The sequence below is a fragment of the Cylas formicarius genome, unplaced genomic scaffold, assembly GCF_029955315.1.
Source record: "Cylas formicarius isolate icCylForm1 unplaced genomic scaffold, icCylForm1.1 PGA_scaffold_7__23_contigs__length_41026272, whole genome shotgun sequence".
Classification (NCBI taxonomy): Eukaryota; Metazoa; Arthropoda; class Insecta; order Coleoptera; family Brentidae; genus Cylas; species Cylas formicarius.
In genome coordinates this window covers 3,289,182-3,521,029 of record NW_026844352.1, presented here as the reverse complement: position 1 = coordinate 3,521,029, position 231,848 = coordinate 3,289,182, and the positions used below count along the sequence as shown (strand labels likewise).

General features: G+C 32.7%; 2 protein-coding genes across 5 annotated transcripts; one reads left to right on the top strand and one right to left on the bottom strand.

Annotated features, from left to right (window-relative positions):
* Positions 1-2,355: 2,355 nt before the first annotated feature.
* On the top strand, positions 2,356-28,579 carry LOC132704992 (tryptophan 2,3-dioxygenase). Of its 3 annotated transcripts, none has more exons than XM_060675366.1 (9): positions 2,356-2,400; positions 15,167-15,327; positions 20,463-20,593; positions 20,651-20,842; positions 21,688-21,855; positions 23,673-23,817; positions 23,882-23,986; positions 26,420-26,513; positions 28,189-28,579. In XM_060675366.1, exons 1-9 carry the CDS (start codon positions 2,381-2,383, stop codon positions 28,346-28,348), a joined length of 1,176 nt encoding a protein of 391 aa, XP_060531349.1. In that variant the 5' UTR covers positions 2,356-2,380; the 3' UTR covers positions 28,349-28,579. The 3 variants fall into 3 exon arrangements, with proteins under 3 accessions (XP_060531349.1, XP_060531348.1, XP_060531350.1); XM_060675365.1 differs by lacking the exon at positions 2,356-2,400 and adding an exon at positions 11,902-12,186; XM_060675367.1 differs by lacking the exon at positions 2,356-2,400 and adding an exon at positions 14,354-14,494.
* A 2,762-nt stretch (positions 28,580-31,341) lies between these two features.
* On the bottom strand, positions 31,342-210,032 carry LOC132704990 (cholecystokinin receptor-like). Of its 2 annotated transcripts, XM_060675363.1 has the most exons (5): positions 209,822-210,032; positions 207,717-207,882; positions 52,727-52,924; positions 45,347-45,529; positions 31,342-31,989 (listed from the first exon to the last, which is right to left on the bottom strand). In XM_060675363.1, the coding sequence occupies exons 1-5, from the start codon at positions 210,011-210,013 to the stop codon at positions 31,433-31,435; spliced, it is 1,296 nt and encodes a 431-aa protein (XP_060531346.1). In that variant the 5' UTR covers positions 210,014-210,032; the 3' UTR covers positions 31,342-31,432. The 2 variants fall into 2 exon arrangements, with proteins under 2 accessions (XP_060531346.1, XP_060531347.1); XM_060675364.1 differs by lacking the exon at positions 45,347-45,529.
* Positions 210,033-231,848: the final 21,816 nt, after the last annotated feature.

The following is a 231,848-nucleotide window of genomic DNA, read 5'->3' as shown; positions in this document are numbered from 1 at the left end:
TAATACAGACAACAAGTGGGTACTGTCAATTGTAGGCTAGGTTTTAGTTTAATGTTACAACTGTATTTTAAAAAATCAACTGACAATCGTATACTCGGTTATATAAAAATTGGTTAAATGTCTGTAATGCTGATCTTCTAGATGTAGAACTGAAATTGACTACTTTTATGAAAGAGTATATAAATTTTTTAATGAATGCTTTCCTCGTAAAATAGCTTGCATCAAGAAAAAAAGACATCTTTAATCGCCAAAACTGAATCATATTAAAGATATGTATGATGTATTGCTAATGTTATGATTCTTTTGATTCTTAAAGTAGCTTGTAGTAACAAAAAGCAAATGTACTAAACATAGATTTGGCGTATTGCTAATTATGTCAAAACCAAATAATATCTATATATCCTCTTAGAGAAACATTAAAAGATTATGGTGAACTTCGCACTGAAGAAAAAAAGCAGTTAGTTCGGATAATAAAATGAAAACCGTGTGGTCAATTTGTGTCGAAATTGCAGTTAAGAGCAATTTTCCTTAGAGCATCCCAAAAAAATTTCATATGAGTTTAACAAGTAATAGATAACTGAAATCTCAGATATTTTGAATTCGCAAGCTCAGATTCTGTCTCAAAACAATATCGAATCACTTTGTCCCTGTGACACAAAATGAGTTATTGGCAACTTCAATCCGACTTCAATCCAACTTCAGTCCAGGTACTATAGTAAAATTACCAATACGAGAAATACCACAAGTTTTGTGCTACTTAATAAATAATTCCATGAAGCAAGCGGTCTTTAAAGAGCAGCTCAATTTAGCTTTAATTAAATCCGTGCAAAAAAGAACTATCGACTAGTGTTTTTCCCAGTTTCTCTAAGCTAAGAACAATTGACAACTAGAGCCGTTATTTTTTAATTTACTAAAGTAATTTTCGAAGAATATGAGAAGAAAAACCTAACCGTAGGCTTATATTTAGATAATTTCTTGGTTAGTTTGCTTGTTGAAGACGACACAAACACCCTAGTACCTTGTGAAAACATATCAGAGGTAATAAATAAAACCGAAAATGAATTTGAAGAAATAAATAACAGAATCACTCTCTTTTATGATTATGTAGGGCTCATCGAAACTACAAATTTCAAAATCAATATTTACAATGAGAGAATAATATACAAATTGTATTCACCAAATTAAACAGCATATGGCATAATACTTTATATATAACATATATTTATATATATATATATATATATATATATATATATATATATATATATATATATATATATATATATATATATATATATATATATATATAAATATACAAAAAAATAATATACAAAATATATAATATTTGCCTTCTGGCATACAAAAAGTTTTTAGTGTACAAAAGAGGAGTATAGGAAGCTTTGAGCAATTGCAAATAATGACGGTGTGTGCTATATTTACGAATATTAATGTTATTCAGGAATAAAAATGAGTTCACTGGAAATATATTATACAATTATAACACTTGATCCCAGAATATCATGCTAACTAATCATAGACTTTGGATGTTTGAGAAAGGACCTTATGATGAGTGAATTGGAATATATAATCATCTACCCAATTCTGGGAAATTAACTCTATCAGAAACTTTAAGAATGTTGTCAAGGAAATGAGTGATATTAGAACCACATTCACTTGAAGAATATATTCGTGAATTTCATGGATTAACCGTTATTGTAACATTTGTATTTTTATTTTCGTAAGAGTGAACTAAAATAAAGAAGTTTTACTATGTAATATTACTATTTTTGCGACGTCAAACAGTAACCACCCACTGGCAGTTGTCCCCTTTAGTCTTCCATAAAACTATCATCCGCTATTACTTTGGTACTGATTGCCAAATTTAAGCAGTAAGTGACACTCAGATTGAAAACACATAAGAAGTGGTAGGTCCTTCTTCATCAGGGGATTTTGGTCAATGGTTTGCCCAGTTTCAATCTTCTTAAGTGAGGTACTCTGTAGTTTTCATCAAGTGAGTTTCAAGTTTGATAAACCGTAAGGTGTTTTCGAATATGAACTATTTCATTTCAAGCCAGCCCACTTTTTACCCTCCATTTGTTATCTGTGTTATGCCTTATTATTATATTTGGAATAGGAGTAACAAAATTTCAAGTATTTTGAAAAGGAAATGCAAGCTCAGAAATCTGTTGCTCCTGAAAGTAGATGGGGCTTCAATCCCACCCATGGCAGCGCCGCCTGGTTAAGTGAACATACGATCAATAATTATTTTGAAAAGTTTCCTACTTCAGAAACATGCTGTGGTCTTGCTACTCGTCGACAGATGTCGCAACCGCAATCTGCTAGTTACACAAGGAATAAAATTAGTTGGTGCGCCGAATTAATGAATATAATAATTGAGAAGTAAGCCGTATATATTCTAAAATAAATTTAACAACTAAACTATCTAGTGAAAAATTTTAACATCGATTTAAAAAAGTTTTCTGTGCTGATATTCTTTTTCTATTTGAGCAGGTTATAAATTTTGTGCTAAAATATTGTGTTTAAAAATTGAGAAACTAATTCGGCTGGTGTTAGGTTTGAAGAACATTTTCTTCAAATTTGTTAACATTCTTTAAATATGGTGAGTTATTGAATGTAAAAAGAAGGAGGAAATAGGGTAATTCGGAATACTATGTTATTAAAGCCATGCGTGGAGCCATCTCGTTAAATATGGTATAAACTATTAGTTTAATCTTGACTTTGTAGTTATTTTGATTGTCGGTAGGGGGCAAACACATGTAAAATGTGGCGTGACTAAAACTTTTTTAGTGCAATTAAATCGACAATAATCGCCTCGATTTTTGTTTGCATTTATGTTGCTAATTTGAAATATTCGAAATTATATTTATTTTTTGATTTTTACTTTCGTTTAAGATATGCCATCCAAAAAAAACTCCTAAAAACAGACAGAACTAAAATCCAGATGGCCACTGCTTTGCTGACAATACCGCAACAAAATTGCAAAGCATACGGATTGACTCAAATGGATATAAGGAGATTAGCTCACCAATTAGCTGTTAGTAATAACATCTAGTTCGAATGCAGCTGGCCGATATTGGCTAAAGGTGTTTCTATCGCTAAACAAAAATATTCTTGATTTCACAAAATAACATATGGAACAATTCTGCGATCTTCTACAACAAATCTATGAATTAAAGAAGTTTAAAGATGACGGCATCTTCGATGAGGACGAAACAGGTACGCCCATAGGTATGTCCATAGGCTGTTACCAGCAAAATAACCCTTCAATGAGGGGAGCACTTCTATGTTCAATATGCACATCCGTCTGGATATATTCAAACAAATTTATTTACAGAGTGGTTTAAGCATTTCATTGAATATACAAAATTATCTGCTTGCTAGTTTTTGGGGGGCAATCATGTAACCCTATTGTCGCTGCTCCCCCATTGTACCTACAAGGTTCAGCCTTTGCACCGATTATTTACCCGACTTTGTGAGTGAGTATGAGGTACGCATATGACTTCGTGAAAGCAATAAGCCTTTGATTGCATATAGCATTGTCGAGTTGATTGGAAATAGCAGTCAACGGTTTGAAAGTAGAAGGTATCCACCCTTTTGACACATATGGCTTTAGTGAGGCCGATTACCTTGCGGCGGATCAGGAAGAATAATTGCAAAAGGTTACAGTTCAACAATTAAACAAAAGTAACGTGACATCCCCTGAGAAAGGCGAATCATATCATCAAATATGGTTTGCTTATAACGCCTTCTGATATTTAACAGGTGCCATTACCAAAGAAGTGAAACTCTAATAGAGGCCGAAAAGCAACATATCAACAATTGTCTCTAGTTCTCCATACAAAAGAGAATTTGAGTAGGTTGCTTTAAATGGGACTATTACGAAAGCCGAAAATGCATAAAGAGGCCAGAAAGGAAAAAGTAAGCAAAAGTCAGAAGACCTAGAAACTGACAGCAAAAATATTTCAAAATCCTCGGAAGAACTTTCTCCGGAATTAGGCAGAGTTAGAAGATGAGGAGACTGCATGATAACTTTTCAAAGAAACTTCCACAGTCTACTGTACTACTTTTCACAAAACAAATATCATTTTACCTCTGTCGCTATTTGACATAGAAAAGAACAGAATATGACGTTACTTTCTATAAAACTTCTGGATTCCTCCTGCGTCGGTTTGACGGTATTTCAGTCAAGCTCCTGAAGGAGCCGGCAGGATGATTGGCGAAAATTTAGCGAAGATGCACGGGAAGCGCACTGTGTGAAACAAATAATCTATCCATTTTGTGTTTTAATAAATGTTTGATTACTTTATTAAGAACGTTAATTTATCTCATGGATAAAACCATTTTGCTGCCATTTTAGAATAATTGGTCGTATTCAAAATTTATGAATAACTTACTTCAACTTTTTCGTATGACATACATGTTGATTATATTTAAATTTTTTGCAATTATTTTTGAAATCACTATTCCAAAATAGCCTCATTTCCTCTACATTTCATAAAATGACTATGAGTTTGAATTATTGAAAATTTAACGTTTGCTCAAAGTAAAATCAAAGAAGCTTGGCGATGTATTTATTTAGGTATTATCTACTTGGAATTGGCGAAAAATGTGGGGTCTATTTTCACATGCCGAAATCATCCAAATATCTTTTTTACTTAAATATGCATCATATAGGGTTTATATATATATATATATATATATATATATATATATATATATATATATATATATATATATATATATATATATATATATATATATATATATATATATATATATATATATAATATTCAAGTAAAATTAAATATAATAGTTTGTTAATATAAGTTTATATTCTATTTTTTCTTATAAAGTCTTTAAGGTTATGACACATTTTCTTAATAGAGATTGTGGTATTTTATTAAACACTTGAATGGTTAATTTCCAGTCAGTTTCACATTTGTTTTATTCAGTTTGTTTTGAATTAAGTAAATTAATTTTGTTGGTTCTAGTCTCTTTAGTTCACATATTTTTAAATAAGGTAGGTTTGTGTAGATTTTACTAGACATATTAAAGTTCATTCCAAATATTACTTTGAGTGCTTTATTTTGTAGCATTTGTAATTTATTTAGCTGTGCTATGCTGGTGCTTCCCCAGCATGTTAGCAAGTATCTCAGGTCTGACTCTACGAAGCTATTATAAAGCAGTTGTCTTGTTTTTTGATTGAGTTACAATTACAGTCTCAATATGTTTATCCCAAGTTAGGTTTTCACAGATAGTTCGCCCTAGGTATTTATAGTCACACACTCTTTTGAGTGCCGCTTCATTTATTTTGATATTTAGGTTACAAGGTGCTTTTCCTGTTCGTTCAAATATCAAGTAAACTACTTTTTGGACGTTTAAGGAAAGTCTGTTATAGCACAGCCACTCAAAATACTGCTGTAAATCTTTATAACAAGTTCTTTAAGCTGTTCAAACTAATACAGAGTCATCAGCAAATTTGAAGTACCTTGCTTTTTAAGTTTGCATATTTTAGACTTTGTACATACAGCAAATACAGTAGTGGCCCTAATACCGATCCCTGGGCAGTGCCGACGTTGGAAGTCAATCGTTCGCTGCGTTCACTATTTACTGTTGTACAGTGCTCTCTGGCTGTAGAATAAGACTTAATCAAGTGGTAGCATACCCCACGAAGTCCCATTTTATCTCATTTATTCATCATTAATTCTACATTGACAGTATCGAACGCCTTTTGAAGGTCGTCATAAATTCCAGCATATCAACAACCACTTCTTGTGCTCCATATTGGTGGTTGTCAAATTTAATTTTAGCTTCGATAAATTTTATTAATCTTGGAGATTGGCCTGTAATTATTAATTTCGTCGTGCGTTCCTTTTTTCAGTTCTTCAAGGTAATTACCACTTTGCAGGACATTATTAGCATTTTTTGACCAATGATATTGATTAGTGCCTGCAGATATTTTTTTGTCAAACCATCGTTGCCTGGGGCACAAATATTTTTTAATTAGTTAATCGTTCATTTATTTCTAGGATCGTTATTGGTTGCAAAAATATGCTGGCCACAACTTTTTCTTCAAAATTGGTATTGGAATGTTCCGTTATTTTGTTGGCTACAGTTTCTCCAATTTTTGAAAAATGTATATTAAATTCTTTAGCTATTTCTTTATCGTATTTAGTCGGTTGTCCAGTTGCATTAATGATTTGATGTATTTTTAGGTTTTGTTTTCCTTGGTGTTCGTTATTTCGTTTAAAATCTTCCAGATTTTCGTAGAGTTCTCTTTTGCTTTATTAAACTTCTTTTCAGCTTTTGTTTCTGGAGCGTTGTTCCTAAGTTATTTAATTCATTTCTTGCTTTTTTATATTCGTTTTTACAGTATTCGTTGTTTATTGTTTTCCATCTATCGTATAGCTTGTCTTTTTCCTTAAGTTTGGTTAGGTATTCTTTAGTCATCCAGTAATTATTTTGTTTTATTTTTACTGTGTATATTTTTGTACAAGTTTTCTTGTTGGTCGCTATTATTTCAGCTAGTTGTTGAAACGTTTTTGCTTCATTTTGCGGCATTTTTTCTTGTACACTCTTGAGTCACTTATCTTCATTCAAGTAACTTCTTTCTAATTTTTTCTTCTTCTTTATAATTATCGCTACATATACATTCTCCATATACGATATATTCCTAAATTCCGAGGCCAAGATGTATTTGTCAGCGACCTACATTTCTTCTGTCCTTTTATTCCCCCCTCACGCCACATTTCTATGCTCCTTTACTCCCTTGACAGCAAGATCTCCGAGTTTTCAAGTTTTCGTGGCGGTTAACTTTACGATTTTTCATTATCCTTCATTATGCTTTTGTTGAAGTTTAGCGTTTGTTGGTAGTTGTGAACGTCACGAAGCTTATGACTTGTCCCCTGATTGTCACGCGATGTCAAAGTTTGCTGACTTAACACAAAAGTAAAAGTATCTAGCAAATTTAATAGCTTAATGTTATTGAACTGAGGTGGCTTTCACTTGATGAAAATCTATTTAACAAAATAAATAAGATTTTCACGAAATTATATATATTCACATAATAATTGCTTCGACAACACCGTGTCTTTATCAAATGTGATCTTTACAAACTACCTGCTACTATATATACCGAAAAATTACAATAAAACCTTAATTAATGTTGTTGTGAGAATTTAAGTAAGTAAGAGGTATTTAAATCTAATTGATCGTTAAGCAATACATTTGAATATCTCATTTTATTAATCTCCATGGCTTCCAATAAATTTAATTCTCTACTTTTTGTGTTTTTCGATGTTTAAGTGTGTAGCACAAGTAGATTCTAGACTATTGTTTTTAAACGCTCTCTTATGTTCGTTAATGCGTTTCTTGAAGGATCGACCTGTTTGTTCAATATAAATTTTGTGGCAAGATCCGCATTTCAACCTGTTGACACCTGATTTTTTGAGATTTTGGACATTTCGCTTTACTGTTTTTTTAAAATTTTCCTATTATGTTTGTAGTTCTGAAAGCTTTTTCACTGGGTTCTCCTATGTACGTAATTGTTTTAAATTGTTCGTGTTCTGTATTAGGTTTCGGCTAAATAGAGTTTATTGTTGTCTGGATTTGTTTTCTATTTATAATTTTATCGATTATGGACGGACTGTAGCCGTTGTTCAGTGCAATTTGTTTAATGATATTAAGTTCTTTGTTGTAATTTTCTGTTGAGAATGGCGTATTAAGAAGTCTGTGTATAAAAGAGTGAAATGCAGCCATTTTGTGTGTATAAGGGTGATTTGAGCTGTTATGTATGACCGTATCCGTGTGTGAAGGTTTATGGTGAATGGAAAAATCTAATTTGTTTTGCGTTTTCTAATAGTTAAGTCTAAAAAATTAATAGAGTAATCCTGTTCACTTTCGATACGATTAAAAATAGAAATAAAAATAAAAATAGCTTTCACAACTAACAACACAATAGGAAAATTTTTAAAAAACAATAAAACGAAATGTTCAAAACCTCAAAAATCAGTTGTCTGGCGATCTTCAACAGAGCGTTTAAAAACAATAGTCTAGATTCTAATTATGCTACACACTTAAACATAGAAAACCACATTTTTGACGACAATTTTATTATTTTACATGCAGCCTCAAAAAGTAGAAAGTTAAATTTATTGGAAGCCATGGAGATTAACAAAATGAGACGTTCAAATATATTGCCTAACGATCAATTAGATTTAAACACCTCTCCATTATTAAAGTTAAATACTCATGACAATATGAAATAAGGTTTTATTGTCATTTTTCGCTATTTCGCAGGTAGTTTGTAAATATTGCATTTGATAAAGACACGGTGTGAAAATCTAAACTTCTTTTGCTTATTTTGCTTAATGCTATTGTAAGTGTTGTCTCAAATTTATTGTTGTAAGTCGATTAAATGGAGACACAGTTGCTAATTTTGTTGCTTAAGTTTCAAAATCGAGAAAATTCTCAAAATCATTTGAATTTTTTCAGGGCTTAAAAAAAACTAATTCCACTTTCCTAGTGTGACTATTTCTAACCAGCAAATTGACATTATTAAGTTTTAAGGTTTACATTTCGGTTTTGTGTGCTCGTCATCAACTTAATTTTTTTTTTTAAATACGAACCTACATTTTTTATGTAATATTTTGAATGAGTTTGTGATTCCAAAACAAATGCATCACACTGAAACTCAAATGCGGTTGCATAATATACTATTGTTGTGAACTAGTTAAATATTTTTGATAATTTGAATGCGATTTAATTTAGTACAAAAAAATGAACTAATAGTTCTACATTTGATCTAGATAACTGTAAGTAATACAGCCAGGGATACGCAGTGCATCTCTGAAAGGTTTTGTCTGTTATTAGAACGAAAGTGCTCCTGAGTGTGGTAAAGCGTGGGTTCCAATTACTTCAACAAAAGCTTTCCAAAGAGTTTTTAGGGCATTTGAGGTTGTTTTCCTAGCGTCTTCCTACACAAAAATCGCATAGGAGAGTATCGAATGAACCTAAGCTTAATGTTTTTATCTAACTGTTTTGTATCATATTTAAGTTGTGGAAAAAGAAACACGAGTTTTGCTAATTCAAGTTTTCGTCAAAGCTTACTTCTAAATACTACCTGTTTTTTGCTCAATGATTTCATAGTAGCAGTAAGAAGTAATATATTTAAGTTGTAGGAGGAGTCAAGTCCCATTTCTTAAACAAAAATTTATGTATGCAACCTTTTCTGTGTTAAGAACAATTCTATTGAGGTGAAACCATTGTTTTATATAAACTAAGTCACTGTGGATACCTTTCTAATACTTTCCTACGAGTCACCCATTTATAGCAGTGCCTTGTTTCAATTTTTTGAAATCAATTTATGACCAAAGTATATTCCAAAATACTTACTATATGTTTTCTGATCTATGATTGGACAGACGCAGCACATATTTATGTTTGTGAATGTTTATAGGCTAAGTGAAGTTTCATATATTTATTTAACTAAATTCACGTATCTAGTAAAGAATCGTAAACCTAATAGGATTGCCTAATACGCCAAATCTGTCCGCAAGTGCAATGCGAAAACTCTCGCTGGCTGTGATGTAGGTGAGGTCCTATATTGGCACGTCTACTATGTAAATGCATGGAAATAATCTAAAACTGACCCGAGTTTTGATGGACTTTGAGTGTTTTGAGTAGCTAATATAGCATTTTGTTTGGATAATCACTCGTTATTTTCATCTAATGTCAACATTAAATCGTTTTAGTACTTATTTAATAATTATTGAGAAGTAGCGTAGGGTAGGGACTCAGGTAGGGTAAAAATAATACTACTGCAATCAAGTTTGGCTTATATGTATTATCTTGAAATACATATATTAATTAAATATTACATACATATATACATAAATACATAAAACTAGCGAACAAAACGATTTACTTGTAAAACTTTGTGTTTTACGGCATTCTACCATTTTAAATATACAAAAATCAACAAATACTTATAAACTAGAAATCCCTATTTTTGGATATATTAAAGAACATATTAAAAAACGAAAAATATATTAGGCATACATAACAACTATTTATGGGTGGTAGGTAAATAATAATATGTATCTATATGTACCCTCGTATGTACATAATATAAAAAATGCATATTACTTCATATACTTAAATCTTTAATTTACATTTTTACCATACTTTATAATTTTTTTTCTGCGGGTATCATCTTGCAAAGATTTTCTTTTTAGACTAACGTTATATTTTGCTTCTAGCAAAGAATATTTTTTCGTTAAATTATTAAGACTATCTAACAAATCCATATACTTAGCTTTATAATTTATTATTTGGGGTTCGGAGATGGGTTCTGGCATGGGTTCTGGAGATGGATTTTTCTCTAGAATTTCACTTGTGGCATTCAATGTTGTCGCTAAAAGCTGAGACAATACCTGCTGAGCTTCTTTTTTGGGATTTTTGGAATGAAGTCTTTTTGATCTAGATAATCCTGCATCTGTTGGTGGCTTCTGGTTAAATAATAATAGCGTGGGAACAGCAGTTTTTTTAGAATCTTCTTTAAAGGTAAACCTAAAATTTAAAATTTGTGTTTAATTTAATGTGTTACTCAAGACAAAAAAAGACCTAATAACTCATTTTGTAAGTGTCTTTCGTAATCATTTTCAGTAAAATTAACGCAGACAGCGTTTATCTGTAGTTCGGGATACTAGACCTTTCTCTTTGGGAAAGCGATGAAAACTCCATTTTCGAGAACTTGCTTTTTCATCAAAATAGTTGTTGTTGCACCCATATATGGCACATCTCGTTCCAGGCATACCTAACTATTTTTTTATGTAACTTATCCCACTGAAAAAGGTAAAAGACATGTATTTCTTACCTTTACCTATATCATTATGTGTAATATTTTGAGCTTAGCTCCTAACTAATAACACCGCTAATAAGCAGCACGAACACAAAACTTTTAAGTCTTTCTTTAAGGTTAAAAATACTGTTTTTCTCAGTCCTCGCCACTCAAGCACATGCAATCTTAAAGTATTTGTTAAAGCTTAAAAACACTGTTTTGTAAAAGTTTTTTTTTACAGAAATACAATTAACACAAACATAAGCGCACTACTCACTAGTTTAAATTATTTTAATTGTTCAAAGAACACAAAATACAATGGTTTAATACGCCTTCAAATGCATGGACAGAATATACAAAAACCGTTAGAGGACTTCGCTTACGTCACAAGCGACCACGTGCGATCGGTAATTTTAGCGAACGTATGTCTTATGGGATTTGGCAAACCTATTAGGTTTGGTATCTAGTCTTTTCTGCATTCTGTCGATGTTAAACTAGTGTTTTATGTAAATGAAGTCGCTGTTGTTACTTTCCCTAATACTTGCAAATGTAAATAATAATGCTTCTAACTATCCTCCAATAATGACCACCTGCAGATTCAATTTATTACTCAGATACGGTTGTTCCAAATCAAGTTTTGGTCAAAGTATACTCCTAAGTACGTACTTACAGCATAGTATCAAATGCTTTTCTGAAATCTATGAAAAGTGCTGTTATTTTCTTGTTATTATTTGAATGTTAAAATTTGTTAGTGTTGAAAAAGCTTTATATTGATTAACTATAAAAGTCGTTCTCCAATATTTTTTTCAATAGTTTGTTAAGTAATTGGTAATAGTGAAGCAGACAATTGTAATCTAAGCAACAAGATACGATCTCAAAAATATAATAATTATCAGTAGGAAAGTAACATTGTCGTTTTTTAAAGCAACGAATCTGCCGACGCCATTATTTGGTAATGTATTTGTTAAATTGTTATCAAAGATATTGCGAAATTATTTTGGTAATAAATAAGGCGTGACGCCGGCTTGTTATTAATGTTTAAAACTAAGATTTTGCGATATTCCTATGACGAACGGTGTCGAAGTAGGAACGACAGCGATAACTCGAAAAGTAAAAACGAATTCCGTGGCGATATTGTATCGCTTTATACAGTTATTCGATATTTTTCCTCTATAGGGACCATTTTTCATTCACATATTATATCTGGTCGAGTTAACTCGTTGAAAATTAAGTCAGTGTTCTTTCCGTATCGTATGTAAAACTTATCGACCATTCAGTTGTAACTTGCTCCGCGAAAAAATGAGTTGCCCGTTAAATAGAAATAGGTAAGTAAATTTCATGAATTGTGTGGCTATTTTAGTAAGGGATTTTTTTTTTACTTGATGTACAACTAAAATACTAATATTGCCAAAAGTTGGTGAATGTCCCATAATTATATTAGGTGCACTTAAAATATTTGCAAATAGCACACAGGGTAGGACAAAAAATACAACAAATTGCACACGGGTAAAATATATAAAATATTGTTAGAAAATAAATTCTAAGAATTAAAAGTTATGTCTTCATATCAAAATAGATAAAAGATAAAAAGTTTTTTGTTCGAAAGATTTTTTTTTAATAATTATTATTTAATAACTGCTGCCACAAATTATGAAACATCAAATCAATTTAGAAAATGTTGTAAAATTCCATGAGATTTTTAATTTTTTAGCAAAACACAAATTTTATGTTTGTTGCAACAATATTTAATAAAAATGAAAAATGTAATAAAAAATTACAGTGTGCATATTAAGAAGTCGTCATTAAAATAGTAAAATTTATATTTTAAGTAATTATTATTACAAATAATTAGTATTACTAATATAAAATTCGTACATTTGGTATAATATTTCTGCAATGAATTAAGAAAAAATCTAATGGGATATCTGGCGCACTTGGAGGACTAACAATTAGCTACAAAATGACGTAAATAACGGGATCCGAATTTTCATCTGATCACCACTTACAATTTTGAAAAAACCTTAGTTAATTTTACAAATGAGATGCAATTCGAACAAAAATTTTGCTAAATTGATTTAATTTTGAATAATTTCCAACAGTATTTACAATTATTGAATAAAAAAAAAAGGAAATTATTAATGTTTTTAAACTTTTTTATCCTACTAGACCCTGTTTTGCCATCAATGCATAACTTTAATTCCTAACAACTTTTCTTAATAACATTTTGCTCCATGATTTGAGATAAGGGTACTTTAATCTACTTTGTGCTGCCATGCTGTTTTGACTACATTCAGAATAATGATCCGGATTTCCAAATTCCCTGACGTTCAATTAAGCCAATTCAAATATTTTTCAAAAATTAAAATTTAAAAATGGGCCGTCGTTCTATTAAGTATTAAAAAAAAACAGCGATAGAACTGATAGATTTTAATGAATCTTTTTAGTAGTAGCAATTTCGTAAAAAAAGAATATGTGAAAATTGGTGTTATTATTATTGCTTCTTACGCATATATAAAACAATAAAAAGGAAAATGAAGTTTTATTTGGCAGACAACTCATAGCCATCTAGTCTAAAAGAGAAATGTGCTGATAATTCGGTTATTTTCAATTTTAGGCTAATGTTGTATATGGCCTTTTGTGTTTTGTTGGTGTTTTGTAAGCGTCACAGTAAAAATATACATAGTGTTACATTTAAAAAGTACATTTTCCTCATTTTTTCTTAGGCCCTAAATTTAGCTCTTTCTTTATTGTTACCATTGCAATCAGTAGAAGAAATACTACTTGTTTGGAGGAATCCAGAAGATCTGAAAATAGTATAACGATAGCCTGTCGAAAAAGTATGATTCGTCTCAAAACAAAACAATTTTTTTTATAATCTTTTTGTTCCTTGAAAAATTGTAGACATACTGTGCTTTTAACAAATTCCTTATAGGTTTTAACTATGCGAACAATCTGCAAATTTAGTTAATAAAATTGCATTCAAATCCTGCCAATTTGGTCAGGTTTATTACTATTTACGAGGAAATTTACCCGAGTAACATTGGGACGGACAAAATTTAAAATTAAGCATTATATCTTGAAATCTTGAAAAAATGAGTATGAAAATTAACATAAAACTTTTGCAACAATGAAATATACAAAACAAACATAATACAAAAACTATTGGCGACTTTTAAGTGTATGTACGTAGAAAAGAGAACAAAGGCCAAAATAATCGCCAAAATTAGCTCTATAATGAACGTCGTTGCTAACAGGAATTGCAGGTGATTAGAATGGTTTTCTAGGGAACTATATCAATTCCGGAAAATATATTTCTACTCAATGGTTTATCAGTACCTTCAAATGCTAATTGAAAATGTCTACTTCTATTACTTCTACTGCTGGGGATTTGTTGGGTATAATTATATAAATGGTGTAAAATTTATAACATGTACGAAGTAATAAAATGTATATAAACAAAAAATTCTTTGTTACGTGTTTAGTTTATTTGTTCGCGTTTACAAAAATTGTTGTAATTCTTTTTAATACACGAGATGTGAACAACAGCAATTAGAAATTTCAAGTATCTTGTGTGAATTGAAGAGTATCTATTTGAATTGAATTGAAGACTTCAGATAAAATGCTCGTGTTTTAGTAAGCGATTCTTATTGTTATATTAACAATATTTTTATGACCCTGCATGGAAAAGGTTTTTATTTTTGTTCACCGAATACCGTACACTGCATTAAAAAAATTAACAGGCTAAATTTCTTTAGAAACTATTGGAGATTTTAAGAATAAATTTTATTTTAAGAGAATTCAATTTCGTACCATCAATGTCTGCTAAAACAGACATAAGAAACTCCTCAGCCCCGCCACTGGGGTTTTTTAAAAAAAAGGTGGTATACTAAAGAATGCCTATCCATACATAATATATGTGTACAAAATTTCATTAAAATATCTAAAGTAATATTACAGGTATTAAAAAAATGTATCTAGACTTAAAAGGTTTACGACATATGATATGAAGTTTTGTTTTTAAAATGGATGTAGTAAAAATCGCCTTCTTAATTAGTGACATTCAATTAGAAAACGTCCTGTAAATATTAACTAGTTTCATTAAACAAACTTTTATAAGAAGCGGAATATTATATAATACAAATAACTAACTCAAGTATACTCCTTAAATGTGGTGTTGTAAGTTCAGTAAAAAATTGATTTCGATTTCTGATTTCCAAATTTGATATTGTTGCCACTGAGAGTGAAAATGAAATTGTATAAAATCCAGGAAAATCAGACAGAATGACTGAAAATTTAAATTTGCAGCGATCACGCAGTCGGGGAAGAAAACCTATGCAACCATGAGGCTGGTATGCTGTATGGCGAATACTTAATGCTGGATAAAATCTTGTCTGCCCAGAGATTGCTGAGTCAAGAAAATAGCGATCCTGTTCACGACGAGCATCTCTTTATAGTGACACATCAAGGTAAGTCAAATAATAATAAAACACACGAGGGGCTATTTTATGTAATGGAAAACCTTTAAATGTGCGAAACCATTTTTGATCATTCTACATTGTTCTCAAAAATGAGATGACAAATCAAAAAACTTAAATTTAGTAAATGAATTTACCCACATTTGTAGCAGAGAGACTACATTACACTGATATATTGTAAGTCATGCTATTTTCGAGTTCGTCTTTCAATTTTCTAAAAAAACTCATCATAAAATCATAAACCAGTGGCGCACTACATTTACAAACAATATATAATATTCAAATATTCTGTATTTCCGTCACTGGAACATTTAGATTTTAGGAAAAGGCGTGTGGAAATTAATATGTGCAAATTAAATTTTTCAATTTCAATAGAATATCGTTTTGACTATGGAATAAATTTTATGGGCCCTTTAAAGGCGATAAAACTCCCCGTGAGATTGCCGGAGGAGATACGAAGACACTTCGGGGATAGTATTTTTGAACGAAACGCATTTTATAAGGAACATTGCACTTTTTGTGGATTTTGCTTTATTGCTCACGTAGAAAATTGTTCTTTATTATGTTTTGTTGTTGTTTTAGGCATTTTTATGGGCTTTCTTATCGCAATGTTTGTGAACGTCATCGACTAAAACCTTAACTTTTTTTACTAATTGCATATATAGTTGATTCAAGCAAGGGTCGGGAAAACTTAGTTTACAAGATACAGAGTGTCCAAAAATGGTTTTGAGATAATCCTTCCGTACCTGCCCTAATGACGGCCATTTTCAATATTTTATTGGGTGTTAATGTTTTAAGTGAAGGGTAAAAAAATATTCATAAAAATAAAATTTGCCAATTTTCATGATGTTTTTTTTTCTTCAAAGCGATGCAAGATACAAAGGAAAGTTAAAAAAATCAAAAGTCAAAAAGCACTTTTTGTATTTAATGTAAATAACACAAATTGCAAAGGAATCAGTGACGTCGAGATTATTTTCTGACACATGTGTTACGCTGTATCTTAGACTTTAAGCATACACAGGCCAACGTTTTCACAACTTTTTTTCCTTTTTTTTTTAAATAACGAATTTCCAGCCAACCGTTGGTGTGTGTCGTTTCAAACACCCTGCATAACCGCAAAATCAAAATCTAACAGAACAAAAATTTGAATTTTAATATTTCTTTTAAAATATCTTTTCTTCTATTTTCTGCGTCGTTCCTTCACACAAACGCAAAACTTTACTTAAATCTCATACCCATTGGACAAATGAATGTAAGCCCGACCAAGATGACGCAAATTAGATCGCTCGTTCGTAAAATGTAATCGGACATTTGATAACCGTGCAAGAAAAAAAAGGAAACGGAAAATTGGCTTGTTGAATTAAAACCAAGGTTCTTTAAAAAACCTTGTAAATCTAAGTTTTCCGTCTGGTATGTCGTTCCTGCATTCCCTTTCTATAGTTATTCAATTATTTCTAAAAATAGGAATCAGATCAGATTTCAACGTAGTACGCTATACCCACATATTCAGCAATCAATATCCGGACAGTGACCTACGGGAACAGAATTTTATGAACATATCCGGGAGAATATGTGATATAACGGGTGATTATAAATGCTATCTGGCTCTAATATTTTTTTAATTGTTTAATATCAAAGTTGTTAGGTTTAATTTGTTGAGTTAATATTACATTATTTGGATATACAAAAAAAAATATATATATATATATATATATATATATATATATATATATATATATATATATATATATATATATATATATATATATATATATATATATATATATATATATATATATAATAACAAACAAACAAAAAAACAAAAACTCGAATTATCATTTTATATGTAAAAAAAGTCAAAAATGACAATAGGCACACCCAATATATTACATAACAATATACAAATAATATGAATATTTAAACACTAATTTATTGATTACGAGTAGTGCGTAAAATGTTGAAAATGTCCTTTTTTTTACTGCAAATTATTTCTATTATTTATTTCACTCCTAATCAGTTGTCTAATGTCAGCCGGAATGCTGTCCAAAATAATTTTTGTTTTTTAAATACTGGTTGACTAAAATATTGTGCGCAATCCCACAATTCATATTCGATATATATCATTTAAATATAATATAACATGGAAAATATGTATGTATTTGATTTGTGCGAATTCATTGACTCTCAGAGATTTTCTATATTTCGAATATCATTTTTAACTTTTATCGTTTTTTTACATGGTGTTTCAAAACAATTTTGAAAAACTTAAGTGGGCGACTCCTGCAAATATGGCAGCAAATAATATTTTTAATTTTGAATTTTTTAACTTCAATTAGAACATAGGAATAGTTCTTCTTAACTAAATTTATAGGGAAACATAGGCAATAACATGGAAAAATTTTGATGTACGTGGTTATTAGAACCTTTTTTGTCTCCTCCTATTTTTTCGCAAAACTTACAGTTGGGTTCTACAAGACCAGTTGCATTTCGTACCACTATATCTGTAATTCCCGAAGTAGTTTAATCTACCATTTTGAACTAAAACTCTTGTTATCCAACCATTAAATGATTAAAAAATATATAATTAATTAAATAAGATATTTCAGATTCAAATTTTTTTTATGCCCTCGATTAAAGAAGTTAAGAAAAATGATATTGGTGGTCTAATTTAATTAGTTTTATATATAAAATGGAACACAATATTATAAACCTCTAAGATTGGTTCATTGCAAACTGTTTAAACCTGAATATTGAAAGAACAGAAAGTCATATTTACTTTAAGATCTCATGAGTATAACAATAAAATTGTTGGCAAGATATACTCAAGTCTTTTGTACTATGTTTTAGACAGTGATTTTCTTTCTAATAGGGATTCTTTCAGCAATTTTAATGAAATTAGTAATTGATACAACTATGAACATATAAACATAAAGAACTTTTCGGAATATGAGATGGAAAGAGCTCTTAAAGCTATTAAACTTCAATTTACAATTGGTCCAGATTTTATTCCCGCTTTTGTTATACATGACTGTCGCTCTGCTTTTGTCAAACCGCTTGTAATACTTTTTGATCTAGGTCTGAGAAACCAAGTTATTCCTGGTATATGGAAAATGCCTAAATTGCAATTTCCGTAATGTATTAGAATCATTCCTTCATGACAAAATATTTCATATTGTTAAGAACCAAAAATGCCAATAGGGCCAGATGATATAGGTAAATAAACACTAATTTATTGATTAGGAATATTGCGACAAATGTTGAAAATGTACTCCATTTTCCTGAATACACGATTGATAATCTCTTTTTAACTTATCTATAGCTTTATTTATCCAGTCAGAATGCAAATCATTATTTATTATTTATTATTATTAATTTATTTTATTTCACTCCGAATTCTTATTATTTATTATTTAAAATGTTAATATTTGAAATTTTAAAATTTGAAGTCCCTTGCACTCATTTGAAGAAATACAAAAAATATGCAGAAATTTTGTTTTTATATTAGTAATAATTTATAATATTTCATCTTTTTGTCTATTCTCTTTTTAATATAAAAAATAAATGCCGCAACTGTCATAGTTAAACAAAACACTTGCTCCATGATGATATATATGGCCCGCTAAGTAACGATTTTATTTTCATTATAAAACTATCTGTAACATGCTAATTATTTTGAAATCAGCGTAGCAAAACCCTCACGTAGCTGTGATCTGTTTTTTGCTACACCCTGTAAGTAATTTAAAACAAAAAAAATGGAGGGGGAGTAATATGTATTTTATACTTTATTCGAAGTGTCATAATTCTCTTTATTGCTACAAAGTCAAAGTTTGATAAAACGGTGATTATGATGAAACAAAGCGATCAGTAATACGGGATTGCCAATACTGGGGTTATCGAAAGTTTGTTTACCGAAAATGGTTCAAATTAACGTGCAGATTAATCAAATTTCGCATTTTCTACGCCGCTAATAATGTGTTCCTTAAAATAAAACAAATGGCCCATCCTCTAAGTTATGTGGTTTCACATAATTATAAGAATTCAATGAAACTTCGAAGTAGATGAAATGAAATAATACACGGGCATCATTTATTATTTATACTTCTCAGTTTCACATGTCACTAAATTACCTTAATTATAATCTTTATGCTGAGGACACTCAACTATACACAGCTTATAAATTCTGATTTAAATAACTTCTGTAATATTGCTACGGATCATCTACTCAAAATTATTCCTATTAAATCAGCTGTTCTAATTTTTGGAGACGATGTTCAAGGTGCAAATTCAAAAAATCAGCTCTTGTTAGCAATTAATGATACTCCCCTGCAATTTTATGTAAAAGCCTGGGTTATGGTACTTTATAACTAGTTTATTCTTGTAGATACTACTTATCACAAGAGACCAACAGGCTGCTTTGCGACTCTATGGTGTTGTCTCAGCTGAACCACTGTTCTAGTGATTACAGCTCTTGCCTTGACACAGCCGATAAGACTTGATTGAGGCTGAGGTTGATTTGTGGAATTCAAAGACGCAAAAGAATTTCAAATTTTCTCCGGACTGTTGGTTGGCTCAATATGCATAATAGATTGAAATGGCTTATAAAACTTGCATGAGAAATAATTCCAGAAAGGAACAAAGGAACAATGTTGCTTCACTAGCTAAGTCTTTGGACGGTTCTGGTCTCGGTGGGGCACATCATGCATTTAGATATAAGTTTCAATTTAGTCTTCTCAAACGTCAATATTAATGTCTCGCAATTCTTTATATACTTACTATATAAGGCGTATTCTTTGTTATCTTTAAAAATGACTTTTTTTTTCAATGAGGCTATAATAGTTTTGAGTTTTGCCTGGATGGCTGCGATTCATTTCAAGCCTTTTGCTGCATGATTTCCTAATTTACTTACACTTATGTATATGTACTGTAATTTTTCATGCTGTAAGCAATAAACGTTTTTATTATTATTATTAATATGAGACCTCTAAAAGCAATATTATTGTAAGTTATTTTGTTATTTCAAAAAAAATGTTTTTATAGGTCTGACGATGCGAGACACATGTAATATCGAATCCTTATAGTAATATGTTTCCTGCTTATTTAAAATTAATTATTTAAAATTGTTGCAGCGTACGAGTTATGGTTTAAGCAAATCATATTCGAGCTGGATTCTATCCGCGCAATTTTCAGCGAAGTGCTCGAGGAGACTCAGACGCTGGAAATATTGAAAAGACTCAACCGTATCGTACTGATTCTTAAGGTACCATCCACCCAATTGATTAATACTTTCCTATTCGACCTATTTTTTGTTCTACAGGTGTTAGTAGATCAGGTGATGATTTTAGAGACTATGACGCCCCTGGACTTCATGGATTTCCGGAACTACCTTAGACCAGCGTCCGGATTTCAGAGTCTTCAGTTTAGACTGCTGGAGAACAAGCTGGGGGTTAAAGTGCAGAACAGGGTCAAATATAATACCAACTATATGAAAGTCTTTGGACATGATAAGGTTACTACACTTACTTCTGGTTAGAGATATGATTTCTGTTGTTTATTTTAATCTCGAGCAATTGCGTTGCTATTTCTGTTTGCTGAATGACGTTAGGTATGATTTTCTATTAATAAGAACATCTAACAATGTGAAATTATTATAAATTTCTAATTCAATGGTAAAATGTTAGGGTGTATTGAGTATAAATGGTTAAGAAAATCTAACCGAAACTAACCACTGAACCATATGCCATCAGCAGTAGCCGAATACAATCATAAAACCGGACAACAAATTTAAATTTAAACTTCTTGCATGTAATCAATTCTTCTACCAAAGAAAAATCAGAGAATTCAAAGAAATGAACCAAATTATCTTACCTTAGCTCAGGCCTCTATCTTTCACTAATATGGAAATGAGTCATCCTAGATATGTAGCTTCCAATCTGTTTTTGATAGACTAAAAATCACGACGATTTTTTTCCTTTCATTCACAATATCTTCTATCGTGCATATTAGCGTTTCTGTAAGAACTGTTCAATGAATCCTCTACTTTTTTAAAAGTAGAACAAATTTTTCGCTATGTGTTTTGCATTTGATGACAAGTTATTTCGACCCGACATAACAGAATAATTAGTGACATACTCGTAAGAAGGTTTTTCGAAATGCAGTGAAACTTTGACATGGGATTAGAATTATTAAAAAACTTTGTTCATCAAAATTTGTACCATTCATGTTTGTTTTTGCTCTAGTCCCCAAAACAATTATAAATGTGAATATTGTTAAGCAGTTTTATGCATTTTCAATTCAAGATTTATTGCGCATGTTTTCCGTTGTTGCTATAAGGTGTTGGTGTTTTTCCCACAGAAAGCTTTGAAGGCACTAAACATGTCGGAAACTCAACCGCCTTTGTCGGAGCTGGTTGAAAAATGGCTAGAGAGGGCACCCGGATTAGGACCAGGAGAATTTGACTTTTGGAAAAAGTTTCAGGAAGCTGTCGAGCAACTCCTAGATGAGCAACGCGAAATTGCCGAGGTTAAATTTAATTTTAATTGATTCATTTGATAATGTTTTAATTTATCATATGTTATATCATACCATATGGTACAAGAAGGTATGTATAATCTAAAGTGACAACAAATTTTGAGTGGAAACTTTTGAATTTTATAGTTCATCCCAACCTTTTTTGACTTTTATATTTGACATTGGTCACATTAACCACTGTTTACCGGGCTGACTAGTAATGAAAAAGAAAACATAAAACCATAGTCAAAACAAAGGCTTTTTAACACGGGCACGTTTTTTGAAACATCCTGAAAACACAATAAAAAATAAATAAGTGATAAAGAAATGAAAAAAAATGTGGTTAGTGCTTTGTATCATTATTGACCTATCGAGAGCACCCTTTAAAGGAATATGGATATGTGAAGAAAAAATATTTCAATTCTCTGTTTTTCTAGATAATTTAGGTAATGATAATGTTGCCATAATAAAACACTTCGAGCACTTTTTTGAGCAATTTGTCAAGAAAATATCGAAATACACGCCACATTAGCATATGTATCATCGATTTTAATTTCATATATGCATTTTAATTACAATTCCCAGTCATAAAAAAGAACTTTACGAAATATAATTTTCTTACAGAATTGCTTCACTTAATATACAGGGCATGTGTAGTCTCTCTATCTCATTTCGGAAATACCCAGTGTTGTAAAAAATGAATAAAAATTGTTGATAAACGGCACATATAACAAGGGACTTTAATACTGTGGTCACTTTAAACATTTCAATTTTCATTTTTCTGCCGGAGATCCGGGTAACGAATACCTTAATTTCGTAAGTAATTATAATAATTTTAATTAAGGTAGAGCTATAATAAAAATTATAATAATTTTGGTAAGTGAAGTAGCTCACGCCCCTTATTATGTGTACCATGTATCGCTGCAATATCTCGCCAGTGAGGTTGGGAAACACCCTGTATATAAAATAAACATGAACTAGTCAGTCCAGTCAAATATTTCAAAGTAATATAATAATAAAAGTAAGTAAAAAATAATAAAATATTTGTTTTATTTTTAAAGTCAAGTCATACATTTTAGATAATGTACAAAACACATTATTACAAACGTAAACTTTTTAGGCACACCTGCCTCCTTCAAGCAAATTCATTATACATATCATTTTTGAAGGAAATCAAATGCTACCATCTTTTTTACAAGGGCTTGCGTCACTTGGTTCTAACCCATGCTAAGTGCGGAATTTGTTGTACCTTTGGTTGCAGAAATTAAGGGGGCTGTTTAATATTTCGTCTTTAAATCAATGAATAATCTATATTACTGTATGTTTCGAGTTCAAATTTTGGAAATAAGTTACCAATAGTTATACCTAGGTTTAAACAATGTTTTAGAAAAATCTGAAAGGAAAAACGTAAAAAATTGGTTGTTTTCAATAGCTTATAAAAAAGTTTTTTAAACTTGCCTAAAACATAGCCCAAACATTTATCTTTACATTTCACTTAAGTTATTGCTAAAAAATTTAGCGACTTTTGAGTTTAATTGCGCCAAACCGAAACCTTCAACCCAACTGGTTGTCAAGTCCCCTTTAAAAAAAAGATACATGAATGATGTTAGTTTTCTTTTTTTTTTCCTTTAATTAATTAGTTAATATGATATTTTAATCCTGGTATATAAAAAATACTTTTTTGCATTTGTAAAACTGTTTATTTATTATAAAATAAGTATTATTATTATTATTATTATTATTATTATTATTATTATTATTATTATTATTATTATGATTTGGCTATTTAGATTGATTGATGTAGTACATAACTGTTGTCCTCATTTCAGAACGAAAAAAGCGAAGCCGTTAAGAAATACTTGCTTAACGATGTCAGAAAGCGCGAAGAAGTGTACGAATCGATTTTCACTAGGGAAATCCACGACGCCCTGATGATGAGAGGCGAGAGACGATTCTCCCACAAGGCTTTGCAAGGTTTGTCGTTCAGATTTTTCTCTAGAGATTTGAAACACGTTCAGTTCATATTTAATAATTCTAGGAGCTATTTTAATCACTCTATATCGAGACGAGCCCAGATTTAGTCAGCCCCATCAAATACTAAATTTGTTGATGGACATAGATTCTTTGATCACGAAATGGAGATGTAAGTAATTTATGCTATTGACGTAAAATTCCAATTGAAATAATATATACCCTATTTTGTATGCCATCTTATTCGGGATGTCCGAAAAATGTTCCCATTATTCTATAGGTCTTTGAGTTCTTGCAATATTGAATATAGCTGCATATAGTACTTAGAAGTAACCAAAAACACAGGTCAACAATTCTCGATCTGACATTTGATTCTGTATAATTTAGGACTAAATTTAAATCTGATTTAAACATTATTTTTATTAGTACAAGCACCAAAACAAAATTAAATTAAATAACAAAATCTCAGACAATAGTTAAGTGCATTTATTTTATAAGGTCTCTCCCTCTTCGCCAAAAAACTTTGTCTAATAAATTTTGTTGCATATTCCATAGCCAGTTGTCCCTTCTTAATCACCAGTTGGCATCTGCCATGATTGCAACTTTCAGTCGGCATTAATATATACCTTAGGTTTCTTTTATATCTTGGTGGAACCTCTCACGTAGTCCAAATGTGAGTGTAAAAAGTGTAGTTATTTCCTTAAATTTCTCTAACATGTTTTCTACAATTTTCATTTCGAAGTCTAGATCCTTAAGAAAACCTAAGTCTCTCACTAAGTTATTACGTTCTGATTGTGATAATAACTGTTTTCGCTGAGAAATACTCCATATATCACCAACCAAAGGAATATTAATAGCGGTCTTCATGATGATTTGTTGGCTCTCTCCATATCAACGGTATTCCAAAAGGTAGGGATCGCCTGGCTCCATTATTCCAATGTCGTAAACCTTCTTCATATAAGTTACAAACAAGGTTTGTCTTGATCATATATTTTTACTTTTAAATAACCGTATGTCATGGATGTCATTTTAAGTCTAAATTTGTTGACTCCAGAAGAACCACACATATAGTAAAGCGTATTTGGAATATTTTAACAATGTCTTGGCATTTTAGAAAGAAATTTAACTGCACTATGATCAGAAAGGTCACGGTACGACTGTCAACAACAGCATTTACACGATAAGCGGGTTTTCTTCATGACATGAACATGATACAAAAAACCATTGTTATTCAAGTAAAAAAATATGAAAAATACCAAATCAGAAAATTTGTGTTGGCCTCTGCAATTATTAATTTACACTTTCGGGACTAATACTATCAACAACTAACGCTACTGGAATATTAAGGACAGTTTTGTAGAATATTTTAGAGACTAGACGGTTTGAAAAGTAATTTATTAACCGACAGACTACTGCTCAGGTGCAAAAAAAGCAACAGTAAAATCTTTTTTAGAAGGCTTTAGATGAAGTGTTGCATATACCCGCGATAAACTACCCGTTTAACCCATATTATCCCAAGCATAAAAAAAAATAAAAAAATACTTTTTTACTCTGAAATTATTTATTTTGTTACACTTAAGAATATATTACATGTGTAAAAAAAAATAAAAACTCGAAACATACAAAAAAATACTGGTGCGTAAACGAGCCACTGGGAAAAAAACATTAAATAATGCTTTGGGCCACATAAGACGTAAGAAATAATTTATGCATAAATATACAAAAGAACGTTCAAATCCGACAGAAAACAACTAAAAGTAGATTGTTTTCCAAATAGAACCTGATTTGATACAAAAAAACACATAACCTTTTTTGGTGCGTGAGCGCACCACTGGTAACAACCGGTTTCATTTTTGGTGATATTTTACAAAGCACGAAGCATGTTACACTTATTACAAATGTAAATTGTGTGGGTGTGGCAGATTCTACATCTCCTTCGCATGATAGCTATAGTACCGGTGGCAAAATAACAAAGTTTTGTTTCGCAGATAAAACCAGTGATGTATTCACGCACCAGTAAATGGCAATCCAAATCCAAAATTTTTTTTTTACTATTTTGGATTTACTTGAAAATTTGATACAAATTTATGTACCGCTTTTGTTAACTTTTGAACTCATATATAAGATCTTTCTTTTACACATAAATTAGCGATTTATACGGATTTATGTCCGTCAGTAGTGAATAATAAAATTTTTAAATGGATGTGCAAAAATATTTCCTGGGACAAAATGGGTTAACGTACATCGATAAATATACATCGATGCGGTCACGGTCATTCTCAGTACAAAAAAAATGTAAGGATACAAAACGACCCTATTCGTATAGCAACACTTTAATTACTGCGTATGACGCATTCTTCCCCTTGACTGCACGGTCAAACCGCGCTGTTGCCAGCTTATAAAATAATCGTGACTTTGAAGAAAATATAGTGCAATGTTCACGACATAAAGTTACCAATTTTGAACCAAGTATTTAGACGTTTGATAAGTTTTCAAACTGATAGACTAAATTAAATGTCTAAACACCACTCCTTCGATTGTCGATAAATAGAAGTTGCCAGTAGCCTGCACCGCTTCTTTGAAAAATTAATGCTCAACGTTTTAGACAATCACGTCCTGATGGTTCAAAGAATGATTGGATCTTCTCAGTTCGGTACAGGTGGTTCGTCAGGGTACCACTACCTACGATCGACTCTGAGGTAAGGACATAATACCAGTGGCTTTCGAAAATCGATGAAACCGAATGTTTTGAATGTATCTGCGCTCGTATAAAAATTTTATATCTTGGTAACGGTAGGTCCTATGGGATCGCCATTGTACAGAAATGATCACCGTCGAAAAAAGATTTTTTTTGTGTTCTCCGTTCTCCGTTCTCGTATTTTGGTTTTTTCTGAATAACTTGCGAACCGTTGGATTTCGTGCTAAATGAGAAATGTGTTAAGTGTCCTAAATTTGCAGATATCAACTTCAAATTTAGCAGAGAAGTCAAAGTCCGTGTCCAGATTTAAACGGTAGATATGGGGGCAATCAAATTTTACCAAGTATTTTTTAAAAATGTTTGAATTTTTTTTGTGGAATCTTAGCTTCGTTCATCCGATTGGCGAAATTGTTTAACCGGCAGACGCAGAAGATCCAGTGCAATAACATTTATTATTGGCTTTTTTCGATTATATACAGGGATTTCAAATTATTAGTTGCAAATCAAAAATCGTAAAAAATATGGCTAATTAGTTCAAACCGTGTCATAGGCCGCATCAGGAGCTACAATTTTTGTATTTGCGGTTTTCGTCTATCACATACGCTACTCGGGATATTTGAAAAAGCCATATTGAAATTGATATTTCGGGGGCTGTCAAGACGCGATGACGTTATTGATTATTACGGCGCACTGCATGGTTTCAGAAAAAACTTATTCTCCAAAACCATTTACTATTTTCAAAAAATTCTTGAACCAGGAAACATGGAAAATCCAGGGCTATAACCTCTACTTCGAACAATGATTGTATCATATACAGGGTGTGTCGTTTATAGGCAAAAAATCTAAAATAACCTAAAAATTTCCGTTTTTGTGCGTAAATTATTGGCGATAAATGAAAAACCGTTAAAGAGGGGACAATTTTATTTGAACAGTATCGTAAACCGTGTCGTGAGAGAGTTTCAGGTTTCGTCAGTTATATTTGAAAAAATATCATTCGACCACGCTATTACTTGTGCAAAATTTAATATTTACCGATGTTTTCTTTAAAAATATATTAAATTGGTTTAAACATTGTTATAGGCCACGTCTAGGGCTACAATTTCTCCATTTACGATTTTCGTCTATCACATAAGCTGCTCGAGATATTTGAAAAAATCCGTATTAACATCTCTATTTCTCGCACTACTATTACGACGTACTGCATGCTTTCAGAAAACAAGTATTTTCTCGAAAACCAGTCACCCTACTGAAAAAATTCATATACCGGGAAAAGTGGGAGATCCAGGGCTTGAAACTCTATATCGACTATGGTCTGAATTATATACAGGGTGTGTCGATTATGGGCAGAAAATCTAAAAGTTTACTGGAATTTTCATTTCTGTGGGTAAATTATTGGCGATAAGTGAAAAACTGTTAAATATCAGATAATTCTCTTTTGAACAGTATCGTTAATTGAGAGAGTTTCAGGTTTCGCCTATTATATAGGGCACGCCAGATAATCGATAAAAATCTTTGAAGTTTCGCGAGACGTGCAAGACGCTTTGTACATCGATTACATCGATTTTGCGAAAGTTTCACAGTAGAGCAGTCGCCTCGCGCAGCGACGAGATTGCGAACGCAATCTTTTTGACTTTCCGAAATTAGTAAGCTGATTTGATGTTTGGGTATTGTTGCAGTGACCGTTACAAAGTTTTCGTCGACCTGTTTAATCTATCCACGTTTCTTATCCCGAGAGCATACATTCCTCGTCTCAGCACTTCTATCAAACGCCAGCTTTGCCTATGGCAGAACGGAGACGATTCTTCTGATGGCGAAAAGTTCGATAAAAATGTTTAATCTTATTTAGTATCCCCTCTTCCACTATTTATTTGTCTATTAAGTTTATTAGATTGCTACCAGCTTAGTAAGCGATTTTGTCAACTTCTTTACGCATGCATACATACCGTATGATTTGGTCCGCCATGGTTGCAATACCTCTACCTCTCGACTACTAAAAGTATAAATAATGGCATATGTTTGTTGCTACGCTTGTAAACTTATTAAATATTTATAACATAGAAATAAAGCTTAATAGGTAATGTGTTTCATTTTCACTTAATTCGTTACTAAAATGCAAAACTAAATGAGGCTGATCAATGCGCGAAGCAATATCATACATTCTCCAAAAACCTTTTTAATTAAAATTAATTTAACTACACAATAATAAATTTTTGTTCGTTGTTCAATTTAATTTGAAAACTAATTATGAGCTACGCTATGGGGCAAAAGTGAAGCAGTAAAGTCAAATATAGATATATTGAAAATGATTTAAAGAATCATGGTGATACGAGAAATGATATTAACAGAACTCACCAGCGGTATCTCACAGGGAAGCATACTAGAACCTTTCTTATTTATAGTATTTATTAATGATATATCTGATTCTTTCCCAGACAATTATGTTTCCTTATATGCTACTGCTGTGGCAGTGTCATCTAGGAGTGTGGAAGATCTCACGTTCTTGGCCACTAGGGTGGTAAATGGTATGACCCGATATTGTGAGCGTAACGGTATTTGTTTAAACAGGACAAAGACTGAGATGATGTTGTTTTCGTTTAGGGATTTGAACAAGATCTTATTGGTTAGAATGCAGGATAAATCGATTAATCAGACTAACGTTGTCAAGTATTCGGGTTTGTTCATGGACAGGCCAAATTGACTACGTATTAAACAGAATGGCTATGCATACTTTTGTTATTTGGCGACTGTGTTCGAGTGTGGGTCTTCAGCTTTTACTATTGTATTATTTCGAATATGTTCAATCCTGCTTATCTTACGCTATTATATGCTGGCGAAACTTTTCCAGAGCTAGTGCAGGTTTTGTCCAACAAAAAGGTATTATTCGAACAATGTTGGGAAGTCTCGTGGTCACTCTTGTAGAACCCTGTTCCCAAAATTAAATATTTTAACGTTTCCCTCTCTCTTTATATTAAATAGCCTAATTTACATAAAGTATAATCTATCTAATTAATGAATTGATGGAGATTGCAATTGCCAATTCATAAGTTAATCAAAGTAGCTAACAGCCCTATGATTTTACCAATAAAACTATATAATAAGTTGCCTGTCCATTTATTTATGCAAAAATTAAAGCTCATTTTGAACAAGAATATTTTTTATTCTATCGATGAACACTTTCATTGTAGTAATGCTGGTCTCTCAGTGTGATATATTTTGTGTGTTTGTACGTACGTTTGTCTGTTAGTGTTCTAATGTATCTTTTTTTTACTTGTCGACATTATCCGATGCTTTTGTTAAAAGTCAATGGAAATATGTTAAATATGTTGTTACATGATTATTTATTTTAACGACTCGTTTTATAAGAGCAACTTTAAATTTTAATATAAATTTAAATATAAAAGTTTGAGCGAGCATTAATCCCACAAAACAACGCAAAATATGCTCAAGTCAAAAAGAAAATAATGACGAATTTGACAACCTGCGAGACAGGGTGGCATTGTTGAAAAACTGCTGTGGAAACTCGAATGGCCGTCTTTAATTATTATGTATTATTACCCAGGAAATGGTCTAAAATGTGAGTTGCTAAAAATTGCCACAAATTAAAAAAACAAATCCACCATAAGCCACAGACGAAGTAATTGCTAAAAGTGGTCATCTTGCTTTAAGATTGCCTCCTCACCATTGCATATTGGTGTGGGTTCAGAGCAAAATATTGTTTAATAAAAATATTATAAGTGAGGTAATGATGATTAACGATGATACTACAATAGTATCTGTTTGGAAAGCAGATCTCCAGACAGTCACCAAAGAAAATTGGATCAGTTGTAACATACATACAGAAAAAACAATCAAATGATATCATTAAGGAAGACCCTGATCTATTATTACATAGAAAACACATGAATCCATCTCTGCTTGGAGCGTCCTAATTAATTTAACTAATGACAAGTACAACTACAACACAACACAAGTACAACACAACACAACACACAACACACAACACAAATATATTGTGCAACAAGTGTGATAACCGTCATTTGAGTCAGGAGTTTATTTGGCACCTTTCCCATCCGTTTCGTCCTAGGTAAAAGTTTTGAATGAACCAGCGGCATGTGTTGCTAAACAAATAATTTCTCAGGCAATGACATATGGCGGAAAATGTGAGTTTCATTTTATCATTCCAAAGTTACTCCGTGAGTAGAAGGAGAGGGAATCGTGCCTGGTGTCATGGAATGAATGTTCAAAAATAATACCCACAACTTTTGGCATGCTCGATTTTTTCTGTTATCCAATAAATCAAAATCTAAATCACTTTCTTCACTTATTTGTTCTTAATTGGATAACGTTGTCATTGATCGTTTTGAAGTAAAATTATATTAAAACTTCCTTCGCCCTCTTTTACCTCCTCGTAGGTGCTATTCTGGTGCTAACTGGAGTGATTTGTATTCATCATCTCTGAAGCAAAGAATATTTACTCTACATTAATAAGATCTTAGCACCAAGAAGATCTAATCTTTAAAGTTCTCACAAATACCTAATTAACCCCCTGTATAATAAGTTGTTCCATACCTTCCATTACGTCAGAAGCTACGTTTACAGGTCTAGCTATATCTATCGATTTCTGCAACTTGCATTACAATAGAAATTTAATCAATTGATAATTTCCTCATATTTGGCATTTGGCATTGAATGAGGTTCCCTATGTGAAGAAATGGTAGTAAAACGTGACGAAAAACATCCACTAATGTTTGACGCTTTTATACGTCAAAAACCAACGTGTGGAGGGGGATCGGTCAAAAATCGAAACAGCTTCAGCCAGTCGTTGGACATTAAAAAACATGAACTTTATTTTGAAAAACTTAATAATAACATTTAACATCGTAGTGAACACCTTAAGAACGACTTTGCAACACCGACCGATTACGACGTATGATTTTCTGAACATCGATTGGTCCATTTAACTTCCAAGTTGATGTCACTCTCGTTAGCGCGGAATCGCCTGGACTTACTTAACACTTTAAAACACTTGAATATATTGAAAAAGCTTTTTCTAAAGCTGCAGTTCATGAAACAATAGGTGATGGGATTGCAACAGCTAGAACTGTAAGCTAACAATTGGAAGAAACTTATCCCTGTGTACCCTATGCTGTTATAAATCATGTCCTGGTCGAATAAAGCTATTGTGTTAATAATATAGAGGGGAGTCCAACAGAGAAAAAACTCAAGGACGACGACGAAGAGCATCTTAATTATTCTACGTTTGTTGCATAAAATTCGTTCGATGTTGGTCCGTCTGAGTTCGGTGGTGAGTTTCTTCGAACATGTTAGTGAAGTCATACCGGATTGTTCCGGCACGTTCGAAACCGTCTTCGAATTGATCGGGTGGCGAATTGAAGTAGTCCTGTTCTTGAAGCTCCATCGATTTGAGATGTTCCGTTGGAGATGCACGTACATGTGAACCGAAGAATTGGCTGAAACTAACATAGTAGTGTCAGGCTGAATTTGAAACTTTATTCATTAAATTAAGTTAACTGAGCCAAACATGTCCGTACCCAAGCAGCAAGTTTTGATTTCTGAACTGAATTGAGCAAAATCCACTTGCATGTCGTGCGTTTAATGGTTAAAACTGCATTTTGCCCATTACCCATAACTTTTATATTTATGAAAATTTTGTAGCCATAGCCAACTATGATTGCCTTCTAAAATAAGAAGGTTGTTTGTATTTGAGAACTGTAGAAAAAATCTGAGTACATCACTGCATTTTCCTTAAAAAAATGATCTTATAATGTTTTTTATTCGAATCTAAGATATTCGTAATATAAAAAAGTCATAAAATGGAATTTCAACATGGCCGAAAATTGAAAAATATTTCGAATGGTAGTGAATAAAATGTTTCTCAAAAATCCTTGTCATGGAAGTCGATTTTGCCCTATCAAGTTCAGAAATAGTTTTTTTTGTTAAAACCCTCCACCCTGTATTAGTACCTCTAGCATCTGATACTGTTTGGGTGTAAGTAAATCAGCAAATAGAAAATACTAGAAAATATTCTGGTTTTAATGACCACCAGGGGGAGCCATGCTATGAGTTATGCGATTGCGATTGATTAACTTTCCAGGTTGGAATGTTGGATGAAATAATGGCAAAAAAAATTCTTTTACAAAGGAACAAACATAATGATATGGTTTTTTATGTCATTGGATAGTCAAACGACACAGTGAAAAGTGCACCTAAAATACCTAGAATAGGAATAATAGTATATTATACAACAAGTGCGGTAAACGGCATTTGACTCATGAATTTGACACGAGCGGAGCGAGTGTTAAATAAACGAGTGACTTATAAGGTTGCATACTATACTTTTTCTAAGATCGTTAGTTTTTGGGTACCTATTCGTAAAATAACATTAAGCGTGGGAAATATCCCCGAAAACATTAGACTGCTCCCATACCCGTGCGGTAAAATGCCGGAAATGTCCGAAGTGACTCGGATTCGTGGGAAACGAGATTGACGTAATAAAGTGACGCTTTATAAGAGTTGGGAAGAGTAGGAAAAAAAACTCTTTACAGGTTGTTGTCAATGTAAATTATACCGAATTTTCCAAACTAGAGGTTCATTTATTATTTATGACAATTATTACATTACACGCTTGCAAAGTTCACCAAATTACAGCGTCCTACTCTTTGATATTCGTACGTAACCCCATTGAAATATTTGGTATTATCACTTATTTTTTCATTAATAATTTGATTTTAACAACTAACCAGAACTAACCCCTCAGGGGCTCACAATTTTCCAAAACAGGAAGAGACAGAAAATAAGGAGGGACTCGCAAACAAAAAACTTATCGAAGATATGGATGTACAGGTTACAAAGTTGATGAGTGTCATCCAGACAAATATAAATACTAAAAAGGAGATCAAAGATTCGGTAGTAAGGTTAAGCAGCATAGCTAGCAGGTTAAAAGGCAGAGAAATACAGATGTGGCTGGGAAAAGGCGGAAGTAGTAAGAGTAGTGAAACAGAGAAGAACTCGGCAGCAACACAAACAAGCAATGAACATAATATGGCAGAGACAAAAATGCAAACTGTATACATGAAAGTATTGACAGAGGAGAAAGAAGCAGAACTCATAAGGGAGTCTCTGAGGGTAATAGAATCCTTAGATGATCTTTTGAGAGCAGTAAAGAAGACCTGGCCCGAGGCGGCATACAAAAATGTAAAAATCGAAGTGGGAAACCCCCTATCAAAAAGTTCTGGAGGTGACCTGGCGATATACTCCGAAGACCCTGAAATGACTAAAGGTATCAGTAAGATTTTTAAGGAGAGATATCCCGAACTCACGTTGTTGGGAGATCCAAAAGAGACTACTGAAGTAGCATACCTCACTACCTCAGTAAAAATTGGGAGAATGGCAACAAGCGAACGTACCGTATTCAGGCTCTGTCCACTGGGACCCGTGAGCGAAGAAAGAAAAAATGAGGAATTGTACAAGATTCTGGTAGGCCTTAGAGAGACGGCAATCAAATTGGGAACGAATAATATACGGATGCCAATACCCGACAGGTATGAAACTGAAATGGTCAGAAAGCTGCTCGAAGTGGCATTCATCGACACAAAGATAGGGATAAGCCTGCACGTGCTGAAACAAGAAATAAACAGGAACACGATTAACACTACAAAAAAAATTAACCAAGACAAAGACACAGATGTCCTAATTGTTAAGGCAGGGAATAAAACATATGCTGAGCTACTGAGGGAAATGAAGACCAAAATTAACCCTAAGGAACTAAATATAGATATAAATCAAGTAAAAGAGACTAAAAATGGTGAAGTTCTATTAATCATGAAAAGCAACAAGGCGAATACCGAGTTATTACGTACGCAAATAGAAGCTAAAATATCAAACGCCGAAGCTCGAACTGCAAGAGAACAGATACATGTGTACGGCATAGACGCCGCAACTAGTACTGAGGAACTAAAAGTGGCACTGCAGATCTACACCGACGGAGTTGAAGGGGATATAGAGGTGAAGTCTATGAGATCATATTCTAGAGGCTCTCAGGCTGCAGCAGTAGCAGTGAACCCTAAGGTTTCAGAAATCCTACGAAAAGCGGATAGGATCAAGATTGGATGGAGCTCTTGTAGTATTAAGGAGCGCATACCAGTCCTACAGTGTTACAAATGCCTTCAACATAGGCATACTATCAAAACGTGCAAAGGGCCAAATCGTGCGAAATTGTGCTACAGCTGTGGAGATGAAGGACACAAAGCCGCAGGATGCAAAAACGAGCCAACTTGCTATGACTGTGGAAGAAAGGGACACCGAACAGGGAACATAAAATGCCCTGTCTACGGCAACCTTTTGAAGCAGAAAAGACAAAACTAACAAAAATGATGCAACATCTAACACAACCAGTGAAAACAGACAGGAAGTAGGAGGGAACATTACCAGGGCCAACACGAGGACATCAAGATTATGCAAGGAAATGTTGATAGAGGCTCAAAGGCGGTGGATATGTTATATAAGATGGCCGATGAATATGGGGCGGATATTGTCCTGGTAGCAGAGCCAAACCGGAAGAAATTGAAAGGTGGGAAATGGATTCACGACCAAAATATGGACGCAGCGATTTATGTCCCAGGAGGCCAGATCAACATCCTGCAACATGGTGCAGGGGTTGGTTTCGTATGGGTGGACACACCACATGTTATAATCTATAGCTGCTACATATCACCAAACGTAGACATTGTCACGTTTGAGAACTTTCTGCATAACCTCAGGGAAGATGTGAAAAAACAAAAGAAAGAGATGATCATTGGAGGAGACTTCAACGCTAAATCCTTTCTGTGGAGCCCTAAACCAGAAGATAGGAGAGGGGAATTACTATCAGAATGGTTGGCTGAAGAGGACCTCATTGTACACAATAGAGGCAGTGTACAAACCTTTATCAGGGGAAGCAGTGAGTCATATATTGACATAACATTTAGCACCCAAAAGATAGCTAGACAAGTCATAAATTGGAAAGTCCTTGAAGAAGAAAACCTGAGTCTCCATCAGCATATCCTGTATACAATCACTGGAAGCAATTGGACCGAGCTCCAGAAACCCAATACAGCACAGCGCTGGGTAATAAATAAAGAAAGGCTTACCGATCTGTCTCTGGAAGTAGACAGACAACTCAGAAATGACCATAACAATCTGAGATCAGCAGAGCATTTTACGGACTTAGCAACAAATGCGTGCGATAAGACCTTTGTAAGGAAACGCAGCAGCGCAAGAAGACCGGTGTATTGGTGGACAGCAAAAGTGGCAGACGCGAAGAAAAAATGCATTGAAAGTAAGAGAAAGATGGTCCGAGCGAACAAACGTAGCGATGAATCAGTCAAGAGATTATGCCATGATAAATATAAAAGAGATAGAGCCCAACTCAAAAGAGCAATTTCTGAGGCAAAAAAGCTGCATAGAAGAAAGTGATCGAGGAAGTAGACAAAGACATATGGGGAAGAGGGTACAAGATTGTTACCAACAAAATAAAATATCCACCATTAAATATCTCAGACGAAAAGCAATTACAAATTGCTAAGTCACTTTTTCCGACTCGACCACTTCAAAAGTGGAACAAGGTAACAGTTCAACCTAGGGACATACCTCTGTTTACTGTCGAAGAACTAAGAACTGCAGTTGGAAAAATAAAGGATAGCAAAGCCCCTGGACCGGACAATCTCTCTCCTGAAATTATAAAGATAATTGCGAAGTATTATATTGAGGAGTGCACAGACCTCATGAACAAAATATTGCTGAAGGGAGAATTTCCTAGAATATGGAAATTGGCGCGACTTATCCTTATAGAGAAACCAGGTCAGGATAAGAAGTATAGACCCATATGCTTAATCAATGTAGCTGGTAAGCTACTGGAAAATTTGCTGGTAAAACGTCTCAAGGAAGAAATTGAAAGGACTGGCGGACTGGCAGAAGAACAGCATGGGTTTCGGGAAAAGAGATCAACTATCAGCGCTTTGAGAAGGATACGAGAAAAGGTAGACGACGTAAAACAGACACTGTGAGGAAGGAGGAAGTTATGTGCTCTTGTCACGGTGCCTTCAACACGGCATCATGTGTGTGTGGTATATTGGAAGAGCTTCGAAATCGTAACATAGCCCCTTATCTTTATAATATCATAGCAAGCTACTTCGAAGATAGGCGTTTAAGCATAGGTGAGGCAGCGCAAATGGACGTCACATGCGGGGTCCCGCAGGGATCAATAATAGGTTCAACCCTATGGAATGTGTATTACAACGGTGTATTCCGAATTCCTGTTCCAAATGGTATTACCCTTGTCGGATATGCTGACGATCTGGCTATCTTAGCAGAAGTAAAAAAAGCCGAGATGATGGAAACAGTAGCCAACCATGCCCTTTACAATGTCACGGAATGGATGAAATCTAAAAACCTGAAATTAGCACCAAAAAAACGGAGGCAGCAGTCTTACTTGTTGCTGGAAGGAAAGTTAAAAACATTTCAGTCACAGTCGGAAACACAACAGTTCAGAGTCAGGAAGTAGTCAGATATCTAGGTATAGAACTAGATAGAAACATGTCCATGGGGGCCCACATCAGAGCCGTAACAGAAAAGGCCAACAAGGCCTTGAACAACATCAGTCGCCTTCTACCAAAAGTGAATGGGCCTCGTGAAAGCACCAGGAGGATATTATGCTCAGTAGTGACTTCAATACTACTATATGGCGCCTCAATATGGGAGCAAGCAGTTGAGAAGAAAGTCTATAAATGGATTCTGAGTAGTGTTCAAAGGAGGGTAGCCATAAGAGTCTCCGAAGCATACAGAACAACTTCCAATAAGGCACTTATGGTGATAGCTAGGATCCCACCTAATAATCTCCTAGTTAAGTGCAGAGCCCGTATAGAGAAAGATGGACCAGACGCTAAAACGGAAGCACAAAACACGGTGATGGTATGCTGGCAAGAGGAATGGGACATAGATGATGGTACAGCGGAATGGAGTAAAAAGCTAATTCCAAATATAAGACCCTGGTTTGAGAGACGACACGGTGAAGCAGGTTTCTTTCTTACACAAATACTCGCCGGGCACGGGTGCTTTGAGGCCTACTTCAAACGTTTCAATCTGGCCGAAACCGAGGAGTGCGTTTATTGCATAAACGTGGATACGGTTGAACACACTCTATTTTTCTGCCCAAGATGGAACATGCAGCGGAATATAGCGGAGCAAATACTCGGTCACATAAGCCCAGACAACCTAGTAGAAAAAATGTTAGAGTCACCGACAAATTGGGACCACGTCTGCAAAATAGCAAAGCAAATACTTTCTGCCAAGAGGATAGAACGGCCAAATCTTATACAAGCTTGCTGAACCTTAGTCAATAGGAGGCCGAAGGATCATAGGGAAGATCATAGGGTGCGAGAGAACATCACGCGCGTCCGGACGACACTCCATCTGAAGTAATGCTGACGCAGTTCCAGATGGAAGGCACACTGTTTTTTTCGTCAAGAGAGGAAGTGTGAGTACGCTCACACTGGGTTTACACGGTCGGCTGTTGCCAACCCGTCGTCGCCAAGGGGACACACCATCCATCCCCAGGGTGTCTTGAGACACCCAGAACGGACTGAGGAAGATTCGCCTTATAACCTCTCATACAAAAAAAAACAGAACTAACGAATTCTTGAAAACTAACTTTTAAAATATTTAATTATTTAAGTTTTTGAAATAATCGATATTTTTCTTCGATTCTAACTCGTCGAGTGCTTCTTGTTCTTCTTCAGAAGAAATTAAAATTTGTTTTCATGTCAACCCTGATAATTAAACGTAAATTAGTTGTGTTAAAAGGGATATTTTATTCATTTGTTAAATACTTTTGCATATTTTACTACTTAAATATGTTAGTACTTGGTAAAGTTAGTTAGTCTTCAAGAATCGCTATTTTTATGTCCTTCGAAGGTATTGTAAAATTAATTAGCGTTCAATTTGGTAAAATTTGATACATTCGCGCTACTTAGACGTTAATAACATCCCCGCAAAGAGATTTTTATAATAATAATAGTAATAAATAGCCTTAATAGCCCACACTACAAAAAATGTAATTGAATATAAAGAATATGATAACTCAATATAATCCCTTGCTAATAACATAAATAGTAACACATTGTTAGGAAAACTGTATCTGTAACATATGATCTTTGTACCTTTTTTTAAATGAATATAAATTTAAGTTACCGAAGTCCTGTGACAAAGAATTAAAAACACGAATTGCGTTGAATGTGAAAGATCTACGAAACAAGGCAATGATAATGTGGCATCGTTAGTCTGTACCTGTATCTTACATTCACAGAATGGATAGTACTCCTAGTAGTAAGCCGATCTCTCAGCAAAGTAGGTTAATCGAGGTTATGGATAATTTTCATAACGAATATGTTGAAATGAAGAGCTCTTCTTTGTTCCATTTTAAACCAATTAAGTTGACGATATGCAGCAGATACAGGGTCATATTTTCGAAGAACCATAATAAAACGAACACAAGCATTATGGAACCTTGGAATACGACACTTAAACTCGTTATCAATAAAAAAAACCATATCCTACATCACAGTAGTTAAAATGTGAGAGAACAAGTGACTCACATACTTATTTCTTTAGTCTAAAATTTAAAATATGCCTGTTACTATATAAGATTGTTAGTGAGAAATTTCTCTAAAAATTCAACATTCTTTCGAGGGTTAAATTCACTAGGTTGTTGGGCCCTGATTTGACTATCTAATATCATCATATCGTTACATTTGTGTTTTTTTCAGAATATTTTGTCAGAAAAGGTACCTGGTGGTAAAGTAAGCAATCGCAATTCGCGATATTCATAACGCGATTGATAGCTCATAGCCCAAATTCAAATTTATTAAAATGCGTTTACCCTTTTTGTAGAAATGGTGATTTACACAGCGTGCTTTCCGCCCGTCCGTCTTAAAATAAAAATTTCATATGAACATGTGATAAAGTTATCAAAAATTCAATTAATTGGTATAATCTTCGTGAAAATAAATGTCGTTATTATACATGTAGTTTTGGATTGTTGCTTTTGTGTCACATGAGGAAGGGGTTTTAGTCAACTGTGTACTGTGTGCATTGTCCATTACAATTACGCTATTAGGAGGAATGTTTGGAACTAGTTTGTTTCTAAACCAACTTTCAAATAAATCAGCGGTGGTGTCTTCATGGTAATCCAGAAAAGAATCTTTAATATTTTTCGCAGACAGAGAAAGTCCATTTGGAATCCAACCATCTTTAGAGCCAGCATGCAAAACAGTTATTCTTTTACCTCTTTTTGATGGCGCGTTTGTTTTACACTTATTAGTTGAGTCAACCGAACCCTTTTCGGGAGTATCATAAGTGTCGAACCAGGTTTCATCCAAGTAAATAATTTTTTTTTCTACATTTGGGCGGGAGCATCTCCTGAGATGCACTAGACCCGCACATATTTTGCATAATTCGCACACGATTCAACACACGCTGTATTACACACGAAATAAGAATGATTACTAATAAACTTAAACTAAGTAGTATACCAAACCAAAGAATATTAAACACAGGTAGGTATAAAATTATTTTCTATTACGGACCACAATTTTACCTGAATTTAAATTCCAAAACTTTAGGTAATAACCTTGTTGCATTGTATGTTAATGACCACCCTTCGATAATCCCATTCAAAAGCAATTGATGACTTTCTTATATCTATGAACAGACCATACCTTCAATGTACATTGGAAACTGTTCCATTCATAAAATGCATATCTGCCAACTCCTCAATCGTAAATTCGACGACTTAAAAAAAAATTACAATGTTCGGATATTTTAAAAGCTAAATTAATAAAACGCGAAGAACTGAATTTAAAACCTGATGCGAAACAATTGACAAACAATCGCCTTGACAACAGAATTCTTACAGACATAGCCTACTACAATATTGAAGATTTCAAACATACGCCTCAGAGTTTACGTACTTCGTATTCGTATTTTGCTTTTTTTTACTTTACTTAAGTAAGAAATAACAATGATAATAACGATATTGTTATGACCACACAGAGAAGAGAAATCAGTGGCGTACCATTAATGTCTTCCAAAATAGACATGTGAAATTCCGTAGTGTATGGTATATTTTAAAAAAAATGTGGTATACTAAATAATGCCTGTTGATACATAGTATATGTGTGTTAAATTCCATTAAAATATCTAAAGTTAAAAATAGTATATTATGCAACAAGTGCGGCAAACGGCATATGACTCACGAGTTTACTTGACACGAGCGGAGCGCAGCGAAGCGAGTGTTTAATAAACGAGTGAGTTAAAAAGTTTACCGAACGTGTTGCATACTATACTTTTTCTACGACCGTTAGTTTTTGCGTACATTTTCGCAAAACACGAATACATTCACTGACATGACTGTCAGAATTGACAAACATCAAAATTCAAAGCGTGAGAAATATCTCCGAAAACATCCGATTGCTGTCAAACCCGTGTGGTAAAATCCCGGAAATGTCCGAAGTGGCTCGGATTCGTAGGAAACGAAACTGAAGTGGTAAAGTGACGCTTCCCGCACGCTAGATCGGGGGTTACTTAGGTATTTTACAGACGGGAGTAAAACAAATATATTTTATTTTTGAAAACTTTACCACCCTGTATCTCAAAAGGCAAACCGTTTAGGACATATCTTCATATGAAGTTTTTTTTTTAGAATGGATTCAAAAATTGCTCCCATAATTACTGACTTTCAATTCGAGAACATCCTGTATAAGAAAACCTTTGATCAACCGCCACCTTACGGAAATTTGGGCAAGTTTTTGAGAAACAAGTCAGAACTTCTGAAAAATCAGTCAGAATTTTTGAAAAAAAATTCAGCATTTCTGATAAAAGTCTCTTGTAACGGAAAGTACGGATCGAAATGTCAAATGTAGTGGTAACTCAAAATATCATCATTGATCAGAGAGTTTAATATTTAAATTTAATTCTGAATTTATTAATTAATTTAGACATTTTTATAGTACATTGTTGCTTCCAGAAGGCTTGTTTCACCATATTATGTAGATAAATAGAATCAACAGAGTTCTGGCTAAAAAATCTCTGTACATTTTTTGCTTATTTGCATTTCAAAAGTACCAGATATTGTTTCGGATTTCTAAAGGAATGCTAATTTATAATAATTATTAAAATACTAAAATAATACTACATAAATACTATACAAATACTATATAAATAAAAGATGAAAAATACGGGGAACAATAGAAACCCAAGATTTAGCAATAAAGATCCGAATAAAATGCTTTAATTTCATAATATTCTGGTGTACCTCCAGTTTAGAGGTTGCCCGTTTGAGTTACCCTGTATATCTGATAATTGGATTGGAAATGTCCCCTATTTTTGATTTAAATCAGAAATTATTGCTTGTTTATCGGAAATTCGGACCTAAGTCAGACATTGTGACTTGAGTCTCAGAAATAGTGTCCTGCTCCTTAAAAAGTTTCCTAATTAGTTAAACTAAAACCCATATTTTCGTTGTTTTAAGTACAGTTAAGTTTTGTAGAATCCGAGTTTTTTAAATTCAAGACAACAATTACGCCTTTATTATCGTACCTCGCTAGTTTCATCATATTATGTAGATAAATAGAATCATCAGAGTTCCGGCTAAAACACGATGGAAATCTCTGTATATTTTTTGCTTATTTGCATTTGAAAAGTTCCAGATATTGTTTCGGATTTCAAAAGGAATGCTAATTTATAATAAATATTAAAATACTAAAATAATACTACTATATAAATCAAAGATGAAAAATACGGGGAACAATAAAAACCCAATATTTAGCAATAAAGATCTGAATAAAATGCTTTAATTTCATAATATTCTGGTGTACCTCCAGTTTAGAGATTGCCCGTTTGAGTTATCTGATATTTGGATTGGAAATGTCCCCTATTTTTGATTTAAATCAGGAATTATTGCTTGTGTCTCATAAATAGTGACCTACTCCCTAAAAATTTTCCTAATTAGTTAAACTAAAACCCATATTTTCGTTGTTTTAAGTACTGTTAAGTTTTGTAGATTTTTTAACTTCACGACAACAATTACGCCTTTATTATCGTACCTCGTATCTTGGCAGGCAAAAGAGTCTTGTTCAAATTTAGCGGTTATACTACTCATGCACTTTGAAATGGAATCGGAGAATTCAAAACTAAGCAGGTTTCTCGGAACTTAGCGTCAAAGTCCGGCATATCGTGGGTGTGGTGACTACTTCCTAATTTATACGGTCAGACCATTCTCATACTTTGCTAGATAGTAACTTTTCAATTGGAATATTCACATTTCGTTATGCTGGCAAAATATGTAAATTAAAACTTAACAATATTTGAATTATTTCATAATAATTTTAATAATACAAAAATTAAGTTTTTTTAAAGTTTAAAACTTGCTTTTAAAATTATTTCCAAACGTTCATATCTAAGTGACGGTAAAATTTACGAAAAATTAACCGGGTATAAGCTTCGGTCTTAATGAAAAAATCTGTCATCACGGCTCACTACACGTTACAGTTCTATATTAAAAGATACGCACTCTACTCGAACTATTCTTTAGCAGGATGAGCGAGACAAAAGGAGTTTTCTTCCCGTTGACGGAGATTTGATAACAATTTTCCTTATTTTCGGAATATCTCCACAATATTTCCAAAGAATATAAGTATCCCTTTGTGGCCGCACAATATCCGTCAACATATACTCGTATCTGGTTTCTTTTATGATCAGTTTTGAGGGGCTATAGCTTTTGGTTTCACATTTGCGCACGTGGCGCTGCAAGCTGTACAGGATATCTAGCACATAAATTCAGAAACTACGACTAATAGAAAAATTGCATATTTTCATCTGGATTTTTTAATTTTTAATTATCATATATGCAGGGTGTCCAGTATAAGATTATATACAAGGTTATTCATTATATTTTAACATCCACCTACAGGGTTCATTTTGAAAGGTGGAAAAAAAAGTATAAATACAAAAGTTTGAAGATTTTTTGCTCTATTATCTTATGCAAATATCAGAAAAATAAACGACGACCGCAAGCTGTCAAAATGACAGCAACATCATTTGTTTTAAATGGAATACCCTATACATTATTACTTTAAATCGTAGATCTCTTTTTCTGATTTCAAAAATATATGTTTTATTGACATTTCATTTAGCCGTTTTTGATATATTTTAGTTTAAAAATAATTATCATTCGATTTCTGGACAATTAAAAATGGTCAAGTCTGCCTTGATAGAAACTATATTATCCATGTTTGCAATTGTTTCAACAATGTTCAACTTTTGACAACTAATCAAAACTAAAGATCTGCAGCGTGAGTTAAATAACTTAAGATTTTTTAAATGGATTATACGGAGGAAGAAAAATCCCAAATAATAAAATTATATTAGTGAGTTAAATAAGAACAAACGTTGTTCAGATTTTCACATAAATATATTTAAATGACGGCAACACCGTACCTTTATGGATAAACCATGTAGGTGAGTGTCGAAGTATAATGAATAACTAACTAGTACATGGGGATATTTTGGAAACTGTAAGAGATACAGCGTCACTTAAATGGAAGAAAAGTGACGTATTTATGTATATGCCAAAATAAAAATCTAAAGCCTGGGGGTTGGGCTGGTGCAATGGATTCAGTGTTTTCTGTCTGGTGGTACTCAGTTGGTTCGTGTTAATAATTATGTCTCAGGTAAAATTGATATTTTTTCGGGAGTCCCCCAAGGTTTATAAATGATATTGTGAGTGTAGTTTCGGAATCGCATTGTCTTTTGTGTGCGGATGATTTGAAAATATTCAGGAGGCTTGGATCGCGCAGCTTCAGTGTTTGCATGTGGTCTAAGATTAATAGCCTCGCGTTCAATGTAAAGAAATGCTGCAGTATTAGCTTTAGTAGTTCGTTGAGTATGGTTCACAACCAATATAGCATTGATGGAGTCGAGATGGAGGCCGTCACTAGAATTAAAGACTTGGGTGTTTGCTTCGATTCCAAACTAAATTTTGTGACACATTTTGTGGAAGTGGTAAACAGGTCTATGCGAGTTATTGGGTTTGTTGTACGCAATAGCGGCCAACTTACTCCTCATTGCCTTAAACTCCTTTATATTTCTTTGTTTCGGTCTAGACTGGAGTATGCATCTGTGGTATGGTCTCCATATTATGCCAGAAAGTATTTTAAGGCCTTCAGCTTCAAAGGCCTATATTATCTATAATGGGTATCAGGTCAACTACAGTATTATAGCTACGGCCTTCAATATTGATACTCTTCAAACCAGAAGATCTCAGAGTGATTTAGTTGTTCTTTTTAATATTCTGAATGGTTGGCATTATTGTCCAGCTCTTTTACATAGCATACAATTTAACGCATACTACAGAAGCTGTGATAACTCATTGTTCCGCATACCTTGTTATCGCGCAAATTATAGAGTTTATTCACCCATTACTAGAATGTTGAAAGCGTGCAACTGTTTAAAGCTTGATCTTTTTGTCAGCAGCCTCCGCTCATTTCGTTCTGATGTGTTCCATTTGAGTGCTGCCACTTAATTCTAATTATTGTTATTGTTACATTTTGTTCTGGTTTCTAGTTGTTATATTGCTTTTTCTCTCTTTGGCTTTAATAAATGTAAAAGTTTTGTAAATTGGTTAAACTGTAAATAAATAATAACGATGCTAGGTTTTATTTCAACTTTTCAAATAACACCACACAAGTATTATAAAGACATAATCAATATTCCTTTTCTTACCATAATGGGGATTTCTCTTATTGTGTTTCTCCCTTTTGATGCCTCTATACAGCGTCCTCGAAATTAGCGAATACGTAACGACCAATACCAGGAATGGCATTATCATCAGAATTACGTCAAGAAAGAGATTGTACGCTTTCTCGAATTCCACCGTAGGCCAATCCTCTCTGCATTTATGTTTTCCTGGAACCAACAAATTAAGCATCATGAAAGAAGCTCAGAAAGACTAATAAATCGAGGAATGTGGCTTTAAAACTTCCATTTGCCGCAGTCCATTTGGGGGTTTAGAGAGACAAATAAAATTTAATGTTAAATAACCGTATCTCTTACATTATGGTTATGTGACGACAATGTTCAAGTGTATGACGGTTCATACACAACACCGAGGAGCTTTATTATTAATAAGAACTTTAGGGAGACCTGTTTGGTAGTCTTGTGGTGTGATAGTTAACTATTAGTCAAAAATGGAGAATTATTAATTTCCTCAATTATTTGTTCATGACTGCACTGTAACAGATCCTGCTGAATTTCTTTGGAAGATACCCTTAAACTTCGAAGAATGTTTTAGGTGCTCACTCATAGTTTTATCCAATTCAACCGAAAAATTAATAAGTTCAACAGCAACTGAGTGTATGGGAGGCTGAATTTCATTTAGCCGCTTTACAATAGCTCCATTGTTTTGGTTCATTATTTACTCATTATTGTAATAAATAAGTGGTTAATAAACGTTTAATAGTTATTAATATCATTATTATTATTGAATATCCCGGGATTCCCGGAAGTTTCGCTGTCAGAGCCAATTCAAAAGTTCCCTTAAATTTACTACAGTTAAGAATGTTTGATAAAATATATCCATCCTTTGACACATTTCCTTTAATTTAGAAACATACAAACCCTAATATTAAAAACTGCAAGTTGTAAAATTGTATGCATTATAGTTTATGACTTATCGCGTTGATTCGTTTAAATTAAGGAGAAAAATTAAATCTTGGTGGTCGACCTAAGACCTCTTCAACGGTTTTTAGCGATGAATGATATTGGGATTTAGTATTTGTTAAAGCTGAGAAAGCAACTTGACATAAATAAATGACTTAATAATATGTGGTGTTGAACGGCAAAATAATATTTAACGCCATATAAGCGATTGTGGAAAATTCAGTTCTATTTCCGATCCAGAATTCAGGCAAGGGCTTTTTTGGAAATTGTGGTTTTAAGTTTGAGTTACTCGAAAGCTCAGCAAATCCCTCTTGAGCTCAAGCCAATCCAAAACGGCTTTTCGAAATCAATATTTAATATAAAATATCTGCGAAACTGTGTTTCTAACATATCTACAATAATTTTTGCAATAAAAGTTTTACAATGAAACTCTTTCGACCGAATTTTTTTCTACACTACTTTTCGAAATAAATGTATCCCAATTAATCCTAAATAACACAGCCCGGATAGCTATGTCATTTTGAAAAAAAAGCAGCAACTTCACACTTTCGTTCGGTAAAAAATATTTCGATTTCGTACTTTAATAGCAATAAACTTTTTACACCTTGACCTCTTGACAACTATCTTACTTCTGCATGCAATAATAACGTTGTGTATCCGTATCCTTACAGAGATTTTAAAATTAGCTGCTGTTAAGGGCTTAAGAATAATAAAATTAATAAAATTTATGATGAATAATGAATGAATGAATGAATGAATAATAAAATTAATAAAATTTATGATCTCAACAAAAAAGTTATCATAATCAGCAGCTCTTGCTCTTTCTTTAGTAGACTTTCGTAGAAAGACAAATTAACAATTCTTTCTTACGCTTTCTGACTAACAATTCAGCGAATTTAGCAATATAATAATAGTTTCGTCCAACTGAATTAAACATTTTAGACTTTCTTTAATACATTCGACAAGGCAATTTTTCGAATATCATCGCCGTATTTACTTCCATGCAGTATTTCTAGAATTTTAATAGCAGCTGGTAATGGAAGATCTTCTATAATCGTGAACGGCTTTTTGGCCATCAACTTTTCAAAGGCTTTTTTTAAAGATTTATACATACTACGGTTTATACAGTCGTCTTTGTCGTAGGCAGTCAAGTTTTAAAACCAGGAACTTTTGTCCTTAAATCAGTCGATTAATGAAAGATCAAGACTTTGTGAATACCATGCCCGAATCTGAAAAGGTTGCGTAAGTTGCAGAAAACATGTTAGAGAACTTTAAGGAAATGGGATGCAATATAAAAATACACTGTCGGCTTGTGGCGAAACGTTAAAGACGCAGGACGAATCCAAAAGAATAGTAAATTTAAAATATCAATAACAATTAATCGATCATAAAATTCAACATTAATTGTGTATTTCCTTGACCTAATTTGTAAAAAAAATTCCTGTGACTTCAGCGGAAATGTGCATTAAAACGCAAAGATTTTAGTACGTTAACTATGCTTGTTTGTCCTTGGTACGACGTGATTGCTGTAGCTTGGGACTGTGTTGCTGAGGTGATTTCAAATTAAAAATGTCAAATGAATGCTGTATACATAGTCTAGCTCTGCTTAGAATTGAAGTGGTACCTCTGCTAACATTTTCAGGATCTGCACCATTTGTTCTCTTTTCAATACTTTCTGCATAAACTAAAGTTTTCAGTGTTTCCCATAAATAGCAATGTAAGAGATTAAGGTCGGGTGATCTTGCTGGCCAAGGAACTGGTGAACTTCTTCCAAACCACCTGTTCGTATAATTTTGATTAAGAAATTCGAAAGTGAGGAGAAGAAGAACATCATCCAGTAATATTGGAAGATCATTTAACACACCGAAATAAAAACGCAAAAATTAATTTATATGACGTTTGACCTTTGACTTTTTAATAATAATATCCACAGCCCAACATAATACTGGGGCAACTAATTCAATAAAGCGGTTTCTTTTTAAAAGGATCTTTAAAATTTCAAATGCCTTGTAGCTTAGTTACAATAGCGTTCCTGGTATACCAGCTATGAGAGTCTTGTTGTGGGATACCCTGTATATTTTTCTAGAAGACGAATAATAGTATTTAGTAGTTAAAATATAGTTTTTATTTCTTTGACTGATATTGTCGCTTAGGAAAGACCCTTATTTGGCAATATTTTGTTGCAATAAAAGTTAAAGTTAAAATTAATTTTCTTTCTATTGATGACGCGTCCTTTAGCGATGATACAAGCAATCGAATTCAACTCGTTCAGGGCAGCGTTGATAGCCAAAAATGAGCGCTTCTCATATACTCCCTGCTTTCAGTCATTCTAAATGTATTGACATTTATTTCCAAAAATTTTCCAATATTCTCCCGCAGTTCACGATTTTTTGAAAACTATAAACTTCTGAGAGACTCTCAGTTCGCGTTTCGTGAAAAGAAGTCAACCATGCGCTCATAGACTTTGTGAGCAGGGTGGTCCGGGGATATGATGGCGGTGAGATTTCGAAGGCCCTGTTGTATGACCTTACAAAGGCCTTTGACTGTGTTGTCCAATCCGTACTATTGAATAAATTAGAATTCTACGGCGTTAGTACAATTAATAGAGTCATATCTAGGTTTCAGTACGCTGAGAGTGGCGGCGTGTCAAGTGATAGTGTAATCCCAGTAGTCTCCGCCATTCTTCAGGGCTCGGTACTGGGGCCGGTGCTCTTCATAAATGATCTGCAGCTTTCCATACAAAATGCACACGTGACCCTGTTTGCGGATGACACTGCCGTTTTCTCAACGGCTAGGAATCACAGAATGCTTACTGAAAACGTTTATGCGACTGTGAGGGTTCTGCAGCGGTGGTTCTCTGAAAACAACCTAGTGCATAAGTAACAAAAAAATTAAGAACTTAGGTTCTCTTGTAGCAAAGTAGATTTTCTTCATCAAGACAATATTACTCTACTGGAATTTTTTATTAATAGAACTCTGTCATGTGTCTTGTGGTGTGGGGTAAGATACTCGGTAAAAGCCTTTCCTTTGCAAAAGAAGTCCATGCGGCGACTTAGCGGCGCTGGTCCGCCTGAACACTGCAGACCCATCTTTGCATATTTGGAGATTATAACGCTGCCCGCTACCTACATCTGCAGATTTATTTTATACGTCCATGACAATGCTGATTCTTAATGCACAGTAACTAGTAGACATGAGTGTAACACCAGGCAAGCTGACTCGATCGCCCTACCGTACTCCAGACTGACGTCGCAAACTACTAAGATCAATGTTAAATTATTCAATGTTCTCCCAACCAGTCAATTTAAGCAGAAAATGAAAATTTTCTTTGTAGAGAATACCTTTTATGTCACTGATGAATGTTTTCAGCTGCTCAAGCATACGAGGATTGAGTAATTTGTGACTTTGTACTTTCCACTTTAAATATTATTTACGTCTTATCTATTATCTAGAACTATTTTGTATAATTTAGTGCAATTTGTTTGTACTTTATTAATGTATATTTTATATATTTTTTCCACTGTGATAATCATTGTAATTGCCACACTCTTGACGTACCGTTTGTTGTTTTTTTTACTTATCTGGATGCTTAATAAAGTTCTATTCTATTCTATTCTATTTTAGTCCATTCTTTCCATTAAAAATAATTGAATTTATCCCACCCATAAAAGGGTCTTCAATTGTTTATTTGTAATAGTTTATGTAACAGTTTTTTGAAATGGATAGACCAGTTTGGCCATGACTAAATAATGATTCGATCCACAATTCGCTCCCTGTTTTACTCCACAGTCTTGTGGCTTTGATTTTGTCTTTTGTTTTGTGCTTACGTAGTCTATAATTGATTTTTGTTGTAAAGTAGGTCTTTCCCATGTGTATCTGTGAATGTATTTATGTGTAAAATATGAGGTTAATATTTCTAAGCTCAACTGATTGCAAAATTAATAGTGTTTTCACCGTATTTAACTAGTACTTCATCTTGTTCCCGTGAACACATCCTAGCATTGAAATCATCTACAATTATTATGTCTTAGTGGTCCTTTATTTTATTCAGTTCCTATGGAAGGCTCCAGTAGAACTGATCTTTAGTTGAACTGAGATGGCTTTTACTTGATGAAAATCCATTTAACAAAGTAAATAAGAACTAAAAGTTCAGCAATGAGATGTACAAAACTCATTTCTCAGTATTCCACCTATGGATGTGATAGATTTAGTAGATTTCACCCTAACTCGGAAACAGGTTAACTCAAAATTTATTATATTGCTTAATAGTATCGTTGGACCAAAATTATTGACTATCGAGATTCAACAGGATAACTCTATTAATTTTTTAGACTTTTAGACTAGATTTATCCATTTATCATAAATTTTCACACACGGACACAGTCATACATAACAGCTCAAATCACCCTTATGCACACAAATTGGCTGCATTTTACTCTTTTATACACAGACTTCTTAATACGCCACTCTCGACAGAAAATTACAACAAAGAACTTAATATCATTAAACAAATTGCATTGAACAACGGCTACAATCCGTCCATTATCGATAGAATTATAAATAAAAAACAAATCCACACAAACTCTATTCATCCGAAACCTAATACAGAACACGAACAATTTAAAACAATTACATATATAGGAGAATCCAGTGAAAAAGTTTGAAAATATTTGTCAGAATGTGGTTTAAAAATAGCTTTCAGAACTAGCAACACAATAGGAAAATTAAAAAAAAACGAAATGTACAAAATCTCAAAAATCAGGTGTCTACAGATTGAAATGGCGATCTTGTCTTAAAATTTATATTGGACAAACAGGTAGATCCTTCAAGAAACGCTTTAACGAACATGAAAGAGCGTTTAAAAACAATAGTCTAGATTCTAATTATGCTACACACTTAAACACAGAAAAACACATTTTTGACGACGATTTTGATATTTTACATACAGCCACAAAAAGTAGTAAATTTAATTTATTAGAAGCCATGGAGATTAACAAAATGAGACATTCGAATGTATTGCTTAACGATTAATTAGATTTAAATACCTCTCCTTTATTGAACTTAAAAATTCAGAACAAGGATAATTAACGTTTTATTGTCATTTTTCGGTATATATATATATATATATATATATATATATATATATATATATATATATATATATATATATATATATATATATATATATATATATATATATATATATATATATATATATATATATATATATATATATATATATATATATATATATATATATATATATATATATATATATATATATATATATATATATATATATATATATATATATATATATATATATATATATATATATATATATATATATATATATATATATATATATATTAGCAGGTAATATGTAAATTTTACATTTGATAAAGACACTGTGTTGTCGAACCAATTGTCATGTAAAAATATATAATTTCGTGACAATCTGAACTTTTAGTTCTTATTTATTTGGGTCTTTAGTTTGTTGAGTTGGTTATTTAATTATAAGTAATCATAAGTAATGTTGGTGGTTGTAACAATAAAAGTATTATTATATTATTTATAATACAAAGTGCTGTGCACAAAAAGTAATTCTGAGGTGATCAGTTTCATGTACCCGACATACTAGTTTTTTTGCAACGCTAGCTTTCTAGTTTCATGGTTTCATGCCTTTGCCCAGACCATTTTTGCTAGGGACCTATTGAAACCCGGTAATTTTATTGTATTAAAAATTATTTAAAAAGATCTCGCTTAGTACGCCGACAAAAGTTATAAAATGTTTATTTGATAACGCTGTTGGCTGAAAGAATGTATATTTTATCAACCTTCTGATTTTAAGAGCGAAAAGCGCCGAATACTGCCTTGATTTTTCTACAGCGTTAAAAATTTAAACACCTTGCGGCCATTAAAAACCAGCCGCAAATTTCGAATAATTATTTATTAATGAAGATAAAGTGCGACATTTACGTGCAATTTCGCTTCTTAACTAACAGCCATTCATTTTCAAAAAACTATAATAGACTGATGAATTTAAACCTCAGTGCGGCAGTTGTATCGTTCATTCTTATTAGCTACAAACTGCTACTAAACCTTGACGGAGATAAAAAGAGCGTGTGTATAAGAAATCTACCAAAATTCCAAAATTAAGGCAACTTGGTTAGTGTTTGTGCTGCACTGTATGTATTTTTGCCTAGGTTGACCAATTCTCCATTCAATTTTGCAAAAAAAAGGTACTCTTGGTATTTTGGAAGCACTGTATCTCAAGATGTCAAGCCACGTTCATATGCACTTGTTTTCTTAAAATATAACAACATGTTCAAAGAAACATGTACTCCATACTTAAACCAAATATTAGCAAGTTCATTTATAATAACTAAAATCTCGATTAAATGGAGGAGGCACGAGCAAGAGTACAAGAGTTTCTAGAATTACCTTGTCGAGTAGGTTTTAGTTGGCTCAGTATGGCGATGGGCATCATGCAGATGAAACTACCGACCCATATTGCCAGAATTGTCTTGTACGCGTGGCTAAGAGTCTGCCACGCGAGTGATCTCAACGGATGACATATGGCGTAATAACGTTCCACGGATATGGCTACCAAAGTCCAGGCCCCGACGGAGACTGTGCACGCTGCAAGGAAATACACTGACATTAAATTTCATTTCATTAAAACAATAGTTTTCTTATAATTGTAAATTCTGTCAGACGTTTTCATAAACAAGGAATAACAAATAATAGTATTTTGCTTTTGAATGGGATTATCCAAGGGTGATCATTAACATACAATGCAACAAGATTATTACCTAGAATTTAGGAATTCAAATTCAGATAAAATTGTGGTGCGTAATAGAAAATAATTTTGTACCTACCTGTGTTTAATATTTTTTGGTTTGGTATACTACTTAGTTTAAGTTTATTAGTAATCATTCTTATTTCGTGTGTAATACAGCGTGTGTTGAATCGTGTGCGAATTATGCAAAATATATGCGGTTCTAGTGCGCATCTCAGGAGATGCTCCCGCCCAAATGTAGAAAAAAAAATTATTTACTTGGATGAAACCTGGTTCGACACTTATAATACCCCCGAAAAGGGTTCGGTTGACTCAACTGATAAGTGTAAAACAAACGCGCCATCAAAAAGAGGTAAAAGAATAACTATTTGGCATGCTGGCTCTAAAGATGGTTGGATTCCAAATGGACTTTCTCTGTCTGCGAAAAATATTAAAGATTTTTCTCTGGATTACTATGAGGGCACCACCGCTGATTTATTTGAAAGTTGGTGTAAAAATAAACTAGTTCCAAACATTCCTCCTAATAGCGTAATTGTAATGGACAATGCAAGTTATCACTGTACACAGTTGACTAAAACCCCTTCCTCATGTGACGCAAAAGCAACAATCCAAAACTACATGTATAGTGATATATTATGTGAACAATTTTAAGTAATTTAAGTAGGTAATAAAAATAATTTGTAATTTTATTTTAGATTTAAACATAAATACATACATAAATAAATAAATATGGTTTAGTACCTTGCCTAAAAACCTTACACCTTAGGGTAGATAGATTTAGGATGATATATTTAAAAACTGTGTTTGCAAGGGTCTAAGGGAAAGATCATTTCTCGAAAAGTGTTTATGGAACCGACAAAATTCTTGAACGAGAACACGTGGAAGATTCGGCTGCATAAACGTTTATTCCTTAATTCTTTAATTTTTCAAGAATGTACAGGGTGCGCCGCAAATTAAAAAAAACTGAAAAATGGGTCCACATGTTATTGAAAATTGGCGATAACTAAACCACCGTGGGTTTCAAATATCAGTTTCTTTTACATGGCAATAAAGCTCGCATATACAGCTAAAACTTTTGTATTTAAGCCTTTCACCTATTGCACAGGATGTTCGCGATATTCCGTGCAATATTAAAAAACGTAATAGGTGCCTTAAATTTGTAGCCATCGACTTCAGCTTTAGCAGAGAAGTAGGAGTTCAGAATCAAGTACCGCAAAGTATATAAAAAAAAGTTAAAATTTTTTGAGGGATATTTTGGCTTCGAGAAAAACATGTTTTTCTCCATCACCATTCACCGGCAAAATTCTTTAACTAACAGACGCAGAGAATTAAGCGCTATAATATTTATTTCAATCATTTTTTCGTTTATATAAAGGGTTTTTAAATTATAGGCAAAAATCTAAAAGACATTGAAAACTGCTCTTTTACGGAGTAAATTATTAACCGTAAATTGAAAATAGTAAAAAATGTGACTAATCGGTTCAAACAGTGTCGGAGGACGTATCAAGAGCTACGATTTTTGTATTTGCGGTTTTCGTCTATCACACACGTTGCTCCAGAAATTAAAAAAAATCAATAGGCAAATAAATGGCTTTGAATTTTTGCCTAACAATTGAAATAGACTGCTATTGTGCCATTGATTCGACCCAGTTCACCTAATTTAATAAGTGATAAAATTTTTAAAAATCTGTTTTTTTTTTAAATTATACTTCAATATCAATATCAATGTTTTAGTTGGTTTTCTTGATACAAAGATGTTATAATAACTTCTTCTCTTCATTTTGTGACCAATCCAGAAGTGTTCATTGATAATGTCCCGGATCACTGCTTAGTAAAATGTGACTTAAATTTCACGAAGCCGCCTGCCTACTTATTTCTTGTATTCTTTTTGTATTGTAGTATTGATGTTCGTTTGACGATGAGCTTATAGAATTTAATTTTTTGCACAAAAAAATTATAAATAAATTGCCCAAACTAAAACAAAATCCGGATTCTTCAAATATCTACTGGGAAAATTTACCTGTTTTGAATAATTAATGGTTCATTTTTATTTGTTTTGATTATATAATACGTCTAAAAAATGAATGTGTATGAAATAAAAAACTACTTGTGTTGTTCATATTTATAACCTTATTCAGAAGAATAATTTTTTTGTATTAATTCAAATTAACGACGTTTGAGTTGTAAACAAGGAGATATTATAATCATTTATTAATAATCATAAAACTAGAACCTACTGCTTAGTAAATTAGTCTCAAATCACCCTTACCCAAGAACACAAACTACTGGAATACTGTTTAATAATATAGGGACTCATCAATCATGTGTACTCAGCAAAAACCACTTAACCAACCAACCAACAGCAAATATATGACATAGAGACATTTTTTGTAAGGTAAAGTAGTTTTCAAGCCGGTTCCTTAAATCCAGGAAAAAATCACATTGATACCAGAAATCGAAAAGCTGACCTTTACCCTTTCGTGATTTGCATAATTATGGGGGTTTCGTTTATAGCGACAGAACTATAACCGGCACAGTCACTCACTCTCCTTGGGGAGAAGGGCCTGGTATGAGAGTGTAAAAAGAGCATTAGCAATCACCAGCTTCAAATCCACGAGGGCTGTAGAAGCTACGTGATTGGTCTCCTTGGTTATTGGGTCAGCCAACGAATTGCTGATCCAGGAAACCGTGGACAATCCTTAACCGTTTCGACGTGCGTTTTGCATATACTCCCTTTTATATTGCAGCAGAACGTCCACTAACCAAGGCAGAGTTCCCAAGAGGCGGAGAGAGAATCTATAGCTCACTGAGCTATCCTAAGCTACAGCTGAGTTGTATACCTCACCTGTTTGGCTGTGTATTTAATTGCGTGTGCCATACTTGCCTTGCTGATTTGTCATAGATAACTGAATAGTAAGCAGGATATTTTACTGTTAAAGTCTGTTCAGAGATATAAGAAAGTGACTAACTGATACGAATTAAGGAAAGACCCGGCAAGCTGTAAGAATGAAATATGCTGCTTAGAATTTAATTATTTGTGTTATATATATATATATATATATATATATATATATATATATATATATATATATATATATATATATATATATATATATATATATATATATATATATATATATATATATCGCGAAGATCCTGTACAATAGGTGAAAAGCTTAAATACAAAAGTTTTAGCTGTATATGTGAGCTTTATTGCCCTGTAAAGGAAACTAATATTTGAAACACAGTCGTTTACTTATCGCCAATTTTCAATGACATGGGGACCCATTTTTCAGTTTTTTTTAAAATTTGCGGCGCACCCTGTACATTCTTGAAAATTTCAAGAATTCAAGAATAAACGTTTATGCAGCCTAATCTTCCACGTGTTCTCGTTCAAGAATTTTTTCGGTTCCATAAACAGTTTTCGAGAAATGATCTTTTCCTTAGACCTTTGCAAAGACAGTTTTTAATTTTTTTAAAATACTTCCTTCCTTCCTTAAAATACCCCTCCAATTTAAATGGATTCTGTTAGGGGACTAAACGCTATTTGCCTGCCAAATTTGAAGTCGATAGCTTTAATTTTCGGACATTTATTATGTTTTATAGCAACGTCCAAGAAACAGTCGAAAATCGAAAAAAAAAGATGGACGCCGAAGGTTAAACGCAGCCATTTTTACATATCTTATGCACCCCGTGGACGGTTAAAAAGGAGCAAAATTAGAAGCGTGTAGTTTAAACCGTTCGGCAGTTATTGTTGAAAAACCCTGGATCAGAGAACGGAGAACTTACAAACGAAAAATAAAAACGTTTTTTTTTTCGATGATGATTCCATCTGTACCAACGGCTAAGCTGTACGATGTGCGATAGTAGTTGAGGGCGCAGCGTGTGCTTTGTGTCATTTTTAATCGCATTATAGTACTGTGGGTGGCATTACATTTTTTTATTAGCCACTCGACAGCGCACGATAAAAAATACACCCGTACATTCGATAATGCATTTACCTTAAAATTGCGCTTTGGGGTAAACGGCCATAAATTTTGGTGTCAGCTGCGATAATAGCACTAGCCGACACAGAAAGAGAAATATTACCGGGTGCAACAATCCGTAAAATCTGAAACGAGACTCCGGAATTTGAAACTTATTCTTTTGTGGCGTGGCAATTGAGATTTATGAAGTCTAACCTGCGCAATAAATGTCTCTTCGAAACTAATGGACAATTTCAATAATAAGTCGATATTATGGCTTTTCAATGTTCAACTTATATCCCTTATTTCCTGTTACATAAGTGAAAATAATAATATAGTGAACGGCTAAAATATGGAACAAATTTATTTAAAAATCAGTTACTGGGTTTCAAGAAAAATGCTCGAACACGTCCATCACATTTTTTTGCACATTTTTTCCAGTAAATTGAGAAATATAAACACATATACACACACACATCATATTTTTCAATCCGTTTTCGAATTTTGCGTCAAAATTAACACTTATTTTATATAGGTCTCATACTATTTATGCGCAAAAGATTAAAAAACAGAAATTTAAGTTTTAAATTGACAAATTTTAATATCTATTATATATGGAGACAATGTCAATGTCTTCTTGTCTAGATGAAAAAGTTACTTTAATTCGGGAGATAAAACTGCGCGAAAAGAAAAGTGATGTGGGACGTCGATACGGATTTACACCATCGACTGTATCCACGATTTAAAAGTGCAAAGAAAAAATCATTCAGGCTGAAGCGGCAGGCATTTCTAATAACAAACTAAGAAATCCAAAATTTGAAGATTTAGATCGGGCAATGTTGCAGTGGTTCCAACAGCGACGTCTTAAAAATGTACCACTCTCTGGACCTATCGTAAAACTAAAAGCAGAAAAGTTTGCTGAACAGCTTGGCATTATCGATTTCAAGGCTTCGGAAGGATGGATGGTTAAGTTCAAACAGAGACATGGTATAAATTATAGACAGATAAGTGGCGAAGCCCGTGATGTCGACAGAAACGTCACTAACGATTGGCTCGAGAAGAGGTAGCCAAAACTAGCAGAAAAGTATCCTGCTGACGACATTTTTAATGCTGACGAAACTGGTATTTTTTACAAAATGGCGCCAGATAAAACTCTTAAATTTCGAAGCGAAAAGTGTGGGGGTGGAAAACTTTCTAAAGAACGTATAAGCTGCCAATATGAGTGGGAGAGAAAAAAGAAAGCTAGTCGTGAATGGAAAATCAACTAACCCACGATGTTTTAAGAATATCAAGCATTTGTCGGTCACTTACAAGGCAAACAAGTCTGTATGGATGACATTGCAAATTTTTGAAAAGGACATTGGGAAATGGGATGCAGAATTAAAGGAGAGGAAAATATTACTTCTTTTAGATAACTGCCCTGCACCTCCCTATATTCCAAATCTACGGAATATTGAATTGGCATTTCTTCCAGCCCAAACAACAAATGTATTACAGCCGATAGACCAGAGCGTAATAAAGAGTCTTAAGAGTCGACACAGGGCAAAAATTTTAATGGAAATGATCGAGTCCGAAGACAAATTTTCCATTGATATGCTAGATGCAGTCAACTTTATTAGTAAAGCTTGGAAAGAGGTGACAACAGAAACAATTCACCACTCCTATCGTCTCGCAGGACTTATTACTGAGACAGAATGCGAACAGCACTTGGAAGATGATCAGCCACTAAGCTAGTGGATAAAGCAGTTGCAAACGACAATTACGTTTACAAGTACAGAGTTGCAAGATTTTATGGTGATTGATCGGATTTGCCTACAACAGCACACTTGACAGAGGAAGCCATATTACAACAAGCATGAAAGGCTGAGGAACAGCATCAAGAGGAAGAAGAAGATGAAGAAGTTGATCTGGGACAGCCACCAACCATTCAACAAGCCCTATATTCAGTTAAGCTGCTAGAAATTTTTTTTATGTATCATGGGGAAGATGCCCCCCCGAAGAAATAGTGAAACTACAAGCCAAAGTACGAGATGCGTATTGGCATACTAAAAAAATTCAAAATAAAATGACCGATTATGTGAAACATTAACTGTAGTCCTTAAATATTTATATAAAATGTTCTTTAATAGATATTAAAATATGTATATACAATAATTAAATATTAAAGAACACATATGCGTATTGTTATTTTTCAAGTGCCTATAACTTTTTATAACGAAAAGAAAGCAGTCCCTTCAATTTCGCTATATAGAGTTTCGACTGTAAATGTATCTCAAACGTTTACGTTGTAAAAAGAAGTAAAGTCCAAAGTCAAATGAACCAATAATCATTAATATTTGGTCAACTAACCAAAGCTAATAATTGTTAAGGACTAGCAAATTTTATTAAGCATTCAATTATTCAAGTAGTGAAATGTGAGTCCGGATTACGACGAGCTTTAACATGACATTTTAACCAAAAACTTCAAACTGCACAAACACAAACTTCAAACTTTAGATACCCTTAAATATCGAAGAATATTTTTGATTCTCACTTTGAGTTTTGATTTTTGGAAGTTTCGCTTCAATTGAACAGCTACTTCATTTTAAAAAAATGATTGAATGTGTGAGATGCAAAACCTGAAAATAACGGCCACCTTCCCATAACGAGCAGCATTGCTTTATATTTTGGTTGGTCGGTCGTTATTAACACGTTTCATTGTATTTAAAAACAGGTAAATATGTCCAAACGTAAAAATGTCAGCTAGGGGCTAATTTGCCGACCTTCGAAGGTATTCTAAAGAAATCCCAGATGAGAAGACATTAATAACAACCAATTCCGAATATTAAATGTGAAAACCCACAAGCTAGGGCCATGCTAAACAGCTGCCGAAAAAGTACTGTAATGCGGTTTCCACTGGGTTATTGCGACCTTTTGCGAACTAACCAAAACTCCGCCAATGTCAGGACCCGTCACGTGGTGGCAAAGCAAGCAGTCCCAATCTTTTCACTATTAGCACCATCGATAGCCTTTAAAAAGCCCTTTTTAACAATACCAAGTTTATTAAAACAGGTTAGGCCTCTTTTGTGAAATGGACACTTATTTGAGCTCACCACTTTCCTTGCAGACGGAATTTGCCTTGGCTTTGGAATACTGCCTCAGTGTCTTTACTGCGATACGAAGAATCTGTTCTTTTTTCGTATTTTATAGCATGTGTTTGATGTATGATGAATCCCAAAAAGTTTTCCAAAAAAAAAAGTGTTTAATTAAATGAATGAATAATTTAAAAAGGTAACATACACACAGTTAATATACGCAAATGCCTTTTGAAATGTAAAAGTCTTTCCTTAGCGAAAATTTTGGCGTATGTCCTTAAAACAACGATAATTGCTATTTATTTTTCCATTACGATGACTCTCCAGCAATTCATCAAAGCGCGACCTATCGGACTTTCCGAATACTTCCACGCGAGTCCCCCCAACCCCTCAATCAAGCTGTCGGGCATGTGAAATCACGCACAGAAATACACAGCTCTTTGTACAAAATATTTGCTTTCCTGTGTTTACAAAAACGCTGCCTGAAAAATAACTCGTATTGGACAAATAACATTCGACAGAATATTAGAAATTTAACATATTCGAAAACAGCTGCTTTTAAATATAACGAGTTTTTCGCCAAATGTTCACTTTCCGTCAGACTTCATTCAGAAAAGGGAAAGGGCCTTACGGAAAAGATAAGACATCTTGATCGAGGATTGATGCTTTTTTCGTTTATATTTTCTACTATGTTTTTCAATAATGGATTTCCGTTACGTTAAGCTCAGTTACAGAAAGAAGTAGCTATATATACAGGGCGTCCCAAGTTAGTTGTCTATACAAATGTATGTCGACAAACGCTGATATTAAATTAAATTAGCGTAATTTGTGAGGGTTACACCTAATCTAACTAAAACTTTTAAATTTTTTTCTTACAAAATTAGAAAAGTTGTGTCCTGTTACGAAATTAGCATAATGCTTATCTGCCGAAAATAACATTAACCAGCAAGCTTAACTCATAATCCAATATTTAATAGCTAACAATGAAAAATAACTTATTTACTTTAAGGTCTCAATTTTACGTGAATAGTATCCATCTTATTCGAATAGTTTCATATTAACGAGGGTTTTCGCAGCAACTGCCCCTAATTTGATTTATAGCAACAGTAATTCGCCTTAGTAATACCTTTTATTCATTCATAAATGTTATTCCAAATAAGGTACGCAAAAAGTGTGAAGAATCTGTCTCATACGAGGGCAGCGCCAAAATTTCCCGGCCTGAATATGAAAGAAACAAAGTAGAGTAACAATTTTTTATTATTTTTCAATATAATCCCCCTTCACTTCAATAAACTTATTACATGTCTTTATTAACAACTCAATCCCTTTAAAAAAATATTCTTTTGGTTTGAGTATGATCTATCTATTGGAACCCACACTCTAAAATGGCAGCTTGTGCAACACCAGCAGTATGGACAGGTGCATTATCGTGCAAAAGACGCACGCCTCTGGTCAGTTTTTCTCGACGTTTTACACGTATGCAGTCTCGTAATTTATGTAATAACGTTGCGTAATATTTACCATAGACAGTGGTATTAGTTTCTTTAAAATCTATCAAAGGAATTCTTTCACAATCCCAAAAGATCGTGGCCATCATTTTTTTTTGTTGACTGGCAAACTCTGAATTTTCGTCGTGGTGCTTCACCCTTACGACGCCACTCCATTGATTCTTTTTTCGATAGAGGATCATAATAGAGAACCATAGTTTCATCTCCCGTCACAATAGTTTCTATCACAGGCTTCGGTTCCAACCCACAGAGTTCCAAAAAAGACCGCGCACACTCGAAACGGCGTTGGTTTTGAATAGCCGAAAAGTTTTTAGGAACCCATCTTGCACTAACCTTATGCATACCCAAATGATCATGCATCATGCAAGACTTTTTATTTTTCGCAGCCTACTAAGATATATATTTAAAACAAGACAAAGTTTTATCGTGATACTGGAGCTGCATCTGTGTCAGGCCTGGAAATTTTGGCGCTAACCTCGTATATACAGTATGATTTCAAAATTGGTCTTGGAACCAGAGATGCTCTCTTTAGCATGAAAGTACTAGTTAAGCACATGTTTTATAGACAATTAGTTTGACAATATATCTAGATAGAAGATATTTACTCCTAGGCAACTCTAGGCAATTTTCTCCCGGGCTCTGTTTGCAAACAAAAAATGAATTTATGTTAATGATATGCGCTATGCGGATGATACACTATTATTGAGCAGTTCCTGTGAAGAAGGTTGCTAACAAAAATTAACTGAACTGAACTGAACTGAATAACTGAATAATTCGGATGTTACCTAAATTGTGAATGGGATATTGTACAGAAAATACGGACTGGCATTAAAAGAGCCAGAAGGGCATTTATCAAAATTAAACAGATTCTTTCATGTAAACAACTGAATCTATGTTTACGACTATGCCTGACCAAATGCTACATATTTCCCATTCTTTTCCATCTTGCTTTATAGATTAGAAGGATAGACATTGTTAGACTGGCGTAGCGAAAAAAATTAAGCCTTTATAGCTGCATACTTAAAACCTTTTCTACTGATTGAATAATCAATGCTGAGGTCATATTACTGGCGAAAATCGATGAAATCGAATTTTTCGAAAGTATCTACGGTCATATAAAAATTTTATATCTCGGTAACGGTCGGTTCTATGGGATCGCCGTTAGTATAGAAATGATTACTGTCGAAAAAAAATTTTTTTTGCCTGTCCGTTCTCCGTTCTCATCTTTTGGTTTTTCCTGAATAAATTTTGAACTATTGGAGCTACAATATTAAAATGTGCCTCCTTTTTAACCCTCCACGAAGCAGATAAGCTTATAAGAAACGGCTCTGATCCAACGAAGGTATCCATCTTTTTTTCACGATTTTCGACAGTCTTTTGGACATTGCTATGAAACACGATAAATGTCCGAAATTTGAAGCAATCGAATTCATATTTATTTACCGTTTATGAGACCAAAAAATTCTTGAACCAGAAGACACACAAAATATACGGCTTCGTAGATTTCTATTCTTGATAATTTTTCAAAAATATACGGGGTGTGCCGCAAATTCAAAAAAACTGAAAAATAGCTCCTCCTATTATTGAAAATTGGTTATAACTGAAATCAGATCTCACTTTCTTTTATATTGCGATATAGCCAGCATAGACAGAAAAAAATTTAGTATTTAAGGTTTTCACCTATTGTACAGGGTGTTCCCGATATTCTGTGCTAAATGAGAAGTGTGTTGTGTCCTAAATTTGCATATAACTACTTAAAATTTAGCAGAGAAGTAAAACTCCATGTCCACATTTAGGGTAGAAATTGGGTGCAATCAAATTTTACCAAGTACTTTTTAAAAATTGATTTTTTTTGGTAATTTTAGTTTCCTGAAAAATATGTTTTCTTCCATAATCGTTCACCCGATCGGCAAAATTCTTTAACCAGCAGACGCGGAAGATCCAGTGCAATAACATTTATTTCAGGCATTTTTTCAATTATGTACAGGGTTTTTAAATTATAGTCACAAATCTAAAAGACCTAGGAAATTGTTCTTTTACAGGGTAAATTATTAGCCGCAAATCAAAAATCGTAAAAAATATGGCTAATTGGTTCAAACAGTGTCATAGGCCGCATCAAGAGCTACAAATTTTTGTATTTGCGGTTTTCGTCACATACGCTGATCGGGATATTTGAAAAAATCCATATTGAAATCGTTATTTCGGGGGCTGTCAAGACGCGATTACATCATTGATTATTACACTGCAAGGTTTCAGAAAAAACTTATTTTCTCTAAAACCATTTACTATTTTCAAAAAATTCTTGGAACAGGAAACGTGGAAGATCCAGGGCTGTAACCTCTACTTCGAACATTGTTTGAATCATATACAGGGTGTGTCGTTTATGGGCAAAAAATCTAAAAGATCTTAAAAATTGCCGTTTTTGTGGGTAAATTATTAGCGATAATTGAAAAACCGTTGAAGATGGGATAATTTTATTTGAACAGTCATAAACTGTGTCGAGAGAGAGTTTCAGGTTTCGTCAATTATACAGGGCGCGAGATATTTGAAAAAATATCATTCGACAACGCTATTATTTGTGCAAATTTTAATATTTACCGATATTTGCTGTAACCTTGAAGTTGCTTTATACAGGGGGTATTCACAATCAAATTACATCGATTTTCCGAAAGTTCCATAGTGGTCCGCAGGAGCACGATAGAAAAACAATGCGTCCCTTTACCACACGACACCGCGAAGCTCTTTCTTTTTATAATAAAAGGCTGCTTCGTGCTAGGCGATAAAAACCTGCCCCGCCCAGTGACGGTTTTTCGAAAGCAATCTTGTTAAGTCTGGAAGAAAACAAGGGCCTTTCTAAATGTTTAAAGTGTCTCTCGTCAATTTCTATGCAGGAATTTATGCTGTCTCGCGTATACAACTGTACTAATTACAACTCTTGAAAGGGTTCGAATACGATGAACAACATTTTCAGGAATAGTAGGACGAGTTTGATATTTTTTATTTTACTCAAAGGTGAACAGTCCCTAGCGAGCACGTATGATAATATTTTCTAAAAATTCGGCTAGATTATTTGTATGGAAATCTAAGTTAGCATTAGCAATTAAACCATTTGTCAAAATAAAAAGACCAATTAGCGTATTACCCACGACACTTGCCAAACATTAATGGAAAACCTATATTGATAGTTGGTTCTTCGAACGACCCTGGGCAGACCATAAAAGTTTGTCCATAATATCTTGGTGGTTGGAGGATCCACTGACGAAACTTTTCAACGATTTGGAAAATCTTCGGGTTTTAATTTCTGTACCATTCGGTAATGGTAAGAATATAGTCCCCTGCATTTTGGTCATTCTACTAGGCTCAAAATTCATTTACCTATGTCACAGAACTGGAAAATAACAGCTCATGAGCCTTGCCGCCGAGATCTATGTAGATCTATCTCGAATGCCTGCTAATTCTCTATTCGAAAAACCCTCTGTGCTTATAAAAAAACAAATTAAAACAAAAACTTCACCTTATTTCATCAATTTTAGTTATGTTTGACGTTTCCTCGAAAACGGTCCACCCTAGCGATCAATCAAGCGAACCTTTTTCCCGTAACAAACACCGGATTTTTGATTTTGTAAGAACAATGTCTAGAAAAGGTTAATGCAGTTTTTAGTACCATTACGTCCCTGGCCAAAATTTCAAAACGTTCTCTCCACCTGTTTCGCAAATACGGTAAAAAATCATTTTAATGGGTCGTAAATATTTCATTTGTGTTTTGCACAGAGACATTCGAACAACTTCAATATTTCAGGGATTGAGTAAATGCACCGCCATATATTTTAAATAATTCATTTAACACCGAAGTATGGATTGACGAAAGCATACTTTTGGTGAATGGGGAATAAATTGCAGCAGCTATAAATCGCTGTCGTAATATTAGGACCAGTAAATTAGTAAATTGTCAGAACTCGGAGTACACAAATAATATTCAAGCCATATAATTTACTTGGACATATTAATAGGCATTATATTTTAGCCGAATAAAACATTAATTTTCAGCCAATTCTGAGTGTCCATTTTAACTGTTTATCGAGGCCTAATCAAAATTTAGGTTAGCGAAGACTTTGTTTCCCTAGACTACTAAAGTCACCCTCAGGAGATAAGGTCATAACTAAACATAAACTGTCAAAAAAGTGTGGGTCTCGCTTTACTATTTACAAATCTTCTGGATTGAGCCTAGTTGATATCTCAAACGGAATTTTGTCTTTAACGGATCGAAGATGAGAGATTTTTGAACAAGTGGTAAATCTGGTTTTGACGTTATATTTCCTTAAAACTTTTGATATGTGGTCAGTGATATTAGAACTTTTGATATGTGGTCAGTGATGCTTTGAGTATAAGGAACGACAACAGTGGCTTTCGGTTTCATTGCTATTGGAAGGTTGTTGAAATTACAACAGTGGTATGTGTGGGGTTGCTTTAGGACTCATGTTCTTTAAAAGGTTGTGGTGAGGTGCACTGTGTGACAGAATGCTTAATATCCCTAATGTGAAAATTATTAGAATCGGATTGAGATAGTTTTGGTTAGTTCACCGCTATGTAAACAAGTAGTGATAAAGCATTAACGTATTGGTCTGTGTGCATAGGTTTTCTGTAAATAGAATAACCCAATGTTCGGTCTGATTTATTATTGATAAGAATATCTAAGAATGAGTCACCTTGATGGATGCATAATATTCCGGATATTTTGAATTTATTTTGTCCACATGAGGCATGTTAACTATTGGAGTGAGGTAGGCTTGAACATCTTCTGTCGTTGTCTCCGGATGTAGTTTCGTGACATTAAAGCTAGTAGGCCTCTCGGCAGCCTGTAGTTTGCATTTGCTCGTATCATTCAGACTTCCTACCAGAGGTCTGTTTTAGACGATGTAGTTCTACTCTAGTCCGGCAACATCGGAGCACTTCGTTTTAGTGAAAGCGCTATGGACAGCTATCGCGACATCGCTTTTGGTGACAAATTCGGGACTTTTATTTTTCTGCCTTACTGACTGATTGTCGTTCGCAGGTAGGCTGTTGTTTACGCCAGCTACTTCTGCAAATGTAGGTTTAGACCGCTTGTTTTTGTCGACTGTGTGTCTATCACTTCGCTTGAGGAGAGCAATCTGATCTTGCAAAGCACTGATAGCAGTAGCCTGATATTGGATAATTAGATCTTTCTGCTTTAGCAGCTCCTTCAAGTGTGAAATCTCAAGATCCAGATCGACAGGACCAAAGTGGGCCGAGGTACTAGGGGTGCCTTTATCCTCGTTTATATTTGTACGGTTATTTTCGTTTGTTTTAATATCGGAGCAACAGTCAATTTTGTCACCACCGAGATTTCTAACATGTTTCAGTCTTTTGACGCAAGATTTGTGCGACACTGTATGAAATTTCACACAGACTAAGCCAGATCCAGTCACACTGTCGCACCTCTTGCATGGATTATTATTTCGTGCAATCTGCATTTTGATAGATGTTTCAAAAATAAACGGTAAACAGTAAACTCACTCGGCAACGCACCGTGTAGTCTGTCTGTGACCCAGCTTGGAGCAGTGCACGTGCAGAGAGCGCGACTCAAAACAGGGAAAAAGTTGATTCCTGTGACTTACAAACAAAACATTGAGTACCTTTCAACTACTGAAGACTGTTCACATAGCTTTCACCAAAATAAATAAGAACTAAAAGTTCAGATTTTCACGAAATTATATATTATGACATGACGATTGTTTCGACAACACCGTGTCTTTATCAAATGTAGCTTTCACCAATTAAAACTTCCTAAAAATTACTGAACTAACTAGAGATATGGTACGCAGTTATTAAAATAGGTTATAACCTGACGGACATAACATAACACATATTAGTTTCCAATTCAGTGGTAAAACGTATGTTAAGGTTTAAATGACTAAGAAAAACTCGGAGGAACTCTTGACCATAAGGCTAAATAAGAAAAGTATCATCGACGTAGCGTTTTCTTAATATTGGTTCTAGATTGAAGGTGTCGAGGGCTTTCTTTTAAAAGAGAGAGAACCCATAACAATTCCCGAACAAGCCAACAGCTCGATTCATCAACAGCCGTCGCAGGAAGAATCCAGAAGATTTGTAGATAGTAAAGCTCCTTTCTTGCTCAGTATAGAGCTGGAATTTCTTCGAATGCTTACTAAAGAAATCGAAAATGCGTCCTGCGAAATGTGAACCATATTAGTGTCGCGCTGTGTGCCTCAATATGTCACTGAAGCTATTAGTAAATGATAAATTAAGTTCAATGACTAGAGAAAACGAAAACAAAGTGTGAATGTGTGTATAATCTGGATTATTTTTTATTATATTACTTTTAATGCGAGTGACTACTAAATGATCATTTGCAATAACACTTAAAGCTCGATTGTTAAGTTTAGATAAATTGGAAGTTTTTGTTAGTTTCCGATAAATTCCGTATTTCCCTTTTTAAGGGTCGTTCTTAAATTAGGATCACAATCATTTTCATGCAGTAAAAACACGAGTTTAGTGGCGAAAATAGTGTGACAGCGGCGTTACTACAGGCAGTTTATGATAAGAATAATAATAATAATATTTATATATGATTATAAATTTAGACATGGCCAGATAATTGAAATATTAATTTATATAACTTATATAAATGTACAAATAATATCAATGTAGATTAATAGAAACAAATATTATTATTTAACAAATTTGGTATTTACAGCAAAGCCTTATTTTCAAATTTTAGATGAACTATAGATGAGTGTCGATCAATCATGAGTTCGATACACTTACTCCATGTTTAACAATCCACTGCCTTTATTCCCTCTTATAAGAGTCTTTTAATGTCACTCATTTTAATTTCAATATTTATTTTTTTTATTTTCTGTTTTTTCATATTATTTTATGTAAGGTATCTTTACTAAGGATGAGTTTTACGAAAGGTACAAAAAAAATTGTCAGTACCACTAGTTACATTAGACGCATCATTTTATTTATGATTTGATCTTTACTCTAAACAATAAACATATAAGTGGACAAATCACATTTTAATTTCAACATTAAAAATTGTAAAATTGGACTAACATTTGGGTCATAAAAAAAGCAGTCGGTTGGGCAGGCGCAACCAAGAGAAAAAGACTTGTATCCCTGTATCTCCACTTACTTATTGTTAATTATTGTAAATGTAAATAAGATTAGTACAAGATATGGATAAAATATTAGAGAAGCTTTATTATTACAAAAAAGTAATTTTTCCATATATTTCTATTTTGTTGAAATGAGTGAGAGGGAATTTTATCATTCTCTCCAACCAATTAAAAAAAAATTAAAAATTTAAATAGATGGCTTTTTTTCTGCAGCAACTAACAGTTTAAAAAAAAAGAAATAATTTAGTTGGTTGCTGTCACAGAGTATTTAAAACCAACATTGATCAATTATCATCTAAAATCTAAACAATTTAAAAATTATTTATTAATTAATATTTCTTAAACTAATTGATATTTTCATGCGTAAGCTATAAAATAAATACCCCTTAAAAATATTTTATTCAAGCAATGTAACCCAAAAATAAACATAATAAGACACCTTTGGCTAAACAAAAATACATTTATTTCTCATGACATTACAAGACAAAATTATACACTCTCTTAGGTCTTTGATGTCCTGTATTGGAGTAGGGTAGACGAATTCTTTTAGATATCCCGAGATGAAGAATTTTTGATAAAAAAACATCCATACACTTGACAATATTAGATAGAGCAAATTCTAATCCAGGTGTTCGAACTTCGAGGAGTTGGCCGATATCAAACTTTGATACTTCCAAACTTCCAGATGCATGTGGCCTTTGATGCAGTGCGGTAAACAGTGATGAGGAAGCCTACGATTAGGATACCCTGATGTATGAAGACGACAACTGCCATTACTCAATTAAACCACTAAATTGTTAGATCATGATTTTTTTTCCATTAGAATTTTTACATTTTATGTATTGCCTTAGATTTTTTTGGAAACAGTAAGTTTTTGCTTAGTTCACTGGTTTAAGAAAAATAAAAATATGCAGAAGGTGTGTTTTTACTTGAAAAGTTTCTGACCTAACAATGGCACAAGACATTTTTTCTCATTTTTTTTTAATTTTCCTACATAGTCTCCTTGTAACTCTATACACTTCTCCCAATTTCTGTAATGGTTTTTACTTTTTGATTCGACTCGACATCAGTCAATCTCTCTCATTTTAATTCAACGGTTGTTTAACACCATTTGGTAAACTTTAGCAATATTATCTATTAAGAGGTAGACAACTAGATATATAAATGCAAATAGAGATTGAATTTGATATGACGGCCGCTTAAAGCGAATTAGTAGATCTTATTAGATGTGTAACAATTAACGAAAGATTATATCATTCGCGACTTTTTTTCTATAAAGCCAGGGGAAGAAAAACCAATCAATTTCGCAAAGTTTCATTTCTTGGCAAGAAATATTATTGTATTTCCAGTGGAAAATAGCAATAATAGAAATTTACACTTCGCTGCCACATTCTGCGCTACTCTAAAGGTCAAACTACCATACTTGTCCTTTATTCTAAGTAAATATTACCCTCTTGTTTCATCGGGATAAGAGTAGGGCTTGATCCAGTTTGACAAATTAGTGTTGAAACGATTCGAAGCAATATTGGATACTTAGACAGAAATTTATTTAATTTCGAACACTAGAAAAAAAGTAGAAAACGAACAAGACATTAAAACAGAGTAGAGAGGTAAAAATACAATACATACACATATTTTTATTTTTCTATTAATGTTACTTTGTTTATGAGAGAAGTAAAGACGCTAGCTTTCAATTGTCACGCCTTATTGTTGAAAATTCCAGAAAAACTGTCTTACTACAGTAAATAATGATTCTGTTTATTCAGCAAGTATAATTTGTATTTGTATACCAGATATTGTTGTAAGGAATATTATAAACTGCAGGAAAATCAAGACCGCTAGTTGACTACTCTGGGAAATAGCGGGTTACAGCTGCCGGACTAACCAAAAACGAATGATTTAACTTGTTGAAATGTGCTCGCACGCCCAAGCTGTTTTTTGAACCTCAAAGTCACCGTCATTATGGGAAAAGTGTTAGTAGTAAAAATTTGAAAATTTGGATTTTAACTAATGTTCATGGGGACAATCCTTCTCAAATATTCAATATTCATAAATGTGTAACATACTATACTTACATTTCAACGTTTTACCATTTTATGTTAATGACGTTTGCAGAGCGAACGATATCCCATAAAGTTTTACTCTATTAACTTACCTTATTGAATCAATTTAGTTCCTACCTAATTTCGATTATTAATAATACAGGGTGTTGAAAGAAACAACAATTAAAATAAAATGGAAAATAAAGCTTTTGGAAACGCCTTGTTATAAATTGAGATAAAAAAGGCATGTTGTACAGGGTGAGTCAACGATAGAGTAAAGTCCATTGTCTCATTGTTTTTAAAAGTTACGAGAAAATGGTAAATACAAAAGTTGTAAAGATAAACTTTTTGCAGAATAATTTACCTGAACTCAATTCGAAAAATGTGGTTTCAGCAAGATGGAATTGTTCGATCATGTGCATGCAGGAGAATAACACCATTTATGCAAAGAAACGTCCAAAAAACTTTTGTAGTAATATGTATTTAACATTATTCACTTTTTCTGTTAATTTCAATTTCAATTTCATCAAAATTGCTAATAACTATCTGTTGCATTATACACGGCTTCAACAAAGTTCTTTCTCCTATTCATTTTTCAACCAGAGGACTGTTGGCTAATAGCTTTGTCATGGTCAAAAAATGTTATAGCAATAGAATTAGACAGAAAGAAGGGTAAATATTGAAAAAGTTAAAATAAATAGCAAAGTATTAAAAATAGTTAGATGACAATTTAAGTTGTAGGTGTTTGTGAGATCTTTCAAAAGAAATAACATATATAATATTTGAACACCCTGTAAAAATTTCTAAAATAATGTCGCTATTTTAATTATTCGGCAAGTGTGAAAATTAGTTTTCTTTTTATTCAAATATTGTAAAACTAGATACTAAATGTCATGAATGCTGTCAAAATCACTGGAATTTGAATTCGTTAACTTTGTTAAAAGTAAAATGAAAAGTTTATATTCTGTATTTAAATTGAAAATTATTATCAACAACTATCAATTTTCTGAAGTCTTCATGGATTTTGTATTATTAGTATTAAAACCATATGTTCCTGCTGCCTTTTTTGTTACTCATTTGATTGAACTATTTGCCAAGAAGGTTAGCTACTTGACAACAAGCTTGAACTTTACTACACCCAGTATAACGAACACAAGTCTTTTTTCTTCCTTAATATTCACTGTGTCATTTTTTCAATCACTGGGAAAATATTGCACTTTTGTTTAAAATATATCGCGCATTATCGTGAAAGATAAATACTCTAAAATCGTTTCTCCGCCTTAAAACATTTAAAAAGTTACATCTCGTGTTTGTCCCGTTTATTATTACAAAATGGCGGTAAAATAATTATTCATATTCCTTTTTTATCAAAGAAGCGAGTTAACGAGGATTTGGTTTAAAATTTAAATTTCCGATTATCACGTGCAGGTTTTACCGAATGATGATATATATAGCAAAAAAAAAAGTTTCTTAAGTATAACTAATTATTGAAACATGTATTAATTCAGCTAAAGATAAATATCAAGATTTGTAATCAACATAAACATTGTCTCGAAAGAAGTTGGACCAAATGAAATAATAATTGACAATAATATAAAGTAAAAATTCATCTGTGATAAGCAAACAGGGAACATTATATCATTTGCCGTGAAATGAGAATCACAAATGGAGTATTTTAATTATTATACTATTTTAAATAGATTGAATTAAGTATTTATCAGCATTTTTCAGGTTTCCATAGAACTAGACTTACTATTTGGTGCAATTTCTGCGAAGAAAATAATATTTATTTAATACAAAATAATAAATGTTTTATATAATCTTTTTTTACTGAATGATATCATTATATGGGAAAAGTTGAATTTTTCATTTTATTTCTAGGAACATATTACATACTGAAAAATTTCAAAAATTATTTTCCTTATTTATTGCAATGAAGCGAAAGACATTTTTGTTTGCCACACACACGCCATAACTATGTAAACAAGATTGCTTTCGAAAAATCGTCGCTGAGCGGGGCAAGTTTGTCGCAAATTGCGCGCATCAGCTTTTTATTTTAAAAAGAAGGCGCTTCGCGGATTCTTGTAGGGACGCAATGTTTTTTTTATCGTGCTCCTGCGGACCAATATGTATAAAGTGTCCTTCATATCTCGCCGAACTTCAAAACTTAAAACAAACTGCGGTAAAAATTAAAATTTTTACTGGAAATTGCAATTTAAAATTATATTTTTTCAAATATCTCGCGTCCCCTGTATTATAGACGAAACCTTAAACTATCGACACAGTTTACGATACCATTCATATCAAATTATCACATCTTTAAAAGTTTTTCATTTATCGCAAATAATTCACCCACAAAAGCGGCAATTTCTAGGATCTATTACAATTTTTTGCCAACAATCGACGTACCCTGTATACAATTCCAACAATGTTCGAGATAGAGGCTATAGCCCTGGATCTCCTTAGTTTCCTAGCATCCGAAATTTTCTAATGGAGTACATGGTTTTCAAAGAACTACTAGTTTTCTGAAACCATGCAGTACGTGTTAATAGTAAATAACGTTATCGCGTATAGATTGAGCGCGGAAAATGGTGATTTTCAATTGGATTTTTTCATATATCTCGAACGAAAACCGTAAATACAAAAATTGTAGCCCTTGATGCGGCCTATAACACTGTTTGAACGGATTAGCTATTTTTTGTACGAATTTACGGTTAACAATTTACTCTCTAAAAGAGCAATTTTCAGGGTCTTATAGATTTTTGTCCATGATTAAAACACCTTTTTCCGTTCGGATGAATGGTTTTGGAGGAAATTTTATTTTTCTGGATGCCAAAATAACAAAAAAATAAAATAAAAAATTAAAAAAATTACTTTTATTTTATTGCTCCCGAGTTCTACTTCTTGTACTTCTCTCCCAAGTCTGAAGTCGGTAGCTGCAAATTTGGGACACTTATTATGTTTTTTAATATTGTATTGTCATGTAAAAGAAACTGACATCTAAAACACATATTTGAAATTATTGCCAATTTTCAATAATAAGGGGACCCATTTTTCAGTTTTTTTGAATTTACGGCGCACCCTGTATATTTTTGAAAAATTGTCGAAAATCGCGAAAAAAGATGTATCTCGTGGAGGGATAGAAAAGAGGCAAATTTCAATTTTGTAGCTCCAACGGTTCGGAAGTTAATCAGTAAAAAGCCAAAAGACGAGAACGGAGAACGGAGAACAGAGAAAGGAAACTTTTTTTTTTTCGACGCGGATCATTTCTGGCGATCCCATAGGTCCTACCGTTGCCGAGATATAAAATTTTTATACGAGGGAAGAAACTTTCGAAAAATTCGATTTTTCGATAGTAACGAGCGTATCATGGAAAACAAATGTTCAGAGAACCGTTTGTTAAACATTAGCTTCGCAGCATTCCGCTCGTGGCTAAAGTATCATTTATAAAACATACACTCTAAAGTGGATTACCGCACAAGTTATTTCCGCAAATCAAATATTGTTGGATAGCTTCTTAAGCCAAGCGAAAAGCTTTTAATTTTTGGTGCTTTCTGTGGGCTAATTAATTTTCCGTTGAATATCTAAAATGTTGATGAGATCGGGTTGCTTAGGTTTGAATTTCGTGGATTCCTTTCCTCTATTGACTTAATTACAACTTTTTTTAATAAATATTTAATTTGGTTCAGCTCAAACGGAAAGAAAAAACGTTCGATCTTAAAAATTTAAATGTCAAAATTCGAAACGGAATTGAACTGACCATAAAAACTACCGACATACAAACTATAACATTTAACGCTGTTTTATTACAGTTTTCGACATTCTACAACAATTTAAATTTTTTCAAAGTTAAGACAATTCGGTATGTAATTATTCATATTCACCACCACTAGTTCAGCATACGTTATAAAAAGTACCGTTAAATTTTCTAACGCACAAGGTGTAATGCACTCAAATACTGCGTTAGAAAAATTCAGCAGGACAGAGTTAAAAGTACTCTGCAAAATATTTGAGAAATGCATATCATGCTAGGTCACTATTCTTGAATTTAAGGGGATGAAAGTGTAACAGCCAAATAACCAAAGGTTCTAAAATGTTAAATAGCAATATTCTTGAAAAATTTCTGTCAAAAGAACAATGAAATTCGCGCTAGCCGTTGGTCAGTTAAGGATAGAAATGGGGAGAAAGGCAAGATTATAACCTAGAATATTTGTTTTTTCTTAACTTTTTTGTTAATTGACGATGTTTTTACTACTAAGTAAATATATAGCCAAATATCGCAATAATATTGGGGCTGGGGCTGTTATATATGAAATCATCAGATCTTGTTCTTTGACGTTACCATTATAAGGAAATATAATAGTGGCAGTAGTTGTTGGACCATCATTCTCAGTTATAATATCATCATTGTTACCCCATGTTGCAGCAGATATTTAAAACTTTATTAAAATTTTGCAAGACTGTTAAAAACACAATTCAAATGAGGGGAAAGTTCAGCACATATTATAATATGATAGTAATATTAGTCGTGGAAGAAATAAATACCCAAAACAAAACCACTGAGTTTTAATTTAAAATCTGAAACCTGAGGTGACTATCAAATTTACAATCTATTATGGTTCGTGGTATAAAATTACATTGGTGGAAATGTTGTTGAGAAATATAGCATCATGGAATCCGTTCCTCATAATATATTTTGAGTTGATGTTTTGTTTGTTGATCATTTCCCTGTGAGGTGCCAACGAAGAGTCGAGGTTTATAAACCAAATATGTGAGAGCAAATTTGCTCAAGATCTTTTTTTAAATGACCTGTACAATAGGCCATTTGATGGCATATGTAATATTACCTACTCGATTTGGATATAAAGGTCTGTAATCTAAATTATTGTATAGTCAGTCTGTTTGATGTGCACATATCGGAAAAGAACTGCTCAGATCGCCAAAAAGAAAGCGCCAAGGCGTTGTCGTAATATATAAAAGGAAAAACTACTGCTCCTTGGAAATCAAACCGACATCTTAGAAATCTTGTTAGCAAAACTATGGAGCAGGAAAAAAAGCGTATACTAATGTGTAAAAGACAATTTAAATTTATTGGGGGAATTGAAAGGATATTGTGAGGAAAGAAGGGTATTTCAGATCAGCTGGGCACTGCAAATGAAACAAATAACTTTTTTTCAAGTACTGCACGCTTCTTCGTTCCTGAGAGGGCTACGCAAGAATTTTACAAATATTATAGGCAAGAAGGATTTCGAACTTGAACTGGCTAGTGCAGAAGAATTGACGAATATTTGTATTCCATTAAGTCTGATTCAATCTTATGGACTGACAATGTTATTAAGGTGTTATCCGCACATTATTCCAACAATTTTCCTTATTATAAAATCCTGCAGGGACTCCAGAACATTTCCAGATTGTTGGAAAACAGCTCATGTCTTCTACAAATTGTTTCTCCAACCGAACTCAAACAATTGTGAATTATTAGTATATTATCCACACTTCCCAAGGTTAAAAAAAAATCCGAACCCGCAAATAATATTCAATGTTGCGCCATCATCACAATCGACAGATGATATAATGGAGGCCACTGATTGTGATCAGCTGATTGGATTCATCCTTTTAGAAAATTCAAAGGATATATGCGCTTCCGCAATAATTCGCAAACATTCATCAAATCATACTTAATAAGTTAATCACAGATGCTAAAACTAGAAACCGAGCAATGTGGTGGATGCTGCTTAGAAAATCTCTGTGGCACATTGTCTTTCCAAATATATACCCATTAAAGTCTGAAATTTTACTATTCGTTCGTCCTTCGACTAAGTCACAATATATGATAATTTTCAGCGCGTTTGTGCTACTTGGGGGTGCTTTTTGTTCAGTAGAATATGTGTGTGGTAATTTTTACTTCGCTATTAGTAGTAGTCTTTTTTTGCTATATTCTTGAATATTGGTCGATGGCACTGTTTTTTGCGGTTAAGATACTTCCCCAGCTGTCAATTGCCAATATTAATAACACATACATAGTCATTCAATCAAAGATATATTGCCTTAAATTTAATTTTACAATTATTGTATTTGCAGTAATTGGGACTTTGTCATAGTGAAAACTGCCTATGGCGAAGCTCTGTATAACGTAAAACTCTGTATTACGAACAAAATTTGTTGTACTCTTAGGTCTCCATACACTCTCTATACCGAAAGAAAAAAGGGCACATCAGGTAACGAAATAAGGAATGTAGGCCGACTTGTAATTAATAGAGTCTCTTACCTTTTCAGAATCCCTTACCCTAATTATCTAATTAACGAGAACCTGGTCGTCCTAAGTGGGCTCGTAATAAGCCATTATGTTAATGCCTTTATTGGTATGTATAAAACCACACCATTGTATAACAGTGTTAGTGGGAGAGAGTATGAGTGGGAGAGAAAAAACAACGCTAGTCGTGATTGGAAAATCAACTAACCCATGATGTTTTAAGAACACCAAGCATTTACCGGTCACTTACAAGGCAAACAAGTCTGCAGGGATTACATCGCAAATGTTTGAAGAAAAGATACCGAAATGGGATGCAGAATAAAAGGGGAGGAAAATAATCTCTTAGATAACTGGCATGAATTGGCATTTCTTCCAGTCAAAACAACAAATGTATTACAGCCGATAGACCAGAGATTATTAAAAAGTCTTAAGAGTGGATACAGCAAAAACATTTTAATGGAAATCATCTAGTCCGAAGACAAATTTTCCATTAACATGCTAGATGCAGTCAACTTTATTAGTAAAGCTTGGAAAGAGGTGACAGCAGAAACAATTCGACACTCCTATCGTCATGCACTTACTTATTACCGAGACAGAATACTTTTAAAAGTGAGGAGTTGCAATATTTTATGGTGATAGATCAGATACAACAGCAGACTTGGCAAAGGAAGTCATATTACAACAAGCAAGAAAGGGTGAGGAAGAGCACCAAGAGGAAGAAAAATATGAAGAAGTTGATCTGGGACCATCACCAACCATTCAACAAGCCTTATATTCAGTTAACCTGCTAGAGAAATTTTTTATGTATCATGAGGAAGATGCCCCTCTCGAAGAAATGGTGAAAATACAAGCCAAAGTACGAGAGTACAAAGGAAAATGACCTATTATTTAAAACATTAAATGTAGTTCTTAAATATTTATATAAAGTGTTCCTAAGTAGATGTTAAATTATGTATATAAAATAATGAAATATTACAGAACACATATGGGTATTGTTATTTTGCGAGTGCCTATAACTTTTTATAACGAAAAGAAAGCAGTCCCTTCAATTTCCCTATATAGAGTTTCAACTGTAATTAAACCAAGTTAATCTAGTTCTATGATTCTAATCAATAAAAACGTGTGAAAACAGTGCCGCTATAGATCGAGCCTCTGTGTTAGTACGTATTTATTATTTATTTCGAAATTCTTAGTAAATAAGGCCATTCGAGGAAGAAAAAAATTATAATCACACCGCCGTGAAACTATATGCGTTACAATTACTAAGCATACATCGAATTTAGTCGGTAAACAATAGTAAATTCCCGATTTTACGCCCGGTAATGCGCAAAGTTGTCTATTAATCTTGAGATAAGGCCTAATGTAATTGCTCCGTTCCAAATATAGGTGAACTTAATTAGGACGGTTTGTAAATAAAATACAACCAGGCTACGAATCGCTTCCTTGAATCCGCAGAATAACAATTTAAGTTGTCTACTGACTCACCCGCGCAAAAGATAGATGGGGTGCCTTAAAGAAAAAGCAACTCCTAGTGCACTGGCGGTTCAACCTTTTTGTGTCCCAGCAAACTTCGATTAAATGCAAATGTACACCGAGCCGATCATACAAATGAACGGGGTTTTTCAAATGCGAAGAGATTGCAAAAATAAGGAAGCGAGAAATATTGATTTGCACTCCTGCGGTTGTGATTTGTTAGCGTTTTATTGCAGTAATTAGCTGGCGGTTATAATTAGCGACAACAGTTATTTTTAAAATTTTATATTGTTTCTCTTTTTTCTTCTTTCTTTTAAGATTAATAGCTTCTATGATATACATGGTGATCATGATTTTGCAATCTTATATGAAATTAGAGAAAAATAATTTTCATAATTTCAGAGTCTTGTCTTGTTTACATTTTACATTAAAGGAATATTTTCTGATCTGCCGAGGAACGATAATGTCACACTGACACTTGGAAAGTTGGAAAGAAGCCTTGGCAAAAGCTGACGAATCACTAAGTCTGGGGAAAAAATGGCTGTGATTTAATTCATTCATAACTAAGTGACTAAAGCTGGTGCTCCAGACTTGCAAAGATAAAAAAAATCATAATTTTAATTGCTCTATCTGTAACACGAATGATAAGCCAGTTCTTCACATAAATTCTACCAAAAAGACGAGAACATTAAATGCACACCAAAAGACACCAATGCGCCTAAAATTCTCCTATAATGCCTCTTAGTCCCTATAATTCCCTCCATGAGCCCCACACTATATTCTATATTTCTCATACAGTACATACATATAGTTTATAATTTAATTTCTTTTTTTAGTTCAAATACCAATCACTTCTTTTAAACCGTATTAAGTAAGTTAAGTAAATATTTATTTACATACAACCACAAAAAGTAGAAAATTCAATTTATTGGAAGTCAGGTGTCTGCAGGTTGAAATGGAGATCTTGTCTTCAAATTTATATTGGACAAACAGGTAGACTTTTCAAGAAACGCATTAATAAAAATAAAAGAGCGTTTAAAAACAATAGTCTAGATTCTAATTATGCAACACACTTAAACACAGAAAAACATATAAAGTAGTTAATTAAATTTATTGGAAGCCATTGAGATTAACAAAATGAGACATTCAAATGTATTGCTTTACGATCAATTAAATTTAAATACCTCTCCATTATTAAACTTAAATTTTGTTAAAGACACGGTGTTGTCGAAACAATTGTCATGTGAATATATATAATTTCGTGAAAATCTGAAATTTAATTCTTATTTATTTTGTATGGAAAAAACATAAATTTTTATATATTTTATATTTGAAAACACTTGCTTGCTATGATAGAAAAATATACTAAATAATAAATACTATCTTTTACACAAACATAGTTCAGTTCAAATATAAAAAAACAACACATTCCAAAGTTTATATTTTCTATAAATCAGAAGGTAACTAAATAATTTATTTAAGATAACCTGTCATGATGCGGTAACTTAAACTAGTAAATCACTGTTTTCCGTTCTGTTAAGTTATATAAAAAAATAACTTTGAAGTTTTAGAAGACGTTTTAAAGTCTTATAAAAAAGAAGATACGTAAATGAGATACTCAACGCCTTTACTTAACTTTTTTCCACTAAACTTTTCCATTTACATCTAAAAAAGTAGAAACTTTTCATTATAATAAGATAACATATATAACTTAATGATTATATTCAGTATATTAACAGTCGAGGTATTTGGTTAATTTTTCTTGAAACATTTAAAGATTTAGAATTTATTAATTCATAATTCATTAATTGGAGATTAATTGGACCACAAAAAGTGTATCTCTTCTGAACATTAGAAATATCAAACTTAGTTTCACTTGCTTTGTTTACAGTTATCTATCATAAGTTACGCTATAAAATTTAGTTAGTTCAATATCTTCGTCGATATCTTTATTTCCATTTTCTAATTGTAGTTCATTTACAGAAGAAAATAATTCAAGACCCGTTGAATCTTTAAATATGATATTTTCATCAATTTCTTCTTCTTCATTTTTATTTGAATAGCCTTTAAGTCACTCTCATTACTAATAAGTGTTGGAAGCATTTCTATTTTATGGTCTGCCATCTCAAAGGTTTGTCTTTAAGGTTTATGTCCATTAGGTTTACCTTTACACTCTGTATATCAGTAGGTGAAACATTATAATTTACTTGTCCATACCTTATAGTAATCTTTTAAGTCCTGTTTTAAATTAGTAACATACTGAAGCCTCGAAAGATTATTCATGAACTGTTTTAGAGTTAAATTAATAACAGTTGATTCTGTGGATGTCATTGATCTTCTATGTCTGACTATTCAACCGATGGCAATTAGCGAGAAAGGTTTTTAAGAAGAATGTTAGTTAAAAATAGACGATATCCTTCTAAAGAATTGTTTACTGAAGCGAAAGTACTAAGCATTAGCAAAATCTACATCAAAACAGGCATCAGACGATTAAATCTTAACAAAATTCGTTAAAAAACAATCAACCATTCAGTAAAACCCAGTGCAGGAGCGCCTTAGAATGCGCTCTTTCATTAAATCTGCAAAATAGGCAATACACATAAATTAAGAGGCTCGTTGACTCCTGATTGTTTAGTGTAGACTATATTATTCTGGAAGTGACATTGACAATGGTTTAATATTTAATTAATGAAATTAATTAATTTAATTTAATTATAATTAATTAATACTTAGTTAATTAAATCACCTTACATCTGTTCTTCTCTCTAATAATTTCCACATTAGAGATATTCAGCTTTCCATCACAAAATACACTTCACCACAACCTTTCAATGAGTCTAATAGCAACCCCACACCACTGTTGTCCTTCCTTACATTCAAAACATCATCTCACCACATACCAAAAGTTCTTGGCAAACGTCAAACGTCAAAACCAGATTTATAAAGGCAAAATTCATATATAATTACACACCAAAGAATATGTTATATTAACTAGGCTAGAAAACATGAAAGATCCTTAAGACTATGACAATTAAATTCATCAGCATGTGATCAATATTTCTACCAACGAAAAATCCGAGAATCTGCAGAAATCTATAAGCAACCAAACAATCTTAACCGCGACTCAGGTTCAACAGTTTCAGTTTAGCGATGAAGAATCCAACAGGATGATTGGCGAAATTGAGGTATTAGTATTAGTATTAGAGTAGCCTGCTGGAGTGTCCTGGAAAAATCATTATTGAATCATACAAATGAATTTTAGCTTCAGATAAATCCGGTTTTTCTGCTGCTCTTCAAAAATCCATAAACAAATTTTGCTCTAACTAATGCCAAAACAGGTTCTTCTATATTGACTGGTTCCAATTATCACCACCTTGTATATCAAAAAATCCCAACCAAATTAAATTGTGACTGCAATTTTCCTGGAGGATCGATATGTTTTTCTTAGCATCGACAGATGGTGCACACTTGTTAGATGGACGCAAATAGACGTAACATGCCAGTTCTACGACAATATCTCTTTTGATCAGCACGCGTTACTGCACAAGGAAAGGAAGATACACACGTTCATTATTTTCGCAGTCTTTTACATTTCCGCTGTCTTTGTTCTAAATTTACGGCCCGGCAATTTATCAAACAAAAAGTTTGCGACGTGTCGCGAGCAAACCCCACAAAGTGATATTTTGCTTTTTCTAGATTTCCCTCACGAGAATGAAATCAGTCACATAATATCGGCCAAGCGTGCGTCGAAACGAATGTCGATTTCTGTCGTTAGTCCGCCAGATGTGACGTTTCTGGGACCAACGCAGACGAATTTTGAATTACGTACAAAAGGTCACTTGTCCCCATTTTTGCCTGTTTTGGACACGATGGTATTTTTATCATTGTTGTAGCGGAGGAACGAAGGGTTTTTTTATTAATAGCTTAAAACACCAGCGTGCAAAAAGCTAAGTCAGAAATCGGATTTCAGGTTCATTAGTTCAACATTCTTATTAGTATGGAACGTTTGATTAATGATAATAGTAATTAAATTAATTAAATTAATAGACAGACAACGCTTGGAGTGAAAGTATTATGGAATTTAGGACAAGGAAGTATCTAATAAAAGATTGAATTAAGCAGAAAGGAAAATGAAGTCTCCCTAGTACGAATTTTGCTTACTCAAATGCAATTTTTAAACTTATTTTTCACTGCTAAGAGAAAAATCCATTAAGGATACATATTGATAAATCATATTTACAATTTGGTATGAGAGTGGTGGTACAAATAGAGGGGTGTCGCACATTTAATGATTTCCATAATAATAGTCAAGCAGCCTGATTTCACATGATATGGTGCAATATGAGCTCTACGTCTAACTCTATATATCAGCCTACAGGAGTTTTGAACTTTTTGAATACGATACGTCTCTGTATCATCTAGACAAAAACCTTTCGGTATCCTGTCATAGACAGTGACGGGTTCCATAAATTAATTTTAGATTACTTTAAGCAATCTTAACTTGCTTGTAACGTTTTCTCTAAACTTTGAGTACGGTCTAAACTTTTGCAACTACTGCAAAAAGGAAGGACAGTAAATTTAACGTTGCTTTTAATCTTATGAATTTAATTTTTGGTACTCTTTAACTGTCAATGGCCTAGAGGTTGATTCGTTAAGTCAATTTAAATATAAAGTTATTAGACTCAATGGAGTTTATAAAACATGGATAGCATCTGGATTACTGAGGCAATAAGTGAGATTTGTTTGTTGGCTTTTTATAATATTGTTTTTTTAGTTCTTGTCGCATCTCCTTACAATTTAAATTTCAAAATTTTGATTGCAAATATTATTTTTTTAAGTAGTTTCTCATAAGGTTATAAATACAGTTTACTCTTTAATAGGAACAAGAAATCATGCAAAATAATAATTTGTTGTTACTATTTAATATTTTATCTTGAATAGCATTTTTAATTTGTTTTGTTTGTTGAAAAATATTGGACAATTTTAATGTTGTGATGAGTACTAATATGTAAAGAAATCGTTTTAAATGTAATGAATAACATGTTTCTTAATAGAATGGCAATTTACTACTGAACACAAACATTTTTGCACCACTATTAATTTAAAGCAGTATTTTCTGAAATTTATGTTGTTTCATTATTTTTGTATATTTCTATTGTTTGACAGTGTAACAAAATTATTTTTTAAAAGCAAATACTAAAAGAACTGCAGCATACAAAAAAAAAACATATTTAGCAAGCAATCAAATTCCATTAAATAAAGAAACAATATCATGGACCTTAAATATCCGTATCATATTTAAACATTGGAATTTGTGAAATAAAAATTTTGTGATGAGAGTTCTTTTGTTTCCTGGTTAGTGTATAATCGGAATTGTCATGTTGCTTCTTCCCCTGTTGACTGGAATATTTTTCTCAGTACCTTTTTTTCGAATATCTTTAGTTGTTCTTCATCTGCAACGATCAGTGCCCAGGTTTCACAACAATATATTACTAAAGTGTGCAATCCGTTGCAATATAAGCATTTTATGTAATGATAAACATACCTTTGACCTAGTAGTAGAAGTAGGTTGATTTACTCTTTTGAGAAGTGTCATCTGCTAGATTTAATTTTGCAAAAAATACCTTCGTTCTTCGTGTGATTATTTAATTTCAAGTGGTACAGCAGCATTAAATCACATGATATTTAACTGGAGCAGGAAAGTGTTAAGAAAGAAGCCAAAAAAAGAAGAAGAGTTGTACCGCCGTACTTAAAAAATGTTAATCCGTAAAACATTTTAATTCATCGATCATAAAAATAAATATTTAGAAAAAAATTTTTTTGAAAAACTTCATTGATAATTTTTATTATTCCAATGATGAATTCTGATGTGTGTAGAATGTGAAATATTTAAGTTGGTCAATTAAATTGTTTCTTTGTTTTATGTTTCATGAATATGATTGTTTGTCGAAAATGTCAATTGTTCTTTTTAAGGTGGCAGAATGTTTGGCATAAAATTTCATTTTAAAAAATTATTTTTTTCCAAAGATTATATTTCAATCTGTTCATTTTAAACAGTGAAATTATACACAATAATTAAACATACATTGAAATTAACTTTAAAGTTGTGCTTTAATAATAAGTAGTAAAGTAAGAACACATATATTAGCGTTCTAATTCTAAATCCAAATTTTTATTCAGAAGATGATGATGAAAAAGCCAAAGATAAAACAAAAATTGTCAGTACTGCTTTTTGCAAACTGTGTCTATTACATTCAAAATAAAAGCATAATATCCCATTAATGATAATCCAGCTCTACAGGCAGCACACGCAAAGCGCCTGTTAACTAACTAACGAGTTGCTAATGCGCACTTTCATACCTTGTTTACGTTGCATTACAGAATAAAGCATCAAAAAATCCCTCTCTGCTGAAACAACAACAAACAAACGAACTTTGCTCGGTAAAAAAGTGCCAATCATTAGTGAATAGACTATAAGGCACTCAGTTGGAGCTTTAGGTTTTTTCAGATATGCAGCGAGTGAGTGGCTTCAGCAGTGGCTGATTAGCATTGTACTGGATAAATCCAATGAACAATCAATTCATGATGCTTCTCCAACTAACATTTTCTTTTGTAATTTATTATTATTTATTTATATAAACTTTTTACTTTCCAGTTCTTTATAAATAATATTTTAACCGTTAACTTAATAAGTCATAAAGAGGTGGTAAGGGAAACATAATTTTCAAACAGTTTCTATTAAAACCACATAAAAGACGCCCTCTTTTCTGTTCACCATTTTCTTTTGTAATTTGTTTATTTTTTACTTTATTTTTACTTTCATTATTTTAAAAGTGTCTTACTAAATATAACAAAAACTCAAAAACCCTGAAAATTTCATAGGACTGAATTTTTTTTATTGTACATTTCCTAAAATTAAGTAAAAGTAATTTGTAAAATGAACCTAAAAGTGAAAATTTTGTGTCCTGAAATTTGAATTTAAATTAATATATCGAATATTTTTTAATCGTATTTTCTTGAGGTTTCATGAAAATTTTTTCATTTTTATGAAAGTGTTTATGTTAAATTGTAAAAACATAACAATGACCTCCATATGAAAGGACTCATTTATTAGGTTCGCTTCTTAAAAATTTATGGTTTTTATAAAATTTATCTGTGATTCTTTTATCACGATTTCCCTTGCAATAAAACTTAGAATTCTTACTGTTTTATAAGTTACCAAAAAGATATTTATGTTATTATTATATTATATATTACAGAAAAATTATTATCCACAAAGATGACAGCAACTGGAAAATCAAATGAAAATGTTTGATCTGGTTTTTTATGTTCTTGAAGGAAACGTGCTTAGTTTCTTGTTAAACTAAATGTTTGAATCAAACAAAACATATATTTCATAATTGTGAAATCTAACTAAAACCTGTTACAAAAGCTAAAACTCTTATAAATATCCCGTAGCTTATAAGAGACTGCTACAAAATTTAATGAAGGAATCCTAAAAGTCACTTTTTTTTACAAAAAAGTTCCCAATACATTCTATACATAGTAAAGTTTCCTGAAACAAATGAAAAAAACAACCCTGAAAAGCGATTTTTTGTTTGCAATCAATTGCAAATACAAAAAATTTATTTATATTATGTATAGATTTATGAAAATGGGTGGTTTTCCTGGTATAATAGGTTGATTGCACTCATATAGCCATCATTGCTCCAAAAACTGAAAAGTCTGAAATGCGTGTGTCAATCTTTTATTGCAGGAAACAATGATCCACTTAAAATGTTCATATAGCGAGTAATCATGTAACTATAAAGGGTGACTTTTTTTTTTACTTGCACGTTTGTAATGCAAAATTAAATATCTTAAACAGTAATGCCAGGTTTCTGCAATATGGCAAACTTTAAAAGTAAGAATTCATCTGGAAAATATTTTAATGAAAATAGAAATCAGATGACATACATATTAGGTAAGCTTAATTTTTCATTTTAGAATCACTAATAGGTAATTATCCACTATTGGAGCCATGGTTATCTACAGGAAAGACAAACGAGGTGCATAAACAACGCTTTAGATGTCTAAAACGTAGGACTGTAGGTTAATCCACATTATGAACAGCAAATGGTATTTTAATTTTTTTTTACATTTTTAGAAGATGATGATGCCCTTACTGCTACCACCACAACTCCAGCGAATCAGATAAATATGATTACGTGCAATCGGAACTGAATGATAAATATATTTAATTTTATACACCTACCGTTATAATCTTTGTTTCTTCTTCTTCTTTTTATTTTAATTTTTATTATTTTGGTATTTTACGTTAACTCCATTTTTTTATTTCAATAATCTTAAGTCAAGGCTTATTCCGGCATACCAATTTTATTCAATATTAAAATGATTTTTATAGAGTGCAGGAGAAAAAAGATGAGGGTCCAAAAAACTTAATTCTAAGTAACTGTGATTTTTATTTAGGAAGACTTCTCTAGAACATGGTAAACAGAAATGGGATTTTGGAATATAATTATTGCTAACTTGAAAAGAACTTTGATTCCAATACAAAAAAAACTTGGCAATAAAGATGAAGGTCCATAACCTATTATTGTAATCTTATCAGTCTGATATTGCTGTAAAAAAATCCTGCGCTTTTTGAGAACAGAATCTTTTTAAATGTTGTAGATATTAAAATTTAGCTTTAGATCCAGGTATTGGCTAAAGCTATATATATATATATATATATATATATATATATATATATATATATATATATATATATATATATATATATATAAGCTAAAGTTGGAAGCAAAAGCCTTTTTCTTTTTTGTTTTATGACAACATTGTCAAGTTCTCGACCATCATATCATAAGAGGGTGATTTTCAGTTATAGTTATCCCTTGACCGGTTTTGAAGGAAAAGGACACTTGGTCATATAGATATCCGCTAGAAATTTGGTCCAAATACACTGATCTTCACAAGAAATAACTTTAATAGGGCTTGGTTATGTTCGGGAATCCCTGAAAACTGCATTCCATTCTTGAGGCAGTTCACTAAACCCATATTTCTATCGCATTCTAGATAAGAATATCCTCGAACAGGAAAACCCATTTTTATTGTGTTGTATTTTAACAAAATGAACAATATAATGAAACATTCTAAACACCATGAAATTTTTATTTTGTCCACAGCATGAATCACAAAATATTGTAAGCTTCTTGACATCAAAATCCAGATGGTTCAAAATGTAATTCCATAGCAGTGTAGAAATATCATCAGAAACCTTTTTTCCTGAAACTTCAGTATAAGTATAGAAAAGAGCTTCAGAGGTCGAAAGGAGATGTATGTTGAACATGTACGTGTCACTAGTTGTAATATTCGGCAGATGAAGATTTTTTTGAAAATCCATTACAATAGTTTCCCTGGTTTTGTCTTTTTTAGCCTCAAGCATAGCAGCTTTTATACGTTTATAAAAATAGTCTGCTCTTTTTAAATGTACTTCTTTTTCAACTTGCAAACTTTGCAGATCTGTGTGTAACTGCAGTGCATTGTGATCATCAGCACTTTGATTTTTTTTTCAATGTCGTCGTTCGTTGCTCAGCCATTATTCAACAACAAGAAATACACCACAAAACTTCAAAAGAGAATAATCAATAATTACGCCAATAAACTTCAACGTCAATAAAAACAAATCGCGACTAGGGACTGAACTGTTATACCTGTTAGTGTTATTTGATCATCTTTTTTCTCATGTGCGCTTCATTTATTAGTTTCAACATTGACATTGAAGTCAACGTACAGACGGCATTACTGCTTAACTGTATATACCTAAGGCAGTTAATATGTTAAGGTGGCTTTGCAGTCATTGATTGCAGCTAGCTATAGTGGGGTGGAGTAGACTGTAGAAAGAAAGATTAAAGGTGTCCTAGTTGTTATAATGACACATCAGAGGCTCTTCGAGAAATGGCGATTTTGACGTCCTTCAATAAGCACAAACAAAATTGGGACATAAAGCCTGGATTTTCGAAGACAAATTTCATTTCTTACTCTTAAAAAACTAAACGAGTTATGAACGAGAACAAAGAAAACATTCAAATAGTGAATCCTTTGAAAGCGTTTAGATATAATTAAAAAATGCGATTTAACTTCATCAGATTTCTAAAGACGTCGCTGAAGCCACTATTAAATTCAAATTTCCCACCTGCCCCGATAGTAAATTCGTCCTAGTTAGAGTTGGCTTAACGTATTCCAGATTGTGCGAAGTCATGCTCTGCATATAATTCCCGGAGTGATTTCCTTTTGCGGATTGTTTGGCAAATTTACCGAGTAGCCTTGATCGAAATGTAGGCCGTGGTTGATACTGTTTTATATACGAAAGAAATTAACATGTTTCTGTTTAAACTTGTCAGCTCCTATAACTGCAGTGGATGATGTGAGGGTGAGTCCACAGAATTTCAATTATATGCTGCGGGGTGTTCAAATTAAACGAAAATTAAGATTTTCCTAAATGGCACACAGTATTTTTTTTGCGTATTTCATAATTATTTTTAATGCTTTCCAATATTTGTTCTTCTTTTTGTCTATACCTATTGCTATAATTAAATTTTAATTAAAAAAATGAACAGAAAAAGGCACTTTGTTGGAGCCCTAGACAAAATATTAGACAATTATCAGCAAGTTTGGAGAAAACACAGGTGAAATTTTAAATTCACAGAAAAAGTAAATAATATAAAATATTTATTACTACAAATTAGATTATCTTTATTTTTAGTTATTATTATGGCGCAATACATTTTCAAATACATGCCATGCCGTTCTTCTGGGATACACATGTTTGGTCTTTTTCGCATATTTTCTTCGACGTTACAGTCTCTAATATATTGCCACAAAAAGAAATCTAGTGCTCTTAAGTCAGATAGATGTGCAAATGCAATTAATTCACCTCTACCGATCCACTTCTGTGAGGTAATGATTATTTAAAAATCCTCGAACTTCTTGATGTTAATGAGGAGCAGCTCCATCTCAATGTTATTAACTTCTTGAAGAAGTTGGGGTAAATCAATCTGCAAGTTTAAATATCTAGGCCCATTAAGTAGTTCAAGAAAAAAATATGGTCCAATAACTCCAAAGTGTTTTACATTAAGTGACCAATGGTTTTGATTTTCCACTTCCCGGGCCCAGAATGCATTTACTGTTGAATAGTGACGCACGATTAACTGCACACTTACTGCGAAAAGTAACTTCTTCGGAAAAGGGTGTAGTTCCATATGCATATTTGTGTTTTCTGGTGTTATAATTAACGGTAGATTGGGATGTATCATATAAGCTAGCTACTGACCTTGGGATTATATTCACGTAAAATTTCGAATTCTTCCTCCTCATTGCATTTTGGTTTTCCACTTTCCGTTTTTCATATTCAACATTACCACTACCATAAAACCGTTCTATTAAACACTGAAGAGATTTCATAGCTGATATACGTCAACAAACTATTCAAGTACTAATTCAGCTTTATTGAAATGCATCTATTTTTTTTTAATTTGTGATGCCATAATAAATTCTGTAAATTAGTTTTCTCAGTTGCCAGGTAAAAATTTGACAATATATTATTGTTATGTTATTGTTTATATCAATTACGTCATCTTCGAATAATGCTAATATCAAATATGAATCATCTACCTTAAGTGTGGAAACTAATGTTTATTTAGAAAAATTAAAATATTGAAAAAAATATTTGGTATAGGCATGAATTATCAAAATGTATGTAAAAAAAATGTATTAAAATGTATTTATCAAAAAATGATAAAGCACCATACAACATACTATCAAGAACCTTCCACCTCATAAATGATCAAAAAATAAAAATAATAACAATATTTTTGAATAATATATTCGACACTGGAAACATCCCCACAGACTGGTTTCGTTCCACATTTATAACCATACCAAAATCAAATAGCGCACAGATGTGTAAAAACTATCGGCTCATTAGCCTTAATGAGTCATTGCTAACAACTACTTCTTCGAATCATGCACAAAAAGTGCGATTCAGTCAGTTTGGCTTTAATAGAGAATTTGGAACCAGAAAGGCCATCTTCAGCCTGGAGACATTGGTGCAAAATTGCGTTCACCAAAGAAAGAACGCCTTCATATGCTTCATTGACTACGAAAAGCTTTTGATAATGTAAGAGATGCACTCCTGGTAAAGATGCAAGACTGATTGCTAATATGGGCACCAGGCGGCCGAAATACGTCTTCAAAAATGGAACGCTTTCGCAAAATGAATGTTATTTTTTTATGCGCATAATCTGTATGAAGTGCAGCCGAAATTCAAAATCATGGTAAACTTTGGTAATAGCGATTTATTGAACTGAGGTGGCGTTTACTTGATGAAAATTTATTTAACAAAATAAATAAGAACTAAAAGTTGAGATTTTCACGAAATTATATATTTTCACATGACAATTGTTTCGACAATACCGTGTCTTTCTCAAATGTAATATTTGCAAACTACCTGCTACTATATATCCCGAAAAATGACATTAAAACTTTAATTAATGTTATTGTGATAATTAACTTAAATTAAGGAGAGGTATTTAAATATAATTTATCGTTAGGCAATACATTTGAATGAATCATTTTGTTAATATCCATGGCTTCCAATAAATTTAATTTTGCAGTTTTTGTGGTTGCATGTAAAATATCAAAATTGTCTTAAAAAATGTAATTTTCTGTATTTAAGTGTGTAGCATAATTATAATCTAGACTACTGTTTTTAAACGCTCTTTTATGGTCTTTAATGCGTTTCTTGAAGGATCTAGCTGTTTGTCCAATAAAAATTTTAGGACAAGATCCGCATTTCATTTTGGACATTTAATTTTATAATTTTTTACAAATTTTCCTATTTTGACAAATGTTTTGAAACTTTTGCACTGGGTTCTCCAATAATGTATGTAATTGTTTTAAATTGTTCGTGTTCTGTATTAGGTTTTGTATAAATAGAGTTTAGTGTTGTCTGGATTTGTTTTTTATTGATAATTTTATCTATAATGGACGGATTGTAGCAGTTGTTCAGTGCAATTTATTTAATATCATTATATTAAGTTCTTTGTTGTAATTTTCTGTTGAGAGGGGCGTATTAAGAAGTATGTGTATAAGAGAGTTAAATGCAGCCATTTTGTGTGTATAAGGATGATTTGAGCTGTTATGCATGACTGTGTCCGTGTGTGAAGGTTTATGATAAATGGAAAAATCTCTTTTTTTTACGTCTTTGTAATAGTTAAGTCTAAAAAATTATTATATTCGCTAATACATGTTTGCTTAAATTAGAATCGTTAATTGCTAATTCACAATCGACCCCTAAAGGGTCATTTTTAGAAAATGTGTTTGTTAAGTTTATGAACCTGTTGTAAAATTGGTGGTCGGTATACTTTGTAATAACTGGCTTGCAGTTAGATATTTTTGTATTACAAATTAATTTGTTTACCTTTAGTTTTTGAATAAGAAACTTTTTATGAATGATATCTGAAATGTCTCTTCGAACTCTATAATCAAATGATATAGTAACAGATAGTTTGTAAAGATTACATTTGATAAAGACACGGTGTTAATTTCGTGAAAATATGAACTTTCAGTTAGTATTTATAGCTATTTATAATTATTGAAATATCTCACGCACCCTGTAAGAACTGTAAGTAATAGAATTGTAGCCCTCGACGCAGTTTACGATACTGCTTAAACCAAATTACCTTCTCTTTTTACATTTTTTATTTACAGCCATTAATTCACCAACAAAAATAGAAATTTTCTGTTTTTTTTTTTAGATTTTTGCACAAAAACAACACACCCTGAAATATAAAATGAAAAATATTCGAAGTAGAGGTTATATTCCTGAATCTGCCACGTTTCCTGGTCAGTAATTTTTTTCAATAGAGCAAATGGTTTTCGTGAAAATAATTCTTTTCTGGAACTATGCAGTACTCCGTGATAGTGAATGACGTCATCGGGTCTAGATTGAGTATGAGAAATAGCTATATGGATTTCTTCAAATATCTCGAGCAGCGTATGTGATAGAGGAAAACCGTAAATGCGAAATTTGTAGCTCTTCATGTGGCCTATCACACTCTTTAAACCAATTGTCCATATTTGTCCTTATAATTGAAAAACCCTGTATATAATCGAAAAAATGCTTAAAATTTAAGCTATAGCATGGGATCTCCTGCGCCTTTTGGTTCAAGAATTTTGCCGTTCGGGTTAATAGTTTTCAGGAAAAATTTGTTTGTGGGAGACAAAATAGCCCAAAAAAAATTCAAAAATTTATAAAAAATTCTTCGCGATATTCGATCGCCGCCCAGTTTCAACAGTTTAAATGCAAGTACCTCTCTACTAAATTTGAAGTCGATAGCTTTAAATTTAAGACACTGGCTACATTTCTTACTATAGCACGAAATAAATTGAACACCCTGTACAATAGCTGAAAACCTTAAATACAAAAATACTAGCTATCCATACGGGCTATACAACCGTGTAAAAGGAACTGACAACTGAAGCAGCGCGTTCTGGTTATCGTCAATTATCATTTGAAGGGGGGGCCCAATTTTCAGTTTTTTGAGAATACCGGTCACACGCAGTACATTTTTAAAAATTATGAAGAATAAGGATATATAGCACCCGATCTTATGTATCTACTGGTTCAAGAAAGTTTTCGATTGTATAATCCACATAAAACAACACACGCACAACACAAAAGCACCTTTTTTAATAATAAAAAAAATCCTCACCAATCGGAATTTAAATTTCAAACTCAGGTTCAGAACGGTGTCGCGTCTGGTCGGGTCTCCTGTACGGCGGGGAAGCATGGACACTTAAAGCTGGATGGCTGGATTGGAAGACCGAGAACTCTTTCAACATATTAAAACAAGAGAAATCTCTTACCTGGGGCACAATATATGGGGAGAGCGATATTACTTTCAAAGCGTAATACTACAGGGAAAGATTGAAGACCTGGCATCGGAAGGAAAACGAAGTTTTGTAAACTTTGGAAACTACGTAATTGGTCGGTAACTTTTAGACATCGTGTAAGAGATAAATCAATTGTCAATATAAATTTCAACCCAGGCGATTATCACTAGTCAAAAGTGGTGAAAAAGAGCATTTGTTCAAAATAATGTTACGTTTTTCAACATTTTTAAATTAATTAAACAAAAACCAAAAAGAGCCAATCGCGAGTCTCAGAAATCCGAAAATGAAATAATGTGCTGGGAAACAACACTTTATGCTTGAAGAAAAAAGGTTCTATTTCGTTACATACTATTATGTTCACTCAGGTCGCAAATACATCTTTTCTTTTGACTCCCCACCCAACTTTTCAAACTTTTAATGAACCTAATTAATCATTTTCCGCCATTATATGAAACTGCATCGAATCAATCAGGGAGAAATTGAACGGGAAGAGAGGTTATAAAGTTATTTAGGCCATCCGGCGCCTTATTCGTATTTGCACTAACGGAGGCAAACTTCAATTAACTGCGATTTGACAATGAATTAATCAATTACTAATGGCACCTATCGTTTTATTACAACAAGCTGTAACGACCCCAATTATAATTTGTAACTCAAAATTATTAGAGGTAACAAACGCTTCGTACAGCACTGAGAACTTCAGTAGTATGTTTATATGAGGCCATCAGTTCTTACTTTAAAGAATTTAGGACAATTTTTAAATGCAATAATGGTTTATGTGCTGGCTTTTAGTAAATATATAGGAAAGGTAGTAGCACATTCTTACTTTTCACTTTACTATGTGTTACGGCTATTAAGACTATTAGCGCAAAATAGAAAAGTTTGTAGCTTGATCCGTTATTGCACTGAGCGCCTCATATAATCTTTGGACAATTAAAAGGTCATTTTGTGGTGATCGAATATTAGACGGAGATATTATAGAGACCGATTCCTTGTTAAAAAATACGAAAAAAAGTTTTAATTTTTATAAGCATTTTCTTATGAATATCTAAGCAAATATTCATTCTAATTAGTGTTCACGATAAAAAAAAAAAACAAAAAGCGGATACTGGTGTCCTGGAACTAAATCAACTGAATTACGGGGTTATCATTGTAACAGGACCAATTTTTTCAAAGACACTTACACAAGCTACTCTACTACTATTTAAAAATCTTCTGGATTCCTCCTGCGTGAGTTGTCGATAAATGGAACTGAATGAACTCAGGTTTCGCTTACATAATCATGTCATGAAAGAGATAAAAATGAAAACAATTTTGATATTAAATCATTTGGTTCTGAAAGATGTTCTACAGTATCCAACCAATATTATTGCATACATTGATGTAGTTCCCAGTAAAAATGATGAGTTTCTAGGTAGCATATCAGTTTGCAGAAGCAAATACTGTCAACAGTCAAATTGATTATGATCAATTGACTGAACTCGAGTGCCTGGAGTGTTTATTTTGAATACCTTATTCCACCAATATTTTAATGCAGCAACTTCTTGTCTTTTGCAAGACTTAACTGAAAGTGATTCGCACCGTATTATGTAACTGCTTATGTACAGAAGAATATTTTCTCAGATGAGGGATTCCCGTATTGGTGTAAGGACGAGGCCTGAGTCGTGGTTAAGATTGTTTGGTTGCTTATAGATTTTTCTTTGCTAGAAGAATTAATTACAGGAAATAATTTTTGTTTTATCGACTACGATTCAATGTCAATGTCATATGCATCGAATTCTGTAAAGCCTTGGTAGCTCAAACGGAATTTTGTCTTTGACGGATCGAAATAAAGACAGGTGCGACAGGTTCTCTTCAAGCAATTTTGCACAACTATCCTTTGCAAAGTGTGCAAATAGTACTACTAAGAGATGTTCTACCCTGTTTATAGTTGTGCCAATGGTATAACATTCATGCATGGAGTGACGAAAATCCTTATGTTTACGTAGAATTTCTTCAACAAGAATTATGGCAAGAAGAAGTTCCTCTCAGGCTTTACAAAGTTTGGTGTTGTGATATGGTTCATCATTCTCTCTATGGCTCTCCAATTTGTAACTCATAGTATTCTTAGATCTTCTTCCACCTGATCTCTCGCCCTTGTACCACCTTATGTTTGTTAAGAAACATGTGGGTCCTCTAAATATCTTTCTAAAATTTGAGTCCACCTATTAGAACTCATTTTGATGAAAATTGGCTTGGAAGACACTCCTTTGAATTAAATGCAATAGATTTTTTATGTATTTATCTATTGCTACCATACATAGCTTTACCACCCCCATAGCACCAGATTTTATTTCGGATACGGTTTCAGTAATATGAGAAATTTCAATCAATTTAAAAGTAAAATTAGAAGCATCACTGATTTTGTTAGTATTATAAAAAATGTTGGTCCAAAGATACTACTAAATAATCTTGCTTCACCAATAGGTTAATATGTTTCCGAGTTAGGGTGAAATCTACTAATCTATCACATCCATAGGTGGATAGAAGGGATTTTGATATCTTCAATTTTATTGATTAATTCAAAAGAATTTTTTATTGCAATTTTCTGTTGAGAGTGGCGTATTAAGAAGTCTGTGTATAAAAGAGTGAAATGCAGCCATTTTGTATGCATAAGGGTGATTTGAGCTGTTATGTATGACTGTGTGCGTGTGTGAAGGTTTATGATAAATGGAAAAATCTAATTTGTTTTGCGTTTTCGTAATAGTTAAGTATAAAAAATTAATAGAGTTATCCTGGTCAATCTCGATAGTGAATTTTATACGATTATATATATTTTCCGGTATATATAGTAGCAGGTAGTTTGTAAATATTACATTTGATAAAGACACGGTGTTGTCGAAAATATATAATTTCGTGAAAATCTGAACTTTTAGTTCTTATTTATTTTGATAAATGGATTTTCATCAAGCAAAAGCCGCCTCAGTTGCAATCATAATATTATTATTATTATAAACAATTCTTCAAGGACCCAAATTTCTTAAAAATTGAAGAAAGTATTTTTTATTCCGGTAACAGCAAAACATAGGAATAAGGAGACTTTATTTCTCGAGTAGAATCCAAAAATTAAATAATATAAAGGTGCAAATTAAGCAAGGTGTTGCCACATTTATACCGGGTGACTCTATAAATTTTAAACGGCTTGAGATAGCGATTTGAAATTTGGAAGGGGTTGAATGTCCAATTTTTTGACAATATGTGGTCCGGGTTGAGCGAAAACGACAGTATTTCCCATTTTTTGTGTTTTCATTTAATCTTTGAAAATTGTATCTAGGAGGATGTGACCATCCTAAATAGCATTTATCGGGTCACCTGATCATAGGAAAAATTGTAAATGAAACTTTTCTTGACTTGTTTAATGGCGAATAGCATTTATTGCAACGAACTATTATTTTTTTAGGATAACCTAGTTTTTTCAAATAACACGCTAGTGGGAACAAAAACTTTTTAAAACCGGTACTGTTTTTGCAACATTTTTACACCAAAATATTTTAAATCTGTTAAACATTAAGCTCACAGGAAGGAAAACATCAGATAAGCAAATACATTTTTATAAAAACAAAATATTACTTAGGTGGTTTTGCTTCTATTCATCATCAAGTAGGCATGATTGAAAATTCTGACAATTTGTACATTTTTATCTGATTTTTGATTTTGTCGTGTTATAGATTTGGATTATCATGGGAAAACAATAATCAATTTACAAATGGAGAAAAATTTGATATGTGACTGATACACGGGCATGCAGAAAAAACTCTCGACAGTCCCGTGCATTGTATAGAGCCCGCTACCTCGCACATTCTTTCTTTCGAAAGCTGGAATTGAAAATGAGAAATCCACAAAATATTTCACATGATAAGAGAAGCGGCATTCGAATTAGAGGATCTGCGAAGAGAATTTTAAAAAAACACGGTTATCGTTCTATTATGTATGAATTTTATGAATTTTATGAAGCTGACTGAAGAAGATTTCGATATTGTAATTCGCTGTTAGATAATTATAATAAGAATAATGGTTTCGTCAAGTTGTTTGTTTTTAGGGATAGAATCTCAACACACGGTCCAGTGAATTGGCACCTATTGTCACCGGATTTGACACGATTAGATTTTTTTTTTTTTTTTGGGTAAGTGAAAGACCGTGTTTATGTAACTTCAGTATTCGATCTACAAGAATGACAGCGGAGAATATCGGCTGCATTTGATAGTAAAACTCCAGAAATGTAGGTAGTACAGCGAATGTAATTTCTTGAGCCAGGAAGTGTGAAATATTGTATGAAAGTCTCATCTTAAAATAAATTGGTCATTAAGTAAATGTCTGTCGCACCTATTTTATTCAAATAAATACAAAACTCCAGTTCCAAAATAAATGAATGAGATGTTATGTGTCAATGTAAAACTTGTCTTACAGTAACACACGTTGATATACCACTTTCAAATCGATTCTACCGACATTGTTGAGGGCTTATTTTCTAACAGATTTTCAAAATATTGTGTTGAATTATTCCAAACAGTAACAAATTTGAAAAGAAAAGAAAATTCTATTTTCTTGTGCTTCTGAGATTCCGGTAAAGAGTGCTTGTAGTTTATGACGTACGTATACATGCAATACTTGCATTATTTTTTGACTGTATCCCCATATTCCAAAAGCATATAAACTCTTTAGCATATTAAAACACTTTCAACAAACAATTCTAATTTTTGAATCTTAGAAGAAACTCTCCCTTGAGTTTTTTCTAAAATACTAATTTGTTTTCTCTTTGCACTGCTTGAGCTTGTCGAGAGTTTCTTTTGCATTTTTAATCTTACCGACTTGACAATTAATAATGAATAGAAGCAAAGCCGCCCAAGTAATATTTTGTTTTTCTAAAAATATATTTACTTAACTGGTTTTTTCCTTCCTGTGGGCTTATTTTTTAATGTTGCAAAAAAAGTATATGTTTTAAAAAGTTTTCGCTCTCACTAGGGTGCTATTTGAAAACACTAGGTTATCCAAAAAAAATTATAGTTCATTACATTAAATCCTATTTGCCATTAGACAAGTAAATAAACGTTTCATTTACAAGTTTTCTCATGTTCAGGTGACCCGGTAAATAGTATTTATGATATTACATCGTCCTTTTGATGCAAATCGGCTGATCCGTTCGAAAGATACTTCAAACAGGCCAACGACTGTGCGCCACCGTGTAGAGTTCTCAGAGATTTAAGTCTAAATTCTATTTATAACGTAAAACTCTGTATCACGCACAAAATTTGTTGTACTATTAGGTCTCCATACAAAACTACTGATTAATCCACTCTGTATAACGATTTTCTCACTGTCTATACCGAAAGAAAAAAGAGCACATCAGATATGGTCAGGTATTAATGGGAAGTGACCAATTGCTTTCGAATGGGATTATCCAAGGGGGGTCATTAACATACAATGCAACCTATTACCTGTATTACCTAAAGTTTCGTAATTTAAATTCAGATAAAATTGTGGTCCGCAATAGAAAACAATTTTATATCTACCTGTGTTTAATATTCTTTGGTTTGGTATACTACTTAGTTTAAGTTTATTAGTAATCATTCTTATTCTTAAATATGTGCGAGTCTAGTGTATCTCAGGAGATGCTCCCGCCCAAATGTAGAAAACACTATTCTATTGAGACTAAGGAATGTTTATTTGACTCTCATTGGACGTGGTGCCCGCAACAATCCCATTTTAGCGAGAAAAAAAGAAGCGATGCTAAGATTTTTTCGAGTGTAGACGAAAGTGATCAAGATATAATATGGCGTAAAATTTACTAGTTATACGAGGAACAAAGCTTGCCTACATAGATATCTTAATTAGGAGGCTTGAAAAAGATGAAACCGGTGTTAAATGTGTCCTGAACTACCTTATGGAAGTGTATTCAACACATGGGTTTTAGATTTAAGAAAATTGACAAAAGGCAAGTTTTAATTGAATCTTTTAGAATTCGGAAATGGCGACTGGAATATCTAGAAACAATAAGATTTACAGAGAACAACAAAGGTCAATTATTTGCATGGACACTTATGATGCCCCGGAAAAGGGTTGGGTTGACTCAACTGATAAGTGTAAAACAAACGCGCCATCAAAACGAGGTAAAAGAATAACTATTTTGCATGCTGGCTTTAAAGATGGTTGGATTCCAAATAGACTTTCTCTTTCTGCGAAAAATATTAAAGATTCTTCTCTGGATTACCATGAAGACACCACCGTTGATTTATTAGAAAGGTGGTTTAAAAACAAACTAGTTCCAAACATTCCTCCTAATAGGGTTATTGTAATGGATAATGCAACTTATCACAGTAGACAATTGGCTAATACCCCTTCCTCATGTGACACGAAAGCAACAGTCCAAAACTACCTGTATAATAACGCCATTTAATTTTCACGAAGATTATACCAAAAAGCAATTAATTCAGGTTCTACATAGCTTGAACCTACAAAATGAATACGTCTGTGATAATTATACAAATAATCTAGGGCATAGAGTTTTAAGGCTTCCACCTTACCACTGTATGTTTAATTCCATTGAACATGTTTGGCACCAACCGAAATCTGCCATTCGTCGCAACAATGTTTTTCCCCGTGTTAACTCCAATGTCCTCAAACTTATAGAAACCGAAATTTTCAACATCCCTCCACAAAGTTGGGCGAATTCTGTTAAAAAAAAAACAGAATAATCAGAACAAATAATAATTAGAACAGGAGATGATAGCGATAGTGATACTGATATATTTTGTGAATAATTTTAAGTAATTTAAGTAGGTAGTAAAAATAATTTGAAATTTAATTTTAGATTTAAACATAAATACAAACATAAATAGAAAGAAAGGGTGAGGACGAGCACCAAGAGAAAGAAGAAGATGAAGAAGTTGATCTAGACCACCACCAACCATTCAACAAGCCCTATATTTAGTGTTAGAGAAATTTTTTATTTATAACGAAAAAAAATCAGTCCCTTCAATTTTGCTATATAGAGTTTCGACTGTATATTGTAAATAATCACGCACAATATGCTAATCGCGAACAACCACTCATTTAAAATTCAGGTGTCATTTATTAGATCTCTCGAACAATTTCCATAAAAGTGTCTGTGAGTTCATTTACTTTAGTCGCATGTTAGGGGCTGCGTCTGCGGTTCCATGTAAATACCGCCAAACAGGGATAATTTAATTCTGCCGGCCTCTATAGCCCCGTAAGTGTCTAAAAAATTCCATTAAAATAAAGTTTGAAATCGGGCTTGGGTACGAGCATCAGTAATTCTCTAAACCCACCCAGACCAATTTAAATGCAAACGGAAAGTGAAGGGCTTTTGAACTTGGTGGCGTAGTTCTCATATTTCACTCAAAGGGCGGAACGATGATATACTTTCAACGTTTTTCAAGTACCTGCCCGTGCAACCGATTCAGGTAAAACAGAAAGCAATCAATAAAATAAAAATTTCTGGTTAGACGTATGAGAAATATATATGACATTCATGGTAGCTAGAATGAATATGCATGGTAGCTTTTTTGTGCAAAATGCTAGCGAAATGGGTACTTATGGAAGCGGTACATTAATTATATACTGATGAATAGATTGCGGAAATGGTCACGTCTTCTGTGCCACTCACTACATCTGTCATGAGCCTACAAATGAAAACGAGACTCATTTTGTTAGTTGGTTTACGGCCGTTGGTTAAGGAGAGATGAAAACTGCACAGGGTTATTCATTATATTTTGACACCCACCTAAGGGGTTATTGTTTATTGACATTTCATTTAAGATATTTCAGTTTAAAAATAATTATCATTTGATTTCTGACAATAGCGATACTGTTCAAAAATGGTCAAGTCTGACTTGATAGTAACCATATTACCTATGTTTGCAATTGATTTACCAATGTTCAACTTTTGACAACTAATCAAAACTAAAGATCTGCAGCGTAAGTTAAATAATTTAAGATATTTCAAATGGGTTATACCGAAGAAGAAAAACGCCAAATAATTAAATTATATTATTCAAACATATAACCTCCATTATTTTCTATGCATCGGCCAAGATTTCCTTTCAATTTCATATTAATACACGAGGTGATTAAATCGGGGTTTTCTCAGTTGTAAAACGATATTAAGTCTTTCTCTTATCACTTGTAAACTTTCAGGCCTATTATAATAAAATGCCATAAAGATTTAGGTCGGGGCTGTTGGCAGACCATTTGATAGTTCCTTGCCTACCTATCCTAAGTCTATATTTTTTATTCAGATAATCGATAAACGGTTGGACATTATGTGGAGGTGCGCCATCTTGATGCCGAATTAAATTTAAATAATTGCTAACTGGTACATTTTCTAACAACTGTTCTATTTCTGTTGCAAGGACATTGGACGTTGGACATTCCTTTGTATATAATTGATCCGACCGCCATATTGTTCAACATACCACACCAGACATTAACTGACGTCCGTCCTTGGATTTTCACTGCCTGCATTTTGTGTGGATTATTGGTGGACCAAAAATGTTTGTCAATGAAGCCTTATCCGTAAATATTATTTTGTTTAGAAAATTTCCATCTTCTTCAGATCTTCTATACATTTCAGTGAAACTTATGATATTTTAGCGTTCGTTGAATTTTACTATAGGACTTTCAGGATAATTTTTTAACGTCAGGTATAGAGTATTTAGGATTTTCTAAAAAATATGAAATATAAAAATTAAGGAAGTAGAACTCAATGTTATGATGTCAAGTGTCGTAATTGTGTAATAATTTACCTCGAAAGTAAAATAATATATGAGGTCTTCATCAAAAATTCTTGCTATTGTCTTGGTCTTCCGTGTGACACTATTTCCGTCCTCAAATTGTTTAATTACATTTTTAATTGTATTTATTGAAGGAACTCTTCGACTAGGATATATTTCGCGATATTATGCAAAATTATGCAAAACATGTGCGAATATAGTGTATCTCTGGAGATGCTCCCGCCCAAATGTAGAAAACACTATTCCACTGCGACTAAGGAAGTTATAAACAATGTTTATTTGACTCCCATTGAACGTGGTGCCAGCAAGCAAACATCTTTAGAAGAAACGGTCACATTGACGAAAATTAAAACATCAACAAAGCGTGCCTACAATACATATCTTAATTAGGAGGCCTGAAAAAGATGAAATCTTTGAGAATTCGAAAATGGCTACTGGAATATCTAGAAAAAACTAGGATTTACAGAGAACAACACAGGCCAATTATTTACTTGGATGAAACCTGGTTCAACACTTACGATACCCCGGAAAAGGGTTGGGTTGACTCAACTGATAAGTGTAAAACAAACGCGCCATCAAAAAGAGGTAAAAGAGTTGGATTCCAAATGGACTTTCTCTGTCTGCGAAAAATATTAAAGATTCTTCTCTGGATTACCATGAAGACACCACCGCTGATTTATTTGAAAGTTGGCTTAAAAACAAACTAATTCCAAACATTCCTCCTAATAGCGTGACCCCTTCCTCATGCGACATAAAAGCAACAATCCAAAACAATATGTACAATAACGACATTTATTTTTACGAAGATTATACCAAAAAGCAATTAATTGAGGTTCTACAAAGCTTGAAACTACAAAAGGAATACGTCTGTGATAATTATGCAAAAAATCTTGGGCATACAGTTTTAAGGTTTCCACCTTACCACTGTATATTTAATCCTATTGAACATGTTTGGCACCAACTGAAATCTGCCATTCGTCGTAATAATGTTTTTCCGCGTGCTCACTCCAATGTCCTCAAACTTTTAGAAACCGAAGTTTTTAACATCCCTCCACACAGTTGGGCAAATTCTGTTAAACATATAAAAAAAAGCAGAACAATCATATATCCATACTGCAAATAATATAGAACAAATAATAATTAGAACAGGCGATGATAGCTATAGTGGTACTGATATATTATGTGAATAATTTTAAGTAATTTAAGTAGGTAATAAAAATAATTGGGATAAATGCGATTCTTTTTCTTAAAATAACTAATATGTATTTCTCAATATAATTTAATGCGACGATATCACTTTATTGTAGGAAAAACAAAAAAAGAAATTCGGTATATATCAATTTAATTAATAATAATTAATGTGCGTTAATGCCTACTTTGATTTTTTGTTCAAGGTGGTGTCAAAGTAACATTCTTTGGATGTGATGTCAGAGCGACAGTTCTATATCTAAGATTTCGTTACTATAGTGAAAAATAAAATATAAATAAGTATTTACGACCAATCTCTACAGTCCAGCCACTCCTCAACATACATAAAGATGAAGATAGCATCAACTAAGCTAAAAATTGCATAGAATGTTCGACTAAACTGTGACAAAAACGTCAACAGCGGCAGCAGCTGGAGAAAACATCTTACCAGGATTAATAGGATGTCTTAAGTTATGCATAAATGTTGCATATTCTCAGACGGAATATTTTCTCTAAAGGTGGGCGACAACTCGCAAGTTATTAACGGTAGTCATTCGCCGTTCTCAGAATATATTGATCCGGAATGTTGTTGAACTCTGATGCAAATGAATTCAAACATATGGAAATTATGTTTCGCACGTTCCCAATACGCACATTGAGACTACTCTAATGACGGAACAAAACTTTTTACTTTATAGTAAATTAAACCTGAGACCGAAGAAGAGATTTAATTAAATACATAGTATAAACAAGATATAACCAAACCGAATGGGGCTTTTGATCGGCAAGTAGCCAGCATTTTATCACCGAATGAGGACTGCGTTGCAACTCGAATTGAAGGCAATTCAATCTCGCTCCATGTAGCGCATACTATTTCAGTTGAATAGATGCAAAGCTTGTATAAAACACGAGCTTGACATTTAATTATCGTTCCAATGTGTAATTGAACTACAATGCCTCGAATAAATAGATTGATGTTAGGAAACCATGATTAATATAATGCATAGATAGAGTGGTTATAAAAGTTGATGCCACCATAATCTTATAAAAAACCCTTAAGAGCAACCTTTCCTGGGACACCAATTGGGTTTTGACACTTTGTATTAAGATCGTCGAATTAAATTTTCCAGAAAATATCACGATTTCCATAAAAATCGGTTGTCAAACAATGTAGGTTTCTAATTACTGATACTAATATTATCCCAATTTAGTTTTTGATTAAATTTTGATCCTAGGCTACATAGATATGCAGTATATGTATAATCGTTGCTTTCGAAAAATCGATGAAATCGAATTTTTCGAAAGCAACGAAACTCATGGGACCCCGATTGGTACAGAAATAATCAGCGTCGAAAAAAAAAATTTTTTTGTCTGTTTCTCCGTTCTCCGTTTTCTATCGACGCTCTTTAAAAATGCGAATGACTTCCAAACGCTTTTCGAACTTCGCTATGAAACACGATAGGTGTGCGAAATTTGTAGCTACTGAGTTCAAACTTGGCACAAATATAGAGTTTAGTATTTTTAAAAATTTAAAAACTGCATTAGCAGGGTTTCGAGAAAAAAATCATTTCTCAAAAACGGTATACACCATCGCAAAAATTCTTGAACCAAAAGACTCGCGACATCCAGGCCAAAAATCTCTATTCCTGATAATTTTTAAAAAATGTATAAGGTGCGTCGGTAGTTTGCAAAACACTTAAAATTGGGTTCCCCTTATATAGTTGACCATAACTAGAAGTCAAATATTCTAAAATGTTGTGGGTGTCTCCAATTTGCACCTATCGACTTCAAATTTCGCAGAGCAGTAAAAGTGTATACCCATATCTATACCGTAGAAACTGGGATCAATCCACTTTCCGCAACTATTTAAAAAATATATTCTTTTTTGGGTTATTTGGGCGACTAGAAAAAAACTATTTCCTCGAAAACTATCAACCCGATTGGCAAAATTATTGAACCACGAGATGCAGAATATCAGGTTCTATAACTTTTATGTCAAGCATTTCTCAGATTATATACAGGGTTTTTCAATTATGAACAAAAATCTAAAATATCCTCAAAATCATTTTTTTTATTGCGGAGTAAATTATTAGTCTTAAATCAGAATTCGTAAAAAATATGGCTAATTGGTTTAAACAGTATTATTGACCACATCGAGGGCTACAATTTTTGTGTTTCCAGTTTCCGTGTATCACATACAATGCTCGAGATATTTGAAAAAATCCATATAAAAATCGCTATTTCTCGCCCTCAATCCAGACGCGATGACGTCATTTGCTATTTGGGCGGACTGTAGTTTCAGAAAAGAATTATTTTCTGGAAAACTGATTAGAAAAGTTCATGGACCAAGAAACGTAGGAGATTCACTGCTATAACCTCCACTTCGAACATTTCTTAAACTATATTGTGGGTGCGTTGTTTTGGGGCAAATATTCTACAAGATCCTGAAAACCTTCTTTTTTTTTTCTGGTGGTGGTTTTGTGGACTGCGTAGCGCGTAGCGCGGAGCAGTCGCCACGCACAACTGCGAGATTGCGAAAGCAGCAATTTTGTTGGGGCTCTTACTTTCAACTCTATATCCTTAAATATCACAACTGCGTCAGCTGCTCAGCAGTGGTGTCAAGTTTCTGACCGTGCATAAAAATAAATAAGGTTTCTTTCGAAAAATCGTCGGTGGGCGGGGCACGTAGCATGTAGCGCGGACAAGATTTTTATTTCAAAAAGAAGCCAATTCGGTTTTTTTCCTTTAGGGATGCACTGTTTTTCTGTCGTACTCCTACAGACCACTATGGAACTTTCGAAAAATCGATGTAATTAAATTATGCACGCATTCTGTGTGAAGCGTTTTTTTTACATCTCGTCGAACTTCAAACTTACGGCAAACTTTGGTAAATATTAAAATTTGTACTGGTAATTGCGATTTAAAACAATATTTTTCCAACCATTCCGCCCACCCTGTATTATAGACGAAACTGAAACTCTCTCTCGATACAGTTTATGAAACTCTTCAAATCAAATTATCCCATCTCCAACAGTATTATTATTTATCGGTAATAATTTAGCCAAAAAACGGAAATTTTTAGGATCTTTGAGATTTGTTACCCATAAACAACACACCCTGTATACAATTCAAACAATGTTCGAAATGGGGGTTATAGCCCTGGATATCCCACGTTTAATGGTATATGAATTTTTAAAATAGAGTAAATGATTATCGAGAAAATACATGTTTTCTGAAACAATGCAGAACGTCGTAATAGTAAATGACGTCATCGTGTCTATATTGAGGGCGAAAAGTGGGGATTTTCATTTGGATCGTTTGAAATATCTCGCATAGCGTACGTGAATGAGAAAAACAGTAAATCCAAAAATTGTCTATAACACAATTTAAACCAATTACACATATTTTTTACGAATGATGATTTGCGGTTAACAATTTATTCCCGAAAAGTGCAATTTTTACGGTCTTTTAGATTGTTGTCCATAATTGAAAAATTTTGAAATGAAAGTTATAGCAACGGATATCTGTCGTTTCCCGGTTTTAAAATTTTGCCGATCGGTTAAATCGTTTTTGAGACAATCATGTCTTTTTGGAATATACAATAATAAAAGAAAAATTGTCAAGAATTTCCAAAAAATATTTGGCGATACTTGATTACTGTCAAATTCTGCTGTTTAGATGTGGGTACGGATTTTTTCTTCCTAGCCATATTTGAGTCACTTATCACGTTTTTGAATATAGCACGGAATATCCGGAACACCCTGTACAACATGTGAAAACTTTAAATACAAAAGTTTTGGCTGTCCATACGGGCTATATAGTCATGTAAAAAAAACTGACAACAGAATCACCGCCTTCTAGTTATGGTCAATTATCCTTACAAAGTTTTTTGCTGTACATTTTTAAAAAATCATGAAGAGTAAAGATTTTCTGCGCCGATCTTGTGCGTCGTTTGGTTCAAGAATTTTTTGACAATAAATACCGTTTTTGAGAAATGATTTTTTTTTCGAGACCGCAAATGCGGTTTTTAATTTTTTAAAAATACTTGCCGAGCCCTTGCCCCCCCAATTTCAATAGGTCCCATTAGGTAACTAAACTCTATATTTGAGCTAATTTTGAAATCGATAGTTACAAATTTCGGATACTTATCGTGTTTCATAACGATATACGAAAATCAGAGGAAAATCGCCAAAAATAGGCCATTTCCTATAGGCTGATGTAACTCATGGGCAGATTAAAAGGAGAAAAATCTCAGCCCGATGGCTTAAGTAGTTCGGAAGTTATTCGCGTTTTTATGAAGCGTCGGCGGAGAATGGAGAACGGAGAACGGACAGACAAAAAAAAACATTTCGAAGCTGATCATTTGTGTACCAATTTGGGTCCCCTAGGAAGTCCCGTTGCGAGATATAAGTTTCGTAGCCAAGCGTGTAGACTTTCGAAAAATCGATGAAATCGAATTTCTCAAGGCTTATACATATTTAACTGCCCGAGCGATGAAAATGCATTTTCTAGCATTACGCGTTGCCGCCTTTCCGGAATTTATTTAATCGTTGTGGAGTGAAGATGTCGCACTATTTCAGCCATTCGGACTTATTCATTGTCTACGTGATATTACAATATTACGTCACGTGAAAAATATATGGATGCCGTGGGAAGGATGTGGCCACTATGCGGCAGAGTGCAGTCGCCTATTTTCCATAACGTACGATCTCGTTTCATGAGATAAAAATGTCGCACCATCCCGCTTGATTTGTTTTACGATGTTTGCTACTTTTTTCGGCTTGAAAATCACAATGCGGATCGAAAACCATGCAACCTTTCCAGGAAGCAACAAACCTCGACAACACCTGGATAGTTTTGCTTAGTGTATAAACCACATCAGCTTTAGGAAAATCGTTAGTTCAGTTATTCGGTTGTCAGGTAAAAATTTGCTAATGTCCTTTTATTATGGCCAACTAATGTTATAGCAATAGTCTAAGACAGAAAGAAGGGTAAATATTGGATTTTTTTTTGAAAAAATCGGAAAGTAGTAAAAATATACTACAGACCTAACAAACGTTGGTTTTTTGTAAGATGAAAAATGTAGTTGGTGGGACGAGTGGAACCTCGACTGGGGTACTCAGAGATGTCTTCAGTGTAATAGGCAACCGTCTTTTAGACATTATAAACGCTTCACTTTCTCATGGAATATTTCCGCACGAGTGGAAGACATCAACTGCGATTGCAGTTCCAAAGGTTCAAGGCACAAATCAGCATGGAGAATTTAGACCGATAAATACTGTTCCGGTTTATGAAAAAATATTGGAAATGGTAGTCAAAGAGAAACTGCTTGCGATAACAATGACATTTTAATATCTAATCAGTCTGGTTTCCGTCATCAATATTCGTATCAGTCTGTGATAGTTAATATATGTGACAATTTCCTTAAAGCATATTATGGCTGTGTTCTTAGATTTTAGGAGAGCTTTCGAAACTATTGATAAGTTTAAGTTTAAGTTTAAGATAAAGTTCATCTTGGTGGTAACCACCAAGATGAACGCGTTGTCTTTGTCTAATGGCCTCTCTGTGCTACCGTCCGAATTGACGTCATAACCAGTCAAGGTCAGCGACAGCGTGTTTCAACGAGGATTTAAATATTAGAATTTTTAATTGCCATCAAATATAATTAACCGACCTTCAAAAATAATGGTGCTATCCTATTTTTTTTTGCAAGTGTGAAATTTTAGGTATGTTTTATTATTAATAAAAAAGTTGAAGAATATTAAAATAGAAACCATGGGAAAATAAAAGGGAAAGAGGAAAATGGGTAGATGACATTAAAAAAATTGCGATTCCGAGATGGATAGACATAGGAATAGCAATAAGGATAGTATAATAATAATATCATTAATAATAAGATAGAAATGGTAACTTCGAAAAAAATTCAGCCAAACAAAAATAAGATTCAACTGTATATAGTAAAAGATCACAACTACGTCAGCTGCTCAGCAGTGATGTCAAGTTTCTGACCGTGCAGAAAAATAAATAAGATTTTTTTCGAAAAATCGTCACTGGGTGAAGCAAGTTCATTGCGAGTAGCGCGAAGTAGCTTTTTATTTCCATAAGAAGCCGCTTCGCAGTTTCTTGTCTTAGAGGAACGCATTGTTTTTCTATTGTGCTCCTGTGGACCACTACGGAACTTTCGCTAAATCAATGTAATTTTATTGTGCATGCACCCTGCATAAAGTGTCTTTCACATCCCAGCGAACTTCAAAGTAACGGCAAACTTTGGTAATTTCAAAAATTTTCACAAATAATAGCGATTCATATCCATATTTTATATTTTTTCACTTACGGCTAATAATTTACCCACGAAAACGGCAATTTTCAGGATCTCTTTGTTTTCTTTACAAATAATCAACACACCCTGTACATAATCCAAAAAATTCCGCAATTGAAAGTTATAGCGCTAGATCTCTCACGTTTCCCGGTATATGAATTTTTTCAATAGGATAAATAGTTTTCGAGAAAATACCTCTTTTCTGAAACCATGCAGTACACCGTAATAGTAAATGATGTCATCGCATCTAAATTGAGTGGGAGATGGATGGATTTTTCAAATATCTCCACCAGCGTACGTGAAAGACAAAAATCGCAAATACAAAAACTGTCGTCCTTGATATGGCCCATAACAATGATAACAATGTTTGAACGGATTAGCTATTTTTTGAACGAATTTTGATTTACGGTTAATAATTTACTCCCTAAAAGAACAATTTTCAGGGTCTTTTAGATGTTTGTCCATAACTAAAACACCTTGTATATGATCGTATTACGGTTGTAAGCTTTTTCCAATCGGATGAATGGTTTTGGAAGTCAAAATAACAAAAAAAAAATCAAATATAAAAAAAAATACTTCGCATTATTCTATTGCCCAAAGTCTGAAGTCGGTAGCTGCAAATTTGGGGCACTTATTACGTTTTTTAATATTGCACGGAATATCGCAAACACCCTGTGCAATACTTAAAAACCGTAAATACAAAAGTTTAAGCTGTATATACGGGCTATATCGTCATGTAAATGAAACTGACATCTAAAACACACAATAATAGGGGGACCCATTTTTCTGTTTTTTTTTTAATTTACGGCGCAGCCTGTATAATTTTGAAAAATTGCCAAGAATAAAAGTTTCTGCAGCCGTATCCTCTGCGTCTTCTGGTTAAAGAAATTTTTCGGTCTTGTAAAGGGTTTTTAAAAAAGGGCCTTTTTTGTAGACCCTTGCACACAAGATTTTTATTTTTTTTTAAATACTTCCCGATCCCTTAGTCTCACCATTTTTAAAAGGTTCTGTCACGCGGAAAGGCTACATACATGTGCCAAATATGAAGTCGATTGCTTCAAATTTCGGACACTTATCGTATTTCATAGCGATGTTAAAAAAAGAGTCGAAAATCGCGATAAAAAGATGGACGCCGGCGTCGGATCGAGGCCACACAAGCTTATGTATCTCGCGGAGGGTTAAAAAAAAGCAAATTTCAATTTTGTTGCTCCAATGGTTCGAAAGATATTCAGGAAAAACCAAAACACGAGACAGACACAAAAAAAATTTTTTTTTGAAGCTGATCATTTCTGTACCAATGGCGTTCCCATAGGACTTACCGTTACCGAGATATAAAAATTTTTATACGATACTTTCGAAAAATTCGATTTTTCGAGAGTAATAATTTAAAGACAATGTCTGAAAAGTCGATTCAGACTTAATTTTTATTTTTCCTACAATTTTAATACTTAACATGTTTTAATGTGAACCTCCCTCCCCTTGGGTCTCCGCTAAATTAAAATTTTTCCTCTAAATTACAGTAAGGATATGCTATGTATAACTCGAGTGCTGATTACCAAGAGAGTAGGATTCAAGGATGTTTGAGTAATTTAGGGTCCCAATATAGTGCATGTTTAGTAAATATTCAGTGGAACCGGGCAGGCGTCTTTAATTTGCATATGCTATCAGTTAAAAACTTTAGCGGCAATGGCTTTGCATAAACTGCCGCAGATGAAAAGTTGGGTTAGTAAATTTCACCAACGTCATTTGGCAATGAAAGTCGGAAGCACGGTTTTGTCGCATAAAATATTATTTACGTCCTCTTTACGGCTTTATCCGGAATTTGCCTGCGGGATTTATTTCGCGAACCTTTAAGGATTTGGCCTGCCCAGCATTCTAGGCGACGAAACACCCAACACTCCAGCCCGCTTTAAGGAGCAGAAGACTATAGATAAACTGATTTCATAGTTGTGTTTGTGCGATTTTACCCGTGCTCAAAAACCTCAAGATTTACATTCTAAACGCCCATGGCTCGTTTCAAATAGTTTAAAAGATACTACAAGTTAAGAAAGGTCAGGAACTAAGTATAAAATTTTACTCAGATTTTTTTTAAGCGAATAGTTATTCACACCAGTTTGTGTATATTTGACACCAATCATCCTTGTAATTTTACCTCATAAACATTTTTTTCCTTAACTAACCTTAACTAACCATAATTTGCCTTATTTTTTTTTAGCCTGAGATAAGGTATTAAGTAAGTGAATTAAAACGTTTTTTATTAAACATTTTTAAATGGTGACTTATAAAGAAGGGCAATATGTCAATTGCAAAAACCAAACTTTTACCGAAATTGTTATTGTTAAATAATATATTTTTATTATTACCCATAATTTTTCATATTTATAATAATGTTGATACCTTGAATTTTTTAAATGCAAATAAGTCAAAAGCCTACAGAGTTTGACCGTCTTTCGAATTTGTTTTCCTGAAATTTGCTTAAATAAACTGAAATCCATATCTTATTTTGGCTGGCTTTCGTATATTGCTAACAGTCTCCTAAACATTTTTTTGCTTAACCTAACCACAATTTCCTTTTTTTTTTTAACCTGAGATAATTTATTAAGCAAGTGAATACAATAGTATATATAATAATAATATCTAAATTGGAAGTACTAAACTATTACCAACATTGTTATTGTTAAATAATGTTTTTTTATTATTTCCCATACTTATTCATATTTATAAAAGTATTTATAAAAAAAAATCAGAATAATTACCTTCATCTTTTTAAATGCAAATAAGTGAAAAACCTACAAAGTTTGACCGTCTTTGTAATTTGTTTTTCTGAAATGCGCCTAAATAAACTAAAATCCGTATCTTATTTTGGCTGACTATTAGGTGCTTTCGTATAATGCTAACAGTCTCCTAAACATTTTTTTGCTTAACTTAACCAGAATTTGAATTATTTCTTTTTAAAACCTGAGATAATTTATTAAGTGAATGAAAACGTTTTTTCTTAAACATTTTTAAATGGTGATTCATAGGGAAGGAGAATATCAAAATTGGAAGTACTAAACTATTACCAAAATTGTTATTGTTAAACAATGTTTATTAATTATTAATTATTACCCATACTTTTCGATATTTATAAAAAAAATCAGAATTAGTAGCTTGAACTTTTGAAATGCAAATAAGTCAAAAAAGGGTTGACCGCCTTTGTAATTTGTTTTTCTGAAAATTTCCTAAATGAACTAAAATCCATATCTTGTTTTGGCTGGCTTTCCAGTGTTTTCGTATTTTGCTAACAGTCTCCTAAACATTTTTTTGCTTAACCTAACCATAATTTGCCTCATTTTTTTTAAAACCTGAGATAATTTATTAATTAAGTGAACGAAAATGTCATAATATAATATTATATATAATACTAATATCTAAATTGGAAGTGCTAAACTATTACCAAAATTGTTATTGTTAAATAATGTTTTTTTATTATTTCGCATACTTATTCATATTTATAAAAGTATTTATAAAAAAAAATCAGAATAATTACCTTCAATTTTGTAAATGCAAATAAGTGAAAATCCTACATAGTTTGACCGTCTTTCTAATTTGTTTTTCTGAAATGCGCCTAAATAAACTAAAACCCGTATCTTATTTTGGCTGGCTATTAGGTGCTTTCGTATAATGCTAACAGTCTCCTAAACATTTTTTTGCTTAACTTAACCATAATTTGAATTATTTCTTTTTAAAACCTGAGATAATTTATTAAGTGAATGAAAACGTTTTTTCTTAAACATTTTTAAATGGTGATTCATAGGGAAGGTGAATATCAAAATTGGAAGTACTACACTATTACCAAAATTATTATTGTTAAATATTGATTATTAATTATTAACGATTACCCATACTTTTCGACATTTATAAAAATATTTATAAAAAAAAATCAGAATTAATACCTTGAACTTTTTAAATGCAAATAAGTCAAAAAACGTTTGACCGTCTTTGTAATTTGTTTTTCTGAAATTTGCATAAATAAACTAAAACCCGTATCTTATTTTGGCTGACTATTAGGTGCTTTCGTATAAAGCTAACAGTCTCCTAAACATTTTTTTGCTTAACTTAACCATAATTTGAATTATTTCTTTTTAAAACCTGAGATAATTTATTAAGTGAATGAAAACGTTTTTTCATAAACATTTTTAAATGGTGATTCATAGGGAAGGTGGATATCAAAATTGGAAGTACTACACTATTACCAAAATTATTATTGTTAAATATTGATTATTAATTATTAATGATTACCCATACTTTTCGATATTTATAAAAATATTTATAAAAAAAAATCAAAATTAATACCTTGAACTTTTTAAATGCAAATAAGTCAAAAAACGTTTGACCGTCTTTGTAATTTGTTTTTCTGAAATTTGCATAAATAAACTAAAACCCGTATCTTATTTTGGCTGGCTATTAGGTGCTTTCGTATATTGCTAACAATCTCCTAAACATTTTTTTTCTTAACTTAACCATAATTTGAATTATTTTTTTTTAAACCTGAGATAATTTATTAAGTAAGTAAATGAAAACGTTTCATCTTAAACGTTTTTAAATGGTGATTCATAAGGAAGCTGAATATCTAAATTGGAAGTACTAAACTATTACCAAAATTGTTGTTGTTAAATAATATTTATTAATTATAATTATTGTCCATACTTTTCGATATTTATAAAAATATTTATCAAAAAATCAGTCTTTGTAATTTGTTTTTCTGAAATTTGCCTAGATGAACTAAAATCCATATCTCATTTTGGCTGGCTTTTCAGTGTTTTCCTATATTGCTAACAGTCTCCTAAACATTTTTTTCCATATTTTTTTTTAATCTGAGATAATGTATTAAGTAAGTGAATTTAAACTTTTTTTCTTAAACATTTTTACACTTTACACTTACATTTTTTTACTTTTACTGAAAACAAAGCAGGTGTATTGTACATACTCATACAATTAGAATCTAAATTTAATACATATAGAAGTAAGGCAAACATTGTCAAAAAATTTACAACAGGGACCTTAGCGCCTTACCATAAGCTTGGTCAAGCGCAAAGTGGACATTAAATAAAAGATCCAGTGTATCAACATTTCGGCGTACTTCTTTCTGCAAGATTTTAGCGACGGTGACAATAATATAGTTATGAATTGAAAACTTATCTGCGTTACAAGAGGTAACTTGGTAATACGAAAATCTCTAAGTAATATTAATTTCTTAATTTTAATTTAAGAACATGAAAGAGCCTTAAGATTAAGACAAATGAACTCATCAGCAGTTGCCGAACACAATCACGAAACCGGACATAAAATTTTATTCGATAAAACTAAAATTCTTGCATGTAATCAATTCCTCTACCAGCGAAAAGTTTGAGACTTAATGGCGACTCAGGTCGTTACCTGTCACCAACAACAAACAATATATAAGCAGTTCAGTTTCAAGTTAGCAAGTTCGAGTCAACAAAAACCGACGCAGCAGGCATCCAGAAGTTTTGCAAAAAGTATTACAGTGGCCTGTGAAAAAAAAAGTAATATTAGTTTTCAGTTTTTCACCTCAATTTATTAATGAAACACTTTTGGAGCTTTGGAGCAAGTATACATTTTTTGTACTAGTGGACTTATCAACAAATAATAAGGAAATTTTTAAGCCTAGAAATTGTTGTTGAATAATTTTTTTGTCAAATAGTTATAACAACTAAAATGCGAGAAAAATGGAAACCCCATGGACTTCTTCTAGATGTTTTGGTTTGTGTTTCTATTTTGTGTGCAATTTTATTTTACAGATTCCAATCGGCCAACTATTAGGCCGGCACCAGTATCTAGATCATAAAATGTTTAATAAAAATTCAAATCTATCGGATGAACTGAATTTAAAAACTGACGTCAAACAACCGGTTTGACAACAAAATTAATAATTTTTGCAGACACAGCCTACTACAATGATAAGAAATAATTATAAAGATTTCAAAAAGTACACCGTATTCGTATTTAGATTTTTTAAATATTTTAATAAAGCAGATTGACAATTACTTAAGTGAGAAATAATAATGATAATAATAATAAATAACCATACAGAGGAGAGGATTTTACTTTTTAAAGCGAAACTCGTACATCGAATTGAACAATATCAAGAAATTAAATTTCTTTAGAAATTATTGGAGATTGTAAAAATATTTCTTATTTTTGAAGAAATCAGTGGCGTACCACCTATGTCTGCCAAAATAGACATGTGAAATTATGGTACCATAAATGATGCCTCTTGATACATAGTACATGTGTGTCAAATTTCATTAAAATATCTAAAGTTGAATTACAGATATTAAAAAAAAATGTATTTCGTTTTTGAAGTTTTATTTTTAAAATGAACCCTAAAATCGAACCTTTAATTATTGACATTCAATTGGAAAACACCCTATATATTCAGTGATTTCAAGATTCTTATCTAAACAATTTTTATAACTGAGTAATTTATTATGGTGCAAAAATGATTAAACAAACACGTCGTCTTACTAAAACGCAAAATATTAGGTTTGACAAGTTTATGTATACAGGTTGTCCCAAATTCGAGAGGGACTAGGGGGATCTCGGAAACCGTAAGAGTTCCTTAAACAGAGGCAAAGGTCCGTATTTTGGTGCTTAATTTAAAATCACTTGAAAATCGATAAAATTCTTATTAGTTTCGGAGGTATCCGGGAAAAACCGAAAATCGGCAATTTAATTAAAAAAAAAAATTGGAAACAAATTCCACTTTTTTACTTCAACTTTTTCTCCCCTACAGAGTGACAGGATTAAGTTTTAAGTATGACGTTTTGATTTTGTGTGCCCATTATTAACTTCCTTTTTTTAAATATTCCCAAAAAATGTATATCACACGCAATACTACATGCCCAAATTTACACAAACAATAAGGTGGCCATGAATAAAAGCAATATTATGACAAATTGTGACAAATTTTACTTTTCTAACGAATTGTTATGGTAGCCAAATGAAAACGTTTTTAAAACAAAATAAAAAAAATGTTACCAACAAGGAAACAACTGACAATCTAAGAACAGATACATTAAATTAACATTAAAGATATACAATTTATTTGATCTTCTAATGTAGCCTAGAATCATATAAGATGTTCACATTGAAAACCATCTGAACAGCTCTGATTTGTAGAACTAAATTGAGCAGCAGTTAATTTATGTCCTTCAAGGTCTCACGATATAAACAATTTATTAAATTCGCCCATAAGAAGTAATCCAGTGGATTTATATCTGGACTTCTGACAGACCGCCGTATAGGTCCACGTCTTTAAGGTCTTTATCATTTGTCGTCCATTATGAGTAGGTGCGCCGCTTTTTTGCCATTATAACGAATAGTTCGAAAATGTTACTTAATAAAAAAAAACAATTAGAAATCTGTTCTATAACATTAAGTTTGGACGCTGTTGCATTCGCTGGGGAATTGATTTAGATACCATTCCCTAGCAATTTTGGAATTTTTGACTTGTTTTTCAGATGTAGCCTTTCACGTTTCAAACCTCAGTCTCTTCTGAAACGAAGGGTGTGATTTTTCTCTGTTTAAATCACTTTTCCTAAACAATATTTAAAATTGAATACTTTTTTTAAAAGTTTAAATACGACCCTGCCAGCTCTCCATGAGACCAACGACAATTTTTCTATAAAACTTGGAACATCTTCGATTTTATTAGGGAAAATAAGTAATGAGAATATAATGCATATTTAATGGTTTGTCGAAGTAATTATTTACCAGCAAAGAAAAAAATTCTGTCTTTGGTCAACTTACGAAAGTAAATATTAATTTAATATGAATTTTGTGGGAGCGTCCCTCTAGGACGAGAAACCCCGACCAGGCTTCAAACTTGCCCCGCCCAGCGGCGATTTTTCGAAAGTAATCTTGTTCTAAAGTGCCGCTAATAGATTTCTTGTTTCTTTTTCTTCATTAAAGCTGTTATTATTCATATCATCCTTCGTATTGTGCCATTCTGTCTATATGAGCTCCGAGAAACTTCACGACACGTTTCTGTGGATTTGTATTGGGTATTTTATTAAAGCTAATCGTTCGGAACTCCCAGTCGTTTTTCAATATTGCTTTTATTAATTAAGAAATTAACAAGATTGCTTTCGAAAAATCGTCAATGCATTGTTTTACTATCGTGCTCCTGCGGACTTTCGCAAAATCGATGAAATTTTATTGTGTATACACCCTGTACAAAGTGACGTTCAATTCTCCCCGAACTGCAAAGTTACGGCAAACTTTGTTAAATATTAAAATTTGTACAAATTCAACAAATAGTGTCGTCGAATGATATTTTTTCAAATAATTCGCGCGCCCTGTATAATTGACAAAACCTGAAATTCTCTCTCGATGTAGTTTACGATACTGCTCAAATCAAATTATCACATCTTTAGCAGTTTTTCATTTATCCCCAATAATTTACCCAAAAAAACGGACGGTTTTAGGATGTTTTAGATTTTTTTGCCCATAAACGACACAACAATTCACACGTTCAAATGTTCGAAATAGAGGTTATAGCCCCAGATCTCCCACTTTTCATGGTATATGATTTTTTCCAATAGAGTAAGTGGTTTTCAAGAGAATACTCGTTTTCTTAAACCATGTGGTAATAGTAAATGACTTCATCCCGTCTAGATTGATGACGAGAAATGGTAAGTAATAGATGGAAACCGTAAATATAACAGTGTTTGGACCGATTAGTCATATTTTTTACGAATTTTGATTTTCGGTAAATAATTTATTCCGGAAAAGTGCACGGTCTTTTAGATTTTTGCGCATAATTAAAAAACTCTCTACATAATCGAAAAAATGCCTGAAATGAAAGTCATAGTCAAGGATCTCCCGCGTTTCTTCGTTCTAAAGTTTTGCCGATTGGTTGGATAGTTTTTTGGAAAACCATGTTTTTCTAAGGGTTTTTTCTTTCTTGCCAAATTTAAAAACGATAGCTACATATCTGAGTCACCTATGACGTTTTTGAATATAGCGCAGAATATCCCGAACACCCTGTACAATATGTGAAAATTTTAAATATAAAAGTTTTAACTGTCTATATAGTCATGTGAAAGAAACGGACAACAGAATCAAAACCTTCTAGTTTTAGTGAATTATCATTATAGAAGAAGCCCAATTATCAATTTTTGCAAATTAACGACGCACCTTGTACATCTTCAAAGATCATTACGTCGTTTCGTTCAAGAATTTCTTCGATCGTACGTACCGTTCTGGAGAAATGATTTTTTTCTCGATAACCGGCAAATAGAGTTATTAAATTTTTAAAAGTACTTCCCAAACCCCCAGCCCCCTTAATTTCTAGAGGTTCCATTAGGGGACTAAACTTTATATTTATGCCAATCTTCGGTAAATATTAAAATTTGTACTGGTATTTGCCATTTAAAATTATATTTTTTCAAATACCTCGTGCCCCCTGTATTATAGACGAAACCTTAAACTCTCTCTCGAAACACTTTACGATACTGTTTATAGCAAATTATCGCATCTTTAAAAGTTTTTCATTTATCGCCAATGATTTACCCACAAAAACGGAAATTTTAAGGAACTTTTAGATTTTCTGCCAATAATTTACACACCTTGTATATAATTTAAACAACGTTCGAAATAGGGGTGATAGCCCTGGATTTCTCACGTTTCCTGGTATATCATTTCAAGATAGTACTAATAATTATCAATGACGTCATCGCGTCTTGACTGAGACCCCTGAATAGTGATTTTCGTATGGACTTTTTCAAATATCTCGAACAGCGTATGTGATAGACGAAAACCGTAAATACAAAAATTGTAGTTCTCGATGTGACTTATTACACTGTTTTATTTTCATGGTCTTTTAGATTTTTGTCCATAATTGAAAAATCCTGTATACAATCGAAAAAATGACTAAAATAAAAGTCATAACCCCGGATCTCTCGCATTTCTTGGTTCTAAAATTTTGCCGATTGTTTGAATAGTTTTTGAGAAAAGCATGTTTTTCTGGAAGGCAAACTATTCAAAGAAAATTTTTCAATATTTTAAAAAATATATTTATATATATATTTTAAAAAACTTTAATTTGCTTAAAGAATTTTATTGTCGTTAAAAACGGGAACGATTTATAACAACAAAAGCGAGTTGACTGCCTGAAGTTAAGAACAGAACTGCTGCTCCTGTCTCAAAATTATCTTAACGTTAAGTTGTATACAATTACATAAACGGAATAAAGCGATATCTAAATGCACATTGTGCGATTAAATTATACTAAGGTAAGCAGTTTATTGAGACTTTTACTTTCTTGCCAAATTTACAATCGCTAGCTACCATATTTAGGTTACTTATTACGTTTTTGAATATAGCACAGCATATCCCGAACACCCTGTACAGTATGTGAAAACTTTAAATATACAAGTCTTAGCTGTCCATATGGGCTATACAGCTATGCAAAAAAAGCTGGAAACAGAATCACAGCCTTCTTGTTATGGTCAATTATCATTACAAAGGGAGACCAATTTTCAGTTTTTTGCAAATTACCGATGCACCCTGTATATTTTTAAAAATTCGTCAAGAATATAGGTTTTTGGTCCGGATCTTGCGCGTCGTTTGGTTAAAGAATTGCTAGCTAAACTGTATATATGTGTAAAATTTCAAGTGGATGGCTTAAAATTTCGGACACATCGTGTATCACAGGAATGCTCAAAAAAACAGAAGAAAATCTAAAAAAAGGACGCCGTGATTTGAGCGGACTCATTTTTTACTGGTTTATTGTAGCTCGTGCACTGCTTAAAAGGAGCCAAATTTGAAGGCCGTGTAGCAAACACCAAATTCATATGTACTGGGTTGATGAGAGAACAAAGTTATTGAAACTTATGTGTGTAGTTACACATGGTTGCAAATAGGGCACTCGACGTGAACCTCTCAGTTTCACCCTGTTTAAAGCTTTTACTGTAATAGATACCTTCTTTCTCGTGGATCAACAATAGTCCAAATTAGAAAAAAGCAACAGTTCACTCAGTGTAATTACTGCAACAAACCTGTGCAATTTCTTAAATCGAAAGGCATTTTCACGATATTGTTTCGATCTTGGAGTAGGCGGACGTTTAGAAAAATATTCGGGTCGTTCACGTCTCATTTTGGGCATCCATTTTTCACGCAGAAACTTCTCAGACTAGATTATATTCACCCTTGAGAGAATTTATGGCGATTAAGTGGCGCAAAAAATTTTTGAGCGTGATTAATACGGAGCAATCGGACGCTCGTAAACTCGCTTTTATTATTCCCATTTTAGTGATAAATGAAGTCTTAGTCCGTCTTAATCGGTTTGTTAACCTGCGCAGGGTTCCATCACTTTTGAACAAGAAAATGAATTAAAAAAAAAAATAAAAGTTTGTATTGACGGCTTGTTACTTTCGAAAATCGATGAAATCGAAATTTCATATCTCGGTAACGGTAAGTCCTATGCGATTGCCGTTGGTACAGAAATGATCACCGTCGAAAAAAATTTTTTTTTGTCTGTCCGTTCTCCGTTCTCGTCTTTTGGGTTTTCCTAAATATCTTTCGAACCGTTGGAGCTACAAAATTGACATTTGCCTCCTTTTTAACCCTCCACAAGGCACATAAGCTTATAAGAAATGGCCCTGATCCGACGCCGGTATTCATCTTTGTTTCGCGATTTTCAACTGTTTTTTGGGCCTTGCTATGAAGTCTGCTAAGTGTCCGAAATTTGAAGTGATCGACTTTATATTTGGCACATATATGCAGCTTTGCTTCTTGAATTATTGAATTCTTGAACCAGAAGACGCAGAGGAAACGGCTCCATAAACTCTTATTCTTGACAATTTTTCAAAAATATGCACGGTGTGCCGAAAATTCAAAAAAACTGAAAATGGTCTCCCTATTATTGTTTTAGATGTCAGTTTCTTTTACATGACGATATAGAACATATAGACAGCTTAAACTTTTGTTTTAAGTATTTAAGTAGGTTTTTAAGTATTGTACAGGGTGTTCGCGATATTCCGTACAATATTAAAAAACATACTAAGTACTCCAAATTTGCAGCTACCGACTTCAGAGTTGGGAGAGAAGTAGAAGTCTGGACCCGCATTTAGACTCTTTAAATTTGGAGTAATAAAATAAGGCGAAGTATTTTTTTTTAATTTTTGATTTTTTTTGTAGTTATTCTGGCATCCAGAAAAACATCTTTTCCTCCAAAGCCATTCATCCGGTCGGAAAAAGTTCACATCCGTAATACGTGAGAGATCCGGCGCTATAACTTTTGTTTCACGCATTTTTTAGATTATATACAAGGTGTTTTAGTTATGGACAAAAAACAAAGACCCTGAAAATTGTTCTTTTAGAGAGTAAATTATTAACCGTAAATCAAAATCCGTACAAACAATAGCCAATCCGTTCAAACAGAATTATAGGCCATAACAAGGGCTACAATTTTTGTATTTACGATTTTCGTCTATCATATACGTTGCTCGAGATATTTGAAAAAATCCAAATGAAAATCACCATTTCTCTCCCTCAATCTAGACGCGATGACGTCATTTAATATTACCCCCTATTGCATGGTTTCAGAAAACAAGTAGTTATTTGAACACCATTTACTCCATTGGAAAAATTCGGATACCAGGATACTAAGGAGATCCAGTGCTATAGCCCTTATTTCGAACATTACAATTATATACATGGTACCTCGTATGTGGGCAAAAAATTCTAATAGATCCTAGATTTTTCCGTTTTTGTAGGTGAATTATTGGCGATAAATGAAAAACTATTAAAGATGTGATAATTGGATATGAACAGTATCGTAAACTGTGTCGAGAGAGAGTTTAAGGTTTCGTCTATAATACAGGAGGCGCGAGATATTTGAAAAAATATAATCTTAAATTGCAATTACCAGTACAAATTTTAATATTTACTGAAGTTTGGCGTAACTTTGAAGTTCGACGAGATATGAAGGACATTTTATACAGGGTGTATTCACAATAAAATAAAATCGATTTTGCGAAAGTTCCATAGTGGTCCGCAGGAGCACGATAGAAAAACAATGCGTCCCTCTAAGACAAGAATAAGCGAAGCGCCTTGTTTTTAAAATAAAAAGCTGATTGGCGCTACTTGCGATGAACTTGCCCCGCCCGGCAATGATTTTTCGAAAGCAATCTTGTTATGTTTATTATGTTAATAAGTTGGATAAGTGTGACCGATTTTCAATTTTAATTTGCAGAAATTCTGAAAATAAATTGGAAACTTGTTGTTGGTAGGACTCACACATCTACCATTTTAGTTGGGCCCATACGAATTCGATGGGGTTTGATTCACAGTGATATGTTTGATTTTGAAGCGAAAGAGATTTCTTAAAATTTTCAATATCCACTAGTTTCATTCTTCATTCTTTCTTTTCTGAAATTACTTCTTATTGAAAGTAAGCTAATGAATGATGTCTAAAACATACCCAGGAAAAATAAGACCTAGCATTTTAAAAAACACCAGCGTAGTTTACTCACAAAGAAATTGAGGATATAAGTTTTGTATTTCAATAACCTCTTATATGTTTGTATGTTGTATACTTTTAGAAAGAAGATATGATCCTAACAAAATCATTAAAATTCATAAAAATATGCAGTTTTAGTTTATATATCAAAATTTGCGAGTTTCAGAAGCAAGTTTACCACATTCATTGAATCTAAAGTGAAAACTCCGATCTAGACCATTGTTTATCTTTTTGACAAGACATCTGATTACTACATAATGTCTAAATATTACCCTGTATTTAAAAATGCAAGATAGGAAGGAGATACTAAGAGATAAACAAAAAGGTTAATATAATGCATTTTTGCAACAAATCAAGGCATCAAGGCTAACTAACTCACATTAAGCAAAATATAAGAAACTTGTTGACTGAGCTTAAGTGCAGTATAAAATTACAAAAGGTGTAGTTGAAGCTTAGCTTCCTATTTGAGCCTGGCTAATCAAAATTAACTTATGATAGTTTCCAGTCCAAAACAACAAAACGAATCAGCTTTACCAATATAATTATTAATGTATTACCTTTTCTCGGAGGTAATTTTATATAGTCCTCAAACACTATTCTGATAAGGGCAAAAATGTACCCCAAATCAATTATTCATCCCGCATATCAGTACATTACATGCTACAGAAGGACTCCAACTAAAGTTAGGAATTCCTGTCGGACTAGCTATCTTCAAGGTACCTTAATAATAATCATTATTATTATTATTATTATAAGTTCTACTGATCTAGATGAATGGCAAATAAATGTTTTGGATAAGCAAGTAAAATAACACAAATATATAAATGGTATTAAAAACATAGCAATAATGTATACAATAAAGCAGTAAAACACCTATACAAAGTTTAAAATGTACAGGGCCGTTTATGAGGCACCACTAATTTATCTCAGGAAGAAACAGAACAACGAATTATATATAAAAGTTGCTCTTGTTCATTTACACTCTTCATTTGTTATGTTTTTATGTATGCACGGTGATTTGTTTCGCCGTGGCCACTACTTACTTTTTATTTTGATATAGAACACCCTGTATATTAATACTGATACACCTTGGACGGAGGAGTTCCATGATATGGTATGGGGTTAGATCAAACGTTTAGGAATTGTTAACGGTCATCTCCATTTCTCTCCCGATATTGAAACTGATTTATTTAAAGTATTTCAGTCTTGTTTTAAATGTTCTTTGGGCATAAAAAAAGTACTCTTGACTTGTATTTATTTTGCAAAACTTGCATTTTGAAAAGGAAAATATCAGTCCTCTTTATCACTATAAAATAATCGTTTATTGACCACTTATAAATACAAAAAAAAAAAGATGAGTACAAACAAGATAAATATATTACATATAAGCAGTTAAACTAATGTAACCAGAAAGTAAAACTTTGAATATATAGGTACACTCTAAGAATAATTAATTTATAAAATAACTTAGATCTCCTGTGCCTGATGTGTAACAAATTCGTTTATAGAATAGAAACTATGCTCTTGAAAAATCTTTTTTGATAATTGTTTGAATTTTTTAATGAATACAGTACCAAAATTTTTTATGTAGTACATGGATGCTTCTATTTTTAAAAAACTAGATACTACTAACCAAAAAATGTCATGACACAGCGTTGAAGTAGTTGCTTTTGTTTATAATTTTAATGTATTTAAAGTTAGTAAAGAATACTTACCATATTATTGTTTAGATTAAGTGTAGTTCTTTATTTCAGGTAGCAGCATTTAACATGTTCATGCACTTCTTAATGTAAACATTTTTTTAAGAATTTGGTATCATTTGCTAAATTCTCTTCTCTTTTTATTGTAAGATTTACTATAAGGAGACGCAGACAGCCGAACACTAACAGAAAATTTGCAATACAAAAAATTAGCTGCACAAATTACATGGTGGTAAAAAGCATTTCTTAATTACGTTTGTTTGTTAAAAATTACAAAAAATCATTGGTCAATAAAAAACATAATTTTTAAAAAGATAAGTTTTACATTTTAAGATAAGATTAAATTTTTTGCATGTATTCTTCTTTCTCAATTAATAAAATGGGCTAAACAAAATTATACAAAAATTAACTTTAAGAATATCATCATTTTTATATAATATAAAACAGCGGTTTCTTGTGGTAAAGGGGCGCATCGTTTTTCTATCATGATCCTGCGGACCACTATGGAACTTTACACATACACCCTGTATAAAGCGTTTTATACTTATGGCCGAAGTTCAAAGTCACAACAAACTTTGATAAATTAAAAAAATTGTGAAAGTAATAACGATTTCCAATTATATTATTCCAGGTATCTCGCACACCCTGTATGATAGACGAAACTTGATATTCACTTTATCGACACAATATTCGAGACTGTCTAAAGCAAACTATCCTATGTTTTATAGTTTTTCTATTACATCTTATAATTTATCCACGAAATGGCAATTTTCAGGGATTTTAGAATTTTTTTACCATAATCGACACACCCTGTACATATTTGAAAAATTTCCGGAAATGGAGGTTATAGCCCAGTATCTTCCACGTTTCCTAGTCCAAGAATTTTTCTAAAATAGTAAATGCTTTTCGAGAAAATAAGATTTTTTTGCAATGCGCCGTAATAGTCAATGACGTCGTCGCGCCTTGACAGCCTCCGGAATAGTGATTTTCATATGGAATTTTTCAAATTTCTCGAGCAGTGTGTGTGATAGACGAAAACCGCAAATACAAAAATTGTAGTTCTTGATGAGGCCTATCCCACTGTTTGAACCCATGATTTTTACGTCATATTTTTTACGATTTTTGATTTGCGGTTAATACATTACTCTGCAAAAGAACAACTATCAAAGTCTTTTAGATTTTTCCCTATAATTTAAAAACCCTGTATATAATCGAAAAAATGCTTGAAATAAATGTTATAGCACTGGATTGTCCCCGTCTGCCAGTCAAAGAATGTTGCCGATCGGGCGAATGGTTATGGAGAAAAATATGTTTTTCTGGAAACCAAAATTATCAAAAAAAAACAAAAAAAAAATATTTTGCAGTACTTAATTGCGCCCTACTTTAATAGTTTAAATGTGGGTCTGAACTTCTACTTCTCTGCCAAAATTTAGTGCACCTATTACGTTTTCTAATATTGCACGGAATATCGCGAACACCCTGTACAATAGGTGAAAACTAACAACAAAAGTTTTAGCTGTGTATGCGAGCTTTATTGCCATGTATAAGAAACTGATATTTTAGACACAGTCCTTTAGTTATCGCCATTTTTCAGTATTTTTTTAAATTTACGGCGCCAGCTGTACATTTTTAAAAAATTGTCAAAAATAAAAGTTTATGCAGGCCAATCTTCTAAGTATTCTCGTTCAAGAATTTTTTCAGTTGAATTTTTGACATTTTTGTTAAAAAAAAATTGAAATACCCAAACGAACCATTTGATTTTGTTACAAGATTCTTAAGATATTCAGAATATGTCATTTCTATGGTCTAGAGTCCACGCAAAGCTTGATCGAACTTAACTTATTTGAACCAAATATTTTGCTTTTTTCCATGCAGATGGTCGTTAGCTTTATGTATGTATGTGTGTTGTTTACAGTTACAGAAAGGTAGAATGGGTTTACCTCTCACCGATAAGGGAATTATTCAAGGCACTGTTCATGTCCCAGTTTTAGTTAAGCTCTAAAGAAACCAATACGATGACTAGAGAGACGTCAGCAAGTTCAATTCATCAACAATCGACGCAAGAAGAATGTAGAAGTGTAAATAGTAAAAGAGTTGGCTTATCATTATGGAACATGCACCCATGACTAACTCCAAGTGGTTTAATTTATGTTCTTTTTACTCTACTGATACGTTATTGTTCTAATTTAAACTTTTTCGACACATTGCCGCGTAGTAACAATGTTATTTCGCTAACAGATTAAATTCATTATCTAGATCCGCCCCTCTTGACTTTAATCAAGTCTTATATCGCATAATTTCGTTTCTGGAGTTGCCTTTGACCTGCGTGATCGTTTAGACATCTTGAAAATACAATTATTTGTTGCGGTGGGGTAGGTGGATAACAGTATTACCAGACGCGAATGCGTGTGGTCGTTTTGGTTAGGATAATGGAGGAAGCAGACGGAAACAATAGAACGCTTTGCGAAGGAAGCAGACGTGGCACGGGCCAAAAACAAATGGCGGTCTGAACGAATTTCGGCAGGAGTGATGAAAGAAATTTTCCGAGTAAATAATAAAATAAATAAAACTCGAATTTGAACGGTTGGATCATAATCCCCTAATTTTTCATGGTACTTACGATCGGCAGGGCGAAATAGCAGCAGAAGCATACATATCATTTTATCTATGCGATTAGCACCCGGATTTTGGTTTGTGTTATTATTATCGACTAATTTCAGAATTTCTATAACTTATTTATATTCAAATTTATCTACCACTGATAATGTGTTAGCGTCTTTAAGATTTCTAAATTGTTGAATTAGTTATGTTGATAAATGTTAAAAATCATGCCATGGGGTTAGTTGTAACAAAGTCCCGGAATTTACAACATGCCCCAAGTTATAATATAGATAGCTACTTATTTTTTTTTCTTCTAGAATGAGGGTGTATAAAAGAAAGTCAGAGCGGACAACACAAAGCCATGAAGTGTAAAATGCAGTATTCGGAAAGCTACTCAGACTTAAGGGTTAAGAAAAAGAAGATCAATGGAAGTTTAAAAGTTGGTTATGTTAAGCCTAGACAAGTATTTACTGCAGGAGAAGAAGGTATGATGGCCTCCTGTCTACAAAGTGAGCGGAAATATATTTTGGACTACTTAATATGGAAGTAAGGAAACTTAAGTAATAGAAGAAGGAATATTCCTTCTTCTTGGCATCAAAATAATATGTAATGACTTTTCCCAAAATTGTATGAGCTGAAATCCACATTTATCTTTAAGGACACCAGAAGCGATGACTAATGTTCATTCTTTCAAATATATCAACGACTTTTCCAAAGATATCAGTTTAATGCTTTTCGAATATGGAACATAGATGAACTGTTGAAAAACCTAAGAAAATAGTAGCTGCTCGTGACCAGAAGCAAATTGGAGCTCTCACATCGGTTGAGAGGGAAAGTCTTGTAACGCTTGCTTGTAATTTTATCCCACCGATGTTCGTTTTTCTCAGGCTCAAATATTCTGAAACGTTTATTCCTGGAGAGCCTCAAGATTGCATTGGAGCTGGCAATGCCTCCGGAAAGAATTTTCAGTTTTTATGAATCATTTTTTCAGTTTTGTTGTTACTTGATAACCATAGTTCACAAGTAAATATTGGAGTTGTTGAAAAAAACAAAGAAAATAATGTTATTATGCTTTCGTTTCCCCTAGCACTGCTCCCATAATTTGCAGCTTTTAGACGTAGGAGTGTTAAAAATTACATAAATAGGGCACAGTCAGCGTGGATACACAACAAACCGGGGAAAACGTTGACAATATATGACATCCCAGGTATTGTGAAAGAGTCTTATGTTACTGATCGACCAGATCCTGCCAACGAACCAATTCCAAGTTGCTTCGGTCAACAAAAAACTTTCTCGCCATCGAAGATTAGACCACTAAGAAAAACTAATTCTACAATATTGACGGACACCCCTGAAAAAGAAGCTTTATAAAAGGAATATGGGGACAAGATGAAGAAACAACAGAAAAAAGATGACGAAATTAAAGTAAAAGTTAAAGGAAAGGGAAAGGGAAAGGGGATATCAACAAAAAATAAAACCTGAGTGGACGGAGCAAAAAAAAAAGATTTTATGTTCAGATTCAGAAGCTGAATCGGAAGAGTGGTTTTGTTTGCTGTGTGGTGAAGTTTACACAGATTCAAATAAAGAGGACCGGGTAGAATGTATCATTTGTAAGATTTGTATTAATTGTTGCTCATATGAAGACTACATTTAATTATAATGCAACCCACTAAATGTAGATTATTATATAAGTACAATAGATAGATAGATATTAAAAATTATTTATTTTATATTATTTATTATTTATATTATTATTAATATAATTTAAATAGTTACTCTGATTTAAAAGTGCCAGTGTATTCGAGTTGACTTTTGATAAGAATTATACACCTACTTTGGAAAGATGTTAATTTTGTTAAAGATAAACGAAGAATAAATGATTAGAGGAATTAGTGTCGTTTTTTTTGTCGTTACTACTTGCCCCAAGCATGAGGTAAGTTTTAACACAACAATGCGTCTAGAAAATAATTGATTGTAAAATAATTACCAACAGTTATGGTATTATTTTTACTTGATTTCGTAGAGGAAGAGTTACAACATCGATTCATCTATACTTACTAGCAATATAATCAAAAATCTCAAGATATAGTAGTTTCCATGAAAACTGTTACAACAATCCTTCACTCCCATACTCTACAAAAACATAAAAATAATATATTTGTTTTTAAAATCCCATTTGACAACACTGTTAGGCTGCAACCAATGGCGCAACTACTCGGGGTCGTGCCGTGTCGGACTCGCTCGAGTCTCGTAGGCTTCTCCTACGTCTCGTCGTCCGCCATCTTTTCAGCCTTGTTTTTGTTGGCGGTATAAGGGATACGGCGACTTGGCGTCTATGTTGAGTATTTTGTGTGCTGTGCTTACTGCTTTCAGTACTTTATATATATATATATATATATATATATATATATATATATATATATATATATATATATATATATATATATATATATATATATATATATATATATATATATATATATATATATATAAAGCTCTGATCCCGCTGATTTCAAATGAACTTGCAATGAAATTTAATTGGTTGGGCATGAAGGAAATTAAGAAAGCTTCAAAATTTAAATTTGTTCAAATTAATACTTGGTAAGTAGTTATTATGTTTTTTAAAAATAAATAGGACGTAAATAAATAAAGTATAAGAAATATAATTGAATAAAATATATATTATGGTGATTGCTTAGTTGATACTTTTTTTAAAGAGAGATTGCTGGACCGAGTAAAGATAAAACTATAGACGCCTTAGATTACATGTCTTTTTTGATTGTAGACTTCTTTTCGTATATTATTGCTTAGTTTTTGAGAGCAAAAATAAAATCCATTTTCTCTTCATGTTTTTGGGGCATCTGGGCATACAAAACTAAACTAATTATTTTGTAAGCAATGTTAGAGAAAAAAATATATTTTTAGTTATATAGTATAGTAGATTTTTTCTTAAAATGGATGCAAAAATCACCCCGCAAAAACAAAGTATTAATTTTAGGAATCACCCTTCATAAAGCACAATTTTCACAATAAAATGGTTGATCGGTTAATTCATGAAAATGTTTTTCCTATTTTTTTAAGGCTTGCTTTGATGGTGTTAGTAGGTACCATAACGAGCAAAAAAAACTAGGAAAATTTTTTGGTTGACAAAGAATATTTCCTGAAAATAGGCCTTTACTGTCAAACTGAAAAATCATATTTGTTCTATTTTTTTTTTTTGCGCCCGACAGTATCTACTCTCATGAAAGAGATCTTACCGATGAGAGTTTGATGAGGTTTGTATTTAATGAAATGGTATACATAAATGTATACTTACATCATCGTACTATTAGCGTCAAATCAAACTTTTACTTAAAAGGCGGATGTAGGGATTTTTTAAATCTGTTTTTGAAACATATGAGATACCAGTCTCGTCCTTTTTATTTTTTTTTATGAAGTACAGATATATAAAACCTGTCTTTCTCAAAACTAAAATATTTTCAGATGCGGATAAGAAGGCAAACACATCACAAACATCAAAAGAATGTGAAAATTCAATAGCTGCTTGGCTGAAAAAAGCTACTTTCATCAAAGGGGGACAGAAAGACTGCCAAATATTAGTTATTCTTTTAGAGTTTAGATCAAGATATACTTCAGGTTGGGTTCTTCTATAGTTTTGCTATAGTGTATACCTACAATTTTTTCATATCTACAATAGAAAAAAAATTGGTGTGTATAAAATATTTTTTATTAATGGAATCAATCGGCAATCATTCACTTTTACCATGATAAGCAAAATTAAAATTTAAATATTAATTAATTAAATTAAATTAATAAATTAATTAAAACTTGTCCCTTGATGACTTCACCGACCTTACCCAATGGATTAATTCCATTACACGGGAGTACCAAATACTGGGATCGAATTTTTGTAGTCGTACAATCAATTGGACTACTGGACATTACCGCTCGAGTACTTCTTATAGGTTGTTGGAAATAACTTAATAAGTAAGGCCCACTGGTGTATCTGTATAAGATTCTCACAGTCAGATATACTAACGACGCCTTGAGCGCCCTCTCCCGTCCGGGCGAGTCATTTTTTATGACGCACCTGCCGAGGCGCGCGTCCTCCTTCTCAACTAGTAAACTGGATACTCTTAGTATGTCCTTACAAACATCCTACGGACAAACGTATCAGATATACTGTGGATGTTCCGATTAGCGACATCGTATATCCTTGAGACGTCTTAGCTGATGGATACAGATATCCCGAGGATGTTTCACGGACGTCCATGTGCTATTTGGGTGCAACTGCAAATTAATCAGGGCCTTCTATTACCATTGGCGAAGTCTAACTACAAATCAAACAAATGAAAGAGAGACATGCTCCTGATCAAATCTATTCCGAAATTTTAAAATTCTGAGAGGAATAAGAGATATAAGAACTTAGGATCAAAGAAACTTCACTTAATCACTTAATTAGGTAAATTATTAATTAATTTTTTTAGGTTTTCTACAGTTTTTTAAATGCCGCAAAAACAAAACGATGACGAAATTTTCCGAAACGACCGGTAATTTAATTAAAATTGAGGATAACTTTTCCAATTAAAATAACTTCGGAATCAAACACTGGTTCGGGTTATAATATCTGGCTCGAACGGATTTGCCTTCGCAATAACTCGGGGCCTCGATTGTGAATCCGTTCGAGAGGAAAAATAATCTCGACCGCGTCCGACGTTTTATTTCGCCGATTCAAGAAATTTTACCGGTCCAATAAAAAAAAACTTCGCAACCCATTACCCCTAGCGTTCAATTAAACTTTCCGCGTGTATCGGAACAGAAATACTCACCAAGTTTGGCCGCCATTTAAAGCACCGCCCGAACCATCAGCGAATGATAAACCTACACTTGTGAAGTCACATTAGTTTCAATCAACCGCGTTAAAGGACTTAAGTTACGGGTCAAATGAATTGTTAATCTTAATCCGCCACAATTAGTCGTTGGATTTAATACACTCTGCTTAAGTTCAAATTAGCTAATTAGTTAGTTAGTAATAACTCTTGAGCGATATCGGAAACGATTTCATGGGACTGCGTGTCACATGGAATTCCATTGTATTGTTCTACTATTCCGTGGCCCTCCGAGTTGAAAATGATTTGCAACGCAAATGGATCGAATTCGAGACGTAGGAACGTGTACATGTTAGGAGACTCTAGATACCCAGAGGCATCGCGTCTAAAAATTGTTCTGCCACAGATGTGTGGTCAAGATTTTAATATGTATACCAGAGAAATTGAAACTCAAAAAATCACGCTTTGTTGAAACTATACTACTACTTTTACTATAACTATTATATTAGATTCAAACGGTATCCCTAAAATCTCTAGTCCTGAAACTCTGAGAATTATTTCAGATATATTAAAATCTGAGAATCTGGAAGTCCTCTCATCTGAATTGAACAATGCTAGTCTGGAATTTATAAACAAACGTTTTTGAGAAAAAAACCCTCTACACCATCCATCTAAAATCAAGACTATGGAAGCACTACGTTGATGATGCTTTTGTTATGTGGTCTCGTGGTGCCTCTGTAATGGATTATGTTTAGTTCATGTTTATTCAATATTTATTAAACATAAGTTTCCCAATATAATCTATTGCACCGATCTGAGTTAAACACGCAGTATACGTGATGTGTTAAAAAAATAAGGTGACTTTCTTAACCCATATTATCCCAAGCATTAAAAAAAAAAAATTTTTTGTTCTGAAATTATTTATTTTGTTGCACTTTACCTGTATAAAAAAAAATAGAAACCCGAAACATACAAAAAAATACTGGTGCGTAAACGAACCACTGGGAAAAAACATAAAATAATGTTTTAGGACACATAAGAAGTAATAAATAATTTATACGTAAATATACAAAAGAAAGTTCAAATTCGACAGAAAACAACTAAAAGTACACATTACACTTATTACAAACTTAAATTGTATGGCTGTGGCAGATTCTACATCTCCTTCAGGCTTTATTAGCATGAACAATCATGAGGTGACCTTGATTATCATAACGCACTTCATCTATGGCAGGTGCAAGATTTCTTTGAGTAATTGTTTCATCAGTTTTTAAGTCGCAAAGCAAGATTGAAAATCAAATCAATCACTTCGTCATCAAAAAACATAAACAATATTTCAAGCGGAGTTTTTCCAGAAAGTCTATTTTTTAGTTCCTCATATGATCTAAATTCATCGGATATAGGTGTGTGAGTGTACTAAATCTGACCTTTCTTTCATTTGACAGTAGAAGCAAGTCTGTTGTTTGCAGAAAGCATACGTCTTCTTTTAAATTCCACGGTGTCATCATCTGATGAGTTCCATTGTGTGTGATGAGTCCATCCAGTAGTTGATGAATTACAGGACTGTTGAAGGACAGCTGTATCATTCGGTGTATGTAACTCGAAAGTTCCAACTATATCAGTTGGTTGTCTATGTTTTGTGCGATGTAATCTACATGCTATAGACTTAAGAAAAATGGCAATACAAATCGAAAATGTTCTTTTCTACTATTTTGGATTTACTTGAAAATGTGATACAAATTTATGTACCGCTTTTATTAACTTTTGAAGTCATATATAAGATCTTTCCTTTACACATAAATTAGTGATTTCTAAGATTTTGTGTCCTTTAGTAGTGATAATAATAAAATTTCTAGATGGATGTGCAAAAATATTTCCTGGATGTGAAAAAAAAATCATAGAGGTGGTGCATTAACGCACCACTGGGACAAAATGGGTTAATTTGACTGGCTACGTACATTCGATCCATAAGTTTTCGCTTGTATATTGAACCTTGAGGGAATTTGATCGCTTTTTGGGAAGATTAAATAATAACTTTCGTACACTAGTCGTAATATTGTCGGTTGCTGTAGAAGTGACAAGAGAGCTTTTTTTTCACTTTAGAGTGTGGCAAACTCATGGATTTGTATGTGTCAATATTTGTACATTGTGTCTGGAATTGATATGGACTGTATTGAGATTTTGAATACTATAAAAAATAGAAAGTTAAATAGGGAAAATTTTATATAATGTATTTAATTACTTACTACTTGAAAAATTTGCTTTTTCCGAAAACTGTTACAACTTTTAATTGTATTTTTTATTGCAAAAAATTATTTGGGCATTTAGGGGACATCATTAGGAAAAAAAGGATAAGTATTGTAGAAATAACGCACAAAGTTAAGATAGGTAATAACATTTATTAACACCAAAGAAAAAAAGGTTCCAGAAAGTTCCAGAATGATATCAAAACAGCAGTTTTTGTTGATTAAAATGTTAATAAATACAAATTGCCACCAGCTCGATGTGCTATGAAAAGAAAAGAGGTGGCAGAGAAAAACTTCTTGCATTTAAACAACACACTTTAAATAAAACAGTAAAAAAATGTGGAAAAAATTCATTTAAAAATCAGTTGATTTATTTTTGGAAACGGGTTATGTCAAAGGGACTGATTTCATTACTTTCAACTTACCTTAAAATAAACTTACATTCTATTTTAATATTATTCAATTCGATCAATATTATCAATATTAGTCGATTTTTCGGGAATACTGTGAAACGAAGGTAAAGTTCGTTATATCTTATATGTATGTTTAGAATTTCTCGTAGATTCAAAAAATGGAATAAAAAATTATGGTTTCCATTTAAAAAAGATAACTTAAATGTGATATCTCATTTTTGGGACATTTTGTATACTTTATTTTTTATTTTATTTTTTATTTATTTGTTTATATCCATAACGTTTTAGAGCTGCCCACCCTAACTCAATAGGATTTAAATCCGGATGATAGGTACGAAGTTTTAAAACAGAATGTCCTGCGTCAGCCATAAATTTTTCTATTTCATAACTTTTAAATCTAGGCTTATGCATTTTTATCAAACTGTCTTCTAAAAACGGAATATTGCGCTATTTCAACCAATTCTTCATCTCACCTTTTCTGCACCCCATAGTAGGATATTTTTCAATTTGAACATTGTGATAAGGAGCGTTGTCTATAACAAATACACTGTTTGCTGGAACATTTGCAATCAGTTTCTCTTGAAGCCATCTTTTATAATTGTTGTAGTTCATTTCGCTGTGATAATCTCCTGATTTGGTTCCAGATTTAAATTTCAAATAAGCATTTTCAATAAAACCCATATCCCCTCCTGCATGGATTATTATCATTCTTGGACCTTTGGATTTTTGGATTCTTTGGACCTTTTATCATGAGTATGTATGTATGTATGTATTTCTTAATATTTCGATGAAAATGTCTACGTAGTGAATGAATATCAGGTTTTTCCATAAGAACCTTTCTATTTATTATTTTTGGTTTTTCTCCATGGAAACCCTATTTCTTTTATCACATTCCTTCAAATCTGTACAGATCCTGTATAATTATAATCTTCTCTAAACTTCTGAGTTATATTCTTCAAGGTTGGAACTCGTTTGTCAGTGATATAAAAATTTAATATAATTCGGCGACGTACATCTCGGTCACAAGCGTCACTGTTAGATGTTGGAGCAATCTTATTGGGTGTGGAAAACGATTTCGAAGCACCTTCGTTCACATTTTTTATTTCGCGTGAAATTCTTTTAATTGTTATCAAGCTTATACCTGTTGCTATCGCGGCACGTTCCTGTGCTTTTTGAATACTTTTAATTGGCCCATTATTCGCCGCTTCACGTTGCATAAACGGTATTACATTAGCAACAACTTTTCTTGTTTGTCCTGTCAAAACCTTGCGTTCCAATCTTGATTTAAAACTATTTTTTTAAGCTACTATACTCAGTAATAAAATTATAAATAGATAAAATTAATATAAAAATAAAATTATATGTAAAAATACAAAGTAAAATAAAATAAAGAAATATAATATAAAACGAACGGATTTTTATTGAATAAAAAATTGTTACGCAGACTATACTTATTTTTGCGTAGAGCGGCTGCCAATAAATGAGAACTAAATCGGCAGAAATGCAGATTGTCTACCGCGCATCGTATATTTGTTGAGTTGTACCACAAGAACGTCCAGTATCAAAATCTTCCAACTTGTAAACGTTATAAGAAATTGTTTCCGCATCCTGAAGTTGACAAATTTTAGGGCCAAATTTGAAGCATAGTAGTCTGAGGCTTCAGAAAGCGTGTAGTTCATTCTCCATACGATCTGACCCACACCTAACTCTAATGGTCGTCTTCTAAGGTTTTACCTCCCGGCGCTATTTTTATACGACTTGCATAATCGGATGCCTACGTTGTCAACCAGTTTCTGTACCTCGGAATCCTCCAACTTTTGTTCGAGAATTTATTAGCGAATATAATAAACTCTCATTTAATAACAACAAACACTAAGAAATTTCTCAAATGTCACTAGTAAAATCTATCAAAAACAAATTTTCTGAAAATAACGTAATATTTACCAGTGCAGATAAAGAGAAGACAGTCATAGCTATCGATCTCCCAGAATATATTTCAAAAACCAACAATTTTTGTTAGCCAATGTATCAAACAAGATCCTACCGAGTTATATCAAAGACAAGTCAAGGAAGTAATTACTAACTCCACACTATTTAGTGGCAAAGACAAGTATTTCTTAACAATCATGAACCACAATCGCCGAAATTATATTCTTTAGTTAAATTACATAAACAAGATATGCCCATTAGACCAGTCGTGTCTTATGTAACAGCTCCAGCAGTTAAATGCTCAATAAAATTAGCAACACTATTGTCTTTTGATGTACAAAACTCATTTTCCAGTATTCCACCTATGGATGTGATAAATTTAGTAGATTTCATCCTCACTCGGAAACAGGTTAACCCATTGATGAAACAAGATTTATTAGATTGAATAATAGAATCTTTAGACCAAAATTATTTTGAATTTAATGGACAGATTTACATATCTATTTGATTGATTATGGGAAACCCATTTAATCCTTTGTTAGAGGAGATTTTTATGGATAATTTGGAAAATATCATACAAGAACATCCTTTAAGTAAAAGTTTTCTATGGTGGTATATACGTGGATGATGTCTTTGCTTGATTTGTTGGATCAAACAGACAATTGATTTCTATTTTAAATTATATTAACTCATTACATAATCGTATAAAATTCGCTATCGAAATTGAACTCTATTAATTTTTCAGACTTAACTATTACAAAAACGCAAAACAAGTTAGATTTTTCCATTTACCATAAACATTCACACACGAACACAGTCATACATAACAACTCAAATCACATTTATACACACAAAATGGCTGCATTTCACTCTTTTATACCCAACTCTCAACAGAAAATTACAACAAAGAACTGAATATCATTAAACAAATTGCACTGAACAACGGCTACAATCCGTCCATTATCGATAAAATTACAAATAAAAAACAAATCCAGACAATAGTAAACTCTATTTAACAGAACTAATCCGGTGTATATAGGTTGAAATGCGGAACTTGTCCAAAAACGAACACAAAAGAGCGTTTGAAAACAGTAGTCTAGATTCTAATTATGCTACACATTTAAACACAGAAAAAAGCATTTTGGACAACAATTTTGATATTTTACATACAGGCTCAAAAAGTAGAAAACTAAATTTATTGGAATCCATGGAGATTAACAAAATGAGACATTCAAATGTATTGCTTAAAGATCAACTAGATTTAAATACCTCTGCATTATTAAACTTAAATTCTCATAACAACATTAATTAAGGTTTTATTGTCATTTTTCGGTATATATAGTAACAGAAAGTTTGTAAATATGATATTTGATAAAGATGCGGTGTTGTCGAAACAATTGTCATGTGAATATCCAAACTTCCAAAAAATTCTCTAAGTTTCCAAAGCATGGACAATTCGTAAATCAATTCGTCTCGCGACAGCCGGTTTAAATCCATCCTACTCGTAATAAATATAAATGCAAAAAAAGAAAGAAATAGTTGCGTCCACGTACACATAAATTAAATTATCCCAACATTGATCTAAATTGTTTTCCGTATATCACTCAAAAAGGATTGGCTTAGTAATCTTAAGGTGACCACACACCGAAATAAATCGGGCACGAAAACAAATCTTTGCAATGAAATTTAAACAATTGATTATAACATACACACAAAAATGATTTGCGCTTCCTATATAGGAAGCATACAATATATTAAATATAGCACTTAAGTCGCAACTGATAGGAATAATACCAATAATACTAATACCAAGAAATATCGTTGACCCTACGTTGGGGGCCAAAAATTCCTGCTATGTTTTAGCCTGGTTCGGATCTTCTTTTTTCTAAGGGTTTGAAAAAAAATCGAGGGCCGTGGTTCGTTGAATTTACGTTATTTTTTTTATTTATACGTACACTTCGTAGACAATTCTTTTGTGGGCGCCAGGTAGTTTGCTAAGGCCTGATGACACTATAATTTAAGCTACCTCGAGAATACAACTACCAAACTCTAAAGGTACTCTTAGGTTTACTAATCAACAGTTACTACCCGCAGGATCGTTTCGACAACCACAAGTTTATTTGCTGGATGTATGTATGTATGGCAACAAAAAACCAATAATTCTAAAATATCGAAGAATCGCCAAGACCGAAAAGTCCGATCAAATGTCAAGGTTTTGCTTACTGTCTTCTTCGATTATCGTGGCGTAGTACGTCAAGAGTTCTTGCCACACTTACTCACTGTTACTTGTGTCTAACTTTTTTCCCAAGAACAAATCCACAATCATGCTTCAGCCATCATATTCACCGGATAGAGCCCAGTGCGAAACCCATGAAAGGAAGGAGGTTTGTAACCGTTGAGGAGATAAAGAAAAAATCGCTGGAAGAACGCACGGCTAATCCAGAAAGTGCTTACCAGAAGTGCTTGATCCCGTCACTGGTGTCTTTTATTCAAGTCTTGAAGTATGAATTAGGGATAAAACACACCCACCTTTTTGTATGGTTTGTATGGGCTGGTTGTTATGTTGTTATATTTTATTCATAATATCCTTTAATGCCCATTATATTAATTTGTTATATTAATATACAATGAACGCAGTAATACAAATTAGGGGAAACGAGACGGACATAAGGCCTACCAAAAAAAAAATCCCTACTCCCTGAAAAAAATGACTCTGGAAAACTGCTATATTAGGAATCGAACCTGCTCTCTTATTCATTTATGCAAACGATTCAAGGACCTAAACAATCTTATGAAAAGAAAAACAATCTCAGAAAACCATAACGAATATTTAGACTTTAAAGCCCAATTTTGATGTACCAGATGTTTTTCCAGAAACCGACGGAGAAAACAAACTTAGTGATGTTTACCAAAATTTTAACATAAAAATTACAAATAATACAATCATAAAAAATTTGTTTTAGTTTTGGTTAGTTTGAATTTGTCATGAAATATTTGTCTTACGTGTGTCTAAAATCCATTAATGATTCGATTTTTGAAAATTACTTTAATGAAGTTTTTTTAGATCAATTAGTTTATTTTAAGAAAATTTTCGACAAAAATCGAATTTCTATATAAAATAGCTAATTTTTTTAAATCCATTCAAAAAATATGTCTGCATGGCTTAAAATCGTAATTTTTGGAAAATTTGGAGTAGTCCGAACTTCGCTATTTGACTTTACTTGCTTTCGCCAATATTCCTGGATATCATTTGTTCGTTGGTCCAATTTTGAATTTTGATTGGAATATAGCAGACTTTCGCCAAGATTTCAAATTTTTAATAATGTTCAGAAAATTAAAACATGAATGTAATATATAGTATAACCTTCATCTCATTGCGTTACTTTTCTTTAATTATTTTTAATTTTGTTAATGATATTTTAAAATTGACGGTCAAACTTATAGGGCAGAAAGCTCGACTGCTTGCAATTTTCACTATTAAATCAGGTACAATCACCCAAAAACATTTTCATACATTGACATTTTTTAATAATTAATTTAATCACTCGAAAAACAACTTCTGCATTAAGAAATAAAGTGATATTCCATGACAATCTAAACAGGAACAAATTTAGGCTTAAAGGAGAAGGTGCTCGAAAAAACTCGGTTAAACAGTTTGACAAGGGCTTGATTTAGGTTAGGTATGTTGGGGTGCAGATAATATTGTTTTAGAGCAGTCGAAAAAACTCAGATGATTTCTCAGGGGTTATCCACACTGGCACGTCACATAAAACTTTATTTCAGAATTGATGATGACTATCCCAGGGATAAATATTTTAGAAAAAAAAACTGCAATCTCAAATAAGTGACTTTTTTTTCAAGACCAAGTTTCTTCTGTATATAAAGTCAAGTTTTCGTAAATCTTTTGGAATTATCAAAGTAATCGAAATAAACTGTCTTGTCTTATTCTGCTAGATCACAGCAGAGCTATTGATACTGGTAATACTGATTTTTTTTGCCAAAAGCTCTTCTTTTATTTTTAAGATAGGTCCACTGATAATACCAAATCTAGAACGCTTTTTAGGAGTGTTTTAGTTTTTGGTTTCTTTGTATAATAAATGTCGAGTTTAACGGGCAATTTGCTTCTTACTTTCTTACTTTCTGGATAATAAAGAAACAATAATAATAATTATCAGCAGCCATAAGCAAAATTATAATGGCAATATTAGGTAATCCAAGGAAATTTTAGACGTAACTAGATAAATGATAATAAGTATTTCAAATCGTCTGCTTTTATAAACACATGATTGAGAGGAGTGGCTTTTCTATGGACCTGAAAAATCTTGAAAGAACCTTAAAATGTGTTACCTACATTGTGACTTACTCAAGTAAACTTTTTTTTGTATAAAGTTTTTTTTTGGTACAGAATTTGACTATGGCTGTTGAATTTCTATCCTACGCTTAGTCTGATAAGATTTTATTTTCTTTGGTACTAGGTTATTATTAAGCAATTAATGTTATGTTAATGTCAGTTTTTTCAAATATGTCTTTTTAATAGTACATTTAAGAATTACTTAGATTTTGTCTATTTAATTCTATTATTATGTTAACTTTCTCTCCAATTTTACCACAGATTTCTTTAGATTGCATTTATTCTATATACTTTCTAGATTGGATGTTTTCAAATATGCGTTGTATCATCAAGAAATAAGGTGAGTTTTGTTTGGGTCGTACTTATTTAATGTCTCTAATATTGCGATAATATTCAAAATTGTTGTTGTTAAAGTTGTAAATAGTAACAAAAGCAACTTTACGTTAACATTTTAAGAAACTTTGATAAAAATTTTACAAAATGTCCCCAATTCGTAATCTGATGGGTTTCCATCGCTTACGACAATGTAAAAAAATATAAAGTGACTATAATTGGTTCGCGTAAACGCTTCCATATTAGAAATGAAAACAATAACTTACTTGTCGGTTAGGTCTCTTTTTTTCAGCTACAGCGTTCCAATTTCTGTTTTCATTGGATTGTCCTGCATTTTTGCGTTGTCTTTGCTCATCACTTAATCTTTTCGCTCCTTATTTTCGACGTTCAAAATTCATTTCGAATAGCTCTTTACAATATTTGACAGCGCCGTTACATAAAACAGATTAAAAAACAATATAAACGCACTACACGTATTGCGGCACTCGATCCCTTTGTTGTGAAAATAGCAGATGACTTACAGAAAGCGCCACCTATCTGCGTAATTTTTGAAATTATAATTCTGACACTTTGTCCGTTTGATGAGTCATAGTGCATGGCACGTAGAACCTTTCCACACAAAAATTTAATTAAAAAAATAATGACACTTTGTTACTTCTGCTCCTCGATTGTTCATTGAAAAGCTGCAGCCACTCGAAATTGTTGGCGAAGAACGAACAACTTAATTTTTAAATTGTATTGGAGTTTCGGATTGCTCGGAAAATACATATATGTACTTTTGTTCTAGGTTAGGTCGTGCCGGATAAGCCAAATTTGATTTAACATCGTCGGCCGAGCAAGCCGATGATGCCGATTTGGTTCGGGACTCCGCATTTTACCCGTAGTTCGGAAAACTATACGATCGATGATGCCAAACAATGGTTTAATTGAATCACTGTAATTGAATTGCTCTTTTGAAATACATTTTTTTAAATTTTGTGTGATTAAATTTTAGATTGCAAATCGATACTACTATGCATACAAATAATTCTTTTCCAATCACTGGAAAATAAAGTACGGGAGAAGGCAGCCCATTGCAATTCCTGATAAAATTCCTGTTAATTCAGCGGCCAAATTGACTATAATTAAAATTAAAAAACATTGAATTCTAATTCAATATCATAAGTCATTGATACAAGATCTTAAAGGAAATTTGTATATCAACCCCAAAGTTGCTTTTCGATAGATACAAATTGATGTATTTGATTCACGCTGCCAATTTAATAGCACTTTAATTAAATGTAAAAAAAATTAATCACAAAAACATTTAATCGCCGACATACATGAAAAAAATTGAAAAGAGAAAGATATAGGCTGCGCATGACTGTCATTGTGACGGTCCATCTCTACGCTCTCATTGGCTGTTGGTCACGTGATCTTGTACGTGCGTTCAATTTATCTTGACAACCTTATAATTGGCTGTAACTTTTTTGCTTTTGGAGACATCGAGGTAAACAAAAAAAAAACAAAATGTAGGGTTCGTAGCCAAGTTTTTTTTTCAAGTTGCGTATAAAACAAAACACTATCAATAGAAACATATAACCTACATAAACATATAAACCTACATCATATAATTTAAAATGGAACACCCTCTACAATATATATGTGTATAATAGAATATCGCATTACGATTACAATGATATAACATACTTAATATTTTAGTAAACTAGTTTTCGACAAATCGGCAAAAATAGGAAATTTTTATATAATTTCAGAGTGCCCCAATTAACAAATAAAAATATGTTTATATTTGACATGATAGTAAACAACGTGGATAGTTTTATTGTTAAAACGGTTTTTTCGCGAATTTAGCATCCGTGAAATGAGTGACATGCTTCAAGTATACTTTCTGAATAATAAAAGTGGAACCGCAACTCGTCGTCAGTATATTAGACAGATATTGGATAGATAGTTCAAAAGTTGGCAAAAAAATTTGCAGAAAACTGTAACGTGTAATATTTTAAATGAAGAAAATAAGGCAAACATATTAGGATTCTATGAAGCACATTCAGTTTCCACTATCACAAAAGTATGTGAAAAGACAAGTATTTCTCGGGGATCAATCCACTCAGCTTTGAAAGAATATAAATATAATGCATTTAAATTTCGGAAAACTCAAAAACTATGTGCAGAACAATGTCAAGGAGGATGCAGTTTTGTTTGTTTAAATAGACATAATGAGAATAATACTTAATAATAAGGACATGGATTGATGAAAGTTCGTTCACTACAAGAAAGAGTCGTAAGAGACAAAATAAGCGATATTGGTCTTTAAATAATTCTACACAAATACACGAAATTAAAACCCAGATGTACCAATCAATTAATGTATGGTGTGGTGTCATAGATATTTATAGATCAAAAGTTAACTGGACATAATTATTTGCAGCTCATAGAACACCAAATAGAACAATAGATAGAAGACTTACCCTTAAATATATCAGCTCTGATTACAAGACAAAACAAGTTAAAAATTTTATTAACATGGAATACCCAACCAACAGCCCCGACTTTACTTTAATGGATTTTTGGTTTAAGGGACACATAAAAAATTATGTGCACAAAACTCCAAGACGTCATACAATCAGAGTGTATGAGAAATGTGTTCAGGAAAATGGTGGTCCCATACAGCAGTATTTAGAATAGTTAAATATATTATTTTTTAGTGTGTCTTGTCACTTTTAGTGTTTTTGTTCTACTTTAATTTGTAAATAATAATTGTTGTTGCAGTCAGTTATATAAAAATTTCCTATTTTTGCCGATTTGTCAAAAATGAGTGGAGTAAATTATAAAGTGTGTGTATCATTGTAATCGGATTAAGATATTCTGTTAAACAGAAAATTGATAGCGTTTTGTTTTATGTGTCACTTGGAAAATAACTAGGCTACTAACCCTATATTTTGTTTGTTTGTTTACCTTGAAATCTCTAAAAACAAAAAAGTTACAGCCAATTAAAATATTATCAAGATAAATTAAACCGCGGTACGTTTCAAGTTGATATTTTGGAGTAGGATTAAGCTTTTAAAAATATTATTTTTGAGCTTAGGACAATAGCATATTCAAATTAGCAATAAAAAATCAGTATTGAAAATTTACAGAATCGAAATAAACCACGACGTGAGGTTATCATCGAAAATGCCACGATTTGTTGCTATCGTAAATATTATTGGTTTATTGTTATTAAAAAGCATTTATTACAATTTTAATGTGTTTAGTAGTTTGGAAAGTTGTAGAATAATTATCTTCAAGTTCAGAAGCCACCTTTGATATTTTCAGCAGCTTGGAGGATTGTCTATAAAAAAATTAAATTAAATGTTATACTTTTTATAAAACTTCTGGATTCATCCTGCGTCGGTTTTTGTTGACTCGAACTAGCTAACGTTTCACCAATCATCCTGTTGGTTTCTTTAGAGCTTGACTGAAACTGGCTCGCATTTTATTCTGTACCTGCTTTTATATTGTTTGAGGGGGATGGAGCTAAATGAGGGACATAAACATCGTCTCGGATGACTGATTCTCATATTGGTGACAGGTAGAGACCTGAGTCGCTGTTAAGTCTCGGATTTTTCGTTGGTAGAGGAATTGATTACATGCTAGAATTTTAGTTTTATCGAATAAAATTTTATGTCCGGTTTCCTATTTGATAGTTTTCGTCCGGTCTCTCCGATGTATGTCACTTATGTTTTCAATATAAGGAAAGACAACACTGGAAAGTGTGGAATTGCTTTCAGTTTCATTGCTATTCGAAGGTTGTAGTGAAGTGTATTTTGTGATAGAACGCTTAATATCTTTATTGTGGAAATTATTAGATAGAAGAGCATAGGTAAGGTGTTTTAATTCTGGGTTCAATGACTCAATAACTGGTGATTTTTGGGCCGGATGGTGATGTGACAATGCATTAACATAATGACCCAATGTTAGGTCTGAATTTGTTTTGATAAGAATATCTAAGAGTGGGAGGTTGGTATTACTTTCTATTTCAATAATAAAACGTATGTTAGGGTGTATATACTTTAAATATCTAAGAAAATCTACTAGGGATTCCTGACCATGTGGCCAGCTAACAAAAGTATCCTCAAAAGTAGCATTTCTATAATTTTGGTTTTAGAGGGAAAGTGTTGGCAGCTTTCTTCTCAAAGACTTCCATAAATATATTCGCGACGACCGGTGATAGTGGAGAACCCATAGCTGTTCCCGATGTTTGTTCAAAAATTTTACCGTTATAAGAAAAGTATGTTCCAGACAAGCATTTTTCAATTAAGGTGAGAAGGTTTGGTTCCAGATTCTCGGATTTTAATATATCTGAAATGATGGTAAGAGTTTCAGGAATAGGAAATTTAGTAAAGAGGGGTTCTACGTAGTGTATCTAATGTAATGCTTTTTATTTGTTCAATAAAGTGAAAGTAATTAAGTACGAAACTGTCAGTTTTCCCTGTAAAGACTTTTAATAAGGGAGCTGGATATTTTGCTAAAGAATATATTGGAGAACCAATGGTGCTGACAGTAAAAATTATTACATTACAAAAATCGACGCAGGAGGAATCCAGAAATTTTATAAAAAGTATTACAGTAGCCTGTATAAGTTTCTTTGAAAAATTACAAACTTGGAATCTATATTCATTGTAATGAAAGTATATAAACACATTTAAGTAATGAAAATTACTTATGAAAAATACCTGGCGTAGAAGGAAATTCCAGAGACGTCGTTGACAAATCCTCATAGTTTTTTTTAACTTGTAAAATTCGCGTAACATTGTAATCTATGTCGGGAGATACTTCACTGTATTTTAAATTGTATTTTTGGCTTCTCAGCATTTTTCTGCTGACATCACACACAACTTTCATTCTTTCAAACAAAATTTTACTTACTAAGGAACTATAAAATAAATATAATTAATTGTCTATTCTGTGTGTGTAATTTGCTGTTTCATCATATTATATCACGCAGTTCTAAAATGATGTTGATACTAATAATAGTAGGTTTATTACCTAAACAACATTACATCAAAAACAAAATAGAATATTCGTATTACAATTTACAATAATTATAGGCGGCCCTTGAACCTTCTTATAAACTTGATCATGTTTTGGATGCCGTATGTCATATGACCAACCAAAACTAACCAATAGGCGTATTTGATACTTATTAAATATTTAATAAAAATTAAATATTTATTATATTTTTCATTCAATCCTTGTTCCAACTACAGAAATACAGACACCATTGCCTGCTAGTTTTACAGAAAAGTTCCTATATTTCAAATCAATATCACAATTTAACCAAAGTTACTTGCTTTAAATTCATTTAACTTGGCCAATAAAAATGTGGCTATTCCATCATATTATAAATATACAATCAACTCTTGATTCAATTTGATCTTATTTTGAAATAGAAAATTGACAAGTTTAAATAACTTTTTTTTCCGATAAAAACTGACATTTTGTCGGCTCACTGTGTATAAAGCATTAACTAAACCAACGAAAATTGCTAAGACGGAGTAGTCTGGACAGCGTCTGGGTTCTATAACTACACAGGTTTGCCTCTTTTAATTAAAAAGGCCCTTCCAGACCTTAATCAAATGCCCATTAGAGCGATACAAGACACGGAGGAACACGCAAAGCTTGATCGAAATCTGTTTCCATTTCAATTATTTAACTTAATTTTTTTTACTCGAATTCGATCTTCTAGAAAATCGATATTCAAATTTGTTCTATGTTATTTTATAATCATTATGTAGTTCGAATAAAAAGATTACTTGGGCCACTTGCGGAATATAGCTTGATGTAAAGTGAAAAGGGTATATATTGAGCAATTATATGCCTCAACCCGTTTTACTGCGGAATGTTTTGGTTAGTTAGTTTAGTCTGCAAGTTCTCATTTTCGATATGATCTTTATTTAAATACCGATAAGTAAAATTGTGTTTAATTTAGGGCTGAAGGAACATTGAACATTGAAAAAATTAGAACACTATGAAACAAGGGGTATGCTTTTGAAACTTTTCGAAAAGTATCTGAAAAAGCTCCACTGTTTTTCTCCATTAATGAACTTTCAAATGCCAAGGAACTAAAATAGGGAGTACCACAAGGCTCAATTTTGGGTCCGGTATTGTTTGTCGTATATGTGAATGATTTGAGTAATTATATGATTTCTGTCAAATGTCCCCGCTATACGGATGACATGACATTTGTTACCTCCAGCAGCAGCATTGAAACTTTCTCTGACACCTCAAATGCTGCTTTAGATCTAGCCGAAAGATAGTTCGGTGCCAATAATCTTCTCCTAAATGAAGATAAAACCGAAATTTTGAAAATACCGACTAACTCGTGGTTTACGATGTGTAACAGTATCAACCTGTTAGGTCTCATTTTAGAAGATAAATTACCGTGGTCACACCATACAGATAAAGCTCTATCGAGTCTAATATTTTTAATAAGAAAACTGCCATCTTACATAATTTTCGACACTTTTAAAACGTGTTATTTTGCACTGTTTCATTCAAAAATTTCTTATGCCCTTCTATTGTGTGGTTAGTTTTTTAAACCACAAAAGAGAGCGATTAAACTGCTGACATCTGTTAAAATCTTCTCTAACAAAAAATTTAAAAGAGCTCATTGCTTTAGGAATAACATTTATTTTAATTATTCTCTATTCATATGTGTAAGTGTTTCTATCTAATAGTTTAACATTTATAAAATTCTGCAGCCATTATTTGTTATGTTTAGGAAATTTCGATGATGTAATGGACAAGAGAAACGAACCAAAAACTAAGTGTCCTTTTCACGACTATACGGAGAGTCAAAATTTATAAAATATTTATACAGAAGGGTCTAAAAAAATGTATCCACTGTCTAAAAGTCCATTACTTGCAAAGTAATTGACGCTCTGTATGGCGTTGTTTTGTTTTGTGATGTGACAGTTCCTAGTGCGCAACGTTGAAGAGTTTGCAGAGATGATTGTGTGGTCTGATGAGGTATTGTTTAAACTAATGGCGTAATATGTAACAAACGACAAAGAAGAAAATGCCCTTTATAGCAATCCTTCACCGTCTGTTTTATTACTTTACAAAGAAGAGTTGTCGGGAGGGTTTATTACCAAACATGTACTGTATCGGCCACCAGTTGGAAATATACTTTCTTTGCGAATAGATCAGTGTTTATTTCATTCTTCTTTTAAAAAATTGCGTTCTGATAAATCGCCGCGATTGCATCTACTTGGCCCCTGAAAATCAATATAGACAAAGCAGTGAATTTGTCAGGACTAAATGTGTGGTGAGGCTTGATTCGGCCATTCCTTTTTGACGGCACAGTAATCGGTGAGGTGTTCCTTAAGATGCTTCATATATTTTATATGCTGTCCAAAACTTGTATGGAGACGGAAGATTTTACTTTCAACAAGAGGTGTCTCAGCCCACTACCACAATTGTGTTAGGGCTTATCTTCACAAAAATCAACCAGGAAGATGTATAGGCCATAGAGGTAGAGGTGCTGCAACTAAACACGTTGCAGAAATCAGTTCGTGCTGTGTGAACGTTAATGGTGACCATTTCGAACACCTACAGTTACTCCTTTAAGATGGACTTTAAGCTGCACTTTCACCAAAATGAGACAACTGCATCACCTAGTTTGCAAGTAATATTAATAAAAATCAAAATAAATAAGAACTAAAAGTTCAGATTTTCAAGAAATTATATATTTTGACATGACAATTGTTTCGATAACACCGTGCCTTTATCAAACATTTGATAAAGACACGTTGTTGTCGAAACAATTGTCATGTCAAAATATATAATTTCATGAAAATCTGAACTTTTAGTTCTTATTTATTTTGATAAATGGATTTTCATCAAGTAAAAGCCACCTCAGTTCAATTAATAATAATAATAATAATAATAATAATAATCATAGTAATAACAATGCTAGTAATAATAATGATAATAATAATAATAATCGTAATAATAATGGTATGGTCTTATACATGTTTTATAGATTCTTGTTTTTGTTTCTATTCCTAGATGTTTATTTCTCCACAGTATATGCCTTAATGCACCTGATACGGTTGCTGTTTTCATTACTTGATATATCGTCTCTTGGTAAATATCTCGGTGGCTTGTTACATCTACTTCTAAGTATCTTGATGACGTTATTTGCTTTATGATTGTCCCTTCTATCTCCAGCTTACATCTTATTGGTTTCTTAGATACTGTTAGACATTCAGTTGTCTCTGTTGATATTCTTTGTAGATTTTCTTCGCTATTAGATATCAGTACAGCATCGTCCGCGTTACATAGAATACTTTTTTCTCATTTTGTCCATAATCAGGTTAAATAGAAACGGACTTAAGCTGTCACCTTGTCTTATTCCTGTATTTACCTTTATTTCTTCAGATACCTTTCCCTTAGCTTTTATTTTAGTTGAGCAGTTGTAATTTCTATGATGATGCTATGATTCTTATTATTTTGGGAGATTCATTTTTTTCTTTAAGTAAGTATACTATGTCATTAAGTCGTATTTTATCAAACGCTTTTGTTAGGTCCACGAAACACATGAAGATAGGGAATTCTATTGACTTTTCCACTAACTGGCGAATTATAAAGATGGCATCTGTTGTCGATCAGTTCTTTCTGAAACCTTGCCGTTTTTTTTTGGACATAGTTTTAATTATCCGAAATAGTCGACATTTTATTTATTATATCATCCGTATATAAAAAAATCAGTGGTTAATTTTGGTTGCAATTCTGTTACAACGATTTACAAGTGACAAAAAATAGTTTAAATTTTGCTTATTTTCGGTGGCATTAAAATTTCCAACGGAAATTCATAACAAAATGTTAAAATTTCGCATTGCCCAGATTATATTTCAATTATACATTTATATTTAATATATGCGATTCGATTTTAATACGCATAAAATATAGCACAATGATGCACAGATTCAACTTAACTAAGAGCACAATCAATAATGTTGAAAGTTTGGTGGGTTTGAACATGAATAAAATTCATTTTTTGCTAAAGTATACGCACCAGTCAATTTTTTTTCTGAGTTACCTTTGTAAAGAAAATTGACTGTAAGTTAAATTACCCAGTCGACGGTTTCTTTTACCGTAGAGAGAGCTAAAACCCTTGCATTTAAATTTTTTGCATATTATACAGGGCGTTCGGTATATATCAAATTAATTTTGTCCGTCCGTTCTCCGTTCTCTGTAGACTGAATCCATTTATAGCCATAACTTTGTGGGGGGGGGGGGGGGGGGGTTGAAATTTGGCTCGTTTTTTACCGTCCACGATTCGCGCAATATATGTAAAAATGGCGGCGATCGGACCTTGGCGTCCATCTTTTTTTTTATTTTCAACTGTTTCTTGAACTTTGTTATGAAATTTTGCTAAAGTATAGATCGGTTACTGCGAAGTATTTCTTAAAATTTTAAAACAATTTTTTTTCAAAAACCAAAAAGTGACTATTTATCAAAAATTGTTAATCGGATCGAAAAAATTCTTGAACGAGAAGACGCGTAATATTGTCGCCCATAAACTTTTATTCTTGACAATTTTCTGAAAATATACAGCGTGTGCCGGTATTACCAAAAATGTGAAAATTGAGTTCAAAGGAAAATTGACTCTAAGTTAAACACTATTACTCAATCGGCGGTTTCTTCTACATGACAGTTTAGTCGATAGATAGAACTAAAACTCTTGTATTTAAAGTGTTCGCATATTGTACAGGGTGGTCGAGATATAACGCGTTATGCTAAAGAGTGCAGCAAGTGCCCGAAATTTGCAGCTTAAATATTTTTTTAAAAATTTTCGAAAGATTTTTTGCTGTCGTTTTGGGCTGTATAAAAAAATCATTTCTCGAAAACTATATACCCCATCGTCAACATAACCCTTATTTCAGGCATTTTTTCGCTTATATCCAGGGTTTTTCAATTAGGGACAAAAATCTTATTAGCCGCAAATCAAAAACCCTAAAAAATATGGCTAAATGGGTCCAAGCAGTATCAAGAGCTACTATTTTTGTATTTACGTTTTTTTTACAGACGCTGCTCGAAATGCTTAAAAAACAATATGAAAATCGCTTTGTCTTTCTCGAGCTCAGTTTCAGAAAAGAATTATTTTCTCGAAAATCAATGATCTATTCTAAAAATTCATGGATCAGGACACCTGGGAGATCCGGGGCTACAACCTCTCCCTTGAACATTCTTTGAATTATATACAGGCAGAAAATGTAAAAGATCTTGAAAATTTCGTATTTTTTGGTCAAAGTAAATGACAAAAGATGAGATACTTTGGTTTAACCATTATCGTAGGTTGGGTCGGGAGCTACAATTTTCTCCTTTTACAGTTCTTGTCTACTACCCAGATAGCACACAATATCCCCAGCATATCCGGTCAATGTCTCATTTAATTCGCATGTCTCGGGACGTGTGGTGGATATTCTTAGGATATGCGTTAGCATATATACTAAGGATATACTGTAAAATCCCAGGGATATCCTCTGAATGAATAACTTGCTGATTTACTGTACACGATATACCACAGATATCCTCTAAATAGATGGCCTGAGGATATCCCCTTGCGCCATAAAGGAAACATTAGAATAAAAACCTAAAAAGTTAAATTTTGAACAACGGAGAAGGAAAATACTTAGTTTTTTTAGATTTGTGGTATTTTGGGAGACATTTTATTGGCAACGTTTTTGTGCACATCCTAAAAAAAACCGGAATCAAACCGTTAAAATCAACAAAATACGCGTGTAAGTGAAAAAATTTGAAAAACGTAAAAATAATATATTTGTTTATAAAATCCCATAGTGACAACACTGTTCGGCTGCAACCAATAACGCAACTACTCGCGGTCGTGCCGTGCCGGACTCGCTCGAGTCTCGTCGGCTTCTCCTCCGTCTCGTCGTACGCCATCTTTTCAGTCGTGTTTTTGTTGACGGTACACGATATACGGCGACTTGACGTCTATTTTGAGTATTTTGTGTGCTTTCAGTACTTTCATTTCAGTTATTTTTTTGTGGTATTATTATTACTGAAGAACGAATAATTCATGTAAGTAAAGCGTAATGGTAATATATAACACAAGATTTGATAAATTCATTCGGCGGCTGCAGTTTTGAGTTTGTAAAACACGCTCTGACGTCGCTGATTTCAAATGAACTTGCAATGAAATTTAATGGGTTGGGTTTGAAGAAAATGGAGAAATTTTCAAAATTAAAATTGGTAAGCAGGTATCATGTTTTTTAAAAATAAACAGGACGTAAATATAATATAAATAAAGTATAAGAAATATAATTTATAAAATAAATATATCTAAATAAAATAAATATATATTTTCGTGTTTTATTGCTTGGTTAGTTTTGGTTAGTTGGTGGTTGGCATACAAAATTAATGTAACTTTTTATTTAATTAAGCAATGTTGGAGAAAAAATCCCTAAAAACAAAATTATATTTTTAGTTATATAGTATAGTTAGTATATTTTTTTCTTAAAATGGATGCAAGAATCACCCCGCAAAAACAAAGTATTAATTTTTTGGAATCACCCTTCATAAATTCCATTTTTCACATTAATATGGTTGTTGGGTTAATTCATGAGAAGGTTTTTCCTATCGCGAGCAAAAAAAAACTAGGAAAATTTTTAGGTTGCCAAAAAATATTGCATGAAAATAGGCATTTACTCTCAAACGGAAAAGTCAGTACCTACTCTCATGAAAGAGATCTATCTAATATCACTTTCATGAGAGTACTACCAGCGTCAGATCAAGCCTTTACTTAAAAGGCGGAGGTAGGGATTTTTTAAATCAGTTTTTTTTTTATATGAAGTACAGATATATAAAACCTGTCTTTGTCAAAACTAAAATATTTTCAGATGCGGATAAGAAAGCAAACATACCACAAACATCAAAAGAATGTGAGAATTCAATAGCTGCTTGGCTGAAAAAAGCTACTATCATCACAGAATGACAGAAAACCTGTCAAACATTAGTTATTCTTTTAGAGTTTACTTCAAGATATAGTGTCTTTCTCCATTTTTAAGGTACTTTAGGTTAGGTTGTTCTATATTTTTGCTGTATTATGTCCCTACAATTTTTTCATATCTAAAATAGAAAAAAGTCAGATGTGCATAAATTGTATCTTATTATTGGTATCAATGGGCACTCCTTCACTTTTACCATCAAAAGCAAAATTCCGTATTAATTGGAAAAAACTTGTGCATTTCAAATCTCGCCTGTTAGATGACTTCACCAACCACACCTAATAGGTTAATTCCATCACACGCGAGTACCAAATACTGAGGTAGAATTTTTGTAGTCGTACAACCAACTGAGCGTTACCTTTCCAGTATTTCTCATAGGCTGTTGGAAATAAACTAAGTATTAAGTATGGTCCACTGGTATATCTATATAAGATCACATATCTTCGCAGTCGGATATACTAACGATGTCTCAACTAGTATAACTAACTATAATATCTTTAGTATGTCCTAAGAAATATCCTACGGATATCTGATATACTCTGGACGTTCCAATTAGTAACATCGTCTAATCTTCAGACGTCTTAAGGATATCCCTTAGCTGAAACAATATATCCCTAGGATGTACGCTATGTCCTGTCAGACATCCCGAGGATGTTTCTCTGACGTCCTTGTGCTATTTGGGTATACAGGGCATATATTTACCAAACTTTGCCAAGTTTTTGAATCTTTGGCGACCGCGAAATGCACATACAGGGTGTGCGTATAATAAAATAACATTCATTTTGCAGTGGTCCGTAAGAGAACGATAGAAAACTTTTGCGAAAAAAACTAAAATAAAACGGAACCCAATATTCGCTTAGTGTAACATCTTCCTTGGTTTCCTTGGCAGCATGTTTTGGTATTTACTCTCGTATCGTTAGAAAGTAATTAAGGTCACCTTTAAATCATTCGCGAAATGCACAACGTGCAATCCCAAAATTCCCGGGACGCACAGTCGAGAAAGTTGCTTAAAGTTTCGTACATTGCGCCACTTAACGTCCCGAGGCGTTGCGAGTTTCTAAAGTAAAATTACTTTTGCGATGTTATTGCAGCTGATTGACTAGTGACGTAATTAGTGGCGGATAATAATTTTGGTGTGGACGGACAATCTGCATTTGCATCGGAGCGGAGGGATAATTGCTATTTGCAGATAATAGAAATAGAATAAAGAAGGAAATAATTTTCAAATTTACGTAGGGAAGAACTTCTAGCAGCCATAATTGTTAAATATACGGGTGGCCAAAAAAAAGGTGCATATTAAAGTTATGCCTTTTATTATGGACACCCCATTTTCTCATATATCTTTAGGTACTATATATCAAATAAATGTCAGCTAATGTTACATTTCTTATACCAAAGCTTTACCGTTTCTCAGAAATTAAAAATTGAGAGCGTAATGTAAAAAATATGTTATAAATTATTTATTTACAAAATATATTATTTAAAAAATTCAAAATTGTTAGCATTCATATTCATAAGGAGTTTATATATATTTCATACACATTTTTATTTACATTCTTTCATTCCTAACGCCACAAAAGCAATATTGTCTTGACAATAGTATTTGTCCAAATAATAATATATTTTTATTTTATTATTCGTTTTGGAGAAAACTGTTAAATACGTTTGTTATAGATGAAACAAAAAGTAACAATATTACAAAATATTTTTTGTTAAATTATTATTTAATTAAATTACATATTTAATTAAATTTCAGTATTCGCTAGCCTTCCCTGCCTAACACTTTGAAAAATTCTTTCTTGTGCCCATTCACAAAAAGTTGATCAAATTTGATAACTATTTTCATTGAGTTTATGATGAAGTTGTACATATTAAGGATGCATCTTATGTTTTCGCAAAATATTATTCACAGAACTCTTAGAAATTATTTAGTATTGGCACATTACATGAAAATCGTTTTCCTTATTTGCTACATTCTTGACTCTTTCATTCTTTTTATAAGCAACATCTTCAGTTCGAGTAAAATGAATCATCAAATTCGGGATATTGTTGCTTGGAAATTCTCATAGCAAATAACGCTTTCTCCTCGCTGGATCCCAGTACGAAAATTATGTCGGGCACATCTTCCATCGAAAACTTCATGGCTGAGTTGAAAGTTAATCATCTAACAACAAATTAATTGAGAAAACTAATACAAAATTGACAGGTTTTAAATTTACATGTTAAACTTAGATTTGCATGGGCAACCTCTGCATTACATTAAAAGACGCGATTTTTTCACGAAAATTAATAATTTTCATTTTGCCTCGCCCTGTATGAACGATTCGAACTAACTTCAACACAAGGATAAGATAAATGACTGTATGGTCTGTTCACAGATATAAGAAAGTGACTAACTGATACGAATTAAGGAAAGAAGCGGGCGAGCTATAAGAATGAAATATGGCGGAACAGGTCAGTACTTTGCTTAGAATTTAATTATTTGACGTTTTGTTAGGAAAGATCCTAAACAATATTTATTTATTTATGTATGTATTTATGTTTAAATCTAAAATAAAATTACAAATTATTTTTATTAGCTACTTATAATACTTAAAATTATTCACATAATATATCAGTATCACTATCGCTATCATCGCCTGTTCTAATTATTATTTGTTCTATATTATTTGCAATATGGATGTACGATTGTTCTGCTCTTCCTGTATGTTTAACAGAATTTGCCCAACTTTGTGGAGGGATGTTAAAAATTTCGGTTTCTATAAGTTTGAGGACATTGGAGTTAACATCAGGAAAACATTGTTACGACGAATGGCAGATTTCAGTTGGTGCCAAACATGTTCAATGGGATTAAATATACAGTGGTAACGTGGAAGCGTAAAACTGTATGCCTTAGATAACAGACCTATTCCTTTTGTAGGTTCAAGCTTTGTAGAACCTCAATTAAATGCTTTTTGGTATAATCTTCATGAAAATAAATGTCGTTATTATACATGTAGTTTACGATTGTTGCTTTTGTGTCACATGAGGAAGGGGTTTTAGTCAACCGTCTACTGTGATAACTTGCATTGTCTACGCTTTTAGAAGGAATGTTTGGAACTAATTTGTTTTAAACCAACTTTCAAATAAATCAGCGGTGGTGTCTTCATGGTAATCCAGAAAAGAATCTTTAATATTTTTCGCAGACAGAGAAAGTCCATTTGGAATCCAACCATCTTTAGAGCCAGCATGCAAAATATTTATTCTTTTACCTCTTTTTGATGGCGCGTTTGTTTTACACTTATCAGTTGAGTCAACCCAACCCTTTTCCGGGGTATCATAAGTGTTGAACCAGGTTTCATCCAAGTAAAGAACTGACCTTTGTTGTTCTCTATAAATCCTAATTTTTTCTACATATTCCAGTCGCCATTTCCGAATTCCAAAATATTCCATGAAAACTTGCCTTTTGTCAATTTTTTTTAAATCTAAAACCCATGTGTTAAATACACTTCCAAATGGTAGTTCTGCCACATTTAACACCGGTTTCATCTTTTTCAAGCCTTCTAATTAAGATATCTAATGTAGGGACGCTTTGTTCCTCGTATAACTTGTAAATTTTACGCCGTATTATATCTTGATCACTTTCATCTACACTCGAGAAAATGTCAGCATCGATTCTTTTTTTCCTCGCTGAAATAGGATTATTTACAATTTTCCATACAGTTGATGTTGGAATTTTCGTCAATGTGGCCGTTTCTTCTAAAGATGCTTGCTTGCTGGCACCACGTTCAATGAGAGTCAAATTAACATTGTTTTTAACTTCCTTAGTCTCAATAGAATAGTCTTTTCTACATTTGGGCGGGAGCATCTCCTGAGACACACTGGACTCGCACATATTTTGCCTAATTCGCACACCATTCAACACACGCTGTATTACACACGAAATAAGAATAATTACTAATAACCTTAAACTAAGTATTATACCAAACCAAAGAATATGAAACACAGGTAGGTATAAAATTATTTTCTATTACGGACCACAATTTTACCTGAATTTAAATTCCCAAACTTTAGGTAATAATCTTGTTGCATTGTATATTAATGACCACACTTGGATAATCCCATTCAAAAGCAATTGGTCACTTTCTTATATCTATGAACAGACTTTACTACTTTTTATAATTGTTGGCATAATAGAATCACAACTATTGGAAATGACTCCAAGGAGTGTTTAACACAGGGAATTTTTGAAGAAAAAATTACCATAAATCAGAAAACACTCGGTGTAGACCATAAGAGCCTTACATAAAACTGAATGTCTATCTATGCAATAATATACAGTGTGTTCCCGTATATTTTTGAATCACCAGGTATATTTTTAGACTCACCTATAATTTTTCTATTTAACATTTTTCTTTGGAACAAATAGTAATCGAGATACCCTGTATATATCCCAAGCACCACTATCAAAAATAACATTTTTTTATCTTCCTATTGCTTTGCGTTGAAACACTATATTTCTTGCCCGTATCTGACTACTTAACCGAGTCACTTGTCTGGTTGGAAAGTGAAAATATGAGACGCGACATCCGGACTTATTCAAGTTGCAAGAATATTCAGTTTGTTTCAAAGACATTGGGATATGGGGAACTCTGTCGATAGTTGGTTCCCTACTTTTATTCTTGCGGAAATGTCTGAGTACAGTGAGTTTTTTTTCTTTTCATCCACAGTCTATACCAACAAACGCCAGTAAATACCTGTCAGGCATTTGAAAGCCGCTGATAAAACCATAGGTCCTTGAACTTGAAATTTAATTTAATTTTTTAGAAAGATATACTTCACAGCGATAAGAGAGTTAAACGAGTAATAGCATACGAGAATTTTCAGAATAACCTGCATTAAAAGGAGTAAGTAAGTGGTCAAGAAATAATTTTGAAAATTTAAATTTTATTCTTTCTTTACTTTCACTGCAAAATTTCTTAAATAAAAAAAATGGTAAAAAAATGTGCAGCAAGACACACGCAATTTTCACAATATTGATTTAAAATAATGTTTTTTAAGAAAAAAAATAGATTTTAGAATTTTTATTTGTAATTTTTTGATGTATTTTTGTATTTTTTTTTCTGTTTTTATATTGCATATTCACTATATTTATTGCATATTAATTAATTTTAGTAAATACATTTGTAATCGGGATGTATATTTGTGTTTATATTACTATTCGTTATTACGAAAAAATCCGATACCGAAAAGCATTATACATTACTCTCGGGCATGTTCGGAAGCTGGAGCTCAGTTTCCAGGCAATTTTCCCAGCGGCAAATTACCTATCGCGCGAAGTGAAAAGTTTTAATAGTACAGCGTAACTCTCCAACATCGGCGTGGACAGTTCGAAAGGAACCTAGATGTAGAGGAAAATCGATTTCTTTAAATTACAACAGCTAGAACTGATGGCTATCTGTATAAGGTTTAGGATACGCTACGATAAACTCGATTTATCGATATTAAGCTCTCCTTTGCGTCTAGACGAAGTGATTGTCTCACGTGGGTTATTATTTCGGCATGAGTGTGACTCAATGTGGGTGCACTAAAACTGACCATACCGACACAGAGTAGAGGTTGGGTATCAATTTTAATAATAATAATAATATACTTTATTTCTATACGACTTTCATTGTAAGAATAGGATAATATCAAAATACACAACCAAAAACAAACACAAGTTGAAATGGACAAACGTTGGTTAAAACACGAATTAAAAAGTGCACTGCAGGTACTCGTTTTATAGGAAAGACGATTGAGCTATTTGCTACCGAACTTAATTTATGTTTTGGAATATCTATGTTATAATTCTGTTTGGAACTATAATTTTCATTGGTTGAACACGTACATATATACTCATTCAGCATGTATAGAAGAATGTCAAAATTTGCGTTTCAATAAATATATTTCTGCAGGAATAACGTTTCGGTTTAAAGTGCATTGTACGAATAATCCTTTTTTGGAATTTAAACAGGACTGAATATACGAATAATAATATAGCAATAAAAGACCCTTCTTCTAAGTTGCCAAATGACAAAGCACCATACAAAAAATTAATCTTAGAATTTTGTTTTATTTATTATTTTATAACTAACGGCAAAGTTATTGAGTATTGTGTGATTGTATGAAATTTTGTAGAAATGTTGAAAATTTTGGGTATTCATAGCAATTCATAAGCAAAAGAAATTATTCTAAAATGGAGCGAATGGGTAATAATCTTTAATGTGTGTTACCGCCGTGCATATTTTGACACTCTTTAACTCTTGCAACCATTTAGGTCATTCACACTCCCTGAATATCCCATGCTAGGTTCCATTTTCAAGCAGCGACTTACGGCAAATTAAAATGCTCATCTTGGATGTTAAGACTAGCGAAAACGTACTAGTTTATAACCTTAGAGTAACGTCATGCGGAGAATCTAAGATTATTACGTTTTTTGAAATGAATGTTAACGGCACTCCTGCTTCGGACCGTTCCTTGGCATTGAGGTTCTTCTTACAAGTGCAGTGTGTCTGTGCTGCGTACAGGTCGGTCATTTGCTTAATTATTTTTGTAGGCCATCTACTTAAATCATTCGAATTGACTTCCAACGATATTGAATATTTGAACATGTAAATTATTATCAACAAAAGAAACAATCGAATTTATTTAGGAGATATTCTGACATCTCTAAGTAAATTATTAAATCATAATTTATATTTTGATTATCTTAATCCAATTTTTAATGATACTTTTTTATCTGCAAACAAAAATATATTGAATTAATAACGTAGTGACTCGATTAGTAGTACCCCATTATTTAACAAAAAAAAACAGATACATACCTGAAAACTAGAGATCGAAAGACCCAATAAAATGACAAATAGAATTATAGTTAAGATGCTAACGCCTAGTTGACTGGAAGATTCAGCATTTGTACAAGTACATGGGATACCGAGCTTAATTACTCCAAGTGCACTGAGGTCAAAACAATGCCCTTGGGACACCTGTAACATGAAATCTAAATCGGAAAGCCCTACTATGAAAGTAAAGTTGTTTACCTAATTAAAGATGCAACTAAAATGAAATGCTTGAAAAAAAAAACTAGCCATAGGGATTAGATAGGGAGACAGAATAAATTTAAATTGCCAACCGTCGACAGAGAAAAGAGATAGAGAATGTGCTACTTTTTCGATGCCTTCAACAACATTTTTCAGATATTTTTTTAGACCAGTTTCAGTTAAGCTCTGGAGAAGACAACAGGATGATTACCGAAACTTCATTAAGTTCTGTTCATCAACAACCGAGGCAAAAGGAGATTTGTAGATAGTATTAGAGTCGCCTGTGGCAGTTTCTGTGAAAAATTAAAAAGAAATAACTTTTTCATAGTCCTTTTAGGGTTTTTGATGTGGCCATTTCGGAAAACGTCAAATAACATTCTTGTAGATTTTTGTTAATTTTGTTCATTTTGTTCATTCATCAACAACAGAGACAAAAGGAGATTTGTAGATAGTATTAGACTCGCCTGTGGTAGTTTATTTCAAAAATTAAAAAGAAGTAACATTTTCATAGTCCTTTTAGAGTTTTTGATGTCGCCTTTTCGGAAAACGTCAAATAACATTCTTGTAGATTTTTGTTCATCGAATACAGGAGTGTAAATTATTTTTGTCACATGAATAATATTATCGAGTAATAAACCAAAATAATGTTTCTTAAAATGAAACGGTCTGTATAAATGTAGACTGGAAAATTTGCATTCTTGCTTACCTTTTGAGTGTATTTTGTCGGTGGTATTTGCAGCGATTAAAATTGGCAGACTTTATTTAATTTTTAATAGCCGCAAAACCAGGAACTGGTATAGAAAATATCAGCATTTGGAGTATCATTTTTCATTTTGATCAGACATATAGTTTATAGGATATTTTAAGGCCTTACTTCACCTAAGTATCTAGACATCATTGCGGATATGTCACAACTTATCGAAATTCAAGAAACTTCAAAGGTGGCCAATTATTCTTCAGAGAAAATGAATGAATGAAAAAATGAATCTTTAATAATATTATATTTTGTGTTTAGTCTATTGCTCACTGTTATCAATAGGTATTTTTAACAATGTTTAACTTTCTCGTTAGTAATTCATAATTATTAATTTCGAAAATATTGTCATTTATTTGAAAAAGCATACTTTTATATATTTTTTGAAAATATAGAAAATGTCAAATTTTATAGAGACTCTATTTCAAAGATTGTGGTTTCTAATTCAAAAATTATGAAAGAAGCAGTATATAGACGACTGGATTCTACGGACACAAATTTATATGGATTTATGGATAAAGGAAGTACAAGAGAGATTACAAATTTCAACATTTTAAAAAAAGTGGCTTATTTAGTTTAAGAAAAAACTAGCACACTGTTGCGAAAATCGCAACTTATATCCAATCCTGAATGACGTTTTGGTAAGTAGTCTTGTGCTGTCACCTTTAATGGAATTAAAAATCAAAAACAAAGAACCTGCTGAGTTAATTTTTGCGATAGAAAAAATGTTTCAAAGATTTTCATTAAGTTTAAAATAACCAAGTGTGACGCGGACTGGAACTCGTCTAAACAAATAAAAACCAGGTAGGCGTTAACGAAGAAAAAAGCATTATCTCGAACATTGCGTGAATAGCAATTTAAATAATTGCAGGATCCTTTGGAAAAAACTTAATGGTCTAAATATCTACATAAAAACTTAGAATGAAATACTTGGATATTTTAGCGATCCTAATAAAATAAACAAAAGCTCTCGTCAGCTTGAAATCGACTTTTCGACTAATATGTCAATTTCTGTCTTTTAGATAAAGCGTGAATCATTGAAAAAATAATGATTTATCAGATTAGTCCACAAAAATTTAATATAGGATTGTGCTACCACATTAGTAAATATCACAGATGGCATAATTAGAGCCGCTGATAAAAGGTCAAGCGACGGCCCTAATAATCCTTGAAGCTTTCAATCACGGGTTGTTACTTGCAATTTAACATTTTATTGGTTTTTAATAGAGAGCTATACGTCTATTACGCAATTATCTCAGTAACAGAGGTCAATGTCTTGAGTTTTAGGACGCTGTGTCATCTGCGCAGCCAACTACGTGCGGTGTTCCACAAGGATTCATCCTTGAGAACCATTTTATTTAGCATCTATATTTCTCACATGCGATCTTATAATGTACATCTTTATGCAGATGATCACAACTGTATCTTTCATTTTTTTTCATCGACACACAACCGGGCACAAATATTAAAATGAAGATTTAGAAAGAGTAATACTGGTTTCGAATAATCATAATTTAGAAATTAATGCAAAAAAGTCTTTGCATATCGCAATCTAATCCACATAAACATTTGATGTCAAAGTCATGAAAAACGAGATTGCATTCTTGTATTGCATTGTTTTTCTATCGTATTCCTGCGGACCGATATGGAACTTTTGCAAAATCGACGAAATTTTATTGTGCCTGCACCCTGTACAAAATGTCTTTTGCGTAATCGCCGCACTTCAAAATCACGGCAAATATTGCTACGATAAACGAAACCTGAAACTCCCATTTTACACAACTTACGATACCGTTTAAACCAAATTACCTTACATTTTATAGGTGTTCATTAACGGCTAATAATTTACCCACGAAAATGGCAATATTCAGGGTCTTTTTGAGTTTCAGCCCATAATCGACATACCTTGTTAAAAATTAAAGAAAATATCGGAAATAGAGGTTATATCACTGGATCTTTCACAGCTCTTGGTCTATGAATTTTTCATTTCATTTCATTTTTTCACACTAGACTAGACTAAGGCTGCTTAATAGTGATTTTCATATGGATTTGGTGCGGCCTATAATACTGTTTAAAGAAATTAGCAAATATTTTTGACGAACTTTGATTTACGGCTAATAATTTACTCTGTAAAAGAGCAATATTCAGGGTCTTTTAGGTTTTTGTCCATGTTTGAAAAACCCTGTCTATAATCGAAAAAATGCTTGAAATAAAAGTCATCGCCTCGGATCTCCAGTATTTTTTGGTTGAAAAATTTGGCGGATTGGGTTAATACTTTTCGATAACATTATTTTTATTCGGCAAGCCAATATATCCCACAAAAAATTTCAAAAAAATTTCAAAAATACTTTGCGATTGTGTGGACTTCTATCTTTCTCACAAATCTGAAGTTGATAGCTGCAGATTTAGGGCACATGTTAATTTCTGCGTATGGCACGGAATATCTTGAACACCCTGTACAAGACCAAAATTGTATCTTTTTATGCCAGCCGTATTGTCATGTAAAAAAAAAACATTTCACCTATGAATAATCTTCACCACACAGTCGTTTAATTATAGCCAATTTCCAATAATAGGGGCAGCGTGTACATTTTTGTGTACCTAAACGGTTTTCGAGAAATCATTTTTTTCTTGAACCCTTGCAAACGCGGTTTTTGTTTTTTTAAAATACTTCCCCCCTCCCGCAAATTCCAATAGGTTCCGTCAGGGGACCCAATACTATTTCATCGATTTTTCGAAAATAACAATTTTTGTGATACTCCGTTTCCTTATAAACTTAAAGTAACAAAGTAGGCTTAAATTACATTCAGTTACACTATTTCATAATGTAATATTGAATAAGGGCCCTCAATACCTTAAGGATGGTCACCTTCAGGAACTTATCCGGTCATATTTAACTGACAAAAGACAGTGTGCCACCTTTAACAATAACATATCGGAGTTGAGGGTTGCGAGCAGTGGCGTGCCTCAGGGCTCCGTCCTGGGTCCGCTGCTGTTCACTATTTACATCAATGACTTGTATCATTTTCTGTTCCCCAATAAGTGTACACTTTATGCGGACGATACATCGTTTGTGACTCATGGCAATGACTCCAATTAACTTATGCACAATGCTGATAATATTGAGCGGATGGCGGAACTTTGGTTCACCAACAAAAGCTTAAACTAAACACAGATAAGACGCAACCTCTTGTTTTCTCAACTAATAATCATCTATTGGAGGGCAAGAATGGAGTAACGCTTGACGATAGTTAAAGTTGGGCCGCTCATATTAACATCTTGTGTAAAAAACTGACCTCTAATAATATTATAATCTGTAAACTTAAAGGATTACCGTGGGCACATTGCGAGTTACCTATTTTTCTTTTTTTAACTCTCATCTAACGCACGGCATAGTTTTCTGGGGTAATTTTGACACTGCAGACCAGGCATTTAAACTCCAAAAGAAACTTGTTCGGTCCAGGTTATCTGGAGCACTGTCGATCAATTTTTAAGAAGCTGGAAATTGTGGCACTTCCTTGTCTGTATATTTATTATCAATTATTAGAAATACACAAAAACATAGACAGCTTCAGTCAGAACTCCTCCTACCATGACTATTTAACCATTTAAATATACCAAAATTTGTACAATAAACTACCAGCTAACGTGAAAGTTCTAAGTAATAGAAATTTTTTTTATAAAACATCTTAACCTTTCGTAAAAGGCATTGCTTTTACTAGGTCGGGGAATACATGGGTTCTTCCGCTGTGACTGAAGTCAAAGAAGCGTCTGTGAACGGTGTGACTGTGCAATGACTTTCTATGATTTTGTTGATATTGCTTCCTTTCGTTTATTTATATAAACGTCCTGTACTTTGTTATATACACTGTCCTGTTCTTATGTATTATACACTGTTTTATATAATTTACGCACTCTTTATATAATTTATTCCTGGACTTGTTTTTATATTTTTTTTACGTATTGGATTTATGACCTGCCATAATTGTAAGAACAAAACGTGGTCAATAAATTCTATTCTATTCTATTCTATTCTAATAATTAGCCTTCGTAGTGACGTGCATGCGTATGTCCCTTATACCGTCTATAAGCTGTGCATTAGAGTTCCGGAAAGATTAAAATGCTTAAGCTTAAGCATGTTTAAACGTCTCTGTAGAAAGTATCTTCTCGAAAACGATTGTGTGTAGCACACCACTCTGCACAAGTCGGAATTTGTTGTTTGTTTCTTTTTGTTTGTTTGTTTTAGTTTTTCCTTTTATATCCGAATCGAGAAAACTTTTTCATCTTGCTTGTTAAGGATCGGACATAATATGTAAGTATCTATTTGAATATTACTTTCAGCGCCTAGACATTGAACCTGCACTTTTTGTAATTGTGTTCTACTCCTTTTCTGCAACTGTAAGGCTACATGCGATACTTTAGATATCTTAACTAAATACTAAAACCTATTTTTCGGAGTGGCGTTTTCTAGCAATAATTTGCTTAATGACATTGTCTCGCTCCCTTCCTATCTTAGATTCGGCAATTCCCGCAAAAAATCGCGCAATCTTTTAGAGAAACGAGCGAATCGATCCAACATTTGCATTGTTCGAGATACAAATACAAGCCAACGAAAATTCTTCAGATGGTGTGGGGTTCGTGTTGCGAAAAAGCTCGATTTTAATGTGCGAAAGTAATTCGGAAAACTTTAGATACATTTTTTTGAACTGAAACAAATTGTTTATGCTAGTTGTCCCAAAGTTTTTATTACGTCAGCTTTCTTGTAAATACGCATTCAAACCTTACCTAACAATGCAACGCTGGCTGATATATCACATTTTATGATGATTTAGTTATAGGCAAAAATATACACTTGCGTCGGATTATGGAAAGAGTTGTTAATAAGAATGAATCTTTAGGTAGGAAGGTTGAAAATCAGTTTCAGTTAAGCTCTGAAGAAGCCAACAGGATGATGGTCGCAGGACGAATCCAGATGTTTTGTGTGGTGAAAGTTTCCTCGAAAAATTAAAGACAATATTATAATTAAGGGACTTTTCACAGTTTTTAATGCTTTATGACAGTTGTTTCGGCAACACCGTTCCTTTATCAAATTCAAAATATGACTATATCCCGACATTAATATATAAAAATAGGTAACAATAGATAAATTGAAATTTAACAACGGAGACGCATTTAAATCTAATTGGTCATTAAGTAATAAATTCGAATATCTCAATTTGTTAATCTCCATATATTCCAACCAATTTAGTTTTTTGCTTTTTGAATGATTATGTAAAATATCAAAGTTACCATCAAAGTTGTGCATTTCTGAATTTCAATGTATGTCATAGTTAGAATCCGAACTTTTATTTTTATAAGCCCTTTTATGTTCGTTAATGCGTTTCTTAAACGTTCTACCAGTTTGTCTGATATAAATTTTGGACTAGACCCACATTTCAATTTGTAGACTGCAGATTTTTGAGTTTTTCGTAATTTAGTTTTATTGTTTTTTAGAAAATGTCCTATGTTGTTTTCAGTTTTAAAAGCAATATTAATACTAAATTTTGATAGATGTTTCGAAATTTTGTTGCTAGGTTCTCCTATGTATTTTATTGTTTTATAAATTTTGTTTTCAGTGTTTAATATTTTATATATTTATTATACCGTGTGTGATGGTTTATGGTAAATGGGAAAATTTAACTTGTTCTGTAGTTTAGTTATAGTTAGGTCCAGAAAGTTCAGAGAGTTATATTGTTCCGTCTGTATGGTAAATTTCATGCGGTTATGTATCGAGTTAATATGACTCAAAAGAGACTGCAGTTGTCTTTCCGTTCCAGTTCCAGTGAAACAACATCATCTACGTATCTATACCACCAGAGAAACTTTCAGATGATGTTTATGTAAATTGTCCATGAAAATTTCTGCAAGTAGTGGACTAAGTGGGTTTCCCATATTATTCCTTCTTTAGCAATATAAAATCGACAATTAAATTCAAAATAATTTTAGTTTAAACAAACTATAAAACTATATAGCAAGTCTTGTTTTATGATATGATATGATAGGGTTTACTTGTTTTCTTCGAACTTAATTCCTACTGTCGAAGTTTCTTTCCCAAATACATGTCAGCCTAATTTGCCAGATAGACAGATTTGGTTTCGGACGGTGCTCCTTCGTTGGTGAATATTTAAATACGGTATTTTTCAGACAGTGGATTGGTAAAAGGGGATCAGAACAATGGCCTACAAGATATCCAAATATTACTCAACCCAGCCACGATTTTTACTGCAAAAAATCCGATACCTGATTCTTTTAAATGAATTTGGTCCATATTTTAGCCGTTTCTTGTCTAAATTGATTTGTGCAAAAATATCAGCACATATTTTTTTTTAAACACAAATAGATATGTAGATTTTACCAATATTTTTTATTATTTGAAATGGGGAAGTTTGAAATTTTTATGCGACCACAAAAACTAACAAGTCTTTCCTACAAACAGGCGCAACAGTCCAATAAAAGGAAAGCAAAAAATGTCACAAAAAAGGGGTACTTTGTCAGTGGACTAATTAAAATTATTTTCTACCAGCTAAATTTAATTAAGAACTAATTACAGCTTTTTGTTACAGTATGTTAATTGGTATACCGTCCTAAGTGTTGTTTAAATGCTCCAAAGCTCAGAACAAATAGGTCAAGATCCGGAAAAGCGTTCTCTACCCTGTTATAAGTACGGGTAAATCTGATAATTGCAAAGTTGGAAGTGTAGTTTGAATGATATCTAGGTACAGCGAATATTTGCCTGATTCGAAGAATGTAGGGATTACAGTTAAAGTATTTTTTTTCCAAGACGAAAGGAGATTCAATCAAATTGTTTCCAACTTTATAGAGAAATAATAAACCAAAATCTGTTCTACGATTTTCCAAAGACTTCATACAATAGAAATTAAGGTTTTTACTATTACTAAAGATATGTATGTCTATTAAATACATGAATTATAGCATTTACAAATTTTCGTTGGACATTCTTCAGTCGTTCGATATAGATAAAATACATTGGATTCCCGATTGGCGTAGGATATTTCAACACGGGTGTGATAAGACTGTAAAAATGTATTATTAAAGATTTTTTTATTAAACCCATCAATTAATTAATTAGAGCCTTTTGAATAATGTTTTCGACGTGCAGCTGAAATGGCAAATATACACCAATAAACATTATCATGTTAAATAAATGATAGAATCAAATCAACGGTTTCCCTTACTATATGAATATGCGTTATTTATGCAATTTTTTATATATTAACTGAATTATTAGGTTTATGTAGTAATACTGCAAACTAACCAAAAAAAAATTACTTGTGCTGGATATTACTCCAAGAATTTAACGTTTTAAAAACTGTTAATTAATTAACGTCAGAATGACATTATAATTAGGTATTCCAGAAACACAAGATTGCCTCTGTCGATAACACTCAAAATAAATTGCAACGGCAGAAGCATAAACTTACCGGAAGGGTATTGCTAAATAAACTCAAGCAGTAAGTAAGTAAAGGTTTGCAGCGTCAATTAAATGGCGTTTGAAAAATTCACAATACTTCCGAAAATATTTGAAAAAAACGGAATTTTCACTTTTGCTTTCTATTATCTCCTGGCTTCATTTAACTTAAAATGAAAAAAAAAAATGTTTTTTTTTTCAATTTAATTAAACTTTTTCATCACTCTTACACACTGCAACACTATGTATATGTCCTGGACGTTTCGTACAGAAAATTCCATCACCACAATATTTTATATTTATTTAACCTTAATTGGGCCCTGAACTGCATTTTTAGGTTGGAAAGTAGAAAAATAAAACTTATCATATATTGCAACTTACTGATATCTAAGAGTGGAAATTACTTTATTAAAAGAAACATTTATGAAATTAAACATAAGATACATAAAAAATATACGACAAATCAGTTTGCATAAGCAATTTGTGCTATACTATGCTACAAACATAATTTAATCATTGTAAGTGCCTCAATGCATTTTCTTGTTTTGCTTTGCGTTTTATAAGGTGGCTGTGCCTTCACATTGCGCAATAATTGTTTTATATCAAAAGTTTTGATAAGATCAATAATATTCTATTATATTTTCGTTATTATAGTTTCGCTATTTTGGATAATTTGTCTTTATGTGGTAGTCTCCCGTGTAACTACTAAAGAAGAACAACAGATTGCAGATGTCTACAAAATTCAAATTTTTGACAGATGTTTTTATTTTGAAAACTGATTTTATATAATTTTGTTAAATCCTATTTAAAAAAAGTGAAAAAAAAAATTTACTCAGACATTTTTGAGTGAAATCTTCGTCTTTGGCCAGAAGGCTGTATTGTCCACACTTTCGGCGTTGTGTTTTTAAGGAGCATATGCTTTTGTAACATCCAGCAGCAATCCGCCATCATCTGGATTGGTATCGCCGTTCCATTTCCTTAATGTCCTGTGAAACCTGTCTTCCTGTTCTTCGCTAATTGCTCCAAGATTTTCAGGAAAACAGTTCCAGTGTGAAAATAGGAAATGCACTTTCAAACTCATATTAAAACCTAGACGATGAAAGTGTTGTAAAATATTTTGAGCAATGCTTTCGTAGTTTTCGTCCATAGATTTCCCAAGAAACTTATCAATTTTCGACATTGCATATTATTCTTCTCTGCCGCTCAACAAAAATACCTAATTTATCTTGGCATCAGATATGGCTGCAAATTTCTCACAAAAATATTTGAAACACTGTCCATTTTTGTGTAGGGCTTTAACAAACTGCTTCATCAAGCCAAGTTTAAGAAGTAGAGGAGGCAGTAAAACCTTTTTGGAATCAACTAAGCTATCTCTTAATACATTTTTGCCAACAGATGTAAGGCTTGTTCTGGAGGGCCATTCTATTTGAGTCCAATGTCTATCTCTTGCCCGACTAACCCACTCAGAAATAAAGCATTGAAATTTTGTATAACCCACCTGTTGTCCTGGGAGCATGCAAAGGACTTTAAGGTCACCACAAAGCATCCTCTGACGTTCTTGGTAGTTTATTTTCTTCAAAAGAAGTCCTAAATTTTCATCCATATCCATTGTCCAATACAAAAATAAACACTCTTTGAGTCGGCCTGCCGGGTCCGCATTCAAACACGATGAACCGACCGAAATAACAATGATGCAACACAATTAAAGAATTAAAATGGACTGCAAGAGGGCAAAACTGAAAGCAAAAACTATTTAAGGCGAGCTAATAAAAAAAGTAGAATATAATTCCGTTGTTGCAGCTAAATTTCCTGGCCTAGGTCGTAATGGAAAATGTCCACAAGCCGTTTCCATGTCAATTAAAATTTAATTCCCTGAATTATCACGAAGTTTGCCCGAGTTTTATGGTTATTATTTCCTGAACTTAGTGTCGAGTGTAAGAGCACCGTAGGTTTTTTTTTACTGCGAAAGCTTTTAAAGAGCCTCTTGGTCGCCCGTTAATGTCTTAACTAAAATTGCTACCGCTACCTGCCGAACTTTGTTATTCTTGGATCATGGGATGGATATTCCTAGAAATATTTAACGCAATTTCTCATTTTTCCCGCACAAAACAAAACACCCACCAAGGCTTGTTTTCGGCAAGTGTTTAATTAATGTACGCACGAACCGCCTGATTTAAATTGCGAAGGAGAATTCCCCTGACGGTTGTTCCTTTGTAATTTTTAATTGACTTATTAATTAATAATTGGAACACAGTTAATGAAACACTCGTTAATTGATCTAAAACAAAAATTCCATTAGATACGATTCTAAGTTGCTAATTCTTTTTAGGAGTATTTGGCAATACTTAGAGAACAAGATTGCCTTCGAAAAATCGTTGCTGGGCGGAGCAAGTTCGCAGCGCGTAGCGCGAAGCAGCTTTGTACTTTGAAAAGAAGCCCCTTCGCGGTTTCTTGTACGCAAAATCGATGTAACTATAATGTGTACACACCATGCATAAAGCGTCTTTTACAAGGCACGACAAACTTTGATAAATATAAGAAATTGTACAAGTAATAACGATTTCCAATTATAATATTCCAAATATCTCGCGCACCCTGTATGATGGACGAAACCTGATACCCTCTCTCTCTCGACACAATATTCGAGACTGTTTACATCAAATTATCCCATGATTCATAGTTTTTCAATTACGGCTAATAATTTATCCGCAATTTTCATGGTCTTTTTTGCACATAATCGACACACCCTGTATATAATTCAAAAAATTCCGCAAATGGCGGTTATAGCCCTGATTCTTTCACGTTTCCTGGTCCAAGAATTTTTCTAAAATAGTAAATGGTTTTCGGGAGAATAAGATTTTTCTGAAACCATGCAATGCGCAGTAATAATCAATGACGTCATCGCGTCCTGACAGCCGAAATAGTGATTTTCATATCGATTTTTTCAAATTTCTCGAGCAGCGTGTGTGATAGACGAAAACCCCAAATACAATAACTGTAGATTAACTAATTTCGCCTATCGGGCGAATGGTTATGGAGAAAAACATGTTTTTCTGCAAGCCAAAATAACCAAAAAAAAATCAAAGATTTTTAAAAAATACTTTGCGGTACTTAAATGCCCCCGACTTTAATAGTTTAAATATGGGTCTGAACTTCTACTTCTCCGCCTAATCTGAAATAGGTAGCTGCAAATTTAGGGCACCTATTAAGTTTTTTAATATAAACCTTAAATACAAAAGTTTTAGTTGTGCATGCGGGTTATATAGCCATGTAAAACAAACTGACATCCGAAGCATAGTCTTTCAGTTAAGGGGATCCATTTTTCGTTTTTTTTTAATTTACGGCGCACCCTGTACAGGTTTGAAAAATTTTCTAGAATAAAATTTTATGAAGCCGAATCGTCTGCGTATTCTCGTTTAAGAATTTTTTTAGTAGGGTAAACCGTTTTCCAGAAATGATTTGTTTCTTAGACTCCTGCAAACGGGATTTTGAATTTTTTAAAAATACTTTCCGACCCCCCAGTCACCCCAATTTCAAAAGGTTCCGTCCGTGTCGGTAGCTTCAACTTTCGAATAGTTATCGTGTTTCACAGGAATGTAAAAAAACAATAGAAAATCGAAAAAAATTAATTGGACGCCGAGGTCCGATGGCGGCCTTTTTTCACTGACTTGTGTGTTCCGTCGGCTTATTAAGAGGAGCCAAATTTGAACATGGTAGGTCAAACCGTTCGAAAGTTATGGCCAATTAATGCGAAGTCTACAGAGAAACGGACAACAGAGGACAGACAACGGAAAAAAAAATTTTTTTCGCCTCTGTCCAGTTCTGTAGCAAAGAGGATCCCCTAGGACCACCCGTTGCCGAGATATAAGTTGCCAAGCTCGTATACTTTCGAAAAATTTGATTTCATCGTTTTTTCGAAAGCAGCGCCAAAATTTCCCGGCCTGGATATGAAAGAAACAAAGTAGAGTAACAATTTTTTATTATTTTTCAATATAATCCCCTTTACCTTCAATACACTTATTACATCTCTTTATAAATAACTCAATCCCTTTTAAAAAAATATTCTTTTGGTTTGTCTGTAAAATGAGCTAAAACAGCCTCTTTTAACTCAACTTCGTCGTTAAACCGCCGTCCACGTAAGTCCTTTTTCAAATATTCAAACAAATATAGTCGCTGGGAGCCATATCTGAACTATAGGGAGGATGATCATTCTCTTAGAACCAATACTCTAAAATGGCAACCTGTGCAAAACCAGCAGTATGGACCAGTGCATTATCGTGCAAAAGACGCACGCCTCTGGTCAGTTTTCCTCGACGTTTTACAGTCTCGCAATTTATGTAATAATTTTGCGTAATGTTTACCATTGACAGTGGTATTAGTTTCTTTCCCAAAAGATCGTGGCCATCACCTTTTTTGTTGACTGGCAGACTCTGAATTTTCTTGGAGGTGCTTCACCCTTACGACGCCACTCCATTGATTCTTTTTTCGATAGAGGGTCATAATAGAGAACCACAGTCACAATAGTTTCTATCACATGCTTCGGTTCCGACCAACAGAAGTTTTTGAATAGCCGAAAGGTTTTTAGGAACCCATCTTGCACTAAATTTATGCATACCTAAATGATCATGCAGGATTTGACGAAAACTTGTATCAGAAAGCTTAGTAATTTCTGAGATTTGCTTGACTTTTAGACGTCGATCACTCAATACCACCTCTTCCATAATCGCAACAATATCTTCCGTTACGATCTCCACTGGTCGACCAATTTATTAATCATCTTCAAGGGACTACTGCCCCATTCGAAAACGTTTTGCCCATTCTTTTACTACAGAATATGAAGGAGAATTTTGGCCATACACACCATCCAGCCTTTCTTTAATAATTTTAGGTGCTAACTCTTCTTTTGTCAAAAACTTTATGGCTGCTCTATACTCAATTTGCGTTATTTGCGTCATTTTTTCGGACACGTCTTGTTCAAAATGTTGTCAATAGAAAACTATTTGACGCAAGACTTAATTTTTTTTTTCGCAGCCTACTAAGATATATATTTAAAAGAAGACAAAGTTTTATCGTGATACTGGAGCTGCATCTATGTCAGGCCGGGAAATTTTTTCGCTAACCTCGTAACAAGACCAAAAAAAAGAAGCTGCCTACATAAGCGTCGTACGAAATTCTAAATATCTGGAAGTCTTTTTTTATCGAAACTTGTTCAAATATAACGAAAACAATGCGCAACAGCCAGTCTCTTCATCTAAAAACAAATTTTCCCTTTAGGCGGTTTCCCGTTGTGCCGTCAAAGGAAATAATGTCCGCCCTCAAACCCTTACGCCAGCCAATATTTTTTTTCATCGAGTTATAGACTAAAAAAGTTAGGAAATAAATTTGATATCTCCTGGTTATTTTTAGACCTGTCTTAATTCATCTTGCCAAGGAGTTTCAGTTTCAACTGATTCCATAATGGAAATATAACCCTACTATCCCGAATTTTCTCGGTTTTTCATTTCAACTAATAATCACTCGAATGAGATATGCTCAACTCAGTGTTATGTGGTGTACACTCGTTAACATATTTATTAAGTCTGTTACCTCAAGCATACCCAATAAAGTAGTTTCTTTAGGTCACTCTGAGTAACTTCTGAAAAATACATGAAAGTCTGATTAACAACTTGTACTCAAAAATTCACCCTGCAATGGACAAGAAACGGAAACAACCAGCATCTCGTACTAGAAGAGCTAGCCAGCTCTGTCACATTCACTGAACCGAAGGACACCAGAAATGTATATATTAAATCCCATGCTAATACGGAGAGGGGAAACATGTACCCTGTTTAGAAATCTTCTGGATTCCTAATGCTCAAGTTGTTTATAAATCAAACTTTCAAACTTGCTAACGTTTCGCCGATTCAGGGATTAACTGGAACTTAAGAAGGCAACAGAAATACTGGCGAAACCCCAGCAAATCTGATTCATCAACAACCGACAAAAAAAAGACTTATGAACACTCGCATTAAGAAACAGACAGCACCGAATCCTCAGGTCACAGACAACAATAGTTCCTAGAGATCAACACTGGTACAAGATGAATTCCAGGGAAACAACAACAACCAGGATACGGATACCACCAGTTACGGGTTACAGGGACCACCAACAAAGACGTCCTACACCAACAACCACCAGAAACACTTCATCGAAAAGCCGTGAAAATTCAACGTTACAGCCGTTACACCTCATGATGACTATATTTAAGCCCGTTTTTTATTTATTTTTTCATATTCTCTTCATATATTTTCCACCAACACGTTGGCAATTATTTTAATGTTTTTTTTATGTTGCGATTTTAGAGTTCTAAGGTACTTAAAATAAAGTGACTTAACATTCGACAAAAACAATGAACGTTTCTAGACATTAAGGGATAATTTTATGCAAATTTAAATGAATTTTGCTGGGACTGAATAATTCCCATTCCACTAATCAATAAAATAAACAAATAAGTCATGTTCATCCAGCTGCAATCTGATTTGGATAGACTTGTCCAATAATAACGGCATAAACTTTATCTTCTGAACATCTTCTGCCTCGGTTGTTGATGAAGCGAACTTGCTGACGTTTCGTCAGATCATCATCTTGGCATCTTCAGAGCATAACTGAAACTGGCAGACATTCTACTCTGTAAGGTCTGTTCATAGATATAAGAAAGTGACTAACTGATACGAATTAAGGAAAGTCATGGGCAAGCTGTAAGAATGAAAGATGGCCGAACAGGTCCGTACTTTGCTTAGAATTTAATTATTTGGGGTTTTGTTAGGAAAGATACTAAGCAATATTTATTTATTTATGTATAAATCTTAAATAAAATTACAAATTATATTTATTACCTACTTAAATTACTTAAAATTATTCACATAATATATCAGTATCACTATCGCTATCATCGCCTGTTCTAATTATTATTTGTTCTATATTATTTTCAATATGGATATAAGATTGTTCTGCTTTTTCTATATGTTTAACAGAATTTGCCCAACTTTGTGGAGGGATGTTAAAATCTTCGGTTTCTATCAGTTTGAGGACATGGGAGTGAACACGCGGAAAAACATTGTTGCGACGAATTCCAAAAGATTCCATTAAAACTTGCCATTTGTCATTTTTTTTTAATCTAATACCCATGTGTTGAATACACTTCCATAAGGTAGTTCTGCCACATTTAACACCCGTTTCATCTTTTTCAAGCCTCCTAATTAGGATATCTAATGTAGGCACGCTCTGTTCCTCGTATAACTGGTAAATTTTACGCTGTATTATATCTTGATCACATTCATCTACACTCGAGAAAATGTCAGCATCGCTTCTTTTTTCCTCGCTGAAATGGGATTATTCACAATTTTCCATACAGTTGATGTTGGAATTTTCGTCAATGTGGCCGTTTTTTCTAAAGATGTTTGCTTGTTGGCACCACGTTCAATGAGAGTCAAATAAACATTGTTTATAACTTCCTTAGTCATAATAGAATAGTGTTTTCTACATTTGGGCGGGAGCATCTTCCGAGATACACTAGACTCGCACATATTTTGCATAATTCGCACACGATTCAACACACGCTGTATTACACACGAAATAAGAATGATTACTAATAAACTTAAAGTAAGTATTATACCAAACCAAAGAATATTAAACACAAGTAGGTATAAAATTATTTTCTATGACGGACCACAATTTTACCTGAATTTAAATTCCGAATCTTTAGGTAATAATGTTGTTGCATTGTATGTTAATGACCACCCTTGGATAATCCCATTCAAAAGCAATTGGTCACTTTCTTATATCTATGTACAGACTATACCTGCTTACATATTGCTTGAGGGGGGCGGAGCTAAAAGAGGGGCATGAACATTGTCTCGTTGCTTATAGATTTCTATATATTCTCGGATTTTTCGTTGGTTGAAAAATTGATTACATGCAAGAATTTTAATTTCATTGAATAAAATTTGATGTCCGGTTTTGTGCCGTCCGATCTCTCCAATGTATTCTTTGCTGCGTATGCATGGAATGCTGTAGACTCCTGGTATCTCAAACGGAATTTTGTTTTTGACTGATCGACGATGCTGAGAGTTTTGGACAAGTGTTAAATCTGGCTTGGACGTTATATTTCTTAAGAACTTTTGATATGTGGTCAGTGATGTTTTGAACGTAAGAAAGGACAACAGTGGCAAGGGGTTGTCTTTGGAAGGTTGTGTTGAAGTTGATTTTGTGATGGGACGCTTATGTGAAAATGTGAAAGTTATGAGACAGAACAGCAGATATAGGGTGTTTTAATTCTAGGTTCAGTGACTGGGGTTCAGATAGTTTGACGACTCTGTAACCAAGAGAGTTAATAAGCGATGATTTTTGGTTACTTTTGATTATGTGACAGCTCATTAAGGTATCAATATGTGTGGGTAGGTATTTTGCAAACAGAATAACCCATTGTTAGGTTTCATCTTTTTTGATAAGAGTATTTGTTTCTAATACAATTGTAAAACCTATAATATATATATATATATATATATATATATATATATATATATATATATATATATATATATATATATATATATATATATATATATATATATATATATATATATATATAATATACAATTCTGGTTTGTCAATCTTTGGGAGTCCGTAGAGACGAGGAATTTTAAAATCATGAGGAGTGACAACTTTTTACGAATTTTGAGAGAGAAGAAGCCTTAATAAAAGATTTAAGTTTGAAACAGACTTTACGTTTCACCAATATGGGAATCAGTTACCCGAAATAATATTCCCTTAAGCTTCAGCCCCCCCCCCCCCCCCATTTTAAGATGTTCTGCAATTCCTGCCATAAAACTAACCAAATACGAAAAATTATAATATTCCTCATTTATTTGTTCATGACGAGCGTCAATCATACATTGTAACAGAAGATTCTGATTTTCACTATGACGATGACGATGCGAAACATTATTAATTTTATAGTTGATAATAACGAAAATATTTTAGTGAGACTATTTGATTATGATTTTTTCCAGTTCTTGAGCCGTCCCTGACTATCATCAATTGAAAGTAATGTACGGGGTGGTCCATTTAAGATGCTCCTATACCATATCTCAATTAGTACGACATTGAGGAAAAAAGGTTAAATACAAAAAGTGTCTGACCCTAAGTATATATTTTATTTATAGTATTTATTATATTTTTATTTATTTATTATATTTTTTTTGCCAGAATAGTAATATTTTGACATATCTATGGCGAAAATATATTATACAGGGTTTTTATAATTAAAAATCTATTCTTTTCAAAGGCACTTTTATTGAGTTTGGGATTTAATTCTGTATCATTTCATTTATCCAATTTTTATTGCAAAAATTGATAGTTTAGAAGTCATGGCTAATTTTCTGCAAAAAACTTGTGTATTTTATATATATTATCCTATTCCAAGTTTGGTTTCGTTTGCGATTGGCAAAATACTAGTCGATTGAATTAAAATTCCAAAATGGATCTCATAGAAATCTGAAATCACCTTTTAAAAATTTTAATCCAGAGGTTCATTGGAAAAAATAATTTATATTGAAGATTTTGATATAAACAATTGGAAAATAGACTTCAGTTTTTTTATTTCGGGTTCTACCTTCGTAGATAAAAATGTGAAAAAACCTCTATTGCTGTTTGTGGCTTAGATCGATTGTCTTCAAACCTACATTTTTGAAAAATACAAAGGTTCCCCGCAGAGGATAACACGTTTACTTCATTCGGCGTTATTGATTATCCTTATTTCGCAGCTTTGTTAATAATGTGTTATGCAAAGCTCGCTAGTCGAAATTTATTGCGTCGACAGCGATCACAAATTTAGAAAAGTTCCCCTGGGTGGGTGGGCTGATTGAGAGAGGAAATTGGGAAAACGAAACGGCTTATAGCATAAATCGCCTAAAGATTAACAGTAACTGAATTTAACGCCCTCGAGAAGGCCCGAAAATGGGAAAGCGCTCCCTAATAGTATTAGACGAAAAAAGTCGAAAGTTAAATAAGTAAAACGGGAGGAAGTGGATATTTATACGAGTCCCGGATGGCTATATGAAAGGAAATTCTGAATTTGAAAGATGTCGCTGTAACACTGATCCTGGTAATATATATTTTAATTAATCTATTTTATTCTGCAAATTTAGTTAACAATTGTGGAATATAAGGATAATTACGACCCCTCCATATATACTCTACATATATTGTTTACATGGTTTCCTTTGGTTACGCGTGTTTTACCTAGAAGTAGGAAAATTATGAAGCGTTTGTTGCTAGATTGCCATGCGAGTGATAGTTATTTGATGATCATTTATTTAAAATGCACTAAATTTTGGATCTACCTGGGAAATACACCTTAAGTCCGTTGCATCTCCTACAACATCACTTCTTTCCCATGGTTTAGGGAAATATAGGGATATAGTTCGCTAAGTGTTGCTTACATTATTTAAAAGCCCACTGATCTCTAGGGCTATTTTTAAAACACATTTTGACAAATGTTTTGAAACTTTTTCACTAGGTTCACCTATGTATGTAATTGTTTTAAATGGTTCGTATTCTGTATTCGGTTTCGGATAAGTAGAGTTTACTGTTGTCTGCATTTGTTTTTATTTACAATTTTATCTATAATGGACGGATTGTAGCCGTTGTTCAATGCAATTTGTTTAACGATATCAAGTTCTTTGTTGTAATTTTCTGTTGAGAGTGGCGTATTACTGTGTATAACAGAGTGAAATGCAGATATTTTGTGTGCATAAGGGTGATTTGAGCTGTTATATATGACTGTGTCTAGTTAATTTTATACGATTATGTAATGAGTTAATGTAATTTAAAAAAGAATTCAATTGTCTGTCTCCGTTTCAACAAAGCAAGCAAAGACACCATCAGCGTATCTATACCACCATGGAAAACTTTTACTTAAAGGATGTTCTAGTAAAATATTTTTCAAATTATCCATAAAAATCTCGGCTAACAAAGGACTAAGTGGGTTTCCCATAATCAAACCTTCCTTAGAGATGTAAATCTGTCCATTAAATTCAAAATAATTTTGGTCTAAAGATACTATATACAATGGGTTAACCTGTTTCCGAGTTAGGACGACATCTACTAAATCTCACATCCATAGGTGGAATACTGGGAAATAAGTTTTGTACATCATAAGACAATAATGTTGCGTTAGAACGGATTTTGATATCTTTAATTTTGTTGATTAATTCAAAAGGATTTTTTATTGCAAATTTTGGTTTAAAATCTGTGTGGAATTTTAAAATATTAAAATAAAAATTTTGTTGAGAATTTAACTGCTGACATATCTTGTTTATGTAATTTTACTAATTAACTAATTTCGGGGATTGTGGATTCATAATTGTTGTTTTTTGAAATATATGCTGTGAGATTGGTAGCCATGACTGTCTTGACGGTGTTGTCCAAACAATTGTCATATCAAAATATATAATTTCGTGAAAATCTGAACTTTCAGTTATTATTTATTTTTCCATTATTATTATTATTATTATTATTATTATTATTATTATTATTATTATTATTATTTATGTCTATCTGGTCTACTGTAACTTTTAGTTAAAAAAATTTAGGGGCATGCTATTACATGCTACCGACAGCGACAATAGAAAAAAATAAATAACGATTGCTTTGGTCCTCTTGCATTGTTTGTCTTTTCACGTAATATTTTTTTATTGGTATGTATTGCATAATACATAATATATACATATATATACATATATATATATATATATATATATATATATATATATATATATATATATATATATATATATATATATATATATATATATATATATATATATATATATATATATATATATATATATATATATATATATATATATATATATATATATATACATATATATATATATATATATATATATATATATATATATATATATATATATATATATATATATATATATATATATATAGGAAAGTTTTGTTTCTTTCGATACTTTGTTGTTAGATAACATTTTTTTTCTTTCTCTTTCTATGAATTTTGAATAGAGACTGTTGTTTACTCACTCTTTTGGTAACAGAAACTTAAAACTTGAAACTTGTTAGAATAATTAACATTTAGAGGGGTGCTCTATAGATTTGACTGGGTAATTAAATGCATTTCACATGTACCAGAGTCGCTTACGTTTAACATTCCAAAACAAATAATTGGTTCGGGATTTATCTTTCTATGAATGGCCTTCTGTAAGTTTGAGGGGCACTGTTCCGCATTTCGGCTTCTTGAACTGTAAGTCGTTTCTGAGTATTCAATATTAGCAATAGTTAAATAACATCAACTACAAATATTTAAAGCATAAGCGGCATCGATCTGATATAATTTTAACAGAACAGTACAAACCGTATAAATAGCAGTTCTGAGCTTGCCGTATTATGGGAAATTTTCCTGGAAGCATGAATGGGAAAACATGAAAAAGGAATTCTGTCTATACAAATAAATAGGTACCTTTATGGGATTCTCTGTTAGGCGTGACGTATGAAAAAATACCAACAGAAAAGTACGCATTCTAATACTGAATAGGTTTATTTTGAGTCCAGTTATAAAGTTTATTTGAGGTAGAAGGAAAAAAATGATGTTTGCTTTAACTACCTGCAACAAAGATAAACTAATTACCGACAGCGCGGCATCGTTAATGTAACCAAGGGATCATGCTGCTGCAATGCTTAATGCGGAAACATTCGAAATGCATCATTCGTCCTAAGTCCCCGTATATCCCGCACGTACGAAGTAAATTAGAATTTCATAGGATTTCGCACGAAATGACGTCAAATTTACCGCACCCAAGCCTGTAATAACCATAAAAATGACGAAACCCGTGAACTGTATCCGGAATAGCGAATAAAAGGATGACCATGTACTAAACATTTAAGTGGTAACCTCAACGATGATGGTGTTGTTTGATATCTTTTGCCCACCGGATTTCCACAGGAGTGTGAAGCAGAAATTTACAGTTCCTTACTTTCCCTTAATTTTTTATTGTTTTATGGTTATTAGTAATTACAAAAATCAATTGCATTTTTTGCATTTTTTGTTTTTCTACAAAACATGCATTTTTTCGACACTGACGACTTATGTAAGGCGTCCACTAAAAAAACTGGTCAACTCCAATTGTGTACAAATTGTGTGTTATTCAAGTTGCTATTGTTAAATTATTAAAATATTATAATAGCGAATAATATTTTATCACTGTAAGATTTTTATGTTTTAGATTTAATTTGCTGTGTAAGTGACACTTACAAAATGTGCTGATTTTTTGAGTTTTGGAACAGGAGAAAGTCACAGGGGGGTATATCCGGTGAAAATTAGACACACACAATGATGAGTGAGCAGGTGCGTTGCAAAATTCACGAGTAGTTTTTCCACAATATATATATATATATATATATATATATATATATATATATATATATATATATATATATATATATATATATATATATATATATATATATATATATATATATATATATATATATATATATATATATATATATATATATATATATATATATATATATATATATGATGACACTATACTCCGGGATATCATCCGTTCGCTCGTTGAACTCCGACTGGAATCTTGCATCCGACTGGAATCCTGCAGACGTTTCGCCAAAATCTCACTTGGCATCTTCAATGCTCGCGCTCCGAAAACACTTCGACCACTGGTGTTTTCGGAGCGCGAGCATTGAAGATGCCAAGTGAGATTTTGGCGAAACGTCTGCAGGATTCCAGTCGGAGTTCAACGAGCGAACGGATGATATCCCGGAGTATAGTGTCATCACATTTTTCCATCCGTGAATCAATACGTGAGAATATATATATATATATATATATATATATATATATATATATATATATATATATATAAATGCCGATAAAGATAAATCATTGCTTCAATTAAATACTTAAATCACGTTAGCAAATAAAATATAGAGTCAATTTAGTAGTGCATACTCGAGAAAACCGCAACACCTCAGACGATGAACGATGAAAGCCCTATATTGCAACCGACCCAGCTTTGAGACTGAGATTTTTGCGTCAAAATTCCGAGAAGTAATAAATGGCATCCAGCATAGAAATGTCGGTTCATTTGTGCTGACTGTAATATAGCAAATTATTATACGTGTGCTTGTCGTCAAAAAGACTATGAGCTGCAAATTCGATAGTGTTAATTGAGAAAGTTTGTTGCAACTATTAATTAATTAACTTGTGAAACTCACAATTTTGATTCACAGAATTAATAACACGCACAGGACGGTCAAATATATCAGGCGTTAGTTAATGTTTACTAAAGAATATTTCCCATGTATTGCTCTGATTGTTTAGAAATGGAACTTGGTAGAGTATCTAATTGATATAAACTCGTTTTGATAATGTCATGTAAAGTCTTTACATAAAATAGAGTTTTGACGACTTTGGGGACTCAAAGTTTAGTAGTCACGCAAAATAATAAATGCTACAAAACATTATTTGCAAGATTCATTTTATGTTGTTATTATAATTCACTTGTTTAAAATAACGATATGAAATGCAAAATATGGCATTTATAAGTACGGCTATACGCATACTGCAAGGTATTTTGTGTAGACATCGCACAACTCAGTTTTTAAATTTAGATTTCATGATTGAATTTCCTTAAATCTCGATCAACTGAATTTGATGATTTTCACTTGTATTTTACAAGCATTTCAGACAATATAATGGATAATATTTCTTTTTTAGACTTAAACTCAATTGAGCCTCTAAATTTAAATAACAATTACAGTTATTTTGACAAATGCTTTAGTTTTCCTTATATATCGGAATCCATTTTTTCAAAAGCCAATTGAAGTTTAAAAAATTCATGCTGCTTAGATATGTACAATATTAACAGCATTTATATGAGTCCTGTATTTTCCCAGATCAATTTAAGGATGCAAAAATGATTCCAGTTAAAAAAAACCGTAAATATAACAATTACCGTCCTATTTCAATTTTTTTGAAATTTTACTGACAGAGCTGCTACTTGCTTAAAAATATTTTTTTTGCTAATGAACCAGAAGTCAACTATAAAATATACTATACAAATATACTGTAAAGTCGACTAGAAATGGTAAGTCACATTTCTATTTCGCCGGTTTTTCTTTCATGTGTATAAAATGACACAATATGTCACGGTTATATTCGGTTGACATTTCATCGAAAACGCTAACTGATAATGGTTATGAAGATCGAATGAAACTGATGGCTTTTACTACCATATTTATAAAAATCTGACGTCGAATTGATTATCAAATCATGTTTTGTTAGTTTAATATTCCGATGAAGCTTTTGCGTAAGGCGATCATAGAAGGTGCACCAGCAATTCCGCAGAAGCAGTGAACTCTTTCTGAGCTGTTTCTGACAATACCAGCAATAATAATAGCTATTATTATTACATGTCCAACAACAATTCGTTTTGACAAACTAATTTTTTCAAATTGTTTTTTTTCAGGACACGAAACCCTGCAAATGACTGTCATTTTTGAACTAACTATAATACTTGCTTTGTTGAGTTCTTTGTTTATGAAACATTTGTTGCTGTTTTTCCAAATTTGCAGTAAACTTCTGGATTTTATGTTTTCCTATTTGTCCTGTCGGTGAGTGCAGCATAGTTGAGTGCAGGCTTAGTTGAGTGATGCCTCTATATATTGGATTCTTTCATCACTGGAATGAATCAGTTAGACATGGCTTACAAATGGCTTCAAGATTTTTCGTGAATCTCAAAATATTAGGATAGGTACCCGCTACCATTTATTCGAAATAACGGAAATATGAACTAAATTATTTATTTCATTTTTCATACAAATATATATTTGTATGGAAAACTAGGACTTATTTTGCACTGCAAAAGCAAATAAAACACTTCAAAACCACTCTATTTCTACGGTGACGCAGATATTTTTTCTTAAGGTTAACACATGCAAAGAAAGCTCCTTATGTCAGAAGTGGTAATTATCAGTCATATTCGACAAGAAATAACAACGATATTTTGTAAAATTTAATGGAAAGTCTTGTTTTTATTCCTAAGTTTGTACGAAAACTGTCGAATGCTAAACAATATTAATAAATTCATAAACTTTGTGAGTTTAAATTAATACTTGAAATTGCCTCATGGCAAATGGAACTTCCACGTCAGCACACGTTTCAATTTTCCTTAAGCACAACTTTAAATGAGATAGCAAATATAATAACTATTGGAGTACATTTACCACATAAATGTGCATAAAAATTAATTAACGTTCAAGAGAGCGACACCATAGAACGGTTTCATGTTACAAGAAATCCCGCGTACCCAATGAAGTGCAGTCGATTAAATAAGTCACTAGTTTAACTCAAACACAGTAGTAGCGAATGAAGTTTGTAACAAATCTGTAGCGCCTCAAGCTATCTGTAATATTTAGGACGTCTCGTTTCGCATTACTGAAGTTGTGGTCAAAGTTCTTCAGATTCGACTGCGAACTTTCTAGTCCCGGAAATAGTAAAAAGCTAGCGAGAATTATGGCATAGGTACTTTTCGTAGATGCCAATACTCATCATACTATTGTAAAAGTTCATTACCTATTCTTTTGATAATGTGATCTTGTACCCTTGTAGTGCTAACGCGTTAAAATATTCAAAAAGAATACCAAAGACAACGCATGAAATGTAATTAAGTGGTTGAATCTGACATAATTAGTGCTATAATGCTTTCTAAAATTTTTGAAAAAGTTCTGTATAATCAAATGTATATAATGGTTAATAGAATAGAAGCAGGAGAAGATTTTAAAATAATCTACTGCAAGTGCTCTTACAAATGTTATTGATGACATAGTTCGGGCAACTGCCAAGAAACTACCCAAGTTTCGTCCATATAACTAGATAGACATTACTACAACAAATAATTTCGTCTTTCTCTATTAAACCGAAAATTCACTTCATTCATAGTTTTCCACAATGTCTTCTTACCCATGGGTGAAATGATCACGCTTTATCTATGGTATGAATTACTTTTTTTTGTTGTTGAAATTGTTAATGTTTTATGATAACTACGTATTCATTTATCTTTTAAACAGGCAACTAGTAAGGTAATCAATCACAAGTATATAAAGGGAAATCGGACATTTTTTCAGATTTGCAAACGTCACTTTTGACCTAAAATTCATATATGAAATATGAGTGGCATATTCAGGAATTTACAAAAATTATTTAACATTCAGGGTGCTATGTATAAAATAAAAGTATGTTGTTGATATTTCCAATAGATTCCCCATACATAGGTGGTCAGTGCTACGTCAAATATGTTATGTACACCGTGTGCGAAATAGAACGACCCACTATAAGATCCGGAAGGAGATACGAAAAAAAGTTTCGTACAAAAGTTTCTTGGACTCTCCCGAAGACTTAAAATAATATAATTTTGTTGATACGGGGTGTCCAAAAAGTGTTCCTCCCGACATCAAATTTGTTATTTTAAATGGAACACCCTGCATATATCAACATTTTTGGAATCCATGGTTAAAATTAAAGTCACTTTCTTAAGGCATTCCAATTCTAATTTTACATAGTGTAGGCAGAAATTGAGGTTATGTGTTTTTTAAATATTTTGATTGCCCCATATATAATTTTGTTGTGACGCTACTGATACAGGTATTGCAACGAAAATTTGACCACTGACTAAGATGATAGACTGCTCAATCAGTTTGACAGATGCGCCTCAGTTTATACAGGGTGTCCCAAAGAGGTGGTGCCGTTTTGGCGAATTCAATTAACAAAATCTCAAGATTTTCAAGTGGAACACCCTATATTTTTATTCAGATATCAATTTTAAGATAAAAAATAAGGTGGGTTGGTAATTTATCCTATATTTAAATTTTTCTTACTATTTGATATATTCGAGGTTTAAGATAACACCCATATAAATTCTTGTTGAATTTAAAGCTGCCCACATTAGGTCACTTGTTGGCAATATTAGGTATTTTTTAAATAGCATGATCCTACTTCTTTTAAAGATATAATATTTCAGATATACGAATGAAACCTATTGACCTTTATTTTAAAAATTAAAAAATTTAAAAATGTCGATATAGATAGGATGTTCCAATTAAAATAGCAAAGCTGATGTCGGAGGGGATACTTTTGCGACACCCTGTATCAACAAAATTATAATATTTTAAATCTTCATGAGAGTCCAAGAAACTTTGGTCGTTTTATTTGTCACACGGTGTTCAAATTTCACTTAGATAATGAGAACATACAACGCTGCGTAAAGAAATCGTCAGGCTTGAAGACCTGAAGCCCAGAATGCCCATAAATCATATGGACTCTCTTTGAGAGATGATATGGCAAATCAACCGGCCGCGTTGACAAGTCTTGGATATGTTGAAATCTTCCAGGATTTCTCGGCCGCCATCAAAATTCAAATCTTTTTTGTTGCATGCTTTTTACTCTTTTTCTAAAGGGAAATTAATTGGTGGGGATGCTCCAACATTTTCGGAAATACAAAACTAACCAAAACGGCTTGATAGATTTTAATAAACTTGCAGTGACTAAAAAGGGCTTTTTCTAGGCTATACAACGCGCTGCTAGTGAGACTATTGCGATTGAGTATCCTGCCACCAGATGGTGTTTTCTTACATAATGACAAAAAAAATACTTTTTCTGAAAAAAAAAATGGCTCATTAAATAGTCAAACAAGAGCCCAACAATCCAGTGATACACGCATCTTTATCCGATCTTAAAATATGAATAATAGAATTTTAAACTCAAAAGAAGTTGAATTTTGGTAAGCATCTTAAAGACACTATTACTACGTTGTGATATTCTTATCTGCTTTCATCAGTTATCAATATTGTTAAAGACTAAGTTTATTTAAGTTTAAGTAGTAGTAGAAAACACAAAAATTATTCATTCATAGAGATTGTCATAAAAACAAACAAACAAAAAGCTATACGGATGTCGTTATTGGATGCTCTTAATTATCTACCTTTTTAAATGGTCAGAGTCTAAATTTATGTAACCTTTGAGTTTTCTTGCTGTTATTATATTTACTTCTTTCATGAATATATTTATGGTATGGTATGGAAATTTCTGTTAATAAAATAAAGCATAAAAATAAAATAACAAAATAAAATTAATAATAATAATAATAAATAAAATTTTATTATTAAAGATATAAGTGTTTTGAATAATATTTGAGTTAATATTAATATTTTTTATAGCAGCCCAAGTTTGTTTAGAATTATTTTAATTACACAGTGATTCTAGATATACACCCTTTTCTCTTCTTAATGCAGATAGTGTAAAATGCCATCAGGATTTTTAAAAAGCTGATTTTGATTGGAGATTAGAATACTGCAATTGGGTAAATTCTATAGTAGATGAGGAAACCAATTTTTCATCAGTAATAATATGGACCGATGAAGCTCGAGGAATCAATTTGCATAATATGCATTGTTGGTTATCAAAGAGTCCTCATTGGGAGCGTGCAGTGTGAACGTCCTATTTGGTATTTTGTGTGATCAAGTCATAGGACCATGTTTCTTTAATGGTAAAGTTAATGGCCAAATTGACTGCTTAGCACATATTCCTCACGAAGTTAGATATTTTGTAGACCGGACTTATCCAAACCGTTGGATAGCAAGGGGCAGTTTGTCTCCGTGGCCTGCCAGATCTCCAGACCTTATTGTAATGGACTTTTATCTTTGGGGTAGAATAATATATATTTTTTATCAAACTCGCCCTACTACCCTTGAATTTATGGTTTATTGTATTTGAAATGCTATAGTCCAACTTCCAGCAGGATAAATTCTGCATAGAAAATGACCGGAGGCACTTTGATTTTCCTTTCAGTCAATCTTCTAGTGTTTTCTGGTTATAAATATTTAGTTTCCATAGTGTTCCGATAGAGTTATTAATTTATAAGTTATAATAATTTATAATCAAGATATTGAGATGCAGTTTTGTTGGGTTTTTCCTTGACTTTCTAATAATGAAAAATTCCTATCATTACTTTTTTTTTCAGAATATTAGTTTTTTCTCATGATGTCAACAAACGCCATCTGGTGGCAGGGTAGTCAATTGCAATCCTTTCACTCATAGCTCATTTGATAGCCTATAAAAAGTCCCTTTCAACAATAACTATAAGGTTCTCAAAATCCTTTAATCCACTTTCCATTTGGAGATAGAGTAAAAAACATTTAATAAAAAATATTTGAATATATATAGCGATCGCGACCTCTGGTGGCTATTTTAGAAACTTAAAAGTCATTTCCAGCATTTTCCGGTATATCCAGTGAAATGCTGCTGCTCTCAAACACATATCCGAAATGGCCTAGATATTGGAAAGTGTTTTTTATACGACGTCAGAACTTTTCCCCGTCAAAATAGCACAGACTCCAGAAAGTATGAAACACACAACTCTCGACGAGAGAAACAATTTACGCTTAAACGACTAAAATGATTTAAGAGTCCGTTGTTTGCTTCTAGCATCGCATGTTCAAATCGCAACAAAACTCCTCTGGTCCGTGATGAATGAGCTTCTTAAAAGACGAGCTGGTTACTTAGCCTGAAATATTACAGAAAAGAAGCGACAAGTATTGTTAAAACATCTTAGCATACGCGTCAGGAACTTGTTTATATTTATAACGTGCGTGTGTGGTTCATATTGTTAAAGCATAATAAGTTTTTTACCGAAAGCAATTTAACGAGACTTATTGTGATTTAATGGACAAAAAGACGCGACCGACAACGTTGACAATACGCAATTAAATTCGCACCCCCTAGCCCTGCAAATTAATTCGGTCTAACAAAAACTATAGAACATTAATTTTCTCGAGTCGGATGTTTAACAAATGAAGGAAGTAGTCGTACGCAATTGCTGCATTGTTTTGGGATTTGTTTGTTGTGGCGGCTCAGCAATTTAGAGAGAATTGTATTAGTCTAGAATTTCATCCATAGTCTGTCTCGATCTTCATCCCAAATAGCACAAGGACGTCCGTAAAACGTCCTCGGGATATCTGACGGGACATAGCGTATATCCTAGGGATATACTGTTTCAGCTAAGGGACATCCTTAAGACGTCTCAAGGATATACGATGTTACTAATTGGTACGTCCACAGTATATATGTCGTTAGTATATCCGACTGTGAGAATATACGATCTTATATAGATATACCAGTGGACCTTACTATGAGAAATACTTTAAAGGTAATGTCCAGTAGTCCAATTGGTTAAAAGTCTACAACAATTCTATCCCAGTATTTGGTACTCGCATGTGATGGAATTAACCTATTGGGTATGGTTGGTGAAGTTGGTGAAGTCATCACTGGAGTAGCAGGCGATATTTGAAATGCACAAGCTTTTTCCAATTAATATTTAATCTTTAATTTTGCTTTTGATGGTAAAAGTGAAGGAATGCCGATTGATACCATTAATAGAACACATTTTATACACACCTGTTTTGTTTCTATTGTAGATATGAAAAAATTGTAGGTATTTAATATAACAAAAATATGGAACAACTTAACCTAAAGTACCTTAAAAATAGAGTAAGATACTATATCTTGAACTAAACTCTAAAAGAGTAACTAATATTTAACAGGTTTTCTGTCATTCTGTCAGCCAAGTAGCTGTTGGTTTCTCAGATTCTTTTGATGTTTGTGATGTGTTTGCCTTCTTATCCGCATCTAAAAATATTTTAGTTTTGAAAAGACAGGTTTTATATATCTGTACTTCATATAAAAAAATAAAAAGAACAAGACTGGTATCTTTTATGTTTAAAAAACAGATTTAAAAAATCCTTACATCCGCCTTTTAAGTAAAGGATTGATTTGACTTTGATAGTACTCTCATGAAAATGACCTTAGATGCTAATCTCCACTATGATGTAGGTATACATTTATGTATTTGATTTCATTAAATACAAACCTCATTAAACTCTCATCGGTAGGATTTCTTTCGTGAGAGTAGGTACTATCGCGCGCGCAAAAAAATAGAACAAATATGACTTATCAGTTTGACAGTAAAGACCCATTTTCATGCAACCTAAAAATTCTCCCTTTTTTTTTGCTCGTTTTATGAATTCATCCAACAACCATTTTAATGTGAAAATTGTACTTTATAAAGGGTGATTCCTGAAATTAATACTTTGTGTTTGCGGGGAGATGCTTGCATCCATTTTAAGAAAAAATATATTAACTATACTATATAACTAAAAACATAATTTTGTGCTGGGGGATTTTCTCTAACTTTACTTACTTAAATAAAAAAATATTTTAGTTTTGTATGCCTACCTTTAGCTGCTTAAAAAATATCAAGAGGATTTTATTTTTGTTTTCAAAAACTAAGCAATGAGATACGAAAAGAAGTCTAGAATCAGAAAAGATATGTAATCTAAAACGTACATAGGATACAAAAAAAGTCAGTTTTAACTTAACTCGGTCCAGCAATCACTCCTTAAAAAAAGTATCGACTAAGCAATCACCATAATATATATTTTATTAAATTATATTTCTTATACTTTATTTTACAATTTACTTGCTTTACAAACTCCTAACTGCTGCCGTCGCTTGATCTTACGAATTTGAATTTTTAATCCTTGAGTAATAATAATACCACAACAAAAATAACTGAAATGAAAGCACTGAAAGCAGTAAGCACAGCACACAAAATACTCAAAGTAGACGCCAAGCCGCCGTATACCGTATACCGCTAACAAAAACAAGGCTGAAAAGATGGTGGACGACGAGACGGAGGAGAAGCCGACGAGACTCGAGCGAGTCCGGCACGGCACGACCTCTAGTAGTTGCGTCATTGGTTGCAGCCGAATAGTGTTGTCAAATGGGATCTTATAAACAAATATATTGTTTTTACGTTTTGGTAATTTATTCACTTAGGTGAATCTGTACTTTTTGAAAATTGGTTGCAAAGCAATTATTTGGAATATTTTTTATTTTTTTAAAGAATGCTTTGCAACCAATTTTAAAAAAGTTCGTCACTTTTATCCTCATGATAATCTAAGGGGAATCCTTAATATTCCGGACAAATCCGTCTTCTGACCCAGCGTGATCGTGATGCGTTTTTCTTTAATTGAAGGTGCTTTCGTTTGACAGTTGTGAGTGGAATCAGCCGATCCTTTCTATATAATGTCGCGTGTATCGAACCATGTTTCATCAAGGTAAATTATGGGTCTGTTGTCTATTTTTCATTTTTTTTTAGTTTAGTTTCTTTTCTTTCTTGAATGTAATTAAATGTCCAAGAGCACAATCTGTGTGATTCCATTACTAATTGCATTTTTGTCTATTTTGCGGCACTTAATCTCCATTTTAAACACAACTTTGCCTTCTCACTCAAGTACGAATAAACCTTTTCTTAATGACTTTACCCAGTAACAACAGGTAATAACATCGTTAAAGTATTATTGGGGAGGGTCTCTTGAAAGCCAACACGATGAAGATTGAGAAAGACTATACTCGTTGAAATATTTAGTGTACTAACAAACTAATAAGGAGCACGTTATAAAAATAGCGCAGGCTTGGCAAGAGGGAATTTTTTAATAAATTATGTTAATCCTTGCAGTGGATATACGCGTTAGATTTAAGTCTTCAAGGAAACATAGAATAGGAGATACTGAAATATTTCAGAAAGTAGGAATTTCTGCCACTTGGAGTTCGGAATATTAATAATTTTAATATTAAGTTTGATATGCAAAATAAGAATATTTAATTTAAACAAGGATCTGAAAAATACTGTTTAAGATTAATTTCAGACGTTAGTTGATTTAGGTTGCTTTAACGTAAATGCGTTTTTCTACGTTTTCATTTGACTATATGTTTTTTAATACATCTCAAGTTTATAAATGAATTTAAAGCATAATTTCCGTCAGTAATACTGTACAAATTGTCCCCGCTATTGTCATTTGCATTATCTGCGTCATCCCGGGTAGTTTTGGTTAGTTGGTTAGTTAGTGCCTCAAAAGTAATAAACGAATCAATTTACAAAATATTATACGTTACCCGTCATAATGGGCATTAAAAAAATACTCAAAGATATATTGATATGATTTATTTTTTGAAAAAACTGAATACTTCAATAAAGAGGTTCTTCCTTAAATTGATTTCGATTTCAAAGAAAATCTTAGTTGAAATCGTCATATTCAATGCAAAGTTAATATGCTTTCAAAATTTTAGAACAGAACTGAGCTTGGTTGTTTTTCTACATTACAGGAATTTACACGTGAATGTGTGTTAGCTTCCAATTTTTATGAATTATGAACTAAAACAAAATTAAGTAAAAGATAAATTTAAGGAACGAAAATTAAAAAAGTCAATTTTGAAATGTTGCAATCGTAAATATTCAAAAATTGGAAGTTGTTTAATTTATTATTTTAATGCAAAAACGACCAGGATGGAAATTATTTTCGTACGATGAGGACTTCAGTGGTCACACCGTGTGTTACAGAGCACAAAATCAAGAATAAATGTGGTCTCTAATTGACATTGAGTGCTGCCAATAATTAATACCTCACCATTAACTATTATACTTTTGTTTTCTTATATTGTATTGTTTTAATCACATTCAATTGCGTTACTTTAACATAATTATTTTACTTCAAAAAATACAAGCGATATTGCGGTTTATGCTAAAAATTAAATTAAAATTAGAAATACGGCTTAACAAAACAAAATATATACCGAGTTTTTGACTTGAAATCTCGTTTGAAATAATCTATCGGTTAACAAACTTTGAACACCTTCTATGCGATAGTCAATGGTCAATGCAAATTTCGAAAGCATTATTACTCAACTTTAGTTTATTACTAATGGATAAAAGGCCCACTGTTAAAAATACGGGTAAATCTGTTAAAATGTTCAAATAATCAAGATATCTGTGAAACTGATGAAAATAGGTAGGAAACCTAACGAACCTAATTAAATTCTCTACTGAAACAAAAAAGGTCTTTGATGATGGATGCCAAAAATTCAACATTTTATTGAAAATGGCTCGTCATGTATATCGCTTAAGGCCACTAAAGACTAAATAATAAAGTTGTATTCGTTCGTAGAACTACGTCGAATTATAAGCAAAAAACATATTCAACATTTTCGTAAATAGAACGCTGTACAAAAATTCTTCATTACGTCCGAATTAATACTTCAATTTGTTTAAAGTAAACTGCAACGTTTTTGTATGCTTAATTGATTATCAAAAAGCGTTTGATAAAGTAAAACATGAACAAATGATAGATGTACTGACATTCAATCTGTGCACAGGGCAGGGATAAAATTACAGAATCACGTAAAAACCTGAACTTGATATTAGCACTGGTGAAAATAACATCATGCCCATTAGTGGCTTCTGGACACTTTAAATACAAGACTAACCTGTGCAGTATATGTGTATATACGTTGTTTACGATCAAATAAGAAAGCCATATAGAAACTCCAAGCTAGTCAAGGCAAGTGTGAGCTACTGCAGGGAATGATAGAAGGAAGAACCCCTTAGAGCTTGGTTCGGGAAACCCCCCACCCAACTTTTTCGGATAGCATCCATCAAAATCATTATATACGGAATTACCGTAACTAAGCAAAAAGTTACCCTAAAAAAGCCCTTGAAGTAAACTATTAATTTAAAAAATTTAAAATCCATCCATGAATTGATTTGTAAAAAAAAATAAGAACTAAAAGTTCAGATTTTCACGAAATTGTTTGGACAACACCGTGTCTTATGAGATGTTTTGAATGACTGTGAGACTGTGTGACATAACACCTCAAATCACCCCTATACACACAAAATGGCTGAATTTCACTCTTTTATACACAGACTTCTTAATAAAAATAAATAAGAACTAAAAGTTCAGATTTTCACGGAATTATATATTATGACATGACAATTGTTTCGACAACACCGTGTCTTTATCAAATGTAATATTTACAAACTATGTTCTACTATATATATCGAAAAATGACCATAAAACCTTAATTAATGTTCTTGTGAGAATTTAAGGTCAATAAAGGAGAGGTATTTAAATCTAATTGATCGTTAAGCAATACATTTGAATGTCTCATTCTGTTAATCTCCATGGCTTCGAATAAATTTAATTTTCTACTTTTTGTGGCTGTATGTAAAATATCAAAATGTGTTTTTCTGTGTTTAAGTGTGTAGCATAATTAGAATGTAAGCTATTGTTTTTAAACGCTTTTTCATGTTCGTTAAAGCGTTTCTTGAAGGATCTACCTGTTTGTCCAATATCAATTTTAGGTCAAGATTCACATTTTAACCTGTAGACACCTGATTTTTGGGATTTTGGGCATTTCGTTTTATTGTTTTTTAAATATTTTCTTATTGTATTGTTAGTTCTGAAAACTATTTTTAAACCACATTTTGGCAAATGTTTTGAAACTTTTCCACTAGGTTCCCCTATGTATGTAATTGTTTTAAATTGTTCGTGTTCTGTATTAGGTTTCGGACAAATAGAGTTTACTGTTGTCTGTATTTGTTTTTTATTTATAACTTTATCTATGTTATGTATGACTGTGTCCGTGTGTGAAGGTTTATGATATATTGAAAAATCTAATTTGTTTTTCGCTTTCGTAATAGTTAAGTCTAAAAAATTAATAGAGTTATCCTGTTCAATCTCGATAGTGAATTTTATACGATTATGTAATGAATTAATGTAATTTAAAAAATTATTCAACAAAGCAAGCAAAGATATCATCCACGTATCTATACCACCATAAAAAACTTTTACTTAACGGATGTGCTAGTATGATATTTTCCAAATTATCCATAAAAATCTCTGTTAACAAAGGACCAAGTGGGTTTCCCATAATCAAACTTTCTTTAGAGATATAAATCTGTCTATTAAATTCAAAATAATTTTGGTCTAAAGATACTATTAAGCAATCTAATAAATCTTGTTTCACCAATGGGTTAACCTGTTTCCGAGTTAGGGTATAAACTACTAAATCTATCACATCCATAGGTGGAATACTGGGAAATAAGTTTTGTACATCAAAAGACAATAGTGTTGCGTTAGAAGGGATTTTTATATCTTTAATTTTGTTGTTCATTTCAAAAGAATTTTTTATTGCAAATTTTGGTTTAAAATCTGTGTGGAACTTTAAAATATTTACTAATTCTGTACAATCTGCTGGAGCTGTTACATAAGACACGACTGGTCTAATGGGCATATCTTGTTTATGTAATTTAAATAAAGAATATAATTTAGGCGGTTGTGGATTCATAATTGTTATAAAATATTTGTCTTTGTCACTAAATAATGTAGGGGTAGTAATTCCATCCTTGATTGTCTTTGATATAACTCGCTAGGATGGTGTTTGATACATTGGAAAAGTTCTGGTATAAGAAAATTGTTGGTTTTTGAAATATATTCTGGGAGATCGATAGCTATGACTGTCTTCCCTTTATGTGCACGTAAAAAATGGTAAAATATTAAAAAAACAATAAAACGAAATGTCCAAAATCCCAAAAATCAGGTGTCTACAGGTTAAAATGTGGATCTTGTCCTAAAATTTATATTGGACAAACAGGTAGATCCTTCAAGAAACGCTTTAACGAACATAAAAGAGCGTTTAAAAACAATAGCTTAGATTCTAATTATGCTACACACTTAAACACAGAAAAACACATTTTTGACGACAATTTTGATATTTTACATACAGCCACAAAAAGTAGAAAATTAAATTTATTGGAAGCCATGGAGATTAACAGAATGAGACATTCAAATGTATTGCTTAACGATCAATTAGATTTAAATACCTCTCCTTTATTGAACTTAAATTCTCACAAGAACATTAATTAAGGTTTTATGGTCATTTTTCGGTATATATAGTAGCAGGTAGTTTGTAATTATTACATTTGATAAAGACACGGTGTTGTCGAAGCAATTGTCATGTGAAAATACATGAAAATCTGAACTTTTATTTCTTATTTATTTTGTTAAATGGATTTTCATCAAGTAAAAACCACCTCAGTTCAATAATTGATTTGTACCTTATTAGATCAGTGGATAGAACATCAGTAGTAGTAGTAGTAGAACCGTAGTAGCGGTAGAAAATAAACGAGTTATCCAATAAAACATTGCGTTTTATTCTAGTCGGAAACGCGAGAGACGTACCTAGCAGCGTTATAAAAAGAAGACAGGAGCAAAATATTTTCGTTAATGAGCCTTAGCTTTCACGAGAGTTACTGCCGTGTTTTGCAGTGCCCTATTTTCACTACGGATAATGGAAAAAATAAAATATATGCAACTCCCCGACAAATTAAAATAACATAAACATATAGATAAAAATTAGTAAAACTTTTGATTTTCGCTTTTTCAAAATTTCAACTAGTTCTAAACAGGAAAAAAGAGTGGAGATTTAAATCAGTAAACGGTGAGGTTTTCTCTTTTTATATTCCCAGTGAAATACGAAATTGTGAAACCCAGAACACAATTATAAAAAATTATACAATTTTAGAATATACGGAATTAATATTTGGCACCAAAAATATGTCACTCAACGTAGTGATGCGTAATATATGGGTAATATGAGAAGAGGACGTTATCATGTCTGGAAAACGGATACCATAAAAGTTAAAAAAAAATCCTTTACTACTAATGCAGGCCTAGAGGAATGTAAAAATATTAAAGAACAAATATGAGAACATAATATTGCGCATATACTGCAGAAGTGGATGGCCCCTAAACATGTACAGGTCGGGCACTAATTGTAATAAAAATGACTGCAGAGAAACAAAGAAAAATCTTTTTTTTAACACTATTATTTTATACAGCGTGTCCCAAAATTTGCGGGCCAAAATCCAAAATGAGTTCTACTTTTCTATATAAACATATGTCAAGAGAAACACCCCCTAAAAGAGCCATATGCACTAAAAGAAATGTTGACGTTTTAATGATATGATGCATCTGAGATAGTAGCGTTTTTTCTCTGCAAAATATCGAGAGCAACTGATATTGTTTTTAAAATGCTCTTGTGTTTAAGCCGAATATTTGAAACCTAATGCTGTATTTTGCACTAGCTCCACTCCTTTGATAAACCACCAACTAAATCAGCAAGACGCATTTGACAACGAGAATTTATAGATAGGAAAAAAATAGGTCAAAAATTTCCTCGCAAAAAGCGCGTTCTGACGAATACTTAGGGTGTATATTGTACTATATTGTTTGAAGTAGCTTTAAAGTATTTTGTAATTGCTACAAAAAAAAATCGGGAAAAACCTACATACAAATTAAAAAAAAAGATTAAAATAAATAAATCATGGTTATTTAAAAAAAATCGATGAATTTGGATTTTTTTAATAAAAATCAAAGTTCGCCCAACACTGGTCTTGGTTGATATGGCTAGGACGGAGGAAAATAGATTTCAAAAATACACTGGAGAAGCGGCCCTCGAAACCGGATTGATCGATTTGTTATTTGTAAATTTTTGATTTAGCAACTCACTTGCTTGATTTTTTATGAAAAACAAAATAAAATTAACCTGCAATTTAAATTCATAATTGCTTATTGAATAGCTAATTGTGAAAAAATCACTAATTTAAATTAAATTGTCAAGCATATTTCCATTATTTTGAAATGCAGACACTACATGCTTACCATTATCCAGGACTACAGAATTTGGCAGTGGATTTTCAGTTACAAACAGTCTCTTCGAGATTCTTCGTGTACCTCAAAATATTAGAATCCGGTCGGGATACGACACACTGTGTATTCTAAAATGCCACAAGCATTGTCACAGTTTGCTCCCATAGACAAAACCGCTGTATAAGTATGTGTCGTTAGACACCAAAAAGATATTTGTCATTTTCTTTTAGGGTTTTGGTCGTCAGGGATTTATTAAAATGTCATATCAATATTAGGCTTCTGAATTATCTTATAAACATTAGGATCCAAAATATATTGAACTCACTAGAACGAAGGCAAATCAGCGCTCAATTTGATCGACAGTGGTTCATATGAACGAACAACTGCTAGCAAGCAAGAATAGCAAACACGAAAGTTAATATTTACTATCTCTCAATATTTAGTTTTTTAATTAATTTATAAACTGAATTTTACAATTTACATTTTTCCTTTTCAATTTTATTCTGTACTACTCTAAGTTTTGCTTGTAACTTTCTCTAATCTAGTCAAAATTAACATTTTCAAGTCCATTTATTACCCATGTCATTCAAAAACATTTGTGAAAAATAAATGCAATTTACCTCGTCAACAGTCAACATGAATTTGGTGTTCAATGAAGGCTTAAACCGTATATAGTTTTACGCTTTCCGGGTTTTTACCGATAGAAGACGTTCGACGTTCGAATAATAAAAGTCTTTTCTTAGCGTTCCCGCTAGACAAATTTGATAGGTTTTTCAGTGTTTGAAGACGACTTCAAAAATTTATCGAATGACCTAGTTTTTCGATTTCAATGCCTTAGTTTAAAACTGACGATGCGTGAGGAGTTGATAAATCCTTCAACAGCGGATCTGCGAAAATTCGACGATTATTTGATATTTGAAAGTTGAAAGTTGGAAAAACTCTTTTTTCAAAAATGTGTGTTACGTGCCTTTTCAACAATTACTGACCTAAGAAACATAAATAATAAATAAATAATAAACCTAATTAGTAAGAACAATTAAAAGAGTAATGAAAATACACACACATATTTAATGAACTAAATAGAGTTTTGAGTGTTCACTCCAGAAATACTCTTTTGAGGCAATAATTATTCAAAATTTCTAAACGTAGATCTACCCTATTTCTGAAATTATTTCTCCTGTGCTGCAACAATACACAACACTGTCTTCTTCACTTTCCTTAAATTCTTTTAAAATCCATACAAGGAAAGTAGATTTTTCAAAGAAAAATGTTACGTTGTAGAGACCATAACTTTATTTCTAATTTTCTTAAAATAACGCATCATATTAAAACCCCATCAGCATCTAGAATTCTTTGTAAATCTAGTTGTGCTTTACTTCAAGAAAGTATTCATCATATCCGTAAACAAATTGACCATAACAACACCACTCTCCTGCCTCAATATCTTGAAATTGCTTCCATCTCGTTCCCATCCGAGTTCTATACTCTTTGATATACGATTCACGACAAAGCCGAAAATGTTAAGTTTATCTTCTACACAGAATCATATCAAAAAATTTGATAAAGTAACCTCAACACTGCGAAACGATGTGGTAAATGTATCATCGCAGTAAGACTGAAATACCGGTTCTTGCAAAACGTTAAAACTTCGTCCTTGGCCCACGTATTACGACATAGGTAAAGGAATACAAACCCCTTGATCTATTCTTCCAAAGCCTGAACTCATATCTCTTAAATCTGGCAGAACCTTATAAAAAATATCCTACGTTTACTTTTTACGATACTTCTGGATTTCCTCCTGCGTCGGTTTTTGCTGAGTAGAACTTGCTGACATTTCGCCATTCATCATCCTGTTGGCTTCTTCATCGGTTATAAACTGAAGCCTTTGAGAAAAAAGCTCTCGGTACCTTCCATCTAAAATCAAAATTATGGAAACGCTACGTCGATGATACTTTTGTTATTTGGCCTCATGGTCATGAATCCCTAGCAGATTTTCTTGAACAATTCATTTCTGTACACTCTAACATATGTTTTACCAGTGAAATGGCAACTAATAACAACCTCCCATTGTTATATATTCTTCTCAATAGAAAATCAGACGTAACATTGGGTCAATGTGTTTACAGAAAACCTACACACACAGACCGATACCTTAATGCAATGTCACAACACCATCCGGCTCAAAAATTATCGGTTATCAACTCTCTTGTTTACAGAGTCGTAAAACTATCTCAGCCCGAGTCATTGAACCCAGAATTAAAACACCTTATCTCTGCTCTTCATTCTAATAATGTTCACATTAAAGATATTCAGCGTTCCATCATAAAATACACTTCACCACAACCTTCCAATAGCGATGAGGTCGAAGGCACTTGCCACTGTGATCCTTCCTTACATTCATATCATCACTGACCACATATCAAAAGTTCTAAAGAAATATAACGTCAAAAACAGGTTTACCACTTGTCCGAAAATCTCTCAACATCTTCGGTTCGTCAAAGACAGAATTCCATTTGAGATGCCAGGAGTTTACAGCATTCCATGCATACGCAGCAAGGAATACATTGGAGAGACCCGACGAAAAATATCAACTAGACTCCAAGAACACGCAAGAGCCTTACTACTAAGACAAATAAACTCATCAGCTGTTGCCGAACACAATCACGAAACTGGACATAAAATTTCAATCGAAAAAAACAACATTCTTGCATGTAATCAATTCTTCTACCAACGAAAAACCCGAGAGTCTATAGAAATCTATAAACAACATAACAATCTTAACCGCGACTTAGGTCTTTATCTGTCACTAATGTGGGAATCAGTCATTCGAGACGGTGCTAATGCCCTATATTTAGCTCCGCCCCTCAAACATTACATAAACAGGTACAGAGTAAAATGCGAGCCAGCTCTGAAGAAGCCAACAGGATGATTGGCCAAACGTCAGCAAGTTCGACTCAGCAAAAGTATTATAGTAGCCTGTAGAAGTTCCTTTAAAAAATTATCCTACGTTATTATATACGTTTAAATCTCTCATTAAAGTGTCTGCTCTATTAGACTTAATTCTTCTACCACCTCCTTTAGCTCCGCCCCTCTCAATACGTAGATACGGCGTAGACTGTAAACCAGTTTCAGGAGGATTGCAGAAGGTTTGGAAATAGCATAGTAGCCCCGTTACATCATCAATTTTTCAAACACGTTTTATTTTATTCAATTGGAAGTTGCTTTTTTTTGCACTTTAACCTTAAAATAGTTAAAGCCATCGTAGTTAACTGTTGTAAGTTTTTTCGAGATGAATGTAAGATTAGCGCTTCATCACCTTGATTATTTATTTTTCTTCTAGTATTGTTATATTTCTTTTCATTATTAATTCACTGTTAACCAAATATCTATCCTCCTCTACCATGTCCGGGGTTTACTATCATAATTTGGAATAATATTAGATATGTTTTTATTTCACCCCGTATAACCAATTTGACATCATACGCTCTGAGCGCCACATCCTTATCCAGTGACAGAATACAGATAGACAGATTAAATTTTCTGGACAGCCCGAATCTAACGCTTATTCCCCTAGGGATGTCACAATCGTTCGGTTGAAAAATAGAAATTCCGTAATGACATAATTCGACATCGCCATTTCTAAAAAACATACTTGGGGCATTTCATTGAAAAAGAAATTGGTAGACAAATATTACTGGCTCAAAAATCTAGGAAAATTGTCCCCGCAGATTTTTTTTTCATAATTTGGTGGGATAAATACGTTCCTAACTAATAAAATCAATATTTCGGGATTTATGAAGCGCTCCCATCTTATAATTAACGATGTAATTTATATTGTTTGGCAAATTAGACTCTAATTAAATTCAGCTAATGGGATATTATCGCGTCCGTGATGAGCCAATCATATGGGTCCTAGAAAAACGATCGATAATGGCGTAAAATCGGGTCTTCATAATTATTTACATTTCTGCCTCTGCTTGAATGTTTGTTGATTTTGAAAGCCTGCAATTTACTCATTGCTTGTTACCCAACCATTTTCAATCAAAAAGTATATTTTTGTTTCCCTCTGCTCTAAAATACCCAAATATATGTCAGTCAGATTCGTTAGTGTCTTCCAAATCGCTCTCAGCTAAAAACCTGATATAAAAAAATGACAATTTACGTACGTAATAAGAGTAGAGAGGAGAAAAAAAATCAAATTGAAATGAAGTAAAAAAAAGATTATCTCAAAAACATCTTTTAATAATGACTAATTCGTCTTTTTAAAAATTGGGACTGTTTTAAAATAACAAAAAATTAGCTCTGGTGGCAATTTTTGAGTGGTATTTTTTTGAAAATATTTTTTGAACTGGTTGCGTGGGAAACGAAACTGACGTGGTAGAAATGACACTATGCACACACTAGATCGCCGTATATTGCACAATTTAGAGAAAAGTGTAGAAATTAAGTGTATTATGCAACAAGCGCGGCAAACGACATTTGAGTCACCAGTTTATTAATAATAATATTATTAATAAACGAGGGAGACAAAGAATTTACCAAATGTGTTCCATATTATATTTTTTCTACGACCGTCACGAAAAAATCACAATTTAACAAATTAAAGATAATAACAAATTACTAAATTTCGTACCATACAAATAAAATATTTACTAGTTGCTATTAAACCTGTTCACTTATCGTTTCGGTTGGTTCTGCTATTGTTGTCTCTTTTTAACTGTGTACGTTAGACAGAGAGAGATGTATTATTGGATATGCCTTATAAACAACGGAATAAATTGAATTTTATAACGTTCTGCTGTTTATTGAACTTTTACAATTCATTATTAAATAGTTTATTTAAAGAAAAAGACAAATCACCCAAGGATAGAGCTTTTAAGAGGATTACATATTTTTAAGTTCCTATAAGCTAGAAAAAGCAGGGCCTAACCTTCAATTTTGTTTTGTTTGTACCGATAAGACATGGATATTTGAAAATCGAGAATTAGTCTTGGCAAGATATTAATGTAAAAACTGTAAAAACCACTAGAGTTCATGGGAACGGTATGTAAAATTTCGGTAGGAAACTTAAATTATAAAGGTCACTTTACTTACCGACTAGTCAACTAGATTTTAATTGTAGCTTATAGCACGTAGCATTTAAATTTTCGTAACATTTTTCTGTGTGTTAATTTTGGGAACAGCGTAGGAAATATCTCCGAAAACATCCGATTGCTCCCAAATCCGTGCGGTAAAATCCCGGAAATGTCCGAAGTGGCTCGGATCCGTGGGAAACGAAAGTGACGTGGTAAAGTGTCGCTTCCCGAATGCTAGATCGGTGGGTAATTAGGTATATTACAGACGGGAGTGGAAAAATATTTTTACTCACGCTTTAGCCTTTGGATAAATAGGTTAAAAACTCTTTAAAGATTGTAAGTTATTTTTTGCTTACCTGCATTAGCTGGTACGCAGTGTTTATGCAATACGAAGTGAAAACAGTCTAAAGCAAATGATACACTTTGTTTCAACTAATGTCTAGTTTTATATACAGCTCGAATTTCCATGTTTGGAAGATTGCTTTCCGTGATCATTGTTATTTCAGCATGGTCTAATTAAGCGAGTCGTGTAAATTTAGTCCGACGGTTTGTTGGAAATCGTGAAGTTTCTCGGGTTAGAATGACATAGGAAATTTACTCGAGTTTTGTTGTTGACTATGATGGCGAAAATTACATTGAACGAGTGAGGGGTCTTTTGTTTGCTATATATCCTATATTTTTTGATCAATTGACATTGTTGAACAATCAAGGTTTAGTAGTTTTGCAAATATAAATGTTATATTAAAGGTCTACTCTAGTATTGATGTCATAGGTAAGATAAATAAATCATGATATCGTATCGAAATCAAAAAAGAATACAGAATACAATGGAAACAGCAATGCTCAGAAAGCTGAACAGCTTACAAAATCATTATTAATATTTAAGCTTATTGTTTATAATATTAAAAAATTTTCTATTCAATTAAATGTTGTGTGTGTGTCTTAGAAGCAATTGATATTCAGCCATATGTTTTTAGTATCGCTTTTTAAACAAGAGAGCATAGTTAATGAAATTAAATTTTTGTGATGTAAGGGGCAGACAGTAATAAGTTTCAAATTACTTCAATTTAAGATATTTAATAATCGACTCTATTTCCTAAGAAATATCGTGCATGCCAACAAAAATTAAGGCGAGCGTAAATACCGTTTCCTTAGGCACAAAGTTGTCAAGAGTAAGAGAAAATTAAAATTTTAATTTTAAATTTTATTTTGGTCTAAGAGCAATTATATTATAGCCATTTGTTGTATGGCGTTCAATCATGAAGCAACAAAAAAAAGCAATATCAAGTGAATAATTAAATTAATTAAATAAATTATTATTAAATTAAAATATTTCACTGATTCAAATTTTGTTTAGTAGTAGTTTTAAAGTCTCTAAATCGATGCATTCTACAACATTGCGCAAATAAACTTAATCAAAGTCTTTTTCAACACTATATAATATCGTTTGATCAATTTTCTCACTTTCTATACAGGGTGGTGCGTATAGAATGGGTCACAGAATAACAGCAAATTTTAAATATTGCTCTTTTTAAAAATATGGAGCGCAATAGTCTAATTTTCACTGTCAATATTTATTCCATAATTTGATCAGTTTTGAAAAAAATAAAAAAAAAATGAATCAAGGGGAAACTTCTAGAAATGGTGTCTTAAAATCTTGTAAATTTATTATTTTTAATAAAAAAAAATATGTTTATATCGATAAATCGCCTAGTTTTCGGTAAAATCAAAGTTTAACAAGATTTCAACAACAAATGTCAAGTTACAGAAGTGTTTTTTCCGTTTTGACGATTTCAAAAATTTTGAAATGTGGCATAATTTGCAAGGCGAAGGCAGCCAAAACATAGTTTTTTGCACGACTTTACATCAAATTGGCAACACGGATAAACAAAACAATTCTGAAAATCCTTCATAATGCCCTGTCGTGAATTTCATGCCTCATGACCCATCAGCAGGGCATAACTTGTGTAATTTGTTATTAGAAAAACGAGTGAATAATGTTGCATTTCCAAGCAAGATATTGTTTACGGGCGAAGCCATTTTTATTAGGTGTAGTTTTTCAATTGAAAAACCCAACTAGCTATTAGATTACACTATGGCATCGCAGTGAAGTTAACGATTTCCAGCGCATGGCTTTACATTTCACCATCTAACCTTCTTTCCAATGAACTATTTCCACAAACTTTTTTACAGAACATTTAACAAAGTCTAGGTATATTTTGAGAAAACACTGCCCTAAAGATGCCACATCCAAAGTTAATGACAATCTGCCAGCTGCAATGTAGGTTGTTGAATACTGCAAAGTTATTGCCTAAACATTTTTCTTATAGATATCTTTAGTAGCAATATGGGAGAAACCATTACACTTGGGAACAGGAGAACGTTTATTTGGTGAGAGAAAAACAGTTTCACCATGAATTGTCAATAAATATCTGGTGTGGCATAATTGGAGATTTTTTTTATTTTTGCCATGTTTAAGATTTTTGAAAAACATTTTGCTAATTTAATTAGGTAAAATATGTGGTATACGCAGAATGGATAGGTGGTGCTGGCGCATTTGCTTAGACACCGCGCAGCTTCCAACTCAACCCCTTGGATTTCTAGCAATACCTAGTTTATAAGGAAGAATCCATCAACAAAAATCTTCTACGCATTCGGAACCTTCTTCAAAGTAAGACAACATTTAAATAAGGAAATGAGGAAATGTATTGCTCAGTTGCTGAAATAGCTCTTATTAATTGCTACTGGGAAAATTGATTTATTATTGTAAATTTGCTGAAAGTTAATATAAAAAAGTTATTTTTTATTGCCAAATGAACGCCTTGAATTATAAAAAAATCAATTAGACATCAGCTATAATAAAATGTCATGAAGCATGCTAAATATTATTAAAGATGATATGGTAGATTTCCATAATCAAACAACAACAAAAAATTAATATCTCAGTATCCGACTATCCCACTTTGTAATATTACACGATGCAGAGCGCAGGGTGAAACATAGCGAGACAGGTAATTAATTTTTTAGATAGCCGGCGTTCAGACGAGAACAAATTGATCCTCCGAAGTATAACGGTAATTGAAGTAATAATCTATTTTCGTTTAAAATTATTTTAGTTCAATAAATAAATTTATCAAGATTAGAGAATATTTCCTATATATATATTTCAGTAGTGTGGGGGAAACGCTTGCGGTGAAGATCAATATACCAAAAAATGTAAGTTTTAAGCAAGAAAAAAAGTAATTTGAGTATATTTTTGTCGTCAATACTAAAAAAAGTATTAAGGTTTAAGTTTTGTCGGCTGCAATGATGCGTCATTGATTGTTGTTGTAAACACTTGGAAAGAAACCGTCGCACATGCTGAAGGATTACTAAATCTGGTAAAAAAATGATAGACCATAGCTTTCTGTAACTTAATTTACACAAAAGCCAATCTTGCAAAGAATAGAAAATCATAATTTTGACTGTAGTGTTTGATAAGAACCTTAAATGTTAAAGTTTGTCAAAGAGTCCCTTTGTGAGAATATATAAAATCTTTAATAGAATCAATTTTATTGTGGTATATTTGATTAGGGTGCTGCATCGCTTCAACCGCTAGCAATTAGCGAGAAGCATGTTTCAAAAATAATGTCATTCAATAACAAACTATATCCTTCTAAAGAATTGTATACTGAAGCGAAAGTATTAAGTATTAACAAAATCTGCAATAAAACAGCTATTAGACTATAAGTCTTAACAAAAATCGTAAAGAAACAATAAGTTAAATTGCATCAGCCTGAACAAATTTCTCAAATTTACTGTGCATTTGATATATTTTTGAAGGTTTTATCTAATTTCTGAAATAAATGCTAGAACTACTCCTACTACTACTAACACCATGACATATTGGTTTAAATTATTTACTTACCCTGCAAGAACGGAATCAATTTGCACATGGACTCCCCAAATACGAAGTCTCTAAGCAAAGCGCCGACCAGGGTAAATGGCATGCAGAAAACGCCCAGCAGCAAATCCGACACTGCCAAATTGAGTAGGAACAAGTTGGTCACCGTCCTCATCCTCCTATTTTGTGCCTGAGGAAGTTAATTATGTTTAGCATTTAATTATCGAGGTCTCAGAACGATGCAACTAATACGTGTAGCCATAGGAGACGAAATATCTGAACATCGAAGCTGAAACCTGCGGTGGAAGATAAATAAACTTCTGACCTAACAACGAACATCTGATATGAAATCCTGGACGTGCGTTCGTTTGGTAAAAGCGCTAAATGACGCTAAATTAGTTTGGGACACGTCTTATTTGTTGTGGCATAATAGGGCAATGTTATGCAAAAAACTTCCAACCCTCAAATCAATAATATTGACATATTCGTAAATGATTTTTTTTCTAAATAAGAAAATCTGCAGCCAACGCATACAAAATTGAATAAAAAAAAACTGTAGCAATAGTACAAGTTTCATCTTATTTTACAATATAACATGTTTTTATAGACAACTAACCAAAAATTTTATGGCTTGGTAGGATTTGCAAAGGTGTAAGATTCAATAATGTTTATATTTCGTATACGAATTTCCTCCATCTTTTCTTATCCAGTGCCATTTTACCTGCTTCCATTATTCTCTTAGTATATTCGCTAAGTTCTGATCCCATGTTAGTTGCGGTCTTCCTCTATTTCTTCGGCTGAATCTTCTCGCTTCCCAGATCAGTTTTGTTGCTTTCTTTTTCTCCATTCTTTTTAGGTGTCCGTATCATCGTAGTTGGCATTTCTCAATATGTTTGAGAACTGGTTATACTTTCAATCTCTCTCTAATCGAGTCATTTCGGATTCTGTCTCTAACTGTGATACCTAGGACCTTTCGTAGGTACTTCAAGTTCATGCCTTGAATCCTATTTTTTGCCTTTTGGGTCAGCACCCAGCTTTCACATCCGAAATCCATATTGTTTTGTATATTGTTATGTTGGTTCAAGTTAACTATCATTGCTATTGGAAGTTTGTGATGAAGTGCAATGAAATGCAAGAGCAATAAGGCCGAAAGCAATCCTACACTTGCCACTGTGGTCCTTCCTTACATTCAAAACATCACTGACCACATATCAAAAGTTCTAAAGAAGTATAACGTCAAACCAGATCCAAAAATCTCTCAACATATTCGGTCCCGCAAAGACAAAATTCCATTCGAGATGCCAGGAGTTTACAGCATTCGATGCATATGCGGCAAAGAATATTTTGGAGAGACCGGACTAAAAATATCAATTAGACTCAAAGAACACGAAAGAGCGGTACGACTTAGACAAATAAACTCATCAGCTGTTGCCGAATACACTCATGAAACCGGAATTTTATTCGGTATAACTAGAATTCTTGCATGTAATCAGTTCTTCTACCAACGAAAAATCCGAGAGTGTATAGAAATCTATAAACAACCTAACAATCTTAACCGCGACTCAGGTCTCTACCTGTCACCAATATGGGAATCAGTCATCCGAGACGGCGTTGATGCCCCTCATTTAGCTCTGCCCCCCTCAAACAATATATAAGCAGGTACAGAGTAAAATACGAGCCAGTTTCAGTCAAGCTCTGAAGAAGCCAACAGGATGATTGGCGAAACGTCAGCAAGTTCGACTCAGCAAAACCCGGCGCAGGAAGAATCCAGAAGTTTTGTAAAAAGTATTACAGTGGCCTGGGGAAGTTTCTTTGAAAAATTATAAAGAGTATCAATTTTTATTCCTTTTTTTTACAGTGGAAATTTCTATAGTCGACATTGGGTATTAATTATTGACCAGATTACTCGTTTATCAATTTTTTCCAAATAGTGTTGGTTGGTAGGCTTTTTGTATAACATGGCCCAATTGTGGTTTTAATTTCAATAATTTAATCTCCCACTTCCGAAAGGTATGCTGAAATTTCCTGGAATTTATGACACTTATTTAATTGTTTTCGTCTTATGTTACGTCAAATCAAATAATAACTTCCGTGCTTAAACTAACGCCAGTACTACATACTAGACTTACCAAAGTTAAAATGACAAGCATGTTCCCTATAACCGACAGCATGAAGATGACCCCATAAAATGGAATTTGGATCTTGCCACTCTCCGACCACCATTTGTATTTGATGGTCGTTTTAGTCGGAGTGATGTTCATCCCGCTGCTTGTAATATTGGGGAATGAGAGTTCAAACCTTTCGCTTTGCGACACGTCCATCTTCGTAAACTATTTAATAGTTTTTGGAACTATTTATCTCATCTCAAGTTCCGGTAATTAATATGCTCGAATTTTTATTTGGTGAGAAATAAAATATTGCACGAAAAATGTTATACTAAAGAGTTTTCAAATTGAAACTGCCAAAATTAAAGGAGGCTGGGAGATCTCCAGCTGACTAATGGAAATATAAAAAAAAATCCTTTTGCCGATTTTTAAAGGAATCGTTTAATCTCTGACTTCAAGTGAAAAGCGAGGCTGGAAAAAATTGGATGGGACGCTTCGTGAAGTAAACAAAGAATTGCAAAATTAAGCAATATTACTTTAGGAATACCACCACAGAAGGAGTGCAAAAAATTTAACTCATTAGAATTTGAAAATTGCTTAACTGCTTTAAAAACATTTTAATAAAATACACCAAGTTTTCGCTGAAGGAATGATCCTTCTTCTGCCATTTCGCAGATAAAAAGTATAATTTAAAAAATTTTGTATCCGACACCGAATCCTATACAACTGTTGGAGAGAAATTTTAATGTGGTTTCTAAAAATTATTAAAATTTGTGTTTGCTACTTGCGGCTGTTTTGAAGCGTGTATTGTTTAATTATCTTTTTTTTTAAGCGGTTGGACGTGCTTTTAATAGTAGTTATTTGATTGGCAATTAAGGTCCATTTCTATTATGCCGTAAACAAGGGAACATAAAGTGCGTTAGTTGTTAGAAATCAATTCGATATACCATACAACCAAAAATCATAAATAATATAACAAATTTTTGAACAATTCTGAGGAATGAGAAGACTAAAATTATTTGGGTTGTACCTACAGCGATGATTAAGACACTTAGTTTAGCTGGTTTATATTTTTCAAAGTAAGAAAAAAAAATTGCGAAAATTACAGAGGAATTAGCGTAATATCATCTATGGGAAGACTATATGGAAAACCCGTAAAGACAAAACTAGAAATAGAAATAAAAGGCAAAATTGGAGAAGAACAAACAGGTTTTACGGCGGGTCGATCTTGTATAGACCACATATATACATTACAACAAGTGATAGAGAAGAAAATGGCTAAAAATAGAGCGGTTCACTTAGCCTTTATGGACCTAAAAAAAGCATACGACAAAATACCAAGGGGGATACTATGGAAGGCAATGAAGACCATCGGATTGCCACAAAAATTAATAGAGACCGTTAGAAAAATGTTTGAAAGAAACCAAATATCTATAAAAATTGAAGATAGACTCTCAAAAAGCTTTAAAACAACAAAAGGGCTGCTACAAGGATGCTCCACATCACCAACATTGTTTAAAATATTTCTAGAGGAGATCTTAAAACCATGGAAGAAAAAATGTGAACAAATGGGAATTCCAATCAGAGGCGACTGTCTTTACACGTTAAATTTCGCGGACGACCAAGTTGTACTCGCACAAGACGAAGAAGACCTAAGTTACATGTTACGAAAACTGAAGGAAGAATATGAAAAAAATGGAAAACGGAATACCTGGCAACAACAGAAGATGGAGAAAACTACCTACAAGTCGATGAAAATCATCAAATAAAGAGAACCAAAAATTTCAAACACTTAGGTTTCATAATATCTCAAAAAGGGACAACAGAGGAAGAAATGAACAGTAGACTAGGCCAGACGCGAAACTGTATCAGACGACTAAATCCACTACTCTGGGATAGACACATCACTCGACACACCAAATCACATATATTTAACACCATAGGGGTAGACCCAGAAGATCTTGAAGGGATGAAGTAGATGAATCTATGGAAAAAAGAGGTATTGGAGATGAATGGCAAGACTGAGATGGATGGAGGCGTAGGTTGAGAGAAGGGAGACAGCGACAGGTGTAAAATACCCAATATATATATATATATATATATATATATATATATATATATATATATATATATATATATATATTTGCTGATTATTACATCTATAAGGTTGTAATAGTTGAGGTTTTGAAAATGGAGTCATAATAGATCCTTCGAATAGCAGTGACGGACTACTCAGTGTAACGTGTGACCTGTTATCTGTGGTCTAGTAGCCAAAAAAATAGGTATATATACCGATCCATTCGTCGAAATTGTTTCTCAATATTGAGAAGTAACGGTTAAACTTATGGAAAAATATGAGTAACAATTTTGGATCGACACTTTCCATGTACAACAAAAATTATGGAAACGTTCTGTTGATACTTTTGTTATTTGACCTCATGGTCGAAAATTCCTCCAGTATTTTCTTAACCCTAACATATGCTTCACTGGTAAATAAGAAACTAATGATAATCTCACATTCTTGGATATTCTCAACATTGGAGAATTCTATTCACAGAAAACCTACTCAGTTCGACTGATGCATTTTTACATCACCATCAAAGAATAATCGGTTATCAACTGTTCTGCTTACAGAGCAGTAAAACTATCTCATCTGGAACCCCTGAACCCAGAATTAGAACCTTCCATGAAATTTCCCGTTGATAAGGAGGAGAATAGCTGTCCGCCGTTTCTAGATATGCTAGTAAATAATGGCTCTATCAGCACCTCTGGATATAGGAAACCCGCAAATACCGGATAGTATCTAAACTTGCCCAAACAACCAAACTAGGAATCATCCAAATGCTCTGCAGAATGGCAATCACCATATGCAGTGACGAAACATCTCTCGCTGTAGAATTAAGTAATATCAAAAACCATTCGGTTCACAATTGTTGCACTCTAAAATGTATTGACAAAACATTGTCAAATTGAAAACGTAAGGTCCCTTCAAAAATACAAGGTTAATCAAGTGTGGAAATACCTACAAACTGGCAAACATTAAGAAAGCACATCAATTTTGGGGTCCTAGCGGAACGACCTTAACCTGGACTCCACTCGACTGAAGTCAGCACATAAGCCCTCTAGCCTTGAAATTAAAATTAGTCTGCATTTCAGAACGGAAAAATATAAATAAACAATAGAAGTTCGACATTTCTAGTATTTCATCCGAGAAAATGTTCATCTCTCTTTTAGCTACTCCTTCCTCAATCAGTATATAGGCAGGTATAGAGTATAATGCAAACCAGTCTCAAATAAGCTTTGAAGAAAACAACAGGAAGATTGGCGAAACGTCAGCAAGTTTGAAAATAGTATAGAAAGAAGAGATTCTCAATAGGTCCCATTCAGACAAAGTTTGCGGATCTATAAGTATTGATTTTTCAAAGAAAATTCCACAAGTTATAATGCTAGTGTTGCGCTTCCTAACATTCAAAACATCACTGATCACATATAAAAAAATTCTTAAGAAATAACACGTTAAATCCGGATTTACCACTTGTCCAAACATCTTCGATCATTGGAGAGACAGGAGAAAAAATATCACCTATGCTCAAAGAGTAAAAAAGAGCCTTAATCGTATTGGATAAAATGAAAATTCTTGCTTGTAACCAATTCTTTTACTAAAGTAAAATCCGAAAATCCATAGAACGCTATATAAGCTATATAAGCAGGTACAGAGTACAATGCGAATCAGTTTCAGTTAAGTTCTAAAGAAGCCAACAGGATGATTGAAGAAACGTCAACAAATTTGTTTATTATAAACCTACGCAGGAGGAATCCTGAACATTTATCCTATAATATGGCGGAAAAATTTCCCAATTGGGGCTTCCTTTTTAATTAATATTTTCATTGAAGCTTTTTGAACTTCACCTATAGGCGAAGTAATTTTTCTCCAACAATCGTTTCAGTAACCTTTTCAATTACCTTTTTAATAATGTATTAATGTATGCCACATTTCGATTTGATCAACAGGTTGATATGCCATTTCTCTTTTGTCTTCTTGTACGGTCGGCCACCATAGTTTATTGTAGCATCTTAAGGACCTCAATGGCTTGCGTAAAATATTATAAACATTCCGTTTTTGAAGATTTGTCTAATTCGGTTATTAAAAAAAATTCCGGTATTGCATTAAGAGTCATTATTGGCGATAATTCCAGTAGCAGAGTTTTGCCAAACTAAATTAAGTTATAATAATTGAATTTATTATGCGGAACTCAAGAGACGAAAGGGCGGAAATATATATTTTGCTGGATATCCTGCGCCGCAGCTGCAAAATTCGCCTGCAATGTTATTCATCACAATTAATTACGCGAAATGGAAATTTTGTAGCTGTTATTTCGTATAAATTTGTTGCTGCATAAATAAAAGGACAGTGTAACGTCCATATCTTACGGTAATGCGGTTCGTTTCAGATCGTGAGTTATGGTCCCTAGCTGGAAGAAAATTGTTTGATTGAGAAAATTGGGTTTTTGATATTCAAGTGCCATCGTATGCAAAGAGCAAACGGGTTACGTCTGATACACTTTGTAGAATACTCCGAGAAGACTAAATATCTTCAATATTCAATAGAGAACTAGAGCAATGAGGTTCTAGTGGACGCACACTGGAAAGAGACCTGAACCATGTACTTGATTTAAGAGAATCTAAAAGGGAAATTATGTTTTCAGCTAGACTAGTTGAAATAGAAGCCTTGCTATCAAATCCAAGGACAAAACAAATGAAAAAACTGCGTTTTTTAATAAACTTCCAGCGCGAACTATCAAAACTTGACTGGTCTCTTTAAGGTATGGTTGGCAATAACTAAAATAAAAAATTTCATTATATTGTTTCCAAAAACACCTATTCCAGGAAACCATGGTATCACTCCAGACATTATTAGTGAGAGTGCTAGGTTGCGGGATCTAAATAGACAACGCAAATTCTATCTAAGTCAAAACAGCATAAATAATTATAAAAAAAGGAATGGAAAAGTGTCCGCTATATTTCAAGACCCTCATGGAGTATTATTAATAATCATAAATGCCTTGTTAACTCGAGTGGTCAAGAGATATCTTGCAGGGCGATTGCTTGGTGCTCCAGTTGCTGCAACCTTGAATTTTTTTACCATCTCAATCTCTAATAATCTTTGTCTTGCCCCAGTTACTGCCAGTTTAAAAAGAAAAATTGACATATCTTGTAAATTATCCACTGGTACTTTTCATCACATTAGGTTAGTTTCCCACTATAGAGATATAAAATTGCTGTCGGTATTTTCTAAAATCTTCGAAAAGGCCTTTTATATGCGTCTCCTATACGTAAATATATATTTTTTTTCAATTACGCGTTTGGTTTTCGTACAAACCGTTCGACACATGAGGCAATCCTTTCACCCTACAAACATATTGATCTTAATTTCAATCAGTACCGGAGAACTGCCCTTATTTTTAAATTTGCAACGTGCATTCGATGTTAGCAACATTTTCTTATGCTTTTCGGTTAATTATAAAGATAAAGATAGCTTTATTTCGCTAAGACTTGAGTTTAGAGTGTTGTTTATTGTTAGTATAAAACAAATATAAGTAATATTAAATTATATTAGTATAATTAATTATTGATAATAATAATTAGTAATATATAATGCGATATCACAAGAAAGAAAATCCTTCAGTTCCATGGGAAATATATTATAAAATTTTCAGGTCAAAACAAAAGGACTATTTGATGTAAGCGACAATCGTTGTTTAGGTATTTGCATATTAAGATTGGGTCATAAATTGCACTGAATACACTCAGATAAGTTTATTGAGAGCATATAAAGATTAGAGTTGCTTTTTACATAAGTGGCACAATATAGTATGTACACCGTGTGACAAATAAAGCCACCCACTATACGATCTGTTTCGTACAAAAGTTTTTTGGACTCTCCTGAAGATTTATAAAATTGTGTTGTGACGCTACTGATCCAAGGTATTGCAACGAAAATTTAAGCGCAGACTAAGGAGATGATGCCCTACTCAATCAGTTTGACAAATGCGCCTCAGCTTATACAGGGTGTAACAAATAGGTGGTGCCGTTTTGTCGAATTTAATTAATAATAATTTTCAAATTGAACACCCTAATTGATGTCTGAATAAAAATATAGGTTGTTCCATTTAAAAATCTGGAAATTTTGTCAATTGAATTCGCCAAAACGGCACCACCTATTTTAGACACCCTGTATAATCTGGAGCGCATAGGTCAAACTGATTGAGTAGTGCATCATCTCCTTAGTCTGTGGTTAAATTTCTGTTGCAATACCTCAATCGGTAGCGTCTCAACACAATTTTATATGGGGCAATCAAAATATAAAAAAACACATAATCGTAAGTTCTGTCAAAACTATGCAAAATTCGAATAGGAATTTCTTAAGAAAGTGACATTTATTTTAATCAAAGATTTTAAATATGTCGATATATACAGGGTGTTTCATTTAAAATAACAAAGCTGATGTCGGAGGGGACACGTTTGGGACACCCTGTATCAACAAAACTTTTGTACGACATGAAAAATCCGACGGCTTAAACAGTATATTCTGCAAAATGTGTTTCTGCATCCTAAAGACGTGCTCGACAAGTGGGGAACCTCCCTAACAAATCAAGGCGTAGTTAAGACAGGAATAGACTTAGGAAAAATAATACACTTTTATCAAAAGAAGAGCCTCGAGTCTACATAAACTTCGAGGAATTTTCTCGAACACTTTTCTGTTTGATTGTGCTTTCATTGAAGCGTACTAATAAATACTTATTTAAATCCCGTGTTGAAAGGGCGATCCTCTTAGTTTAACATTCATTTAATATTAATTTCTTAATTTCTGCATAATGTTTCATTTGCTCCACAGTTGTCTTGGTTGCAATGCTGCAGAACGTGTAGAATCTGCATCATCCACAAAAAGGGAAGAGTAAGTATGGGGGAAAGAAGAAAACACATCATTTATAAACACTATAAACAATAAAGGCCTAAGTAAACTTTCCTGAGGTACACCGCAATTCATTGACCTAGAGTCAGAGTCAGAAATGTATTCAAGTTCTAAGGTATCTCGCAATTTAACCAACTGCGTACGAGCTCCAAGAAAAGACCTTAACTGATTTAAGGCGTTACCTCTAATACAATATGAACAAAGCTTGTCCACTAAAATATTAGCATCGACCAAGTAAAATGCTCTTTAGAGATCGAACAGAACGCATGGTTTTCATTGCATTTCTTCTAACTTGGGAAGAATATGCTTATATCCTGCGTTGATCGTTTTTTTAGAAAATCAAATGGCATGCCGGAATAAAGGTCTCGAGTTCCCAAAAAATGTCAAATCTTGAATGCTCTTTCAAAGATTTTTCTAAAAACAGATAGGCGTGCTTTGCTTATGGTGTGCTTAGAAATGCACTTGAATGGTTAAAAAATTTTTTTGACTGATACAAACCAAGCAGTAAAGCTTAAGGATGTTTCTGAATTGAAGCAGAGTTCCTCAGGGCAATCTGCTCATGCTTCTAATACCAATAGTTTTCAAAAGTTGGGCAATAGTACCAACACCAACGCCCTTAGCATGCAATCTTATTGTCGATCTAGTAATCTTATTTTGAAAGCGAAGAAACAGGAGTTTCTGTTATTTTCTTGAAGTGATTTAGTCAGGCGGAATATCAGAATTTTCCACGAGGGAGAAGTAGCCATATTTCTGGGTGCCTATTTGATTCCCCTTTAACCTAGAACAATCAAATAGACTATTAAAAAAAACTTTCTGCTACCTAATATGGAGATTAAGAAATTTGTTTTCTTTGGATTAGTTGCGTTTATATATATCTTTCATTCCGGAGAAGTATTCAGATTGGGGAAGCGAATCATAATAACGAATACTAACTCTTTCTGGTCTTTTTATTTATAATGATGTGTTCATTATTAAATCTAATAGTAGCAGCTACGAGCCACTTCAAAATCCTAATTTGCATCAACGATTATGGAACAATTTTGATAAAAAAAACCCTCACGGGGATAAATTATCTATAGGTACCAATAGTCCGGTTGTTTTACCGATAAAACTTTTTAATCATTCACTGAAATCAACACATAGCGCTGGTGAGTTTAAATAGGGGGCTAAACCAAATTAGTTCATCATGCTTTCTCTAGCTTAAATAATCATTGTAATCGTTTCTTATATTTGTATTTTACTTTAATGTTTGTATGTATTTTTGTCATTATCCCATACGTGAAATCGGGTCTATGGAAATAATTTTTTTTTCGATTTCATATGTTTTCAATAAGCACCAATCAACTCAAAAAACTATAATTTGCATTTTGACAGTTGTGATATATGGGTATATGGGTTCTGCAAATCATATGGCATTATATGTTGGGATAACTGTGCCCAGCCTATATTTTCAGGGCATTAAGGAATAAAAGTGAAAACTATTTCTTTTAAACCATATACAAAAATTTCAAATTTTACAAAAATTGAAAGTGTTAACTGTCCCATCTAATTTTAGTCTAAGATCGAAGATAAGATCTTCCTTCACTATAAAATGAGTTTCTGAACTTGACTTGATATGGTAACCACAACGGAAATGTTAATGATTATTTTTAATTGATACGAAACTTACTCCAGTGAAAAGTATACACTATATGCAACACCACAGTAGCTTACCATTTTCGTCCCTATTACCTGGTAGCTATGGTCAAACAGGTAAGTTGATGTTAATAATTGCACTCTTTTGTCAACAAATCCGGACTAGTCTTAAAATACAAGTCATTTAATTATAAATATTGTAGTATATGGTTGCCTCAAAAATTTGTTTATAGATGCCAGTTGCAAGACATTTAAATTAAAGAACTCCTAAAAACAAGTATAAATTATTTACTACAGAGCAGTGTTTTAAATATATACATTCTGTTTCTAAACCCGTTGTTTATTGCTTCCAAAATTGAAAATGACTAAGGAAAAGTGTTTTTTGTGTAAAAAAAGGACTTTGCAATTGATTTTAATGAACATTGTTCTTTAAAGTTATCATTTCGATTATTAAGAGGTTTTAAATATGCTAATTATTAAAATCAGCAGGCATAGATGTTTTGATAATTTTGGAATTGGCATCAAAATTCGACTTGATCTATGCCTAGGTCTACCTGCTTTTCATCCATACTCTGGTTCCGATTAAACTGCAGCTTTTTATAACAAACGGAAGTAAGACCTTTGCTATTCTCGAAGAACCAAAGATACCAAAAATATTTTGCTTCATTAACATATGAAACGGACGTTTATCTTCAAGAAAAAATGGATGTAATTGAAGAATTCACTATGGCTATGTATGGTCTTAAAAATTGCAACAAAGTTACACCAGATATCAAATAATTGTTTAAAAACATCCAAAAAAGAAGATAATTAAGATTTTCTAAAAAAAAATAGAAGTTTTCATTGATACTGGGTATCACTAAAAGAAAAAAAAATTACGTATTTTTTATGTCAACTTAATGTGGATGGTTCCTAGATGGTCATTTAAAACCAAAAGGATTTGAGGGAGAACAGAGGCTTTTTAAAATAGATGGTCTTTTAGAGACGATAGAAAAAAAAGGTGAATACGATTATTCTGATTTGGGAAATGATTCAATTTCCAGCGATTCTGATCCTGAATAATTTATTACTGTTATTTGTATAATCACTTATTGTACTATATTATAGCTATTGCTTAATAAAGAGTTTTTCAATTTTTCTGCTAGATATGGATTAATAGTTTTTTTTACGAATATATTATTCTAGAGCTTTTAAGTTTACCACTTTTATCTGTGCCAAGTTTTTCAAAAGTTCATTTATTACAATTTTTTCAAAAATCATCTAATCTACTAAAAAATTATTACATCCTGGAATCCTTTTCTACTCCGAAAAGTAAGTACTTGCAGTTTTTCTTTGTCTTGGACTTCGCTGACTCCGATTTTTAACAAATAGCATATATGACCGCGTTTTACATTACATTACATTATTTATAATTAACTTACTTTTATTTTAAGACTAGTCGGGATTGATTGACAAAAGAGTGCATTCTTAACATCAACTTACCAATTTGACTTCGGCTGCCAGGTAATAGGGACCAAAAAAAGGTAAGCTACTGTGGTGTTTTATATTGTACATAGTACATACTTTTCACTGGAGTTTTTTAATTAATTAATTCCGTTGAGGTTGCCACATCAACTCGTCTTGAGACATTGATTTCATTTCATAAAATATTATTTTTATCTTAGTTCGAATCCTCTACTATTTGATTTTAATTTTGAGTATACACATATAACATAGTACAGTGGACTTCAAAAAGTGCTAATACGACTTAAATATGAACTTAAATTTGATCATAACGAGGCACGGGCTGCTTTAGGTACTAACTATAATAATAATAAAAATAATAATAATAATAATAATAATAATAATAATAATAATAAAAAATAATAATAATAATAATTGACTTTTAACAAAATTATCGGATAATGTTAACAAGCAAAAAAAATACATTAGAATACTAAAATACAAACTTTAAAAACAGATACGTACAAACACGGAAAGTATATCACACTGAGAGATCGACATTACTACAATCAAAGTATTCTTCGATAGCATAAAAAACGTTCTTATTCAAAATAAGGTTCAATTTTTGATTGAATAAATTTACAGGCAATATCTGTCTGACGGACAAAGGCAACTTATCCTATAGTTTCATTGGTAAAATCATAGGGCTGTTAGGTACTTTGGCTAACTTATGACTTGGCACCTGCAAATTAAGATTTGCTCGAAAATTGTAATCTCCATCAATTCTGGTCATGCAATAATTAGAGAGATTACTCTTTATGTAAATTACGCTATTTAATATAAAGAGAGAGGGAAACGTTAAAATATTTAATTTTGGGAACAGGGTTCTACAAGAGTAAACACGAGACTTCCCCAACATTGTTTGAACAATACGTTTTTGTTTTACAAAACTTCATTAGCTCTGGAGGAGTTTCCCCAGTGCGTAAGATAAGCAAGAGTGACCATATCCGAAATAATACAATAGTAAAAGCTGGAGATCCACATTCGACCGCAGTCGCCAAATAACAAAAGTATGCATAGCCATTCTGTTTAATACGTAGTCAATTTGGCCTGTCCATGAACAAACCCTAATACTTGACAACGTTAGTCTGATTAATCGATTTATCCTGAATTTTAACGAATAACCTCTTGTTCAAATCCCTAAGCGAAAACAACATGATCTCAGTCTTTGTCCCGTTCAAGCAAATAACATTAAACTTACAATATCGAGTCATACCACTTACTGCCATAGTGGCCAAGGACGTGAGATCTTCCAGACTTCTATATGACACTGCCACAGTAGTATCATCTGCATATAAGGAAACATAATTGTCTGGGAAAGAATTAATAAATATTATATATAATAAAGGTCCCAGTACGGTTCCCTGTGGGACACCCCTGGTTAGTTCTTTAGATGAGGATCTAATCACAAAAGTGTCACTTCTAAGCAAAACTCTTTGGTCACGACCGTTCAAAAACGACTCAATCCAGCCCTGAATAGATAATCCATTGCGAAAACCAAACTGAGAATTCGAGAAAAATTGATCCTTCTTTAGAAATGCATCGAACCGCACATAAAAACACTTTTCAAATATTTTGGAAAAAACCGATAAAAGTTATATTCCACGGTAATTAGAAATTAAATGGGTATTGTTCTTCTTGTGTATAGGCACAACAATGGAGTGTTTTGAGGCTGAGGGAAATGCACCTTCTAAAAAAGACAGATTAATCAAAAAAGTAAGAAGTTCAACTATAAAATTTGTTAAACTTTTTGTTAATGAACAGGGTATCTAGCTGAACCTTTTTTTGTAACTGACGAAATATTGCACCGAAGTTCAACACCCGTGAAAGGTGTTAAGAATAGACTTCAACTTGAAGATTTTTTGTTAGTTGTTTGTATCCACAAAAAAGTCGTTAAATTTTTCAGAGGTCGCGTGTAAATCGACATACTCGCTACCTTCATCATCAATGAAGTAATCTGGAAACTTTTTATGTTTAGGTAGGTTACTTTCATTTTTTACAACTAATCAAAACTATCTTGATAGTGCTTCGAAAGTTCACTTCGCGTGGGTTTGATCGATTGCTAAAGAACGTTAAATATGGCAACAACTCAGCCGATAAAATTTTGCGGGGCTTTTCATTAAGACTGGTAAAATGCAAAGTAAATCAGCCGTGGGCGGATGTTGAATGAAGCTTTTGACAAAATTTGTTCAGTAAATCTCCGTAATGGAACTTGGAATTCTTTCAATGCCCGATACATCTTGCGGCGGTCCATTGACCCGATAATACAGCACGATTTACTGATTCTTAGTTTTCCGCATTGAGGCAAAATGTTTTTTGAATTATTCGTCAGAACATGCGAATTGCAAAAATGAAAATGCAGTAAATAACCGCAACAAAGAGAGGCGCAGAAAGAGTTCCATTTAAGGGTTCGGAGATTGTTAGCGATTCCTGTACCGTTGCAGGAATTTGATAAACGAACGAGGGTCGATCGTTCGGATTGGAAGTTTTAAATTAAATTTCTGGATTAATCGCGCACCGATGAGACAAGCTGGGAGAAACTTTCGTGGACTCGGACACATACATGTTATTTCCTAAAGCAATGCGAGAAACCGCGCTTATCCATTGTTTTTATTTATTTATCTGTTTGCTCTTTCTGACACAACAGTAACCTCTTTAGACTTTGTTATGAACAAAAGAAGTAAAAAATTCTTTAATGCATAATCCACAAAAACACAATCTTACAATGAGAGTAGGAGAAGAAATAATAAAAAGAGTATTAGAAAGAAAAGCAAAAATGGACACTCAAAAATTTCACGGCTAGTACCTTCTTTACGCAATGTGAGATTGTGAACAAATTCAGGTCTGAGCAGTGGTGGTTTGCAGCAAATTTTAGAGATTGAAGTTCCCACATATCTATCAAATAGGACACTGGTTGCCCGTCAAATTTAATGTATATTGCATATGTTCTATAATGGGAACTTATTTAGATTTTTAAACTCGTTTATCGGGTGCTCCTAAGCACTATACCAGTATTGAAGCAGATAATTCCATGGCACATTTCATGGCTAAAAGTTCAAATAAAAATGCTTGGCTGAAAAAAAAAACTCAATATTTGTATTTAAGTTTTGGTGGAATCATGAATTTTTGTACTCCGCTCAGTTAATAAATACAAACGATAAAAAATCTTTTGCTGCAGCCCTTCATATTTCCAAGAAATAATTTTAAAATATCACCTACAAGTAAAATATACTGGATTTTTGCCAAAATAAATTAATTTGCTATTTGAATGTTGGGTCAAAAGCCAACTATTAGGGAGATTTCGCGCTATGAATATATCGGAAATATAATGTTTATATTTTTATATAAAATAAAATATTACGGAAGAATTATTATTATAAAAAAAACAATTTCTCCATGTATTTCTATTTTATTGAAATGAGTGAAAAAGAATTAATAAGACCACTGCTATGATTCAACTTAACTACTTTTTACAAAACTTCTGGATTCCTCTTGCGTCGGTTTTTGCTGAGTCAAACTTGCTGACGGTTCGCCAATCATCCTGTTGGCTTCTTCAGAGCTTGGCTGAAACTGGCTCGCATTTTATTTTGTACCAGTTTATATATTGTTTGCGGGGGACGGAGCTAAATGAGAGGCATAAACACTGTCTCGGATGACTGATTCTCATATTGGTAACAGATAAAGACCTGAGTCGCGGTTAAGATTGTTTGGTTAATTATAGATTTCTATAGATTCTCCGATTTTTCGTTGGTAGAAGAACTGATTACATGGAAGAATTTTAGTTTTACCGAATAAAATTTTATGTCCCTTTTCGTGATTGTGTTCGGCAACTGCTGATGAGTTTATTTATCTTAGTCATAAGGCTGTTTCGTGTTCTTTGAGCTTAGTTGATATTTTTCGTCCGGTCTCTCCAAAATATTCTTTGCCGCATATGCATGGAATGCTGTAAACTCCTGGCATCTCAAATGGAATTTTATCTTTGACGGATCGAAGATGTTGAGAGATTTTTGGACAAGCTGGTTTTGACGTTATATTTCTTTAGAACTTTGATATGTGGTCAGCGATGTTTTGAATGGAAGAAAAGACCGGCAAGTTCGGCTCAGCAAAAACCGACGCAGGAGGAATGAAGAAGTTTTGTAAAAATTATTACAGTAGCCTATGGAAGTTTCTTTGAAAAATTCTTCTTAACTAATTAAAAATATATTTATGCAAAGATATGAAAAAGAAATTTTAATATTTGATTGAGTTGACTGTTACTTGATGATAATCCATTACATACGTAATTTAATAAAAACAAACACTTGCTTTAAGATTACCACATATATGTTTATTGCTTTGACAATTGTTTCGGTACACTGTACCTTCTTCAGAAAGAATCTCTAAACTTTTTTAAATTAATATTATATTATTATATATTAATATTTTTAATAATATTAATTAAATTTAAATAGGCGGTTTTCTTAGAAACTTTTTTTTCTGGAATTTTTTATTAGAACTTACAGTTTACAAAAAAAAAAGAAATTATTTAGTTGGTTGTTGTCAAACAGTATTTAAAACTAACATTTACCAATTATCATCTAAAATCTAAACAGTTACACTTTAAAAATGATTTATTAATAAATATTTCTGAAATTAATTGATGTTTTCATGCGCAAGATATAGAATAAATATCCCTTAAAAATATTTTATTTAAGCAATGTAACTCAAATATAAACACAATAAATAAGTAAGACAGGTTTGGCAATACAAAAATAAATTGTTTATGGAACAATTGAATAATTAGATAATGAATTTTTGATTAAATTAGTTGTTATTTGTATTCAAACTAACTGAACAATCTCAAATAAAGCAATAATAAGAAACGCCTTAAGAAATGATGGAAGCCCACTACATTTTTTCCATTTTATTCATTGCTTTATATTTTTTATGTATATGTGTATATGGTAAAACTTCCTTAATATTATACTATTTATTTTCGTTTCCGAGATAAAGAACAAAACCATTATTTCTTTTTTAATTTCAAACAATGAATCACCACCTCCTTTAATTTGTTGGTATTATATAAATACAAGATTTATTTTCCCATCATGGAACTTTACTAAATTGTATAAACTTTTTAGGCAACAGATGATTTCTCACTGGATGATTCACATTTCAATGTGAAAGTTGCATTAAATGTTCAACTTAAAAATTGTTGTTTACATTTAATTTGGGCTTATTAGATTCCCAAAGGCGACACGGCCAACATTTTTCGTTACGATTAACACAAATAACCTAAATATACAAAGTCAAGCTTTCCCGTGTGACCTAATTTAAACAAGTTGGCCTTTGTAAATTTACATTGCGGGAGAAGATTTTTCAAAATGCAAGGAGTACAAAACTGCCGCGAGTTAGATGTTACATTGACTCGTTGTCGGACAAAATGCCTGTGTGCTGTACCGTGAAATATAAATTAATTAGTATACAATACAACAAAGTCTTTCGTGAAATATGCAATGCAATATGACGCAAGAAATTTAAAACAATTTTAAAATTATTTTTCCGTTTTGTTAAATTGAACTATTTGTCTAAAATGATCGGGCAATTTTAAAAATAGCAATTAATTTTTTTTTTCCATTTAGAGGTAAAATAAATGTTATCTTATAATATAACAACCCCAATATGTCGCTCGTGATTCATTTGTGAAACTGGTAGTTGCTAATTGAAGTCGTCGTATCAAATTAAATGGACATTTATTATGAACATAATTGGTATATAATTGAAATCGCTAACGGACTTCAGCTGGTCGAAGTTGCATAGCGAGTTTCATCTCTAGTTTGGGCTAATTTGGTAAAGACTGAGTTATTTACTCTATTAACTAAATAGACAACTAATTGGGTTTAAATTGTATTCCCTCACCGGTACTAAATGCGGAAGCTTTCAGCATTAAGTCAATGTCTGCATATCTTGTCGGGCGATCTTTTCCATTTTGATGCCCGTAATTGTTTGAAACTGCTTTATCCACTCGCTTAGTGGCTGATCATCTTCCAAGTCCTGTTCGCATTCTGTCTCGGTAATAAGTCCTGCATGACGATAGTGTCTGCTGTCACCTCTTTCCAAGATTTGCTAATAAAGTTGACTGCATTTAGCATATTAATAGAAAATTTGACTTCGGACTCGATCATTTCGACTCTTAAGACTTTTTATTACGCTCTGGTCCATCGGCTGTAATAGACTTGTTGTTTGGGATGGAAGAAATGCCAATTCGATATTTTGTAGATTTGGAATATAGGGATGTACGGGGCAATTATTTAATTCTGCACCCCATTTCCGTATCTCCTCTTCAGAAACTTGCGATGTCATCCATACAGACTTGTTTGACTTGTATGTGACCGGCAAATGCTTGATGTTCTTAAAACATCGTGGGTTAGTTGATTCGCCAATCACGACTAGCTTTCTTTTTTCTCTTCCACTCATATTGGCAACTACTAACATTGTTATACGTTTTTTAGAAAGTTTTCCACAAACACACTTTTCGCTTCGAAATTTAAGAGTTTTATCTAGCGTTATTTTGTAAAAAATATCAGTTTGTGTCAGCAGGGTGCTTTTCTACTAGTTTTGGCCACGTCTTCTCCAGCCAATCGTTAGTGACGTTTCTGTCGACATCACGGGCTTCGCCACTTATCTGTCCATAATTTGTACCATGTTTCGGTTTGAACTTCCCCAACCATCCTTCCGAAGCCTTGAAATCGATAATGCCAAGCTGTTCAGCAAACTTTTCTGCTTTTAGTTTTACGATAGGTCCAATAGTACAACAAATTTTGTTCGTAATACAGAGTTTTGCTATAGGGAGTTTTCACTGTATTATACAACAGGTACGGTAAACGGCACTTAATAAACGAATGACTTAAAAAGTTTACCAAACGTGTTGCATACTATACTTTTTCTACGATCATTAGTTTTTAGGTACATTTTCGCAAAATAACATGAATACATTCACTGACATAACCGTCAGAATTGGCAAATGTCAAAATTCAAGCCGTGGAAAATATCTCTGAAAATATTCGATAGCTCCCAAACCTGTGCGGTAAAATTCCGGAAATAGCCGGAGTGCCTCGGATCCGAAACTGACTTGGTAAAGTGCCGCTTCCTGCAAGCTAGATCGGTGTGTAATTACGTATTTTATAGATGAGAGTAGAAAAAATAATTAACTATTTGCTTCTAGGCAACAAAACCATGGATCGTTAGGTGCTCCCGTAAAAATAACTATATACTGACTATATACTGAAGCTTATATGCTTAGTTTGGTTTGTTCGTTGTTGTGTTTGTTGCATTGCAATTGAAGCAAAATGCCACGACAATGTATCTAAAACTAACCAAAGTTTGCGTGGATCGCATATAAAACCTATACCAAAATTTTATATAGGGTGTCCAAATAATGTGTCAAGGTAATATATCTTGCATTTGTTATAGATGAGACTAAAAAACAATTTAAAACTATTTTTTAATATATATATGTAGGAAATGAAACTTATCTGAAAAAAATATACTTTCGTCTTTGTAGACTTTTCATGTTTAGGTAACATATTTTTTGTTCTCAATTTGTTGTGGTATTTTTCCACATTTTGAAAATTAAGCAATTTGTTCGTAAAATGTGTTTACCTCAAAAAATATTAACTTTAGGAATAGGGAATAAAATTAGAAATTAATTATGTCGTGGATAATGGCAACTACCACTCAAGAAAATCATGGAAAAAATACCTTCTTGGGTACAAAGTGACATAATCGAACAGCATCGAGAAAAACTTTTTTCATTTTTCTTCTGTTCTCTGTTCTCCATAGCGGAACAATGATATTAGTGATAATAGTGATCTCAAAATAATACTGCTATATTAAGTTCTTTGCAAATTAGTATTTTTTTTAAGAAATTTCATTTGGGAAAACTATTAGGTATGTATTACTATTAGTAAAAAAGTTAAAAAATTTCAAAACGAATTCAAAACAAAATAAAAAATAAGGTGTTCTACTTAAAAAAACCTATGTTTTATTCGTCACGCTTTTTTGAGACACCTTGTATACTTTAAAATAGTTTTGAATTGTGCATCCTAGCAATCTTTAAATTTTTTAAAGAAACTTTCTGTAATACTTTTTGGATTCCTTGTGCGTCAGTTTTTTGTTCGGTCGAATTTGCTAACGTTTCGCTAATCATCCTGTCGGCTTCTTCAGAGCTTGACTGAAAATGTCGTAGTCTTAAGGCTGTTTCTTGTTCTTTGAGCCTAGTTGATATTTTTCGTCCAGTCTCTCCAAGGCATTCTTTGCCGCATATGCATGATGATTTTTGGACAAGAGTTAAATCTGGTATTGACGTTATATTTCTTAAGAACTTTTTTTGAATGTAATTGAAAAATGCCTGCCTAGAACATATTTTTCTTATAACTGTCAAAAATTCTTGAACACTGCGTCGGGAACAGCTATGGGTTCTCCATTATCATCAGACCTCAATTATCATGACACCTTAAATCTGCTCTTCTTTCTAATAATTTTCACATTGGAGGTATTAAGCGTTCCATCACCTACATCACCACAATCTACCAAAAACATGAGTCTTAAAGAAACTTCACACTTGCCACTGTTGTCCTTCATTACATTCAAAACGTCACAGGCCAGATATTAAAAGTTCTTAAGAAATATAACGTCAAAACCAGCTTGTCACTTGTCCCAAAATCTCTCACCATCTTCTTTCTGGCAGAAACAAAATTTCATTTGAGATACCAGGAGTTACATCAATCCATGCATATGCGTTAAAGAATACTTTGGAGAGACCGGAAGAAAAATATTAACTAGGCTCATAGGAAATGAAAGAGCCCCAAGACAAATAAACTCTTCAGCAGTTGCCGAACCCAATCGTGAAACCGGCCATACAATTTTATTTGATAAAACTAAAAGAATTGATTACATGCAAGAAGCAACATATAAGCAGGTACAGAGTAAAATGAGAGTCAGTTTCAGTCAAGCTCCTAAGATGCCAACAGTTTGATTGGTGAAACGTTGGCAAGGAATTCAGAAGTTTTGTAAAAAGTAATCTTTAAATTTACCAATTTCTCATAACTTTAGAAATCAGTGGGAAAATGAACTTTTTCTACTCCCGTCTGTAAAACACCTAATCACCCACCGATCTAGAGTGCGGGAAGCGTCACTTTACCATGTCAGTTTCGTTTCCCACGAATCCGAGCCACTTCGGACATTTCCGGGATTTTACCGCACCAATTTGGGAGCAATCGGATGTTTTCGGAGATAGTTCCCACGCTTTGAATTTTGACGTTTGTCAATTCTGACGGTCATGTCAGTGAACGTATTCGTGTTGTTTTGCGACAATGTATGGTATGGTATGCAACACGTTCGGCAAACTTTTTAACTCACTCGTGTATTAAAAACTCGTAAGTCAAATGCCGTTTACCGCACTTGTTGCATAATATACTATTAATATATCATTGGGTTACCATGTATATATTCAGCGTAGCATTGGGACACTCACAAAGCTGATACAGATTTTTGGATTTTGATTTCTTTGTTTACATTCTGGAGCCGCTGAAATTTTGGGTAATTTTGTAAAGGGAATTTTGAATGGCAAATATTCATGAGCAAAAATTCCGATCAATGACTTACAACCCGCAGTCATGTTGTATCAAATGGAGGCAGTTGGCAATTTGCAGTTATAAAATTGAAGTTGATAATGGGTAGATTTTCAGTTCTATGCCATGCCATGTTATGTTAAGTTTAAAACACTGAAAGTGTAAAAATGGGAATCAACACAGTTTATTATTGTCACAAAAATATATGGATAATTCACAGATTGCTTTTAGCTGCTGGGGCTGAAATTATCGATTTACACTTTTCTTAGCTTTAGCAAACGGACACATTCAGGAAAATAATAGATGATGCGGCTTTTGGTAAGGTTAAAAAGGAAGAGGTAAAGGAAAATTAAAATGTTTTAACTCAAAGGCGATGATATTGAAATCGCTAGAATAAATTTGCTGTTCCTTTCACTTGAGAAACAAATATAATAATTTACAACCAAAATTCATGCTTCTATTCATCCCATTATGCAAATACCTAATCTAAAACTTTGCCAGAGAGAAAATTCATAAGCAATTTATTCGCTTCGTTTGTTTGATCTTTCAAATCTCCTCTATCATTAACTATCATTAATTAAATAAACACAATAACTGCAATGCAGCCTAGATTGGTTTGACTGGTTAGGATCACCGAAAATGTGTGGATAAAACTCCATCTTTCCTTATTTTATTTTTAGATTTAGATTACCAATTTGGTACTGATAATTATAGTAATTCGGAAGAGGTATAGTCTTGGTGGTCTATAATTTCGAAAGTCATATGGGAAGACAATTTTATTATTTCTCTGAAGTCCAACTATTGGTACTAGATTTCTTTTAACCTGTAATATTTGATACAATTTACCTTTTTTCATATTATTATTACTTCTATGTAAGTTTTCATTTACTTGAGTTGTTCGCCCTGTTTATTAATCGCTATCATTCATGAGGCTGAATTGCAATTTATAATCCAATTTCCAAATGTTAAAGTTTTCCTTGACAATAATACGGAAATTTATCAGACACTCTTTATATCAAATTCAAATTAAATAGTTACATTTGAGCGGTTATTACGTAATACTTAGCAAAAAACAGCGAAAAGAGTCGGAATGAAATTTCCATTTGTACCAAGCAATAGAGGCTGCAATTCTACTGGAACAATACATTTAAAAGTCCATTTAGATTAATGTTGGATTTTAAGGACGGTTGACTGAGCTTTCTCCCGAATGAGAAAACTGTGAATGAAAAAGCTAAATATATTTCTTTCGTATATGAAGTCAGAAATGTAATTTCCATTAGTATTTACGATTTTTTAATTTCTATTAAAAATAATTAATATATGATCAAACTATCTATCTATCTAATACGTATATTTTCATGAAATTAATGCTTCAGAGAATATCAAAATTATTAAATTTGATCATGAACATATGCAAGAAATATTTAATTATTAATTTATGGTTAAACTTTCAACACAGATCTCTCTTAGTGACAATTGCAAATAAATAAAAAATTCTATTTGATTTAACATATATGCAATGTAATTGCAATGGAGACTTTTTATTTTTTCAATGGCTAGGCTTAATAAAATTCATTCTTTGCTTTCGTTCTCTTAAAAATATTAATGGTATTATCGATTTTTCTCCAGAACTTGACTATATTTATAAAGGAACCCTCACTATTCATACCTTGAATCAATTTATCGCCTACGAGCATAATAGAAATGAATAAATCGGAGACGTTTTCATATAATTAACCTAAAATAAACAATTTTTAAAAGTTTTTGGTGTATGGTTTCCTGAATTTTAAAATAACTTAACGGATTGTTATAAATTACTTCAAATCGGTGGCCGCAGGTATATAACAGTAACTGATTTTTTTCCCATTCAAGATTATTATATTTCTTAAACGCTGCAAGGGCAAATAATTGGTTTCAATTTTCTAAAATTTTCATTTCAGTTAACAAACAATACACATTTATAACAACTATTTTGATTGCTATTTTTTTAAAGCTAATTTACAGTGTACTAACTAATAAAAATAATAAACCTGTTACACAACAAAAATTGCAAAAATCTCATTAAATTTCATTAAAAAAGCAAATCAAAATATTTGCCGAGCTAGGAGTAATGATACAAATATAAAAAAATTAAATGGAACAAAAATGGCGGTGCAATATGAATTTAGCGGTACTATGCGAGCAGTCTTATCATACGGATCATACAATTTATCAACGAAAAACGTTCACATTTGTTTCTCTTTTAACTTCTTTAATTGTATCCTCCAATTATTATGACATTCCAAACGAACTACTTAAACATGACAGTCAATACCTCACACACCAGTTA

Coding starts and splice junctions, on each gene's coding strand:
- LOC132704992 (XM_060675365.1), top strand. CDS start 12,161: ATGAGTTGCCCGTTAAATAGAAATAG. Junction 15,328..20,462: donor CTTTATAGTGACACATCAAG/GTAAGTCAAATA, acceptor AAATTGTTGCAG/CGTACGAGTTATGGTTTAAG. Junction 23,987..26,419: donor TTTGATCACGAAATGGAGAT/GTAAGTAATTTA, acceptor TCAACGTTTTAG/ACAATCACGTCCTGATGGTT.
- LOC132704990 (XM_060675363.1), bottom strand. CDS start 210,013: ATGGACGTGTCGCAAAGCGAAAGGTTTGAACTCTCATTCCCCAATATT. Junction 207,883..209,821: donor TGCTTGTCATTTTAACTTTG/GTAAGTCTAGTA, acceptor TAACTTCCTCAG/GCACAAAATAGGAGGATGAG. Junction 31,990..45,346: donor TAAGAGAAATCCCCATTATG/GTAAGAAAAGGA, acceptor CTACTATGTTAG/TTTCAGCCAATTCTTCGGTT.